The sequence below is a fragment of the Notechis scutatus genome, chromosome 1 (assembly GCF_049901735.1).
Source record: "Notechis scutatus isolate UNSWTSFEM ecotype Mainland chromosome 1, rNotScu1.2, whole genome shotgun sequence".
NCBI lineage: Eukaryota > Metazoa > Chordata > Lepidosauria > Squamata > Elapidae > Notechis > Notechis scutatus.
The window spans coordinates 117,726,603-118,014,960 of NC_142009.1; the positions used below are offsets into that span (position 1 = coordinate 117,726,603).

A 288,358-nucleotide genomic window follows, 5' to 3' on the forward strand; every position below is an offset into this window, starting at 1 on the left:
TGTCCTGGCGCAAATACTTAAAACATCTTGATGGCAGAGAATTATTGTTGGGTGTATTCTTGACAACAGGAAGATTTTAGTTATAGAGAAGTGGAGGGGGGAAAATCAATTGATCTCACTATCCCCAGCTGGGCTACTATGACATACATGGAAATTATATGAACTACACTTGTTGAAAAGTTGGCCAGGAAGAAAGACAAAAAACACTCTTGAAGATTAAGATCAAAGTGCACGCACAGATGGAGAGCTGTGATGAATTTTCCTTCTTCTCTTAAGCTAGAGGTTAAGGAATAGGGAGTATTCTATTTGATAATGGTTTCCCAATTTGGAGCCTCCAAATGCCTATATCATTAACTTTGGCTGGTACTCAGTTGAGAAAAACTCTATTAGCCCTATAAGAAAAGCAATAGTTTGTATACCACTTCACAGTGCTTTACAGCCCTCTCTAAGTTGTTTACAGAGTCAGCCTATTGCCCCCAACAATCTGGGTCCTCATTTTACCAACCTCGGAAGGATGGAAGGCTGAGTCAAACTTGAGCCTGGTGAGATTTGAACTGCCAAATTGCAGGCAGTCAGCAGTCAGCATAACATTCTAACCACTGTGCCAGCATGGCTCTTGGATAAAATAATATTCAAAACTAACACTGATAGAATCAAGATATCTATACCCAATATAACTAGGTTCATTATTCAGGAATATCAAGACACATATTTTCACTGTATATAGAAGGATTTGTATAAATCCCATGGTCATATAAACTTAACAATTAAACTTGCAGCACAGTTATTTGGGTTCATCAAAACAAAATTATTACACTTACATAGATTTAAAAAACAACAGTTCACTTTTATATGCTACAGAATTAGAATTCCACACATTTAGCATCATGGCGAACAACTAGAAGATGAAGTTCCATGTGGCATATTTCTAGATAATTAGGATGGCGATCCAAGAGACTGAAGTAACAATTTTGCTTTCCATGATGAATTAATTTTATGAGTGATGGTAGATAGAATGTGAATAATAGGCTGTAAAGAGAAAGACTGTTAATACTGAAACAAGATAATGTACTGAAATAATTTGGAATACTCCAAAGCATTCAAATAATATTTGAGAACCTGTTTCTGTCTTCATGTTTAACTGTTATGAAATTTGTTACAGTATGTTTATAGTGAAAAGTGAGCGATAATTCCAGAGCTAAGTGTTCTGTTAAGTATATTTATTATACACAGGCTAGCAGATCTCCTCCTGTTCAGCTCTTGTTTATATAAATAGATTAAAGATTTCTGTCATTCTGTTGGCATTTAGCATTTACTGACTCTAACAGCAAATGTGTTCACACATGTGTGAATGAGCCATTACAGAGAGGTCTCAAAAGCAGACTATTTATATTCAATATAAATGGTATACAAAATGGTATACAAAAAGCTCAAACAAAATGGTATACAAAAAGCTCAGCTCACATTGTTATCTTAATATCATCAGATGTTTAGTAATGAGGTGATGTTCATATATTGATCTAGTCTCCCCTGTGCACTGGTGTATAGGAGATAATGATTTGTTTTCAATAAAGTCCAACTATTTAAGCAGTAATACAAAATCTATGATTCATCACATTTTTTTTTCCTCTGGCATTGAAAATGCATTCTTGGTGCAGATTTGTTTGTCCTTCTAATTTTGGGAGTTATTTACCTTGTTGCAAGTCTGGCTATAATTTTTAATCTTATGATTTCAGCTGTGCACACTTGAATGAAAAGGCAATTAAGTCAGTGAGGAAAAATTCACAAATAACACTAAACTTGAGGTGCCAAACTCTGATTTGTAACTAATGCCATAAATAGATTAAACTCAAATTCATATCATTACGCTGCTCTGGGCTTCCTGGGAATTAACCAACCAATAAAAACAACGCCTATTTTAAGAAATATGCACTCTGTTTATGCTATTGTCTCAACATCTTCAACAGGCAAGAAAATTACAGGCAAGAAAACCCATTATTTCTTATTAAGTATATTCATAATTCATTATTATTAAATGTCCATAATACATGTGCAGAACAATTAGGTATAATGTAAAAAATTCTATCCCAAAGAGGTGAGTCTAATTTTATACATATCTCAAAAAAATTAATAATGAAGGAATAAATATATGCATGTTTTGATTGCTTCCTCTGTATAGTTCTGTTTTTAAATTTTAGGGTTTTTCTCCTACACTGGTTAAATTAACACAGAGCCAGGCCTTAAGCTGAACAGATCTTTGTCCAATTGCAAGGCCAAGCCTACCTTAATGGCAGCCCCATACCAGGACATCAGTTCCACAAACTAGAACTATTTTTATTGGGATTGGCTATAATAACAGGATCTTGCAAATCTGATACCATATATCCTCCCCCTTCTTATAGCAAATTAGAGAAATGTCTGCTGATCCACTTCTGAATATTATCTCCTTGCAATATGTAAGATCCATACATCAATAAGAACATTATTCTTTTCAATTAAGCAGACGTAACTAGTTTCTGAAGGAACGAAATTCAGATGCCTTAAATTTTGTGTATTTATTATGCTTTTCCAATCTGGCATTGTTGCCTCCCACAAATCATTTTCTGATTTGGAATTTTCCTATTTGTTTCAGAAATGTAAGTTAGTAGATGGGCTGGTAAATGGTGCAACATTCAGAAACAACATAAAATAATCTTTATTGTTTAGCTTCAAATTCTCAACTGAACATTGCTGTCACTACATTGAATAAGCTAATACATTTGTTGTTGATAAAACAATGACAGCATGCATGTAGCTCTTAATTCTTTTGCAAAATCTTTACCAGACAATCTTTTAGATGTTGAGCTTTTCTTTGTGGGCATATGCTGAGATCGAATTTATTTAGAATTTAAGTTATTTGAGGAAATTATTCTCTTGGCTTAACTAGCTGTATGTTACTTAGTAACTTAAGCAACCTTTTGTTAGTAACTGTAACTTTTCTTAGCTAAACTTTTTAGAGTGCAGTCACTTCAGGTTCTTCAGATTCACCATTTTGCAAGGATTGTTTGTCAATATCTGTTTCTTTGAGTTTTTAATGATCATGTGTGATGGTATCTAGTCAGCTTGTCTTCTGTCAGCCACTTACTGATTGCCTTCAATTTTTCCAAGCCTCCAGTGACTCCTGCCTTCTCATTAAATGTCCAAAATATTTCTGTTTTAGCTTTGTTATGAATGCTTCCAGTGAACAGTCATCTAGTTTTAAATGATTTGTTCTTCTGGTATTCCAAGTCAAGTAATTTTTCTCACACACAGCAGAAAGATCTAGGTTGCAGTTATGCCTTTGACATCTAGAAGAGATGCAAGGGTAAAGACAACACTCCTTAACTCTGATACGTCCTTCCACCATAATCTCCTTATTCTCTCTCTTCCAGTTGATGTCTGAAGAATCACTGGGAACTCAGTCTGTGGTCCAAGAAGCAGTGGGGGGAGGGGGAAATGGTTCACTTAATGCTAGTTCTCTGGTCCCACAAAGCTGATCTGTGGAATCAGAATATTGTCAGCTAAACCACTCTTTTCCCTTTGGTTGCTTTTGCCAGGGTTGGTAAGAGAATTGCCTGGCAAAGAAAAGAAGGAGCTGCTTTTGATATGTGCTGAGTGGTCTTCTGAATCTGGAAGACCATTGATTATGTGTAAAAAGAAAAAGAAATATCCCAGCTCACAGGCAGCTCAAGCAACAGAGCAGTGCTAGGCTGAAATGGGAAGGTGTTCTCCATATACATTTGGGGAACTCTCTGACTTCACTTTATTATCCACTCTACTTTGTAAAAGTACTTTGTCGGTTTGGGCATTCTTAAACACATGTCTGGACAACTTGCACGAAGCTTTTAGTTTAGTGTGAATAGAAAGCCCCAACTGAAGGCAACTCAGATGCCATGGCAATACTGGATGAAGCCAGAAAGAAATCTCATATGAAGAACTCCTTCCCATTTGGGCCAGTGCTGCTCTGCTCTTTGAACTGCCCCTCAATTGAGCCTTTCTAAATGTGTGTCTAGGTAGAACTGGTGTGTGTGTGAGAGAGAGAGGGGGGGGAGAGAGAGAGGGAGAGAGAACGAGAACGAGAGAGAGAACGAGAGAGAGAGAACGAGAACTTGGATATGGTGGAAGCACAAATCTCTATAAAAGCTACAGTGGGTGCCCTATATTTTCTACTGTCAACATTTAAGAGCATGGAATGTTCTTCCCAATATGGAGGGAATGCTATATATATATATGGGAAGTAAAACCCATATTGTCAATATGGTATAGTGGTTAAAAGCACTGGATTAGAAGCTGGGAAACTGTGGGTTCTAATCTTCCCTGATATGGGCCAATGATTCTCTCCCATCACAGGAAGAAGGTACTGGCATGTCATGTTCAGAAAATATTGCCAAGAAAATTATCTGGGCTTATTCCTGTAATCATCCAGAGTCAGGATTGACTTGAAGGACCATAGTAACAAGGCCAGTGATATGAATATGCTATTCTGAGGTAATTGAGCCTAGGCTTGCCCTTCATAAACCTCAAAACTTCCTTGACTTCCTTTATCAAAAATTTCCTTCATCCAAAATTTCTTGTCAACACACAGATTTTAGGGGTATATAACATAGCTCACTTAAAAATAAATTTATGAAAAGTTCTGTTTAAAAAGGATATCATTGATATCCTTCATCCTAGTCAGATTACAAAATAATTTCTAAAGTTCAGAGGGTCCATTGTATTTCTAGTTAAAAGACATATGGTCTTAAAATGGAGAAGATTTAGAACAATAATGAATAAGTGGGAACATTTAACTAACTCTAAAAGACAGTGTTAGGAATGTAAGTCACCTAACAGCTATTTGGGTTGGAAATATATAAACCAGGATAGACATTTTAATAGTGTATCTTTAAGAAAATGCAAAAAGTGTAATTGGGTGTGGTTTCTCAAACGGCCATAAGATGGAGCCAGAAACCTGGATTGTCTTAGTCTTAGTCTCAGAAGAAGTCTCAGTGAGTCTGTTTCCTTCTGTTGGAGAGTATTGCCGTTCCTCCATTTTTCCTTCTAATTGACTGATATTCCTGGATTTGATGTAAGTCTGATACTGAACTGTTTTTGACATTGGAATTTGTTATTGGATTATCCCTGGATTGAAAACTGACTGATTTACCTGTGAATGACTTTGGACTGCTTATTTTGAATTTTGCTATTGAAAGTAAAAACCTACGTTTACTGTACAGTGTATCTGTGTGCTGTGTGTGTATTATTCAACACTTCTCTCACTACGTCTCCCTGTATGCGCTCATTCTCCTTACAGGGAATTACCTCAACAGACAGCATAAGCTTTCCTTCATTTATTTTTCTTCCCTTCAGTTCCTCTTTTTATTGCTCTTTTTTTTTGTCAGTTCATATCCTTCCCTCCTTCTATTTATACCAAATTCTTGAATGATGTGCCATCTTTGTAACTGGATCAGATTTAAATCTCAACTTCGTCCATTTGTGAATTTTGACAAACGGGTGATTCACTCTGAAGATCTTCTTGGATGAGCTAACAGGTGGTCATTTAAGGTCACTCTTAATGTCGAGTTGACATTTATATGGCAGTTACAAGATTATTGTGCTTTTTTCTTTGATTGCCAAGTCTGTCAGGTACCAAGGAGAATGCTATTAAAAACAGTCTTTTCTTCCCACTCCCCAACAGCCTGTTATTGAAAAGATAGGGTGGTTTTGTGAAGGTTGTTTAAACCCTAAATACATGAGGGGTCCAGACTGTTTTGAAGTAATGGTAAAAATATGTAAAATCTCAAAGAAATGAAAGATAATTTGGCCATCAGCTCAATCTTGCTCTCCCTTCTCACACACATACCACTTAAAATGCATTTTACTTCTAGAAATAGAACAGTTTCCCCTTGTCAATTACGTTATATTAGTGGCTAGAGTTTTGGAAATTCTTCTCTGCATTTTCCAAAAATGAAAAAAATAAAATTATGTTTCGCATGACTCATCCATGTTATGGTCTTCAAAAATTGACATCATGACCAAAATAGGTTCCAAATTGCTGTGTAAATAACAAGATTTGAAAACACTGACTCCAAGGAATAGGATAGTATGTTAGGTCAATGTGAGACTGGTTCTAATATGATGGCACAGCACAATCACACTGTCAGCGGATGAAATTTCTGTGGTGCTATATACCAACTTGAAGACATCTGACTTTGATACAGGCCCAGATGTGAAAATATTGCACTTTCATACAATATGAAGTTTTCATCCATTCATGGGAAAACAACCACAAATCATAATAAGACAGAACTTTATAGCATCTAGAAAAATGGGCATTCCAAAATTATGGTACCAGAACTAATCCTCATACTTAGGACTGTTGCAGCTTAACAACTGAGCCAGTTTGATCTAATGGTTAAGGCACTAGGCTAGAAAACAGGAGAGTATGAGTTCTAGTCCCACCTTAGCCATGAAAGCCAGCTGGGTGACTTTGGGCCAATCTCTCCCCACCCCCTCTATATCTATCTGTCTCTCTATCTATCTTTCTATCTATCTATCTCTCTATCTCAGCACAATTCATCTCACAGGGTTGTTGTGGGGAAAATAGGAGCAGGAAAGTGTGTTGGATGTTTGTTGCCTTGAGTCATTCATAAAAATAATAAAGGTGGGATACAAACAAACAAACAAAACAGCTGGGCAAAAAGGTCATAAACTCAGTTGCAACTCACTTAACAGCCATCTTGCAGAGCAATAGAAATTCGGGCCCCAATTGTTGTTGTAAGCCAAGGACTATGTGTAGTGCTATAAACCATAAGGAAGAACATGCATTATTAGCTAGTACTTACACTCCACATATACTCCACATACAGTATGTCTTAAATCCACCAGGCCAGTGATGTTCACAGATTATTAGTCCATGATGCTGATTTAATGTCAGTATTTCCCCAACATTCTGAGGTGGGAAATATATTAAAACTATAGCAGATGCAAAAAATAGGCTTTATATGCCTGGGGCTGATGGTGGAGGTGCTATTATTCTAAGTGTGGTTATAAGGGAAAATCAATTTAGGGGATTCATATATGAAAGTTGCAGTTTTTTAGTTAATATCCCCAGGTTCATGTTTGCTGAACAAGTAGCTATGTGAACCAAGTAAACACTTTAAACTTCTTAATTCAGAAGACAGTGTGATTACCTAAGCAGGAGTTTGAGCATATATGAACCCAGAAGTGATAATTCGTGCCACCAATCAATTTATTTTTGACTACAGAATTATTGTTCTAAGTCACCTGTATAACATGAGAAATGACCACAATACCACAGATAACTATAATTGTGGAGCTGTTTTCCTCTCTGTGATTCTCTTTGATTTTCTGTTTCAAACTATCACATTTAGAAGCAAAGGATTGGAAACTGATTTTACATAAGCTCAATAAAATAACTTCCTCTAATTTGCATCAAATTGTGCAGGTAAGAGGAAAACTAGACTTCCAGCCATTTTTTGTTGTCAAACAGCCACACTTACGTAATGTGGTGCCACTTTAGGGCAGAGCTCCATTGCTCCATTCATGATAATGAGGAAAGGATTCCTCAGATCCCAAAAGCATTGTTAGCTTACCGCATCTTACTCCATAAAGAAAAATAGCATGCCAATAAAATATTGTTCAATGGCTACAAAAATATGTGTTTTAGAAGCTTCCAGAGTTTCTAAAAATACTTCAAGATTACATATTTTTGCAGCACATGATCCCTTTTTGATCTGCTTTGTTGTAAACATTCTGGGTTCTACATTTTGAAGAAAAAAAACAGAGTCACACTAGTGTAGCAAGACTAACTTCAGTCCATAAACTAAAATTATTTAACTGTATCACTGAACAGTCTTTTTATTCTAGTCATATTAAATTTGACCTTCACTGATATTAGCAAGAGTCTTAGCAATCAGCAACATCTTTAACTGCTTATCTTTTTTCATTCCTTCAACAATGGGGTAAAGGTTTCCTGCCAAGAACAATGCATTCTGCTAATTAAAAGCCCTTTTCTCTCAAATATTGTAGTATAACCTCATTCTGCTTGTTTGTGATCAACATTCCTTTGTCGAACCTACTGTTAAATATTATTAAAATGTTCCCTCAAACTAGGCCAATTTGCTCTGTGAGATGCCTTCCTCTAGTTTCTATCTAACTCAAGAAACTTTTATGTACATTCTAAAATACCGGGGAAACGATAACTTACATCCTTGCCTTGTTTCAATCTTAAGCAAGTGGGCTAAAGAATATAAGCGTTGAAAGGCAGCTGTTTATGTTGGATTTAGCTGAGGAAAAGGATACAGGGGTTTCAAACACCGGAACAAAAGTAGGCCGAGTGTGTGGAAACAAATATGAACAGATTAAGAGAAAGGATTACACAGCAGGGGCAGATGTGAAAAATGGAAAGCCCAAGGAAGGAAAGTTGGGGTGATTGAGTTTGAAATCTAAAAGGAAAAACAAAAATAACAATGGGAGATAGGATCCCACTACCTAAGCAATAGCTCTAATTCCATAAGTTAAAAAACGGTTACCCTGTGCCTTGTGCTAGAATCCTTTTAAGGCTTCATATTGCTTTGTCCCTTTGTGTGGTGCTTCTCTCAGGAAAAAATATCTTCTGGCTATAGAATATGAGATGAAAAAAATCAAAGTAGCACCAGAGGAATAAAAGAGAGCCAGGATCAAGTAAACATTCAACAGCTTTGGTAGGAAAAATTGGTGTGTGGCTGCCTTGAACATTATAGCTGGCAGATTTCAATCTAATGGGCTAAAACCTCTTTTGGTTTTTCACTATATTTTTTTTGTTCCCAACAGATAGAGCTGTGTGGTAATAAAAGATATGTGCCCAAATCTCACATAAGCTGCATTCACTACTAAACCTATGAGATGCCACCCTCCAATACATAGGAAATCCTTGAAGTGTCCTTGTAAGAAAACATTCACAGCAAGCTTCAGTGACCCTGAGGGGTGACCAGGACAAGACTCAGTCAGGGACCTGTGGCCCAGTGAACCAAATAGTTTCTATTCATTAGCCTTATCTCAGAGATAGTGTAGCTGACAGGCTGACCTAGCAAGAAGGGATAAGTAATGACAATAATAAAGGTCATACAGATGAGTTTATTTAAAATATTCTGATGTTGTAGCTTGATTTCCACCCTATCTGTCTTTTTCATTGTCTTGCCTTTGCAATATAGCAAGCCAAAGGTATATGAGCCCTGGTTCTATTTTTTTTTCTCACAGTTGCTCAGCAAAGTATCCAAGCTTTACTGGGTGTGGAGTATGAATTGTATTAACTGAATGCATGCAAATAAAATTATGTTGTATCTTCAGAGTGGTTTGTTTGTTTTAGATGAGGTTTTGACTACAACAGGTGGGAAAAGGTGGTCTCTCTCTCTCTCTCTCTCTCTCTGTCTCTCTCTCTCTGTGTCTCTCTGTCTCTGTCTCTGTCTCTGTCTCTGTCTCTCTCTCTCTCTCTCTCTGTGTGTGTGTGTGTGTGCGTGTGTATGTGTGTGCATGCACAGTGAGGGTTGGGAGAAATACTCAAATATTTCTGAGAGTATGGTCAACTCAGAAATATGCTTTCAGAAGAAGAACCGAGATAACCTTCCCTTTGTGCATTGCATTTGTTTCTTTCAGCAGGTGATAGATTACTAAAATTGTTTATACTTCTTGGGATGAAGGTGGGAAATCACACCTTTATAGATTTCTTTTTCTTTACTGTACTTTTTTTTCTTTTTTTCTTTCTTTTTCTATTTCCCCCTTTTCTTCCTTATTTTCTGCATCTCCTATTCTTTCTTTGCTTTCTTCTATTTTGTTATTGTATTGGTTTTTATTGTTGTAATTACAATCTTTAAAAAAATTACCATAAAAAAGAAAAGAAAAATGAAGAAGCCAGAAGCATCCCCCACCTCCCTACCCAATTTTCAGGTGGCCCCAATTTCTGTTAGTCTTTTATAGGGCATTGAAGAGCTGGCTGTTCCCCAAGCATTGGAGTCAATGGGAAGATGACCTCTGCTGGTGTTTTTTTCTACAAGTGGGGTTACTGTTTTTCTTGATCAGGGTTATAACCTGGAATTGAAAAACTTCCTAACAGTGAGAATAATTAACCAGAGGAACAGCTTGCCTTCAGAGGTTGTTGGTGCGTCATCACTGGAGGTTTTAAGAAGAGACATGACAGTCACTTGTCTGAAATAGTATAGGATTTCCTGCTTGAGCAGGGGAATGGACTAGAAGACCTCCAAGGTTCCTTCCAGCTCTATTCTGATTCATCTTTTTTCTGTCTGCTTTAATCTTTATTTATTTATTTATTTATTTGATTTGATTTGTCAATCACTTACAAGATAATAGGTATAAGTATAAACATGAGTAAGAATACAGGAAATGGGGACAAATAAATGGGGACAATAGGACAGGGATGGTAGGCACAATGGTGCACTTAAGCACGCCCCTTACAGACCTCTTAGGAATGGGATGAGGTCAATAGTGGATAGTTTGAAATTAAAGGAATGGGGGTTATAGGATGTAACAACAGAGTCAAATAATGCATTCCAGGCATTGACCACTCTGTTGATGAAGTCGTACTTTCTGCAATCAAGTTTGGAGCCATTTACATTGAGTTTGTATCTGTTGTGTGCTCTTGTATTGTTGTGGTTGAAGCTGAAGTAGTCATTGACTGGTAGGAAATTGTAGCAGATAATTTTGTGTGCTACACTTAAGTCTAACTGTAGGCGGCATAGTTCAAGGTTGTCCAAGCCTAAAATCTCAAGCCTGGTAATATGGGGTATTCTGTTGTGAGCAGAGGAGTGTAGTACTCTTCTCGTGAAATACTTCTGGACTCGCTCAATTGTATTGTCTGATATGCAGTGTGGATTCCAGACTGATGAGCTGTATTCGAGTATTGGTCTGGCAAAAGTTTTGTATGCTCCGGTTAGCAATTCGATATTTCCGGAGGAGAAGCTTTGTAAGATTAGATTTACAACTCTTAATGCCTTTTTGGCAATGCTGTTACAGTGAGCTCTGGCACTTAGGTCATTTGATATGAGAACTCTAAGGTCCTTGACAGAGTGAGGATCATCAATGAGGTCATATCTGCCTAGTTTGTATTTGGTGTACGGATTTTTTTTACCAATGTGTAGGACAGAGCATTTGTTGGTCGAGATTTGGAGTTCCAGATGTTTGACCATTCAGACACATAATCAAGGTCACTTTGAAGGATAGTAGCATTGTCAGTCGTGTGGAATAGTTTTATGTGATCCGCAAAGAGGACATGGTTGCTTATAAGGTGATCGCAAAGGTCATTTATAGAGTATAAAGAGTGTGGGTCCTAGAACGCTACCTTGGCCATTTCCTTTTAATGGCATCCTGGAAGCCAAGGATCTCTGGCGCAAAAAAATTTTTTTTTAACAAGTTCCTACTCACCTCCACCCCACCCTCCCTTCAGGCAAAAATGTCTCTTGTGGGTTATGACTATCAGTAGTTCATAAGCTTAAATGTGAGTAATTATAGTTGCATACACTATTCCTAATGGAAGAAAGTGAGCAGAGCTTCTTTAAAATTAGGTTAAGATAAATCAGATGTCAGCCTACTTTAAGGATTACCTTCTGCAACCAGAATCAAACTTTCCCCTTAAAATTGCTCATAATTCACAGCAGAAGTATGCCCTGAATTTTCATTGTACTTCCAGACAATTTGGGTGCACACCGTTTTATTTTATGGTTCTGATTTTTCACACTGGAAACTACAATAAATTTTGTTGTTCTCTGGACTTATAATTCAGGAAGGAAAAGTGGCTTATGAGCACGAAAACTGCATTTTATTTCATTTTATGGGTTTGGGGAATATCATGTACAAAGCACCAAAACATTAATTATTGATTAGTTTATGTTAGATTGCATGTGAAGAAAACAGCATCAGAACAGGCATTAAATATCTGGACCTGCTTTTGTTATTTTTCTCTTTTCTACAACTTGCTTCATCTAGCATGTGATCATTCCAGGATGCACCATGGTAGCGAAGAAAGCACACTGACGTTTGAGAAAAGGCCAAAAATGCTTTTTTTTTGTCACCTTTGTCAGCAATTAGAACAGCAAATTACTTGTCATTATTGCAATTCAAACTGGCAGCCTTTGTAGAACAATACTCTAGACGGTGATTACATGGAAAGTGTAATAGCTATTCTTCAGAAATGTACTGTTTTTTCCAAAAAAATAAGCTGGATAAATTTTTTAGGAAAAAATACTTCTTTTTTAAAGTTCCCTTGGGTTTAATATTCATATTATGGTATGATTCTATAGCGCTGTTATAAAAGCAAAGCAAAACAAAGCAAAATGAATATAAGTACCACAGTGACATGTAATTATGACATTGAAAGGTTAGGAGTTAAGTAGATGTTTATATAAAGGATTTAAATTCCAAGCTAGTCACAAAAGTATAGCCTGAACAGACTCCTAAGAAACTGTCCACACCCAGAAAAAGCTTAATTTGACTTTTTTTTCCCCCTCTGCCAGAGAAGACTTTACCATTGACTCTGTAAGATTTAAAGCTCTTTGTGGCGTGGATCACAAGAACTTTGATTGCTGCTGGTATTTTGGGCCAAGGTCTCACCAAAATAACTAGTATAAAGTAAATTATCTTAAGAAAAACAAGATGTAAAAAAAAAATCAGAACATTCATGGTGAGATGGATCAGTCTTCTTTCTCCAAGCTGCTCCCCAAATGTTTTGGGATGACTCCTTCCAGATTGCCCAGCTGCCATGGAGACTGAAAATTTGGGAAGAACTATAGTACTAATCATTTTTAGCCAGACTAGAAAGCTGATATACCGTAAGTAGTATCTGAGAAGGCACTGGAGACAAATCAATCAGGACATGAAACTTAATTTTATTTTTGTTGCTCTATAAAAATAAAAAAAAAGGAAGAAAAGCAAAAGCCACAGAAAGCCCTTTATTTTGTTAAGTACCTCCTAGGGGCTAAATTATGTAATGATACTATCCACAAAACTAGTATAAATTATAGAAATTACATGCTTTGATACTATTTTCCAAAGATAGATTTTTTTTTTTTCGTACTCTGCAGAACTGGAATGTTACTATTATGTGTTTTTCTCTTGTAACTGAGAAAGCCAGACAAGGTGTGTGCATCTAAAGCAATAGGATGGTCAATTCATCTGTATGATTGCTTTATTAGTATATTTTAATTATTAGAATTTAGATGAATTTAGTAGTTCGGACATTACTGTTTACATGGCCACTCAGAACTCAGAGGGCTACCTTAACTTGGACTTATAAGTTATTTAAGCTAAGAGCAAGATTAGGACTGAAATACAACTAGCCATCCACATACTTTACTGTGACACATGGATTTTAATGACCAGGTGTGACTGCTATTCTTGTGGCACATAGAGTGAGCAGATTCACAAATTCTGGAATTGAAGAGCAGTTAAGTGATGTGCTGACTTGGCTGCTAGCTGGAGCTGTTGTGGGAATATTTTATTGATTTGCTGATTTAATACATGTGTTTCCTGCCCATCTCACTGCAAGATGAGATGTAGAAAGGGCAACCCCATTGGCTCAGACTGTTACACAAATGCTGGGGGTGAGAACTTGAGGGTGGGGGAGGACACACACCTCTTCAACTGATGGTGAAGGTGATGCCAATCTGACCAAAACTGGAGACAGAGAAAGAGAGGAGAGGAGAGAGAAAAGACTTGCAAAACAAAGTGGCTAGAGAGAAAAGTTGGCGTGTGAAGTTCTATGAGCCTGCAGGGCAGTTGCTGGTTCCTGGTCAGGAAGGGATAAGAAAGAGCCACCAGTGGCTTCCCTGGAAAAAAGAAAGTGAAGATCTAGAGCAAGGGTCTTCAAACTTGGCAAGTTTAAGACTTGTGTCCACTCCCAGAATTCCTTAAACTCCCAGAATTCCTCCTCCAGTCATGTTAGTTCAGGAATTCTGGGAATTGAAGTCCACAAGTCTTAAACTTGCCAAGTTTGAAGACCCTTGATCTAGAGCAGGGGTGGGCAAACTACGGCCCGCGGGCCACATCCGGCCCGTTGGTCTTTTTAATCCGGCCCGCCGAAGATTGGTACAGAATTAAGGTTTGATGTGAATGATTGAATGATTGCATTCATTTGATTTTGACTTGTAATGACAGGCATTTCGACACCAGGTAGCGCATTAGGCGCAGTGACTTGATTTTGCGGAGATTTTGCAGTTTTTTATATGTATCGTATCTTGTGCTGACCCGGCCCGTCTGTCAAATTTTAAAAGTCAATGAGGCCCCCGAGCCAAAAAGTTTGCCCACCCCTGGCCTAGAGAGACAAGTTTTTTATCCAAGACCCAAAACAGGAAAGAGGTATTTTCTGGGTGCAGAGAGCATCTTTACAAAGTTCCAAGATGGGAAGTAGGGAATTATTGGTCATTGGCAAAGCCCTGGTCTCTGGGGAAAGATTAGGTAAAAGGCCCTGAGGGAGGTACTTCCTCCCACAGAGAACCTTTCAGCTGAACAGATTCAAGAGAAAATCAAGCTGGGCTGACCACCCTACAGTAAATCCAGGCAATTCCTTTCCTTTCACTCTCTCTAGACAAGGCAGAATCAGGGAGGAAGTCAGAGTGAAAAGGGAGGACAAAGGTAGTGGTGGGATTCAATTTTTTTTACTACTGGTTCTGTGGGTGTGGTTTGGTGGGCATGGCATGGCATGGCTTGGTGGCATGGCAGGGGAAGGATACTGTAAAATCCCCATCCCCTCCCCACTCCTGGGGGAAGGTTACTGCAAAATCCCATTCCCTCCCCAGTCCCACCCCACTAACCTGCTTTCCATCTCTGTTCTCCTGTGCAGGGCAACAAAAGAAGACCCAGCCAATCAGCTGGGACTCGGGAGGCAGAGAATAGATGGTGGTGGGGCCAGTCAGACGTAGTATTTGCCAGTTCTCCGAAGTACTCAAAATTTCCGCTACCAGTTCTCCAAAACTGGTCAGAACCTGCTGAATACCAGCTCTGGACAAAGGAGAGCTGGAAGGGATAGAGAGAATTGGGAGTAAACCTGACATCAGGTGAACATTAGAATTGTGATTTTATAAATCACTTTTCTGTAAATAGTTTTAAAAAACAATCTACTGTACAGGTTTTTGTCTCAGTTGCTACTCTTGCAAAACAAAATACATCTCCAGTTAAAAAGAAGCTCCATCACACTGTGACATTTACCATTGCATAAAACCATTTCCTCTTCTATATCCTTGCAATAGAATGGTTGTAAACTATCCTCTAGTGCATGTTTTTGTGGAGAGAGTGACAGTTTTATCTCCATTCGTCTGACTAATAAAGCTAAATTTTTAGTGAAAAGGACCTAAGTTTGGTCAAAGGAAACATGTTTATATTTTCCTTGGTTAATAAAGGAGAGAGTGTAATGGACTACAGTGAAGTGGCAGCTTCCCAGGAGGGAGGGAGGGAGAACATTCCAAGAAGAGTGGTGAAACAAAAGGCAACACAGCACAGAGCTGAACAGGAAACAGAGAAAGAGAGTTAAGATACTCCCAGGGTCCACCAATTCCAGATCACAAAGGCACCACTCCAATGAGAACACCAAACCAGGTGTTTGATCACAATTCCTAGTTGGGCCTTGGATGACCTGGGACAGGCCATGGAAGTTGTGGTTTCCATGATATCTCAAGCTATCTCCAATCCCACCTCTAGGGAAGGCAGGTTGAAGTCCCCCAGAACCATAATCCTGGGAAATCCCATTGCCAACCCTGTAGTCCAGGAGCTAAGGCAGTAGTAGGGAGACTGGTATAATAGCAGTAATCCCAAATGGTCCCTGGAAACCACTATAAGAAAAAGGATCTCACATCAGAGCAATTGTGGAGGTACACCTCTGATAGCAGTCAGACACTCTTGGATAACAATGACTATTGTGTAGTGGGCTTCAGTAGGCAAGAACCAGATCAGCATAGCTGTAACATCATTTATTGACTTAAAACTGGAACTGAGGAACTGTAGGCAAATTCCTGTAATTTATACTCTGGGCCCACAGGGCCTTAACCAATCATAATGCTTGAAAAACCCACCCAATTATAAATGTTCAAAGTTTCCCTTCAAAACAGTTGGAGTTAACAGTGAGGGTCATCTAAACAGGGGTTGTCAACCTTTTGGACCTCAGGGACCACCAAACTCATAATTTTAGATCCCGCAGACCAGAGACCCTGGGAAAATCCCAAAAGAAGTCTGCAGGAGAATTTCCCACCCAGTTTTCCTACCGATCAATCATTCTTTATTTGGGATTGCAGGATACCGTATCCAGCTCCGTTCTTGGGGGGGGGAGAGAGGGAGGGAGGGAGGGAGAGAGAGAGAGAGAGAGACTTTTGGCTTCATGCAAGGAAAGCAGCAGAACTCTTTCTTTCTCTCCCCAAACTCTGTCAGAAATGAATCTTTGTGAGACTTGTCATGATGGCACAGCCTCTTGGAGCAGGATGCTTTGCGGGGTTCCAAAGACTCATTTCTGGCGGAGTTTGGGGGAGAGAAAGAAAGACTTTTGCTGCTTTCCTTGCATGCAGCCAAAATCAGAAGAAGAAAGAAGCAGAAAGAAGCCCGGTGGCCAGGCCAGTCATGTGGGGCGTATGGGGCAACTTCCCCCCTCCACCCTTTCCCCCCTCTCCTCACTACCTCGTGCTGTTCGCAATGCAAGAGATGCAAGCCTTGTGTTCCCGCAGGCCATGTGGGTGGCACAGCCTTGTGTTCCCGCACAGCCTGAATTAATTGCTTTGGAGGGTACTTTGGGGTGACATTTCTCTGCAGACCACCAAAATTTTCTCGCAGACCATCAGTGGTCACCGGCCCACTGGTTGGCAACCACTGATCTAAAGTACAACTATACCCATTCAATACCACACCACGTCCCTTGCCCTGCAGTCTAGGCTGGTGCAACACCCGATACCCACCCGGGCTCATTTCTGAGAGGAGAACTTCTCTCTCTGGCTCCAGCCAAGCTGTTTTGGTACATGCCAAGTCCATCTTCTCTGCAGTGATCAAATCAGCAATAAGGAAGGTTTTATTGCAGACTGATCTGGCAAGTCAATGAACATGAAAAAAGTAACTGAAAGAACTATAAAGAATGGAGAATGACTGCAATAAATCTACAAACTCTGTGCATAAAAATATTAGAAGTTAATCTCAAAATAGAATGAATGGAAGGTGAACATAATGAAAGACAATGTAGAAATTGTTTGTAAAGAATTATTTGTAAATTATCAAATGACATAAAATGGTATCGGAAAAGGTGCTTGGTGGAATGATGAAGGGAAGGAGGTTATGGATGCACAAAAACATTCAAAAAGAACTCCAAACAAATGTGATGAGAGATTTTGCACAAAATGTTTGGAAAGCAAAGTAATCAAAGAGAACAAGTTACAGTTAAGATTAAAAGAGTTATTTTGATGGGAATAAAAAAGTATTTTGGAAAGAGGTGAAAAGAAACAAAGAGATTCTAGCAGGGTGGACAGAATCCAAAACAAAAACTAATGACATGATTTGGGATGAAACTAAAGTGAGAGAATGTTGAAAGTATTTCAGAGATATGTAAGGGAAAAATAATAATATATTCAAGAGTAAAATTAAAATGAACACCATAAATGTTGGTGTTCAAAAACCAGAAGGCTGAAAATGATGTTACTAATGCTATGACAATGTTGAAAAATGGAAGAAACAAGATATAGATGGTGTAAATTAAAATGATATAAAAAATATAGTTTACTCACAGCATTCAGCTTGATTAATTTAGGGGATAAGACTGCATCTCTGTCTGGTATGCTATCATTGTTCCCTTATTCAAGGGGTAAAACAGTAAGAAGAAGGGGGGGGGACCCCATAAGGAAATTTCCTTTTGTCAACTGTGCCTGGGAAAGCATATGGCAAAATTCTGATCAAAAGGAATCAGAGGTGATAACAGCAAGCAAAATTTGGGAAGTGCACTGCAACTTTATGTCGGCCAAGGAATGCATTAATTTAAGCCCTTGTTCATTCTGTTTAACAGATGTCTGGGCGTCGATTGACTCGTACAGATGTGCTTGTCTGGCTCAATAAAAAATGTTCCCAAATCTGGTCAGCACTAACAAGTCACTGTTCCCTTTGTCCAACATCTGCAAGATTAAAGGAGAATTGTGTGGGTGCTGGTCTAAGCAATATCCATGGAATTTAAGTATAGGTTAATATCTCTTGCCTCATCAGCATTGCTCTAGTTAAAATGCTATTTATCAAGCATGCCAGATATTCATCAGTATTTTATTATAATTTATTGCCACTCCTGAAAAACAGGAAGAGAAGATAGAACCAATGTAGAGAAAAGTAATTTGCAGTTGAGTTTTGGCCCTGAAGATCCTTTGGGTTCATATTGATGTATATGCTTTTAGTCATCTTAACCTTCTTTTACTGATTTTTGGATGTTGTTTATTGGCTGTGCTATTTAGTTGTTTTTAATTATGTGAGCCACCCAGAATCACATAGGTGAAGTGAGTAGCTATCCAAATTGAAAAAATAAAAGAATATAATATAGCTGTGCTTTTGTTTTTCCTCAATGGGGGCCAAACAACCCAGAAGAGAGACTTTTCAAAGCAGGCCAACATTAATAGAGAAAAAGAAAAGGTTCCTATTTTCACAGAATGGCTGGTTTTGTCCACCACCTCTTTCACTGTTATCCTTCAGGAAGATAACAAGACTTAAAAAAAAAAAAATAACAGCCTGAATTTAATTAATCTGTTATGTTTCTGATATTTTTATCTACTGTTTTTACAATATTTATTTATTTATGGTTAATTATTGTATTTGTTATTAATTGCTGTTTGATCGCTAATTTTGGACTTTACTGTAGGCTATAATCCACTGTACAGAATTATCCCCCAAAGGATTACTAATCCTTGTATTTATTATTTATTATTATTGACACCAACCTCACTAAAAAATTCAAATAAAGAAGGCTGTTCTACGAAACTATCATTTTCAAGCAAGAAATATTTTCAAAAGCGCTATATTGCTTTCCTGGTGCACACAGGATTCCACTTTCCTTTTTTTTTTTTTCAAAATAAAAAGTAACTCAAATAATATCTGTGTTTTCATGAGAACGATTTCATGGCACAGTGGTTAGAATGTAGTATTGCAAGCTAACGCTGCCTACTGCCAGGAGTTCGATCCTGACTGGCTCAAGATTGACTCAGCCTTCCATTTTTCCAAGGTCGGTAAAATGAGGACCCAGACTGTTGATCCTGCTGAACTCTGATTCTGTAAACTGTAAAGTGGCTTACAAACAATAAGAAATACAAACTGTAAACAAAACAGCAATAACCCAAGTTGAAATCTGGATAAAAGCTAAACATTAAAAGAGGCAAGGATTAAAAGCTTTTTTGTATGTCACAGAGTCAGCAGTGGGAGTTACTTCAGAAGGTCGGTAAAATGAGGACCCAGATTGTTGATCCTGCTGAACTCTGATTCTGTAAACTGCTTAGAGAGGGCTGTAAACCATTATGAAGTGTTATATAAGTCTAAGTGCTATTGCTATTTCAGCCACTTTTATTCACAATTGTGAGCTTTTTGTTCCTAGATCATATAATAGTGTTTGCTGCCCAGAAACATAACTAGTCAAGTCTTTTTTCCTTTTAGCAAATGTAGATTTAAAAAAAAAACATTCAGAAATATGGAGACTCTATGCCATTATTAGGTATTTAGATATTAGCCCTCGAATACCTATCCAACCTCGAATGGTATGCTAAAAAGTTTCCAATGGACAAATAGTAAGAAAGAAATCAAGCAAAGGAAGAAGGATATTGAAATTCTGTGCAATAGAGATGTCAATATCTAAAGTACCTTAGATTTTCCCAATGTACGGGAAACTTTGGTGCTAGGAAATCAAGTTACATTAGTACCTTGATTGTTACCAAGTTACAGGAATGGATGGAATTTCTACCGAAATATGGCAAGCAATAGAAGAAGAAGCTATCAAGGTTTTAACCAAACTATACCGCAAGGCTATGGCAATTATAAGCACCATGAATCCACCATTGGAATTGCTGAGGGACCAGCAATAGGGAAAGATCTAGTGGTGGTATTATACTGGTTCGGCCCGGTTCTGTCGAGCCGGTAGAGGTGATGAGCAGCAGAGACCGAACCAATTCTCTCTGCCACTCTGCTGTTGGGCCCACCTGCCCGCCCAATTTCCCATATTCACCTTTAGTGCCATGAGGTAGCTGCTGAAGCAACTGGGAGAGTGCAGGCTTGCAGGAGGTGAGTTGGAATGCCTCTGTACCTGCGCAAAGTACGTATTTGGCATGTGTTATGAACTAACATAAACGTATTTAATAAAGCTTGACAAGCTTGATAGAAAAGCAGGCTCGTAATCCTGCAATTTTGATTGGTCCGTGGATAGCGAGCTGGGATTGGTCCTTACGGAGCAACCTGATTGGCTATTAGCGGAACGCCTCATTGGGTACAATTTAAATGTTTTAACGTAAGTCATTGGTTAATGGGACAGCAGCCAGCCCTATAAAAGAGCTGCTGCTGCCCAGGGTTTTTGCTCTGTTCCTGATCATTAATAAAGAGTTGAAGTTCACCGTCACTGCCTCGCCTCCGTTCTTGCGCCCATGCCCAGAACTTAACAGCATGCATGCGCAGGCAAAGTGTGTGCACACGTGCAAAGCCACACCCACCAAACCAGTGGTAAAACCTTTTGAATCCCACCACTGGAAAGATCATCATGGAGAAAATCTATCTCGGTCAGACCTGAACTCCAATTGCCCGCAGGCCACGTGCAGCCCTTTAGCTGTTTTTATGTGGCCTGAAGTAATGGCTTCAGTAGGGACAACCGCCCTATAAGTTGAGTCCTCCACAAAAGTCCCAGCTTCCCTTGTAACCCCGTGGGAAAATTAATTGCTCACCCCTGATCTTGATGATGGTTAGGAATAAACAACAACTTGACGGCATGTAATCAATCAGTTTATATCCATCTGATCATAAAAGTGGCTTACGACAATAAGAAATACAAACTGTAAACAAAACAGCAATAACCCAAGTTGAAATTTGGATAAAAGCTAAATATTAAAAGAGGCAAGGATTAAAAGCTTTTCTGTATGTCACAGTCAGCAGTGGGAGTTATTTCAGAAGGGCCTCTCCTAGGAAACTGACCAATTTGGTTCATTGTGAGAAAAGCTGCCCCACAGAAACTGTGCCTCCAACCTGTTTATGGCTTTGTGAGTATAGGCAAACACCTTGAATCGTGTCCAATAGTGAACAAGCAGTCTGTTTGAATATTTCAGTACAGGAATCTTATGATCCATGGTACCATGCATCAGTCAGCGGCCCAACTGCTACAGTTTGTGCTAACTGCAATCTCCAGACATTTTCAAGGGTAATGTTTTCAAGTCAGGACATGCACTGATCGCTGCTGCTGCTACTTTCGAAAAAGGACATGAATGGGTTACATGAGACTGACTTTTTGTGGGTCAAGCTAGGGCTTTCTTTTCGTAAAAGTTTTATAATAGCCTTCTTAAGACGTACAGAACCTTGTCCTAGTCTTAAGGAGAAATTCATCTTGATTCTGAAGCCAGTTCCAGTTTGGCTGCTTTAATCAGCCAGCCAGAATAAGGGTCAAGAATTTGGTCAGTCCAAAAATGTGTTTGTAATATCAGACTGAGGTGAACATTCTTTTGTCCTGGTGATGTTTCTTCCTTTTGCTTCCAGCAGCTTGACAGAAAAGTTTCTTATTGTTGTATAAGCTACCGTGCAAATTCACCTCAAATCACCCAGAGAAGGACTCCATTACAAATGACATGTAAAGAATAGCAAGAGATCATACAATCATATGTATCAGATACAGTCTGATCACAGCCAGTTTAGTCTAGAGCAGGGTGTCAAACTGGATTTCTTCAAGGGCCAGATCAGCATTGTAGTTCTCTGTGGGCTGGCTGGGGGATGGGGGTGGGGAGACAGGATGGACGCCTCCTGCAGCACTCTGCCAGTCAAAAACAGGCTGCATGGAGGCACTATGCACCCCTCCGCAGCCTGTTTTTGGCCTCCCTGGCCTCCAGTAGCAAATCTGCCGGCTGAAAACGGACCACGTAGCAGCTCCACAAGGCCTCTGCATAGCCCATTTTCAGCCAGCAGAGTGCTGAAGAAAGCCTTGGATGCTGAATATGGGCCATGGGGGTGTGTGTGCATGCGGCCACTCCATGGCCCATTTTGGCCAGCAGAAGCACCATGGGCTGGTCTTTTGAAATTTTCAGGCCACCCCGCAGGCCAGATTTAAGCAACCTGGGGGCCGAATCCGGCCCATGGGCCTTGAGTTTGACACCCCTGGCCTAGAGGTTAAGGCACCAGGCTATAAAGCAGGAGACTGTGTGTTCTAGCCCTGCCTATCTATGAAAGCCAGCGGGGTGATTTTGGGCCAGTTACGCTCCTCTAATCCAGCCCACCTCATAGGGCTATTGTTGTGAGGAAAATGTGTTTGGATATGATTGCCACCCTGAGTTATTTGAAAAAATAATAAAGGTGGCATACAAATTCAATAAATCAATAAAATACAGAACTGGAATGGATGTGAGAGGTAGTTATCAGAATCCTTGTTTTGGACAGTGAGAGACAAAATGATAACTTCCCTCATTCCATCCTGCTCCAAAACTAGTGTTGGTGGAGCCCATTTTCTCCACCGTGCCTGAGACAATGAGGGTAGCTTGAGGAGACAAAATCTAATCTGTGTAAATGAGGACAAGTGTCTGCCTTGTCCTGGCAATTTCCAACAGAAATAGCTGCTTCATATATTTTAGGATAGGAGATGGCTGGCTCTGCTGAAACAGATTTCTGCCTAACATTTCCTTGAGAAACTGTCTCTGGCCCCAGCAAGGCGCCCATCTCTTTCTATAAAGTTGTACTATTTCTGATGTTTTATCTGAAAATCACATTCTGAGCATCCCATTCCCTGCAATGATGCTGAAGGTGATGAGGAAAACATGTGGCATTTTAATATGTTTGAAATGAGTCCAAAATGTGATTGTGAGTCAAAAATGTGACCATTAACACAAAGACATGGGGTGGTGATATAGAGAATTAGACACTTATTCCCATTAGAAAGCCATCATCCTTCATTTAAATAAGATGTCATTATGATAAACTGTATGCATATGTTGTTTAGCTCAATATGTCTGTTAATGGCTGATTTGGCTTCCAGGAATTATCTAGCATTTTTGGAGTGGACTTGGTCTATTGGTCAATTGTATTTGTGCAATGTGTGTGTGAAAATTCTCTCAAAACAATGGAAAGTTTTTGGGAACTTCCTTAGTTTTTTAGAAATCACCCTGACCAGTAAAAAATTTAAATGTTTTTGCAGGCACACTACTACTGTAGGTAGAAAATGAAAAGAAAATCCTCATCATGCTCATTGGAACAGTCAAAGCAGCGGATTTTCTTTATTTGATTTTATCTTTTCATATACTTTCAAAGAGCCATGGTGACCCAGTGGTTAGAATGCTCTACTGCAAGCTACTTCTGCTGACTGCCAGCTGCCAGTGATCAGTAAAATGAGGACTCAGATTGTTGGTGGCAATATGCTGACTCTGTAAACCACTTAGAACGGGCTGTAAAGCACTGTGAAGTGGTATATAAGTTTAAGTGCTATTACTATTGCTAATTTCAGTGGGAAAGAACAAATTCCCTATGATGTCACAAATGCTCTGTGGGTAAACAGATTTTATTAACAGATTTGAGTATACTTAAGAATCAATAGCGTGTACGTAAAACAGAAGTGTGCATTAGTGTATAACTGGCCCATCATGTAACTGAGTTGCTTGCACAGTAATACAATCTTGAATACAATATTAGCACTAGTAGTTTCTAAACATGCTGAATAATGAAATCTTTAGGTGACCGCAAACTGTCAGGGACAATCCCACAATCCTTTATACTGATCAATTTATTGGGCACAACTAGCAGAAAGGAAAAAATATGTCAGCCCCCTCATCTGGATACATTTCTAGTAGTGTTCTCCCCACCTGCTTCCTTTGTGACCATCCTTCTCCCATCTCTGAATCATAGTCTCTGCCATCCATCCAGGGCTCGTGTTAATAGTAGATAGTAGAATAGTAGATTTCTTTATTGGCCAAGTGTGATTGTACACCCAAGGAATTTGTCGTCGGTGCATAAGCTCTCAGTGTACATAAAAATATATTCATCAAGAATCATAATATATAACATTAAGTAATAGTCATAGGATACTAAATAAGCAATCAAAATCATAATAGGAAACTAAATAAAACAATATAAATCATAAAGATAGAAGGAACAAGGTTATTATAGTCATAAATAGAAGGAGAAATAAATAGAAGGTAATAGGAAGGATGAGAAGAATAATAGTAATATTAAACTTGACACGGTTGTGGGAATTAGTTGTTTAGCAGAGTGATGGCATGCAGGGAAAAACTGTCCTTGTGTCTAGTTGTTCTGGTGTGCAATGCTCCATAATGTCGTTTTGAGGGTAGATGTTGATTCTCTTCTTCATACAGCAAAACCAAGAGAGAGAAAAAGCATGATCATGAGATATACAGTATATTAACCCAGCATTATTCTCATTCTAACTTGGTACAAGTAAAACAGTTTTTCACCAGCCTCATCTTTATCTTTTGTTAATTGTACTTTGGAGGATCTTTAACCTTTAATTGGAAGAAACAGCATCATAGATAAATGTTAGGAATGTGCTCATTAGTATAAATGTTGGATGTGAATGTCTGTTGAATTCTAAGCAGGGTAATTAGACATTTCTGTTTGACTGCCTGCAGAGCTTTGTTGAAAGAAAAATACTAATTGTAGAACTGGGAGACCTATCAGTAATTCCTCATTAGAATGTCTGTGTTCGCAGATGATTTGGATTAACTAATGTGCCGTGCATACCCTTATGCAATAATTAATAATTATTTTCCATACAAAAATATGTAACCCTTGTGTCTATGGAGATTCTCAGTCATCCAGGTCATGGTTGTGTAACCTTTTTTCCCCCCAATTGTTGCCCTGACAGCCACCTCTATAAAGAGAACATAGTAGAAAATGTTTATTTCTATAAATATCAACAAAAGCAAACAGCCAACCTGGCTATCATTCTAGTTTGGACAGTTAAAAAAGTAAGGAATCAATGAACAATGAATAACCAAAAGAAAATCTATCTATCTATCTATCTATCTATCTATCTATCTATCTATCTATCATCTATTCATCTATCTATCATCTATTCATCTATTGATCCATCATGGCATACTTATGGACTGCATATTTTATTAGTTTTTGAGTAGGTTTTCCTCAATTATCACTGAGGTATTTCATCACCTTATATTTGAAAATAAAATCTAAACCAACAGAGGATCTTTAGGACAACTATGTCAACCACCTGAATTGCACAAATAAACCAGAGCACCAACATAATTCATAATTTTAAGGAAGGAAAAAAGCCAGTGTTATCCTTCAGGATTCATCAGCATTATTAAAGCAAACTAATTTAATAGATTCACCATTCTTGCAAGATCATCCCAAATGTGCAGGTACTTTCCATCCTAATTAGCAAAAAAAAATTATTTCCTTGTTTCTTTGTTGGTCCACATAATCATTTATCATGATCACTCACATTAATTCACCCCATCTAAATCACGTTAGGATTCCATGGCAAGCAAGAAATCCAAAGCTGTGCAAAGTCAAGCTGTCCTAATATGATTGATGTAATACAGCAAGCAATCAGTGTAAAAAGCTACCACTGTCTAACAGCTTCTATATAGTTTACCTGAGAATATAGTTGAGCAATAGGATGGTTTACAACCAGAGGTACACACTCAAATCTCAGGAGCTAGTGAAGAGCGCATTTCTATATAGGAGTGGGCACAGTTACTATTTATTTATTTATTTATTTATTTATTTATTTGATTTGCCAATTGTTTACAAGATAAGTATAAGTGTATACATAGTTGTGAATACATGAAATGGGTACATATAAGAAAAATAAAAAGAAGAATAAGAGAAACAATAGGACAGGGACGGTAGGCACGTTGGTGCGCTTTATGCACGCCCCTACAGACCTCTTAGGAAAGGGGTGAGGTCAATAGTAGACAGTCTAAGGTTAAAGTTTTTGGGGTTTGGGAAGAAACTACAGAGTCGGTAGAGTATTCCAGACATTGACCACTCTATTGCTGAAGTCATATTTCCTGCAATCAAGTTTGGTGCGGTTAACATTGAGTTTGTATCTATTGTGTGCTCTTGTGTTGTTATGGTTGAAGCTGAAGTATTCATTGACAGGTAGGACATTGCAATGTATGATTTTATATACCATGCTTAAATCAGGACCCCGTGACGGCGTAGTTCAAGGTTTTCTAGTTCTAGAATTTCAAGTCTGGTGGCATAAGGTATTCTATACAACTTGAGTAGAGGAGTGGAGAACTCTTCTTGTGAAATATTTCTGGACTTTCTCAATTGTGCTAATATCAGATACGTAATGTGGGTTCCAGACTGATGAACTTTGTATTCGAGTATTGGTCTAGCAAATGTTTTGTATGCTCTGGTTAGTAGTGTGATATTACCAGAGAAAAAGCTACGTAGAATTAGGTTAACAACTCTTAATGCCTTTTGGCTATGTAGTTGCAGTGGGCTCTAGCACTTAGATCATTAGAGGTGAGTATTCCAAGGTCCTTTACAGAGCTTGGGTCATCAACAAGATCTTGACTATTCAGCTTGTATTTTATTTTCTGATTTTTTTGCCAATATGTAAGACAGAGCATTTATTTGTTGAGATTTGAAGTTGCCATTTGTTTGACCATTCTGATACATAGTCAAGATCTTTTGTAGGGTAGCAGTATTGTCTGTGGTATTGAACAGCTTTACATCATCAGCGAAGAGAACGCAATTGCTCTTAATATGATCACAGAGGTCATTTATGTAGTTCTATATACAAGTCAAGCAATAGCTTTGAGGCTATTTGTAGTTGGATAATTACTATTTTTTCACACAATTTTTAACATATGTTCCTTATTTTAATATGCATATTAAAAACAAGCTACACAGCCATTAAGCATGCTGACACAAAGAAACACTACAGAGAAACAAGATACTCCTAATGAACAATACTTAAATGTATTACGAATCTGTCCAAAAACGTTATTGCTGCCCCAAAGACCATATAGTCTTTCCTGTGCTTGTCCCAAAACAGAACACAACTTGCAGCAAACAGAATAGTCTTTCTTATAGTCACTAAAGGTGTACAGTACTGTTTCTGAGAAGTGATGAATTCCTAAGCTGCATTTCCAATGCATTATTTTCTAAGGAATCCCTAGAGAATTAATTTTGTTATGATTTCAAGATTCTCTTTTAGGTTTTTCTTTGAACTTTTTCTTTTGTCGTATAAAGTTATTTTCAAGTTTCTCTTCAATGTTTTTTCTGTTTACGACTTTTCCATTTTTTCCTTTTGATTCTTTAAAAATGGTCTCACTTAAATTCTTTTTTCTCATAAAAATATGAGGATTGCAGTTTTTTATGTGCAGTGTGTTTCACTTATGTCATCTTTATTGTTTCATGGAATCTAAAAGGCTTTAGATGTCCTCCCAGGAGGATCTGGAGACTTATTAAATTCAATAATTTAAAAACTGAATTTTGTTTGAGTTGTGTTTGTTCTTTTGCAAGAAACTTTCTGCCAGAAATTCAAATTTTATCTAGAAAATGTTAAATAATATATTCATGGAACTATATAATCTGTTGTATCATAATTATGGCTACCAAATCTTCAAACTCAAACAAGAAGGAAACAAAATATTTTAATATTGTTATTAAACATGTTAATAATCACTTCTATTATGATTAAAAACAAGTCATGTAAGAGTGTGCTAAATGTATCATTACTAAATGATCCAATTTTATAAGAGATTAAACAAGATTTTGGGGGTATATATAGATAATTGGAGTACTCGTCTCTAATGATCTAAGTGCTAGAGCCCACTGTAACTACATAGCCAAAAAAGCGTTAAGAGTTGTTAACCTAATCTTACGTAGCTTTTTCTCTGGTAATATCACAGTACTAACTAGAGCATACAAAATTTTGCTAGACCAATACTCGAATACAGCTCATCAGTCTGGAATCCACATTATGTATCTGATATTAACACAGTTGAGAAAGTCCAGAAATATTTCACAAGAAGAGTTCTCCACTCCTCTACTCGTTGCAGAATACCTTATGCCACCAGACTTGAAATAATAGACCTCGAAAATCTAGAACTACACCGTCTCCGATCCGATCTAAGTATAGTATATAAAATCATACATTGCAATGTCCTACCTGTCAATGAATACTTCAGCTTCAACCATAACAACACAAGAGCAAACAATAGATATAAACTCAATGTTAATCGCACCAAACTTGATTGCAGGAAATACAACTTCAGCAACAAAGTGGTCAATGTCTGGAATATTCTACCTGACTCTGTGGTTTCTTCCCTAAACCCCAAAAACTTTAACCTTAGACTTTCTACTATTGACCTCACCCCTTTCCTAAGAGGTCTGTAGGGGGCGTGCATAAGCGCATCAATGTGCCTACTATGCCTGTCCTATTGTTTCTTTTATTTTTTTATATGTATCCATGTATTCATAACTATGTTTTTACTTATACCTATTATCTTGTAAGCAATTGACAACTCAAATAAAATAAAAATAAATAAATTCCTTGAATTACAATGACATTTAAGCCCAACATTTATGTTGTCAAGTGAAAAATTTGTTAAGTTAATTTTTCCCCATTTTTGACATTTCTTGCCTCAGTTATTAAATGAATTGCTGCAGGATAAGTTAGTAACCCAGTAGTTAAGTGAACCTGGCTTCCCCATTGACTTTGCTTGTCAGAAGGTCGCAGAAGGTTGTTATATCTTGGGATACAACAATGGTCATAAATATTGAGTCACCATGTGCGAATAGGTGACAGTATAAATTTCCATACATACATACATACATACATACCATGTTTCTCATATAATAAGGCCGGGTCTTTTTTTTTTTTTTTGAGCCCCCCAAAAATGGCTAGGCCGTCTTTTCGGGGGTGACTTAATTCCCCCCTCTTGCATCTTCGGGCGGGCAGGCGGCGACGGCTTAGATGTTGACCTCGGCGTTGGTGGGGCACTTTGTATCGGGGTCAACGCAGGCAGCACCATATCCGGGTGTGCAACAAAAGTACTTCCTAACGGCAAGCCCCCCCCACCATTCCCCCGCATTTTGCATGTTTTAATATAAGCCTTAATTTGGGGGGAGGGGCTTAATTTCATTTCATGCCTATAAAACATGCTGGGACTTCCTATTGGGGGAGGCCGTATTGTTGGAGAAACAGGGCACATACATACATACATACAAATAAATAAATATATAAATATGAACCAGTTGCCAAGCATCTGAATTTTGATCACATGATCAGGGGAATGCTGGAAAAGTACCTGTGAAAAACAGTCATAAGTCACTTTTTTCATTGCCATTGTAACTTTGAACAGTCACTAAATGAACTATTGTAAGTCAAGGACTACCTATATACTCTTCATAGTCTTATTTCACACATACTCAAATCCAAAAGCTCCCGGTTATATGGGATTCTTTAAAAGCATATTATCTGCATATGAAAAATAAAGATTTAAAACATTTGGAAGATACCTTTAAGGAGCTTTTGAGTACCTATGCAAAATAATATCCATCAGAATTACTGAAAACTCTTATGTCTCCAAAATTGGAAATTAATTCCCATTAAGCCCTTGATAAAGAATAGTTATGGAATGGTATAAAGTATTCTGGAGTTGAATATTTACAGTTATTATATATTGATGATATTTTCTATATTACAGCCACATAAATTGAATTAAACAAACCAAGATATAAATAATCAGGTTATTCAATGGGGCAAGTCTCATGTACTCAGAGGTAATATTCAGCAGGTTCTGACCAGTTCTGGAGAACCAGTAGCGGAAATTTTGAGTAGTTCAGAGAAATGACTGGCCCCACCCCCATCTATTCTCTGCCTCCTGGGTCCCAGCTAATTGGCTGGGTATTTATTTATTTATTTATTTATTTACTTACTTGCTTACTTTGTCAAATGTTTACAATATAATAGAAATAAGAATAAACATAAGTTTAAATACATGAAATAGGAACTAATAATTGGGGACAATAGGACAGGGACGGTAGGGATGATTGTGCGCTTTTGTTACCCTTCACAGGAGAATGAAGGTGGAAAGCTTAGGTTAGAAGGGTGGCGAGGGAATGAATGAATAGAATAGAATAGAATAGAATAGAATAGAATAGAATAGAATAGAATAGAATAGAATAGAATAGAATACTTTTATTGGCCAAGTGTGATTGGATACACAAGGAATTTGTCTTGGTGTAAATACTCTCAGTATACATAAAGAAAAGATACATTTGTTAAGAATCAAGAATCATAACATACAACACTTAATGATAGTCATAGGGTACAATCAACAATCAAATCATACTAGGAAACAGTCGAAATAAATCCTAAGGATACAAGCGACAAAGGAATGGAGATTTTACAGTATCCTTCCCCTGCCATGGCCACAAAACCACACCATGGCCACCAAGCCACGCCCACAGAACCGGTAGTAAAAAAAACTGAATCTCACCACTGCTAGATGCAGTTTTCAGCAAGTTCTGACCAGTTCTGGAGAACCGGTAGCAGAAATTAAACCAGCAAATACCACCTCTGACTGGAGATTTTACAGTATCTTTCCCCTGCCATGCTCACCAAGCCACGCCTACAGAACCAGTAATAAAAAAAATGGTATCCCACTACTGCTTTGAACATCCAGTTGATGGGAGCATACCTTAAATCTTAAACAGGATTCAGGGAGCCTGATATTAGCCTGACTTTCTGTAGTCAGTCAGTACATGGTAATGCCTGGAAGCCGGTTAAGATGAGGGCAGTGCTGTCAAGATCAGCATTGTCTTCCCATTTTCCAAAATTCCACAAAAAGATGCATTGCTGAAAATAAATTTGTCTCCCTCTTAGCTGAGACATACTTTTAACTACCTGCCACCCATTCTTTAGTTTTCGTGGTATGTGTCAGTAGCTAGTAGATGCATTGTAGAAATAGAGGTTATTATAAATCCTTCCACTACCATACTTAAGTATTTAAACCATTCAATCACCTTCCTGTTACTATCTGTGGTGTGTCTCCATTCTTTCAAGAGGCCTACAACAATTGCCAAGACATAAACACACAGTCTCACTTTTCCTTCCTGTTTAGAGCAAGGCAATCATTTGGAGCGAGGTCAGAGTTGTTTATTGTCTGACCTCCTTCAGGAACAAAAAAAAATGCCTCTAATGTAATATTTTCAAGTACTGCATTACGCAGCAAGGAGAGACTAAAAGTAAATTAAAATTAATTCTTTCAGATCCTTGTTCTTTGTGAGAGTCTCATCTACAGTGAAATAGCTTACACAGGTTATAGATGTAGGAAAATAATGAAGGGATTCATAAACTATCTAGACAGTTTACTAGATAGTTATGAGATTAAAAAAAATTAGAATTTCTTCACATTCACAATACTTCTAGGTAAAAGGTACCTGAAACTAAAAAAAACATTATTTTCCACTGTAAGCAATTAACAGAATTGTAAACCATTATCAACACTTCGGGGTCCCTGAATTTGCAATGCTCCTGCTACACAGCAGATAGGTCATAACTGAGTTGGCACTGTTGTTCAGTCTGGAAGCAACCTTACAGACCTTAATGCCAGTGTTTGTCAGCAGCCAATATTTTATCCAGAGAACATGAAATACTTTCATAACACAACAGGATGCAAAAGATGAGGTAAAGTACCATAATATTGGCATACCTCTTGCTAGGTACCCTTATATTTACATAATGTATAGATCAAATCTCTATTTATTGCCCTACAAAATTGCCCCACATAATTTTAAAAGATGAATCCACTTTGAAGTTTAAATAAAATCAAACATAACCAACAAATAGTATGGATGTGAAAGACGAAGCAAATGTGCAGGTGACATTACTCAAAGATAGCACCCCAAACAGATGAAAGGTAAAATGTCATTCAAGCCATGCTTGCTACTGCTACCATATCCAGCTCTGTAACCCACCAGAGCTCCCACTTCTGATACGAAGACCCCTGCTTGTACTACTACAATTTGGTGTTGAAATTCAGTGGTGTTCATCGCCAACCTGCCATTGAAGAGCATCCATCTTTTCATTAGTGTTCCTTAATCAAGAGCCGTGGTGTCACAGTGGTTAGAATGCAGTATTGCAGGCTATTTCTGCTGACTGCCAGCTGCCTGCAATTTGGCAGTTCGAATCTCACCAGGCTCAAGGTCAGGGGTGGGATTCAAATTTCTTAACAACCAGATCTGTGGGCTTGGCCTAATTTGTGGGTGTGGCTTACTGGCCATGTGACTGGCTGGGCATGGCTTGCTGGCTGGGAGCGGCTTGCTGGTCACGTGACTGGCTGAGCGTGGCTCGGTGGTCACATGACTGGGTGGGTCAAAATAGAAATTCACTTTAACAATGCTCTTGGTGCGGGGTTGGACTAGATGACTTCTGAGGTCCCTTCCAGCCCTGGATTGCTGTACTGTTTCAAAGCATCCTCTGAAGCTGCGACTAGTGCCAGAGTTTGTGGTCCTTTCTTCCTCTCCTTTTTCTTTCCCTCCCTCCCTCCCTCCATCTATCCATCCGTCCATCCATCCATCTCATTCACATTCCTTTCCCTTCCCTTTCTCCCTTCCCTCCCTTTCTTTCTTTCTCCCATCCCTCCCTCTTTCTTTTTCTTCCTTTTTAGAGAAAGAAAGAAAGAAAGAAAGAAAGAAAGAAAGAAAGAAAGAAAGAAAGAAAGAAAGAAAGAAAGAAAGAAAGAAAGAAAGAAAGAAAGAAAGAAAGAAAGAATCTCTATGGTATTCATGGTATATTTTCAGCTGGAACCTCTTTCTACTTAAACCAGGGGTCCCCAAACTTAGCAACTTTAAGACTTGTGGACTTCAATTCCCAGAATTCTCCAGTAAGCAATGCTATATATAAGTGCTATTGCTATTAAATGTACAGTATTTAAAGGGTTGCGGAGGCAAAGTTTATTTTTCTCCGTGACCTTGCCTTTAGACCAAGGGAAACATGTCTGTCTGCTTTCTCATCAGTGAAGAAAATTTTAAACTGAATCTTCTGGTAAGGGCACAACCCTTGCGAAAACCAGGGACTGATGATTGTCAAACACAATCACAGTATTCCATAGTACCTTCAATAAAGATCCAGGGTTTTGTCTTTTCTTTTCTCAAAAGCCATTAAATGAAATACTAGCTATCAGAGCACAGGTCACCTAACCTAAAGCAGCTAGCTGCTCCCAATCCTACAACAAAGGGACCAGGAAGGCATGCCTGGCATGCTAAGATAAAAAACAAACGTTTGGTTTGTGGTATCAAGGTTAACGTTTAACCGTGCAGCTCACCCTTGCACTTCACAACCCTCACAATTAACTTGCCGTTTGCAGATTGGAATCAAGGTCTTTCCATAGAACAGAAAGCAGGAAGCGGCCACTCCTCTGAAAGGGTGCTGCAAACAGGTTTAATCAGTGGTGGGATTCAATTTTTTTTTTACTACCGGTTCTGTGGGCATGGCTTGGTGGGCGTGGCATGGCATGGTGGGTGTGGCAGGGGAAGGATACTGTAAAATCTCCATTCCCTCCCTACCCCACTAACCTGCTTTCCAGCTCCATTCTCCTGTGCAGGGCACCCAAAGAAGACCCAGCCGATCAGCTGGGACTCGGGGCCAGTCAGAGGTGGTATTTGCCAGTTCTCCGAACTATTCAAAATTTCCATTACTGGTTGTCCAGAACTGGTCAGAACCTACTGAATACCACCTCTGGTTTTTAATAAATGAAGCCTTGAAAAGCCCTTTTTTTCAAGAGATGCTCTGCTCTCAAGTTTCCTTTGCAGACAGAGAATGCCCTGTTCAGTTTTAGTCCCGATTATAGGAAGAAAATAAATAAATAAAATAAAATAGGGTCTGACACATACATCTCCAAAAAAAGAGAGAGAGCGCTCTAGCACATAGCTAAAATATTAGATCATGTCACCACACAGCCACCTTCTGTTTTATTTGCTGCACTTTAAATATGCATGACTCTGTTCAAATATTCAGCTTCATTGAAAAGAGAGGAGGAAAGAGACAGTTTCTTTTAAGACAAAACAAACATTTGTTTTAAGTTCCCTAATCATTGTTATTTCTCTGTTCTTAAAAAAAAAAAAAAAGTAGGGTAACTATGAAATTAAATGCTGCAGCAATACGTTGCAGTTTAGACACATCCTGCTTCCCTCTCTTACAACACTTCTCTCCATTCTAGCTTCATTCATCGTTTTCTCCTCCCTACCTGCCTCCCTTCAATCAGTGTCCTTTGGCTACCAAATTCACTTTTTAGGCTGTTCTAGGGAAGGTGTATACGTAGCTTTTAAATTAAAAGGACAAAGCAAGGTCTTTTTACACAAATATCGAGCAGCACTGACAATGTTACCTGGTTTGGGTAATGAAACATCTGTAAGAAAACAACCAAGCTCAGAGAACACCAAGGGGCTCCCTTATTTCCTTGGTGCCTATAAATATTCTCTTGTACACACAGGGGTGGGCTTCTGGGGGTTTGCAGGGGTTTGGGAGAACTCCTAATTAAGATTCTGCACGGTCTGGAGAATCCCACTCCTGGCTGGCCCCACCCACCCTACCCCGACCCTCCCAGGAGTCCCCACACGGCCCGTTTTGGATGCAGGTAAGTGCAGGGCATGTGCAGGGGGTTGAGGGCGGAAAACGGGCCTCCCAGAAGTTTGGGAAGGTTGAAAATGGGCCTATTTCTGGCTTCCAGAGAGCCTCCGGAGCCCGGGGAAGCCATTTTTGCCCTCCCAAAGGCTTGAGGAGAGCCTCCTGAGCCTGGGAAGGCCAAAAAGCCCGCCCCTACTGTGATGCAGGAGGCCATGCTCCAACTAGGCCATGCCCACCATGGCCACATCCACCCAGCAACTAGGCAGAGAACCCCTTGCTAAAAATTTTGAAGCCCACCCCTGGGTACATAGATATTAATCCATTTAGACACCATACCCAATAGGATTTGGAATTTTAATAAGAAACAACCAATGGAAACATAGGCCATTCCAATGTGTTTCTAGAAGCAAATTGTTTTTGATTTGTTTTAAATTTGCTTTTAATTTTTCCGTTATTGCTTCATTCTCATGCTTCTAGCTACATTTCTGTTGCTTGCTTCCAATGTGGGAACACATGCAATTAGATCTTATATACCAATGGCTTTCTTGTTACTCTCATTTACTCTCTTTAGTGAAAAAAATGTGTTTCTCCTTTTTGAATTCTCTCCTTCATTTTTCTCGCTAATGATCACAATAAGTTGCCTGGCTGAGTTTAGTCCTACAACTATGACAATAGCCCTACATTTATTTTTAAAAAATGCTCTTCCTCTTTTAAAAAACAAAGAAACAAAAAAGCCCTTTTATTAGTTATTCATTTTCTCATTTTTCTTAACATTCCTGGACTGTTTTTAATTTTAAATGCAGCTGAACAGCAATATTTAAACACTATTTGGAACTTTGGAATCTTGATCGCTCCATTAGAGAAATAAATAATGTATTTCTCTTAATAGCTGTGAATTTGGAAGGCTTCAGTCAGCTGTCTCCCTTGAATTCCATTTGCCATTTTCTTTCAAAGAGTTCATAAATGGTATATCTCATTAATTGCCTTATTGTCACCTTTCTTAACGCTACCTTTGTTATAGTTACATGTAACAACTTCAATTGCAATATTTTAATCTATTTTAAAATGCAATGTATCATCTTATGCCATATTTTTACCATTTCCCCTATGCTTTCCCATATTTACCTTTGACTCAATTCAAAACAGAATACATTACTTGTTTCTTGTTTGATTCTGGCTCGGTAGTCAATCTGCATACAGGCTCACTGGAGCAAATTAAATTGCAAAGAGAAAACAGCTATCTTGTTGCCCCCCAGAAGAATTTTACCAACATCACTTCTTAATTTCACATGCTCCAACTTTATTTTTAGAAAAATCACTCTAAGCACTCACTCTCAACCCTAGGAAGGAAGCTGGGGCAAACCATTTATGAAATCTTGCCAAGAAAATGGCAAGGACGTGTCCAGACAGTATCCAAGAATTGTCACGATTAAAGGATGGGGGGATGTAGCATTATACTGGAAAGTAATTTTAAATTCATGTTAGATTAGTAGCCTGAGGGAATTAAACAGAATTCTTTTATATTACATATTTTATGTAGTAAATTCTACTGACTTTGGATTGCAGCATTATTTTATTGTAGCTTCCTTTTTATTTTTCTGCTTCCAGATATACAGGTAATATTATAAAAATTAACAATATTATTAGATTATAAGCATTGTGACTTAGTTTCTCCTGTTGGTCATATCCAGTGTCTGGATTAAGTGCCACTTTATTAACTATAACCAAACTGACAACCTATAAGATTTTTGCATGATTTGTGGAGGGAAAAAAGAATGAAAATAATTGCAAGCTATACACTGAAAATGTACCAAATGGACCAACTTTTGACATAAACCCATCACATTCTTGAGGAACATCAAAGCTGTAGACATAAAAGGCAAAGCAATAGATTGTAGGCAGTGGTGGGATTCACACTTTTTTACTACCAGTTCTGTGGGCGTGGCTTGGTGGCCGTGGCAGGTCAAATTCTATATAATTTTAGAGGTTATTTCCAAAATCCCTGATTTAAAATTATGCCTTCTTTTTCTGAATGAAACATTGTTTTCTGCAGGTCATGGAACCAATCAGATTTCTATCTGATCATTGGAAACTTCAAAATGACTCACCAACTTATATTTTCCTCCTTGGTTGCAAAATGATTACAGGATGTAGGGCTGAATTACTGTTCAGTCTACCTTCAAATGCATCCTTAATTTGATTAAACCAGACAGACATCAAAACAACAACAATAACCAGTATGTCTGGTACCTTCTTTCCACTATGCCAAGCTTGCATTCCCATTATTATAAAAAGAAAGAAATCTGAAACTTAGATTATTACCATTTGACCACCTGCAATCTTAATATACCATTACGGAACTATCTTTGAAGATTATCCTAATTTTTGGTTATCTACTGTTTTATCTTGGAAATTGAAGTGCTTGCCTTTAAGTGGGCCTAAAAATAATTTAATGAAATGTGCTTAATAGTGTTTTTGAAAAGTTATTTGCCAATATTTGTATAACCATTGCTCAAATCTTGTAAAATCTGCTGCATTTGATTAGAGGCAACATTCAATGACTGCTATTCATTTAGATTTGTGCTGTAACTTTTTATGCCATAATTCCCTTTTAGAGTCTTCTGAAACCTATCAATCTCTTTTTTAGGAAAACCTGTGTTTAAATGAATAAAATACAATACATATACTTAATTATAAAGGAATCCAGATATGCTCAAAAAGTTATCACGACATTAAAAAAGGTTGTAATCCAAATGGATGCCTCTTTATGTAGCCATTAAATCAATAATAAGACAGTAAGCTTTTTAAGGCTAATTTTAGATAGATTTATTAACTTGGCAAACATTTTTGGTCTACAGGCCATAAATTACTTTGGACATTATTGACAGAAAAGCTACACTTCTATTAGAGGTTAATGAAAATAAAGATGTAATTTTTCCCCTAGTTCACAGACCCCATAAATCTAACTACAAGACTCATGGATCCATGGAACACAGGTCAAGAACCCGTGATTTAAGTGCTGTTCCAAGACTTTCTTCAAAACATAATATATGCACGCTTGAAATATGATCTGCAATCTGAAGTAGATTTGTGCTTGCTGTGTAACCTGCTCCCTTAAAATTCTAAAATGCAGAATTCCTTTTGAGTAAACAAGAATACCTCTAAAGAGGTATTCTACCAGTAGGATCTGTAAGAGAAAAATATGAACCAAAGTTTCATTCTTTGTTGTGTATATACTGTATGACTATAAATACAAAGTGGATTAAACAAATATGGTGGGGTCCTCCTGGACTCATGACTCCTGCTTGAAGAGCAGATGGCAGATATGGTTAGGAGGGCCTTTCACCTTTTGTGTTGGATATCAGTTGTACCTGTTCCTGAATCAGAAGACTGCTCAGCCACTCATTTTTGGTCACTTCCCAATTGGACTACTATAAAACACTCCATATGCATCTGCTCTTGAAGACTATCCAGAAGCTTCAGCTGGTGTACAATGCAGAGGCGCAGTTTGTGTGCCCCTAGAATGGCACATATTACACCTTCACTTTGTAAGATGCTTTGATTACCAGTTTGTTCTGGATGCAATTCGAAGTGCTGGTTAGGTTAAGATTAGGGTTAATGTCCTTTATAGCAGGAGGCCAAGTTATTTGAGGGGGTTATTTCCCAATTGTATCTGCTTGTACCATCAAATCTGGCAGAAGTATGGTGCGGATCCCATTTGTGAAAAAGTTACGTCTGCTGTGGCATTCATACTGAGATGAGATGGATCCCATCTCCGCCAACCTTGGGGAAATCCCTTAAAACTTGGTTGTGTCAAGAAGCCTGGGCATCACAAGGAAATAGTAATTTGATTAGATTTGACCAGTAATTCCATAGCTGATCACCTGATTCTCTTAAGTCTTTTTTTATAATCTTCACTTTTTGTAGTTTTTAATGTTTTTAAGAATTTTATAGTTTGTATGCCACCCAAAATCACATTGCAAGTTGGGCGGCCATATACATGTAACTTGTTTTTTTACAATTATATTCTCCCAATAAAAACCCCATAATATGAGGGTAAATATCATATATGACAAAACAATTGCTTCCAAAATTCTTATTTTAGCCACTTGGCTTTCTAATGCAATTTGCAGCCTTCTTAAATTGAATTGTATCCTATCTGTTACTCCTTTTATTTTCTTCTTTAATATTAAAGAAGAAAGAAGGAAAGATGTGTGACTAGAAGATACAGAATGAATGATCATTGAATTATCTCAAAATTATAGTAAGCAGACATCACGGCATTCATAATTCATAATGGCTTGCTTGTATTTTTTCCTTGCTGACACAATTTTAAATGCCGTAATTTCCACCTACCTAAAAAGAGAGAAGGCAAAATAAGTGTAGTAAGTCAACAGAAAGCAAAGTTTAATGCCATGACTGAAGGTAGTGCTATGCTTGGCTATTGGGATTTTAAAAATCACCTGCCACCTTTACATCAAGAGGCAGCTCAGAAATTCTGGAACTCGGAGCCACAGCTCTTCTTTTTGTACTGCTTGCTGACAATATCAGGCAACTGATAGATGGCCCCAGGAGTTTCATGTAGTTAAATAAATTTGGGGGGGGGAGGAGAAGACTGAACTCTTGACACTTGAGGGTTTGAGCTCTTCTCCTGAAGCAAAACTAAATGGAAGGGTCTTCCATAAAGGACAGTGCCTCCAACTAGCAACATTTTTAGACACTCCAAAGTGATACTAAATGTCATCAAGAGATCTCATAGGATGAGAAGTGGTAGCTACCTCCCTCCAAGTCCCATCATAGGTCATCCAGAAGAGTAATCAATGTGGTCTACGCCCTGTTATGAAGTTCAGTTGCATCTGTTTTATTCATCAACCTGTTCAGCTGCCTTCTTAATAATCTTTCTAAGAAATGAGGTTGGGGAGTAGACAAGGCTATATCCAGAGATGGCTTAAGGAGGGTGTACAATGCTGAGTTCTTCAAAACAGGTGTCATTACCATCTCCAAGTGTCTTTCTGGCCACCCTTTTTATTCAAGAAAGGAAAAGGTCCATTTAGAATTTTATTTATTTTTTTATTTTTATTTATTTTGATTTGCCAATTGTTTACAAGATAATAAGTATAAGTGTATACATAGTTGTGAATACATGAAATGGGTACATATAAGAAAAATAATTCTGGAGAACTCTTGTCAATTTCCTTAGTATCACAGATTTGAGAGTCCCAGATAACCTCATAACATGATACTTTTGTCTTTTTATGAAACTATTTATTGTGTATTCAGTTCAAAACTCCTCAAAGTATTAGCAAACTGTTCCCTGACCCAAAGACAATTTTATCAATTGCCCTGGCTGCCAGCAGGCTTCCAGAGACAACTTATTTTCTATAAAACCTTAACTAGTTTCCTTCTAAGACATCTGAAAAATCGTGTCTTCCAACTTACATTATTCTGCAATTTAAAATATGCTTTGTAGACTCCTTGTTCAGTATTTCACTACCCATATTGCTGAACACAAAGCATAGGACGTTCTTTCCAAAGCAACTCTACCTATGGACATTTCTTTTTACAAACTTGAGGTGAATTCTTTTTGTTTAATAAAGGCTTTTTTGTGTCAAGTTTGTTTGGTCTTTTAAGTATCACTAATTACTGGCATTCAGTTCCGAACAAATGATCTATTAGGCTTAAACTGAGCATACAAAAACTATGCTCAAAATTATTTTAAATATAGTATATTATAGAAAAACTCAACCTAAAAGTATTAACATTTAGTCATAGAATTCCTAGCACAGCTGAAAAAACAAATCTTCCTCAAATTGATTTTGTATGAGTGGATACCATTACTGGGTCATTTAATTTGAAAACCTTAGAATGGTTATATGCATGAATAAATATCATTTTGACATTGGCTGACTGAAAAGTTTTCTATTCAAGACACTTCTCTTGCCATAAATCACAGGCATTAATCAAGAGATAAACTGTAGCACAAATATAATTCATTGCCCTAATGCAGCAAATAAAAACTTCAAATTATTTTTGAAAACTCATTAAAGCTTTCAAGTTATATCACAAATGACTATAGTTGTTAGAAGCTATAACTATACTAATAAAATCATATGATCATTGGTATGTATTAGGAAATCACCAAATCCGGACATTTTTCCAATAGCATAGGAAAGGGCATAGGTTGGCCATAAAACATTAAAAACAAAAAAACACATTATTTTTCTCTTAAATCATTTGCTGACCACTGGATTCCATATTAGGGGGAAACATTTTCATAACTATTTTAGCAATTGTGATTTGTGCCTATGTAAAAATTCCACTTTGCAATCCCTCCACATCCTCGTTCATCTTCTTTGCTAGACAAAAGACAGTATCTTTTTAAAAAAACAGAGAATGTTCGTTATCTTGGAGGTGAAACATTCTGCAAAACAGAAGCTATCTGGGAATTGATGCCATACCACAGGATAGAAAATGAAATACTGTAATGGAAAAACTACCACAAATAATATTAAATACTATCTAGCAGAACTGTAAAACTTTTGATTTATGGCAAACAGAAGGTTAGATGTTCTGTATGAGTTGTCAACATACTTTGTGGCAAATATTATTTTAAAAGTCATATTTGAGAAACTTCCATATTATCGGTCTCAGAGCAGCGTTAATGTTAGGGGGGCTGCACTTTGATAGTATAACCAAAGTTTCTGTTAAAAAAAACACAGAGAAATGTGGCATTTCTTTAATATGAAGGTAATGAAGGCCAAACCCAAACCAAATGGATCCTTTGCTCTTTTCTTCCTCTTAACTACCTCCCTAACTGTCACATATTCAAGAAGAACCAGGTTAGTCCAATCTTTTGGATTGTAAAAATACTTTCACTATTTTTAAAATCTCTTTATGTGCCCTAACATAGAGAAAACATGTTTCTATAAACAAGAAAATGATGGAGTAGATTTTCAATTTTAAAAAGTGCAATGACATAAAATTTTCATTTACAACCACTTTTTAAAAGTTGGATAAATAGCAGACCAGAATAAAACTATCATGTAAATATGTCAATTCTATAGCAATTAAAATAATATTGAGTTGTATTTAGTCACTCAGAAACTATGAAAGGCTTTTTTTCTTTTCTTGATTTAAAGTGAATAAATTACTGATGATTGAAGTTTGAGACTGAGTTCAAAATTTCATCCATAAATCTATTTCTGCCCCTATTTTAAAAGTGTATATGGTGATCACTGCTCCATATTCTCTTGACTTATGAGTTGCAGGTTAATAACTTTTAAGATATTGGTTGTACTCCAAACCAAAGTTTTCACCTCATGAACAAATAAAATCATGGGAAGGAATTTGGGCTTTTAAATTCTGATCTATAATTAAATAATCAATCATATTATACACAAGACAACCTAAAGAAACAATATATCCACAGTACCTTGAATACATATGGAAGTTTTCATTAACAGTTCCCACTTATACCATATAGACACAACTAAAGTGGACCTAAGCTGAATTCATATTTTCGCAAATAGCTTTGCTCCTATATAGTAAATTATTAAAAAGAAAGAATATTCTTAAAAATTGAATTCTTACCCGACTATATGTAGACATAATACGGTCAATTCCAAATTCAGAGTAAAATGTGTATATTTGAACATATTGTTTAATGTTGGTCCACTGCCAGAATCAGTTATTTCAGTGAATTGGTTTTTATACTTTCCAAGTAACAAATCTGTAGCACTTATATCAAATGAAAACACATAAACTATATTGATTGTTAGTTTTTAACACAGAATGTTAAAATTATTATTTGTTCTTCGGTTTAGTTATGTTAAAAGGCTGGCAACTTTTATTTTAGAGAAATGCAATTTTAAACTATGTTTTGCTAGTAGTTCCATATCTCCTGGCAAGCAATGTATCATTTTTACATCCACAAATAACTTTTTTGCACAATAAACTCACAAGGCATGTATCCTGCACAGCAAAGGCATTTATCCATAAATACAGGTCAAATAGATGTACAGTGCCATCTAGACAATATTTAGAGAGCAGCAGTCCTTCTGTGAATAAGTTGCAATAATCAAAGTAGTGCATCCAATTCTTATTATAAATGCATTAAAACATAGTAATGTATGTTCTTTGAACAGAAAGAGTATAGTAACATTCAGTGTTTTAGACAGTAGAGAGATCCATGCCAATATATATATATTTTTCTAGAGTTATTTAGTGTACAAGTAATTTATGTATTGTACTGTATCATGTGGTAATTAGAATCATTAATTTTCCAAGGTAACTTTTTGCATGACAAATCCTAATGAATGAATTTCAGACTCATCTGAAGAGACATTTACATAATTTAAAAACAAAAGTACTATTTCTTAAAAATATTCAGACCTGCTCCTAAAAGAGAAATTGGGTTTTTAAAAAATACTTTTTAATTGCCCACATTTAAAATATCTCACAAACTGTCCAATAGTAATTTCAAGAATGCAATGAAACACTTTCAATTTAAGGAACAATATAATGTTATGTGAAGATTTGATTCAGAGATTTCATCTCAAGAAAATTTAGTGGATACTCCAAACTGTTCACTTTCCCAACACTGAACATTCCAAGCTTTTCTAAAATTTGATCCAAATTGGGGCTCAACTGCATATTTCACTGCCTACTTCAATATATATATAGCATTGCTATTAAGATATAATACTACTGGGATATTGGGATATAATACTACTGAATATATTTCAGTTTATGTATAGCAATACAGGTGTAGTAAGGAGGTGACATTTTTTGTAATAGTGTTGAAACATTATGGAACAATCCTCATCTGGACATTAGAGAAGTTCTCACACTGGAATGCTTTGTCAAAAAATTTTTTTTTAAATCACTCAACTTTCTATTTTGCTAGCTACTCTAATGATCCTTTATTTTAAACTTGCTGGCCTTATCTTTGTTACTGTTAGTATTACCCTAATATACGCCACTTGAGTATCATTTACTTGAGTAAATGAAAAACAGTTGCACATTATTTCTTTTGATTTTAGGAAAAAAATAGTAATAATGTAATTTTATTTCAAAATGTGATGGAATGAAATGTGTTATCTCAATTTTCTAGTCAAGATCTAGCCAAGAACTTTTTCACCTAGTAATAACCAGATCAAAACGGAAATTCTGCTAATGCTTTTGCTTTCAACCCAATGAACCCAGCTCTTTTTAATTCCGTAAGGATACACTGCATACATTGCAAGTTTCAAATCTCCCAAAACAATCACAATTCCCATTTTACAAATTTGAAAAACCTAATATGCTTTCACATATGTTCTATTCTGTATATTCTCACAAATACACATCAACACTGCCATATTAACATCTGAATTGGCTAGAATCCATTAATTTTGCATTCACATTTTTGGTGTCAGACTGAGCTGTTCTGAATAGATTTAAATTTTTATCTAGCAATAAAATAGTACTCTGAACTGCTGTAAGCATATTCAGGTCTTGTCATAATTTTCAGGCAATTTAGAAAAGTAGAGGATAATGAAATGTCTAGAAAAACACAAAAAATCCCCTCAGGTTTTCTATGAAAGAAAAGTACTGAAATAAGGAAAGATAAAAGAAATTACATATTATGATTTATATGTGACAGATCTAATTCTAATTGCAGGGAATTATTTTATAAGTGATGTCATGACGATGCCTGCTTGTTCGGTCTTCTCTCCCGCAAAGTATTTTAAAAAGGATTACAATAGCCATCAGACTGGGCTTGTGTTATCTTTCTCATGTCTTCCTAGGGTAGTTTCCTTCTTTTCCATTTAACCTTTTCCTGTCAATTTTCCTAAAATCCTTTTCCTTGTTTATTTAGCTTTTGTTTCAGCCTATATTTCTTGTTAAATGTAGTTCTACCTCAGAAATGTCATTTTTCATTCTCCCTTATTTGTCCCATGCTATTTTAGTTATAGTTACATAGATAACATTTCAATTTATGTTCAATTTTCTGTTCCAGACTGGTATAGTAATTTATGCTGTTCTAGGGGTTGAATATTCACTTTCAGCATCTGTCAACATTGGCCCCAATTCCTAAGAATGCTGCAAGTCCTAGTTTCATTAACCTTTGGAACAGGATTTCTCAATCTTGCTAACTTTAACACTCATGGACTTCAACTCCCAGAATTCTCCAGCCAGCTTGTTGCCAAAATAAAGAAACCCTGGTCTAGAATGTTCTTTAAATAATACACATAGGAATTATTGAATACTTATTACATAATGCAAACTTTTAATTTACAAAAATTACCTAACCATTATAGACTTCTTTTTGAAATTGGGTACATTACTTACATAAGGAAGTGTTTGCATTTACAGGTTTCTAGGGGCAGAGTGATAATCACTGATGTCATTTAGTTTTCAGTACAAACAATGGAAAAAAGAACCAGAAAATGGATGTGTCTCCCCTATGAGTGATCTATGTGTCTGAAATGCCAAATGCTTTCTTTGCTAACAAGGGTCATTATTATGCATGCAGATTTCATTCCATTCTGTTAAAAAGCTTAATAATTTATCACCATTTTAAAATTCTGCAATGATAAACAGGGGAGGAAGTCTTAGACTGCCAGTTACAAACCAAATCAAATGACGTAGCCTCTGAAGCGAGTTGACCTGACTTCTTACCAAATTGCTGATAAAGCCAGCCAGAATAAATCTAACCAATCAGTTTAATTTTCACACAAAATATTAGAGCCTCCAATTGTCTGCCACTGACAGAGAATTTGGATAAATGCTTCAAATATTTCCATGTATATCTATTACATTAATAATTTCTGTCTGTTCTTATTAATAAACATAGTCCCCTGATATTTAAATTTTCCATCAAAACATCTTGGAGAATGCCACATTTCTTATAAAAGGGCCCAAATCAAGTATGTCTGGTTTTTTTATGACAAATTATTGGAATGATCACATCCAGCCTCTCAAAGAAGCAAAATGTTTACATGAAAGAATTTGTCTTACTCTCCTTATTAATGCACCTATGATGCATTTGTCAATCTACACTAGAGGATCCTTCAAAGCTTCCAAGTGATTTCTGGAGACAGCCTGTATGAATACAATAACCAATGATGATATGTACAATCTACTGTATTTAGGATCAATACATACATAACAAGTCTACTGTAAAAACTGTCACATACATTTGTCAATTAAGGCAAAAAAGCAGACCACAGGTCTCTTGATTACAATTTATTAAGTTCAACCTGTGCCTTGATTTTCATGATAAAACAAGTTAGTCTCATGTGCAAAATTGGGAAAGAATCAAAATAAATATTTTACATGGCCATATTACACTCCATATCTGACAGAATTTTGGCTTGATCCAGAAAAGAATCTTGAATGGTTATTCCCGATAAAGATAAACAAAATAAGCCCAAGTTTAATGGCAACCATTCTGTAGATAGCAGTTTAATCTTCTTTCTTCTTTCACCTTTAAGGAACAGAAATTGAATATGTTTTAGGTTTAAATATCATTTTAAGTGAACACTTTGAACTGCTTAGTTTGCTTTCCCAAGCATCCTTATTTAATAAGTGCTATTAAATACAATAACATGCAAAAGTTTAAACATCCCTAATCATACTGTAAGTTCAATAAATCCTTCAGTGAACGGAACCTGACACAATGTCTATGTGGTTGAAAGTTAAGCACAACTTCCTGCAACTTTGAATACCTGTTTATAAACCTCAATATCAGTGCACAAGTGTTTACCCATAAGCTGGGTAATTAAATGTCTGTGAGGAAAACAGCCAAAATGTGAGGTGACATTTTAACCCTGAGCCATGAGTATTCTCTTCTACTGGCTCTTTACTTTATAAGGATGTTTACACTAAGTGAAGATGCCTTGTTTTCTGACATATAATATGGGGAGCAAATAAGAACATTATGTCCTCAAGCTTACAGTTACAAAGGTTCTGGTTTTTATGGTTTCATCTTCCTGTAAAATGACCAAGCAGACAACTATAAGCTACATAGCAATTTTTTTAAAAGCCTCATGTGATCAAAGAAACAAATGAACTATGTTTTGCTAAAGTAAACTGTGACATTCTGTGCCCCACTCCCCAAGATCAAGATCTTTGCGCTCCAAAGAAAACAAGGTACATAAAGCAAGCTAGCGATATTTACCCCAGGAGCAGGTTAAGTATTACTCATATCAAAAATAAATCTTGCTACTACTATTTTTGTAGCTTTTCACACCTTGTCCAAGCTTTAAAAATGACGAAGTAAATAAAGACATTTCAATTCCAGAGTTTTTCTGGATCCCCATAGTAAGTGGCATTTGTTCTGAAGAAACCCTGGAGTAGAGAGTTACATCAATCCAAATTTAAGTTTAATTATAAGGAGGGAAAGTAGCCATGCCTACTTTGGTAGATAATCTGCCTTAGCAAATATTTTATCTTTTTTTACAATATTAGAATTCTTAAGTTTCTACTACTGTTCTTTGGATGGGCCTGCTAAACATTACTATGCACTATTTCCTTAAAGGTGAATTTCTTTTTTTTAATGTCTTTTTGTTGAAGAAATGAAAAGTATATTGAGAAAAATTCAGAATGCAATTTGTTAATATATATCAAATTATCTTGACTTATATCACAAAGGCAGGAATAAAGTTCTAAAGTATTTAAAAAACTTTTTTCTAGCAGGGACCTTAATGACAATTACACAAAGCAAGTTCAAGCAAATGCCTTTATGTTGACACACAATTGCTTTTCTCATAACTGGCACATCGGTGTGCATATGCATATGAAAACATATATATTCTACAACAAACTTTAACTCATTCTAATAATTCTAATAATATTCAAACAACCCGTACAAAGTCTAAGGCATTCAAATGGGGAATTCCCTGTGTTACTATTTATCACAAAAGTTTGTGCATATTTTGAAAACATTATAAATTCATAGTTGTACTATAGCTTTCAATAGGATCACGGAAGGAAGTCACAAGGTAGACCCAAAATATTTGTTCTGCAAGAACAATTCTGAAAGAAACGGGAAGACTGAACCCTCTCCATGACATTTACAGATATTAAACCACACATTTCAATGAATAATAATTCTACTTTTCTCCAGCGTCTCATTGAACAGTTCAATTATTTTTCACTCTTTGTGCTACTATTTAACATGTTGGCTGCAGCAATGGAGAATGCAGCCTTTCCCTGCAATATGTAGTCATGACAGTTGAGAAAACAATCTACAATATAGCTGGAAATAGCTGAAGATATGTGATGTCTGAGTTCTCTTTTTATTTCATCGCAATGCTTCATGCAATTGTTTATTACTCTGGTGCTTCATAGCATTTGCTTGACCTTGGTTTGCGGGGGGGAGGGGGGTTCTTTATTGAGTTCAAATAACCCTTCAGTCTAAAGTGTCTGTAGTGTATGATTCTGGTGACCCTTTCTTCATATTAGGAAAATTGGAAGTATAGGAGCAGTAATGGTTAAGAACATAAGACAAATAATTAAGTTAAATTGAAGAGACTGAATAGAAAGGGAGGGAGAGAGAGACAGAGAGAGAAAGAATAGGCTTGGTCTTTTGGGAAGTTCTAAATTATCCAACCACTTGTCCCAAAGGTGCTTTTTTCAAGAGGCAACTGAACTTTCTGGTTTTTCTTTGAAGACATTTCGCTTCTCATCCAAGAAGCTTCTTCAGCTCTGACTGGATGGTGGGGGGTAGAAGGATTTATACTCCTTGCAGACAGCTGGCCATTTGCATTCTTTTAGTGAGTTGTTAAGCTCACCTGGAGGTTTATCTCACTAAAAGAATGCAAATGACCAGCTGTCTGGAGGGAGTATAAATCCTTCTACCCCCCACTATCCAGTCAGAGCTGAAGAAGCTTCTTGGATGAAAAAGAAAAACCAGAAAGTCCGGTTGCCTCTTGAAAAAGAACCTTTGGGACAACCATGACCTGGATGACTGAGAATCTCCATTGACATTTACCCCAACCACTCTGTTCACAAAGCTGGGCCCAAGTGGACTTACCTTCTTCCTTAGAAAATAAGCTAGTGATGAACTTGTCAACTCAGAAACTAAGGACACCCAGGTCATGCAGAGGAATATCAGAAAAAAACAGAAGTAAGCCACACCATCCTTAATTTTAATATGAAGTATACTGCCCTACTACAAAAGAAAGCAAAAGGGGTGACATGAGAAAAATCAGAAGAAAGCAAGGCTAAGGAATGGTTATTTTCAGGGAAAGGTACTTGAGAGGAACCGAAACTTTGCTGAACCCATTAAATCAGGGCTTGGATATTTAAGACCAACTCACATGGGAGATTCTCCACTGAAACTATTTCTATGACAGCTTTATCTTGAAAATGCTGCATGAATGATTGTTCCCCAGAATAAACCCAACAGTTATGACTAAGTCTACTGTGAAATGTGACTACTGTACTCAAGAGTGTTTTTTGGGAGCTGTGCCGGTGCTACTGCCTGACCTCTTGCAACCAATATGAAGGATTAGATCCTGATTTATGGTTTTATGAGCAAGAATAACTGTTGAGTGGTTTTCCTGATTTATGACTGCTGCTTGCCTTCCATTTAAGTTATGAAAGACAGTCTAGGAATAAAGATAGTTTTTCTTTCTAGAAAGGTTCTTATATACCAGCCTCCACACCTTATTTTCAACGAGATATGTACTTATATATTTTTATTAAAGAGAGGTAGACAACCTGTGGTACTTCGGATGTGGCTGTATTGACAGATTCCAAGAGAGTCTGCCATATGTTCAATCATGAGAGATGCTAAGACCTCTATCAGAGATATCTGGAAAGCTGAAATTCACTTACAGTAGAACCTTGGGTCAACACCGTAATCTGTTCCAGGACTTCGGTTGCAACCCAATTTGGTCATGGACAGAACAAACAAGACTGACTGTGCATGTGCAGACAAAAAAATGGTGTGGAAGTGGAAATCACTGCGGCTCTGTTTGATTGCCACCCAAGGATTTGTTCACGACCAGAGTTGAACATTTTGTGGATTTTTTGGTCGGCACCCAGTTTGGTCGTGGACAGAAGCATTCGTGATCCGAGGTTCCACTGTACTTTTCTTATAAATAAGGCACTTCCAGCTATACTTCTTCCTATATTTGGTGTTAAACAACATAGCATCTACTAACTGTGTACACTACATTTCTAATGTGAGTTTAATAACACATACAACTCAGATCAGATTTAAGTTTGTAACCTGAGATCTCACTGCATTTTCCCCTATTGAAATTAAGAGTGAAAATGAAAAGTAAAATAACACCCAATACCTGATCCTTCTGCATCCAAACCACCGCCTGAAATGATGCTCTGGATCGGTGCTATTTCCACTCTTAAAATTCCCCTCCATAAACACTCCAATGCACCTCCCCCTTAATCATCATCATCTTTTTGGTGACATGTTTACAGATTTTCCGGACCTTTGGAGTAACAAGTTGCAGCCATCAATCTCGGGGAAATTGCTCAAACTTGTCCTAAGTTTTTATTGCAAACCTATGAATTGTGCTTACAATTTACTCTCTAAATTAACAATCAAAAATTTACCATTTTTCCTATACGTAGTTCAGCCACATCAGTGAAATTTATTCCATAGAAAACATTGTGATATTTCTAGATTAGCCTGTTATTCTAATGTTTTAGGCTCAAGTTGCTTTGTGAAGTTTTTTTCTCACCTGAACATCAATAATTAATCATTTTCCGAACTGCATCATAGCACTTCCATTTGTCTGGGATATAGAATGGTTCAAAGATGTGAGGAAATGGGGTGTCATAACCACATACTCTTGTAATAGGAGCTTCTAGATTTAAGAAACATTCCTCCTGTTAAAATAAAACAGTAAGAAAATGAGTGAAGTCTATAAGATCATTCTTCACATTTTAATACTTGCTAAAATATACCACATTGACATTCCTGAAATTCAAGATATAACCCCTAGGAGAAAATTAAATCTTCATGGAAAATCCATTGAAGTTATCTAAAAACAGAACATGCATATGCAAAGCAATATATATATATTCTGGCACAGCAATAGGCTGCCCAAATTTAAAACTGAAACAACTGTGGGGGCCTGACTCACAGACGGACACAATCAGAAGCCTGATGATGGCAGATGAGATTCTGCCGAAACGTTGCTACAACTTTAAAAGCACAACTACAATGACATGGGAAAATACCCGAACAAAGCTGAACGCCATACATGTAAGTACCCGCGAAAACTTAAGAAAACACACACACACACACACACACACACAGATGGGATTACTAGATATTAAAAACAAACAGAATGACAATGGCTATGTGTTTTCTAAGGTCATATGAAAAAGATTCTGCTAAAGACAAAATGCTGACCAGCAGCTAATATTTTTTTCCCTAGAAAGACAATTTCACATTCTTCATTTGATCTATATCCGTGATGGCAAACCTATGGCACGCGTACCAGAGATGGCATGCAGACCCTTCTCTGTGGACATGCGAGCTGTCTCCCCAGGTCAGCTGTGCTATGCATGGGAGCTTCCTGCCTACCAGCGGGTGTCTGCTGTGCATGCAAGGGGGGGGCGGGGCACATGTGCTGGAGACGTATGTGTATGTGCATGGCACATGCACACGGCACGCAAGCACATGCATGGGGGGTAGGGTGCATGCACGGGAATGTACGTGTGTGCGTTTTGGGCACTCGGTGCTGAAAAGGTTAGCCAACATTGATCTATACCATATTGATCTAAATATAAATTTTATTTAGAAAACTCAGATAACCTGTTGTGAAACAAATTTTAGGACTAGTTTACATTGCTTATGCGACATAGATACAATAAATCAATATCTGTGAAATCTGTACAGATTACAGAACAGAACTTCAGGTAATGGAAGCAAGGGAGTAAAAATGCAGATGTACAAGTAATTTTCAATTATAGGTTGCTCAATTGCATCTGAATGCATGCACTAAAAATTAAAACTGATTATTCTACTAATTTGCTAATTCAAAATGAGTTTGAACAGAAGATGTTAAACCTTGTTCTAATTATGAATATGTCTCATTTTCCTACTAGCTGAGTTAAATAACTGCCTTGATTAAAATTCACATGTGGAATGTCCAGGATCTTATCTCAAATTGCCTTATGCATTTCTGTCTCTGACAGCTAAATTAGTTTGTAGAGGTCATCATTAAGATGGGAACTGTCCTAATGTCCCTGGATAAATAAAGGGATATAAATTAAATATGTTCATAAAATTCTTTGTTTTCTGTTGTTTTTACCTTCAATAAACAGAAAACAAACAAATGCTTAAAATCTAAATTTTATTGTTTAAATCTAACTCTCTTTTGAGCATCATAAATGTACTATCAAATTCAACAATCCATTTTTTTCCTGGTTCATGTAAGAAATACTCAAATTTAATTTCAATATTTTTGTAATGTTGTATGTCATTTTATTAGTTTAGATCAATATGAATTTCTGCAGAATCTTAATATAACTGAACTGTAGAATTGTATTCATTTTATGTTTCGGTACCTTATAATTTATAATAATGTGCTTATTATCAAACAATTGTAAGTATATAGAATAAGCACAGAAACAGCATATTATACTCCCAGAAAACACCAATATTTTTATTATAGTATCTGTTTTCTCTCTGTGAATGTATTAGAAGTGAGCAAATTGCTCCAGGGCTGAAATGTTCCAGTCCCAAACATTTGTTTTGATCTTGGACACCTGTTCTAAGATAAAATTCCTAGAGAAGTTCTGGAAGACTACCAGAAGCTCCTTCAACTTTGAAATGAAGCATTCCTTATGAGAGTTTTCAAGTCTAGTATAATTCCAACAAAATCCTATGCTATTGGATAGGCTATTTCTGCTTATCTGCTTTTCTCATATAACATCATTGTAACCGTTGCAGGACAAATTAGCCAGCTGAAAACTGGCTATATATTTTACAAACTAAACACAGACTTACAGTGAAATGTCAATAGAAGAGCACAGTTTACAGGCATACTGCAACAGGCTTGTCGGTTTAAACTGCAGACAGTGGCATAAATATTTCACTTTTTTTTCCAAATGCATTTTCAACCCGAGTACGCTTAAAAGAAAGGTTGTTTTTTAATATATAAAATACACACACGGCATTCTAACATGCACATTTTTAAAATGAAACGTGATACTAGCCTCTTTTTAATAATACACCATTCAGTGCTAGCCACCCAAGGGGCCTTCCAGGAATGAAATGCAGAAACTTGGGCTTGTAGATAGCTCCTTTGTGTGACAATACCGAACAGGAAAAGTTTGGTTGCATGTGGATGAGCAGCCAAACTTTACATATTTAGGATTCATATGTTTCAGCTTTCCAATAAAAGCATGGAGCTTTCAAATTATTTTCTTTTTTTCAAGTTCATCATCTGAGTTGTCCTTGGACTATCTGTATGCAAGCTGTTTCTTGTATTCTATTTGGACTGCACTGACACTGTATTTTAGCTTTCCTGATCTAATAAATTATAACTCTCCCCACTTGAATTAAGGTGAACAATTAAAATAAAATGAAAACTTTAAAATACTTTTCAAGTACATATTTATTGCTTTCAGTAATATTTTTTAAATTTCTCATTGTGGAATGAGGATGCATTCAGTTTTTTGTTTTGCTTAATTTTTTTCTTTAGCATAACCTACATTTATTTTTCTAGAAGAGATATTTTTAAATATGTGCAATTTTATATATTCATTAATTATCTGAATTCATTTGTAAAACTATTGCAATTTAAGAGAAAAATACAGATTATATAAGATTAAATATGTATCAATAAAGGAGAATTAAATATGCATTTGTGTTTAGAGAGCATATGGAGACAAATCCCTAATCTTTACTCTCTCCATAGGTGAATATTCCATTTCATGTTGATAGATACAAATACATAATTATAGAATAGCAATTTCAACTGATAATATATATTGAATCTTTGGTAAAACAGTGAGGTTTCTGCTTAAATGTATGCATTTTAAAATGTAGAATAACATTTTGCTGTGCTAGTTTCCAGAAGCAGAAAAGAAATGCTTAAAGAAAAAGTGATAATCCCTTTAGGAATTATTTATATCTACAACGTTTGTTACAAAACACTTGATTTAATACAATTAATTCTTAGCACATGTTATTTAAATTCAAAGATGATTTAAATTTTAAGAAATATTTGATATTGTCTTACTGTTAACAATTCAAAACTGGGATGATAGTTAACTGCACATGGAAAAAAAAATCCTTCTTATATTCCAAACGTAGTGTAAATCTATCCTTAACGGTGAGATTATTTTTAAAGGAACGCAATGGGGGAATAAGAAAGGAAAAAGAAAAACATCTGTGCTTATACAGCTAGTACTGAATTACAAAGTACCCTTCCAGGACTAAGGATTCCCTTTTTATTAACATGTGGTGAAAAGTAAAATCCTACACTAAAATGTGTTTCCTACTACGGATTCAGACAAACCAAATAGGGTATCAGGAATACTGTAAATACAACATGATTTCTGAAATACACTGGGCTTGATACATTTAATCCCACAATCAAATATGCTGGAAATACCCCTTTTAGGGCTTAAAAACATGTCAACCTCCAGCTAAAATTGTAGCAGATAAAACAAAAATATGTGTTCTTAATCAATTTCATGAAGACAAAATATCGGATTGTTGCAGATATTTTAGAAGCTAAGTTAGTGGCAGTTGGCACTGGATAAGAACAAGTTAAGTACAAAAATAGCACATGGTTTGTTCAGCTAGCAATGATTAATAATACTGGTTGTTCTATTTGCATCTATAGCAAATCATCAAGCACTGTTCTAGATGGTTTAGATTATGGTAATCCGTGAAACAGCCCTGATATTAATGCAATGATCTTCAAAAGGATCTATAAATTCTAAAGCCTTACCTTACTGTTAATTAAAGGCCTGGGACATTACACATACTAAAAGTATAAAATAAAGGAGAAAAAACACTGAACATTTTCTTTAGAACATATTGAAGTATTAGCCTACATATGAATTTAAACCATATTTATTTAGACTTAATTTATATTGTCATTAATTAGTTTTCTCCACTTAGTTGCTTCTCCACTTCACTTCTTTGATATTACTATAATATACAGCAACCAGTAATATCAGTAAGCTACATTGGCAAAAATGATCTTTAATAAGAAAACTTACCCTTTTCAAATGCGCTTTCTTAAAATGTATACAACTGATCAATTTTAAGAACTTGATTTCAAACTGTTTACAAATACCAATTATGAAAAACATTTGAAAATTGTAAGTACAAATTTGAACCAATATGAAAAAAACTTGTTATTTACCATAAAACTAATGCAAGCATACAGCACAGCCAAGGGCAATTTAAGATGATTTAATATTAACTAAACAGAAACTCATAACAAAGGAAAAATCTAGATTGTATTTAAAAATGTGTTTAAACAATACAACTTATTTTATTGCAAAAGCAAACTTAATAGCTATTAATGTTTTCAAAGTCAATATGTACACTCTCTTGAACTAAAATGAATCTTTAAGTGTTGAATTTAAATTATCTGGCAAAGCCATTAATTTTGAAGTGAGTGTGTGTGTGTGTGTGTGTGTGTGTGTGTAATTTTTAGAGCCTGGCTTAATAAAAATGTTTTGCACATATGTTCTAATGCATCACATAAACTACTATTTCGGTGGAGAAGGATTTCATTTCTGAAAAGCTTCTACAAAGTTCTCCGTGACAAAGGTAGAATTTTGCATCGATTGTTTGTTAGGTTGGGCCCATTTCAATACATTTAATATTCTTACTAAATCTGCAGTTAAGGTTTCTAAAAATGTATATAAGTCAGAGAAATTATTAAACAAAGGTACTACTTCCATAAAAATAGATATGCATATTATTACTGATAATTATTATTACCAGCGCATTTGCTTTACTAAGCATTAAGGCTATTGATGCAAAATTGTTATATTTCTAGTAATATAGAACCTACACTAATAGCTTCAAATTACTGTTTCAGTTATTTGTAACACTGCAGGAACTTAAATAATTCAGCAAGTTGGTGAAAATAAGATATAACACTTTAAACTTACAGATTTCCACAAAGTTTAGTATACTATTCTATAACAACTGAGCAGCTACATCAAAATACATGAGCTCCTGTGGTGTATCATAATCATTCTCCTTTAGCAAAATGTAGTATTAATTTAGTTTTCAATAAGTACAGGTAAAATAAAATGTTAACTTTTAGATTTATTTTTGCTTAATTAATATAACTTACATTTTAATAAAGTTAAAAGAGCAGTTAAAACAGCAGACCCAAAAATACAAAATAGTATATTTAATATACTAATATACTTAGTATATATCAGTTTTAAAAATCAAATCCAATAAAATACATATTTTCAAAAAAATAATCTTGGCAGCTGTTGCGATTTGTATCCTTACTTTGGGGAAGGTGCAATATCATTTTTAATAGGTGCTTCCTTACTTTGGGGAAAGTGAAATATCACTTTTGAATGAAAAATATTGATCATATGTTTTAATGCGTGAAATAATTCAATTCCCAGGATGTTCTTAAAATATTGTATGTTTCACAAATTATTTTCTGTCAACATCCTGATTATAGACTTACGCAGTTCAAGGATTGTTGGGTTTTTGCAAATTTTATGCAAAACTTTTCTAGCTATGGACAGTTAATGTCAGCTTGCCAGGGATCACAGGTATATAGTATCAATTCAAAATAGAACAGAATTAGTAGAGGGTACAAGAAATGCCCAAAACACTGTTTAAATGTCTATAAAATTATTCAGAAAATTATGAAAGTGTATTAACTAAACTAACATTGTTCTGTTTTTATATTTTACTTTCTAGGAAATGTTATGGTAAAACTTAATTCTTAATCAAATTAACATGTTGTTCACTAAATGACCTAAGTAAATTAGTATTCTTCAGACAAACACCCACCTGATGAAATGTAGAACATGGAAAACTTGCCATTTTTTCTAGATTGATGTATCTCAAAACTATTTTAACTATATATCTAAATATGAAATGAGTGACACAATGATTTCTAGTAATACAGAACTTTCACCAAGCTCCAAATTACTATTTCAGCTATTGGTTAACACTGCAGGAATTTAAATATTTCAGCAAGTTGATGAAAATATGATATAACAATTTAAACTTACACATTTCCACAAAGTTTAGAATACTATTCTATAACAATTGAGCAGCTATATAAAATTACTTTCTAAAAAACAGTATAGACTAGTTCCTGTGAACATTTTAGAGTTAACAAAAGCTTCGCTAGAGTCCATATGATTTGGTTCTTCACACTACAAACCTATATATTTCAAACCACTTGAAGATCTTAAAATCAACTACATCTCTAAGAGATTAATTGGATTACATCTCTAAGAGATTAATTGAAGTAAAAGATCATTATTCATATTTTACTCATTCCTTTTCTTGGCCTAAAAACAATGTATCTTTTCCATGAACTAAAAGTTACTGAACCTTTCCATACTCAGATATGCTTTTGAGTTCTTTGAAAGCTCTCTTTAAAGAAAAAAAAGTAATATTTTTTCTTTTAAAAATCAACTACTTTTATATAATGATTATGTACAGTATTTAAATATTTGTCATTTGTCAAATATTACCATTATTATGAATATTAACAATATTTCCAAGCTTTTATTCAGGCTAAAATAAATTTAGTAGTTTCCTTCCTTTACTCACCTCCTCCAACTCTAAGCAAAATATATATGTTTGTATATATGTTTGCATATTTGTTCCCAACAGCAAACTTTTCCCAGGGATAAAACTGCCCTGAAATTCCCTACAAATAAAAGTTTTGTTACCAAACAGTACAGCTAGCTGTTTACATGTAATAAAATGATAGGGTTAGCTTTCCAAACTAATAATGTTTGGAAAACATATAATAATGTTATAATGTTAAAATATAATAATATAATAATGTTAAAATTAGAGGTAATGTGATGATGATAGAAAATAGTAAATAAGGTCACACCTACAACTAGTCTGAAATCAACAAAAATGACTTTAAAACAATTGAAATTCAAGCTGACACATCAGGACAGGGGTCACCTTGAAGTTAAATTATCAATACGTTCATGCATTTATTCAAAGTGTAATTATTATTACAATGAATTGTATCTTTCAACAATTATCCTCCATTGGAGACAGTTAAGTTCTCTCCAGTTCCCTTTTAGTATATTGCTGTGAAAGGAATACTAAAAGATAATTAAAGAGATGGCTAGAGATATTAGAGAGAGTGGAAATTTCCTGCAAGTTTGAATACATTCATATATATCATTTTATTTGGGAGATTTGGAATAAACACTTTATCTGAAATCAGTTGGCCTGCCCCCTCTGGCATGCAGTTACCTCTAAATGTTGAGGAGAAAATTGCTGAAAAATTGAAAGACTATACAAGTTTAAAAGATTGTAGATCAGTGGTCTGCATAAAATAAGGAAAATCCATAAGGAAAAAATAGGTTAAAATTGTGCTCATTGTATGTTTGTTTTATTTAATTAGTTATCCCATTTCAAGACTGCCCAACTCCTTAGGTGGTTTACAAATAATGTTACTTTTCAAGCTAATTTAAAGAAGTCTTGAAAGCAGTTTCTGTATTATCAAAACTTAAAACATATAAGCTAAGAAAAGTATAGCACAACACAAATACCATCAGCTAGCAAACCATGCTTTCACATTTTGATACATTAAGCATGTATACATTTTTCAACTGAATATTCCTAGTTTCCTTTTGCGAGAACCGAAAGCATGACTGAAAAATATGGTTGAACTAATCATGAGAGTTTTACCTCAGGGACAAAAAATCTATAACTGAAAATTAGAAGAAATTGTGGTTTAAATCTATTTATTATTTCTAAAACATTACAGCACTGCATATGTTAGCCTTATATTTTGTACTAAATCAATTTCTTCTGCTAAAAATAGGTAAAAAGCATTTTCTTTGTAAAAGAATACATGATAATCTCTCAAATACAAATATCCCCATTCAATGCAGAAAATATAGCCATTTCATAGTCATTTGATCACATAGTACTCTAATCTTCCTTGAAATTTTCCTATCAGACATATAGGACATATTAATTTCATGTTTCCTTCCTAAATACCAAGTAAGTATTTAACCACATCCACCGACGGAATGAGTAGATGACTATGTAATCACATCAAGTATTCAGAAGGTAGTCCTCAGTGGAACTATAACTACATGGAGGGAAGCATGCAGTGGGGTGCCTCTAGGTTTGATCTCTTCAACATCTTCATAAATGATCTACATGAGACAGAAGGGGAACACACCAAATTTGCAAATAACACCAAGCTGAGGGGAATAGCCAATACTTTAGAAAACAGGCTCAAGATTGAGAAGAATCTCAAAAGATTTACAAATTGGGTCCTATCCAACAAGATATACTTCAACGGTGAGAAAAGTAAGGTTCTGAACTTAGAAGAAAAACAAATGCACAGGTATAGAATAGGTGGCACCTGGCTCAACAGTAGTAACTGTGAGAGGGCTCTAGGTGTCCTGTTAGACTACCACTTAAGTATGAGCCAGTAATGTGCTACAGCTGCCAATGCAGCCCTGGACTGTATCAATAGAGAGATAGTGTCAAGACAACAAGAAGGGATAGCACCGCTTTACACCACGCTGGTGAGACCACACAACCTATTTTGTAAAACAATCAGAGTTGCCAAGCGGTAGATCTACCAACAATTCTCTTCCCAATTAATCTATACTAATCAAGGAGACAACCAACCTAGAACTAAGGAGAAATTTCCTGACAGAATAATTAATCAGTGGAATGACTTGTCTCCAGGAGTTGTGGATGGTCTAATACTGGAGGTTTTTAAGGCAAGATTGGACAATCATTTATCTGAAATGGTACAGGGTTTCCTGCTTGAGCATGAGGTTGGACTAGAAGACCTCCAAGGTCCCTTTCAACTCTGTTATTCTGTTTTTTTGTTAGGAATTGCTTACCCAAACAAGGCAAACAGCTAAAAGTCCAACACAATAAGAGAAAAGTCAGAGTGCTTTTCCTACACTATCATTACAATATAGGCTCAAAGCTGAGCTCATACCCATCCTTGTTCAGATTAACTTCTAGTCTTTCTCTGCTTGTCTGACTAGTTTTACAAGAACTTAAATGACAATTTGGGAAAAAGAGTCTCATCACTGTCCACAAGTTTAGCCCATAAGCCTAGATTCTTGTAATAATAAAGGTAACTTATTATTACTGAGCACCTTAATGCTGGCTGCTTATGTATAATAAAAACATGAAGACTTGGGAACTACCATGTTTCTCATAAAATAAGGCCGGGTCTTATATTTTTTTGAGCCCCAAAAAAACAGCTAGGCCGTCTTTTCGGGGATGACTTAATTTCCCCCCCCTTGCATCCTCATTTAGAGCGCCCCGCGGGCAGCCTCGCCACCAGCCGCTCCTAACGGGTGATCATGGCGAAGCGCAGAGAGCTCCCTACGCCCACCAAACACCTTTGCTGCAGACCCAAGACCTTTGGCAGCCGCCGCTGTTGCTTTCCCTTCTGCCCATTCTGCCGCCACGTTTGGAGCTGCCGCTTCCGTGTTTGGAGTGCCACTGCCATTTGAAGTGCCGCTGCCATTTGGAGCACCGCCGCCACGTTTGGAGCTGCCGCTTCCGTGTTTTGAGTGCCGCTGCCATTTGGAGTGCCGCCGCCATTTGGAGCACCGCCGCCACATTTGGAGCTGCTGCTTCCGTGTTTGGAGTGCCGCTGCCATTTGGAGTGCCACCGTCATGTTTGGAGCTGCCACTTCCGCGTTTGGAGCTGCCGCCGTGTTTGGAGTGGCGGCGGCACTCCAAATGGCGGCAGTGCTCCAAACAGCGGCAGTGCTCCAAATGCAGAAGCGGCAGCTCCAAACGCGGCAGTAGCTCCAAATGCGGAAGTGGCAGCTCCAAACAGCAGCAGTGCTCCAAACAGTGGCAGCGCTCTAAACGTGGAAGCGGCAGCTCCAAACGTGGCGGCAGCTCCAAATGCAGAAGCAGCAGCTCCAAACGGCAGCGGTGCTCCAAACAGCAGTGGTGCTCCAAACATGGAAGTGGCAGCTCCAAACGCGGCGGCAGCATGGGCAGAAGGGAAATCAACAGCGGCGGGCGCTGAAGGTCTTGGGTCTGCCGCAAAGGTGCTTGGCAGGAGTAGGGAGCTCTCCGCGCTTTGCCATGATCGCCCATTAGGAGCAGCTGGTGGCGAGGAATTGCTGCCTGCTCCTAACGGCAAGTCCCCCCGCCCTTCCCCCCATTTTGCATGTTTAAAATAGGCCTAAATTTGGGGGGAGGGGCTTAATTTCATTTTATGCCTAGAAAACATGCTGGGTCTTCCTATTGGGGGAGGTCGTATTGTTGGAGAAACACGGTAGTGCATCTCAAATTTCATCCTTCAAACTCTGTGTCATTCAAAGTGTATAATTAACAATCAATATGTCAGCCCTATTCAACTGCTTCAGGTTTTAATTTTCTCCACATAAAAGGGAGAACTCCGCATAAAAGGAAATCAAGAACTGTGGCTGACATCTAGCATCTGCATATAAATGCTGTGTGAACGCATGGGTATTTAACATCTAATATTTCTTGCTCTACTGCATAAACATACAGGATGTATGCAAGTATGCATCATATCTAGACCCAAGAGTTAACTTTTTTATAGCATTGTAATTTCAGCCTTTGTTATAGCTTGCAGAAGCATAAGTATGAACCATCTCTAGTCAATATGGAAAGAACTGTGACAATGCAAAAGAAAATGCCTCAGCCAATTAAAAAATGTTAAGTCACGTGCAATTTTACAAATATAATGAGATCCCACTGCTTAAATTCATGCACAGTGCACTCAAAACTAAAACATGACATCAAAGTATCAAATAAAATTGTTTCTCTTTTTCATATTACTTAAGAAAAAACAATTGGAAGACACATAAAACATAATTCTCCTCCTGTTTCAAACAACTACAACCCTGAACAAAATCTTCTTTCATTAATTATATTGACAGAAAAGATAAAACAGAAAAGACTATAAGTTGACCTCAATGCTATATCATTTAACCTAGGAATAGTTAGTCATTTTGAAATTCTATCCCAGGCCAGTAGCTCTTTTGAATTCTACTGTATAGTGCAGTGTGGGTGAGGTTTTGGGGGTTTCAGTTCAATGTGTGGAGTGTGAAGGATGTGTGTTTGTGTTTATTTTCATGGTCATGATGTGCACTGAAGATGGTGTTTGATTTCGTTGTAGGAGGTGCAATGACAATTAAGTAAACTAAACCAAACTAAATAAAGATAAAATGGACAGTGTCTCTGGTCAGATAAAATACACATTGATTATATGGTGATATTCAACACAAGCATGTATATAAAATACAAACCAATAATATCCATATGGTAAACTGCAAGAATTGTAATTTAGTTTCATCCTTCAAAATAAGGATGCCTTACTTCTTCCTCACAAACTGGATAACATAATGATATAAAAATGTATAATTTACTTTAACTGGACTTGATATAAGTTTTATTAATTCCATATGCAAAAAAAGAAAAAGAAAAGAAAAAGAAAAAACAATTTCAATCTCGGAGGCTTTCTGGCTTTCTTACTATGCATTTCATCCAGGAAAATGGTTTTTATAACTGTTTTTCTTTTATATTCATGACACAACATGTCTAACACTGAAACCTTACTTTCACAGTCAACTAAATATATGTTAGAAATTAATAAGATCAGTTCTTCTGCATGCCTAAAGCAACATTCCTCTGTGGATACACTTCATAAATCACACATCAAACATATCTTACTTTTATATACTATATGAAAAATGACAGATTTATCTATAGGAGTGGGAGAAACTATAAGATGAAATAAATAAAATTTGAAACAGGAAACACCATTTCCTAAACTCTTATGATTTAAGACTTTGTAAATCTTTAATTTTTAAAAAAAGATACTTCATAATACATAGGCATACATTCAAGGGACCTCTTTATCCAGACTTCCACAGAAAATTTAGGAACTGCTCTCAGCTATCTTTAGAGATTTGAACATGAATAGCCACTCCACTTTGCATTTTTCTCAGCAAAGCACTTATCTTTTCAGGATTATTATAGACACTCTGTTCTGCTTTTTTTTTTTTAATCGAAGGATCTTGTCTGAAGGATTCCCAAAACTCTACTCTGAACCTGACACTAAGCAAGAAACAAAATGAGTGGATATTTGTCATGGTATTCTACAGTGGTGGGTTTCAAAGGTTTACCACCGGTTCAGTGGGTGTGGCTTGGTGGGCACACTTTGTGAGCACGCAGACTTTTCTACTCACCTCCTGCAATCCCTGTAGCTTCAACAGCTGATGCGCGGCAATCTGTTGTGCCGTGCAAAGCAGCTGAGCTTCAAAAGCAGGGGAGAAAAAGGTCAGTATGGGGGCCCAGGCAGGAGGGTGGGTCCAACAGCAGCTTGTCAGAGAACCAGTTCTGTTTCAGCTGATCTTTGGTGCTACCGGTATGCCAGAACAGAGCCGAACCGGTAGAATAGCACCACTGGTATTCTACCTCTTGACCATTTGACAGAAGTGGGGGAAAAAATCAATATTGCTAACTGCAGAGCTGGTATTGTTCCTGGCCCTTATTGGGCCAAGTCAGGGAGTAAGGAATCATATGATTCCCAGAAACTCCTGGACCACATGATTCCTAACCTCACTGCGGCCTGGGTAAGGAAATCTGCAGGACTTCTGCCACTGCATTTGGTAGAGTCCCCCCAACCCACATACACACAGAAAGACATTTTTTTACAAAACAGCATTTCTACCACTACCACAGAATGCTATAAAAAACAGATGTAGTAAATTTAGGATTGTAACCTAAAGCTTATAAACACTATGAAGCCAAATGCACAGTAAATTCCCAAAGACATTTTTTTCATAATTATCAGAGCAGAACAGTGGGTTTTTTTCCCCTACAGGATGAGATGATCTTGAAAAACAATCATGACCGATATAATCAATCAGTAAAAAAAAAGTAGCAAAAATAACACTGAGAAAGTTTTTCTCCAACTTTTCTATTTGCCAACATTGTTGGATGCAGAATGACACTGAAAGATTATTCCCTATCTTCCAAATACATGTTGTGCAGCAACCACTTACAAATATCTATTTATTTATTTAGATAATTTATATGCATTTATATGCATTTCACAGTAGGTGGTAGGCCAAGATATAAAAAAATTAAAAACAATAGCTCATGACACCCGAGGTAAATGATATTTTCTAGTCCTAAAATCCCAGACAAGACAGAACTTGCCTAACTTCACCCAGGCCTTCAGAGTTTTATGAAAGGCTAATAGAGTCAGGGCCGGATTAACCATTGGTCTTCTCTATTTTTACTATTAAGGTCTATGATGTTTGAGTGTAACTTTATACAAATAATATATAATTTATACTGTGATACAAGTTAGTTTACAATTAAATACAGACTTTCAGTGTATGTTACACTGAACAAAAGACAATGTATTATTTGGCTTTCTCAATTATTCAGTATACAGCAGCACTGAAAAAAGTGACTTATGACCATTTTTCACACTTATGACCTTTGCAGCATCCCCATGTGATCAAAATTCAGATGCTTGGCAACGGGTTCGTATTTATGACCTTAGCTGCATTCCAGGGTCATGTGATCACGTTTTTTAAGACCTTCTGACAATCAAAGTCAATGGGGAAGCCAGATTTACTTAACAACCAGACTGCTAAGTTATCAACTGCAGTGATTCACTTAGCAACTGTCGCAAGAGAAGTCGTAAAATGGGGCAAAAGTCACTTAACAAATGTCTGACTTAACAACAGAAATTTTGGACTCAATTGTGCTTCTAAGTCAAGGAGTACCACACTATAAAAAAGATGTTGAGACTCTAGAAAGGTACAGAGAAGAGCAACCAGGATGATTAGGGAACTGGAAGCTAAAACATATGAAGAATGGTTACAGGAACTGGGCGTGGCTAATCTAGTGAAGAGAACGACCAGGGGAGACATGATAACAGTCCTCCAATATTTGAGGGGCTGCCACAGAGAGGAAGGGGTCAAGTATTTTCTAAAGCGCCTGTAGGCCAGACAAGGAATAATGGATGGAAACTGAACAAGGAGAGATTTAACCTGGAAATAAGGAGAAACTTTCTGACAGTGAGAACAATCAACCAATGGAGCAGCTTGCCCTCGGAAGTTGTGGGAGCACCATCACCTTCAAGAAGAGATTGGACTGATTAGAGATGTGTCAGAAATGGTGTAGGGTCTCCTGCTTGGGCAAGGGGTTGGACTAGATGACCTACAAGACCCCTTCCAATTCTGATCATCTGTTATGTGTTATCTGAGTACCTGTATTTTGCTAGCATGTGAAATCAAAGTACTATGCACAAGTACTATCCTGTTAAGATTCCTTTCTTTGGCTTTAGTACATAAACTGATCATTTTCAAGCCACTGTTTGCCAGTTTTGCTGGTTAGAACCTTTTTTTTTGGGGGGTTCATCCTGCTTCCCTTTACTCTACAGATATTCCATCAATTCCTGTAGCTTTCCAACTTGCCAATAACCATTATGATCTACTTTTAAGTTCTAGTACTAAGAATGCTTGTAAGGAAATATTTTGGATAATAAGTATCTTGGATGTTGCCATTTCCACCATGCAGCATTTCACTTTACTCCTTCCATCTTTTGTCTTTGAACCAGTTACAATGTGTTCAATCAATAACCATATTAGAAGAGTGTCCTCAAAGTCTCTTTGATAATATTTGTTCACTGACTGCGTTAAACCCAATATTACTATTTTCCTCTTGACTATGGGAGAAGCACTATCTACTGTTTATCTCCCAAACAATAAACAGCATGAAAGTATCTAATTCCAGTAAAGTTCAATGTGCTGAAACTGAAGATAGTAATATGTAGTTGATTTATTTCATCTTCAACTCGGCTGAGCTTTCCCGTGCTCATGCTTCTTACACTCTATGTTCCTGTGTGATTCTCTTTGCAGAATGGATTTTCTTTCCCAGAATGGCAAGATTGGCAGCTATATGCCAAAGATCTTTAATCTAGTCATGTCTTAAATGCCACTGATACTCTGGGAGGATCCTCAATCCTCAGTAGCATGTGGTGGATCTTCCCAAAGCACTAATGGCATTTATGACAAGGATCCCATCATCTGACACAACATCACTGATCACTTTATCTTGTCTACCCATGTGGGTTTTGTTGCTTTCTCCCACGCCCTATAAAATGATGCCTTAACCTTGTCATTCAAATGTTCATCTGCTTGCAGTTTAGTTATATATCACCGCTTCCTGATATAGGTACCTGCTTACTTTTAGCTGGGTAGCTGAGATTACCTTGATGTCTTGGTTGAATTGGTGGTGAGTATTTACTCTTGATATACACTCCTGGCTTTTTTCATCCTTTCTTCCAGGAGTACCCCCATTTCATCAAAATGAAGCAGCGCTGTAGGTCTTGGGGAGGAAATATGATTTTTACCTCCCCATAAATATGTATCTTTAAACGTATTCTTTTCACTTGTGAAAATCCATTCAATAACCAACTTGAGTTTCTTCTGAAAAGAGCTCAACAAATTTAGTACTTCAGGAATTACCTGCACCGTGGAGCTGATTTCAGATGCAAAACCTCCAGTAACAGGGGCTTCGTGAGTGATGAGTAATCGTCCAGTCTTTGCCACTGACTAAAAAAAAAAAAAGAGGAAAAAGAAAGATTTTTAAGATTTATTTATAAGGACACTTTCTGTAACTAAAAAGTGGCATAATGCAGGTAATCTTTGAGTTATGACAGTTCACTTAGCGACTGTTCAAAGTTATGACATAACCACCCCAAGTATTTACAATACAACCCCGAAGTTACGAATGTTGCTGCAGCACAAGAGTCGTTCACACTTATGAACGACCGCAGAGGCATTGCAACATTTGCCCTGCACACACCAGATCCACTGGCACTGGGCCTTTGAAGATTCATTTACGTTGTGGTGATCTAGCGAGCCCTCAGTTCCTTTGCCTACTTTGGTGCATTCACTGAGAACAGAGGCCTAAAGTAGTTCGAGATCACGCAAAATCAGTAGCGCAAGATCTTACGCTACTCTTTTCTCTCCACAAGATCTTTTGCCTCCACAAGATCTGTGGCCAAAGCCTTTGCAAACGGAGAGGCCTTACCTCCATTTGCAAAGCCTTCTGCCATGGATCTGGTACAAGCCTTGGTATGCAGAAAACAGAGGCCTAAAGTACTCTGGTGCAAGATCACGTGAGATCACGGCCCCCAGAAGCTTCCAGTCTCAGCACGAAAACTGTATGAAAGCCAATGGGAGGCTTCAAGCAACGCAATTTCGCTGCCCCAAAGTTTCATTGGCTTGCAAACGCTTTTCATGCCGAGACTGCAAGCAGGCAAAGAAATTACGGCAGAGAGGCTGGAGAAGAGACAGCTTGCTAGATCTTCAGAAGATAAATGACCCAGTGTGGCAGGATGGGGGGGAACAATTTTGGGGATCCCAGGGGAGGGAGCATGAGGTACCTGACTGGGTCGGGGGAAGCCTTGGGTGGACTAAAGCAGGTGGCCTGTTCCTTCGCCAGGCCCCCTCCCATGACCTTCCCCACCGAGATAGCTCATGTGCACTCAACGACCCGCGCATTCGATTAGCAAATGTGTGGGCAAAAGCAGAGAGAAATCACATTTGTTTCATGTGATTCACTTCAATGAATCCTTGGGTTATGAATGTAATTTGCAGGCTCCATTACTTTCATTACTCGAGGATTACCTATATTTGCCTCTTAAAGGCACACTTAAGTTATTCTGAAGTCCTGGCAATCCAAATTGATGACAGTAACTATAGAAAGTATCTGGGTTGGGAACAAATTGTTTAGCAAGCCATGATATCAGTTATACACACTATATTAATACAATGAGATAAATAACAATTTAATAACTATTCGACTTTTCAAAAGCAATGTGTGCAACGTTTTTTGAGTTCTATGTTATACTGTTTATATTTTGAAAATACTAATACATTAAACAAGTTTTTAATGCCAAATAAAAGATAAGAATATTATCATTAGAATATTAATATACACCAAATACTTTTAGATTATGAAAACTCATGCTTACATTACTGTATATATGTATATGTATATGTATATGTATATGTGTGTGTGTGTGTGTGTGTGTGTGTGTGTGTGTGTAGTCTAGGTGTGTTCGGGTCTTTTCCCATGTAAGATTATGGGAAAAGATAATCTTACATGGGAAAGACCCGAACACACCGAGACCTACATACCTGTACCTGTGAAAATCTACGAAAAACAAATATGTGTGTGTGTGTGTGTGTGTGTGTGTGTGTTTTCTTAAGTTTTCGTGGGTATTTATATGTATGGTATTCAGTTTTGTTCGGGTATTTTCCCACGTCATTATAGTTGTGCTTTTAAAGTTGTAGCGACGTTTCAGCAGAATCTCATCTGCCATCATCAGGCTTGTGTATTGGGTTCGTCTGTGTGTCAGGCCCTACATAAGAGGTACTACAGACAAAATCAGTAAGATACTACACAGGCATCACATCAAGACTGCCTTCAAAACAGACAGAAAAATAGCAGCCATCTTAAGAAACCCCAAAGATAAAATTGACCTGGAAAACCAAGGCGTATATGAACTCCCCTGCACATCATGCCCTGCCACATACATCGGACAGACCAATAGCAGAATAAGTACCCGCCTGGATAAACACCAAAATGCAGTAAAAAAGCTGGAACATACTTCCTCACTAGTCCAACACATGAAAGCCACATGAAGTCATAGCACCAAAACCCTAGCCACTATAGAGAACCCCAGCTACAGAATTATCAGAGAAGCCATAGAGATTGAAAAAAGACCTGAAAGCATGAATAGAAGAGATGACTCAACCAGACTGTCAATTATCTGGAAGCCTGCACTCACAAACAAAAAAATCTCCACACCACAAATCAAGCAAACACCTGGGCACAAACAGAGCCCCCCGATACCTCCAGCCCAAAGACACCCCAACCAGCCGCCCAGATGAAACCTAGCTTCCTAATAAACGATAGCCAGCCATTCACCCGAAGCCAAGCCGCACTAAAAGCCCCCAATACACGAAACACAATGTTGCCAGCCAATCAAGACAAAAAAAAACGCTATAAAACAGACAGAAGATATTAGAAACACCAATCAAGCAGAACACAGCAAACTCCAAGACCAATAAACACAGACCAAGACTCCCAACCAATCAGGATGAAGAAAAAACCATTCTATCACAGCACGAGGCTAGCACCAAATTTAAAACAGAAACGGCTGTGAAAGCCTGACACACAGACAAACCCAATACACAAGCCTGATTATGGCAGATGAGATTCTGTCAAAACATCGCTACAACTTTAAAAGCACAACTATAATGACATGGGAAAATACCCGAACAAAGCTGAATACCACACACACACACACACACACACACACACACAAACTATTATATAAAGGACTTGATCAACACAATTTGCCCAATGCTAATAGTATTTATTTTCACATAATCAAATATTATTTTATTATTATTTTTAAAGTGCTCTAAAGCTCTTAAAACTAAAGCCAAAAGGCTCTATATTATTTACTTATTTTTAAAAAAGCGTTTTTCCATAGCAACTTACAACAATCTAAACCCACATAAAACATTGAAACAGTATGAATATACAGTATAAGACAATAAAACAATAAAAATAACAGCCAAAATGAATATTTCTAGACAACAGTGTGTTCAAAATCAACACAATGATTTAAATGCTCACCGGGGGGGGGGGAGCTTTTATCAGTAAAAGGCATTTCAGGGGCAGGCAAAAGAGACAGGAAAAGCCCATTCTCTGATAGCTGCTGTCCTCATCTCAGTATAGGTAGACACCCAGAGAAGGTGAAGATTATGTTAGATTGCCAATAAGAACACACTGTCAAATATTATAGTAGTCCTAAGCAGTGAAGGGCTTTATAGATTAATACAACCACCCTAACAAAAGCCAGAAATGAAATGGAAGCCAATGAAGAATGTTCAAGACTAGAGTAATATATTCACCATACGCAGTTCTAGTTAAATAATTCATAAGCAGAATCTAAAGTTGGCCATGAACACAAGTCTCAATGGGTTTTTTTTTAACAAAAAAAGAAACAAAAACATTCAAACATGTGTTTTATCTGGCTTTTTATAATGGAACAAATAGGCCCACATACAGCTCTTCCCAGGTGTGATGTCCTTATCAGATGTTCAACAACATATAGATGATTCTACTGCTTAAGATTAAGCGAAGCAAATTAATTCCAAATTGCATTAAGCAATTTTGTGTGTGCAAGAACTAAAGTGACACATTATATCTTTCATTGTAGAAGAGTTCAAATATTCTAAAATAGTTATAGTTACAACCTTTTCTTCAAATTCATTGGAACATATTAAATTCCTCCCTAACCCATATGTATGGCTTGAAATAGCATATCTGGAAGACCAAGCATCTCATTTCAACTAACTACAAAATAATAAAGTGTATATTGCAAGGATAAAGACTCCCTCAAGTCAAATTCAACTCCTGTTGAGTGCATATACAACACATTAATCTTATTCTCAAGTTGGAGCACTGACAAGTTCAAAGCTCTGACTGGCAATAAACTGGCTGGACCAGAAGATAAAAGAATTAGTCTCCTGTTTTATGTTTTATTTGGTAACCTCACCAGCCAAGCAACTGGTAATTTTCCTCCTGATGGATAGAAGTTAGAAGCTATATAGAGCTACCTTCTGGAAAGTTGGGAAATTTAAATTTATTATTTCACAAAGCAAGATTCAGAATGTGGCAACTACAGATTTTGCTTTTGACTAATTTTGCCTTACTCAATATGTCTTGATAGACTTAACAGATTTAAACATACAATTGTTACAATGTGGTAACTAACCAACTTATGGACAGTTTATGAATGATAAAACATTCCTGTCCTCTAGAGGAAAAATACCTTTCCAAGTCATGAAAAACAGCATGTAAATTGTGTGTATGTGGGAAGGGAGCATTTAACCTAGACTTCATAAGATTCAGAAGTTCATGGTTTTTTTCCCTCATCACAGACTGGCATTTATAGAATTAGTTTTAAATATTCACACATTCCCTCAATGTTTATAAAAAAAACCAAGTCTAAATCTATAACTTGTTCAATAGAGAGAAACAGTACAATTTATTCAATAAAAATGTAAAAATTGTCCCAAAACCAGATATTAAAGTAATTGCCTACAGCAATCTGAACCTAATCCTTATGCTGCAATTCTTAACACATTTACTTGAGATTAACCTCCAGTGAACTCTAGAGTTTACTTCTGAAAAGCACAGATTACACCAGTTTGTCAGAACTTGCAAAGCACGCCCCAAATGAGTTAAATTATATGTATGATTTAAATATAGCCAGGAATTAATGGGCAACCAGAACAGAGGTGCAAGTTAATTTCATTAATACTATTTCTTAATATCAAACCATCCACTCATCCAACAGAATTAGGAATCCCAGCACCCATATTACCTCAGTGATTACAATTCTAAGTAATAATATACACAGAAAAATTTATAAGGAAAAATTTGCACTCATAGTTCATGAATTGGAATGTAATCCAATCCTTTGAAGTTCTATAGATTGTTAGCCCAAAGAAATATGAAAGACAAATACAAGAATGCAGCCATTCTCTCTTCCTGCAACTTCATTTTAACACTATCTAGGTTAAAAGTAGAAGAAATTGTTAGCTGTCAATTCTGCAATAATGTCATGGCTATTCTCTAAGTGATGCCTCATATTCTTGAGCAATCATTAAGGAAGCTAATTATTAATATGGATACATTCTTTCTTCATATCCTACTTACTACTGAATAGAGCTAATTATTTGAATGCCATTTTGTAAAGAAAAAAAAATCCAGTGCTTTATAAATTAACTTGGAAGGAGCAAGGGATTTGCTTTTAAATAACTTCCTTTCCTAAGGTTTAAAAATTAAGGAGCAGATTTTTTTTAAAAAAGGTGGTGAGCTACTTAAATATTGTCTCATGGCACCGACAGCTTTAAAGGCTTTGAACTTGCACATGGAAGCAAATCAGGAATTAGTGCAGCACAGAGCAGCGATATAACATGAGCCATTCTAGGGCCCCCAAAAAATGCTTGTGCTGCCACACTCTGCATTAGCTGAAGCTTCTGAATGCATTTCAATGGTAACCACACGTACAGCACATTGCGGTAGTCCAGACAAGAGAGGATTATGGTTTGAGTGACTGAACGCAGGGAGCCCTGATTCAGGAAATATTTATATGTATAAAATTGTTAGTCATATTTGTTTATACTTTACAACAGAATGATTTTCAGTATTGTTCCTTTGATAACCTAAAGTTTATTATGAGCAGTTTACTAGAAAAGAGGTTTACAATTCTTACTAGTATTATTCCAATTTTACAAGGTCTATTCTCTCATACTCTCTTCTTAAATCTTGAAACATTCCTATTCTGTTTTTGTTTTCCCTGTAAGGCTTTGTGGGCTTCACTTTATCCTCTTCTTTCTCCACCATGTTACCATTCTTCATTTAAATGCTTCTGCTAAAAGTCAAAAAAGGATAGGAACTACTATTCCCTTTATATTTTAGGTGCAATCATTGTCCTCACAATTTCCATTCTCCTTTACACTATTCTTAATTATAGCAATTCCTACATCTCCCTTTTCAAATTCCTTTCTGTAAATGTAAAATTTTACTGCAGTTAAACACTTTTCTCTTTAATTGCTGATTCCTTCTTTTTCTATAGTCTTTATTGATACTGGATAGTTACTTTTTCTTCCTCCAGATAACTTCAGTTTTCTTAAAAGTGTCTCTCACGTTCTAGTGTCTTCCATACACTTAATTTTCCTTTTGATTATCCAACTTAATCCTCTCCTCCTATTTTTTGTTGGCAACCTCTGTGAGAATCAAGCTCTCACTTAAGGATTTTTTTATTGTTTTAGTATTTTAACCCAAGCATTGCAAATCTAACTTAAATACTACACATACATTTTGTCTAGCAACATAATGAACTATAAACCAATATACTAGTTCATCTGATTTATGTACTTCGTTTTCTTGGAGAATCCATTTTTTCACAATGGACTCCAAGACATGTTATTCAAGTATATACAAGCCTAGAAAGATATGGGTAATAACTTAATTCCTTGGCATGACAGACAACTTATCTAAAAAAAAAGAAAAAAGAATTGCATCATCTAGAAGAGTGGCCCCCAACCTTTTGGGCACAAGGGACTGGTTCCCTGGAGAGAGGTTTTTCTGCAGATGGGAGGGGGCATTGTTTCTCATGCTGCCTGTATCCTGCAGATGGGGCTTCACTTGTTTATGCAGCCTGGTGTTGGTCCACAGACTGGGGATTGGGAACCCCTAACCTAGGACAATGATATGTGGCAGCAAATATTCAGGCAACAGATAGGAAGAAGCAAAGAAGTCGGTTTTGTGACTATTTTGCCATCTAGTCCAGATTTTTCCAGCCCAGAAAAATGGTAGCCCTATGAGGGAGGCGGTTATGATGATGAGGGTAGTGATGAATTTGCGATCTGTGGTTGCAAAGCAGTTGCAAAGCAACTATATTGGGCAATATATATTTATTATGAATATTTTCATAATCACTGAAACTTTGAGTCTGATCAACGCCTTGCCTGAACAGTGTTTCAAAATCTCAAATGTCAACAAGGTATCCAAGATTGATGTTCACAAATCCCTCAAAATACAGGCTGATGGAAAAAATATATTTCGTGATAGTTCAGAGGCTAAAACCCACTTTATTATGATACACACACACACACCACTCCAGCCCATTTCAGGTTTCTTTAGGCACATGGAGGTTTATATTGACATTTGCTCCCTCTTTAGGAAGCTATTGCTAGATCCAACTGTTCTAGACAATTTTTATCCAGTCTCTAATCTTCCCTTTTTAAGATACGATTGTTGAGAAGGTGGTTATGCATCCTTGCTCTTGACTTCTCAGAGGCTTTCGATATTGTCAACCACCTTTGGGATCAACTCCGAGAGTTGGGGTGGGGGCAGTACAGAATTGTGCTGGTTTTTTTTCCTTCCTTCAGTGTCAGTTCCAATGAGTATTGAGTATTGAGGAGAGGTCCTGCTTTGGTCCTGCTTTGCAGGATGTCACAAAGTTTGGTACTTTCTCCTCTCATTTAATATTTACATGGGTGAGGTTATCTGAAAGCAAAGGATGAGTTATTCTCAGTATGCCAATGATACCCAGCTTTGTATCTCCACCCTGGGCAAATCAATTGATGCTACGGAGGTCCTGTCCTCTGGAGGTAGTGATCAGTTAGATCAGGGGTAGGGAAACTTGGCTCTTCTATCACTTATGGACTTCAACTCCCAGAATTCCTGAGTGAGCCATAAAAGGTTCCCCATCCCTGGCCTACTGGTTTTTCAGTTGTGGGGGAAATCAATTTTTGACTTGAATGGGACTGTTTTAATATACAAATGGGACTGTTTAATATACAAATGTAGGACATATGTCCTACATTTTCCCATTCAAGTCAAAAATTGATTTCCCCCACATCTGAAAAACCAGTAGGCCAGGGATGGGGAACCTTTTATGGCTCACTCAGGTATTCTGGGAGTTGAAGTCCATAAGTGATAGAAGAGCCAAGTTTCCTTACCCCTGAGTTAGATGAAGAACGGGGTTCAGTTCAAACCAAGCAAGACTAAATGGCTTTAAGTACTGGATCCTCCTGGATTTTGGGACCTTCCATCTCTTTTTCAGGATGGGATACTAGTCCAACAAGACCCGTGTAAGATCTGGGGGTCTTCCTGGACTCACTGCTCCTGTTTGAAGAATAGTAGCAACTGTGGTCAGGACAACCCTTGTATGTGTCCATTCACTACTGTATTCCTAGACCAAGAGGCTCTGCTGACTGTCATTCATGTCTCATATGGATTACTGCAATGCATTCTACAAGGGTCTGGCCTTGAAGACTATTCAGAAGCTACAATTGGTTCAAAATGCAGCCATGTGACAGTTATATGTGCTCCATGATCTGCACACATTATACTTTTTTGCTCCAGGAGCTGCATTGGCTGCCAGTTTGTTTCTGAGTTTAATTCAGTAAATGTAGTGATCTTTAAAGTCCCACATGGCATGGGACCAGGTTACTTGAGGGACTGCCTCAATCCAATTACACTTACCCATCCCATCAAGTCTGGCAGGAAAGGCATATTTGGGTACCATCAGTCAAAGAGTGTTGTCTGGTGGACTCGGGAAGCGCGCTGATTCTGCTGTGCCACCTGCTTTGTGGAACATGATTCCCTGGAGATGAGATTGGCCTTGAGCCTGCCGTTTTATTGTAAGGCTCTGAAGACAAGGTTTTACCAACAGGAGTGTAATGGAGTCGGTACAGTGGTTGTATTGATTGTTTTAAAGAATAGGTTTATCTTAGCTGTTTTATAGATTTTATTATGTTTTAATATGCTTTTATATTTTTTCCTCATTTTTAAATTGTATTGTTCTTTTTGTTGCTTTCATTTTTGTTTCAATTTTTTGTAAGTTGTTCAGAAACCTATATATGAGGTAGGTGGCTATATAAATTTAGGTAATATATAAACTGATGCACACCTAAACGGTTTAAGAACAGTTCCTTTGCTTTGAGAATAAAAAGGGTATTGATATATGAAATTATATAAATGAAAAAGAATAGAAATTATAGTATATAATCCTATATTTCTCTGCATAATTAATGTACATCTCATTTTTTCAGTCTCAGTACTAGAGGTTTCCAAAGGAAAGAAAAACAAAAATTTGATTTTGTATTGCTAGAAGAGAGGATGCAATTAGCAACTAATCTTGCTTTCCCCACTGATTTTTGGGATAATTAATCAAAAAAGTGTTGAGAGTGTACAACAAACACATAGAAGATTACCAAATTACTTTCAGCTACACAAATTCTTCTCCCTTTCTATAGTTTTACATATGCCTAGATTAAGGGGAAAAACTCAAGTCTTTCCACAAAAAAAAAATTATGCATAATATTTGGTAGGAAAAATGTCACAATAATTATCTCACCTTCTCATATATAAGTTTGTTACAATACTTATCTTATTTATACTGCATGTATGTTTAGTAAATACTACACTTTAAGATCATTAATGTTTTCTCAAAAATTGCAAGTAGCTCTGTAAAATAAAACAAGTAACAAAAACAAAAATACTATGGTTACATTTACAATTCAAAAATATTATACCAGAATAAATTTGCAAAAATATTACATTTGTATTGATTTTGTGGAAAGTTATCCCTGCCCTGAACTATAACAGTTAAAATAATATCTCTTCATTCTGCAATGCATTTTCCAATTCCCACAAATCAACATAGACTCAGCAAAGCTTAAATTGTGTTTAGCTTATTTATGTCCATGAATTCTCTTACAAAAAAGTATAACTCGTGCCAGTGGAATCACAAGCTGAAATGGAGAACCGGGAACAAGAAAAAGTTGGTTTCACCACCATCATTTACAAAGAAAAAAAGTCTCAAATGTAAATGTTATCCCAATTCAATTTTTTTTAAAAAAAGCAAAGAACCTCTTCCTACCCTTAATCATACATTTTTAAAGGGTTTTAAGAAGCTTCCATCATCTAGTGTTTTTGGAATACAGCAAACTTTGGCATGTGATTAAATTGTGGCAGGCACCTGCCAATTTTTGTTCACCATAATTCAACATTTGACCGACTGTTACATGTATCTCTATCAAATTTAAAAAAATGACTTGTGTAGAAAAATCTGGAAGAAAATGACAACTTGAGCTGGATGCAGACATGCTTTTATAGAACTAAATTATAGAATTACTGTGTTTTCCCTTTTCATTCTTCAGAGAAACCTAGAATTAAGAATATAATTATAACTACAAAACAGGCTAAGAATTTCAACTAATATGCTCTGAGTAATCTTGAGCTATGGGTTCGGAAGCCTTTTGATGACAGAGATGCTCCACTTTTTGACTCCAGACAATGTGACACTTCTTCCATGAAGAAGTGGTTTATAACTTGAGGAATCCTCTGGGCTCAGAGGACCAACCTGAAAAGCAGGTGGCAATTGTGGCTTGGGAAAATCATCTTCTTCTGCTCCAGTTAGAGCCTTTCCTATATGAGGAGCTCTGCTTATAGCCACAAACAATTTAATCAGCTCTTGCTAGGATTACTGCTACTAAGCTCTTAAAAGAACCTTACCTAGTCTCAAATGCAATGCCCTCATCAAGTGATGGGAGCTTCTACATCATCTTAGGGAACATAGGGACAAGCCCCCTCATCCACTTTCTTCCTTTTGGTGGAATACAGTTTCCCCTAATATCATGCTTGTTCCCATTCTAAGCCAAAATATGAAATCCAGACTTTTGATTAGTGCATTCTGTGAGCTCAGCCAGTCTTGTTTGTGAATCATGGCTACAGATTAGCATTATATACATCATATATCCTTGGGTACAACAGCACCTGAGATCCAGATTGTTGTCACTAAACACTGTAGTTGTAAAGCAAGGTATCACATGGCTTAGCAAGGGCAATCCAGGCAGTCCCAGTTGTCATTCTAACTCCAGCAGGCATGATATTCTGCTCTGAAAAAAATCGGGGCCGGCCAAAAGAGACCCCCGCCGCGCGCCCGGGAGCGCCCGCTGCTTTCCTCGCCAGGGCCGGGCGGTGGCGTGTTGCACGGAGGCTGGTCTGTGGCTGGCCCAGCTCCTTTCCTGCCGCTCAGCGGCCTCCCTCGCACCGCCCGGGCTCCGCTCAGGTATCCGGCTGGGGCTGTCAGGAGTTGCTACCGCCGGCACAGCTCCACGTGGCTCCAGTCCCGCGTTACCTCGGGAAGGGAAAGGCAAAACCAGGAGCCGCTGCTGCCGTTGCAAAGCGCCGCCGGGCTCTTCCTTGCCTTTCCCTTCCTGAGGCAACGCGGGACTGGAGCTGCGCGGGAGCCGCGCCAGCAACTCCTGACTCAGGGCCTCCGAGGGGAGGGGAAGGAGGAGAAGAAGGGGGGGAAAGTTAATCGGAAGAATATCATGCCTGCTCCAGGACACATTAAGTGGGAAAGAAAGGGAATCCCAGGCAAGGAGTCCCCCTTCCCCCTTTGCAACAGGGATGCGGGGGAGGCCTTGGGAGGCCCAGCACAGGCTATGTGCAAATTGGGGGTGGGGGTGATGCAGTTTAGCACAGGTTCAGGAAGCCTGGGGTAAGAAAATGTGGGCTGCATGTGTTCATGTGTGGAAATGCAGGGGGAGCCCAGAAAATAGGGCACCGGATGCTTATGTGCAAGTGCAGGGAGGCCAAGGGTGACGGTGCTGGTGGATGCATGTATTTGTGCAAGTGGAGGAAGGCCCAAGGAAGGAGGATGCTGGTGGATGTATGTGCATGAAAAGAGAGCACTTGCAGGAAGCCAGCAGGGAAGGTCGGCAACAGCAATCATGTGACTGTCAATGCTGCAACTGGTCATAAGTGTGGGCTGGTTGCCAAGTATATGAATTTTGGTCATGTCACTGCGGGGGTACTGCAATAGCCAGAACTTTGAGAATCAGTTGTAAGTGTCTTTGTTCCAGGGGTGAGATTCTACCAGTTCACACCTATTTGCTAGAACTGTTGTTAACATTGTAAGCAGTTCGGAGAACCGGTTGTTAGAAGAAATTACTGGCCTAATCCTGTAAGGAAGGCAGGAAGGAAACATTCTGGTGTTGCTTACAGAAACTGTCTCTCCGTTGACCCTTATTACATTCTTGGCAGGACTAGACTTCCTGTCTCAGGAACATCTCTGGAGTTTTTCCCCCTCATTTGCTGGTACTTTGCTTGTGTGGAGTGTCCATTCAAAGTTACAATGGCACTGAAAAAAGTGACTTATGACCATTTTTCACACTTATGACTGTTGCAGCATCCCCACAGTCATGAGAGGCCAGGCGAGGAGATGCGTTCCTCGATGTGAGTGATACTGAGTTGGCCACACCCAGCCAATAACATGACCACCAAGCCATGTCCACCCGGTCACATGGCCACTAAGCCATGCCCACCAACTAAGCCATGCCCACAGAACCAGTTGTTAAAAAATTTGAATCCCACCCCTGCTTTGTTCAGTGTCATCATAACTTCAAACGATCGCTGAACAAATGGTTGTAATTCAAGGACTACCTCTTAAGTTTGGAGTTGGATTTCATATTTATTCAAACACAATTAAGGAAATCATGGCTAGCACTACAACTGGATCCAGCCCCTTATTTATCTCTATTGAAAAAGAAAACACATTTCTAAATCAACAGCACTGACTTATTTCATCGGACGAGGACATTTCTTATTACAAAGAATTTCAAACAAGTTTTCTTAGATAGTAAAATAAGTGGAAGCAATCTGTTAGGGTACAGAATACAAGAATAAATAAAGTTTAAATTTACTGAAATAAAATGTAATATAACTTTGCTCAAATTAATACTCAGTACAGATGGATAGCTATCAGTTTGAGTGCACTCATGATCTACTGGTGGCCTATTCATCCTTATCTTGAGATTTGATAATATATTACTAACATCAAATTATTGCAAAAACAGTTCAAATTATGAAACAGAGATTAAATTCTCAAATTATTTTGAAAAAAAAAATAGAGCCAGCTTTTAGAAAATAATACTCAGTAAAACATATCTAAAACTCAGATTTAATTGATGTAACAGAGACCTCTAGTGGTAGGAACATGATTATACTATTTGTAATGTTAGAAGAAAAAAACTGTAACAAATATCTGGAGATTCTCAGTCATCCAGGTCATGTTTCTCCCAAAGGTGTTTTTTTTCAAGAGGCAACTGGACTTTCTGGTTTTTCTTTGAAGATGTTTCACTTCTCGTCCAAGATGCTTCCCCACATTCCCAAAGGCCCAGTCTACATTCTTTCATATTTGGGACTGAAATAAACCCAACATCCCTATAGATAACTGTTCACAAGCCAGAAACAGCACTTGCAACTCTTGGAGGGGGGTAATTAAAGGCTCAAAATCCCTCTTCAAAAGCCACATTTAATATTTTTCCTAAAAAATTGGTTTCCCTGGACCATAGATTTCCATATACAAACAACAGAGATTTGTTCAACACGTTTTGTATCAATCTTATATATTACTATTGTATAATAATCAGATCATTATAAATGAGTTTGATTAAATGGATATGTGGACGTGATATGTACACTTACCTTGCACACAGTCTCTGCATCCCAAGGCAAAATCGTCTTCAAATCTATTATTTCACAGGAGACACCTAATTTTTCTTGTGCCATAACTGCTACTTCTTTTATAACATGAACCTAAGTATTAAGAGAAAGCAGGAAATAAACTTTAGATATCATGAATTTCAACAAGACCTTAGCCTCACTAATGTTCTGGTTCTAATCCTATCTATTTGGGTCTTATTTAATTTTCATCACTTTCGTTAGAAGAATATTCTAGAATATTTACATACACGCATAATGGAGGACCGAACGAAACATAAATATCTGTTGAAGTGATTGCTTCAAATAGCAACACTATCCAGATGAACACTCCAATAAAGTGATAATGGTAAAGTAAGTTTTAGGAAGTAATAGTAGGAACTAGTAAGAAATATTAGGGGGGTGTTCTTCCTCAAATCCTAACAAAACTTACTCACCTGAGTACCCCAAGCCACCAAAGTTACATCACTTCCATCCTGAAGCACTTCTGCTTGAGACAAAGGGATGGAGTAAGGCTCCACAGGGACTTGTTCCACTGAGTAAAAGGAAAGCAATGAAGTTTATAGTAGAGCAAAGATACGGAACTACAACTTCTAGCAGCTGCAATCAGCATGTGCGAAGTTGAAAGAATGCTCACAAAACCTGAAGGGACAGCATGTTCCCCATCCCTGTTGCAAGATGGCTAAATTCAGAGCCATAGCTATAATAGAACTCACTAGGAAAGTTCCATTCTGAAGAATCAGAAATCCAGAGGCAATGTATGAAGATAAAAGTTAATTCACTTGTGTCATTGTGCAATTTATTACCAGTTTGAAACTATGAGTGCAAAAAATAAAAAATAAATCCCAGGGATATAATTTAGGAATTTCCCTTGAATCAGAAAACTACTTCTAGTAGAACAGCATAAAATTTATTGAAAAACTTAACCACACTTAAAAGTTGGATGAAATCCAAGTTTTTTGGGGAAAGGAAGCAACAACTAAACCCACTACAAATTTAGCAGGCAAATAAATGCCTTTATAAACCAAAAAAAAACACCTGTTTGTGTTCACAATTATTCAAATATAGTGCAGTAATAACCAAACAAAAATATAGAAATAATCCAACAAGATCCCATTTTTGCAAGCATAATTGGCCATCTCTATGACTGTATTATAATTCAGCCTGAATAACAGGGTGTCGCAATAACAAGAAATTAAGTATATGCATCAGACTTCCGGTAGGAAGTTTCTTCGGCGACAGACAGAAATCCGTGATCGTGCACGGTTTCTGTCTGCGCTCGCCACTGGAGCGCCCCGAGCTGGCTGATTTTGGGGCTAAGCCACCCCGTAGAGGTGGTAAAGAGGGGGGAGACCGCCGGCAGGGTCGAGGAGAGTTGCATCTCTTCTCCCCAGCTGGCCATTACTCCCTTTCCCGAAGGCAGTTGCAGCGGTGGTCAGAAATGGCCACCACAAAAAAGAACTCGACCAGAAAAGAATGTACAGGAGGAAGATAAGAAGTGAAAGTTTTGGCTGACTGGGTTAAATTGTAAAAGCAACAACTAAGGTACCCTGGAATTTAAACTTTCAAAAAATAACATCGCTCCCAAAGAAGAGTCGGAAGCAGCGAAGGAAAGTGAAAAGGGAAAGGTTTGGCTTTTTTTTCTTCTCTCTCCTTCCCTATACTGACAACTGAGAGACTTAAATAAGAAATCGGAAAAATCTGCTTTGACATTAATAGGCAATTAAGCTGAAAATAAAACCAGATGCCAAAGGGATAATAAAGATTTCTGGACATTAAAAAATTTCTTTTTCATAAGCAGGAAGGGAGAGAAAAAGAATAAGGGCAGGATCTGGAAGAGGGAGGAGACTGCCTGGAATTAAAAAGAATCTACAGTAAAACTTCAACAAGACTTCTAAAAGATACATTTTAACTGAAACTTTGTAACTAAATAGTAACCCCAGGAAGAGAAAGTGAAAAAAAAGAGCAAAAAGAAACAGCTTGTGTGTATTTGGATTATTTGGTGATCTTTGGATTCTTGGTTATTATATTTGAATGACTAAAATCAATTGGGTGGTTGTTTAAAAATTTATACAATGGCACCACTTCTGGATGAATTGAAAATGGAACTTTAAAAGTACAAAGAAGAGGCACAAGAAGGGAAGAGTTCTTTTGGCTTCATTTTTCAATTCTTAGAAATGGAGATTTGGAACTATGAGAAACAACAAGAAACGACTGCAAAACAAGAAGACTGGGACAAAGAAGAAGCCATCTTTAATGAACAAGTAATTTTATGTGGGGAAGAAAAAGGAAAGGGGGGAAAGAGAATGGAGAATTTAAGACTTAAAAGAACAACCAAAGAAAAGAAAAATAATTCAAAAAATAAGTATAATACTGGAAAGCAACAGAAAAGGGGAATACAGAAGAGAGAAATAGAGGTAGAGAGACAAAGGGGTAAAAAGGGGAGGGAGAAGAAGAGAGGAAGAAGGAAAGGAAAAGAAGTTACAAAGGTCCGGAGCAAGATATAAAGAAACAGGACCTATTTAGAGATAATGGGTGAAAATTTAACTGAAAGGGGGATTCTGTAAAGGTACATAAGATTGTATTGTTATATTAGTAATAGAAATAACTTTAGAAAATTGGAAACAATGTATGATTAAAATGAGGGATAAAATAGTTAGTGTAATTTAGTGGAATGTTTGTTAATAAAATAAGTGAAATAAAATAAATGAGAAAATTGAATTAGGAAGGAATGGGAATATTTTAATTAGTTAATGTTTTATAAAATATAAGTGAAGAGGGGAGGGGAATTAACTATGGAAAGCTTATAATTGTTCCCATAGAAGTATGATATTTAATTGAAAAGTAATGTTAAAGATGTTAAGACTTTAATGAATATTAATATTAATGATAGAATTGAATTGGAATGGAAAGTTGTTTTAATTGTATACATTTATAATTTTTTCTTTTTTTAAGAATACAGTGTGTATTTTAAGAATATACCAAGCAGAATCCAAATAGAAGTTATGTATTATATTGAATGTTATAACTTTAGGGAAAAGATATAAAGGCGTCATACTCCAATCAGTAACTACAGGAGAAATTTTGTTTAATGAGAAAAGATAATAGATAATTGAAACAGGACAGACAAAAAATATAAATACAATGATTTGAATTGAGATGAGATAATTAAAATAAAACTGAGAAAATTAAAAGAGGGGAGAAGCTATGCAGAAAATGTAAAATAGTAATAAGATATGGAATAGAATATAAAAATGAGCATGAACCTGAATTTGTGTCTGTATGAAGAAATGTAACCTGGGATTACGCTACTTTCAAAAAAGATGTTTTACTTGTATTTTTTTTTCTTTTTGTGAAAACTCAAATAAAATTTACAAAAAAAAAGAAAGAAAGAAATTAAGTATATGCATGATGTATACTAATATTACAATTTATGAATGGGGGTACAGATCTAACAGCAATGGCAGAAAGCCAGCAGCAATGAAAGAACTGTCTAACATAATGTCCTATGAGCCATGGTGGCGCAGTGCTTAGAGTGCAGTACTACAAGCTATTTCTGCTGACTGCCAGCTGACTGCAATTTGGCAGTTCAAATCTCACCACACTCAAGGTTGACTCATCCTTCCGAGGTCAGTAAAATGAGGACCCAGATTCTTGGGGGTAATATGCCGACTCTGTAAACCACTTAGAGAGGGCTATAAAGCACTGCAAAACAGTATATAAGTCTAAGTGCTTTTGCTATTTCTGATTATTTATCTGCTGAATGTTTATGTGCATGCAAGAGATAGATACGTTTTCAGAAAGACAAGGCACCCACTAACTTTCCCTCTTCTCAAGGCTACTGCTTCCAATTGATAATTTTTTAAAAGCCAATGCCAACTGTCAACTGAATTTTTTTGTTTCCCCTCCTCTCAACTTCATTCTGCTATAGAAGAGGTATTCCTCCAACCAGTTGTTTCTTGGGGCTCACCTACTAAACTTTCTCAGTCAAAATATTTTATGGCAATCTCCTAATCTTTGGAGGTGTCTTTCAAGGATGCAAACTTTCGATCAAATTTTCACTGAACCATCATACTCCATTTACTATTCAGGAACAAAAACTAGTTTAGCTTAGGGTGAGAGTACAAAAATTCAGAAATTGAGGAAAATGACATCAAGATTTTATATTTTATCTAGTACAGTCTACAAAGATTGTGCTTATTCTTTGTATGTCATAAGAAGTTTACAAATTGAAGTCCCTGTAGTCACAATCTGCATCCTTCTTTCAAGTCAATCTTGGGCTTGAAGGGACATGTCCAGTCAGACTTCAAGAAGTGAATTTCCTAAATCCCTTGATAGAATTCCCTGATGAGATTATGCCTTCTTGCATAATTGCATTTTATGGAAGTGCATAAGAGTTGGCACTCCATTCCCTATAATTGTACAATTCATCCACAATTCATCCCTACCTTGATCATACTGAGTTCATATAGTATAAGGCCACTATGAAGCATACTGATATATATCCCAATATTCTAACACTTGTGCTATCACAGTAAATCCGTAGACAACTTATTTCTTTGCTGTAAGCATTAAGAATGTAATTGTCACTCAGTCTCTTGATACAGTAAAGCTATAGGAGACGATCTAATAATCTTTGAAAAAGAGTCTATTCATATATTGAAGAAAATGTCCTGTTTAAAAAATATTAAATTGGCAATATATTATAAAAAGACAACCATTGCGAGATTCTAGTTCTGGAAAGTTTTTAGTAAATGTACTAGCTTGCTAGCTGGTTTTAGAACATTTAGGAAAAGTCAATTTTTTCTAACCTTCACATAATTATCTTAAATGTTTTCAATTATTTTACGCTTGCTATTTACTTAAATTTGTTTGCTTTGTATATTTTGTGTATCTTCCATTTAGAATAACATTCTCATCATTTGGAAACATTATAAAGGTTTCATTTATAATTGTCATTTTCATTCAGGTCTTTAAATATTTTGTGAAAATTTAATTATAAATATATTTTATATTTCATTTATATGTTAATAAATGTTATTATCAGACACGTACATCTTTATCCTGATAAGTTAAGATATTCATTCACAGATACTTAGATAAGGACAGCTGCTAATTCAAACGTATTGCAGTATATGAGTTTTAATTCTATTAAGCCTTAATTGTAGTAGGAAAACATGTGTAGATCTTGTGACAGGACATTTTGAACACTGATTGAAAAACTGGTTGTTTTTAATCTTACTTGCCATGTCACTATAACAACCACTGATGCAAATCACTTATTTCTATACTATTTATGTCATATAAGGTGGAATTAAATGAAGCTGAAAAGGTCATAAGAACAAATTCTCCACAAGAAATTTAAACCTGATAATGTCAAGATGACTCATTTTTTCCTCTGAATACCACTGTTTGCTTTTGAATCATTGAACAATTCATTTGAAAACCCTCTGTTATTTAATTTCTGAAAAAGAATTGTCATATTTGAGCAGAACAGTTTCTTAATACCCCAAATTTGTGTTATAAGTACTAAAATCATAAGAATGTCCTTATAATGTAAGTCCCCTGTCTTGCATAAATCAGTACTGTTCAACAATAAAATCACACAGCTATTTAAAGAGGTCACAAATATATGCTTCTTGCAATACATTTTATACCTCACAAGCTAGGGAAAGAATTTTGGTTGAATGCAGATTCAACCAAATGTCAATTCAATTAAGTTGAATGCAAATTCAACTTAACTCAATGAAACTAACTGCAAATTATCAGCCATGACTACATGACCTATTATAATTTTGGGGGGATTCAGTTTTATTTTCTCCTTTCATTTGACAGAAGTTAGGGATTCTGCATTCCACATGCATTCCATACCGCATTCCAAACATGAACCTTTCCATGCACAGAAATAGCTATTTTTGGGTAGTCAATAACCAACCAAAACTGCATTGAACAAAACTATTTTAATTTTGATAGAAAAGGTATGGGAAGAAGACAAGGAGAAAACAGCAAAGTCATCAGAAGTTGAGGGGAGACACAGGAAAAAGGGAAGTTGCTTAGAAGGTTGGGGAGCTGGTGGGATATGTTGCACTGGACACTGAAGGGGACAGATCATATCAGAATTGAGATTCCACACTTGTTTGTAGCTCACAATACAACAATGACTTTATAATACTAGAAAATGCACTGCACTGTTTGTCCAACACTAAATACAGTGAGAAGAAATCTTCAATCAGCGAGATGCTCAATTATTAGAGATGGTTAGTAATTCTGCACTGAGCAAACGATTGAACTAGATGATATCCTGTATAAGGTCTGTTCAACTCATGCATCCTATGTTTCTACCATCATGTGAGTAAATAAGATGTAGGTTATTTTTTTTGTCTTGAATATAATGAGAAGAATTTACCTGCTGCTCTGTACATTATTTTAGGTTCAAAGAATATGCAAGGGTTTTTATCTTCTATACATGACAATAACAGTCCCTTCGCTTCAATAGGTCCTCTTGGAACAACAATCTTCAAGAAAATGAATACACAAAGAAGTTAGAGATTATCTTGACTAGGAAAAATATCAAGAGCAAAAAAATAAACATTGTTCCAAGGGATAATTTCCTATTTCAAATTATCCCAATAAGACTCAGTGAAAAGATGCCAAATGAATGGAAAAGGCAAATAATTTTATCTGGTTAAATAAATGACCAGGCATTAAAGAGTTGTTAAACTGAATTAGAAAAAGGGAGATTGGTGGCACCAAGTTACATTATCAGGGTAATTACAGTATTCAATCTGGATCATAGACTCAAATAGCACTATATAGATGGATTGCATCTATGGAAGAAGTAGTATATGCATATCTATCTATCTATCTATCTATCTATCTATCTATCTATCTATCTATCTATCTATCTAGTACGTATATCAATCAGCTCCTATTAAAATATGATTCAGAGATCAAACATGTCAATGTCTGTATGATTAAATGGATGCAGAATTTAAGCAGGCTAACTGACATGCAAAAATGGGAATATCAATGAAAATGAAAATCAACTTTTGAATAATATACTTAGAGAAAACAGGTACAAAATGTTCTATTGTTCCAATGATGATTACTAAACTAGATAATGAATATTGAAATCAAATATGGAAATGTATAAAATCAAGATGGAATCATAAATCGTATCTGGCGTCAAAAAACTCAATTGCACTGCAAAATAAACTAGTATAGGATGCAACAAGTCGTAAAGGTTGCTTTTCCTTTTCCATTGGTCATTTTTTCATTATTCGCAAACATTATATACTTACAAATTACACTGAGATGATTTTATATATGAAAACTGGTATCAGAAAACTGGTATCAGATTTCTTACTGGAAATCACATCTATTCTTTCATTAGAGGGCAGCTGAAACTATGGGAACACCAATATGAAAAATAACTTCATATATGAACAAAAAAATACCCAAGTCTGATCGTAATTTTAATTTAACAGGGAAATCATTTATTAATTATTCTGCACATAGATTGCCGCCACATCCAATACTTGAGTTTCCTTAAAATAAGGTTTTTCATCTCTTTAACCAGGGTTATTTACTACATAGCTATTATTTAACATAACATTAAAAATAGCTTTGAAGGTATTAAGCTGACACAATATTATATTTGTTGTAATCCAAGTTGATACCCAAGCATAAAACAGAGATTGTTTTTTTCTTCCAAGGGGATTATTTTATAAATTCATACATTTAATTTTACTTTGTGATGTATTGTTCTGCAAATTTTCCTGTGTAATATTTGTATCCTATAATTTCCTTGCATCTTTTTAAATATAAAAACATTTTATATGTAACCTTTTATATTTAAGAAGAATTATTAGAACACTCTAAAGATTATCTAATAAATGATTAATTGATACCTTCAGTCCTGGACAGTGAGCAAAGAAGGATTCTGGGGACTGAGAGTGATACAATGCACCATGACCCACACATCCCCAAGGTGCTCTTATTGTAAGGCTTCCACAGTTAAAGAGATCTCCAGAACGGTATCGATACTTTGCTGCCTCATTAACAATCTGAAGGAATATACAAAGATATATTTAAAATTACACATGGTTATCAAGACATATTTATGCAGTTAAAAGCACATGGTTATCAAGACATATTTATGCAGTTAAAAGCACATTCATATTCTACTAGAGCTGTGGTGACGCAGTGGTTAGAATGCAGTACTTCAGGCTACTTCTGCTGACTTCGGCAGTTCGAGTCTCACCGGCTCCAGGTTCACTCAGTCTTCCATCTTTCTGAGATCAATAAAATGAGGACCCAGATGTTGGGGGAAATATGCTGACACTGTAAACTGCTTAGAGAAGGCTGTAAAGCACTGTGAAGTGGTATATAAGTTTAAGTGCTACTGCTATTATAGATTATGCAGCAACAAGAGGCAATTATGCCTCGAATTTGAAATTATGGATACTATCAACAGAAGTGTAAAGAAACTAAAATGAGGTAAAAGCATTATGTGCACAGCTTGGAGTTGTACAAAATAAAGGAAGGGAATCAAAATAATGATAATAATATGCAAATTAGAGCCCTACATGGAAAAAAATGTCAGATGTACAAACTAGATGTAGAAAAGGAACACAAGCCATGGTTTCTGGTGCAATCTGGATAATTGAGAAAGCCAAAGAATATTAAAAAAGAAGTCATTGCTTCATCGATCACAGAAAGTCCTTTAATTATGTTGATAACATCAAGCTATGGAATGTAGTTAGAAAAAATGGAAATCCCAGAGCATCTCCTTGCCCACTCTTCTGATAGCCAAAAAAATACAAAGGATTTGTAAGAAATATGATAGTGAAAAAAATAGTACTAAAATTAAATATAAAGAAGACCAAACTAACAACAACTGGTAGAACAAAATCAGGATTGACAGAGAAGATACTGAAGTGGAAGATAGCTTTTGTCTTTTAGACTCAACCATCCCAGAAAAGGAACAAGCAGTCAAGAAAAACACTGCTGGCAATTATTCTATACCGCAGTCATGAAGGTCTTGGAAAAAGATACACAGATACCATGATGTGCTTATATCTGCAAAGACCAGAATTGTGCAAGCCATAGTATTTTTTATGACACACTATGGAATGGAAAGTTGGACTTTGAAAAAAGCAGGATAGGAAGAATGTTGAAGTTTTTTAAGGGGAATGCTGAAAATATTGAAAAATCTTGAAAATATTGTATTTATTGTATTGTATCATCCAGAGTCACTTGGGTTGAATTGGACGACTATAGAAACTGAATAAATAAATAAAAACCATAAGAACAACAGATCATGAACTAGCATGAAACATGTTATTATGAAAAACATAAGATGAAAACAAATAAAAAAGATGAAAACAAATAAATCCTAGACCATATCAATCCACTCAAGGGAAGGGACAAATAACCAAGCTCACATACAGGTAGTCCTCGACTTGCAACAGTTCAATTAGCGACCTTTGGAAGTTACAATGGCACTGAAAAAAGTGGCTTTATGACCATTTTTAACTCTTATGACCATGGTGGTCACGTGATTTACATTCAGATGCTTGACAACTGACTCACATTTATGACGGTTGCAATGTCCCGCAGTCATGTGGTCCCCTTTTGCGACCTTCTGACAAAGTCAATGGGAAAACTCAATTCACTTAACAACCAGGTTACTATTTTAAGAACTGCAGTGATTCACTTAACAACCGTAGTGAGAAAAGTCATAAAAGGGGGCAAAACTCACTTAACAAATTTTTCACTTAACAACATAAATTTTGGGGTCAATTGTGGTTGGAAGTTGAGGACTACCTGTATTTTAGATACATTACACAAAGGCCTAATTCTCTGAAGAAGTCTGTAAGGCTGGGCAATGTAGAAGGAAAAAAGAGGATGACTAGCAGCCAGGTGGATTTCCTCGTTTATAGTGGCAATGAATGCATTGTTGGAAGATATGAAAGATCAGGTCAGGAACAGATCCTCATGAAGAATATCTGTAGATAGTCCTTGACATTTGACCAGTTGCTTAATGATGATTCAAACTTACAACAGCCTCAGAAAGGGTGCTTTGCAGCTTTTAAAGCAATTCCAGCTATCACAGAATACCATACCAACATCATCCCTGCAGTCGCATGATTGTAATCTGGGCGCGTGGCAACTTGTTAGCACTGACAACCAGTTGCCAAATGCTCAGTGATGAGGTGATTGCCATTTGCAATCTTCCCTGCTGGCTTCCCCAGAAAGTTTTCTAGTTTGGCAACCCCCTCTCCCATTTGCAGCCACCTCATGCAGTCCACATGTTCAATGAATCAGCCTAAACATTTGGGGGTGTTAGGTAATGTACATGTTTTTCAGTGAGTTCAGGAATTCACGTATACCTTCTACTGGTATAACTCCATTTAATCAAACAAATATTGTTTCCCACATCAAGCGATTGTTCTAGTTACTAAAGTATTTAGAGACACTTTCTCTTTATTTGAGCCAACCACAAATATAAAATTGATTTTTAAGTCTTGGAAGTTACCTGGGATTCTCAAATGTGATAATGCAGCTCATTTTATCAAGCAACAGACAATTCCAATCAGAGATGTAGCAGTGCCCAACTATGAGTCTATTGGACCCCTTCCCATTACAAGAAGAAAAATATAGCACTCGTGCTTCTGACATTACTTGTTCTAAAAGCATTACTTCATAAAAGAATTTTATTTTCCTCAAGAGGAACAAATGCAGGATTTTCAACTGTCCATAGCAGAAGTGCCAATTCTCTTTTTGCACGTTAATTGAAACAGCAAGCTCTTATCAACATATTCTCACAACTATTTTTGTTCCTTTTGTAACATACAAAATGGCAAAGATTCTTCAACAATTCTAAATCATATTCATGAAGATCCTTTCAACTGTCACACCTAATCTCTCTCTCCAGTCACATTATCATTGTTTTTTAAAAAGATTAATGTAACATCCGTAAATTTCCTTCTAATTTTCGATGTCTTAAAATATGCTCTAACCTGATCAAAGGCGGGGTAAATATAGTCAGCAAACTGGATTTCGGCGATAGCTGTAGCACCAGTGACTGCAATTCCAATGCCAAATCCCACAATTCCTTGTTCACATAAAGGAGTATTGAACACTCTGTCTTTACCTATAAGAGATTTTTATTAATAACTTTTAAATGAATGTATACAAACTAGGAAAAATATTTTAATACATGATATCTGAATGGAATGAAAAGAGCTTACGCCGTTTGTGTTTTTTTAAATTATCCTTTAACTAAAAGTAGAACTAAAAATAGTGTTGGAAAGGGCCATTTTGGCCAGTATCTCCAATCCTCTTTTCTATAGAGGAATCAGAATTAAAACACTTGAGACCGATTGGAAGTCCATTACTTCTCTGGCTAATTGGCACCACCACTGACCTGCTCTTGCAGTCTCAAAGCTTTTTCTAGCTGAAATCTGTCTTCCTGTTACTTAAAACCTTTAATCCATGTTATACACACTGGATTCCATGTACTTCAGACATTTTAAGAGTGGGGTTATATTTCCCTTCAATGTCTTCCCATGGCTAACTATTCATAGCTTTTCTTCTAATCTATGCAATAATAATATCAAGAGTAGATTGCTCTAATTTATTTCATGTAAAACTATGCTAGTGCAGCTAGATTCCTCATAGAACTCCATACCATGCACGTATGAGCAATGTATCATTAACGAGATCTTAAACTTGACACCATACTATTTTCCATATAAGTTATTGTTATATTCTTCTGAGAACACTTCACATACTTCAGTGCCAACACCAATTATATGTAATGATCTCCCCACCTAGGTCAGGTGCACTCCCAATCTAGGCTTGTGATTGTTTTCATCAATAATTAGAACATTTATCAATTATTTGTTCAATCAGATTTAGATACCATTCAAAGTGGCTCTGGATGGCAAAATAGAATCCATTTGCAAGGACATTTTCCCTAATTCATGACGGCCATTCCAGTAATTGCTCTAAAGTTATATAAAATTACAATGATGTCCATTTTTTATTATTGCTAATTATGTTTATTTATTGTACAATAGTGAGACCTTTATCAAAATGAAAAGCAGTTTTATGAAAATAATAATGTAACATGAGACATGATGAATTAACAAATTGTGAACTTACCAAATTTATCTCTCAAGCCAACAGTACATCTGAAAACACCACCAAAGGATACATCTTCACCAAATATTACTGTGTATATTAGAAATCAAAGAAATAGTTGTTCAGAAAGGAAACTGGATTATTAAAATTGAAAGTCACCTTCATCTAACTTTTTTCTATTTACTGTGTGTGCTTTTCTTTATATAACATTAATTTGATGAGTGATAAGAACCAAGACCTTGCATAAACAATACTGGAGATGAAAGGGACTAGCCAATTTACACAAACCATGAAAGAAATGTCTTTCCATTAAAGCTGTACCTTTTCAACTTACTTTGTTTCCTAATTTTTAGCAACAAAAGCTATCTTCATTTTTTTCCAGCAAATAAAATTATATTAATTTAGCAGCATACAACACTGACATAAGCTTCAAACTTCAAACAGAAACTTTATTTAGGAGCAAATTCAAAGCCTGCATAGAATTGTTTTCCCACCCAAAAATGACACGAGGGAGAAAATATGCGGATTAAGCATCTTCAGAGTAACATAATTAGGTTTGCCTTGTGTAGTAGTGAGTATTCTCAATTGAAGAGGCCCTAAGTAAGTTTCTCTTAAATAGCAAAGCATAAAAACTTACCTGCAGTTGGATCTCTAGATAAGGCATTATCCAAGGCACTTGTTATAGACTGGAAAAGGTTCATTTTTTGTGTCTGGCCTGTGAAAAGATTATTTGGTTAAACAAGGCCAACCACTGAACTGATTGCTAAAATAGCACCATATAAATTGCTAAATAGCTTTATATAAAACACCAAGATCTATTTGGAAAGCTTTAAGACTTGTCAGAATCCAATACTTTCATCTTTTTTTCAATATAGGTATCACTAATGTATGTACTCAATGATTATGTTTGTTGAACAATGAGTAACAATTTGTGGGAATAGGAGGGGAAATCCACAAAAATCCTCCCCTTGGTTGGTTAGCCAGTAAATAAAAATTGTCCCAGATTAAAAGTTTTTTTTAAAGCATCCTTTCCATTTGTTAAAAGATTTTACTGGTTCACCTGTTGCCCACGCTTACAAAATTCTATTATAATTATGATTTAATTCTTTAATTTTTCTGAGATCATAGAATTCTCAAGTCTATGGCTTGGTTAGCACAACTTTTTGTGGTTTACACTTGAATAAGGAGATGAAGGGGAATTTCATCAGAACTAAACAGCCCTCTGCAACACACAGTCTTAGCTGGAAGGATCAGTAATAGATTAAAGTCCTAGACCAGGAATTATGACATTTTAAATGTGACCTCAGTTAGTATATATCATACTAATTGGTCTGGCACAAGATATTTACTTTCACTCCTACTTAAAGGGGGCTTTTCAATATCACCCCTGCTCTTTCTATATTCAAAAGGACAATGAAGGGCAGATCTTTTGTCAAATGAAACATCGACATGCCATGATGAGGACAGCAAATGAACAGACAAGACAGAATGGCATAAGAGTGTAGCTGTCTGTGTTTACAAAGGCAAACACTGCAATACTCTGCAGAAGGGGCCAGACCTCAGGCTAGGAATGAGAAAGTGCATCCACAGGTAGTCCTCAACTTACAATAGTTCATTTAGTGTCAGTTTGAAGTTATAACATCACTTTAAAAAGTGATTAACGACCGTTTTTCACACTTACGACGGTTGTAGCATCCCCATGATTTACATTCGGATGCTTGATAACGGAGTCACATTTATGATGGCTGCAATGTCCCGGAGTCACGTGATCCCCTTTTGTGACCTTCTGACAAGGAAAAGTCAATGTGGAAGCCAGATTCACTTAACAACCAGGTTATTAATTTAACAGCTTTAGTGATTCATTTAACAACTGTAGCAAGAAAAGTCATCAAGTGGGGCAAAACTCACTTAAGAAATGTCTCACTTAACAACTAAACTAGTGGTGGTTGAGCACTACTACTGGCTGCACTCAACAGTTTCTTCTTCTATAAAATTCTTCACGGAAGTCCTTCATCTCTCTTTCTCTCTCCCTCTAACTTTAAATAAGGGAAAGGGACAACCTGCATCATAACTTTCAATAAGGGAAAGGGACAACCTGCATAATAACCAGGCACTTGGTAAGTTGCCATTGGCTTTGGTGTGTTGTCATCCCACACAATTTCCCACACAATCATAGCTTGTGTGTACTATACCAAATCAGTGGCTGCAACTGCACAGGTGATGGACACTTCGTTTTAGGCTGCAAGTGGAGGAGGAGGAAGTGCTTTCTGACTCGCCTGCAGGACTTTTTTACAGGCACCAAACAACACAGCGGGGTCGCCGTTTTCATAAAAGACCCCGGCTTAGCCTATTGCACCCCAAAGGCTTTCGAAAAAGCCAGTCTCCCATTTGCAGGTATGCCAGTTTCCCCATCCCACCATCTCAGCCAGATGGATGGGGGGGGGGGAGTCAGAGCAAAGGGAGTTGGAGGAAACGGACTCCCTCCGACTCCGGCAAAGGAGTGCAAAGGGGTCGGAAGGCAGAGGAGCGGCGTCCGCTCCCAACGACGGTAGCACGGACCCGGGGCCGAAGACGATTAAAATGCTCACCATATTGGGTGGGCTCCGGGTCCGGCTGGAAAGCGAAATGGGCCGCGCGCCTGCGGGGTGGAGACCCCGTAGCCAGACAGAGCCGAAGAGCGGAGACCGCCGCTCTCCGGAACCCAAGACCGGCGAGCGCCATTTCGACCACCGCGTGGGGGGGTCGGGGGGGCGGGTCCTGTCCCAGGGACTAGCGCGAGCACGTTGCGGAGGAGGCGGGGACCTACGCCTGCTCCTTTCATTGGTAGCGGCGCCAATGGTAAACAAACCAATCGGAGCCCTGCCAGCTGGGGCGGTGCGTTTTTTTCTTTTTTCTTTTTTAAGGAGCGGAGCCTTCCTTTTCGGACGAGCGACGCTTTATTTTACGCGTGCGCAGAGGGCGAGCGTTGATACGCCGATGGGCTAAAACCCAGTTGGTTGAGAGAGGAGTGTGAATGCTTGGGCGGAGCTTCTTGTAGGGGAAAGAATATGTTGTAGATATACACTTCTGGTTCGAGTTTGGTAGGTAGTGGTTGCGGTAGTATAAGGTCGTAAAGACGGCATGCTTTCCTTTGCCGGGGGACTATGGAAAAAGCAAGCGTCATACTCCGATGTTGTGGGGTTCGCAGCACCTTGGTAGGAATGACGTGGCCCTTCCAATCGCCCTATCCGAAAGGGAAGGCAAATTGAGCATCCTGCCCACACGCTTTTTATTTTTCTTGGTGACTTAAATCTACCTCATATTAACTGGACCCTTAATGAATGTACAACTGAACCCACGCATGCAACCTTCTACAATGCAGTAACAAATCTGGGACTAGAATAACTAGTAACCAACAACACTAGAGTTAACAACTGCCTCGATCTCATCTTCTGCAACAGTTTGAATTCAATTTATGGAATACAAATTAAAGAACCCTTTTCCAACAGTGACCATAACATGATTGACTTTTGTCTCAACATATGTCCATACAAAAATCATCACGACGGAATCCCCAATTATAACTTCAAAAAAGGCGACTATGATCTTATAAACAACGATCTCTCATTCCTTGATTGGCAATTTCTATTCTCTGGATGCAATACTGTAGAAGATCATGACAACATATTTTTACTTGAAGTCAAAAGAGTCATCAAACTATATGTACCAATAACAACTCCCAAAACCAGAAAAAACAAAGTACCCAAAACTATAAGGAAGCTTCAATCCAAAAAGAAATCACTTTGGCGGAAAAACAAATCTGGTCACGTTGCCAACTTTAAAAGCCGATACAAAAATTTGAATGCAAAACTGAATAAAAACTGAATGCACCAATTATCAGATTAAACAAGAAGAAAACCTTCTATGCATCAATTCCACCCGCGCTTTTTACAATTTTGTAAACAACAAACTAAAAGACACAAGGTCCATCCCACCCCTGATAGGACCTAATGGTAAAGACTGCAACGACGACACCATTAAAGCCAACATCTTTAACACATTCTTTGGCTTAGTATTTGTAAACAGCAATGGATCATGCCCAGTATTTCCTAGCCGAAGCACAGAAAACTACAATGATCTAATACATATCAATTTTACAGAAGACATTGTTGAAAAAGCACTGCTCAATCTAAAACCATCTCTATCTATTGGACCGGATGGAATATGTGCCTACTTCTTAAAAAAGCTACCCACTGCCATAGCCGAACCTCTAAGCATAATCTTTGAAAAATCTTTCAGGACCAGCTCCTTGCCAAAACTATGGTCACAAGCCACGGTCATCCCCATCTTCAAAAAGAGAGACCCCAGCCTAGTTGAAAATTACAGACCAATCTCTTTATGCTGCGTCACCTGTAAAGTCATGGAATCAATTATTAACCAATCCATCATCATCCACTTAGAAACAAACAACCTACTCTCTAATAAACAATTTGGTTTTAGGAAAAAACTATCCTGTAATCTGCAACTCTTACACGACAAAAACATATGGACTACACAACTCAATCAGGTCAAAGCAATAGACACAATCTACATAGACTTCTGTAATGCCTTTGATTCAGTGATACACGACAAACTACTCCTAAAACTAAAATCTTACGATATCTCTGGACACCTGCATAACTGGATAGAAGCATTCCTGTCAAACAGACAGCAAATGGTCAAAATTGGGAGTGTCCTATCAAATTCTGTACCCGTCAATAGTGGTGTCCCCCAAGGCAGTGTTCTAGGACCAACTCTTTTCATACTCTACATAAATGACCTCTGTGACCATATCAAGAGCAACTGCGTTCTCTTTGCTGATGATGTAAAGCTATTCAACACCACAGACAATACTGCTACCCTTCAAAAAGACCTCGACTATGTATCAGAATGGTCAAACAAATGGCAACTTCAAATCTCAACAAATAAATGCTCTGTCTTACATATGGGCAAAAAAAAAACCCAGAAAATAAAATACAGGCTGAATAGTCAAGACCTTGATGATGATCCAAACTCTGTCAAGGATCTTGGAGTACTCATCTCTAATGATCTAAGTGCTAGAGCCCACTGTAACTACATAGCCAAAAAGGCATTAAGAGTTGTTAACCTAATCTTACGTAGCTTTTTCTCTGTAATATTACACTAATAACTAGAGCATACAAAACATTTGCCAGATCAATACTCGAATACAGCTCATCAGTCTGGAACCCACATTACGTATCTGATATTAACACAGTTGAGAAAGTCCAGAAATATTTCAGAAGAAGAGTTCTCCACTCCTCTACTCGTTGCAGAATACCTTATGCCACCAGACTCAAAATTCTAGACCTAGAAAACCTAGAACTACGCTGCCTTCGGTCCGATCTAAGTATAGTATATAAAATCATACATTGCAATGTCCTACCTGTCAATGAATACTTCAGCTTCAACCAGAACAACACTAGAGCACACAATAGATACAAACTCAAGGTTAATCGCACCAAACTTGATTGCAGGAAATACGACTTCAGCAACAGAGTGGTCAATGTCTGGAATACTCTACCTGACTCTGTGGCTTTTTCCCCCAAACCCCAAAAACTTTAACCTTAGACTGTCTACTATTGACCTCACCCCTTTCCTAAGAGGTCTGTAGGGAGCGTGCGTAAGTGCCTACCGTCCCTGTCCTATTGTTTCTTTTATTTTTCTTATATGTATCCATGTATTCATAACTATGTTTTTACTAATATCTATTATCTTGTAAGCAATTGACAAATAAAAATAAATAAATAAAATAAATAAATAAATGATCTTCACAAATTGTCTTGGTCTTAAAAGCACAGACACACACACACAAAAGGGTTGATTTAATTGTACCGTGCATGGAAAATATTCTTTAGAATACAAAGAAAAGAGCGAATCTTCCCAGAGCGGAGCATGTGCTTTTCATGCAAAAGGTGTCAAACTCTGGAGAAAAGGAGAAAACCCTGATGGCCAGTCATGGCTTGGTCATTTCTGTGAGCTGCGTTTGGGTTACTGCAATGTGTAGATTCACATTGCCACGTGTGTGTTTGTTGTGTAATATAATCCAGGCAATGTGTTGGTGCAGATCTTGGATGGTGATCCAGTTTACTTTGCTATATACTTTAATTATATGCTTATGCTGTACTTATAAGTATATGCTAACCTAATCCCATGACTAGGTTACCCATGGTTTACAACTGGGTTCACACTGAATATCAAGCCATAAACTAGTGACACACAGCAACTTCTACAACAAACTGCAATGATGCCAGAAATATATGTGCAATGTTGTCATCAGGTAAATGCCACCTTTACATACGGTACTTGTGTTCTGACATCTTACATAAATCATTGCATTTATATAAAAATGTATTTTCTCATCCCCCCTTGTCCATGGGATTGAACGATGTGTTAAATTAAAGCAGGGCATGGTTAATCTGCATAGCATGTAATTGTTGGAGAAGTAAATAGAGTAATTATTAATTGCTACAGAGGCTGATAAGAGACGTATAATACCTAGACCAAAGTAACGTTGTAATTTTGGAAGATGGGATCGGGATTGCATTATTGGTTTAAATAACCTAGATTAATTGTCAAATTTCTACACTGCTCATCTCATTTATGGGTGACTGGTTTATAAATAAAAACAATTAAAAACAAAAGTTAAAAATTAAGGGGGTAAAAATGTTAAAGAGGAAGGAATGCACTCCAGTGACCCATCCACTTCCCTCAGGGTTGCCTATCATTCCTAGAGTCCCATGCCAATTGGCAGTGCCAGATCTTTACCCTCTTCTGGAACTCCACTCTTGTCCCAGCTTTAAAGGAAATAATCAACACCGTGACTGGCACTTAATGCAGTTCATGCAGCAGAGAAGTTATATGCACAACCCCAGGAGCGCTCAAAAGTGCTTACGCCACCGCATTCTATACCAGTTGCAGCTCCCAGATACTCTTCAAGGATTGCTCCATGAAGAGCATATTCCACTTATCCATACAGAAGATGACAAGGACAAGAGTGGCTGAAAGAAGGGCTCCAGAGAAGGGTGTAACAGGCACACAACATGAAATTGAACAAAGGTCCTCTTAGCAATAATTGCCATCTTCTCCAGCAGGAGTTGTGAGTCCATGAAGAGTCCAGATTACACATCAGGTTCATCTGGGCAGCACAACCCCATTCAGGAACAAAGATGGTAAGCCCCCAGATACAGGAGATCCATTATTCTTCCATTGCACAGATTATTTCTTGTGGTAAAATCACAGCCCAGACCACTTTTGTTATCCTGTGTTATTCGATACTAAAGAAATATCTCAACCATTCTCTTCTCCATGCTATTTACCTCTATATGAAACCTCTAGAAGAGATCATAGACCAGCTTGCAGTGAGATATCGTCAGCACACTTGATTCACTTTTCAATACATCCCCATATTGATATTAATATATTATACCTAACCCACAGAAATAAAGGTAGAAGTTTAACAAAGGTAGAAGTCAAGATGTTGAAGAAGAAAAGTATGTATTGGGTGATTATGTAAAAGACAGCTGAAAAATGATTTGTAAGTTAAAATTGCAACGTATTCATCTTTTATTTCCTATACATTTCATATCAAAATAATGTAATAAAAATACAAACAAAATACTGGCAAGGAAAAGCCAGTATTTGGTCAATTTCTACAAAAGATTGAGGGGATAAAGATTGATAAAGATTGATAAAGATAAAACTTGGCTTACAACTAGAGCATTAAAAAGAAAAAAAGAAACTGAAGGCTTGATTTTGACTGCCCCAGAGCAAGCTATTCAAACTAAGGCAATCAAGGCAGAATTAAAAAAACAATCAAATGATTCAAAATGCAGGTTGTGCAAAGAAGTAGAAGAAACAGTAAGTCATATGCTGAGCTCATGCAAGAATCAAGTGAAAATATTGTTGGCTTTCTGAAAAGACTTGACTCATAATACCAGATATAACTGTGGTTGAAAAAAATAAAGTGTATGTTGAGGTAATTCCCCGTTAGGAGAATGAGCGCATACAGGGAGACATATCTGAGAGTGGTGTTTGAATAATACACATACAGCACACAGATACACTGTAAAGTAAATGTAGTTTTTTACTTCCAGAAACGTTAAGCAAAGTCCAAATAAGCAATCCAAAATCATTCACAGGTTAAATCAGTCAGTTTTCAATCCAGGGATAATCGAAATATCAAATTCCAGTGTCAAAAACAGTTCAGTATCAGACTTACATCAAATCCAGTAATATCAATCAATTAGGAAAAATGGAGGAACAGCAATACTTTTCAACAGAAGGAAACAGAGATACTCACTCAGACACACTCTCTTCTGAGACTAAGACTAAAACAACCCAGGTTTCTGGCTCCATCTTATGGCTGTTTGAGAAACCACACCCAATTGCATGCTCTTGCATTTCCTTAAAGATATAGTACTAAAATGTTTATCCTGGTTTATATATTTCTAACCCAAATACCTGTTAGGTGACTTATATTCCTAACAGTGTAGATAACTCATATGGCAATACCAGTAGATAGATGAATAAAAGACAAAGAATTGGGGAAGATTACAAACTATCAAAATCTGAAATTCAAAATCAAAAGAAAATATAAAAACTAGCTATTGGTTTCTTGGACAGCACTTAGAAAATCTGCGCATTGACAGAATTTCCATTTGTGAATTATAAAAGGCTAAAACTGTTTGGATTTGCACATATACTGCACCAATACATTACAACATTGTAGGTTCTTGGGAAGAATTTGTTACGTACGAAGGCCAACACCAGCTAAATTGACTTCACATTTTTGTGAACAGATAATAAACTGAGCCAGGTAAACCTCCAGAGTCACAAGGAGCCCTGCACATTACCACAGTAGCATCATGTGACAAGACTTCTCACTCAGTCAGTGCCCAGGGGCACCAAATAATCTTTGTTGCTGCAGCTTTGCAGTGGTAACCAAACTGCCCCAGATCTTACACCCTCCAAAGGGCACAAAAGAGCACCTTCCTCTAAAAAAGATTTATTTCCCTCTACCCTCCAAAACAGACTAATTTCCTTCCTCTTCTTCCAAAAAAACGGCTTAATATCTATTGAACTGGATCACACATGGTTGTTGTTAACTTCATTTTTAAAAGTCAGTTTTAAATTAATTACGTTCAAAACATATGATGAGAAGAATGGGGAAGAAATAAAAGAGGGGGCTATCCAAATGCATGTTGTATACTATTTTTCTGTTTAATGTTTTAATTTCATTACAATATCACATGCTAGAAAAAATAATGATTAAAAATATTGATTGCAATTATCAGTTATCAGTGATAAAATGAATTTGTATTATAATCTGTGAGCACATGTGGGTAGAGTCAATATGAGGTAGTGGTTAAGGCACCTGGTCAGAAACCAGGAGACTGCCAGTGCCAGTCCCACCTAAGGCACAAAGCCAGCTGGATGACCTCTCTCAACCTTACAATGGAGAAAAGGCAAGCCACTTCTGAAAAATGCTGCCATTAAAACAGCAGAGGACAGCAGCTAGAAGCAAAAAAAATTGCTGCCTACTTTTAAGTATGCATGTTGCATACTGAATTATGCTTTCTGGTTTCTCTACATTAACTAAGAAATATGTAAACATGTAATGTAGTGCTATTACATGAATTTGCAATGTACTTGTATAGTCATATTGTGGTACACAAGATTTGTTCTTAGTTTTGGAAAAGCTGCTCAAAATGATTTTTTTTTTCTGTGTTCAGCATGTCAGAAAATACACAGAGCATTGCTCGCACCTGTTTTCACAACAATGTTTCTTGGCTTTTAAGATCTATGTGTTTGGTATCTCTGCTCCTCGGACTTATGATGAGCTATTGCCATGGATGTTGTAGATATTGAGAAGATACATCCTTAGATTAATTGGCTCAGATTGCCTCCCTCAGTTTCTGGAAAGAACATGGATGAGACAGATGTTTATATAATGTTTAAACTATTGTTCTTTCTTTCTTGATTATGGGACCCATTGATCATGGACTCAGTTTCTGTGGTGTTTAGATTACTCCAGGTTTGAAGCATTCAGCGTGAGCTTAAATGGACTCCGGAGGATGGTAGAGGACAGGAAGGCCTGGAGGAACATTATCCATGTGATTGTGATGGATTGGACACGACTTCACAACTAACAACAACAGCAGGTTTGAAGCTGAAAGCAGGCCAGTGCCAGTGGGGTAAAACCAAAGGGATTACCCCTGTAAGGGGCACTGCACGAATGACTGCTGTATGGCATCATATAACATCATATTTCTGCTGTGTGCACCAAATAATGCTGATGGTAACCTGGATGGAACAAACAGGTCTAATTAAGTATCAAAAAAGAGAAGTATTGGCTTCAGGGAATAATTCCTAATGAAATAGGTATCTTGTGCTTTTCCCCTCTTCTGAAGAATAGAATTGTGAGGATCTAAAAAATGTGTCTAGCAACTTCCTGGTATCGTTAAATGTCAAGGTGGTAAACAAAAATAAAGCTAAACATAAATAAAGTGTCTTTTTTCACAATGATTCTTTACAAATGTTGTTTTACAAAAAATGATATTTTACCATGAATCTTTACAAAGTTATCTTGTCTACAACTCTGAGATATCCTGATGTTCCTCTGGTCTCACATCCAAGTACTAAATGTAAATTATCTTAGTATCAAGTAATGCACAAAAAATCTATCCATGACTCATAGACATAACTTTTTTTTTACACAGGCAGGTACAAATGACTCAAATTATCACATTTTGGATATGAGAAGATCAAATTCCATTGAACAATCCATAATGTTGAGAAAAGTGAAAGGAAAGAGAGGATGACAACCATCAGAATGGGAGATGAATTTAATGCACTGTTTGGAAGATTTGAAGGACCAAGCTGAGGACAATTTATCCTTCACAATATCTTTGTGATCACTAAAATTCAACACTGACCTGATAGCAAATATTTAAACTAATAAAGCTCAAATGCAGGTTTTCCTTTAACACTTCCCTTTTTTCTTCCTCAACTCTAAATTTCTTTATACACAGTACCTGAAATCTTAAAAGGATAACTATTCTCAGGTAAGGTTGATTGCCAAAGGATCTAAGATGCAATCAGCAATTATGTGGATCAGTAATTGACAGTTGTATAAATGGGGCAATGCTGTGCTAAGGTAGATTAGAGAGTCTGAAGTAATATCTAGAGTAAAAGTTGCTTGGGAACAGAACACCATGTTTGAATTGCATGCAGATCACGTTTAAGGATTCTTGAAATTTCTTCATTATACCTTTTATAACCTTTGATCTCCAGTGACTTTCAGTGGCCTTTAATCCTGCCTCTGTCATTTGTCAGTGCCTTGCTAAGTCCTAGGTGGAGCAAGTCAAATGTAGGCTGCATTGTGAAAACACAGATTCTCAATGAAAACATCAGAGGGAGTGTGTTAATACTTAAGTGATCAGTTGAAACATTATGCATCTGAAGAAGCAAGCGGCAGCTCATGAAAAAAAAATGCAGTTTGTTAGTCAGAAAAGGCTCTAGACCGAAGGAAGAGCTGCAGCTTAGACAATTTTGACTTGTTAGGATTCAAAATAAAAAATTGTCCTAAGGAGGACAGGTGGCAAAAAGCTCTCAGAAGGTATCCTCCCTAGATTTTGGGGTAGTAAAAGTGAAAGAAGGAAGGGGTCCTTTCAGACTTGCAAGATTCTGTTAATATAACTTTGCAATAAAGATAGATCTAATACTAGTTGTGCTTATCTGGACTACCATGTAATGCTTCCTGACTCATACATATAATTACAAATACAATCTATAATTTTACAGTTTATAAACTCAGTGTGATATTTTCTCTTCAACATTGCTTGACTCTTAAAATCCCTTACCCCTTTGAATAAGAATCTGGCCTGAAAGGGAATTAGCTTCACAAGTCAATGTGGATTTTTGATATACTGTATATATACTGTGTTTCTCACAAAATAAGGCCGGGCCTTATTTCTTTTTGACCCCCTGAAAAATGGCTAGGCCGTCTTTTCGGGGTGACTTAATTTCCTCCCCACCTAGAGTGGCCCATGCACACGTACATCTCCACCAGGCTGTTTCTATTGGCTGACGAAAGCTCCCCAAAGGCAGAGTCCCCAGCCGCTTCGGGGCAAGGCATGGTTGCCCATGTCCCCTCACCATTAGGCAGTGTCTTTTGGGCAATGGAAGCTCCACAAGGGTAGTCACCAGCCACTTTGATCGGCCAGTAGAATCGGCCTCGAGGTGAGTGTCCATGCACACTCCCCTCGTTGCGAGGCCACTTCTACCGGCCGATCAAGTGGCTGGTGACTGCCCTTGGGGAGCTTCCATTGCTCAAAAGACACTGGGGACACGGGCAGCCATGCCTCGCCCCAAAGCGGCTGGGGACTCTGCCTTCGGGGAGCTTTCGTCGGCCGATAGAAATGGCCTTGTGGAGCAGGGATTGTGTGTGGGTGCTCGCCCTGAGGCCACTTCTACCGGCCGATCGAAGTGGCTGGTGACTCTGCCTTTGGGGAGCTTTTATCTGCTGATGTTCTATCGGTAGTAGATCGGGGTATTCTAGCCTAGGCTACCTGCAGGGCACTCCTAAAGGTAAGTTTTCTCCCCACCCACCCCCATCCTTCCCCCCCATTTCTCTTCACCTCGTGTAGTTCTAACGAACGATGTGAGAAATGGCGGGGAAACGCATTGTTTAAATAGGCCTAAATTTTGGGGGTGGAGCTTAATTTCACCTCATGCCTAGAAATCATGCTGGGCCTTCCTATTGGTGGAGGCCATATTGTTGGAGAAACATGGTATATCTAGGTGGATTACCTAAAAAATAAATTCCACTTTATCTAAGGCATCCTCAAGAAGTCAGTTTAATATGGCAGCCTTTTTATGAGAGCTGTCCAGGTCATATAAAAAGGCTGACAAATTCCTTTGGATCTCTTTCAATATCATTTCAGGCTACTTTGAAATTTAGTAATGGTTGCAGAGCCGCTTTAACACAAATTGCTGATTTGGTTTTGAAAATTGATTCAGTTTGATTATTTCAACTCACTTAGAAAATCAATATGAATTGCCAAATTGGATCAACTTAGTCTGGATTTCTAAAAAGCCTGTTTCTACACATGACTAGTAAAAAGGTTCAAAAGTATCTCTTTCATCCAACATTTTGGTTTGACTTTGTTTTCAGAATATCAAATCCATTTGTGGAATTTATCAAACTACTTTCACATTACATTTCTAAATTGAAGGATTGTAAATTCTTAAATATGTAAGCATCCTCAGCTTCAAAGTGATGCAGAATAAATACATAAGCTTTAATATGACAGTTTACATAAATGACAACCATTAAAATATTGACCTACTTGCAATGATGAAAGCTACTTGTCCTGTTCTAGACTGAGTAATCTCATAGTAGCAAGATACAACTGGTTTAATGATGGGATTGTAATTCAAACAACTGAGAAGGCAAACAGAATGATCAACTATGCCATCATATATGAGCTCCAGAAAAAAAACCAGGTGTTTTTCAAGGTAACATCAAGTAGTCAGGAGGGCTAATACCAGTTACAGCCAAGAGTCCCAAAGGGGCTTTTCCAAAAGGCAAAGTGGACTTCTTTGGTTTTTTTTTTAAATGTTTCATTTCTTACCCTCAGTGTAATTACTTGCTTCGCTCATTGCAGTAATACCTTACTAAGGCCTTAGATTAGCTTTGCAAATTCGGTATATCAAGGTTTAATCAATGTATCATGGTTAAATAAATCATCACTTATTCACTGCCAGTAGAGCCCTATTTGCATTTACACCAATGAATGAATAGCTACAGAAGGTTACAAGGGGTTCTAACCACATAGCAAAACTATCATTCCTATTACATCAACAGAGAAAAAAAATTGATGTTATTGCTCTGAATATCGATGGAATTCCATCTATATTAGTATATATTCATTTTCAAAAACGAAATGGCTATAGACTGCCTTTTACATAAATTGGTCAAGATGATGATGTCTCCTTTCATAGGAAAAAAAAAGAAGGGGCAAGAAAAATCACAATTGTAACACTGAAATTAAGACGAACTGAAGCATGGGAAGAAGAAAAAAAAGGGTAGAATCACAGGTAGTCCTCAACTTACAGCCAGTTGTTTACCAATTGTTCAAAGTTACAATAGACTCACCAAAGGTATTTATGACCCAGTTCTCAGGTTACAATGGCTCCCCTTCTCCTTGTGGTCTCTTGATCATATTTTTGGTGCTTGGCAACTAGCCCACCATTTGCAGTGTACTACAGTCACATTACCAATTTACGTTTTTGCCAAAACCAGCATTTATTTCCAGTTTGAATTGCAGTAACGATCAAGTACAAAATAAAAGTCTAGTTACAGCACAAGATTAACTTGTTAATCTAAACAGGACTACCTCTGAACAGACAATTCTGATTCAGAATTTCTTTTCAACATCAAAGCTAGATGAACTCACTTTGCACAAAAATGTTCACCATTTTATCCCCAAGCTTTGTTGATTAATGTATTGAAGGAGGGGAAAGATATGTCACTGCTACAATTAGACAATTAGGAGTCAAAAATACCGGCAGATCTCAGATCTAAGAAAATAACCCAGGATATAACGGTGATATTAATCTGCCTTCTGCCCATGCCTGTTGTAAATGGCAGTAGCTTATAATTGAATCAAAACTCAAACTGTAAAATTAGCTTGGCTATAGTTTTGAAAATTCATACTTCTCGTTCGATATGTTTGTTCCCATGTATCACATGAAAGGACACAATTGACCTATTTGTGGCTCAAACATAGCTTGGGATCCGCTTTGTGCCAAGCAGAGTTCATAAACTGGTTTCACAGTCAACTTGCTACACTTTCACATAGTGTCAGTATTCAATCTGAAATCAATATCACATACTCTCTCTTGGTTTGGGCCTTAATTTTTAATTTTAAAAAAAGTGACCCAGAAACAAATCAGTGCTCATGGACCTAATTCTACAAGGATATTTAATAGTCATTCATTCACCTCTGCACATTCAGAGCAAATGTTGAGCTGCCATTGCCTAAATCTTAAAGCAGCTAGGACAAATATAATTATTTTCATTCAGGTGTGTACGAAAATGTTATTCCTCTTTTGCTGGTGAAATGTTTTCCATCAGCTGAAATGGGAGATCACAGTTCTTTTCCTTTCTCCCCTTATAAACCCATTATGCCGCAACATTCCCCTACAAAAATGATTATAAGAAAGAAGGGCAACTACTACTTTTGCCTCCAAAAGCTCCAGTAACTAGACAGACAGGTTTTGTGGTTTTCTTTGATTTTCCCTTGCATGTTCATACCATTATGTCTTGTTAAAGATAATTCTCAACTTAATGACTGCAACTGAGCCCAAATGTTCTGTTAAGCAAGACATTTCTTAAGTGAGTTTTGCCCCATTTCACAACCTTTCTTGCCACAGTTAAGTGAATCAGTGCAGTCGCTAAATTAGTAACATAGTTGCTAAATGAATCTGGTTTCTCCATTGACTTTGCTTCTCAGGTGGTCACAAAAGCTGATCACTTGTCCCCAGGACACTGCAACCGTCATAAATGCATGCCAGTTGCCAGATGTCCAAATTTTGATCAGATGACCATACGGATGCTGCAAGAGTCATGAGTGTGAAAAATGGTCATAAGTCACTTTGTTCAATCCCGCTGTAACATTGAACAGCCACTAAATGAAAGGATTAAGTCAAGGATTACCTGTCGAAGGTAGCACAAAACAGTCTTTTTTTGGTTTTGCAGTTGGCTGCAGCAATCCTGAAAGTAGCTTCATTCAATACAGCATTGTAAAGAAAGGCTTAGTACAGGGGTCCCCAAACTTAGCAACTTTAAGACTTGTGGACTTCAACTCCCAGAATTCTCCAGCCAGCTGTGTTAGATAGACTGATTAAGAAACATGTTTATTGGGCCACATTTTTCACTTTCACTAGTAAGGGTATCAATTTTAGCAATAGGTATGCTTACAGTAATAGAATTATAAATAGTTTATGGAGAAACTAAACCTATACCTACATGTATTTTTAAAAAAAAAACATCCTTAAGATGAAATTGAGGAGAAAAATGCCACCAATCAGACCTGAATAAATAGAAAACAGACTCAAACAGGAAATTTCAACCTAATGCTTGATAGAATTAAGTGGCATGGTGGCTAGATTGGAAATTGTTTTCAGCATGTTGTCTGAAGCATGTTGATCCAATAATCTGCCTTGTCCATTTGGTAAAATAGTAACACAAGGAACAATAACTTTACAGATAACAGGTGAAACTCAAAAAATTAGAATACCGTGTAAAAGTTCATTTATTTCAGTAATGCAGGTGAAACTAATATATGAGATAGACTCATTACATGCAAAGCAAGGTAGTTCAAGCCATGATTTGTCATAATCGTGATGATTATGGCTTACAGCTCATGAAAATCCCAAATCCACAATCTCAGAAAATTAGAATATTACATGCAATCAATAAAACAAGGATTGTACATAAAACAATATCGGACCTCTGAAAAGTATAAGCATGCATATGTCCTCAGTACTTGGTTTGGGCCCCTTTTGCAGCAATTACTGTCTCAATGCGGCGTGGCATGGAAGCTATCAGCCTGTGGCACTGCTGAGGTATTATGGAAGACCAGGATGCTTCGATAGCGGCCTTCAGCTCTTCTGCATTGTTTGGTCTCATGTCTCTCATCTTTCTCTTGGCAATGCCCCATAGATTCTCTATGGGGTTCAGGTCAGGCGAGTTTGCTGGCCAATCAAGCACAGTAATCCCACGGTCATTGAACCAGGTTTTGGTGCTTTGGGCAGTGTGGGCAGGTGCCAAGTCCTGCTGGAAAATGAAGTCAGCATTCTCATACACCTCGTCTGCAGAAGGAAGCATGAAGTGCTACAAAATCTCCTGGTAGACGGCTGTGTTGACCCTGGACTTAATGAAGCAGTGGACCAACACCAGCAGATGACATGGCTCCCAAAATCAACACAGACTGTGGAAACTTCACACTGGACTTCAAGACTCTTGCAGTGTGTGCCTCTCCATTCTTCCTCCAGACTCTGGGTCCTTGGTTTCCAAATGAGATGCAAAAGTTGCTCTCATCAGAAAAGAGGACTTTGGACCACTGAGCAACAGACCAGTTCCTTTTTTCTTTAGCCCAGGTAAGACGCTTCTGACGTTGTTTGTTGTTCAGGAGCAGCTTGACAAGAGGAATACGACATTTGAAGCCCATGTCCAGGATCCGTCTGTGTGTGGTGGCTCTTGATGCACTGACTCCAGCCTCAGTCCACTCCTTGTGAAAGTCCCCAACACTTTTGAATGGCCTTTTCCTGACAATCCTCTCCAGGCTGCGGTCATCCCTGCTGCTTGTGCACCTTTTTCTTCCACACTTTTCCCTTCCACATAACTTTCTATTAATGTGCTTTGATACAGCACTTTGGGAACATCCAACTTCTTTGGCAATTACCTTTTGAGGCTTTCCTTCCTTATGGAGGGTGTCAATGATGGTTTTCTGCACAACTGTCAGGTCAGCAGTCTTTCCCATGATTGTGATTCCTACTGAACCTGACTGAGAGACCATTTAAAGGCTCAGGAACCCTTTGCAGGTGTTATGGCTTAATTAGCTGATTAGAGTGGGACACTTTGAACCTAGAATATTGAACCTTTTCACAATATTCTAATTTTCTGAGATTGTGGATTTGGGGTTTTCATGAGCTGTAAGCCATAATCAGCACAATTATGACAAATCACAGCTTGAACTATCTTGCTTTGCATGTAATGAGTCTATCTCATATATTAGGTTCACCTTTTAAGTTGCATTACTGAAATAAATGAACATTTGCACGATATTCTAATTTTTCAAGTTTCACCTGTAAGTTGACTTCATTTACTGAATGAAGGAAAGGGGACACTGTCGATGTTGATGTTGATGATAGTGATGCAAACTTTTAAAAGAATGAACCACTACAGGTGGGAGATTTACATTAAGATATGGTTTTGTGTGCATCACTGGACTTGATGTTCTCTTCCAGTCTCTTCTTTGGGCAGACTATGTACAAAAACTCCCTTTTCTCTCTGCTGTCTTTTCCCTAAAGGAGATGCACCTGTGGTAGTATAGATTTGTTTCCTTTTGTTGCAAAGCTGGTGGTTGCTTCCTTCTTGGTTGTTTAGGAAGATCCATTAGGCACCATTAGGGAGGCTTCTAACTTATCCCATCTCTCCCCAGAAAAGAGTGACAGGAGTACAATTTGTCTAAAGTATGTACATATAGTTGTATAGGTTTAGGAGGAAATTTTTAAAAATACTAGGGCAATTATATTAAGCCAAAATCAAACAAACGCTATTAGGGTAGCATATTGTATAGTGTATAATTTAAATAGAAACCTGCTTATCTTTCTAAAATGGACCTTGGTGTTAAAAGAAACTTGTTTCTCTTTAAACAAATCTAAGATTTCTAACAGCCTAGGGAGTTTTGGACCAAGATTCAAATAAAGTTGATGCACACCCCTAATATATATGCATCCATATGTATTTCCTTTGTGGTTTGTTTCATTGTGTATTCAAATGAAGCAAAATTAGACTTCACAGATGAAGAAACTGATAAGAATATTCAGACATTTTCAAGAGAATGTTAACAGCACAATCCTATGCTTTCTTTTTTCCTGTTGTCATGTCCAATTCTCGGAAACAGCCTGGATAGGTCCCTGCAGTGTCCTTGGCAAGGTCTTTCAGAAGTGCTTTGCCACCGACTTCTTCCTATGGCTGAGAAAGTGGCTGCCCCAAGGTCATCCAGCTGGCTTTGTGCCTAAGGGAGGATTAAAAGTCACAGCCTGTTTCCACCTTGATACCTTAACCACTATACCAAACCGACTCTTATCTACTCTGAACTACCGGTAATACAATTAGCTAGGCTCACACATTGCACTAAGCCTTGTCTGGTTTTGGCTGATCTCAAAAGGTTAAACAGGATAGACCTACTTAGCGTATGGGTGGGAAATCAAAGGAATAGCAGGGTTGGAGCTTAGCTTGGAAATCTGGAGAATCGTCTTGGAAGAAAGCAATAACAACCAGTGCCCATTTTGTAGCCAAAACAGAGCATCTGGTCATGTGGTCCTGAGGATACACGCCTGACCAAAAGAGACTGTACATTTTATGACTTAGACTTAGAATAACTTTGTTGTCACTTAGAAGGTACACTAATTGGCATACATTAAAATGAAATTTCGTTGCATACAGCTCTCAAAGGGTCACCACCTCCATTATACACTACATAAACTTGACAGAATAAATACAAAATGATATGAATTTATAATATGAACCCATCACTATGATATTAAAACCGTGGTTCATTCCTACCATTCAGCTTTGATTTATCCAGCACACTATGGATATAAGTAAAATATGGTGTTACCTAATATGTGGACCTAGAATATAATTTATTTCAAGAAAGCCAAGTGTTTGGGTCATTGACTCAAATGTCATACACTTTTAAATAGGGCACCTCTTCTAGCACAAGCGCCACCCTGATTTTAGTAATCCATCCAATTGGAATCATGATTGTATCATGATTGCAGCATTCTTACTGTTCTCTCAGCCAGCAGGAGGTATTGAGGTGAAGAGTCAGATTGTAGCTCATGTGTAATCCCTTCCAAGAAATCCCTGACAAATACACTACTTCCATCACCTCTTAGCATTTGGGATTCAAATTTAATTGTCATTAATAAAGAATATTTGTAGCTCAGGGTTGAAATGAGGGGTCCTTGGTGCTCTCTGAGCTTGGTGGTTTTCTTGCAGAAAGCAGTGATGATGTTACCTAGTTTGGGTAATGAAATGTCTGCAAAAAAACAACCAAGCTCAGAGAGCAACAAGGACCCCCATCCTAGCTGGCTATTTATGTGTGCCTATGTGACTGCAGTGGCTCAGTGGCTAAGACGCTGAGCTTGTCACTCAGAAAGGTCAGCAGTTCGAATCCCTAGCACTGCGTAACGGAGTGAGTTCCCATTACTTGTCCCAGCTTCTGCCAACATTCGAAAGCATGTAAAAATGCAAGTAGAAAAATAGGGACCACTTGGGTGGGAAAGTAACAGCATTCCGTGCGCCTTCGGCATTTAGTCATGCTGACCACATGACCATGGAGACATCTTCAGTGATGGCTCTTCAGCTTTGTAATAGATATGGAAATGGAAAGCCCTAGAGACAGAAACAACTAGCATGTATGTGCAAGGGGAACTTTTACCTTTTACTTTTATGTGACTGAACATTAGAGAACATCTCTTTTGTGTTTGGTCCTTCAGTGAACCATTTCTCATTATGTGACTTGTGATTAAATATCAGACAAATACAATATGTAGACCAATGTCTGTCAACTTTGGCAACTTTAAAGATATGTGGACCTCAGGTTGCAAGGTTGAGAAACAGAGACGTAAACTATTCACTGGCTTATTTTGAATTGGGAGCTTAAGTATTCCCTGTGAGATCTCGTAAGTCTTCTGTATACTTCAACTATAATTTGTACACAAAAAAGGTAAGTTTTTTTTTTCTTGGAGAATATGAGAAAGAAAAGTGATGCTGTTTTTCTATGTTTAATATTTGCATCACTTTGTTTACCATAAAAGTACACACCTTGTACAAACTGAAAAACTGCACATCTAGGCTAACCGTGTTCTCTTATCTCATTCAATAAATAATGTGAAACTATTATGAATATAGTAGAGATAGTCTCAACTTACATAATTGAGCCTGGCAATTATGGTCCTAAGTCATGATAATTATAAAGTGAGTTGCCATGAGTGATGACCCGGAACAAGATACAAAGGCCACACAGCCAGTTGAGAGTTCAAACTCCCCTTTAATGCTCCAACTTTCCCCCAAACGCTCCTATGTTCATGGCAAGTCCCAGAGAAAAGCGCTCACACACACACATATATACACACACAAGTCTCTGGCTGTGAGAAGTCCAACAAAGCAAAGGAACAGGGAAATGAATCCACAAAGCAAGGAACAAGGCATAGTCCACAAAGCAAGGAAGAAGCAATGAGTCCACGAAGCAAGGAACAAGGCACTGAGTCCATGAAGTAGGGAAGAAGGCAAGCAGTCCTGCAAAAGCCAGATGTCTGCAACAGCACACAAAACTCCACTAATTCAGCGTTTGTTCCCTACAAACACCCCTCCCCACAGGGTCTCCTTAAATCTCAGTCCCAGGTGTGCCTTGTAAAGAGGCGCAGGGCGCTCTCCTTCCAAGTCATTGGTACGGCCTGTGCTGTTCCCGCCTTCTCTCCACTCTCCATGCTCAGGGAACAGGAGGCAGTCCTTGTTCATCGTCTGAACTTGATCACTCATTTCCACGGCTTGCCCTCTCTGTCATCCTGCCCCCATTCCTCCCTGGTAGCAAGCTGTCCCATTCCCGAGGGACCCTGGGCTGCCTTGTCCTGCTCTTCCCCGCATTCCTCCGAAGCTAACAAAGCTGCCTCCTCGATCTCTGTCGGCTACAGCTCTGGCTCTGGCTCTGACTCCTCCTCCTCCACAGATTCAGGTTGACAGGGGCCATGATACCATTCAACTGGACCCGGTTTTATGATCTGATTTGTGGCAGCTGTTAAGCGAATCCATTGTTCACTTTAAGCCGGTTCCTGCCAGAAACCAGAAGTAAATGCAGGTTTCCAGCAAAACTGTTGTAAATCATGGTCATGTCACCATGGGCCACTACAGACACAATTGCAGGCCTGTTGCAGAGTGCCCCAAATGCAGTCAAAAGCTGAGCACCCTAATTGGGGCCCTGATGTTGGAAATTCAAAACCACTTTGTAAGTAGTTGGGGTGAATTTTTTTTTGAATGGTCGCCAAGTAACCAATTGTAAGTCAAGACTCACTTGTACTACTATGTCTGAGTGTTCATTATAAGTTGGAGCATTTTTAAATTAAGAGTTAAATGTGCTAAAAATATTTACAGGCAAAAATGCTGTAATACTCAACCTATGCACATTGGAAGCATGTCCCACTGAATTCAGTGATAGGGAAATCACACTAATCTAAATGCACATTGTACATATTTTACTACGATGTGAATTATTACATTTATTTTATGAGGCTACCTCTTTCCATAAAAATCTAAGACCGTATCCAGTTTTGTCCATCGGTTGATCTTTATAAATGACATCTTAACATGCATATGTAGATTAACCTACAGTATACCTGAAAAGATCTGACAAATATCTGGCTAATTGTTTGAATTGAAGGGCAACAAATTCGGAATGTGGGAATGTAACTATTATGAATTCAGGAAAAAAAACCTGTCTAAAGCAAGCATGAGTTGATGCTCTATGTTGAAATACCAACATTTCCAGAAATAAACTGGGGAGGATATGTTGCCTAAAAACTCTAAAGAATTGCTGTTATTCATACCTCATGATAAAATATTTAATCATAGTTTACTGAATAAATTACAGTCAAATAATTTACACATGAGAGCACACCACCAGTGAATTAAATGTCAATTTTTGTCTCTTTATCTAACTTCAGAAGTAACCAGTCCTTCTTAGTACTTAGATGAGAAATCATTAAAAAAAATCCATGGTTGTAGACTGGACTGGGAACATGGGGGACGGACAGGGGACCTCACATAATTATAGAAAAAAGATAATGGCAAACTGTTCTATAATATTTCCAAGACGTCCATGAATAGGAGGCTTTTTTTTTTTTCAAATGAAGGCAACGGATCAAATCTGCTTAAAAAAAGAGAAACTGTAGAAGAAGAGGCTAGACTAGTTTTGTCAATCTACCATCTCTTATTTGCGCAAGTGCTTATCCAGTTCCCAAACCATCCCTTTGTGACTCCTCCTGTGATGCCTCAGAATTGGAGGATTCTGCCTGTCTTCTTCTACACCCATTCCTTGGAAAGGGAGTGGCATCCCCAAGGATTTCTGAGACCATAAAATATTTTAGAGGAATCAGCTGTGATTAAGTAGTGTTATATTTCAGAGTGATAAGGTAATCCATATTACTTCTGGGGACCTAAGAAATTAAATCAGAACCTCATGAGGATTAGGATGTCTGTGTTTTAGGTACTTTCCCACTGTGATTGTTAGGGAAGAATTAATTGAGTCCAGGGAATGTGTCTGCACAAGAAATTATTCTTAAGTTTTTTTATTTTTGTTTTGTTTTGTTGTTTTATTTTTTTGTCTTTTTTAGGACATGGAAATAGGAACTGACCTGAAAATTATTAAACTGCAATGCAAATTTCACATCACAAAAGGGTTTGCCTAAGTGATAATATAGTTACAGTAAAACAAAAACAAAAAGAAAACCTTCAAGCTTAACAGTAAAGAGGAACAAATTTGTACAACCAGAATTACTAGATTACAATTTCAATTTCAGGATCACTAACTTGTTAAGCTTTTCAAATAAAGTTATTTGATTTTTATAGGATGTTCTGTTTACGTAGAAACTGCAAGAAGATTACACAGGATGAGTATCTTTTTATTTACAAAGTTGAACATCAGTATCAGTAGTCTGTATCATCTGTACATCCAAATCTTTCCATGAGAATATGTACAGGATAAAATAATGGATAGAAGCAGCATAATTTGAAGAACTGCTTTTATAGTATCTACCACCAGCAAAATATGAAAACACGACAGCTGAATCTGATAGAAAAGAATTGACTTGATTCATAAAGATAGTTGTCCAGAACTAGAGTTCCTCGGTTCATGTTAAAACAAGTAAAAATATTTCCCTCAAGATTCAGAATTGCAGCTAAGCTTTATTCAACCAATCCACAAGTATTTGCTATCCAAATATAACAGCAGACCAGCATGTTATATAGCAGGGATGATCCATATTTATATGCAAATACTAGATGAACAAATGATGAAAAGCATTTGTAAGTGGCAAGACAAATATACCCAGAAGGGGCCAGCCTTTGCTAAGAATATCTTATTTTCATTAATATCTTTTGTAAATCAGGTCTTTTATTACTTTGTTTTCCAGGTTGTCCAACTGTCAGATTTCGAAAAAGCAGACACATCTAAACCTTCACCTTTGTTGCACTGCTCATATAACGTCTGAAATTTAAAAAGACAAGACAAATTATTAAATCTTTCCTCTTTACTTTCAAATCCCCCCCTTTTTCCCCTATGGAACATTGAGCTTAATCCTTTTTTGTCATCATCTCTAACTAAAACAAATCCTTCATAAATATTTACTCCTCTTCCCATCCAAAGTTTTATTTTTGCTTCCATTTTTCTTCAGTTCTCTCAGACACTTAGGAGATGATTTTCTGCTATTTTTTTCTAAAACTTCTGCACTAGTGGTGTGTAAATGCCAGTTCAGTATATACACGAGTATATACACAGTTCAGTATATACACTGAAAGCATATAAAGGGAGTTCCACTGTTATACACATATTGCTAATAACACAATTTGTAACACAATTTGGTGCAGGCCTTAGTTTTCTCTTGTTTTCCACTTAGCATACTTTTTTATTCTTCTGGAGGAGAAAAAGAAATAACCATCAAAGAAACCTGGTTGATGTTACAAATGCAGTAAAACATAGAAAAATAATTTTATAATAATATATAAATATATAATATAATAATATATAATATTATTATTATAATAATAAAAATCAGCAGTATCTGCTGATTTACAGTTGAATCTCATTAGTTTACATAGTCTTGGAAAGACACAAGTAACTTGAATAAAATAAATTACAGCTTCTGTTCACACATTTTCCTTATTCTTCCCAACACATATTGCAAATAATCTTCTGGAATTTATTTTGGCCATGCCAAAATATGGCAGGTTTAATAATTAATAATTTAGAGTATCTTCATACTTTCTTATAAGACTTCTCTACTATTTTAGTAAAAACATAAATTTTAATTAAAAAAATATTTAATTTTTTATTAAGACAAAGGATTAATGTATTTTTTTGCAATTATTTTCAAAAGAAATTGGAAATCATGTCCATAAATATGAGTCATTAGAAAGCCGCACATTATATATTGCTTATTTTGACCAAACTAAGTAGAAACACATTGTCTAATGAAATGTTATTTTATTTCTGTATCTAAACTCAAATAGGCATGATGAAATTTTTCTTTTTAAAAAAAAATCAGGGAAACCCATGAGAAATCAACTGGCTACTTCCACATTTATAAACTTGTTCATTTAAAAGAGCTTACTTGATATTTCAAAACACACTTAATGAATGAGGTGGAATTCAAGACATTCAGGAATATATGGAATTCAAGACATTCAGGAATTTAACTCTACTCATAATATTGATCCCCTCAAAATTAGAACATAAATTGTAAATACTCCTCCCCCAAGTGACAATTTCTTGGAATAAAATTAAAAGTTTCTCCAATTGTCCACAGCTCATTTTATCTTTTCTTGCTGTGTTGCACTGGTGGGAAAGGAGGACTCTTTTAGGGTCTTCTGTACAAATTCAGGCATTGGCCAGGGCCCAAAGAGTCCCTGGTCGGGGCATGAAAAAAGCCCTGGCAGCACCAGTGTGAAAGGTGGCGCAAAGGCTCCCCCAGTACAGTAGTGGCACACAGTGTGGCAGTGGAAAGGGCTGGGAGGTGGGAGCAACTGGACAATAGGTGATCATAAATACAGGTAGGCCCAAGTAAACCTGAATTTTGTTCATGTGACCATGAAAGTAATGAAACTGCCAGAAATGTGAGGACTGATGATAAGTCTTTGTTTAGCATTGTTGTAATTTTGAACAGTTGCTGAATAAACAGATACTAAGCAAGGACTACTTGCGTAGAAGAGCGTCCCATTTCACCTAACTCAAACTATTGATTATTGTCTACTTTATAAGAGCCTCAATTTCATCAACAACATAATTCCTTATTATTTACTTACTAACTCTTGAAACTATTTATTACACATTCACCATTCAGTGAGCCTATTTCTCTCTCTCCTGAAGAAACTCTGAGTGACAAATTCATTTCATTTTAATTATACTACCAGTGATGTTACTTATTTACTTACTCTAGCAGCTTTAGAAATAGAGTTAGGAGAATTCAAGCCAATCAGTTGACCAAGAATACGCTTCATTTCTTCTGATGTTCCTTTTGCATTTTGATGTCCTAGGAGAATTTAAAATTAAATTTTGTTTGAGATGTATGCCCTATGATTTGATTTTAAGCTGTTTGAAAATTTTGGTACATAGCATTTGGTAAACTGACTTAAGGTATACATACATACATACATACATACATACATACATACATACATCTGCAAATATTTTTAAATCACTTTTAAATTTTAGTAAAATAAACACAATAATAATATCTATTAAAAAAGTTGAATTACCTATTTGTGAATTGGACTGTATATGTACATAAGGATGAATCAAAAGTTCAGAGATAGATATTCTTTGCTTAGGATTCCTAATTAAACAATTCTGGGGGGAAAAGACATAAAGATAGGAAATAATTGAAAATGGAACCAATCATGCTAAAGGATATATACATAAATTCAAGAAATATGAAATCAAGAAACCTATTGTGCCTCCCATATTCTGGGATATTTAAACATAATTAAAATAATGACTTGGAAAATTATCTCTAAAGCAGAACTCAGAGCATGAAATCATTATAAAAAAGAGATACAAAATATTACCTTTAAGACATCCAGAAGATCCTTTTCTGCAATGTCAGGAAACATTATCTCATAATTAGGGTCAATTATGGCATGAATTTTTGTTATATTGTTTGTTATGTTCTGAAATGGAGTTTTTCCATAAGTCATGCAATATAAAATACAGCCCAATGACCACACATCACTTTTTGGGCTAATCTAAAAAGTAGAAAGAAAAATGGGATCACTCAATCACACCATTATTTTGACATTCTTAACATAACCGTATCTGATCTAACTGATTATGCAGTAAGGGGGAACCATTTATTTTATACGATCATACATTGTGATTCTGCATACCACCAAAGTGATGTATATTAACATCTGTACATGTCATTAATTCACAGTCAAATCAATGAAAGTGAAAGATAATTAACCAAAAATAAACCCTGTTTTCAAGGTAAACAATCTAAGTGGCATTAACAGATCAAGTTTTTAGGAATATGATAAAGGAATGCTAAAAATTTGCATCCATGAAATCACAAATTAAATACCAAAGTGGCCGCATTTAAATCTATGTAATTGTATGATCAAACCTCCTTAACAGATTTAGCTGAATTTCAGGGATGACAAAGAATAGGTGAGAGGAGGCAGAGAAAACTGGGCCAGGAAAGCAGAACATCACACTTTAGGAAGTGGTTCTAAATAACTGCAGCAGCAACAGCACAGCATGATGTGAAATCACATGGAGGTGGCAGTAGTTCTACATCATGCAACTTGCCTAGGTATCAGTAGAAATGTACAGTAAAGATAAGGCCAGGGTGAAGAAATCAGGCACTATCACCCCAATTTTATTTTTGTACTTGAAAACAATATTGTTTGAAGTTGCTGCGAGCTAAATTTTGGCATCAAGGAGCAAATAGTTCGAAACAAACATTGGAGGGGGAGGAGTCCCTGTCAATCTTCCTGACATCAAGAAGCAAAGGCAGTTCACTATAGAAGGCCAGGCATGAAAGAACATAAATATGGGGACAAAAGAACGCAATGGCTAATGCCACCCATTGCGCTAACCCAAGGTCAGCGGGTGACAAGTTATATACTCTCAGATGCAGATTACATAAGGTCATCATTTGCATAATATTTCAACACAGATGTAATCACTTTGAGGTCTTCAACTTGCTGTCGATGCCTATGGGAATAATGCCCCTTCCTCTCTAAGCAAGTTATCTTCTACTGTGTTTCTCCAACAATACTGCCCACCCCAAAACGAAGGCCCAGCACTGTTTTGTGCCCATGCAGTTAAATTAAGGCCTGCCCCCAAAATTTGGGCCTATTTAAGCACATGCCACCTCCCCTCCCCCTTCGCTTTCTCTCACACACACAAGAAAAGCGAGCAAGAAGGGGAGAAGGGGGGAGGCACTTTTGAACACATCCAGAATTTTTCACGTTGTCATGATCATCCCCTGCCGTGTGTGTGTGTGTGTGTGTGTGTGTGTGTGTGTGTGTGTGTGTGTAGGGGGGTGTTTCTGGCAGAGATTAGGGAAAAAGGGGGGTGGGTTGGAAGAGATTTTCCCCATGAGAATGGGGAATGCAATGCTTGTAGGGTGTGATTTATACAGGCTGCCTCTCCTGTTATCTCTTCAGCCTTGGGGAAACTTGTGGGAAAAGGTTAGGTTCGCTAAGATTCCATGGTGGATTTTTGACTTTTCCCAATTCGCTTGCTGAGGAGGGGGGTGTGTGTCCATTCTCCTCTAGCCTCTGCCTTTTCTCTTTGGCTCACAGCTTCCAGAGTTTTCCCAGTCTCCAAATACACACACGTTGGGGGGGGGGGGGGCTTCCATCCAATGCAGTGTCTCTGTATTAATTATTGTAATTCTCATGGGGAAAATCTCTTCCAATCCACCCCCTTTTTCCTAATCTGTACCAGAAACACACACCCCCTACACACACACACACACATCCATGGCAGGGGGCTGATCATGACAACATGAAAAGTTCTGGACATGTTCAAAAGTGCCTTCTCCCTTTCTTTTTCTTACTCGCTTTGGATGAGCGACAACTGTGGCAGGGAAAGCAGGGATCGAAAGAAGCGGCGTGGTGGACGGGCTTTCCAGAGTGGACGATGGCAGGCTACAGGTAGGCAAGCAAGGATGCGTGTGAGGTGCTCCTTACGGCCGCTAAAGAAGCGGCCCATTGGAGAGGCACGGGTGCGTGCCTAGCCTTATTTTCTGAGAAACACGGTATTAATATTAAATTTCTGCCTGCTTGCAAGATGCTTCTTATTTTAGTAAGCTGCCTTCCACTTGCCTAATATCCACCTAATGTAGCAAAGCATGGAGATGGTCATGCTTCTTTTTTAAGGAATCCATTCAAAAGTTAATGCAACTCTTAAAGCCACAGCAAACCTTTTTTTTCTTAGCTCCTGTGGAAGCCTGAAATAGTTGGGCTGCTTTTAGTACTTTTATAGGACAGAAGAAAAGTGCTGCAGGTGTGCAAGGTCCAACTCACTTCTAAATCATTCTTTAAAGCAGTGGTTGCCAACCAGTGGGCCGGGGACCACTGGTGGTCTGCCAGAAAATTTTGGTGGTCCGCAGAGAAATGTCACCCCCCCCCCCCAAAGCAATTAATCCAGGCTGCGCAGGAACACAAGGCTGCGCTCCCCACATGGCCTGCAGGAACACAAGGCTTGCATCGCTTGCGTTGCAAACAACACGAAGTTGTGAGGGGAGGGGGATAGGGAGGAACTTGCCCCATTCACCCCACGCTCCTCACCTGGCCGCTGGGCTGCTTCTTTCCGCTTCTTTCTTCTTCTCCTTTTGGCTGCACACAAGGAAAGCGGCAAAAGTCTTTCTTTCTGTCACCCAAACTCCACCAGAAATGAGTCTTTGGGACCCTGCAAGACTCATTTCTGGCGGAGTTTGGGGGAGAAAAAGAAAGACTTCTGCTGTTTTCCTTGCATGAAGCCAAAAGTCTCTCTCTCTCTCTTGCCTGGAGACAGTATCCTGTGATCCCAAATAACGAATGATCAATTGATAGGAAAACAGGGTGGGGAATTTTCCTGCAGACTTTTGTTGGGATTTTCCCAGGGTCTCTGGTCCACGGGATTTAAAATTATCAGTTTGGTGGTCCCTGAGGTTGGCAACCCCTGCTTTAAAGAATGCACAACCCTCACAATTTTGTGCTGCATAAATAAATCCCATGGGTTTCAATCAGCAACTGGCCACATTTAAGATGAACTTTTTCTTCCATTTTGTTTCAGAAGGAAAGTTGATAGGAAAAAGGAGTTTGCCTCAGCTTTCTTCTCCAGCTGCTTTATAATTTATTTCTATCTCCTTGTTCAAATAAAGTTTGCTCCAATTTAGAAAACAATAACATTTTATCGTTTGAACTATAGGAAGAATATATTACCTTTGATCTTGACTTGCCATTTTCTGCACAGGAAGACATATCTTTGATCGCCTCTGGTGGCATGTAATTCATGGTGCCAACCTTTTAACATAAAAAATAGGATTATGTAAATTTAAATAATAGTTGCATTTAAGACTTCTATAACTGATTTAAAATTTAAATTATGTTAGAGATTTAACATAACAAAACTTTTTGGGTTTTGAGAATACTCCAAATCCATGCTACAAATCAAACCTTTCCCCCCTCAAATAGCATGAGAATTTAGCAATTTAATCCCAAAGATCTTACAGGCTTTTGAATGTCTTACTGAACATTTCAATAGAAGTCCGACACCTCATAAGAATTTGGCCATTTTAAGTCTAATATATGTTTGGGGATGCTACGTAACTATACCCTGCTCTAATATATTTTACATCAAGTCAGGAATCCCTGATAATGTATACTAATATTAACCATGCTAAAGGATAATTAGGTTCTTTGGTTAAGAATTCGAATAAAATTAAAATCCTAATATACTTTAGAATCAGTAATAACTACACTAATTTAGCTACTGTCATAACAAGAGAAACTTGTTTTACTGAAAAACCAATGTAGTCATACAACCCATTCACGGTTGCTTAACCTTAGTTTAAAAGTAGAACAGTTCTACAAATAACAGCACAATGTGTTAGCTTTTTAACCATATTGCAGTGATGGGGCAGCAGATACTCCACTTTTAAACCTAAAGGTGGCCATTTAAATATTAAACTCGTTGGATTCTAGCTTCTCATCAGCTTTAATCAGAATAGCCATCCACAGAATAATGAGAGCTAAAGCCACATCTAGAGACCAGACTATTGTTTTATCAATATTTTTAAAACCTCTTAGACAGATGTTTAATACACTTCATAGTCCTATACATTTACGTATATAGGATTCTCCTGAAAGTTTTCAGCAACAAAGTGAAATAATTGGAACTGTAATAGCTAGGACAATTCACTTTTCTCTCTCATTAGAGGTCATTATGAATCTTTCAACCATAATCATTGGAAAAATAAGATTTGACTCTGTCCAAGCATACCAAGGAAGAAAGTAAATGAAACACATAAATGCAATGTGCATGTTGCTGAATGTTTCCTGATTACAACATGTTCTTATGATACTCCATTATCAAACAACAGGCAATTATTTAAGATAATTGCTTCTTTTATGTTTAGTCATTCACAATTGTCTCACCTGGGAATCTTTAACAATGCTAGTCACATCTGGCTGCATCTGGTTTGCAATGCCAAAATCTATTAGTTTCAGCATTCCATCTACTAATAGAAAGTTTGCTGGTTTCAGATCACTATGAACAATACCTGTAAATTAAAATTTGTTCAATTAATTCAAAGTGTGTCAAGAATGATTATTTACCCACATATTAAAACACAAGGTAGAAAAAAAAATCAAAATCCTATGTAAAGTATCTAGGTAATCAGGAGTGGAGGGTTTTTGTGTCCTTGATATCACTGGATCTTTTCAGCTATATGATATTGTAGAACAACTGATTTAGAAAACTGTCTGGAGACACATGTGCAATTTTGAATTATATTTTTCCCCCGAGTTTGCCCACTGCATAAATGACCACATTCCAACATGCCATCTTCTCTATTGATTGCCTCTGAAAACATCTGGAATCCTCAAGTAGTACAGAATATTTCTATTACAATGTGTAATTCCTGCCTTTTATTTTTAGAATTTTAAATAGTCTGTAATTGGAATCTAGCTACTTGAAAGACTGTCTCTGTCTATTTCAACCTGTCCATCACTTAAGATTCATTGCTATGAACTACTTCTCCATGCCGATGTCTTTAGAGGCCGCTGATAGCAATTCATAAGAAAGCAATTTTGATGGCCTCATCCTGAAGTGGAATTTGCTGCCTCAAGAGCCTATAATCAGCTTCCTTCCTCCTTTGGTTTCTGTGAAAATCGGATTGATTTTAAAAGGGAACTAAAAGCCTTTGGAGTGGCTGGTTGGTGTAAAGTCTGTAAAGTTTTTTTCCACCCAAATCTTATTTAGCTGACAATTCTAATTAAAACAGCTCTTTACATTATTATGGATATATAAATATTTTGCCCGATCCAAGGCATTATTTTAAATGTACTGTTATTGTGATGGTTGTTTTAGTGTTAATATTTGCTGAGTAGGTTGCTGTTAACTTCTAAAATAATTTTATGGGATTGATTTGTAACTATTGAGGGAAATGCTGTTTGGTCTGGTTTTGTACTACCCTTTGGTAAATAATAATAATTAATACAATTAATTATATTAATTATGAAGTTTATAAAAACAATAATAATGTATTTAGCAATAGCACTAATATACCGCTTCACAGTGCTTTACAGCCCTCTCAAAGTGGTTTATTACAGAGTCAGCCTATTGCCTCCAACAATCTGGCTTCACATTTTGCCCACCTCAGAAGGATGGAAGGCTGAGTCAACCTTAAGCCTGGTGGGATTCGGTCAACCTTAAGCCTGGTGGGATTCGATCTGCCAAATTGCAGTAGTAGCAGCTTGCAGTACTGCACTCTAACCACTGCGCCACCGAGGCTAATTTGCTTATTTAATGACCATTAGTTTTGTTTTTTCCCTTTTTACTTGCTGTACATATGTTTAAATTATTTTAAATAGAATGTGTACGCTAATTTGTAAGGTACACTGCTTTTTTATGGGAAAATGTGTATGAAAGCTTCTTAAATACAGGTAGTCCTTGACTTACAACAGTTTGTTTAGTGAACGTTTGAAGTTACAATAGCACTGAAAAAAGTTACTTAGGATCATTTCAGCATCCCCAGGGTCACACGCTTTACATTCAGATGCTTGACAACTGGTTCGTATTTATGACGGTGACCATGTCCCAGAGTCATGTGATCCCTTTTGCGACCTTCTGACAAGCAACGTCAATGGGGAATCCAGATTCACTTAACAATCGTGTTACTAACGTAACAACTGCAGTGATGCACTTCACAACTGTGGCAAGAAAAGTTGTAAAATGGGGCAAAACTCCATAAATTGCTCACTTAGCAACATAAATTCTGGGCTCAATTGTAGCCGTAAGTCAAAGGCTACCTGTATCTTAATACCTAGTTCAATTGTAGAATAGAACAATAGCATTTTAAGCACTAAGCAGCTGAGGAGGTTGCTGACTGAGAAATATTTCACACCTGACCTACACCTGCTTTTGGTATTGTTTAAATTATTGTGTCAACAGCAATATGTAGCCTGACCGTTCACACATAGCCAGAGGAAAACAACTTTATAGCAAATCTGGCTATTCTCAAAGCAAGATTCCAAGTTTCCCATCCAAAATAAGGCCACCTACCTTATTCTTTAGCTCAATTTGGAAAAGAAGCACATAAATTAAATTAAATTTCGCTACAGGCCTTTTTTTGATAGCAGCAGTCACTGAATTCTTTTGTAAGGGCTTCCGAGGCTTTCTAGAGTAAAATTACTTATTAGAAATGTGTGTAAGTATATAAGTAATTTGTATCAGGGCTGTTAGAAAAACATGTGCTATCCTCAATGTGTATGTGTATAAATATATCTAACTGAAATGTAGCATTATTTAATATTTAATAATATATTTTTACAATTTTTATTTTTTTTTCTCACAACTACCTCTGTGAAACCCTTTTTTGTAATCAGAGAAGAGTATGAATTGCTTTTCAGGCAAAATTTCATTCCCATATGGTGACAAACTATTCTTTCTCCCTTCATCTTCTCAGGTAGGATACTGTAGTTTGTTGAAGTGCCTCAAACCCTCCAAGAAACATCTTTATTCTTAATCATCACTTTTCTTTGTTTGCATAGATGAATATTAATGACTAACAATAAATTACAGTACTTTCTTTTATATCTGTCTTTATCTTAAACCCTGGATGGGCAATCTTTTTCATGATAGTACCCAACAATGCCTTTGTAACTAAGGCAAAGTTACAAATATCATACATGTGAGTGAAAGTGGGCTTAACAGGAATTTTTCTTTTTAGAAACTTTTTGAATGTGCGCTTTACTCCTGCCATATCATGCATCTATTGTCTTGCTGTTTTATTTTCTCTGGCTATTCAGTTGTACTATTCTAACTGTATTCCTTACACTTGTTCCTGAAACTATTCTAAAGAACAGAGTCCAGACATACAAACAGTAATTACCATGTTGGTGAATTGTATGCACAGCTTCCAGCATGTTTTTCCAGTAACTTTTCCGTTCCCATGGATTAATTGTCTTTTTCTTTTTAAGCCAGCTATTAAGATCAATATTTCCACATTCCATCACCAGATAGACATTCTTCTCACTGATTTCACTAAAATAACACAGTTGCAAAAATAAAAGTTAATCTAAGCGTGCATGGGGAGGCAGAAAGAGGGATTAAACTGATTTTACAAAAGCGTTTACTTACTAGTCATAAAGTCGGATGATCTTATCGCTATGCTGCTGAAGATTGTTTAAGTGAGCAATCTCATTTTTATAGCTTTCTATGATCTGTTGATCTGCTTCTTCTAGATTAACATGTTTGATGGCAAAAAGCTGTTTCTTTTCATCAAGTACTTGAAATACCTTTAAAATCCAATTAAAAAATAAAGATTATTTTTAATATATTGCTATATTTATTCAATATCATTTTATTTTGGACAGATACATAACTTTACTGTGATCATTAACCAGCACAAGGCTATGAATTTCAACATACTGTATAACCAAAAATACTCTATATTTAAAAAACCAACAAACAGAATCCTCAATCATGTATGAAATAATAAATACAACAGGCTTGGCTGAGGTTCATTTTCCATTTAATACATTATATTAAAGCCAATGAACCAGTGTTTTATTTTTCACTGCTTCGCCACTATCTACAATCTTGTTTTGAGTTCTTTTTTTAAGAGCCTTTAAACAGTATATGATTATTCCTGCATTACTTTCAAAGTCTCAAAACTAACTTATTTATGGCATTAAATATATGCATTCTTATCACTAGGAGGGAGAGTCAAGTATTTATCACTGACTCAAGATTATCCACATATTTGCCTATTTCTACCGACTGGAACAACGTTAAGGAGAATTAATACCAGTATGTATAACCATTTAGCATTGTTATTGTTGGTTTAAATGCATTTGCTGAAAAAGTATGTCAATTTTTTAATTAAAGTATGAATGTACTTTTCAACCAGTTTTTTTTTATCAATTTATCTATTTAGAGATCTGAACTTTTTGAGCTCTAAGAAAAAAGTAAAATTCTAGATTAACTTTGGCTGATGGTAACAGTTTTTGGATTAAAATACTTTTCAATGACTCACACCTAATAAACTCATAATTGGATGTGTTTCATATGATGTGTTCCAAATAAGCTAGCTTTGAAGGCTGGCCAGAAGTTCCATCTGGTATAGAACCCAGCTAGTAAGCTATTAAGGGTGTGTGTGTAGATAAATAGCATTATGTATGAGTTTGATGATAGAATTTGTATATAGAAATCTCAGCCATTGAAATTTCATAGAGTAATTAGCCTTGCGTACACAGGACTGAAGTTTCAGGACTACATCCAGTGTTATGGTTGTTATGGTATGGTCATATTTGGGGCTTTTGTTGATATATACTACCTGTGCATACTCTTAACTGGAGTAGAGGAGTCCAAACCATGCTTTCTAAAATAGATCTGGCATTTTTTCAAGGAAGTTATGAGCTGCTAGAATTGTCTACTCTGTGGTTAGAAGTATATAATCAAATATAAAAATATATTTTCATGGCTATACACAAGAAGCAAGTATCCTTACAACAGAATATTTTAGTACCAAGAATAGTTACTATTTGTTTTCAAATAACAGATAAAATAAGCCCGCAGTTCCAAGCTGTGAACTGTGGCACCTTAAGGTGCTACAGTGAACTCCTCAAAGTGCTATGGGATATTTTAAATTTTTGAGATCCATTTGCAATGTCACATTTTTGCAACACCAAGGGTGTGGTGAACTGAGGTGATGTAATCTATTGATATTTTATTCTTCATATACCATCTTAGTCAGTTTATTAAAAAAAAACACAGGCATATACTGTTGCATTGTACATGCTAATTTTTTGAATGAATGAATAAATTGGCTTCTGCTGACCAAAAAAATGAAGTATTGGATAGTGAAGTCTTATGCTGATCTGCTCAAAAGCAGGCACTATTGTGCTCAAAGAGACTGCAAGCTTAAATTATTCAATTCTCTGAACCAATTTATAAGTACTATATATTAAAATTAACTAACCATGAGATATTGTATTTGTCGCTAAGATTTACTTTCCTCTTTTCCAAACTGAACCATTAAAATATGGAAATGAGGGGAAAAATACTGATTATCAAATACTGATGATCTGGAAAGAGTGTACATTTGGATTGATCCCAATTCACCCAATTAATGGATTTTACACTTTAGCATTCATACGTTTTTTTCTATATTAATCTGAGGTTTTAACTGAATTGTATGATGAATGGTATAATGAATAATTTGAGGATTGAAAAATCATATAATGAAGAAGGGAAGCGTTGTATGTTTATGCTCTTAGCACAGTAAAGGTTTAAAGTAAATATATGTCATTTATTTCACAACAAACAATTTCTCACAAATAACAGTTTTCATCAAATCAAACAAATTTATATTACAATATTATCTTACCTTACTAGATCCTCCACTGCCTATTTTTTTTAACACAGAGTACAATTTTCCTTTAACAAGTATGCATTCATTTGATGACACAGAAGCTGAAACCTGAATTAAAAAGTTTGTATGTGAAAAGAAATGTACATTAGAAAGAATCAAAATCTCTGGCTTCATTGCATTTACCATATTTTATTTTTACCATATATATTTTATTGGTTTTATTGTGATTTGATTGCTGGGAACCACCCAGTCATTGAGTTGGGTAGCATACAGTATGTTTAATGAATTGTTTGTTGTTGTTATTGTTAAAACAAAGGATAGATGTACAATAAGCAACATGATTTTATGAAGATGTAAATGATAAAATCAAGGAAGGCTCGCTTAGACCTTTTTGTGTCTCTCTTTGTGATTTAAAATTTGGCAGCAAAACAAACATCAGAAGTGTTATTTTCCAGCTTTTTAGAAAAGAACAAAATAAAGACAATGTTAGCTTTCAGACTGACTGTAGAACATGCAGGTAATCCTCGACTTATGATTGGTCACTTAGCAACCATTCAAACTTATACTGACCCCCCAAAAAATCCTTATGACATGGTTTCAAAGTTCCAACATCCTACCCCAGAGTCACCGTGACTGCATTTTGGACACTTGGCAACCAGCCCATTTATGACTGTTTGCAGCTCCTTGTGGTCACCTGACCTCAATTTTATGACGGTTTTGCTGGAAACTAGTGTTTACTTCCAGTTTCCTACAAAAACTGTCCCATAGTGCAGTGGTCCCCAACCTTTTTGTACCAGGGACCAGTTTCAAGCACAAACACTTTTTCAAGGACCGGGGGATCAAGTTTAGTGGTTTGCTTGCAGACGTTTCATTACCTGACTAGGTAACATCTGATGTTGTTACCTAGTCAGGTAATAAACGCCTGCCAGCAAACCACCAAGTTCAGGAGCGCCTCGGCCCTGCCTCCTCAGCCCCATCCCTCAGGTGTCTCCCTCCCTCCTCAGGTGTCTGCCTCGTTCCTCTCTCAGTCGCTCTCTGCTGCTCCACCAGCCCAGGAAGAAACTGCTTCAAAGAAGCCGGGTGGGGTGGCTTTTCCTGCGCCGCAGCTCCTCCGGGCGCCTGTTTGCCCCCCACCCGCCCGCCCACGTGCGGTTCAACCCAGTCTCCGTTTCTGCCTGCCTGCCTTCGTTTCGAGCAGCTTGGCTGATAAACAGAGGCGAATAGTTATTATTCTCAACGAAGCTGCTCCCAAACAACCAGACAGGCAGGCAGAGCGGAGCACTGAATTTAAGCGCACGCGGGCGGGCGGAGTGGGGTAAGCGGGCGCTCGGAGGAGCTGCGGCGACAGGAAAGCCACCCCCTTTTTGAAGCAGTTTCTTCCTGGGCTGGTGGAGCAGCGAGAGAGCGACTGAGAGAGAACGAGGCGGGAGGAAACCGAAGCTGCTGAGCCAGAGAGCAGGACAGGCTTTGGTTGCTTCCTCCCTCCCCTTCTTTCATTTGTGTCCTTGATCCCCGATCCCAGCAGCATTCACCGAAGGCGAAGAAAGCCGCCATTTTTTTTATTTTTTTATTTGCGGCCCGGTACAGAGTGCTCCACGGACCGGGACCGGTCCGTGGCCCGGTGGTTGAGGACCCCTGCCATAGTGAACAACAGGTCACTTAACCATGACATTCATTTAATGACAGCTGCACTTGTTTAACAACTGCTTCAACAATGGCTGTAAAAATCCGGTTTGGTCACATGGCTTTCTGCTGTACAACCATCACCATTTATGATCATAATTGCAGGGCTCAATTACAGTTGTAACTTGAGAACTACTTGCACATAAATGTATTGATACATGTTTAAAAATCAGTCCTTTGACCACATTAAAAAAAAACCAAGCTTCTTGAGAGGCCAAGATTTAAAATCAGTCTCAAAACAGCACTAGCATTACATTCTGATGAAGTCAAAAGAGCAATTGACCTTAAAGCGATTTAGTTTCCAATGATTTATGTACAATTAAGAGAACAATTTAAAGTAGACAAAAGGACCCTTGGAACTGAACATGTCAGCATTTGAAACTGAATTACCTGCAAATTGTGAACATGTAATTGCTAAATGTTTTTACTAAAATTGGAAAATGAACAATTTAAAAAGTGTATGATAATATTGGTTATAATATACAGATGGATTAATGAGAAAATATGTGATTGTAAAAATTATTTTTTATAAAATAATGAATCACTGGTATGACACCAGAAAAATTATTTAGGATATAGAAAGATGCTTCAAACTTTTAGAAAGGTGAAAAACATGAAGGGTTGTTTTATCATGCCTGTGGACTTCTAAAAATCTAGAAAAAATGGTTTCAAATACATACAATGATACAAAGAATAATATTCAATTAAAACCACAACTTTTTTGTTGGGACTAATGAATACCAAACTAGAAAGGGCCTATGAAAGATAATTTTTGCATATGGTATCTGCAGCAAGATTATTATATGTGCAAAGATTGAAAGACTCTGAAATACCCACAATGGAGAATGGTTGAAGACGATAAAATTTGCAGATGGCAAAACTTACTTGCTTGATTAGGGAAAAGACAACTACATTTGTCAGTGACAAATCAGAAAAAAGTAAGAATTTGTGATTTATGTGTTTGACAATTAGAAAGGATAGAATATGGAAAGAAGGAAACCACAGTGTAATTTACACATAGGATAAAATACAATTGCATTTTATTGCATTCATAACTGCAATAAAGAAGATTGGAAGCTGCTTTTTATATTTATTTTCCTTCTTGCTTATTCACTAACTTACTTTCTTATTCTTTTGTTTGTTAATTATTCATTTTTCTTTTTTCTACAAATTTGTATTGTTTTACTCAATACAAATTAAATTTAAAAGAGTTAATGTTACTATGAAATCACTAGCAAAATTCTTAACCCCTTCTTGCTCAAATGAATGAAAAAATATTCAGAAATCAACACTTCTTTTGCACTATCTTATACAATTTAGAAATAGTTGATACCTGTAATCCACTCTGTAGATGGAATGGAGTTGTTGGAGTACAATGTTGCAAATATGAAAAATGGTTATATGGTGTAGTTGCCTTATCCATAGGAAGAAAATTATTTCTTACAACTGGAGTACTGAAACAGGAAGAAAAAATATAATTATAATCCATGCACAAAATACTGTATTCCTAACAATCATATTTGCAAATAATGAACAACCTGAGGTGTCTGATCTGAGCACCAAGACTTGAAGGTATAAAGTTTGTTTTATTGGACTACTGTGGAGTATATGCCATTTCAATATTTTAAGAAGTATGTTAGGCCAACATGACATAAATTTCCAGAATTACTTTTTCACTTTCAACTTCACATGAATCCCTCAGAACATATTTCAACTCTTCATTCGCATGTCTGTTTTCTTATGATGGCTTAAACTGTCCAAAAGCAAATTCAAATAATCTATAAACAAATCTGAATGTTAAAAAAAAAACAGCCTCAAATGAAATTACCAGGCCATATAATCATGAACCATGTTGTTCCGAGGTGTTCCACCAACAAAAGCTTGACTCTTTCTCTCTGAAGCAGTCTCTGGTGAAATGGTACGTGAAACTTGCTCTGACGGTGAACATCTTTTAGGAACTGGAAAGGCAGCATGTTCAAAACTTGAGTTTTTTCCCTGCAAAATGAGGAAGACTTTTATATGATTGGTTCTTAAGAAGAACATAGTATATATTCCATTGATTCATAGTTGACAATATAAATTGAACTGGAAAGCAGAAATGGATAATATTACTTACTACAATGAGTACAACTATCTTAACACTTTTGGGGGAAAACAAGTCATTGGAGAAATCATGGGGATGGAAAGGGCCTTGGAGGTCTTCTAGTCCAGTGGTTCCCAACCTTTTGTACCAGGAACCAGTTTCAAGCACAAACACTTTTCAAGGACCGGGGAGAATCAAGTTTGGTGGTTTGCTTGCAGACGTTTCATTACCTGACTAGGTAACATCTGATGTTGTTACCTAGTCGGGTAATAAACCGTCTGCCAGCAAACTCACTGGTTCAGGGAGCGCCTCGGCCCTGCCTCCCTCAGCCCCATCCCTCCCTCCCTCCCTCAGGTGTCTGCCTCGTTCCTCCTCAGTCGCTCTCTCGCTGCTCCACCAGCCCAGGAAGAAACTGCTTCAAAGCCGGGGGTGGTGGCTTTTCCTGTCGCCGCAGCTCCTCCGAAGCGCCCGTTCACCCCCACCTCCACCCCGCCCGCCCGCGGTTCAATCCACAGTGCTCCGTTCTGCCTGCCTGCCTGCCTGCCTGCCTTCTTCGTTTCGAGCAGCTTCAGCTGATAAAAACAGGTGAATAGTTATTATTCTCAGCCGAAGCTGCTCCCAAACAACCAAACAGGCAGGCAGAACGGGCACTGAATTGAACCGCGGTCGGTCGGGTGGGGTAAACTGGGTGCTTCGAGGCGCTGCGGCGAAAAGCCCCCCGGCTTCTTTGAAGCAGTTTCTTCCTGGGCTGGTGGAGCAGCGAGAGAGCGACTGGAGAGGAACGGGCGGGAGGAAACCGCCGCTGAGCCAGAGAGCAGGACAGGCTTCGGTTGCTTCCTCCCTCCTTCTTTCATTTGTGTCCTTGATCCCCGATCCCAGCAGCATTCACCGAAGGCGAAGAAAGCCGCCATTTTTTAAAAAAATTTCTTTGCGCCCGGTACAGAGTGCTCCACGGACTGGTACCGGTCCGCGGCCCGGTGGTTTAGGACCCCTGTTCTAGTCCAACCCTCCTAAGGCAGGAGTCCTTACTTCATCCCAGACAGATGGTTGTCCACTCTTTTCTTGAAAACCCCCAGTGATGGAAGCAAAAGTAAATTGAAATCACAGCTTTATTTTGCTTTTCTAGATGATTAAATGCATTTTTATGACTTCAACAAACAAGGTTCAAATAAACATGGGCTTGTGTAATATGCCATCCAAACCAATCCACTTGATTTTTTTTTCCCCCAGAATGCAAAAAGGTTACACTTTCCGTTTTGCAAATCTAATCAGAATGTGGCATAATTTTCATTCTGGCTATATTTTTTCTGCTGACATTTCTGTGAATGCTTGGCTGTAATAACCAATCAATCTATCTAGTAAGCTTGTATCAGTTTGAAAAGCACATGTTCTTCATTCTGAGTAGAAACTCAACCAATCTTCAGGCTTATTAGCAGTCATCATAATCAAGAGTAACAGCTCCAGAATTATCCATTGTATAGCTTTACTTAAAACTATTTAATTGTGTTTCTAGTAAACATGTTTTTATAAGGAACAAGGACTTCCCTAGTGGGAAAGGTATATAAAAGGGCAAAAGAAAAAAATGTTTTTTTCCTACAAAGGATGCTGCTGTAGACTAAAAGCTATGGTTTAACATCTATTTCTAACAAACATATTGTTTATTAAAGTAGAGGCTAAATTTAGTTTTTAGCCTACAGCAACTTCGTTTGTAGGAAAAATCTTTCTTTTTCTTCCCAATGTTTTTTCTGCAAGTCAAAGGTCCACTTATTTGGGCCAATCAGGTGTTGATGCATTGGTTATGACAGGAATTGACTGATCAGTTTGTCCTTTGAGCCTAATACGGGCTGAGAGAGAATGAATGAATCAAAGTCACCTAGCCAGTTTTCAAGCCTAAGGCGAGACTTGAAGAGAGGCCTCTGTTTTCTAACACATATGGAATGTTGACACATGATGAACACCTTCACAAAATGTGTTGCTGCTATGGTTACCATGATCAATCACAAAACAGCCATTTATCAGAAGGTGGGGTGTAATTTTTCTCCCAGATGCTCTCTGTCATCTTAGTGCCTACTTGAGTATGCCTATGTATAAATGTGACACTAACAGCTGGTATTTTCCAGATTCCTCTTTACTTTTCTTGATACTTTTTAATAACAGTAATAATTTATCAAATGTGTATGCTGGTTGACTCACAATGATTCTGGGTGGCTCAAAATAATTTTAAAAAAAAATTAACATAAAGTCAGGATAAAAATCAAGTGGAACAAGGAGTCTAAATGAGGTATCAGGGATCATACTAAAATAATCCCAGGCACTAGACTGCCTACTCTCACTTTAGAGTAATGAGGTTTTTTCCTGGACGGCAAAAAAGATGGGGTCAAATTAAAAAGACACAAAACTTCATTAGATTACAAATTGCAGCAAATGCACAATCTCAAAAGCCGGGTAGCTCAGGATCAATTTTTACACTGACTAAATTAATAATTTGTATTAGCAGATTTACCTCTGAGTTTCTTTTATACTGTGTTTCAAAGTGGGGCCATTTATTTTTAGATGCAAGACAATTTAATTTGAACTGCTCCTGCTCCTTTTGGTAACTTGCAAGAGAAAGAAGGGGCTGCTGTTGTCCTTCCAGACAGGAGGATTCTATTATTCTTGGTTCCTCCTGCAGTATTTCAGTCTCTGAAACAAATAATCTAGTTATTAAAATGAATCTAGTTATTAAATGATATTCCAGTTGGATATCTAAATAAAAACGGCCAGTCAAGAAAAGGACAAATCATGTAGAAAATAAAATGTTTTTAAAAGTAATCTATTTGTCAATTTCCATTGTTTCCTATGGCTGAAACACCTAAAAAGATTTGAAAAGCAAAATGGAATGCATGAATTCCTTCGAATTTTGCTTCAGCAGAACATAGCCAGTTCAGAATATTTAAACAGAACAATCCAGGTACAGGTCATCCTCAATGTACAACTTAGTTAATGACCATTTGAAGTTACGGTAGCTCAGAAAGAGTGCTTTACAGTCTCTTTACACTTCCAGCTGTCATAAAATATTGCACCACCACCCCGATGGTCACCTAATCGTGATCAGGGTGCTTGGCAACCTGTTTACACCTACAACCGGTTGCTAAGTGCCCCACAATCATGGGATCATGATTTGCAATCTTCTCTGTTGGCTTCCCCAGAAAATCAATGGAGAAGTTGGCAGGGAAGGTTGCAAGCTACTGCCACCTTGCCGAATGATTCTCCCCTTTCCCCTCCTCTCCGTGCACAGAGGGGCAGAAATCCTTCATCAGGCTGCAGAAGTGAAGCTAGGTTTTTTACAATCCCTGCTTCATTTCTCCAGCCCAGCAGAGGAATTCCCTTCTGTGGACGGAAAGGAGAGGATCTTGAAGATCTCAGTTTCATTTCTGCAGCCTGTTGCAAGGGTTCCCTTCCGTGCACAGAGGGGAACTGCCTGCCCTCCTTACCAATTATGGCTGTCAGTCAAGGGCTACCTGTAGTTTCTGGCGAAATCAGTAAGAATCTATGTTACTATATTTTGATTTGACTCAACCAGTAGTTTCCTCTTTTTCCTCTTTCTATAATTCATAAAGAAGATCGTGCTGTCTATTTCTATGTTCTATTTGAGTATAGAAATCTATGCATGCCAACTTAATTGCCCACAGAAAACATATTTTAAACAAGCAAAGGATATTGCTTCCTTTTCAGAATTAAATTTTCAATACAAAATCAAGTTTGACACCCAATATTCAAGGTATAAATCATAAGCCTTTGCAGTTCCTTGTATTCAAAGGGAAAGAGTTACTTTGGAGCATATGGAGACAGTTAAGAAGCACCTTTCGAACTCCTTAAAGCAGATGCATCTTTACTCAGGCTATGCTCCACAGATGCATTCAAATCCCACCTTGTTCCTTTTGAACCCAGAGACTGAACAGTGCTAATAAATTATAAAAATTACTAAGTTATCATAATTCCACATCCATTAAAACAAACCTCTTTTTTTAACATAAACGGGATCATTTTTCTCCTTTAACGTAAGAGTTGAATTCATAGCAACTTCTGAATTCTCTTCGTCGGAGTGTATAAGATTTCTAATTGGCAAAGGCTAAATAAAGGAGGAAGAAAAATAAGGCTCCAGTTAATGGCTACATGACCACTCACTCCTTTCCCCATTTCCACTTGGTCCAAAATCCACAGATGAAAATGTGCAGCATATCAAGGGGGTCTGAACAGGGGTGGGATTCCACTGGTGTAACAACCAGTTCGGTCAAATGCACGCTCTCTCTGCGCACACACTCCACGTTTAGAAAAGCTCTAATACTTACCTTCAAGAGCAGTCCCTGTGAATAAAACGGCAAACTGCTCTGCCGTGCAAATCAGCTGTGCTCTAAATAAAGGGAGTAAAACACAGGAAAGAGCAGGGGCGGGCGGGCCCACATGCTCGTCGCAGCGAACCGGTTCGCTGCCAGCTGATCGTTGGAGCAAGGGGTTCACCCGAAACTGTCTAAACCAATAGAATCCCACCCCTGAGTCTGAACCATGTTAAGCAGGTGTACCCTTCAAAGAAAATATATGGCACAGAAAACAGTTTCCCAATCTCCCCCTCTGTGCAAGTTACTACTGGCCTACCGATTTTAAAGGCTTTACTGAACAATGCAGAATGAGACACAGAGGTTACCGGCAAAATCTCTCCTGAAAAACTTTACAGCATGAGAATCCAGTGTCATCTAAATCTAATGAGTAGAAATTTCAAGCCTGTCATAAATATTCCGTTTACCGTCACAATGTATCACTTGAGGGTTCGATTCAGATGTTCTTATTTTATCAACTGCCGTGTTGTTAAGGCTGAATGTCTAACATTTGCTTTTGGATTGCATTCAGGGGGAAAGAGGGAGGGAAGAAGGTACAGTTCACCCACATTTGTCCACATCAACTGCTTTACTTTAATTTTATTTTGCAAGGTATCACTGAATTGTTTCAGTGACCATGTGTTAAAAACAGGGAAAAACAACTTAAATTCAAAGCTACAAATACAGGTAGTGCTCAACTTACAACCCTTTATTTAGAGATTGTTGAAAGTTATATCAGCTTTGAAAAAAAAAAAAAAAGACTTATGACCGTTTTTTTCACCATGATAACCATTGCAGAATCCCCATGGTCACATGATCAAAACTCGGGTTGCTTGAATGCTGCATGTATTTACCACAGTTGCACTGTTCTGAGGTCATGTGATCCCAGCTAGCTTCCCAAAAAGCAAACTCAATGAGGAAAGCCAGATTCGCTTAATGACCAAATGATTCACTTTAACAATTGCATGGCCGGTTTAACAACTGCAGTGACTGGCTTAACAATCATGGCAAAAAAAAAGTTGTAAAATGGGGCACAACTCACTTAACAACTGTCTTGCTTAGCAATTGAAATTTTGGGCTCTCATGTGGGTTATAAGTCGAGGATTACCTGCAACTCATCAGGCTAGGAAGATTCAGTACCCTATTTCCTAATAGTGAGCAATTTTTGACTTATATACTGTTTCAGTGCTTTACAGCCTTCTCTAAGTGGTTTACAGAATCAGCGTATTGCCCACAACAATCTGGGTTCTCATTTTACCAACCTCGGAAGGATGGAAGGCCGAGTCATCTTACAACAGGACCTGTTTATATAACAGGATTATCTTCTTCATTTGAATATCATCCCAAAATCTGCTTAGGAAAGTTCCTCCCACTCTATAGAGTCAGTATAGCTCTGTTACCAAATCCCCCCTTTTTTTTTTTTCCTATGAGAGCCAGTTTAGTGCAGTTGTTAAGGCATCAGGCTAGAAATCAGGAGAAGGTAAGTTCTAGTCTTGCTTTAGGCACAAAGCCAGCTGGGTGACCCTGGGGCAGTCACTTTCTCTCACCCCTAGTAAGGAGGCAATGGCAAACCTTGCCAAGAAAATTGCAGAGACTTGTCCAGGCAGACTCCAAGAATCAAACGCGACAGAATGGAGAAAAATAAATGGTCTATATATACTGTACACAGAATGGAGATCTCCAGCTGTGGGCTGACTGGCCTGCCCTCAGCCAAGGGTGGAACAAGCCATTGCAGGAAGCACGACAAGCACTCTAGCAAACAGGAGGCTCCCTTCGCACCTGCCCAAGCCCATCCCTAAGCACTTGTGGCCCCCGTGCCCTGCCCCGAATGGCCCTGCCGCTAGCCCCACACATGTATGCATGCGCCCCACTCCTGTGCATGCACGCGTGACCCCGTGCGTGCACCCCGCCCCCTGCACGTGTGTGTGTGACCCCCACATGTGCATCCCACCCCCACGCACCCCATGCCCCACGCACATGCGCGGCAGAGACCCGAAGAACAGCTGGTCAGCAGGAGGCATGTGCACATATGCACGATAGAGCTGAACTGGGGCGATGGCTCGCCTGCCCAGAGAGGGCTCTTTCTGGCACGCGCGCCATAGGTTTGCCATCATGGAGCTAGAACATCTGCAAGGGAGACTTTCCTTCAATTACCATTCTATTTTCTTTGGTAAAGAGAAGAGGCGATTGATATTATCAAGGCCCATATTTGCTAGACATTTTATTTGGAGCATTGCCAAGCACAGCTCTGCTATTTTCTCTGCTGTATCAAATGTCCCAATTGGTGCTACACAGAAAAAAAAATTCTCTGTGTGGGAGATAGCAGCAGGAAACCCTTTCCCCGTGTTCCTGGATGGAGAAAGGACATCAAGAAGCAGATTTTCCCTCCGGGATTAGAACTCTGATATTCCCCCCCCCCCCCCAGTCTCTTATTTGTGTCAGTAACTTCTAGATGCAGTTCCCCACAATTTACAAAATCAAACTCCATTTCTCTTATTCCTCCTCCTACAATTTATAAACGACAACAACAGACATGAAACAGAGTATTCTATTACCTTCAAGTCTCTGGGCAGATAAGGACCACTTTGGTTAGGTTTTGATTCAGGTTGGATCAGATTGGTTCCAGATGTTTGCCTAGTTTTCCACAATATTAAAATTTAGTTACAAGATTCCAGACATAGAAGCAACAACACTCAAAAATTAGCAAGAAGAACAATCTAATATAACTATTTAAGAAACAAGATATTTAAACTGTCTCAATTTGGCACCTTTTCTTGTTAAATAAACTCAAACACTTTAAAATAAATAGACTTCAATAGAAATTTTCCAAACCCTGTGGCCTTGGGTTTGTCTTCACAGTCCTTTCTGCCCTTTCACAATGCAAATTCGAAATTGTCTTTTAGAAGCAAATGAGTTTGAAACATTACTGTATAATAGGAATGACCAGCTTGTGTCCCAGAATTGTACTTACATCTAAGCACATTTTTAAAAGCTATTCAGAGGTCTGGAAAGTTACCTGCTCCTTCCCTGTCTACTACAAGTGGGAAAGAAACAGGAAAAACAGACCTAATTGTTTTGTTATTTTATCTTACTCACCACAAGCATTTAACCCGATACATTATCCCAAAGAAAACTAAATTGCTCCTTACATGCACATCTATCATACAATTCCCTTTCAGGATAAGTAATGTTATACAAGCCACAAAAAAGGAGTAAGGAATAATAAGCCAAAAAATTAGAAAGCATGAGAGGAAAAGAAATTAAAAATAAATCTATTACATTCTTCCTCTTCCACAAACACATATGTAACTAACTTTGCAGATATCTAAACATCTATTATTTATTTATTTTTTTATTCCGCCTTGTTTCATCTACAACTCAAGGTGGTGAACATACCACAATACTCCTTCTTCCTCATTTTCCCCATAAGATGAATTGGGCTAAGAGAAAGTGACTGGCTGTTTTTTCTTTCATTCCTTTATTAATTCATTCTCTTTACCCTTCAGTTCAAGGCCAAATCTTCCATGTGGCCTGGTCATCACCAGAGAGGTCCACAGATATTTGGCTTCTGCTGCCCATCATTTATTCGGTCAATCCGGACTTTTCAAGTAACAGTTAGTAAAAGAAGGGTGTAGATTAAATTACTGGCCTTCGTTTTCTCATTTTCGGGCTAGCATGCCACAAATGCAACCTAGCTTGTTCATGCTATTCTGTACAACGTAGGAATTCTAGTCTGGAGACTACCTTCCAAGCCAACATACTGAAGGCTGTCGTTTCAACTTCAAGGTATACACAGGATACTCTTTCCTGTCAAAATCCCAAAAGCCTTCTCTATAGCCAGTTTAATTGTTCCATACCTCTTTGCAACAGTAGGAATTTCCACCTTCAGTGATTCATTTGCATTACTCTCACTTTCATTTGTTAATTGAAGAGGAACTCTCCCAAACATACATTTCTAAATAATAAAATACAATGGAACTAATCAGATGGAAACAAATAAATAAATAAATATAACAGAAGCATATGTTGTATTTGCGGAATATTTATAGAAACAAAAAGCTTTCTACCTGATTAGACTTATTTAATTGTGTTAATGGTTTGAGTCCACCAAAAACTAATTCAGTTTCTCTTGAGGGATCATTTTTCTCTCTAAAATGAAAATATGAGACATGCAGTTGTATCAAGGTAACTGAAGCAAGAACAAAAATAATATTGTGTAATATTTTAATCCACTTACCCTGGGAAAAAATTGGACATACTGGTAGTGATCTCATTAAAATCAGTATTTTTTTTCTTATTCTGCAAATTTCCAGTTATATTGTGGAAGTTTGGTCCTGTAAATATGCAATTTATTGATACAAAATTAAAATATTTTAGCCAATCTCTGCTAAATACTGTACATTTAAACATTACAATAGAATTCACAATATTTCAGTATACATGTTTAATATTTTATCATAGCACTGTGAAGAACTTTAAGAAGTTTACTCATCTTTTTCTAGCAAGTAAGGCATGTTGGATAACATTTTAGGATTTGAATTAATGTCATAACTAATCATACACTTAGATCACTCTAAATCAATCGACATTATCCTCATTCTTCTAAAATTCATATTGCCCATTAGAGCTATGCAGTGATGAGATTCAAAGGGCAAAATGCTGACATCTAGCCAAATAAAAATATCCAGTGCTTGGGAGCAGGCTTTCAATGCTTCCATACTTCTTTCTTACTCTTTCCCCTTTTTAAAATAATTTTAAAAATGATGCAGAAGAGTACAGAAAATAAGGAAAAATAAACATATTTATCTATTCATTTATTAAATATATGCCCAACCCAACTCCCAGTAACTCTGGACATTTTATAAAATGGTAAAAGGAATTTAAAGTTGAAGAGTCTGGATGGTCTTCAAGGGCAGCCCTACAGCCCTTGAGATGTCTAAGACATGAATAACTGATAGAAGGCTAACTGATAGAAGAAAGCACAATTGACATACTACATGAAGCTGCAAAGGTCTTCTTGGCTACAGTTGCTACCTACTCATCAAGCAGGAGCTGAGTGTCCAGTGAGATCCCCAAATGGTACCTCAAACTTAAATGGTACCTCCAGGCATTGGAATATAACTCGACAGCCTCACTTGGCCAGCCCCAAAGTTGAAAGATACAATTGGTATTCATATAGATATCTGGGATCTCATACTCAGTGGTGGACTCCTCAGGAGAGAAAAAAATACCAGGAACAATTTACTGAAGTGACTTGCAACTTTCTCTGCCAACATTCCGATTGACTTTGTGGGAAGCCAGCAGGGAAAGTCACAATTAGCGATGTGATGTGGCTGGCTGTGATATACTAATTACGAGCCAGGCACCAGAACATCCGGTTTGTGATCATGTGACCATAGGGATGCTGCAATAGCCAAAACTTTGATTGGTTCTATGTCTATTTTTTCCACTGCTGTCCTAACTTCACTGAACGTACAGACATAAACCAAGGACCACTTGTATAGATTTCTCTTAAGTAAAATTCCCCCTATCTATAATTGTTAGGTTTCTGAATATTAAACATCCGGTTTAATTAGAGTTAACCAAGTCACAAGCATTATAGGCCTTAAAATGAAAGCTGGAATTATGATTGATATATTTGAATGAATAAATTAAAATTGTGAGCCATTTTTTTCAAAAATAAAACAATTATTTTCTAAATAGCTATAGTATATATTAAGTGTTTAATTTCCCAGTGAAGTGAACTTCAAACTTTAAGCTTATATGAAAAGTCTAAAGTCTACAGGATTAGCTTAGAACAGAGTGAGGTAACTTACCCAAGTTATAGTCCTTTTAATTAAAATGCAAAAGATCAACAGTTTATGGCTCACCTGACAAATTTTCTTTTTCTTCCACAGAAAGTAGTTGTGTTTTTTGTAAGTTTAAGTTTCGTAGAGCAATTTCTAACATTTCTGCTGGAACTGCTCTTGATTCTATACCTTTTTCAAGCAGCTGCTTTGCTTTCTTGATATTTCCTAGTAAAAGATAACAGTCCTTTAATTTTTACAAGAAAAATCACATATTTTTGAAAATAAATAAGAAAAACATGTCCTGAGTTGAGTTCCTATTGTGCAATTATGTGAACATCCCAATGCAATTTTCTTGGCATCAGCACCAAATCATCTTCCAAGGTGTCCTTTGATGTCCCAATCTAACCTAAAGCAACCGAATTTCCTAGAAATCTTCCTGTCTAGCTCCCAAGTACGAAGTATTTAACAAAGAACTACTATTTGTTTCAATTATTTTCAAAAGGATTATTTCTCAAAGTGTTCTGCCGAATTATTTTTCTTTGGCAGCACATCTAGCTTTTCTTTTTGTTTCTTATGAAACATTAATTTCAAAAGTAAAGTATCATAGATACATTTGTATACAGAATTAATATAATAGCTTTTATCAAAAGAAATAATCCATAATTAGGCAAATAAATTAAATTTACTTGAGAGTTTTCAATGTCACAGAGATATTTAAAATGAATCAATGGTCAAATAGAGAAAATGGTCCATTTTCTCTATTTAAAATTTGACATTATCAAGCTAAGGAAAAGCAATATAAGATGTAAACATCAATCTGATTTGATATTTATTATAGATTGAGATAAGTAAACATGGTCCTTGCTTAATGTTCATTTGTTCAGCTATCTTTCTAAGCAACAATAGTGTTAATGAAGGGACTTATGATTGGTCCTTTAAGTTCCAGTCATTGTAGCACCCCTGGGACCAAAATTCTGGACTAGACTAGCTGCATTTACAATCCCCTTTTGGCTGCCCATCTACTTGCTGCCTTTGGTTAATCCCCCAGTCTGGCCTTGCCTGCCGCCACCATGCCACCTCACTGCTTTCCACCATTGTACAGATTCGGGGCGCTCTTTTTGTGCCAGTGCAGCTAGGGCCTTCCTCTTGCGCACCTGCTGGGATTTCTCTTGCACTTTGGCTAGGGATTTCTTTCACGAATGGAGGATAAGGTCAGCATCCAAGAGAAAATCTCCCCTGCACAGGCACAAAAGAATGAAGCATAGAAGAAGTCGAACAGGACAGGGGTAGCATGCAATATGGTGGGCGCTGTAGGCAGGGTTGAGCAGCAGGGGGAATCAGCAGAAAGGGATAAGTGGATGAGAGAAGATAAAGTGGAGGCAGCCCCTTACCTTCTTCCAAGAATATATTGGATCCAGGTGGGTCCTCACCTAACTACCACGTGACAGTCACTCAACAACAGCAACTGGGATTGCCAGAAGTGCTGTCGCTAAACAGAGTGGTCAACATGACGTTTTGCATAATGACCGCATCACTTAGCCACAGAATTGCTGGTCCCTCCCATCTAAGATAATTAAGTGAAGATTACCTGTATTTCCTTTATTTAAGATCTAAAATGTAAATGTTAATTTTTTCTAAAAATTTAATGTAGCTGTCTTGAAAGTTTAATATTAAATTATTTAAATATGAGCACCAGTTTGGCAGGTGGTTAAGGGCTGAGACAGAAATTTGAAGGCTTGAGTTCTAGTCCTCCCTTATGCATGAAAGTCAGTGGAGTCATTTTGGGCCAGTTATTCTCTTAGTCCAACTTTCCTAATTAGGTTGCTCTGGTGGAGAAAATAGGAAATGGGAAGATTATGTATACCATTTTGTATTATCTAAAATAAAGATGGGATATACATCCTGTAATGAAATAAATTCAATTTAAAGAAGATTAAATACATTATTTAATATTTTATATATTTTATAGAAATATTTAAAATATTTAAATATTTTAGATTTATTTAATAAATAATCACTTTCATCTTAGTTTATTTCCCTATTTCAATTTACATTTGCCCAAGCACTGCACAGCAAAAATATCCTTATATTGCAATTAAATTTTTTTCCTTCTGATCAATTGAATTCTCATTGCATTGGAGAAGTAGTGAAGTGAAAAAATATAGAGTGAGGACAGGACAATATGATGCTCAAGTTATAGTAAAGGAATGGTCTATTTTAATTTTGTCTGCTTTGGTATAAAATTTGTTGGAAACTACCTTTAAAAAGAAAAGAACCATTTAATAGTTCTATTATCAATGTGTTCTCCTATCTAACCAAATAACTCTGTCTTTAGAAGAAAAAACATTGAGTGTAACTGCACAGTTGAATCGCTCTACATGGCTATGATAGTTAAATAGCAGCAAATCTACATTTAACTTTAAACCTGTTCCTACAAACCTTGTGAGAGTTCAAATTGTGCAAAAGCTACATGAACAAAAGCAATTTTCTTGCAGTTCAGCCTAGCAAGATGGAATTGATCACGTGCATCTTCTGGTTCTTCAATACTGCAAATTAAAAAAACAAAACCAATACAACACTGATTAATTCAGAGAGAGAAAAATATTACATATGGTTTTAAAAAATAAATAAAACCCTTACAGAGTAGTAAAAGCTATAACATTTACACAAAACTACAGTATATTCTCCCTACTGTAAAGGTATATTCTTCAGGTCAAACTCAACTTTGGGGGTCTTATCAGACACATCCATCTGGGTTTCTTGGAAACAGTACAGAACCATTTCACTATTACTTTTTATCTGGAATTTTTTCACTTTTCATTCTTTCCTATATCCCTAGCACAGTGGTCTCTAACAGAAGTATTATATCCAGTTCTGCTTAGTCAAAGCCAGCAAAGCTATTTAAAATAGCAACTGAGGCTCAACTAGAATATATTCCATAACAATTACACATGATCAACTAAATCCAAGCATGAGCTACCATGGATTTCTAGTAGTGTTCAGGAAGCTGCCACAAAATGGATACTCTATCCTAATGAGGAAAACAAAAGGAACTGAAAATGTGGAATGAACTGAGAAACAGGTAGCAAAAACAACAAAATGAGTAATGAGAATTGCTAATGTCAGGTCTTTAAAATTTGACATTAGGTATTGTCAAGACTACCTCTTCTAATCACAATCAACTTACTGAATGCCTGCTTCCTGCTACCTACTAAGTCTTCTCTACTTCCATGAAGGGAAGGAAGGGAAGGCCAGGAAGTAGGTTTTTTTCCTTTTCAAAAGAGCCCTGTTGAATAGTCTTCCTCCATGAAATCACACTTTGAGCAATTAAATGAGAAAGGAGTGAAGGATATGGAATTTTGTAACTCATGCCTCCCCAGAGGAAGCAAAACATAGAGACTTTCTGAGAGCCTCAATAAATGTAACATTGGGGAATCACCCTATCAGCTTTGCTTACTTGAATTTTCAAAAGCTTTTGAATTGGTGATTACGGGATAGAAGATCTTCTAAGAATTTATATATACAGTACATAACACAAAAATACAAATAAACTGTCAAAAATATTAATGAGAGTGATTAAATGGAGTCACTTAAGAACATATTTTTGTTTTTAAACTGCTTTTAATGATCGTGAATTAAAGGTAAACAGTGAATTGGCCAAGTATGCAAATGATACCATCTCTTTGGGATGGTGAAAAGTAATGTGATTCTGAAGAGCTCCAGAAGGATCATTTTGAACAGGGTGAATGATCAGTCAAAAAGCAAATGCAGTCAAGGTATGCAAAGATTAAATAATAGAAATTAGGGCAGTATAATTATATAAATGTAAAGTATAACTTTACACATGCAAAGGTTGAATGACAAATGCCTCCAATGTTACAAATTGTCCACAGATGGCAGTACTGGTGTGGCATGTTCTTCAGCATTGGTCTATCACTTCATCTGATGGGAAGCAAGAGACTTGTATTGCTATTGTTTGGAAGTAGAAGCCTGCAGTAAGTACCCATTCCTGTGCTTTAAGTAATAGATTGAATTTTTGTGAGTATTCTAGGTTGTTGGCCCCAAACAATGTGAAGATGGTGAACCAAGAAGAGTGGTGTAATCACATACAAAGTGAAGGGTGGTGACAGCAACTGACAAGTTTCATATCAGGAAGGTTGATAAACTGATTAAAGACCATCAGTGATTTGCTCATAGGGAAATTGCTTGGCTTTTTGTAAGAATGTATATAATACATTGATGTGTTTCTTTATTAGATAGTTTGTGGAAGATGGATTTTACAGCACAGAAGTATATTAATTATCGATTTTATTGTTCGCCCCCCCAGAGTCAATTTGAGTTAAGATGGGAAGTCATATAAATTTGACAAATAAAGATAAATAAAAAACAGTTATAAAATCAATTACTGTGATGATAGCCATGTATGTGGATGGCTTTAAAAGAAAACCGGATCAATTCATGAAAGACAAGCCTATCAAGGTCTATTAGTTTGATGGCTTAATATCATTTCCAGTCTGAGGGAAAAATTCTTTTAAACACCAGTTGTAAATGAACAATGGAAATATAAGATTGTCTCCACTTCCTCGAGACTACCTCAGAGGCTGGATGTATAAAATAAAATGCTGAGTTAAGGTGGGCCTGATCTAGGATGGACTAGTTTATGTTCTAGATGGGGTCTGTGCAAAGAGTCAAAGCCTCTAATCCAGAAATGCAAGGGCAAAAGCAAAAGCAGCAAAAAGGAAGCAATTAAAATTAAAATTAGAACAATCAGGAATATTTTGCTTTTGTAGAAGATGTGTTTTTTATGACTTCAACAAAACATAATTAAAATAAGCATGGTTTTGTATAAAAGACTATCAAAGGGAACCCATTTGATTTTTTTTTCCAGATTGCAAATACTTACGCATTCAATTCTGCAAATCTAACCAGAATATGAGCATAATTTTCATTCTGGCTATATTTTTCTGCTGACAGTGCTGCAACTGCTTGGCTGTAACGACCAATCAATCTATTTAGTAAGCTTGTGTCAGTCTGAAAAGCTTTCTCCATTTTGAGTAAGAAACTCAACCAGTCTTCAGGATTATTAGCAGTCAACATAATCTGATTAACAGTTCCAGAATTATCTAAAACACACAAACAAAAAGTATCTTTATACTTTATACTTTTTGTGTTTAAGAAAAACAAATCCATCTTCAGAATTAATATAGGAAATTATTCCTCACAAAATAGTAATCAAGTCTACAAACAGAAGTCTGTGTGTGTGTGATTAGATATAACAATCCCCATTATACATCCAGGTTATTATTTTAATTTATAATGCAACAATTGTGAAGAGGGACTGGTGGCTTGTATGCATTACATAAGAGCATCAGATATGACAATTGAATATTTCCTTATAATGCTTTTTGAATGGAATTATTTATTAAATATAAAGATGCATTACACCTAGAAATGTAGGAGTTTGGTAATCAAATGACAAATATTTAGATGAAAGAAACGCAAAACATCAAATGACCACTGGAAGTTTTCTGTTCGTGTGTGTGTGTGTGTGTGTGTGTGTGTGTGTGTGTGTTCATGTATGCACAATAATACAGAGAGAATGAGTAGGCAACATATTTCAAAATAGGCCATTGCAGATGACCTCATTATCTGACAAATAAATGTTCCTTATATTTGGCTATTAAAAAATAAGTATTACTTAAATCTTTAAGATTCAAGGAATAAAGTTAAACCAAGTATCAATACAAAAAATATAGCTACCTTAGAAAAGTGTTGGAGGGAAAATAGAAAGTAATAGTTATAGAAGAAAAACTACATTTATTTTTATCTGTCAGAAGAAATGTAATACATGTCGACTGAACATAATTTATTAAAAAAAATTAAACAGACATTTTTTGGGGAGTGGGGAAGGAATTCTTCTATTCAGTTTATCATTAATTTAGCTAAAATATTACATACCTGTTGTATCAATTGATACTTTAGTAAAGTTAAGTTCATCTGTAATATTATCTTCATTTTTATTCTTGTTTTTTAGGTCTCTAACTCTATTCATAATAGATGCGACAAACACACCTTTTTCATTCAAATCGTCTTCCTGCATCTCTAGAAAAAGGAAAGTCATATTAAATATAGAGCTTTCTAAAAATCTGACTGTTTAACTTTAGTGTTAAAAAGAAACCGGGATAACTTTATAACCAATATTTTACAGAAATAATTAATTGCAAAAATATTGTAATGCTATACATTTCAGTAAAATAGAATAATTTAGATCTATCAAATTCTGCTTTACTTAGCACATATACTAAGAATTCAGTTAAATCATATTAATTTGTACATTAAAAAAATAAGTAACTTAGTAGGAAAAATTTGCATTTGTCTAGCTTAGTTTTTAATGCAATATTTTCTGTGTTCCCAGAAAGCCAGCCAAGCAACTTTCCTGAGAATGTGGCATAATCACGTATAGCATATACATTCAGGTTTTCTGGCAAGGGAGCACATTAACAATCTAGTCATGCCATACTGAGATGGGAAACGTTACAAAAGCAACCAGTTGAAGCAATATAAAGCCACTTCACAAAATTGCCACATTTGCCTCTCCCCAGTCCATCCTCATTCGGCATCTAAATTAAAAGTATACAATCTAGGATGTGACATAAAAATTATGTCATTTTTTAAAAAAATCTATTGCTAAATGTATCAGTGATGTTTTGCTAGGAAAAGCATTCAAATCTTCCTTTATTTCTACTTCTTTTCTGTGAACCAGATTAATGGAAAGAAATAATTCTGCTCTGAAAAATAAAATTGTTTCTAGTGTCCCTTTTCCTTTTTATAGAGGTGTAGCTAACAACTGCATACATTTGCTCTCAAGAAAGGGAGAGGGGCTCTGTTTAATAGACACATCAAACTTTTCATTCTCTTAAATGAAGTCCATTTATCTCAGAGCACATGTTTTTCACCGATCCTGCTGGAAGTGAAGGTATGTAAGTGGGAGAATGCTGAACCATTACAGAAAAGTTATCTGACTCATGGGACAGTAAAAAGTCTAGGCAAAAAAACCTGAAAACAGCTCCACCTTGTACTGTAAACGGAAATAGGAAGGGCTTTGACAAGCTTTCAAGAGTCTGTTGCAATAATCTAAACCTCATTAAAGTGTATTAAAGATTCCTAATACTACCTGTTTCTTGACCGTGTCTACTTTGAAGAGCTGACAAAGGCGGTCACTTGTTTTTGAGTCATTGTTGCTTAACCATCTTTCTAGGTTGTTTGGCGATTTGCTTTCACTTGGGAAACCTGATTTTCTCCAACTTCTTAAGAGTCTGAAATCAGATAGTGGACATTATCTGTAAATTGGGAATGAGACTCTTCTGTTTAATGTTATTGAGATTTGTTTTCCTTCATTAATTTGCTAAAGTTAATTAGTGTAGCTCTTTCTTGTTCAACCTCTTTTCTGACTTTTTTCATTCACTCAAACAATTCTCTTCACTGCTAGTAGTTTCCCTACCTCTTCTTGGGGGGAAAATAAAGCATACACCTTAATAGTCGTCTGTACATTTCAATATTTTCCTGAGGTACTTTTTCTAAAAATCTTGACTGTTTTTCCTTCTTGAAAATATTGAATAATGAAGATCAGTTTGTGTTAGATTTATCAGAATATACAATTTACACAATGATTCCCCCTGCATAAAAATTAATTCATATGCAGAACCAGCCACAGTTGCATTCTTAACACACACAAATATTCAATTCTCTGATAACAGAGGATTCGTGTCTTTGCTTCCACACAGTGCAGTCATTAGAATTAAGAACTATAGTAACTGAAATACCAGTTGATCAAAATGGAACAGAAAAAAACAGAAAAACCATTGATTTTTTTATCAAAAACAGAAAAAAATCAAAACAAAAAAAATCATTGCATGAAGAATTTTAAAAGAAATGTTGACACTAATGTTTTGTTATGAATTGCTTTGATCTGAAACTTATCTAGTTTTGGATAAAATGGATTTTTATCTTGTGGATCCTTTTATGCATCCATAAGATTCCTTAATAGGCCCTTTCATAATGAGGACAGTTCATAAGCAACTGGGGCAGAAAATATAAGTGAATGAGGAAAATGGTACCAGGCTGCCAAAACATTTATTAATAAAGCAGTAACATTGAATTATAAGAAAATAATAACAATACTTTATTGTCATTGTGTAAATACACACAATATACACATACGAAATTCACATAACACCCAAAGACCAGACCCAACACGCACACACACAATCCTCAAACACACCCCACCCGCCAAGGTTCCCCACCTCCTTAAAACCCACAAGCATCCACATAACAGACCATACTGTCCAACAGCTCACTGATGGTAGTCCTTAAGTTCATTATTAAGTGCAATTATAGCTCTGGGATAAAAACTGTTCGCAAAATGTGTGGTCCGAGTTTTAATTGTTCTGTATCTTCTGCCAGAAGGCAACAGTTCACAAAAATTGTGAGCAGGGTGGGAAGAGTCTCTGAGAACGTTGGGTAATTTCCTCAAACAGTGAGATGTGAAGATGTCGTCCAGGGCTGGTAGCTGGAACCCAATAATATTCTGTGCAGTTTTAATGATTCTCTGTAGAGCTTTTTTGTCCACTACAGAGCTGCTCCCATACCATGCAAGAATGCCAAATGTCAGGACACTCTCAATGGTGCTGCAATAGTAGGACAGAAGTAGATGCCGAGATAGATTTATCTTCCTGAGCATTCTCAGGAAGTACAGCCTCTTCTGTGCCTTCTACACAAGCATCTTAGCATTCATAGTCCATGAGAGGTCCTCTGAGATATATGTGACCAGAAATTTAAAAGTATCAACCCTCTTCACATCCTCGCCACTTATGTACAATGGTAAATGTACATCTCTCTTCCTCCTGAAGTCAATTATAAGTTCTTCAGTTTTTTTGTGTTGTGAGATTATTTTCTTTACACCACAGTGTCAGCCTTGTACTTCCTTTCTATAAGCAGACTCATTGTTCTTATTAAAGAGCCCCACTACTGTTGTGTCATCCGCAAATTTGATAATTGCATTGGTGTTATACAGTGGGGTGCAATCGTGTGTACAAAGAATAAAAGAAGGGTTTAGCACACAACCCTGGGGGGCTCCTGTGCTTAGTATCAGAGTAGATGAATGGTGAGATTCCATCCTTACTGACTTGTGCCCTATTTGTCAGAAAATCCTTTATCCACAAACAAATCCTCTGATTTATACCCAAATTGGACATTTTAAGAAACAACCTGTTGGGTAGAATGGTGTTAAACGCAGAACTATAATCCACAAATAACAGCCTTGCATATGTTCCCTGTTGTTCTAAATGATTCAATACATTATGGACATTATAGACGTAGCATCATCAGTTGATCTGTAACTCCTAAATGCACATTGGCATAGGTCCAAAGTAGATGGAAGACCAGCCTTAATGTAGTTCAACACCAGTCTTTCAAAACATTTCATGACAACAGATGTTAAAGCTACTGGTCTATAAAATCACTGAGAGATACCACTACTGTCTGCTTGGGTTATTGGCACTATAATGGATGTCTTCAGGCAGGTAGGGATAGAACACTGTGGCAGGGATAGATTGAAAATATCCATGAACACTCCAGCTAACTCTGCAGAGCAGTCCCTAACAAGTTGTTCCACGATTCCATCTGGCCCAGCTGCCTTCTGGTGTTAACATTCTGGAAAGCGCATTGCAGTAGAAGTAGTTGTCTATTGATGGTAGATGTTAGTGGTGTACTATCAGTGGTAGATGCTGGAATGATAGTCGTTCCTGTTTCCACCTCAAAGCGACTGAAGAATTGATTTAGCTGGTCAGCCAAAGAATCACTACTGCTAGACAAACTATTTTTGTTGCTCTGCCCTGTAATTTGTCGCAGACCTTGCCATATCTGACGAGAATCTGAGCTCTCAAAATGATGTTCAATCCTGTCTGTATGTAGCTTTAGCATCCCTGATGCCCTTTTTAAATTTAGCTCTTGCCTCGCTATACTGTAGCGTATCACCAGAATGAAAAGCAGCATTTTTAGCTCTTAATAAAAGACACTTTTCTATTTATCCAGGGCTTGTTGTTAGAAAACACCCATACTTGTCTATTGGTGGTGATAGCATCAGTGCAGCTTTTGATATAAAACAGTACCGTTGATGTATAAGTATCAATATTGTCCTCCTCAAACAGTGCCCATTCATTGTTCCTAAAGCAATCTTGAAGTTGCTAAGATGCACTTACTGGCCATGCTTTCTCTAATTGATGGTCTAATTCTGTTGACAAGAGATCTGTATGATGTAATCAAAAACAGAGATATATGATCAAACTGTCCCAGATGGGGTTAAGGCATAGTCCTGTATCCATGCATGAGGTTACTATATACCTGATCCAAGGTGTTTTTCCCTCTAGTGGGACAGTCTACCTATTGATATAATTTAGGGAGGACAGTCTTTAAATTGGCTTGATTGAAATCACATGCAGCCACCAGCACTCCATCTGGGTAGGCCTGTTGCTGTTTTTTAATAGCAGTTAACAGGTGACTCATAGATGTAGTCGTATTAGCATCAGGAGGTATATATATTGCAGTTTTTACAATATTTAACTCACAAGATAAAAGGGGTGGCATTTCACTGCCACATACTCCAAATCAGGAGAACAGTGAGTGTCCATTATTTTAACGTTTGTGTTCCAGTTGTTATTTGTGTAAACACAAAGCCTCCTTCCTCTGCTCTTCCCAGAGTCAATGGTTCTATCAGCCCGATGTACTGAGCGTCCTTGTAATTCGATAGCCTCCCCTGGAATGGTGGGGTAGATGCTTGACAATCACCTTTGGTTTTGTAGATTCAAAATTTATCAACCTTTTATCATCAGCTTGGTGGCTTTTCGCCAGGGAAATCCATATTTAAAGGAAAAGATGGGGTATATTTTTAGATGGTATCTTTCAACTACTCAACAATACTTGATTATCTATAGTTCTGCAATTTAGCCAATACATTCTTTTGTTTAATATAATTTTAAAGCAACTTGAAGCTTAGCATATTGGCTAAAAAAACACTACTCTCAGTTACTCATACTGGGCAATGACAATAAGCATAACATAATCTTATAAACAACTCCACCACTAAGTTGAAATGAAAATAATTTGGAAAGCAAATGTCAACAGTAATCTCACATTCATTTTCTAATATATGCACGTGAAGGCACAAAATCTTTCAGTGTATTTTAAATAATCCTTTAAAATTAAGCAACATTGCTACTTTAGAATCTTGCTCTCAACAAGGCAGTCCCACACTCTCACACAAGAATTAAGAAACAGACCTAATGCCCCAAATCTCACTTGTGTAGAGGCAAGAAGAAGCATAATTTGCATTTACATCACCACAATGTTAGGCAACTTTTCCCACTGGCAATAAAAGATTTTGCTCAGTTTGTTCCTCTGATTAAACTGATTTATTTATTTTCACAAACAAATCACTCCCTTGCCTTAACTGATCCTAGCATCTTGAACAAATATGGACTTGCAAGAGTTTGGAAACAAGCAAATGCTTTTTGGGTCTAAATTGGCACACTTCCTGTTGACACACTGTAGTGTTCTTTCTAAGGAGGCAGACACATTTAGAATGCTGCAACAAATACATAAATGAGGTTGGTTTATGTACCTGATCTGGGGCGATGGCTCGCATGCTGGTAGAAATGTCTCTGCGTGCTACTTCCAGATAACTGTATTCCTGGAGGTGGTTTTGTTGGATCTGCATAATCTGTTTGGCTATGGCTATTAAAAGTCATCCATTTAAATCGCCATCTAAATCAGAGATACCAAAGTCAAGGCCCAGGGGGGGCCAGATCTGGCCTGCAGGATTCTTAGATCCAGTCCATGGGGGAGCCCTAGAAATAGTGAAGGACCAGCCCGCAGTGCCTCTTCCAGCAAAAATGTAGCCCTCCCAAGCTCCCTTTTTGCTGGCAGAGGGTTGCAGGAGGCCATTCCAGCCAAAACCGGAGCTCGGGAACCTGTTTTCTCTGCCAGAACACTCAGGCCACAGGTGCCCGCAACATGTGTGATGGCAAGCTGGGCAACCCTACCGTCGCAATCAAACACAACCCTAATCTGGTCCTCAATGAAATCAAGTTTTATACCCCTGATCTTGTAAGACTATTCCAAATTGGTTTCCTAAACCCAAGCTCAGTGCAAAGTAGATCTCTAGGAGTCATTGGCCTGTTTATCTTATTCCACCCTTGAACTGTCTGTTTCTGACTCCTGAGACCAAGAGGTGAACTGTTAGAAACAAAATGGAGCCACAAGAGCAGTGTGGATTTAAGGGTTCCATATATTTTTCTTGTGTCATTAAGGTGAGCACCAATCTTCTTGGCATGACAACTTCTTCACCATAAAATAGGTGAGCAATATTCACGGACAGAGTATACTAATGATTGTGCTACTATATGCAATGTTTCCTAATCAAGTTGTTCCTGGTTTTCAATTTTTGTCCAATTACTTCAAGGTGTTTTCCAAATGTAAGGAATCTGTCAAGAATTCTTCCAAGCTATTGTGGATGAGTTGTGTTTTATCCTCTTTCTACAAAAAAATATGTTTAACTCTTTCTTTGTTGGAAGGTGCATACTTCAGTTTTATTTGGGTTAGAGCATAGCCTCAACTTCTAATAATATTGGCTTAGTGTTCTCAGATCCTTGGTAAGAATGCATTCCGCTTCCTCAAAATCCTTGGTTTGGATAGCTATTGCATATTATCAGCATAGCAAAATTCTTCAGAATTGGTTTCTGATAAATCACGATACATAGTGGAGCTAGATCAGAGGCAAGCCATTCTTAATGGAAAAGGATTTACTAGTGAAGCCTCCAACAATGACCTTGAAATATCATTTTTTTTCCAATTGCAATTGATCAAGCAAGAGAGTTCTGTTAGATGAGGACCTCACATTTCTTCTGCCTTGCCACAATCAGCTTCACTTCAACTCACCCAACTGGCTGGGTTTCTAGAATTGCTTCCAACATGAGCTGCAGAGTGTACGCTGTGTCCCTGGGAAGCCTGCAACCTTCAGTTTCCTCCAGTTATGCCATCATCCTAAACAATACCTCCCAAACAGCCTCCAGCTTTGCCCAAAGAGCCACTGCCAGCTCTCCTGCCGTAACCCACAAAGGGTGGTTCACCAACCTGTTGTCTTCTCCCAGGCCTGGTCTGGCAAACTGTCTTTGGCAGACATGGCCTGCTGCCATCTCAAACTCAGGAATCCTAGGACTGGATCCAGGACCACCAGCAGCAAGAAGACAGTGAAGGTCAGCTGGGGACAGCTGGAATATGTGCAGGATACCCAAAAGTGCACAAATGTGAGTGGGTGGAGAATATGGAATTGGTTGAAGTTAAAGTGCCCCTGCAGTTTGGGGCACTGTTAGAATGCAGCAAAAGATTACTGGATGAGTGGTTGATGTGAAAGAGCTAAGCAAGTAGTAAGGAGTGCTTTGTGATGGCCATGATTTTGACAGGAGAGGAAAAAACATGGCCTGCTGTTAATACTGCAAAAGAGACTGCTCCTGCCTAAATTATCGTGGCTTTAAAAAGTCTTAAATAAAACTCAGTTGCTGGACTTCCCTATGGAAAGTCTGTACACATTAGGGTTTGATAATGCTAGAAAGCAACAAATCTGGGATACAGATTCCAAATTAGCCTAAGTAAGGTAAAGTATCATACACTTTCAACCACATATTTATCATCCATTCCAGTTTTAAAGTTTCATAAGCCCTTCTCTTTACCCAGGTTAGATACTACATTCTTAGCATGGATGTTTTAAAGGTACTCCTAGATATCTTTCATTATTTCCATGTAGTGATAGTTCAACAGAAACTCTAGGCCATATGCTTTAAAAAATATATATATATTCAGTTTTTCACATTAAAAACAAAAATCTCTTTTTAGTGGACAACATATTTCCGGGTCATCATCTTTACATACAAATATGACAGCAATTATACATTCATATATGCATACTTAATTCTATTATTACCTTTTCCATTCCAAATTTTCAGTAAGAAGAGAAACAAACACATTAATTCTAGCCTTTCATTAATCTCAATCGAAACATCTTGTTTCATTTCAATTATTTCAAATATCATCCTTTAATATTTATTTATTTATAAATATTTATTTATTTATAAATTTATTTATAAATATTTATTTATAAAAATAAACAATGTGTTTGCCTAATAATAATAATGATAATAAAAAAGATACCAATGTCTCTCCTTGCTTTTAATAGTCTACATTAACTTATTTAGTTGGTTCTTTAGTCTGTCATATTCCCTTTCCATTAAACATTCTTTTTATAAATTCTAGATTAATACAAATTTTAACACTAAAGAAAAAAAAAGCAAGTATAGGTTCTCCCCCTTTTACTGCTTTGAGTGCGACACCTCAATGATTAAAATATACCTTTATTCCCTCATCTTGATTCCCAATAAACGATTATTTTAAGAAGTTACAATAATAATCATTACATCTTTTTATTTGGATTCCGCAGCATATTTTCCCCCCTTAATTTTTAATAAGTTATCAGTATCTATATTACCCTATTTTCTAAATATTTTTATTTGCTGAAATATACCCTTTGTCACCCTGCAGAATCCCCTTTTTAATTCATCAACCATTATCTCTGAAAAAACAATTTCTTTTCAACATTTTACTATTTCCGTATTTATTTCATGCACCTGTTTCTTACTGCTTCTCCTCCCCTTCTTTTCCCCATCTTTTCTCATTCCAGTTTATATCCCTCTCTTTCTTAATATCTTCCTTTCCCCTTTTCTGCTGGGTCTTTCTGCCTTTCCTGACTTCACAGGTATTCCCTTTGATTGCCTTTTTAAATCTCAACTTTTTAACCTTCCTTCTTTCCCTTCTTTGTAGCGTTCTTTGTGTTGTCTATTTAAAATGCCTTCTCCTTGAATCGACTCCTCCTCCTCTGAAGCTCTTTCTTCTTGTTCTTCAATCGCCATTTCCATTTTTCTAACACAGAGCAAAGTGATTCGCCTCTTTCCTGTAGTAATTCTCTCATATTTTTAAGTTCCATTTTTAATTCCTAAAGAGATATCATTACTCTCTTATATTTTATGATCGTTAAAGTCCGCAAAAAAAAAACCACTTTTACTTTCCTTCTTTCTTCTTTCAATTTTCTAAAGTTCTCAATTATTCCAGCCCAGTGTCTATACCAAAAACATCAATCAATCCCACAGTGAATCTTTCCTTGCTTTTTTCTTTATTCTGGTTCTGCTTTCACTTTCTAAGATTCTTACTGTGTTTCAATATTTCTTTAACATTATATCCACACAAGTTCATTCAGAAACAGGATGTTTTCCTTTTTGTTTGAGCTCAAGTTTTTGTCAAATGTGGCACTCTCCATTATACAAGTCTTCACCTTTTCCCCCTATTTTTTTTATTTAGGGTTTTTCGAACCTCAATATTCCGGCACAGTCGTCTCCAATTTGTAAACTTTATTATTATTTTTTGACAATCTTAAGTCCAGCTTTATTTTATGCCTGTTTATTGCCAAATTATTTAAGTCCAATTTAGTGAAATATTTAGTTCCGGCTTCTTCCTTTCCTGGTTCGAAGCCCCGCTTAGCTGTCAAAAATGTTTTCTTTTTTTTTTTTCCTGTCCCTTTATAATTTCGCCGCTCACTTTTCTTAAAAATTCCATGTTACCTTAAGCCCGGGGTACTTTTGTTTAATTGTATTGCCCAGTTGTCCATAACATGTTCAGATGTTATCCATCTCTTTCTTCCCTCCTGTACAAATCTTAATCCAGTCCTCCTCTTCGGGGTGGCCATTTTAAACCACCGCTGCAGTTGTCTTCAGGGGGAAAAAGACCAAGACCAGGGGGGGGGGAGAGATGAGGCTCCCCTCAACTTGGCTTGCAGCTTCCCCTTACTCCGCCACCCCTCCAAGGCAGCTTCAGCCCCTAATCGTAATGATCGGGGCTCTCCAACGAAAGAGCACGGGCCATAGCCGCAGAGAGATGCGATCTAAGGTCTATCAGCAAGGAGGCTCCGCCTTCCGGAGTCAGGCCATATGCTCTTATATGTTCCCTATATAAGAATTCTAGTCAGACTCATATATCCTGTCTTGAAGAAATTTCCAGGTTGGGAGTGCAATTTCTATTTAATGTACTTACTCTCAGACAAGACTCAAAATAATCTCTCAAATTGCACAGTTCTGTGCTACCATTTGTATGATATGCCACACCACTACTTAAGATTGAAACTTTTTATAATACTATTTTATTTGGATTTATTTTAGTAGATCAAGTTCTTAATTTTTGTTAGATTTCATATACTTATTTTCTTTTATATACTTGCATACATATAGAAGGGTGTAATACTTCTTTTATTCAATATTTGTTTGCATCTGGCCTCAGGGCTATAATAAATCTGAAATTTTGATTTGATTGACTGCTCCTATCCAAATTCCAATAGCTGAGGCAGATAATAGTCATGAATAAAATGACTTTTCCTTCAGAAAAGGAAATTAAAGGACTTTTCCTCCTTTAATTGCACATTTTTTCTGATATAAATATAATTATTTGTTAAATTTATATGTTGCCCATCTCATTATACAAAGTGAGCCTGTTCTGATTGGCAACATTTGGAATATTTATGCAATCCTGAGTGGCAGAATGAAAAAAAATAAATAAGGCAACCTAAGTTGATACCTTTTGTTTTCTCCAGCAAGTGGTTTGGACAAGGCAACAATTACCTTCCCAGGTCAAGCTGGAAGCGCTTCCTTCCTTTCCAAGGGTTCAGCTGCAAGCACCAGTGATGTGTCAGCTCCTGGCTGGATCACTGTTGGGTATTTGCTCCCAACTGTGCCCAGAGGGATGGTAGCAAGTTTTTCTGCACTGCTGCTGGGGGAAGCAAGAATCAACCCTTGATTAAAAGTGGATCAGGGTTTGAGTAAAAGTAATACCCTGAGAGGCTGTGCAGCCCTTTGGAGGAGCAGATTTGAATTTGGCTGCTTTCCAGCTTGCTTCCAGTTGAAGGATCCTGTTTTGGAAAATAAAGAGGGCTCTGCCATTGTTTTGTTAACAGATTTAAAACTTGGTTGCCAAGAGTGCAAGGTTATTCTTTTTTTTTTTAATCTAGCCCCAATGAAATCCTTGGGTTTTGTTCAGGGTGGTAGTAGTAGCAGTCATATAGTTTTGTTGGTAAAAGGGGATGAGAGTTGCAGCACCCCAGAGTCGAGAAGTACCAAGCCAGCTATGGGAAAGAGGAAAACATCTGCACGTTTCAAAGCCACACAACGTACAGAAAGCCATGGAATATTTTAGGAGCACTTCCCCACCCAAACAGCCCAAAAAACAACACTGAGTGCCTCAGAGAGCAGCACTTCATACGCCTCGCTCTGGTTTCCCTGACCCCTTGGAAATACATTATTGGCCTTGCCTGAGTCAGCCAAGCCACCCCCCCCGCTTTTTTTTTTTTCCTTTTACGGCGAGGATCTGGACATCAGGCTCTTGCTCCGATCATCGGGACCCAAACGGCTGGGCTTTCCGTCAACACCAAAACCCGGGAGAAGAGGAAGAGGGAAGGAAACGAATATACCGAGGAAGGCAGCGACTCAAAGAGGGGAACGGGTGTGGGGGTGGGGGAAGCAGCAAAACGGGCCGCGAAAACGTCCCCCCGACTGGGAAAGGCCTGCAAGCCAGGAGGACATCAAGAGCACCGCGCTCGCCTTCAGAGGAAGGCCTCTCCCCTAAGGGAGCAAAACTTCACCGAGGCCCGAAGGGAAGAGCGCCATTACGGAGCAACTCACCGCGTTCTTGTCATTAACTCACTTCGTGGAGAGATGAGGGTGGGGGGGGGAGGAGGTGCCGCCTTCCCACCGTTTGAATCTCGTCACCAAGGAGCAGCTCGCAGGCGATTGGCTAGCTCCACGGCGGAAGCTTGCGTCAGATTGGATCGCCGGTGGATTAGCAAAGTGGCCCAGGCCGCTTCGGATTGGATCGTCGTTTGATTGGCAAGCGGCTTCTTGACGGGGAGGGGAAAGGGGGAAATTGACGGCCGGTTCCGATTGCTTGAAAAGACACGTTTTAAGGCGGGCGAATCGGTCGCCAGCGAAGCCTCGGGCGCGCGGAGGGGTGTGGGGGTGTGTGGATAAGGTCACGGCTCAAACAATGCTCGGCGCAAACTGCTGTCGCCTCAAGGCTCTTCAGTCATGGTGTTGAGAAAGAGAATCACAGAGTTGGAAGAGACCTCGTAGGCCATCTCGTCCAACCCCGTTTCCCCCCGCTCCGCCCAACCAGGAAACCCTAGCCTAGCCGGGGTCTCCAACCTTGGCAACTTTAAGACTTGTGGACTTCAAGGTTGCTGGCTGAGGAACTCTGGGAGTTTATTTTATTTGGTTTGTCAATTGCTTACAAGATAATACGCATAAGTAAAAACATACTTATGAATACATGGATACAAATAAGAAAAATAAAAGAAACAATAGGACAGGGACACATTGGTGTGCTTATGCACGCCCCCTACAGACCTCTTAGGAAAGGGGTGAGGTCAATAGTAGAAAGTCTAAAGTTTTTGGGGTTTGGGGAAGAAACCACAGAGTCGGGTAGAGTATTCCAGACATTGACCACTCTGTTGCTGAAGTCGTATTTCCTGCAATCAAGTTTGGTGCGATTAACCTTGAGTTTGTATCTATTGTGTGCTCTTGTATTGTTATGGTTGAAGCTGAAGTATTCATTGACAGGTAGGACATTGCAATGTATGATTTTATATACCATGCTTAAATCAGACCGAAGACGGCGTAATTCAAGGTTTTCTAGTTCTAGAATTTCAAGTCTGGTGGCATAAGGTATTCTACAACGAGTAGAGGAGTGGAGAACTCTTCTTGTGAAATATTTCTGGACTTTCTCAATTGTGCTAATATCAGATATGTAATGTGGGTTCCAGACTGATGAACTGTATTCGAGTATTGGTCTAGCAAATGTTTTGTATGCTCTGGTTATTAGTGTAATATTACCAGAGAAAAAACTACATAGGATTAGGTTAACAACTCTTAATGACTTTTTGGCTATGTAGTTACAGTGGGCTCTAGCACTTAGATCATTAGAGATGAGTACTCCAAGGTCCTTGACAGAATTTGGATCCTCAACAAGGTCTTGACTATTCAGCCTGTATTTTATTTTCTGGGTTTTTGCCAATATGTAAGACAGAGCATTTATTTGTTGAGATTTGAAGTTGCCATTTGTTTGATCATTCTGATACATAGTCGAGGTCTTTTTGAAGGGTAGCAGTATTGTCTGTGGTGTTGAATAGCTTTACATAGTCAGCAAAGAGAACACAGTTGCTCTTAATATGATCACAGAGGTCATTTATGTAGAGTATGAAAAGAGTTGGTCCTAGAACACTGCCTTGGGGGGACACCACTGTTGACAGGTACAGAATTTGATAGGACGCTCCCAATTTTGACCATTTGTTGTCTGTTTGACAGGAATGCTTCTATCCAGTTATGCAGGTGTCCAGAGATACCATAAGATTTTAGTTTGAGGAGTAGTTTTGTCGTGTACCACTGAATCAAAGGCTTTACAGAAGTCTATGTAGATTGCGGCTATTGTTTTGCCCTGATCAAGTTGTGTAGTCCATATGTTTTTGCAGTGTAAGAGTTGCAGATTACAGGATCGTTTTTTCTGAAACCAAATTGTTTATTGGAGAGTAGGTTGTTTGTCTCTAAGTGGAGGATAATGGATTGGTTAATAATTGATTCCATGACTTTACAGGTGACGCAGCATAAAGAGATTGGTCTGTAATTTTCAACTAGGCTGGGGTCTCCCTTTTTGAAGATGGGGATGACCGTGGCTTGTGACCATAGTTTTGGCAAGGAGCTGGTCCTGAAAGATTTTTCGAAGATTATGCGTAGAAGTTAGGAGTTGAAGTCCACAAGTCTTAAAGTTGCCAAGATTGGAGACCCCTGGCCCTAGACCATTTCTGACAGATGACAGTCCAGTCTCTTCTTGAAAGCCTCCAGTGATGAAGCTCCCACAACTTCTGAAGGCAAGCTGCTCCTTATTTCTAGGTTGAATCTATTCTTGATAAGCTTCCATCCATTATTCCTTGTCTGGCCTTCAGGTCTTTTGGAAAACAGCTTGACCCCCTCCTCTCTGTAGCTGCCCCTTAAATATTGGAATACTGCTATCATGTCCTGGTCCTTCTCTTCATATGCCCAGTTCCTGCAACCATTCTTCATATATTTTAGTGTACAGTCCCCTAATCATCTTGGTTGTTCTTCTATGCACTCTTTCTAGGGTCTCAACATCTTTTTATAGTGCAGTGACCAAAACTGGATGCAGTACTCTAGGTGACGTCTTACTAAGGCTTTTGATTGTCTTTGGAGATTCTCAGTCACCCAGGTCATGGTTGTCCCAAAGGTGCTTTTTTCAAGAGGCAACTGGACTTTCTGGGGGTTTTCTTTGAAGATGTTTTGCTTCTCATCCAAGAAAATTCTTCACCAAGAAGGTGATGAGAGTGAAACGAATGAGAAGCGAAACGTCTTCAAAAAAAAACCCCAGAAAGTCCAGCTGCCTCTTGAAAAAAGCACCTTTGGGACAAGGCTTTTGATTGTTGACGGTTGATTGTTCTCTGTCAGAAAATTTCTCCTTAGTCCTAGGCTGAATCTGTTCTTGATCATTTAGAGCTGCGCGCATTGTAATGTTGCTCTAATGAAAGAATTGAAGGTTTTCGCGCACCCCTTTCTCCCATTTCCCCATATATACCGATAAGCACAAGAGATTTTGGAACATACAAAGAGAATAGAGAATGTGGAATTATGACAAGGGAATGCACTGAACGGTAAAAGATGGTCGTGATTAAAATCTGTAATTCAGAGAAATTCTTCTGCGTGCTTAAGAGAATTCAAATGTTCAGCAGGCTTGGCTCTCTTTTCCTAAAGCGTACCCCAAACCCAAGGTTTTGTATTTATATATCCAATTTAGAGACTGCCCATCTCATTCATACAGCAATGGGAGGAGGGCTGTGTATAATTAAAAACATAATCGTGTCGAGGTTTTTCAGAGCTTTGAAAGACTAAAGTCATTTTTGCAGTGCAAGCTGACAGAAGTTCTATCCAGGAGTTGCACCTAGCCGAGTCTTGAGCATTTTTATTGTTTGCCAATAACAATAACAGAGTTGGAAAGGACCTTGGAAATCTTCTAATCCAACCCCCTGGCTCATGCAGGAAGCCTTTATACCATTTCAGACAGATGGTTGTCCAATCTCTTCTTAAACACTTCCAGCATTGGACGATTCACAACTTCTGGAGGTAAGTTGTTCCACTGATTAATTGTTCTAACTCTCAGGGAATCTCTCATTAGCTCTAGATTGCTTCTCTCCTTGATACAACATGAACTGAGGACTGTTATACCGACTAAATATTTGCAAGTCCAGCACTCGCATCATGAGCCAATTGGAGTTCAATTCCTTTCCAACCTTCCAACCCGTCTGAACAATAAAGAACATCTGGCCAGTGCCCTATTTCCTTAGTTATGATAGCTTCTGTCTCCTGGAGCCTCATGACTGCTCAGACATGTTTGTGTGAATGATACAAAAGTGAATTGCTGTAGCCTCCTGGGATTTTTTTTTTTTTACATTGTAGTGTAGCTTTGGCTCTAATAGTTCCATCCCAATGCTGCTACACTTTTGAATACAGACAGACAGTTGAAATATCTCCTGCATTTCTGATGAAAAAAAATATGTTTGCATACCAGAGGTGGTATTTAGCCGTTTCTGACCAGGTCTGGAGAATCGGTAGCGGAAATTTTGAGTAGTTCAGAGAACCGGCAAATGCCACCTCTGACTGGAGATTTTACAGTATCCTTCCCCTGCCACGCCCACCAAGCCACGCCCACAGAACCAGTATTAAAAAAAATTTGAATCCCACCACTGTTGCATACCATTATCCATGTTTTTCATTTTAAATCTCTTTCCCTCCCTCCCTCTCTCCAACAACAAATGTGACAACAAAAAATCAGGGCAAGGAGTTTCTATCAGCAGAAGTTGCAGTCATAGTTGCATGTTGATATGGAGGTTACGGAGATAATAGAAAATGCATTCTAAATAATGCATATAGAAAAGAAGATAGAAACACAGAAATCTAAATGGCTCTGCAAAAAGTTATATGTGTTTTGTCTCAAAAGGCAGAAGACAAAATGATTCTTAATGATTGGAAAACATTGACCATTAGAGGAGATTTAGAAGGGATTGTTGCTGTTGCCACAATTTTCACTCAAACCGAACAGGAAATAAAATAGTAATTTCCCCAAATAAACAACATTGTGAAAATCATCCCGGATCATTCAGAACTAATTCCTGAAGCAGTTCAAAACATTGTGTAAGTCCTATAAGAGATAAATGGGGAAACTGTTGGATCTAGTAGTCAAGATGCTAGCCTGGAAGCCAGGAGATTGTGAGTTCTAGTTCTGCCTTAACCTTAAAAGCTGGCTGAGTGACCTCAGGGCAGTCATTCTCTGTCAGCCCAACTGACTTCACAGGTTTGTTGTGCTGGGGAAGAGTAGGAAAAGGAAGTACAGATAGTCTTTGATTTATGACCACAATTGGGACCAGAATTTATGTTGCTAAGCAAGGCAATTATTAGGTGAGTAATGTCCAATTTTATGACCTTTTTGCTATAGTTGTTAAGTGAATTACACTGTCATTGAGCAAATCTGGCTTCCCCCATTGACTATTCTTGCTCAGAAGTCAGCTGGGAAAGTCACAAATGGTGATCATGTGGCCCCAGGATGCTGCAATTGTTGTAAGTACATGCCGGTAGCCAAGCACCTGAACTTTGATCATGTGACTGTCGAGATGCGAGGACCCAGTCTTACGTCCCTTTTTTCAGTACCATTGTAGCTTCGTAAGTCACTAAATGAATGATTCTTAAGTCGAGGACTACTTGTATTATGTATGTGTGCTGCCTTGAAATAAAAATAATAAAGGCGGGATATACATAAAATAATAAGCAAACTACACAATCTGTCCCGAAAATTAAATTCAAGGTGATCTCATATGCTGGCTAAAGCAACCCTGGGTCTGATCCCAGAAAAGGAATGATCGACAGAAGATGCAAGGATATTTAAAATCAATAAAAAAAATATTAATTAAATTTGGATATTTAATGGTAGAAAGATCCTCCCCCCCACCCCCATCAGCTACAATGAGCAAAAATAGCAACAAGAAAGGTTTGGCATGGCACACACAGCTCACAAAGGGATAGATCCTTTCTTGGGTAGATCTTCTTTACCCCACTCTTTGGAATGCTCATCCCAAGAAAAGAGGAGTCAAACAGTGAGGAAACCACAAGAAAGATTACATATTAGCACAGATTGTTCACCTTATTAAGCCCTTAATTTGAAAACAGAAGCCGTGCTGGAGGTGAAAGCAGTAAGCAATTAGCCTATTAAGGTCAGAGCAAGGAGGCTGCTAGTGTGCAGCCTGGCATTTAGTAAGCAAAGTTGTGCACTTCTCAGGAAAGCACATTGGAAGAGTTGCCTTACTCAAGCAGCCTTTCTTCTTGCCATTAATTAAAAGTGAGTCAATCACAGGACAGTGTTGATAAGAGTAACAGCCTGATCACACTGTTTAAACTTCATTTTAATTGGATGGAAAACCTGATACCACTGAAGCTCTGGATTACCTCATACCCAGTGGGGCCAATAATCGGAGATAGTGGAATGATAGTCCAACATTATTAGTGTTAGTATACTAGTATTAGGACAATAGTATTTACTTCTCAATAGACAGGCAAATGATATGTGATCCACATCAGTGTTTAAGTATCACAGTTCTGACTTTATAAGGAAAAGACAAGCCATGAGAGGACGAGGAAACCCCATCTAAACAAATATGTGTTTTAATTTTGACAGGATCTTTTTATGCAATGAACATAATATTTATGGATATTTACTATTATGGATATTTAAGGCGCAATTTTATGCATATTTAATGTAGGATCACTAAACTTCAAAGCCTTAGATTAGAATAACTTTATTGTCACTTTAAATGTACACTAATCAACATACATTAAATTGAAATTTTGTTGCATACAGCTCTCAAAGGGTCACTACCTCCAATATGCACTACATAAACACGACTAAGTAAATAAATATAAAAGTATGCATATACTCACATACTTTATATGACACAGAGAAACAACATAGCCTAGTTCAGATGCATACATGTATATGGCAAGAAAAGCGAATCTTACAAGTTTACCAGATGGATGGCATAGGGAACAAAACTGTTACAAATCTGATAGTCCTGCTAGAAATACTTTGAAACCTCCTCCTTATGTTTTGATATTGCTTTTTAAAGTCCTGAGTAATCTAGAGAAATTTTTTTCTTAAGGGACATCTCCTCCCATATATATACCAGCTCAAAAACTGTTTATCATCCCCGGTGGCTTTATTTTATGTGACCCATCAAGTAAAATTATCTTTGTGGCTACTAGAAAGGGCATCTTCTTTACTATGGGGCTGCATTTGTGAAATGCCAACCCTAGAGTGCCCACACCATCATTCATCTTCTCCCAGGTATTTACATAGTTAATCTTTTATTTTAAATTGTTTACATTAATTTTGATGGTAGCTTTTCCATGGATTTGTTCTTATATCTGTTATGGTCTATTTACTAATAATTGGGAGAGGGGATTTCCCTTTTAATGTTTTCAACAGGTTTATAATCTATCAATAAAGTCCATATATTGGGTGGATTAAGCAAGACAGGAAGAAAATCAACTCATTTGAGCTGTGGTGCTGAAGAAGCCTCCTGCAAAAGTGACCAACAAGCAAGTACTGGAGTGCATAACACCAGACATGACACTGGAAGGCAAAATTAAGAAACTGTGTCTCACTTACTTTGGCCATGTCATAATGGGGGAATTCACGAGAGAAAGCAGTTATGTTTGGAAGAGCTGGAAGCAAAAGGAAACAGAACAGGGTGGGTGGACACCATCAAAGATGACACTACCCAGAACATATAAAACCTCAAAGAAGTGCAACATTGGAAGATGTGGAAAGACTTGGCACATAGAATCACCAAGCGTTGGACACATCTCAATGGATAACATCATCATTAACAGGCAGGACTTGGAAAGTGGTGTCACAATTGCAGCTTGCCTACATATCGTTAAGAATACCTTCATATACCTACATATAGTTAAGAATCAAAAATAGGAATATACAATATTTTATTATAATATGATCTACTTGGGACTGCCCTTGGAGAGTATTTGGACATTTCAACTGGTACAAAATATAGATCAGTTTTGAGTACCCCTCATTGGTGCACATTATACCTCTGTTCTGCAGGCTCCAGTTTGGTTGCCAGTTTGCTTCCAGATTAAATTCAAGGTGCTACTAATGATCTATAAAGTCCTACATGGCATAGGACAGGATTATTTGAGAGACTATCCCCAGTTATACCTACCCATCCCATCAGGACTGACAGGAGATGCATGTAAGGGATCTACTAACTTGCTAGTCAGTATCGTTTGGAAGACAAGTCTTTTCTGCCATGGCTTTCAGATTGTGGAACACCATTCCCCACCCTCACCTCCCCTGGAGATTATATCAGCCCTGATCCTGCTGCCTTTTTGTAAGACATATTACTGGGACCAAAAAAACCCATTAAGGGGGAGTAGGACAGAGCAGTCACCTTCTATGTGTCTTTGACCTGCAAAAATGGTATTTCGAACAAGATTCTAGAAGTCTGAAAGAGCAGTACACCTATTTTTAGAAATAGCCTTGTTCCATGCCTGACACTTACACAACTTGAAAAATGGCTGAGCACCTTCCAGGCTCATATCCACAATTGTCCTGACCTACCACATGTTCAGAATATTTTGTGGGGGGAAAGGGAAAGCCAGAGGAATCAAATCACTTACAGAACTTGAAAAACGACTGAGCACCCCATTGCAGGCACACATCCACAATTGTCCTGACCCACTTCATGTTCAGAACATCTTGTGGGCACATGCATTGTTACATTTGGGGTTTTAGATGCTGCTAATCTTTGTATGTACAAAATGGAGAAAATAAAGATTCCACCAGAGGAAAACAATAGATGTTTTTAAAAGAACGTCTTCTGGTCATTATTACAAATAGACAAAAATCTGATATAATTGCAACGAACATGGTCATACTAAAGAATCTATGGTAGAATTTTTGTTTTTATTTTGCTTTCTATAAGTACTCTGACCTGTTAACCATAAATTTGAATTTACTATGATATTTCATTAATATACAAATGTATGCTTAAAAAGTTTCTTGCCTATTTCCAGAACTCTAATTCAAAAACATAAATTCTTTTGTCTAGTATAATTCTTTATAACAATTGTAGGAAAGGGCATTTCATGAAGTGCTTAAGGCATCAGGCTAAAAACCAGGAGACAGTGAATTCTATTCTTGCCTTAGGCACACAGCCACCTTGAGTGACCTTGGGCCAGTCACTTTCTCTCAGCCCTAGGAAGGAGGCAATGACAAACCACTTCTGAAAAACCTTGCCAAGAAAACTGCAGATACTTGTCCAGGCAGTATCTGAGAATCAGATACGAATAAGTGGAATATTTTTAAAAATGTATACTACTGTATATATATTGCACAATCAACATCCAGTCTCCCTACTTTCCACTATGTTGTCACAAGCCACTGAAGAAGATTAGTCTGAATATTAATGTAGAAGTCATGATGCAAAATTATTCTCTGAACAGATACACACCTTCAACTAGGTGATACACCCACTGAGATGGATGTTGTAACGATAGCATACACCTGCAGAGTATGGACCAGCTAAGTGACATACTTTAAATCTGATCATACTTGAGACTATAATTTCAACATAAAACTTCCGGTTTGGCATATCCTTGCCTCAAAGTCAATACAATATACATATTATAAAAATTCACCACACCTAATATACACTAGATAGTATGTTCACACAATTTTAACATATTACTCAAAAAATTAATGAAATTTGTAAGATGCAAGTCCACAACACTCTAAAGCAATGTATGTCCATGTATGTTGTTAGTACAGATAATCCTTAATTTACAACTGGTCATTTAACAGCTGGTTGGAGTTACAACAGTCTCAAAAGATGTGATTTAGGGCTAGGAAGCACTTCCAGCCATTGTAAAATATCACATTTCAACCACCCCCCCATCACATGACCTCATTTCAGACACTAGGCAACCAGTTCGCATTCATGACTGGTTGCAGCGTCCTGTAGCACATAACCGAGATTTGTGACTTTTTTGCTGATATCCAACAAAAAAAAAAAAACCTGCCCATTTGAGAGAGTGCATTCTGATTTACCACAGTGTGATTTGGATCTACCACTACCATATAATGACTGCCATAAAAACAATCGTAAAATCAGGTCTGGTCACATGGATGCTTCAACGTATAACCATCACAGCTTATGACCAAAATTCTAGGTGCAATTGTAATACTTTTATCAATCTACATCTATGGCTGTGGCTGTGAAGAAAACAAGAAACCCTGAGATGATTTTTTGATCATTCATCATCTTCATCTGTATCATTTGCTTTTCCCAAAGCAAAGCTCCCACAGCTCTGGAAGAAAAGATAAGCTGGTTGGCAGTATTGCTAATCGTTCCACAGTGTTATTATTTTTTGTTCATTCAAGGAACTTATTAAGTATTTAAGATGCACCACTCATTCTGTTTTCTGCTGGGGTTGTTTATTTTAACATAAAACCTGGTTGGATTTGGTCAATAAAGACTTTCTGATCTAGTAGTCAGAAAGAAATGGCCATCCAGCTCTTCCCATAAGCAGGAGAAACCCTGCTCTTGCATATTATCCAATTCTTACTATTCAAGGACTGACTGCTCTTGATCTGAGAGATAATAAAGGTGGTTTTTTTTAGAATTCAGAAGACAAATGTTAATTGTAAAGTTCCAAGCTCCCATCCCCAATCTTTTTAGAGTGAGTTTTATGTATGTGCTCATTGAAGAATGAACTTTTTCCCCCTTCTCTCCTGTATTTCCCACATTTCAACAATATGCATTCTAAATGAATGACTAATTTATGTATTATTTTTAAAGTTTTATCTCACCATTATTATTTTATAAGTAACTCAAGGTGACAAACATACATAATACTCTTTCCTCCTATTTTCCCCACAACAACAGTCCTGTGAAGTGAGTTGGGCTGAGAGAAAGTGACTGGCCCAAAGCCACCGAGCTGGCTTTCATGTCTAAGGCAGGACTAGAATTCACCGTCTTCTGGTTTCTAGGCCAGCACTTTACTTGTTGCAACAGACTGCTAATAGTAATAATAAGTTATAACCTAATATTGCTGTTTGAATAAAACTCAGGCTTTTGAAAGATCTGATACTCCAATTTCCTTTTTCCTATGTATGTTTTTATCTGTTCTGTCATTTTTATTTTTATTTTGTTCAAAGTAAAATAGTCTGTGCTTAGCTGTATAACTGGTTTTAACCTGAGAGGTTGAACTTGTTTGTGAATGTTCTAGAATTTAAATGGTTCCACCCATCACCAATACCGTGATCTAGTCCTCAGATTTCTCCTGTTCCTTCTATTGGTAGATACATCACCAGACTATGAACTGAATATAATCTTGCAGTGATATATATTGCTTGATCTATTTGGATGTTTCCGTATCATTTTGACAGATAATAGCAGAATCTCTCATAGGCAATACCATTTTTATTCATGAAGCCAAAATATTAGTATTTAGTAGTAGTATTCTTTCTTAGTATTATTATTCTTTCTTTTATTATTTTAATGTGTACTAGTTTTAATGTTTATAAGCTGCCCAGAATCGTCTCTGATGAGATGGATGGCACATAAATTTAATAAATTAATTAAGCCAATCAGCACAGTATTGTTGACCCTGCATCTTTTACATCACCTTTGTAAAGATAAAGAATAAAAATATATTTTATACCATCTGCGGTGTGAAGAATGTTTTAGAATCAAATCTAAGAAACCTGATTGGTTGTTTGGGTATGTAGAAAGTTAGCACCCACCCCTCTCCTAGAAGAATGAAATATTCTAGGAAATATTAAAAAGGCAGAATATTATATTTCCCTGAATGAGAAAAGGAGAAATATGCTTTAAAGACAAAGCAGCTTCCTGCAGCTCCCTGCCCCCACCTTCAGCTCCAGGGTGATGGGATTAAGATATGGCCCTCAGGAAATGATAGGATTACCCATCTCACCACATGGTCTGGGAAGATTGCATTAGCCGGCACTCAGGTGAAGCGATGTGGTCCAGACAAAGTCTACAAAGTTAGCTAAGACCCTTAGCCCTGGGAGTCTGACAGCCAATGGGTTATATTTCTTACACAGGAACAGGAAACACTAAGGTGGGGCCCAACAGAGGGTGTAAAACCAAGGGATTCTCAGCATCTCTCCCCTTTTCGCCCAGGAGCTCAAGACATGTGGTCCTGTTCACCATTAAACCTTCTTTCCAAGCAACTGTTTCCAAGCTGTTGAGGGTGAACGGAAATGTCCAAACGCCATCTTATTTGGTCTAGAGGACATCAATGACAATGATGACATCACAACTGTCCAAAACATCATCAGTGATTATCAAGCATCAACCATCTCCCCTGATGAAATACTTGACATTTCCCGCATTGGCCGAGAGCTCAAAAACAGAGATGGCTCTGTGGCCCCACGCTTCTGCAGGGTCATTTGCAAAAATGAATCAAGCAAACGTAAATTCATTTATACTATAAATTCACCAACCATAAGAACCTCCGTTCTCGCCCTGATCTAACCATACAGCAATATGCCCACTCCTGTGTACTCCGCACTAAAAAATGTCTAGACAATGGAGAGAAGGACCTGTACATTGACTACCATGCTGACTGTATCAAAAGTAAGTCACACAACCCGCAACTCAGCTTTAACCCTCAACCACAACCCTACCTCAACCAATCCACCATCACCCAAGACTAGGCACGAATGCCCCTAACTACCTCAATTCCAACTACTGCTGGCCTTAAATGCAAGCTACTCAATGCAAGAAGCCTTGTGAATAAAATACCTGAATTTCTCCTCTTACTAAATATGGCTAAATTTGACATCATATTTGTCTGTGAAACATGGCTCAAATGCATCTCTCCCTGACTCCATTACCATGGTAAGAGACTATCATGTTTACCGATCAGATCATGAAATTCGTAGAGGTGGTGTTGCTATCTCCTATAAAAAGTCCTTACATCTAAAAAACATCCCAGTTACCCAGGACCTTGCTCTTCCTGAGACCATCATCTGTGAACTATCCTTAAATATCACATTTTGATTCTTACTATGTTACAGAGCACCTGATTGTGACATTGAACATGTAAACAAGCTAAATTCACTACTAACAGGGGCAACATCCTGCCCACACACTTTTATCTTTCTTAGTGATTTCAATCTACCTCGTATTAACTGGACCCTAAACGAATGTACATGTGAACCCATACATGCAACCTTCTACAATGCTGTTACAAATCTGGGACTGGAACAACTAGTAACCAACAACACTAGACTAAACAACTGCCTCGATCTCATCTTCTGCAATAGTTTGAATTCAATTTATGGAATACAAATTAGAGAACCCTTTTCCAACAGTGACCACAACATGATTGACTTTTGTCTCAACATACATCCACGCAAAAATCATCACAACGACAAAATCCCCAATAATAATTTCAAAAAAGGCAGCTATGATCTTATAATCAACGATCTCTCTTCCCTTGATTGGCAATTTCTATTCACTGGATGCAATCCTGTTGAAGACCATTACAACATATTTTTACTTGAAGTCAAAAGAGTCATCAAACTATATGTACCAACAACAACTCCCAAAACAAAAAAACAAAAAAACAGATTACCCAAAACAATAAGGAAACTTCAATCCAAAAAGAGATCACTCTGGAGGAAAAACAAATCTGGTCACATTGCCAACTTCAAAAGCCGATACAAAAATTTATGCCACCAGATAAAGACTGAATGCACCAATTATCACATTAAACAATGTGCTTTTTACAATTTTGTAAACAACAAACTAAAAGACACAAGGTCCATCCCACCCCTGATAGGACCTGATGGTAAAGACTGCAACGACGACACCACTAAAGCCAACATCTTTAACACATTCTTCAGCTCAGTATTTGTAAACAGCAATGGATCATGCCCAGTATTTCCTAGCCGTACCACAGATAACAACAATGATCTAATACATATCAATTTTACAGAAGACAATGTTGAAAAAGCACTACGCAATCTAAAACCATCTCTATCTATTGGACTGGACAGAATATGTGCCTACTTCTTAAAAAAGCTACCCGCTGCCATACCAGAACCTCTAAGTGTGCTGTATTAGCATACTCCAAACCCTCAAAACCGATTGGTCCTGACGGACAACGACCTGATTGGTCGACACCCCGGCCGTGATTGGAGCGCTAAGAAGCTACCGCGATTGGCTGTGCCGATCGCGGGAGATTCAAAGCTGCCATTGGCCGGCGAGCCGCGAGCCAGCCCTATATGAAGGGCTGCCGCGGCTTGTATTCTTCAGACTGTTCTTATTGCAAATAAAGAGCTGAAATCACAGAATGGTCTCGCGTCTCACTCGACCCGATCCACCTCAGATCTAACACTGGCGACGAGGGTGGGATCGTGAGACAAAGAGACCACCCAGCACGTGGCGGAGCGGCACACAGCGGCAAGCAGCATGGCCGGCGTCAACTCGCCACCCGCGCCCTTCAATCCCGCTACCGAGGACTGGGAATCCTATACCGATAGGTTCCAGATGTTCCTCGAGTGTAGCAATCTTAAAGATGCCAACGGTCACAAGAAGCGGGCCGTCTTCCTCGCACACTGCGGACCGACCGTATTTAAGATGGCCAAAGCCTTGGCCAAGCCCGAGGACGTTAACACCATGGAATGGAGCGAACTCGAGCCCCTACTGAGAAGCCACTACACCCCCGTCGTGCCCATCCTCATCCGTCGGCACGAATTCTACAGGTGGAACCAGCGCGATGGCGAAGGGCTTGGCGACTTCATAGCGGCCCTACAAGATTTGGGTGGCCTATGTGAGTTCGCCGACCTGGATGAGGTCCTACGAGACCGCGTCGTCCTGGGGCTCCGAGACCCTATCCTCCAGAGCCGCATCATGGCAAAGGGCGACATCTCCCTCGCCGACGCCCTCACCGACATATCCGCGGCAGAAGCAGCCAAGAAATCGGCGGCTCGGATGCGACAATCGAGCATCACGCCCCGAGCAGCGACCAGCGAGACGGCACCAAACACCGAAAAGCGACCCGAGAGCGACCCCCGGGACGCAACCACACACCACGGTGACATAGACTCCTTCTCGGGAACCGAGGACGAGGAAGAGGAGATCCACCGGTTGCAAGCGGCCCGAGGGCGATGGGAAAACCAAGGTCGCAAGTCGAGGTTCCAGTGCGCCGGCTGCGGAGGCGATCACCCCCGATCGGACTGCCGGTTCTTAGATGCCGTTTGCCGGCAGTGCGATAAACGAGGACACATCGCCAAAGTGTGCAGAAATAGAAGACGCTACAGCCCGCGGCGTCGAGATGGCAGCCCGCACAGACAAGAGAACACCCCCAACAGCCACAGAGACCGACAGTCGGAGAGCCGTTGGAGCCAAGAAGGTCGGAACAGGCGGCTCAACGAAGCAAGGCAAAGGGAGGAAACGCACCAGACCGTCATCGTCGGCCATTCCTCAACAAGAGACGCCAGGAAAGTATACGTCACAGTGGGAATAGAAGACCAGCCATGCGACATGGAGGTGGACTCCGGGTCCTCCCTCTCCATGGTCTCATGGCACACCATCAAGCACCTGGTCCCCTCAATCCGCCAAAAGGAATTAGAAGATCAAGCACTAACCCTCAAAGACTACCAGGGAAACCGCATCCCTGTAGTTGGCAGAGGCCATTTTAAAGTCACATTCAAGAACCACACCGAAGTACTACCCCTGACCATCGTCGACCGGGATCGGCCGAACCTATTGGGACTACAGTGGTTCGCGCCGCTAGGCATTGAAGTAACCGGAATCCACCACACCGCAGAGTCGGACTGGGAAGCGGCGCTCGTGGAGGACTTCTGGGAAGTTTTCGATGACAGCCTAGGCAAGTACCGGGGGTCCCCTATATCTTTCAATATTGACCCGACCATCGCACCGATCCGCCTTAAGCCCAGACGGGTGCCATTTGCCCTCAAGCCCAAAATCGATGAGCAGCTAGATAAGCTCATCGCACAAGGGGTACTGGAACCAATCGACCATGCCAGGTGGGAGACCCCAATAGTCACCCCCATCAAGCCAGATGGGTCCGTGAGGATTTGTGGGGACTATAAGGCCACCCTCAACCACGCGCTCCAACAAAGCGCATACCCCATCCCAGTTGTGCAACACCTTCTGCACTCACTGGGGGGAGGCCGGGTCTTCGCAAAGCTCGACCTGGCACAAGCCTATCAGCAACTGCCGGTCGACGCCGCAACCGCCGAAGCCCAGACCATCGTAACGCACCGGGGGGCTTTTCGTTGCAACCGGCTCCAGTTCGGAGTCAGCGTGGCACCCGGGGTCTTCCAAAGCCTCATGGAAAGACTCCTCCAGGGCATAGAGGGGGTGGTGCCCTACTTTGACAACATCTTGGTGGCCGCGAAAAACGAAAAGCAACTAGAAACCCGGTTGAGGGAGGTACTGAAGAAATTCAGAGACTCGGGACTCAAAGTCAAAAAAGGGAAGTGCCAGCTAAGGGCGGAAAGGGTCGAGTTCCTAGGGTACCTCCTAGACAAACATGGCATCCACCCCACAGAAAAGAAACTGAGAGCCATAAGGGAAGCGCCACGACCCAAAAGCAAAACGGAACTGCAGGCTTTCTTGGGACTGTTAAACTTTTACAATGTCTTCCTACCCCAAAAGGCGACCGTGGCGGAACCGTTGCATAGGCTGTTAGATAAAACACCCACCTGGACTGGGGGAGCACGGGAGGAGAGCGCTTTCAACAACACAAAGAAACTGCTAACATCTGACGCGGTACTAATCCAGTACAGCGAGACTCTGCCATTAACGGTAACGTGCGACGCATCGCCTTTTGGAATCGGGCGCCATCCTCAGCCACCAGCTACCAGACGGGAGGGAAGCACCCATCGCCTTCTCATCAAGGACACTTTCAAAACCGGAGCGGAACTACAGCCAGCTCGACAAGGAGGCTCTAGCAGTCGTCGCCGGCGTCAAGAAATTCCACGAATACCTTTACGGTAGGACTTTTACAATCATTACGGACCACAAGCCGTTGCTAGGGATCCTGGCAGGAAATAAGGCCACACCGAACATTCTATCACCAAGAATGACAAGGTGGTCTGAGTTCCTGTCAGCATACAACTACCAGCTGATTCACCGACCCGGGAAGGACATCACCCACGCAGACGCCCTGAGCCGTTCACCCTTGCCCGACCTCGAAGATGACCCGGCTCCCACGACGGAGGTATTCCAAATAGAGACAATGCCCAACCCACTAGTGACCGCGCCAGACATTGCCAGAGAAACAAATAAAGACAAGTGGCTGGCGCGAGTCCTAAGCTGGGTTGGAAAAGGATGGCCGGAAGGGGACAAGGACGAATTATTCAGACCCTTCAGAAACAGACAAACCAAACTTTTTACCGAAAGGGGCTGTATACTTTGGGGGGACAGAGTGGTAATCCCAGAGGCATTACAAGAAAGGGTATTGGGAATGCTGCATGAGGGGCACCCAGGGATGGTCAAGATGAAAAGCCTGGCCAGAAGCTATGTATGGTGGCCAGGCATGGACAAACAGATTGAAACCTGGGTAGCCAAATGCAATCAATGCCAAGAGTCCAGACCCAGTCCTCCCGCCGCCCCAATACATGAATGGGAAACACCAAGAGGACCGTGGTCTCGGATTCACATAGACTTCGCGGGGCCAACCAAAGGGCATATGTATCTCATCACAGTGGATGCTTACTCCAACTGGTTGGAGGTAAGCACCATGAAATCAACCACGACAGAGGCAGTAATAAGAAAACTGGGCAAACTCTTTGCCACACACGGCCTGCCGGACGTAATAGTGTCGGACAACGGGCCCCAGTTCACCGCACTAGCGTTTGAACAATTTCTGGCAGGCCTGGGCATACGCCATGCACTAACCGCGCCGGCAAACCCGGCGGCGAACGGACGAGCGGAACGCATGGTACAATACACAAAAAAGGCCATTCAGAAAATAGAAACAACCAATATACAGGACAAAATCAATAAACTGCTCTTCATCCAACACATCACGCCGAGCGCCACCACAAACAGAAGCCCGGCAGAACTAATGATGGGCAGGAAACTACGATCAACGCTAGATAGAATGCACCCCACATACACCCCCGACAAACCCCCGGGCTCCTCCAGCAAACACAGACAATTTAACATAGGGGATGCCGTATACGCAAAAAACCTGTCGGGGGAACCACTATGGATACCAGCAACGATCACCCAAATAACCGGGCCCATATCATACCGGCTAGAAACAACCGACGGGAAACACTGGAAATGGCACATTAACCAGCTAAGGTCCAGAATAGCTAACAACCATACAACCGACCAAGAAACTAGAAGGGGGGGGGAAACGGAAAGCGTTAAAGAAAAAGGGAATCCCCTAGCGCAAGCCGAACAAACCCCACCCGGAACAAAAAACCCACAAATAAACCAGTCCTACTCACCAGCAAACGAGGGTCCCACCGAACAAGCAACCCCAGGAACGTCACCAGGAAGGAGCAGCCGGGCCAGCACAACCAGCCCGGAAAGCTCCCGCAGGAACAGCCAAGACGGCAGCTCAACCAGCCCGGGTAGACCGGGAGGGAGCTACCAAGAAAGGCCCAGCCCGACCTTCCAGGCGGTTCCATCCCTGGGAACCAGAGCAACAGAGAAGGCCTCCGAACCGGTCGACAACCAAACAAGAACTGATCTGCGCAAGTCAACTAGACAGGTACGAAGACCCGCCTACCTGCGCGACTACGTCACGACGCACCGACAGACGAAACCAAGAGGGGAGGGGTGTGCTGTATTAGCATACTCCAAACCCTCGAAACTGATTGGTCCCGACGGACAACGACCTGATTGGTCGACACCCCGGCCGTGATTGGAGCGCTAAGAAGCTACCGCGATTGGCTGTGCCGATCGCGGGAGATTCAAAGCGCTGCCATTGGCCGTCGAGCTGCGAGCCAGCCCTATATGAAGGGCTGCCACGGCTTGTATTCTTCAGACTGTTCTTATTGCAAATAAAGAGCTGAAATCACAGAATGGTCTCGCGTCTCACTCGACCCGATCCACCTCAGATCTAACACTAAGCATAATCTTTGAAAAATCTTTCAGGACCAGCTCCTTGCCAAAACTATGGTCACAAGCCACGGTCATCCCCATCCTCAAAAATGGAGACCCAAGCCTAGTTAAAAATTACAGACCAATCTCTTTATGCTGTGTCACCTGTAAAGTCATGGAATCAATTATTAACCAATCCATTATCCTCCACTTAGAGACAAACAACCTACTCTCCAATAAACAATTTGGTTTCAGAAAAAACTATCCTGTAATCTGCAACTCTTACACTGCAAAAACATATGGACCACACAACTTGATCAGGGCAAAACAATAGCCGCAATCTACATAGACTTCTGTAAAACCTTTGATTCAGTGGTACACGACAAATTACTCCTAAAACTAAAATCTTATGGTATCTCTGGACACCTGCATAACTGGATAGAAGCATTCCTGTCAAACAGACAACAAATGGTCAAAATTGGGAGCGTCCTATCAAATTCTGTACCTGTCAACAGTGGTGTCCCCCAAGGCAGTGTTCTAGGACCAACTCTCTTCATACTCTACATAAATGACCTCTGTGATCATATTAAGAGCAACTGTGTTCTCTTTGCGATGATGCAAAGCTGTTCAACACCACAGACAATACTGCTACCCTTCAAAAAGACCTCGATTATGTATCAGAATGGTCAAACAAATGGCAACTTCAAATCTCAACAAATAAATGCTCTGTCTTACATATTGGCAAAAAAATCAGAAAATAAAATACAAGCTGAATGGTCAAGACCTTGTTGATGATCCAAGCTCTGTAAAGGACCTTGGAATACTCATCTGTAATGATCTAAATGCTAGAGCCCACTGTAACTACATAGCCAAAAAGGCATTAAGAGTTGTTAACCTAATCCTACATAGCTTATTCTCTGGTAATATCACACTACTAACTAGAGCATACAAAACATTTGCTAGACCAATACTCGAATACAGCTCATCAGTCTGGAACCCACATTACGTATCTGATATTAACACAGTTGAGAAAGTCCAGAAATATTTCACAAGAAGAGTTCTCCACTCCTCTACTTGTTGTAGAATACCTTATGCCACCAGACTTGAAATTCTAGACCTAGAAAACCTTGAATTACTCCATCTTTGGTTTGATCTAAGTATAGTGTATAAAATCATACATTGCAATGACTTACCTGTCAATGAATACTTCAGCTTCAACCATAACAATACAAGAGCAAACAAGAGATACAAACTCAAGGTTAACCAAACTTGATTGCAGAAAATACGACTTCAGCAACGGAGTGGTCAATGTCTGGAATACTCTATCTGACTCTGTGGTTTCTTCCCCAAACCCCAAAAACTTTAACCTTAGACTGTCTACTATTGACCTCACCCTTTTCCTAAGAGGTCTGTAGGGGGCGTGCATAAGTGCACCAACGTTTCTACCGTCCCTGTCCTATTGTTTCTTTTATTTTTCTTATATGTACCCATTTCATGTATTCATAATTATGTATATACTTATACCTATTATCTTGTAAGCAATTGACAAACCAAAATAAATAAAATAAAACTTCCATGAATCCAGTGTCTTTTTCCCCACTTGGAACTGAACCCAGAAAGATATTGCTTCCAATAGGTAGATGCACAACTGTGTGTTTCATTATTGAATGAGGATTCTTTCTCCTTCTCCTTTCCTGGCTCTAACAGAAACTTTACAATAATACTATGCAGAGGTAACACAAGATAATCCAATTCATCATTCTGTTGTTGGGGCATAAAAACTGAACATTATCCGCCTTAGCGAGGAGAAGACTATCACAGGCAGGAAAGCAATGGCAGTGACTTCTTTCTTTCTTGACATTAACTGTGGCAGAGTTTAATATGATATGGCCATCATTCAGCACCTTTTTTGTAGCCTTGTAATAAGTTTCCCAATGACCTGAAGGAGCAGATAACAAGGCAGTGTTTGTGCTGTGACTGAAATACAAGTTGTTCAACTTCTGCTGTTAAGATCTCCTCCCTTTGGGGAACAATTGTTGTAATTAACTGAGAAATATTCAAGCTTGCGGTCAGCAGCATGCGGCCCTCATTGGTTCAGAGTGGTAGTAAAGTATGGTCATAGCTTGATCTAGTGGTACGTGGTCTGCCTTCTTTGGTCAAAAGCATTGTTGAAACCAGCATAATTGGTAGGCAGCAGTCAATTCCTCATTAACTAGTAAAATGAAACAGGCATGAGACAAGTGAAGGACCACCAGCTTTGAGAACTATGAGTTCTACACCATGATAATTCTAATACCATGAAATTTGGTATAATTAAGGTTAAGAAAAATTAGTTAAGAAAAAGCAGTTTCTCTTTATGCCGTCTCAGCTTTTCTTTCTACATGATTCTTTTCTGTGAATCCCAGATTTCTTGCCTAATTTTCTATTTTCTTTGCCATGCCACCTTAAAAGAAAGCCAGTTTGGCATGGTGGTGAGGGTGCTGGGCCTAGAAACCAAGAGACTCTGAATTCTAGGTCTGCCTTAGGCATGAAAAATGGAGAGTTATTTAGTGCTAGATACTTCTCAATCAGAGGTGGTATTCAGCAGGTTCTGGCCAGTTCTGGAGACCCGGTAGAGGAAATTTTGAGTAGTTCGGAGAACTGGCAAATACCACCTCTGACTGGCCCTGCCCCCATCTATTCGCTGCCTCATGAGTCCTAACTGATTGGCTGGGTCTTCTTTTGTTGCCCTGCACAGGAGAACAGAGCTGGAAAGCAGAGCTGGAAAGTAGGGAGGAAATGGAAATTTTGCAGTAACCTTCCCCCAGGAATGGGGAGGGAATGGAGATTTTACAATATCCTTCCCTGGGAGTGGGGTGGGAATGGAGATTTTTACAGTATCCTTCACCAAGCCATGCCTACCAAGCCACACCACGCCCACCAAGCCACACCCACAGAAACAGTAGTAAAAATTTTTGAATCCCACCACTGTTCTCAGTCCAACCCACCTCACAGGGCTGTTGTCATGAAGAAAAGAGATGGCAAGAGTATTACCTGTGTTTGTTCCTTACCATATATATTCAAAAAAGGACAAAGTGCCTTGGAAGAGAAACAAGTTATACCAGAAAAGTCTGAGGCTAATCTGAAAGTAGATTTTAAAATGACTGGTTACAAGAATGAGACGGAATGAGATTTTTAAAAAAGGAAGGGAAAGAAACCAAGAATGACAACTATTACTCAACAAATTAAGCTTTTACTGAGGCAATTGTCTGTGATAAGAATGAGAGAGATGGAAATAAAGATGATCTGTGGAAAACAAAAAAAATTTGAACTAGCAAATAAGCCAGAAAAATGGCATGTAAAAAGAAAAGAAAGTTATATTAAAATTACAAGAAGGTAATACTGTAATAAAAGATAAATCAAATATGCAAAAAGTGCTTCATTCTATCATATTATTTTATACAAAGCTCAAAAACTTACTACAGAAAAAGTGGATAAATATTTTTATAAACAGAATTTACCAAAGATTACAGAGAATCGGATACCAATTTAGTACAGACTAAATTTAGACTTATTTAGTCAAAAAGACTAAAACAGAAAAGGCACCTGGTCCAATGGGCTGTCGGCTTTTTACTATTTATGTTTTGAGGTAAAAGCTTTTAGCAATTTTATAACAAACAATGAATATCATTCCAAAAACTGGAAAAATTCCTGACAGCTAGAAAGATGCTAATATCTCATTACATTTAAAGACTTGACTTTAATAAGAAACTATTGATCAATACCTATATGAAATACTGACAATTTATTAATGATTATGATTTTCACAGAATGATTGAAAATAATATTACAGATCTTTATTCATGAAGATCAATACACAAAATTGACATAAACAACAATTATTAGATATTAGAAACTTGTTGAATATGTTGGAGTATTTGGAACAACAATGAGTTGCATTGAAATTCTTATACAAAGAAGGTATTAGATAATTTGAATGGGATTTTTTTGTTAAGAATTTTGGAATATTTGAGCCTTCACGATAATGTTATTAAATGGGTAATATCCATTGATACTTCAGTGAAAACACAAATAATTTATAACAAAGAACTACCAAATCCTTGTGAGATTGAAAAAAAACAAAAACAAGACAAGGATGTCTACCAACTCCACTCTTGTTCATTTTAGTTCTAGAACTACATAATAGAGACATAAGACAAGATCAGAGAATCATGGGAGTAAAGATTTCAAATAAACTTATAAGTTAAGGGCATTTGAGGGTGATTTGGTGTTAGTATTGGAAGATCTACTAGAGGGAGTAAAAACATCAATGAGAAAATTAAAAGACTTTGGTATGTTCACAGGTTTTAAGATTAACAGTCAGAAAATGAAGGTGTTAAAAATATGAAATCTATAAAAACCAATTAGAACTGATAGGAAAAAAACTGGTATTAAGACTGAGAAAAAATTAAAATACTTTGATATTACTAAGGTAAATATCAATTGTATGTCATTTCAAAATACCTACCGGTATGTTAAGACATGGAATGAAATCAAGAAGGTATGCATGCTAAGTTGGGAGAAATTAACATTGTCGCTGTTAGGGTGTGTTTCTGTGATTAAAAAATGAATGTTTCCTAGAATGGTGGTTTTATTTCAGACAAGCTATTTTGACAACTGATGCTTCATTCAAACAATGGCAAAATATGTGTCTATTTTTTAATGGCAAAGTAAAGAACAATGAGTTAAATATAAAGTACTAAAAGATGCAAAGGTAAGAGGTGAACTCTGTTTATCTGATTGTATCTTGTAATATGGTCTGGGTAAAAGAATGGATTTGCACAAAAAAAACATTTTTGAAGTTAGAAGGTCACTTTGATTTGGATGGCATAGATATATAGGGTACAATAAAGTTAAAATTAATGTGGATTTTGAACAATCATTTTATTAGATGTGCCATTGAGCCTCGGTAGTGCAGGGTTAGAGTGCTGTACTGCAGGCTACTTCTGCTGACTACCGGCTGCCTGCAGTTTGGCAGTTCAAATCCCATCAGGCTCAAGGTTGACTCAGCCTTCCACCCTTCCAAGGTTGGTAAAATGAAGACCCAGATTGTTGGGCGCAATATACTGATTCTGTAAACCGCTTAGAGGGGGCTGTAAAAGCACTGTGAAGTGGTATATAAGTCTAAGTGCTATTGCTATTGCTATGTTGAGAATGTGGAATAAACCAAGGTTGTGACCAAAAGTACATTTGTGAACCTCAGCACAAGAAGCATTCCATAGAAGTAACTAGAGAACTTCACATTTTTCTCTGTTACATTTTACTGTTATTTTCAGCCCATCTGTTTAACCTGTTAAAATCTTTTTTTTTCTTAAAGGAATATTAGCTATCTCATTCAGTTTTGTGGCATCTACTCAACTTGAATTACTACTCAACTTGAAGAGCGTTAAGAAACTATTGCAAAACAATCTTATTCAGAGACATATTGATTGTAGTCAAAGTGTTTAATTCAGCAAGTTTTTTTTTTTATAAACAAGTTTTATTGATTTTCAAAACATACAAGTCATCATTATCCATTACATGTTTAAACCTTTTTCCATTATAAATTTAACAAGTCAGATAAACTATAATTCTATTTTAAACCATTTCCATATAAACATACAAAAACCTCTTATCCAATTTCCCTTTATTTCTCTTCACTCTTATTCAATTTTATTATTATTATTTCATCTACTTCTTTCTGACTTAGTTACCATTATTCTCATTCTATATTTCTGCAAGGTTTTATTAATTTCCCCCCAAAAAAACAACATAATCACACAACACACAAAACATAAAAAAGATCTTTTTGGAAAGTAACTTGGACCCAGGTATCTCTCTTTTCATGGACTTCAATTATATTCAGGCTCATCTTACATATCATTACTTATTTTATTTACCATTCTAAGTCTTCTATATTAACTTCTCCACATATTTCACTCTTCTTGATTCTATCTTAATTAATCATCTTAATTTGAGTCATTATATTTATATCTTTTGTCCATTCTCTATTATACCTTTGTCTCATTCCTTTTAAAAAGAAAGAAATTTCTCCTGAAATCACTAATCAGAGTATGATGCCTTTCTATCTCCCCACTAAATTAATCAAATTAATCTTTAAACTACCCAATCCGATTTTGCTTGGTACATTCTAACTGAATAATACGTCTAAAACAATTAAATACATAGTTAAGCAATAGATTTAAATATTAAAAACAAAATACTATAATGAAAGTTTTATAATAACATCAATACCATAGTCTTAATAAACTCTTTAATTAAAGTTTAATATTCTAAATCTCCCTCATATTATATTTTCAAACCAATCATTATTAACATTCCAACATTTTAATCTCTTATCAACTCTCAAGCCATTTAAATTTTCTATTTCTGATACAATACTACAATATCATCTTATGTACCTTGCAAAATCTCTTTGAAGAAATTATACTTATCCTTTATCCCTAAAAAAATTTCTTTTTTCTCATTTAATTTCAAAACTTTGTAGCTTTTCTCCACCTTTTCCCTTTCTTTCTTCCCCCAACAAACCTTTCTAGCCCCCTTCTTCTAGCCTCTGCCTCACTGGCTTCCCTTCTCTGTCGTATTCCTCTTCCCTTTTTGTTTACCATCCTTATATTGATTTTGCACCTTGTTTTTCCCTTTCTTAAATGTTTTTTTAAATCTTAAGTCCTTTATTTCTCTTCTTTTTCCTCTTCCTTCCCTCTTGGTGAGTTCTGAGATTTATTAAAGATGGCTTCCTCTCTTTGTTCTTCTTCTGCTGTCTTCATCTGTTGCAATGTTTGTTGATAATTAATAAGCGCCATTTCTAAAAAAAAGGAAGGCTTCTTTCAAACCATCTTTACCATTTTGTTTTGCTTGCTCATAATCTTTTCTCAGTTCCTCGATAGAAGAAGCCATTATAAATCTTTTCTTTTCTTTTCTTTTCTCTTACAACAGCCAGAACATTCCAAAAGAAAAATAAGACAATCCCAAAGTTCTCAATCAGTCCAAAACAGAGTTCCCACTCTCTCCTCCTGGGGTAGTATCAATTAAAGAAAAAGAAAGTCCAAATCTGTTTCTTAAAATCTTATTGCAATATATTTTAGTCTTTCAATCCTTAAGGCATCTCCTCCAACAAAGTCTTAGCATACAAATATTTTTTTTTAGTCCTCTCTTTTCCCACTCACCGCTTAGAGCCAGTTTTCACCTAAAAAAATAGGTTTCTTAATGTTCACTTTTATTCCGTAAAAAAGAGGGTAAGCTATCCTTTCAGCACCATTAAACTGCCGCTTTTTCCTCTTCTCGAAGGTATCATTCAAAAAGTCATACTTTTCAGGAATTTTGTTAAATATGTCTTAGAGTCCTAGGAACCAAGAAAAGCTTTCTCCTCTCAAGCACTTTCTCCACTTCCTCCTGCGCATTCTTACCCGGCTGCCAGCTTCTTTGTGGCGGCCATTACGGACCGCCGCTGCACCGTCCTGGGAAAAGGGGGTTCTGCCGGCCGGGGGGGGTCTGCAACACCCCCAAACCCTTCTCCGGATCCCCCCTACCTTCAGCTGCCCCTGCAGGGCAGCCTAGCTCCGTACCCGTCTGGGTGGAGCCCCAAAACACTAGCGCGGCAGGGATCGCGCAGCTTCGCAAATCCCTGCCGCTCGGCCGACAAACCGGAAGTCCAATTCAGCAAGTTTTACTCTATTTCAAAAACCCTTTGAACATCGTGTTACAACCTTTTGTTTACAGAGTAATAGCAATCTGCTATTACAAAGAGCAATAAATTCCTCTCATTCAGTCAACTACAGCTGCTAGTAAAACAATTAACCCTTTCCTTGCAGACTCTTAATACTACCTCATTATTTTAATCAAACACTGATTAATTCATTACCTCAAAACTTACAACTTTTCTACCTCATCACCTATATCAACGATTAGATAATCAATTTCTATAAAATATTTTATTAATGGTTTAATTGATTTATTGTTTTAATTGATTAGTGTGATTAGAGTGTTTAGTGCAAATAGTGTGATTACTGACTAGTTTAAAAGATCAAGATTCATGTAATTTAATTGAATAGTAAAATCAATGATTTAGTGAATTTAAATGAACAGTGTGATTAATGATTAGTGTAATTAATTGATTAGTGATTAGAGTAATTAATTGATTAGGCTGATTGTTGCTCAGGAATATTATCTGACTAGAGAGATTACTGCAATTGATTGATTGGTGTGATATTGGCTATATAGATTACCCAAAATTGTTCCTTTAATTAATTCAATCAACGTACTATCTTAACAAACCTACCATGCCAAAAAGAAAATCCAATGCCAAACCACAACCTAAAGAGAAGATAATCCCCACCAATGAACCACAAGACTCCTCCACATGCCTTAAATGCTACAAAAATCTAAAGGATAATGAAAACTCCATCAAATGTTCTCTGTGTAAAAATACGCTCATCATGACTGCTTGGGATTAACCAAGCAATTTATTCAATACCTGGAATCATCCAATGAGTTTCCATATCTCTGCAAATCATGCAAACCCAAACTGGATCTGTTGGAAAGAGTTGATACCATTGAAACCATTGAAACATCCCTTAACACCATAGTAGCATCCCTGGACGCCGTAAAAGAAAGAATATCCAACCTTGAAAAAAAAGACACAACGCAAAAACCTGAACATCCAATAGCTACAAACCACATCTCTACCCAACAACCACAACCCAATCCAAAACCCAATCCACAAAAAACACAACCCAGACAAATATTGATATCCCAATCCTCATCAGAGAAGCTGTTGAGCGTGAACGGAAACGTCCAAACGCCATCTTATTTGGTCTAGAGGACATCAATGACAATGATGACATCACAACTGTCTGAAACATCATCAGTGATTATCAAGCATCAACCATCTCCGCTGATGAAATACTTGACATTTCCGCATTGGCCAAGAGCTCAAAAACAGAGACGGCTCTGTGGCCCCACGCTTGTGCAGGGTCATTTGCAAAAATGAATCAAGCAAACGTAAATTCATTTACACTATAAATTCACTCGCCAAAACCAACACCAACCATAAGAACCTCCGTTGTCGCCCTGACCTAACTATACAGCAACGTGCCCGCTCCCGTGTACTCCGCACTGAACTCAAAAAACGTCTAGACAATGGAGAGAAGGACCTGTACATTGACTACCATGCTGACTGTATCAAAAGTAAGCCACACAACCCGCAACTCAGCTTTAACCCTCAACCACAACCCTACCTCAACCGATCCACCATCACCCAAGACTAGGCATGCACGCCCTAACTACCTCAATTCCAACTACTGCTGGCCTTAAATGCAAACTATTCAATGCAAGAAGCCTCGTGAATAAAATACCTGAATTTTTCCTCCTACTAAATATGGCTAAATTCGACATTATATTTGTCTGTGAAACATGGCTCAATGCATCTCTCCCTGACTCCATTACCACAGTAAGAGACTATCATGTTTACCGATCAGATCGTGAAATTCGTAGAGGAGGTGGTGTTGCTATCTTCTATAAAAAGTCCTTACATCTAAAAAATATCCAAGTTACCCAGGAGCTTGCTCTTCCTGAGACCATCATCTGTGAACTATCCTTAAATATCACAATTCGATTCTTACTATGTTACAGAGCACCTGATTATGACATCGAACATGTAAACAAGCTAAATACATTACTAACATGGGCTTCATCCTGCCCATACCCTTTTATCTTTCTTGGTGATTTCAATCTACCTCATATTGACTGGACCCTAAATGATTGTACAACTGAAATCATACACACAACCTTCTACAATGCTATTACAAATCTGGGACTGGAACAACTAGTAACCAACAACACTAGACTAAACAACTGCCTCGATCTCATCTTCTGCAATAGTTTGAATTTAATTTACGGAATACAAACTAATGAACCCTTTTCCAGCAGTGACCACAATATGATTGACTTTTGTCTCAACATACGCCCACACAAAAATCACCACAATGATGTAATCCCCAATTGTAACTTCAAAAAAGGCAACTATGATCTTATAGACAACGATCTCTCATCCCTTGATTGGCAATCTCTATTCACTGGATGCAATACTGTTGAAGACCATTACAACATATTTTTACTTGAAGTCAAAAGAGTCATCAAACTATATGTACCAACAACAACTCCCAAAACAAAACAAAAAAGCAGATTACCCATAACAATAAGGAAACTTCAATCCAAAAAGAGATCACTCTGGCGGAAAAACAAATCTGGTCACGTTGCCAATTTCAAAAGCCAATACAAAAATTTATGCCACCAGATAAAGACCGAATGCACCAATTATCACATTAAACAAGAGGAAAACCTTCTAAGCACCAATTCCACCCGTGCTTTTTACAATTTTGTAAACAACAAACTAAAAGACTCAAGGTCCATCCCACCCTTGATAGGACCTGATGGTAAAGACTGCAACGACGACACCATTAAAGCCAACATCTTTAACACATTCTTCGGCTCAGTATTTGTAATCAGCAATGGATCATGCTCAGTATTTCCTAGCCGTACCACAGATAACAACAATGATCTAATACATATCGATTTTACAGAAGACAATGTTGAAAAGGCACTACGCAATCTAAAACCATCTCTATCTATTGGACCGGATGGAATATGTGCCTACTTCTTAAAAAAGCTATCCACTGCCATAGCCAAACCTCTAAGCATAATCTTTGAAAAATCTTTCAGGACCAGCTCCTTGCCTAACCTATGGTCACAAGCCACAGTCATCCCCATCTTCAAAAAGGGAGACCCAAGCCTAGTTGAAAATTACAGACCAATCTCCTTATGCTGCGTCACCTATAAAGTCATGGAATCAATTATTAACCAATCCATCATCCTCCACTTAGAGACAAACAACCTACTCTCCAATAAACAATTTGGTTTCAGAAAAAAACTATCCTGTAATCTGCAACTCTTACACTGCAAAAACATATGGACGACACAACTCGACCAGGGCAAAGCAATAGACACAATCTACATAGACTTCTGTAAAGCCTTTGATTCAGTGGTACACGACAAACTACTCCTAAAAATAAAATCCTATGGTATCTCTGGACAACTGAATAACTGGATAGAAGCATTCCTGGCAAACAGACAACAAATGGTCAAAATTGGGAGCGTCCTATCAAATTCTGTACCTGTCAATAGTGGTGTCCCCCAAGGCAGTGTTCTAGGACCAACTCTCTTCATACTCTACATAAATGACCTCTGTGATCATATTAAGAGCAATTGCGTTCTTTTCGCTGATGATGTAAAGCTGTTCAATACCACAGACAATACTGCTACCCTACAAAAAGATCTTGACTATGTATCAGAATGGTCAAACAAATGGCAACTTCAAATCTCAACAAATAAATGCTCTGTCTTACATATTGGCAAAAAAAAATCAGAAAATAAAATACAAGCTGAATAGTCAAGATCTTTTTGATGACCCAAGCTCTGTAAAGGACCTTGGAATACTCACCTCTAATGATCTAAGTGCTAGAGCCCACTGCAACTACATAGCCAAAAAGGCATTAAGAGTTGTTAACCTAATCCTACGTAGCTTTTTCTCTGGTAATATCACACTACTAACCAGAGCATACAAAACATTTGCTAGACCAATACTCGAATACAGTTCATCAGTCTGGAACCCACATTACGTATCTGATATTAGCACAATTGAGAAAGTCCAGAAATATTTCACAAGAAGAGTTCTCCACTCCTCTACTCGTTGTAGAATACCTTATGCCACCAGACTTGAAATTCTAGAACTAGAAAACCTTGAATTACGCCGTCTTCGGTCTGATTTAAGCATGGTATATAAAATCATACATTGCAATGTCCTACCTGTCAATGAATACTTCAGCTTCAACCATAACAACACAAGAGCACACAATAGATACAAACTCAAAGTTAACCGCACCAAACGTGATTGCAGGAAATACGACTTCAGCAATAGAGTGGTCAATGTCTGGAATACTCTACCCGACTCTGTAGTTTCTTCCCCAAACCCCAAAAACTTTAACCTTAGACTGTCTACTATTGACCTCACCCCTTTCCTAAGAGGGGGCGTGCATAAGCGCACCAACGTGCCTACCGTCCCTGTCCTATTGTTTCTCTTATTCTTCTTTTATTTTTCTTATATGTACCCATTTCATGTATTCACAACTATATTCACTTATACTTATTATCTTGTAAACAATTGGCAAATCAAATAAATAAATAAATAAATAAAAAATCTGCAAATTTGATAGATGTTCCTTCCGCTCTACATTTGATTTTTGGGTCTCACTTCAAATCCCACTTCATTTTTTTTACTTTATATAATCACAGGAAATAGGGATGAGTTCATATCTCAGTGATCTGATTATTTTGTTTCCTTTAAATTGTACTTTTACAAAAAAATCCATAATTTGAGCAATAGTTATTACCAGTTTTTGTTCAATTTTAAGTTATACTCCTGCCTATTTGTTCTGCTATTCATTTTTGTGTTTTTCCATAAATAGTGTTCAACATAAATTTCAGTGAAAGTTGTAGCAGTGGAATGGAATGGAAAGGAATTCTTTATTGGCCAAGTGTGATTGGATACACAAGGAATTCGTCTCTGATGCATAAGTTCATAGTGTGCATAAAAACAGCAAGTAATAGGTCATAAATCATAGTTACAATCATTAATCATAAGTTTCAAACAACGACTGATAAATCATAAGAAACCAATAGGACAAGGAAGTAGGAAAAATGAAAAGATGTGAAAAGATAAGAAATGAGACAGTGCTGTGGGAATTGTGTTCAGTAGAATGATCGCATGGAGGAAGAATTTTATTGTCTGGTTGTTTTGACATACAATGCTCTATAGCTGCATCCTGAGGTTTAGATGAAACCTAAACCAAAAATATAGGATCCGACCCTAAAAACATTCTAGAAAACTTCACTGTCTACTTTTTTTTCTAGAACAGGGGTCCCCAACCCTGGTCTGTGGACCAGCATTGGATCGCAGTATGACAAAAACCAGGCCACACAAACAAGTGAAGCTTCATCCGTGGGTTGCAGGCAAAATGTGAAATTACACCCGTCCAGTCTGTGGAAAAAGCCTCTCTCCATGGAACCAATCTCTGGTGCCCAAAGGCATTGTAGGCTGTTGTTGTAGAAGGTAGGCAGTAATAGAGGAAAACATATCTCCAGGGGAAAGTTATTCCAGAGGGCCAGTTCCCAAAAACAGCCCTTCCATCCCCGCCTCACACAATGGTAACAAGTAGCTGTTTCTCCTGGTATGAATGGTGTGGCCTTAATAGGGAGATCTTGTTCTGCAGTTAAGTGATCCTAACATGGGATTATAATGAAAGGCACATCGTGTTTCATAATACATCCACTAATAAAAAGGGCTTTCTAAGCTTTCCCAGGCATAAGGAACAAACTATTTATGAAAATATCCTTTGACCCCAGCATTAAAAGTCCGCATAAACTAAGTGTTGCAAACCAAGCAAGCAGGACATTTTCCTTGATTTGCATTAAATGTATCTGATTAGAGACCACAACTTTTTCACCGAAGAAAGGCAACAACTGCAGGTGGTATTTTACCTGACTGGTTTTGCTTTCCTAGAAAGTTATTTACAGTTGTGATTAACCCTGTACATGGTTTTCTTGCATCATCCCTCCATTCACTCTCTTGTATATTTTTCCTTTCAGATGAAACAAACTGTTCTTCTTCAGAACATCAGCTCATTTTATCAAAATTATTAGTATAATACAGATAGGGCGCTATCTTTGCTGCAGGATTTTGCACATGACTTGGTGCACAGTATTTATTTATTTATCTATTTATTTGTAGTTCACATTTTTTTAATTGCCCATCTCTCTCTTTTATCTACCTGGGCAGGAGATGGAAAAGTTTCCTTACTTCCTTCTTTCCTTCCTTCCTCCATGTTGTGATGGTAGTAATGAGTGTGAGAATATTCAAAAATATATTCTACAGAAAGAAATTAGAAATTGATCGTGCTTCAGGCATATTATGTGGAACCTTCACTATTACATGTTGTGACATTGCATGTAAGAGCTTTAAAGGTTTTGTAAGATAATTGGTGGATAATGTGGGCATTGATCCTGCTACCAATTTCTAATTCTATGTTATTCACATTTCATAATATGATTTCAATTCGACCTGAGATGACAGATGACACATTTCAGTGCCTGAGAGATGGACTGCCCCAGTTGTGTAAGGCCTCTGTCCTACTTAGACATTGTTCCATTTCATTTCTTCTCCACATATGGTGCCCATAACTGGATCCAATGCTCAAGCAGGGCTCTCATCAGTGTAGAATAAATTGGAACTATTATTTCCCAAGACTGGGAAGCTATACATCTATTAATTGGAACCTGAAACTGAACTTGCACAAAACATAATCACCGAACCAGTAGTAACACCGGTTGAATCCTGGGGTGGAATTCTACCAGTTTGCACCTATTCGCTAGAACCAGTTGTTAACATTCTAAGCAGTTCAGAGAACCAGCTGTTAAAAGAAATTACTGGCCTAATCCTGTAAGGAAGGCAGGAAGGAAACATTCTGGTGTTGCTTACAGAAACTGCCTCTCCGTTAACCCTTATTACATTCTTGGCAGGACTAGACTTCCTGTCTCTGGAACTTCTCTGGAGTTTTTTTTCCCTCCTTTGCTGGCACTTTGCTTCTGTGGAGTGATGATTCAAAGTTACAATGGCATTCAAAAAAGTGACTTATGACCATTTTTCACACTTATGACTGTTGCAGCATCCCCACAGTCATGAGAGGCCAGGCGAGAAGATGCGTGCCTCGATGTGAGTGATATTGAGTTGACCACACCCAGCCAATACCATGACCACCAAGCCATGCCCACCTAAGCCACACCCACAGAACCAGTTGTTAAAAAATTTGAATCCCACCCCAGTTGAATCCCACCTCTGCTCTAAACATATTTTTTTTTTTTTATATTGTGGTGACCAAAATTGGATGCATTATTCCAAGTGTGGTCTTACCAAGGCATTATAAAGCAGTAGTATCACTTCTCGTGATCTTGATTCTATCCTCCTGTTAATACAGTCTAGGATTGTGTTGACTTTTTTGATTGCTGCAGCACATTGCTGGGTCATAGTTCAGTGATCGTTTACTAGGACTCCCAGATCCCTCTTGCAGTTACTGCTGTTGAGCTATATTTCACCAAATCTGTACCTGTACATTTGGTTTCTCTTGCCCAAATATAAAACCTTACTTTTTCTACAATGAATTTCATTTTGTTAGATAGGACCCAGTGCTTTTTTTCTGGAATTCAGCATTTAGTAGGGGAATTCCCCCTCACTTATGTTGCTTTTCCTTTCTCCTTCATTTAGCTATTTTCAATGAATCTACACAAAGCCCATTTTGCACTTCAGGATATTTTTTTTATTTGCTTCATCGTTAACAATATCATGAATTTTAGTCTAGAATTCTTCAGGTTCTCTATTGAGCCAGTCTTTTAAAAACTTTTCTTCACCTGATCTGTATAATCGCATCAAATATGGTTGTGTCCTTATCTTGGTGATCTGATTATTATTATTATTATTATTTTAGTTTAAATTGTAATTTTATAAGGAATTATTTATTTGAGATCTAGTTATCACCTGGTCTTGTTTTTGCTGACTGAATAGAGGTAACTGCATTTTAGTCTGAGATTTTAGTCTGAGACACTGAGATGGTCATAAGTATAAGATGGATTCTGAATAGTCATAAGTTGAACACTACCTGTAATTTAAGTTGTGAAATAATATTTTCAATAGTATCTCCCGGTCTTGTTTTTGCTGATGGAATAGAGGTAACTCCATTTTAGTCTGCATAGTAGTTAGTTTGATTTAATGCTAATCATTTGGAAATGTCCATGTGTAGAGTATTTGATCAAAAACAAGATAATGTTAGTTTGATGAAGTCTTTGTAAGAAATAATAACATGGGGTGATGACCATTAGAGTTATCACATTGATCTGGAAGTACTTTGCAAACATGTTTTTTATGATGTGCTCTATAATTTTCTTTGGTATCAGTGTCAAAAATAGCTGCAGTATAGTTACCTGGCTATTTCTTTTCTCCTTTTTCAATACCAAGATATCCCAAAGAAGTGCTCTTTGGGATTTTTACAGACAACAGGAAAAAAAATCCAGCTGGATTATAATTCACTTGGATTCACTTTAGAGTACAATTTATCTTGCCCCGGTGATTTAAATTCATTCAAGAAATGTTTCCTTGCCATTTTATTATCAATTTAAAATTTTACTCACACCCATTCATTCTGTTCTTCATTCCTGTGTTCTACTGTAAGAAGTGCTTAAGATGTTGCAAAGTTATATTATTAATTTTATTTGATTCACATGCGAATAACTCTATTCTGCTTAACATTGGCATATATTTGATTATTATTTATTAATCAAATTTGTGCATCAATACAATCATAAGATTTGGGGAATAACAAGATATAAAGATGCAATGTTTGTTTATCACATTTTTATCCCCCTCTTTATTTCTTTATAAGTAACTCAAGGAAGCAAACAATGATTGTACTCTTTCCTTCTTCTCTTTTTCCCAAAACAGCAACCTGTGATGTGGGTTGAACTGAGTAGTGGGATTCAAAAAAATTTACTATCGGTTCTGTGGTTGTGGCTTGGTGGGCGTGGCAGGGGAAGGATATTATAAAATCTCCAGTCAGAGGTGGTATTTGCCGTTTCTCCGAAATACTCAAAATTTCCACTACCGATTCTTCAGAACTGGTCAGAACCTGCTGAATACCACCTCTGGTTGGACTGAGAGAGTGGTCCAAAGTCATCCACTGGCTTTCATGTTTAGGTGGAACTAGATCTCACAGTCTCCTGATTTCTAGGCCAGCACTTAACCGCTCTCTTTCAATGTAGTATTTATGGCTGAAGAAAGATGAAATCTAAACAAAATATATGCACCAGGTGCCAAAAGCCCTCCAGAAAAGCTTAATCGTCTACTTTTTCTAGAAGGTAGATGGTGCTAGGTGCAAACCTGTGGTGGGATTCAAATTTTTTTACTACCGGTTCTGTGGGCTTGGTTTGGTAAGCGTGGCTTGGTGGGCATGGCAGGGGAAGGTTACTGCAAAATCCCCATTCCCTCCCCACCCCCCTAACCTGCTTTACAGCTATGTTCTCCTGTGCAGGGCAACCAAAGATCAAATAGATCGACAGATGATGCTGTTAACATGGCACATTGTTAACACATTAACGATCCATCTGTTAAAATTACAGATGACACAACAGTGATTGGTCTCATTCGAGACAACAATGAATCTGCATACACACAGGGGGTTATACAACTTGTCTCATGGTGCAACCGGAACAATCTGGAACCGAACACACTCAAAACCGTAGAAATGGTGGTAGACTTTAGAAAAAACCCTCCCATTCTACCACCTCTTACAATACTAGACAACACAGTATCAACAGTAGAGACCTTCAAATCTCTAGGTTCTACTATATCACATGACCTAAAATGGACACCTAACATCAAAAACATCATCAAAAAAGCACAACAAAGAATGTTCTTTCTGCGCCAACTCAGAAAGCTCAAACTGCCCAAGGTGCTGCTGATACAGTTCTACAGATGAATGATTGAGTCCGTCATCTGCAACTGTATAACTGTCTGGTTTGTTTCTGCAACCCAACAGGACAGACACAGACTTCAGAGGATAATTAGGACTGCAGAAAAAACAATTACTACCCACCTGCCTTCAATTGAGGACCTGTATACTGCACGAGCCAAAAAGAGGGCTGTGAAAATATTTACAGAACCCTCACATCCTGGACATAAACTGTTTCAACTCCTTCCCTCAAAATGACGCTATAGAGCACTGCATACCAGAACAACTAGACACAAGAACAGTTTTTCCCCAAAAGTCATCACTCTGCTAAACAAATAATTCCCTCAACACTGTTCAGCTATTTACAAAGTATGCACTACTATTACTGTTAATCTTCTCATCACTCCTTATCACCCATCACCTCCCACTTGTGATTGTAGGACTGTAACTTTGTTGCTTGTATCCTTACGATTTATATTGACTGTTTCCTAGTATGATTTGATTGTTGATTATACCCTATGACTATCATTAAGTGTTGTACGTTATGATTCTTGATTCTTAATGAATGTACCTTTTCTTTATGTATACTGAGAGTATTTACACCAAGACAAATTCCTTGTGTGTCCAATCACACTTGGCCTATAAAGCTATTCTATTCTATTCTATTCTATTCTATTCTATTCTATTCTATTCTATTCTATTCTATTCTGTTCTGTTCTATTTTATTCTATTCTTTGTTATTTTTCCTTGTTATTTATATATTATCTTTTACATATGAAATAAAATTGATAGTTACTAGGTTTTACAAGTAGTCCTTGAGTTATGATCAGCAATTGGGACCATAACTTCAGTTACTAAGCAATGTGATCATTAAGTGAACTGCACCCAATTTTATAACAATTTTTGCTATAATCATTAAGAATCAGTGGGGGAAGCCACCTGGAAAGGTCCCAAATAGTGGTCACATGACTTCAGGAGGCTGCAACTATCATAATTTTTGTTTTTACTGTACGTATGTACAATATGTATGTATGTATGTATGTACTGAGTTTTTGAGCTACCCAGAGTCACTGAGAATGAGTGGGCGGCCATATAAATTCTCTTAAATAAATGAATAAATAAATACATGCCAGTTGCAAGTGCTCAATTTTTAATCATGTGACCCCAGAGACACTGAGATGGTCATAAGTATGAGGAGCAATTGTTAGTCACTTTTTTCAGTGCCGTTGCAACTTTGAACAGTCATTAAATATTTTAAACAAATAGTATTAACAATAGTACTTAAACTTATATACCATCCCATTGGGCTTTACAGCACTCTCTGGGTTTTTTACAATGTCCACATATCTCCCTCAACAATCTGGGTCCTCATTTTACCGACCTTGGAAGGGTGGAAGGCTGAGTCAACTATGAACCCATCAGGATGAAACTCCAGCCTGTTGGCAGAGTTAGCCTGCAAGATTGTCTTCTAACCACTGTCCTATCAAGCCTCCTTGCAGATGGATTCTGAATAGTCATAAGTTGAACACTACCTGTAATTTAAGTTGTGAAATAATATTTTCAATAGTATCTCCATATGTTTTGGAATAATTCCAAACAAAGGTTTTAACAAACAGTGCAATATGTTCTCAACTTCAAAAGAATTTCTTAAATGTTTCCATGGCCTGCAGTATATGAGAAATAAAAGGTAATATTTTAGTATATGAGAAATATAAGTAGCTAATGCCTCCTGCCTTATGCAATGTATTTAAAGAACATTTTGCTGTTTCTTAGAAACATCCTGTATCCCCATTGCAAAGAAATACAAAATAAAAACTGTTTCTAACACAAATGAACGCAAATATACGTGTCTCAGAATAATGTTTCAAGATCCAATCTGAATATGTGCTTTGGGCTATTCTATGTTTTGTATTTATGCGAACTGTTTCTAACAATTCTAGTTCTGAGACGAATTCCCTTGTAATGGAAATCCATGCTAACAAAACCAATATTAAATTTCTACTACTAATTTCTTCTAAGGCAGTAGAAGCTCCAACTTCTGATACCACGTGAGGAATGGCATAGATGAAGTATTGTAATGAGAGAAATGTGGGAGGGAGATTAGCAAGGGAACAGAGGGAACAGAGCTGCAACCATTGCAGTAACGTCAGTGTTTGTGTGTATGTGTTTATCTATCTCATAAATCTGCTCATTGAACTCCATTAAAAGGATAACACATCTTTACTGCCTAATGGTACCCTATAAAGTTCCGGAAGAAGCTTGGGATTTTCCTAAGGCTCTGATGGGTTTCAATGAGGCCTTGGTTACAGACTACAATTGGCATGTAACCAAGTCCTTGCATTGGATTTTTCCTATGAGGACTCTCATTATTAATGAATCCCAAAGACATTCTAAAGTGCTTTTTCAAAAGGCAACTGGACTATGTTTTTCTTTGAAGACATTTTGCTTCTCATCCAAGAAGCTTCTTCAGTTCTGACTGGAAGGTAGAGGATGGAAGGATTTATATTCCTTGGTCGCTGCCACTCTTTCTGTCTTTCTTAGAGCTGTTCAGTTTTAATGTAGATGGACTATTTGACCCCCTCATTCTAACAGTGGTCTTCTCTGTCCAGAATGTGGACTTTGCTGCCTTCAAAAGAATGCCCTTTGTCTTTCAAATGCAGATGGATGCTGAATCTTGTCCTGATGGGTTTGTTCATGTATGTTACACCATGCATTTTTGAAGTGGTTGTTTTGTTTCTCCAATGTACAGAACTATATATATATATCTCACTGCATTGCACTATGTAAAAACAAAGTCCAGCTGCCTTTTGAAAAAGCATATTGGGACAACCATGACCTGGATGACTAAGAATCTCCATAGACAAATTCCAAAGTACTCTGAGTAATTTGGGAAAACAAAATGTCCAGAGACACCTAAAGCACTGTTGGTGGAAGATGAAAAGTGAACCTAACGAAGCAGGAATGAGCCTACATTAAAAATTACAAAATGGCAATGAGAATAGTAAAACATAGTTATTTCTCCAGTGCTATTATATCCACAGATTGTTGCTCAGTGGCCCTCTTTAAATAGATTTATCCCTTGCCTGGGTGAGGCCATCTCATACCAGGCTATTGTGAGGAATATTGGTGGATCTGGTAGATAAATTTGAAAGACTTTCAAAAACTTTTCCTTTAAGGAAGAAGGAATGAATAGTTGGCTGTAGTGGTACAGTTCTCCCCATTACTAAAAAAAAAAAGTGTGTGTGTGTGAAATTTTGGGGGAAAATCCCTGGAAGTCATGCATCTGAACCCGTACTTATATGTCTAGCTGCTATTGCAGGTGTGCGCACTGCACAGTAGTAGTAATAATAGTGTTATTTATTAATTAAAAGTCCAGCATTACAATAAAACCTATTTTTAAAAATCAATTACAATGTTACCAAAAAAAAAAAACCAAATAGTGGTAAAATACCTACCATATATTATACCATTTTATAATATATACCTGTCCCTATACAAGCAAAAACAAAAAGAATAAAAAATATTCCCCAAAAAGGATGGGGGGAAAATCTTATACTAAAATAAAAAAAAACCACCATCATAATAATATAGCAAACCACCTAGGTATCTAGCATATGTGTTTATAAAGGAAAAGAAATCAAACTACTAAAATTACATTTTATTTGTTTATCACATTTAGAAACCATCCATCTCCCTCTTAGAAGGACCCAGAGTTTCTACACAACTTTTTTCCATTTTTACAAGTTGTGGCTGAGTTTTTAAATAATAAATTGAACCTGTATCATAAAGATCATAGATCATGTCCAGCTTTGATTCTCTGTTGATTCAAAGGTCGAGAATAGACAATTAAACCATAAATATTCTTCCACAAATACATCATTAATTCCTTGCCACTATCTAAACATGATGAAACCAACATTTTTCACAACTTTAAAGATTCCAAATTTATGGTACATACTGTCATTTTTTAAAAAGTAATATCTTTAGCCCTTAACTGCCTTTGAAAAATCTGGTTTATCCCACTCAATCATAATAGTAATCATAGCAGTAGTAGTTCTCTTATGCACTAATAACAAGTGCAACACAAATATAGATTAAAATAACAATTGAAATAATAATAATTTAATTATAATATCATAATATTATATGACATAAAAGATATAATATCTTTTTCATTTTGTAGTTGTAATATAATGTTATATGCTGTTCTAATGTTTGATTGGAAGCTTCATAGAGTTGGTTAGAAGGTGGGCATGTATATAAATGCTTCAAATAAATAAAATAATATATATAATAACCAATTTCTAAACTAGCAGTAATGACAATTTATATACAACATACCATAATTTAAATCAATTTTATTGAGTAAGGAGCTGAATTTGTGCTTTTTTAAATCTTAACATGAGCATATATGCTCGAAAGATATGCTTGACCTTGGCCCGGTGATTAGATCAAGTGCATTGAGTTGCCAGCAAATGTTTCAAAGCCTTGGGTGTGCCAAGGCTTTGAAACATTTGTAACACCATCAAAGCCAAGAGTACATCTTCATGACCCAATCAACCTCATTGGTTGATTATTGCATTGAGTGTTGGAGGAAGAAATTTTCTGTTTTTCCTAACAGAGGCAGGAGCCAAGGTATAAGAGGCAAAACAATCATCGTTCAGAAAAGGATATCAGTCAAGCTATTTGATAGCTTGGTTTTGTTTTACTGTTTTCATTTATTGGTTTTATTGTTGTTGTCGGCCACCCAGAGTTGCTTAAGATGGGCAGCCATCTAACACTAATAAACCAACAAACATGTTTTGAGCCAGTACTGTAGCATAGGTAGTATGTATGTCAAAATAAAAGGTAAAAATCTGGATACTTGATTTGACACTGAGTGAGTTTCTGTGAAATTTGTAGCTGTTCCAGGTTCTTGTAGCTGATCTGGATTTGAACAGGGCATTTTGCTTCTTCCGAAAGGTATGAAATGTTGAATGTTGAAAGTCATCCCTCACTTTTGAGAGTTCCTTCTTAAGCAATATCCTAACTTTCACCAGGCAGTGATCACCTCGAACAAAGAGTACAAGACATCTTTTATTCTAGATCTTTATTTAAGTCACCGATTGTCCAAGGGAGAATTTTCCTCAAGGCTAGATTTGAAGCCATTGTTTGGACAACAAGCAGATGACTTGAATCCAGATGGTAAAATAGGAGATGGGAGGTTTAAATATTCTTGTACTTTGCATTCACTTGCAGGGGAGCTCTTTTTTTGTAAATTATATAAAAATCCTTGTGCAAGTTGCAGAGTAGAGCATCAAGCACTTTGTTATACAATACCTTCTCCTCTGACTCCACCACATATCTTTGTCTTTTTAGGAGGTCACAAGGATAGATCTATCTGAATGCCATCAGAAAATACATGTCAGCCCAAATAATCCAAAACAGGCAAATCTAGAGCAGTGGTCGCCAACCAGTGGGCTGGGGACCACTGGTGGTCCGTGAGAAAATTTTGGTGGGCTGCAGAGAAATGTCACCCCCAAAGCACCCCCAAGCAATTAGTGTGGAGTATGAAGGATGTGTGTTTGTGTTTATTTTCATGACGTGCACTAAAGATGGTGCTTGATTTCATTGTACGAGGTGCAATGACAATAAAGAAAACTAACCAACTAATCCAGGTTGCATGGGAACACAAGACTGCACCACCCTCATGGCCAGCAAGAACACAAGGCTTGCATCGCTTGCATTGTGAACAACACAAGGTAGTGAGGGGATGGGGGAAAGAGTGGGGGGGGAAACTTGCCCCACTTGCCTCACGTGTCTCGCCTGGCCTGCTTCTTTCTTCTTCTTCTTTTGGCTGCACGGAAGGAAAGCAGCAAAAGTCTTTCTTTCTCTCCCCCAAACTCCACCAGAAATGAGTCTTTGGGACCCTGCAAGGCATCCTGCTCCAAGAGGCTGCACCCACATGACAAGTCTCACAAAGACTTATTTCTGGTGAAGTTCCTTGCATGAAGCCAAAAGTCTCCCCCCCCCCCCACCCCGAGAACAGAGCTGGAAATGATATTCTGCAATCCCAAATAAAGAACAAATGATCGGTAGGAAAACAGGGTGGGGAATTTTCCTGCAGGCTTTTTTTGGAATTTTCCCAGGATCTCTGGTCCTCGGGATTTAAAATTATGAGTTTGATGGTCCCTGAGTTCCAAAAGGTTGGTGACCCCTGATCTAGAGTACATTTCTCCAGTTTAGCAGTAATGTGGTGACAAATCCTGTCAATATCCAATCTGGGTTGGTCAGTGGGATGAGACGTTTAGTCTTCTGAGCTTTTGGACTCATGCTGGAGCCAGCATGAGTCCAAAAACTCAGAAGATAAAAGCCCTGGTTCTGGTGACAGACCCAGATTGGCTCCCTCAATATTATCCTGGGACACACATGTTTGCCTTCAATCCTTTGTAATGCTTTGTATTTTACCCATGTTTATTCCCTGCCATAATATTGCATCCAATTGTGATAGGCATGATATAAAAAAGATGTTGAGACTCTAGTAAGAGTGCAGAGAAGATCAACAAAGAAGATTAAGGGACTAAAGGCTAAAACATGTAAGGACAGTTGAAGAAATTGGATATGTCTAGTTCAGGGGTGTCAAACTCGATTTCATTGAGGGCTGCATCAGGGTTGTAGTTGACCTCAGGGGGCCAGGGTGGGCATGGCCAGGGTAGGCATGGCCAGTTCAGCATCACTCATGTTGGGGGCGCCTGTGGCAGCCCAAGCACTCTGCCAGCAAAAACAGGTTCCCAAGCTCCATTTTCAGCTGCGACAGCCTCCTGCAACCCTCTGCCAGTGAAAATGGAGCTCGGGAAGGCCAGCCATCTCGAGCTCCATTTTCGCTGCCAGAGGTACCGAAGGCCAGTCCTTTGCTGTCTCCAGGGCAGCCCTGTGGGCCAGATCTAAGCACCCCGTGGGTCGGATCCAGACCCCAGGCCTTGAGTTTGACACCCCCTTTTAATGAAAAGAAGAACTAGGAGTGACATGATAGCAGTGTTCCAATATCTAAGGGGCTGACATAAAGAAGAGGGGTTCAACTTATTATCCAAAGCACCAGAAGGCAGGACAAAAAGCAATGGAAGGAAACTATTAAAGCAAAAAGCAATCTAAAACTAAGGAGAAATTTCCTGATAGTGACAACAATTAATTAGTGGAACGGCTTGCCTTCAAAAGTTGTAGGTGCTCCAACACTGCAGGTTTTTAAGAAGAGATTGGACAATCATTTGTCTGAAACTAAAAGACTCAAGGTCCATCCCACCCGTGAAAGGACCTAATAGTAAAGACTGCAACAACAACACTATTAAAGCCAACCTCTTTAACACATTCTTTGGCTCAGTATTCGTAAACAGCAATGGATCATGCCCAGTATTTCATAGTCGAACCACAGACAACTACAATGATCTAATACATATCGATTTTACAGAAGACAATGTTGAAAAAGCACTACGCAATCTAAAACCATCTCTATCTATTGGACCGGATGGAATATGTGCCTACTTCTTAAAAAAGCTATCCACTGCCATAGCCAAACCTCTAAGCATAATCTTTGAAAAATCTTTCAGGATCAGCTCCTTGCCTAACCTATGGTCACAAGCCACAGTCATCCCCATCTTCAAAAAGGGAGACCCCAGCCTAGTTGAAAATTACAGACCAATCCCTTTATGCTGCATCACCTGTAAAGTCATGGAATCAATTATTAACCAATCCATTATCCTCCACTTAGAGACAAACAGCCTACTCTCTAATAAACAATTTGGTTTCAGAAAAAAACTATCCTGCAATCTGCAACTCTTACACTGCAAAAACATATCGACTGCACAACCCGATCAGGGCAAAGCAATAGACACAATCTACATAGACTTCTGTAAAGCCTTTGATTCAGTAGTACACAACAAACTACTCCTAAAACTAAAATCTTATGGTATTTCTGGACACCTGCATAACTGGATAGAAGCATTCCTGTCAAACAGACAACAAATGGTCAAAATTGGGAGTGTCCTATCAAATTCTGTACCTGTCAACAGTGGTGTCCCCAAGTGTTCTAGGACCAACTCTATTCATACTCTACATAAATGATCTCTGTGATCTTATTAAGAGCAACTGCGTTTTCTTCGCTGATGATGTAAAGCTATTCAACACCACAGACAATACTGCTACCGTTCAAAAAGATCTTGACTATGTATCAGAATGGTCAAGCAAATGGAAACTTCAAATCTCAACAAATAAATGCTCTGTCTTATATATTGTCAAAAAAAATCAGAAAATAAAATATAGGCTGAATAGTCAAGACCTTGATCCAAACCTGATCTAAACTCTGTCAAGGATCTTGGAGTACTCATCTCTAATTATCTAAGTGCTAGAGCCCACTGTAACTACATAGCCAAAAAGGCGTTAAGAGTTGTTAACCTAATCCTACATAGCTTATTCTCTGGTAATATTACACTAATAACTAGAGCATACAAAACATTTGCTAGACCAATACTCAAATACAGCTCATCAGTCTGGAACCCACATTACATATCTGATATTAACACAGTTGAGAAAGTCCAGAAATATTTCACAAGAAGAGTTCTCCACTCCTCTACTCATTGCAGAATACCTTATGCAACCAGACTTGAAATTCTAGACCAAGAAAGCCTAGAACTACGCCGCCTTCAGTCCGATCTAAATATAGCATATAAAATCATACATTGCAATGTCCTACCTGTCAATGAATACTTCAGCTTCAACCATAACAATACAAGAGCAAACAATAGATACAAACTCAAGGTTAATTGCATCAAACTTGATTGCAGGAAATACGACTTCAGCAACAGAGTGGTCAATGTCTGGAATACTCTACCTGACTCTGTGGTTTCTTCCCCAAACCCCAAAAACTTTAACCTTTGACTTTCTACTATTGACCTCACCCCTTTCCTAAGAGGTCTGTAGGGGGTGTGCATAAGCACACCAATGTGCCTACCGTCCCTGTCCTTTTGTTTCTTTTATTTTTCTTATATGTATCCATGTATTCATAACTATGTTTTTATACCTATTATCTTGTAAGCAATTGACAAACCAAATAAAATAAAAAATAAAATAAGAAATAGTATAGGATTTCCTGCCTGATCAGGTAGTTGGACTAGAACAGGGCTCTCCAACCTTAGCAACTTTAAGACTTGTGACCTTCGACTCCCAGAATTCTGGGAGTTGAAGTCCACAAGTCTTAAAGTTGCCAAGGTTGGAGACCCCTGGACTAGAAGACCCCCCCAAGGTCCCTTCTGACTTGGTTATTCTGTTATCTGATTCCTGCAATGCCCTGACCATGCTTTCACAAGGATTAGAACATCCCAAAGCTAAAACGTATTTGTTTATATTGGGTGGGGTACGTATATGGAATCGGACTATTCTAAGGATTTAGACTGAGGATGGGAAAGATCATCCTATTGTACACAAATGTTCCATATCAAGGACAGGCAAAACAGATTGTAATCCTCTAATGACTAAAAATAAATGCTTGCTCAATCCTGAATTAGATACTCAATTATTCCATGGCAATAAAAAAGTTTTTTTATCTACCATGTACACACCACTATCCAGTTCCTCCTTGCCAATCTCCTGGTGAAATCATTATCATTACAATAAGCCTACAAAAGATTTGTCATGTCTATTTTATTTTTTAACAAAACAAATTCTGAAAATAATGGTGGTTGAGTGGGAGTGTTTGACATACAGGGACTGAAAAGTGGAGCCCCTCTGAAAACACTGCCCTGACCTCTAGGTCTGCTTATTCAAAGGGTATCTTAGGCCAGGGGTCTCCAACCTTGGCAACTTTAAGACTTTATTTATTTATTTAATTCTGGGAGTTGAAGTCCACAAGTCTTAAAGTTGCCAAGGTTGAAGACCCCTGTCTTAGGCCACAGGAAGAGATTTGCTTCTACCTTGAAGGAAGAAAAAGTCTCTAAATAAATGCTTTGCAGGGAAATCCCAGCCCTTGTTGCCAACATACTGGAGACAAGAGAAATGTGTGTGATTCTTTGATTTTGGCTGTGTTTCTGACTGTAGTTCACCCTGGCAATAGCATTTTGATCACTGTTCAAAACTATAAAAAGGAGCTGAATCCTATGCAAGAAGCTGTAGCAAAACACCCTGAATAAAAGCATCTCATCAAATCCTGTACTTTGAAAGACTGGGAAGGAAAGAGCCTTATGCAGATTAATTAACTTTGACAAACATAATGTCAGAGTTCCAGGTAATAGACTCAAGATGGCTTTGGCGAGGTCAGCTTCAGCATTGAGACATGGCATAAATAAATGAGGACTTCTGTTACACAATTCTTACCACATTGTGCTCTAAGTAGCTTGATTTGTAAATAGAGCTGCTCCATTTCCAATCATGAAACCATAGCTGAACCACACAATTATGTTTGTACTTGCCTACTGAAGTTGTCTACGTAAATTTCCATCTCAGCAATATGATGTGTTACTCTCATATCACTATGAATCATTATTTAAACTTGGAGGCAACTCTGCATATGCTTGAAAGGAACAAACTCATTTGAAGCCCCATGAAATTGTCTTCAGTGCTGATATGTATAGAATCTCATTGATAACTCACTTAGATTACAACCATTGAAAATCTCTGTATGGGATTTATGTTCTTATTTCTGATGTTAACAGGGATAAAAAAGTAACACCCAGACTGAAATGGCAATGCTTTATGGCTTTATTATAGATTATAGATTGGATCTGGGAAGAAGAGATCATTTGTTGTAATTAAGAGGAAGGGTAAAGTTACTACATTATTAGTTAGTTTACTTTATTGCTTAGCCTTTGGGCCATATCAAAGTGCAGAATTCCAGACCCAAATTATTACTAAAATCTGATAAAACAGTTTAAAATGAAATTGGAATAAAATACAGTATTTTAATATATAGGTAAATAAAACATGATAAAATTATATTTAGGTATTACTCCTACAATCTACCCCAATCAGTCCCACATATGCCAATCTCAACCGAACCATTTTGCTCAAGTACTGTGCTGTGTTAAATGTTATTTTCAGATTCTGGTCGCACACAAGATAAGTTGTTTTGATATGGGGATTCCAATGGGTCATTCGTTTGGTATATAGACCGAGGTACTTGTCTCTCATCCTCTTATACAGGCAACAATCAAATAGGATGTCAGCCAGGTCTTCTACCTCTGCCACTTCACAAATGTAGAGATGTCCATTATAGGGTATAGAGTGGAATCCACCCATATCTGACCATTGTGTCAAGCTGTTCAAAGCTCGTTCACATAACTATCTCCCTAAGACAGGGATGTCAAATTTGATTTCATTGAGGGCCTCATCAAGGTTGTGTTTGACCTCGGGGGGTCAGGGGACATGGCGAGGGGACGTGTCAGGGACATTTGTGTCAGGGGCACCTATGGTGGCCTGAGCGCACTGCCAGTAAAAATGGGCTCCTGAGTTCTGTTTTTGGCTGTGATAGCCTCCTGCAATTCTCTGCCAGTGAAAACAGAGCTAGGGAGAGTCGCCCGTGGCCTCCTGAGCTCCATTTTCACTGGCAGAGGTACCATGGGCCAGTCCTTCGTTGTTTCCAGGGTGGCCCCATGGGCCAGAACTAAGCACCCCATAGGCCGGATCTGGGCCCAGGGCCTTGAGTTTGACACCCCTATCCTAAGATGTTTTGAAAAATACATTTGTATTTGCTCGACCATTTTAAGTTATCCACCTCACTAAGGATAGCTATATAAGTTTGTGCTTCTATATTAATAATTCTTTGGGCAGCTCTTTTTTTAAATTGTTCCCCTGTAAGGCCTCAGCTTCTTATAAAATTTGTCAGTTTGGTGATCCAGGAGATTTGTGATTGTGATTTTATCTGCTCTAGTAAACATAACTTGGGGAGTCTATCAGTCTCCATTTCACTGATTTTGTAGTTATATGCTCAAATTTTGGATAGTGCATGAATTATACAGGTAAAACTCAAAAAATTAGAATATCGTGCAAAAGTTCATTTATTTCAGTAATGCAACTTAAAAGGTGAACCTAATATATGAGATAGACTCATTACATGCAAAGCAAGATAGTTCAAGCTGTGATTTGTCATAATTGAGATGATTATGGCTTACAGCTCATGAAAACCCCAAATCCACAATCTCAGAAAATTAGAATATTGTGAAAAGGTTCAATATTCTAGGCTCAAAGTGTCCCACTCTAATCAGCTAATTAAGCCATAACACCTGCAAAGGGTTCCTGAGCCTTTAAATGATCTCTCAGTCTGGTTCAGTAGGAAGCACAATCATGGGAAAGACTGCTGGCCTGACAGTTGTGCAGAAAGCCATCATTGACACCCTCCATAAGGAGGGAAAGCCTCAAAAGGTAATTGCAAAAGAAGTTGGATGTTCCCAAAGTGCCGTATCAAAGCACATTAATAGAAAGTTATGTGGAAGGGAAAAGTGGAAGAAAAAGGTGCACAAGCAGCAGGGATGACCGCAGCCTGGAGAAGATTGTCAGGAAAAGGCCATTCAAAAGTGTTGGGGACTTTCACAAGGAGTGGACTGAGGCTGGAGTCAGTGCATCAAGAGCCACCACACACAGACGGATCCTGGACATGGGCTTCAAATGTCGTATTCCTCTTGTCAAGCCGCTCCTGAACAACAAACAACGTCAGAAGCGTCTTACCTGGGCTAAAGAAAAAAAGAACTGGTTTGTTGCTCAGTGGTCCAAAGTCCTCTTTTCTGATGAGAGCAACTTTTGCATCTCATTTGGAAACCAAGGACCCAGAGTCTGGAGGAAGAATGGAGAGGCACACGCTGCAAGATGCTTGAAGTCCAGTGTGAAGTTTCCACAGTCTGTGTTGATTTCGGGAGCCATGTCATCTGCTGGTGTTGGTCCACTGTACTTCATTAAGTCCAGGGTCAACGCAGCCGCCTTCCAGGAGATTTTGGAGCATTTCATGCTTCCTTCCGCAGATGAGCTTTATGGGGATGCTGACTTCATTTTCCAGCAGGACTTGCCACCTGCCCACACTGCCAAAAGCACCAAAACCTGGTTCAATGACCGTGGGATTACTGTGCTTGATTGGCCAGCAAACTCGCCTGACCTGAACCCCCATAGAGAATCTAGGGGGCATTGCCAAGAGAAAGATGAGAGACATGAGACCGAACAATGCAGAAAAGCTGAAGGCCGCTATTGAAGCATCCTGGTCTTCCATAACACCTCAGTAGTGCCACAGGCTGATAGCTTCCATGCCACACTGTATTGAGGCAGTAATTGCTGTAAAAGGGGCCCAAACCAAGTACTGAGTACATATCCATGCTTATACTTTTCAGAGGTCCGATATTGTTCTATGTGCAATCCTTGTTTTGTTGATTGCATGTAATAATCTAATTTTCTGAGATTGTGGATTTGGGGTTTTCATGAGCTGTAAGCCATAATCATCTCAATTATGACAAATCACGGCTTGAACTATCTTGCTTTGCATGTTGCATCTCAAGTGCTGTGACTGTGTTTGTTCTAGTACTGTAATCAAGTACAGACCCTAAACATCTGTTCCATACAAGAGCATAGGGGTAACCTTAGCTTTATGTACTAATGGGGCTTATGTATTAATGGATTAGGGACCCTGGATAACTATGATTCTTTAATTTAAGCAGTAAATTCAAATAAGCTTTTTCTCTAAGTGTGGTCCATTGATGATGGCAAGCCCAAGATCCAGTCTTGGAAAATACTAGATTATTTGTACTTCTTCTGATGAAGTTTGGGTCTTGACTTCTTTATATATTTCTTTCCTTTTTCTTTACCTTTTTCTTACTTTTTAACTTTTCTTCTTGTCTCAAAGGTGCTTTTTTCAAAAGGCAATTGGACTTTCTTTTTTTTTTCTCTTGAAGACATTTAGCTTCTCAGCCAAGAAGCTTCTGGCTGGATGGTGGTGGGGATAGAATAGAATAGAATAGAATAGAATAGAATAGAATAGAATAGAATAGAATAGAATACTTTATTGGCCAACTGTGATTGGACACACAAGGAATTTGTCTTGGTGTAAATACTCTCAAGTATAGATACATTCATCAAGAATCATAAGGTACAACACTTAATGATAGTCATAGGGTACAATAAGCAATCAAATCATACTAGGAAACAGTCAATATAAATCATAAGGACAGAAGCAACAAAGTTACAGTCCTACAATTACAAGTGGGAGGGGATCGATGATAAGAAGTGATGAGAAGATTAACAGTAATAGTGCATACTTTGTAAATAGTTGAACAGTGTTGAGGGAATTATTTGTTTAACAGAGTGATGACTTTCGGGAAAAAACTGTTCTTGTGTCTGGTTGTTCTGGTGTGCAGTGCTCTATAGCGTCGTTTTGAAGGAAAGAATTGAAACAGTTTATGTCCGGGATGTGAGGGGTCCGTAAATATTTTCACAGCCCTCTTTTTGGGTCGTGTAGTATACAGGTCCTCAATTGAAGGCAGGTGGGTAGTAGTTGTTTTTTCTGCAGTCCTAATTATCCTCTGAAGTCTGTGTCTGTCCTGTTGGGTTGCGGAACTAAACCAGACAGTTATACAGTTGCAGATGATAGACTCAATAATTCCTCTGTAGAACTGTATCAGCAGCTCCTTGGGCAGTTTGAGCTTTCTGAGTTGGAGCAGAAAGAACATTCTTTGTTGTTTTTTGATGGATGGAAGGATTAGTTCTGACAAGATGGCAAGCATGTAAAAATGCAAGTAGAAAAATAGAGACCACTTTGGTGGGAAGGTAACAGCGTTCCATGCACCTTTGGCATTTAGTCATACTGGCCACATGACCATGGAGACGTCTTCAGACAGCGCTGGCTCTTCGTCTTTGTAACAGAGATGAGCACCACCCCCTAAATGACTAGCATGCATGTGCGAGGGGAACCTTTACCTTTACCTTTTACATGAGGGCAGGTACAATATTGCAGCTATTACTGAAACTTGGTGGGGTAGAACTATGACTGGAACATACTGCTAGAAGGATATAAATTGTACAAAAGAAACAAACCAAAAAGGGGGGAGAGTTGCAATGTATGTAAATAATTATTATATCTCTACAGAAATAATCCGTACCAAGAATGAAGACCATTTTGAAAATATTTGGATGAATATGGAGGTGGGTGATGACATTGCTATAGGTGCTTACTACAGGCCACCCAACTAAGCTGAGGAAATAGACAAAAATTTTGCCAATCAGTTAACCGAGGCATGCAGAAAACACACTACTGTAATAATGGATGACTTTAACCACCAACATCAACTGGGAAAGCAAACTCTGCAGGGAGTGGGAGATCAAAGGGGTTCCTGACATGCCCCACTAGTGGATGGGCAGACAGGCAACAATGTGTTGGCGGGACCAGGGAGGGAGGGAGGGAGGGAAGGGGGCTTCATAAAGACAGTTTGGCTCACAACTCAGTCAGCTCCAACAAAAGAGGAGAGGAGGACCAAGGCTGGAGAGGCTTCTGACATTGCAGGGGGCAGTTGGGAGGATGCAGCAAGCAAACGGCAAGGCTCGTGTGGCTTCTGTGATTGCATGGGGTGTGGGGGGAGGGTGCAGGCAAACGGCAAGGCCAGTGCAGCTCCTGGCATTGCAGGGAGGCTGGGAGGCATGGGCAGGTGAACGGACATAGCGTGTGGCTTGGGGGCAGCCAAACTGTCTGTTAGGCATCAGGCCGGAGTGGCAACAGTGGGGCTCCCCCAAGCTGCACACCACCTCCATTCACCTGCCATGCTCCCCATGCTCCCTGCAATCGCAGAAGCCATCCCAGGCTTGCTTTTCGCCTGCACATCCTCCATGCCCCCCTGCAGTTGCAGACTTTGGAGCAGCTGCAGTACTTTTTAAAAAATTCTTGCATCACACACTGCCTCACACCCCCTGTGATCACCTATTGCCAATCATACGCTGCCGCCACAGCAGCATTGCTTCTGCCTGCCACCTGATTGGCTGGGGGCTATTTGTCCCATGGAGCCAAAGGCCCAGGTCAAACAATGTCTGGACAAATGGGCAGGGCTGGAGGGCCAGGGGTCCATTGGCTGTGGAGAATGGCCAGGGAGGGCCAGTGGAGGGGGAAAGCTGGCTATAAATGGTGGATGGCTGTGGGCAAAGGAGGTTGGCCAATGGTCCATGCCTAAACATCCCATTCTGACTGAACTAGTGAATCAGGGAAATGCTGTGGATAAAGTATACTTGGGATTTCAGTAAGGCATTTGACAGGGTAGACTACAGCTTATGTCTTGATAAGATAGAACAATATTGAATAGATAGAACCACCACCAGATGGATTCACTGTTGGCTCAACAACCGTACTCCGCATGTAGTTCCCAACAGAGCTACATCTATGTGAAGGGAAGCATGCAGTGGGGTAACCTCAAGGTTCTGTCTTGGGCCTCGTGATCTTCATAATTATCTAGATGAACAGAAATTCATCAGATTTACAGACAACAGCAAAACAGGGAGAATTGCGAACACTTGGCAACAATTGGAAGATAAACTCGAAATTCAGTGAGATCTTGACAGACTTGAGCATTGGGCCCTATCCAGCAAGATGCAGTTCAGAGATGAGAAAAGTGAGGACCTACAGTTAGGCAGGGAAAATCAAGGTCCTGCACAGGTATAGAGTAGGAGATATCTAGCTCAACAATAGTAACAGTGAGAGGGATTTAGGTGTCCTGGTGGAAAGCAGGTTAGTGGGATGGGGAGGGAATGGGATTTTGCAGTAACCTTCCCCAAGAGTGGGGTGGGAATGCAGATTTAGCAGTATCCTTCCCCTGCCATGCCCACCAAGCCACACCCACAAGCCACACCATGCCCCACAAGCTATGCCCACAGAACCGATAGTAAAAAATTTTTGAATCCCATCACTGCATTTAATATAGCTAGTAGATCTTTCATACCATGCTTCCAACATTGGGGTAAATTACCCAAAATTGAATAAAAGTGTTTTTCTTTGGGTAATGACATAGAAACCCATTATGCAACAGGGACATTTAAATAAATATTTTCTAATAAGCAGGTTTGAGTAATGAAGGAAAAAAAATTAGGAAGCATTGGTTTACACATTCTTACTAAAGTACCCCACCTCACTGTGTGCGTTTTCTGGTGTGCTGTGGTTTTATTGTTTTTTGCAAACTCCTTGTTTTTTAGACTAGACCTGTGTCTTTAACACTCTTTTTTTTTTTAGAAAATTTTATTGATTTTTGAAAACAAACATAAACAAACAAAACATAAAACATAAAGACATAAAACATCTTTTTTGAAAGCAGCATAATCCCAGGTTACATCTCTTCGTACAGACACAAATTCCAGTTCATGCTCATTTTTATATTCCATTCCATATCTTATTACCATTCTACATTTTCAGTATAGCTTCTCCCCTCTTTTAACTTTCTTAATTTTATTTTATTTATTTCATCTCAGTTCAAATACTTATATTCTTTGTCTGTCCTGTTTCAATTGTCTGCTATCTTTTCTCATTAAACAAAATTTCTCCTGTAATCACTGATTGGAGTATGACGCCTTTATATCTTTCCCCTAAAATTATAACACTTAATATGATACATAACTTCCATTCGGATTCCGCTTGGCACTTTCTAAAATTACATACTGTATTTTTTAAAAAATGTAAATGTATAATATAATTAGAACAACAATCCATACCAATTCAATTCTATCATTAATATTAATATTCATTTAAATCTTAACATTTTACACATTACTTTTCAGATAAATATCATACTTCTATGGGAACACTTATAAACTTTCCATAGTTAATTCCCCCCCCACTTCACTTATATTTTATAAAACATTGAATAATTAAAATGTTCCCGTTCCTTCCTAATTCAATTCTCTCATTTATTTTGTTTCAATTATTTTGTTCACAAAAGTTTCACTAAATTACATTGACTATTTTATCCCTCTTTTTAATCATATGTTGTTTTCAATTTTCTAACATTATTTCTATTACAAATATCACAATACCATCTTATGTGCCTTCATAGAATCCCTTTTTCAGTTAGATTTTCACCCATTATCTCTGAATAAATCCTGTTTCTTTACATCTTGCTCCAAACCTTTGTAACTTCTCTTCCTTTCCTTCTTCCCTTTCTTCTTCTCTCTCCCCTTTTTACCCCCTGTCTCTCCACCTCCATTTCCCTCTCTCTTCTGTATTCCCCTTTTTTGTTGCTTTCCAACATCATATCCACTTTTCAAATTATTTTTCCCTTTTTTTGGTTGTTTTTTTAAGTCTTAAATTCTCCATTCTCTTTCCCCCCTTTCCCCTTTCTTCCCCAAATGGAGTTACTTGTTCATTAAAGATGGCTTCTTCTTTGTCCCAATCTTCTTGTTGCGCAGTCTTTTCTTGTTGTTTCTCGTAATTATGAATCGCCATTTCTAAGAATTGAAAAATGGAGCCAAAGGAGCCCTTCCCTTCTTGTGTCTCTTCTTTATATTTTTTTAAATTCCATTTTCAGTTCATCCAGAGATAGTGCCATTTTAAAAAATTTTAAACAACCACCAAATTGTTTTTAGTCATTCAAATATAATATCCAAAAATCCCAAAGTCACCAAGCAGTCCAAGTACACACAAGCTGTTTCTTTTTACACTTTCTTCTTTTTTCACTTTCTCTTCCTGGGGTTACTATTTAGTTACAAAATTTCAGTTAAAATGTATCTTTTAGAAGTCTTATTGAGATTTTACATTAAATTCTTTTGAAATCCAGGCAGTCTCCTCCTTCCAGATCCTGCCCTTATTCTTTTCCTCTCCCTTCCTACTTATAGACAAAAAGGATTTTTTAATGTCCAGAAATCTTTATTGTCCCTTTGGCATTTAATTATATTTTCAGCTTAATTATTGGTGCCAAAGCGGATTTTTCCGATATCTTATTCAGCTCTCTTCGTTGTCAATGTGAGGAAGGAGAGAGAAGAAAAAAAAATCTTTCCCTTTTCACTTTCTTCCGCTGCTTCCGACTCTTCTTTGGGAGCGATGTTATTTTTTATAAAATTTAAATTCCAGGTTACCTTAGTTGTTGCTTTTTATCCCGGTCAGCCAAAACTTTCACTTCTTATCTTCCTCCTGCACTTTCTTTGCTGGTTGAGTGCTTCTTTGAGGTGGCCATTTCTGACCACCACTCCTACTGCCTTTGGGAAAGGGAGTTTGACCAGCTGAGGAGGAGAGATGCGGCTCTCCTCGACCCTGCTGGCGATCTCCCCCCTCTTCACCACCTCTACGGGGTGGCTTAGCCCCGAAACCAGCTGGCTCGGGGCGCTCCAGCGGCGAGCCCAGGCAGAAACCGCGCATGATCGCGGATTCCTGCCTGTCACCGAAGCCCTGCAAACCGGAAGTCTCCTGTATCTTTAACACTCTTGAGAAAATTATTTTGCTAGAATTATTTGAAGTGCTGCCAATAATTTGCCTGTGTTTGTAACATTGATCTGGTCTTGAGATACATATATTCATGTCCATCTTAATTAAGGTATAGTGAATGTTACAACAGGGGATGGATCATTGCTTGCTCCCAAAGTATTACTTACAGTATGTCAAGCTTTATGCAATAGAATGGTATGTTAGGGTAACTAATTGGCAACGCTGAGGAGTAGCTGTGGGAAGAGCTTGTGGGATTGGTGGCCTTTTATGACAGCAACATAGGCAAGGATTATAAAACTCAGAACATTCAGGATAGGAGGAGGTGATTGCGATGGTAGTGGTGACTATGGTAAAGTTGAAACAAGTGTAAATGGGTATCTGGAGAAACGATGTTGCCCAAACTGGGCTATTATACAAGATAGTTCCATTTAGTCCATCTATCCTAGTCATAAACTCTACATTCAACTTCATTATGCAGTTATGGAATGGTCAAGAAAATATATTTCCCTAGCATTGTTAATTGATAATTTTACATTAAAGCTTAATTTCAGTGTAAAAATGTATCAGTCCTTATTCTATCTCAGGTACTGTAAAGATATATCAGTGTCCATGAAGCTCAGTCATAAAGGAAAAGGTATTTAGATGGAGCTCCCTCCCCACAGGCTGTAGACACACATAGAATAGTTTGGATAAGTATTTTTTTATTATTATCAACAACAAGCAAAGGAAGCTTTTACTCAGGCTACCATTCAGTCTTAGACAGTGGTGGGATTCAAAAAATTTTTTACCACCGGTTCTGTGGGCATGGCTTGGTGGGCATGGCAGGGGAAAGTTACTGCAAAATTCCCTCCCCACCCCACTAACCTGCTTTCCAGCTCCGTTCTCCTGTGCAGGGCAACCAAAGAAGACCCAGCCAATCTGCTGGGACTCGGGAGGAGGTAGAGAATAGATGGGGGAGAGGCCAGACAGAGGTGGTACTCCAAAGTACTCAAAATTTCCACTGCCGGTTCTCTGAACTATTCAAAATTTCCGCTACCGGTTCTCCAGAACTGGTCAGAACCTGCTGAATACCACCTCTGGTCTTAGATCAGGGACTCCTCATAACCTTTTCTGTACCTTTCTTTTTTTTTATTAGCACTATTTATATCACTGAAGTGAGGAGTGTTTCTTCTTCTTTCAATGCAATTTGGAATAATTCTTCTTTAGTAAAGGGTTGGTATATGGTAGCCCATATACATTTAGTTTAATTGACGTTAACAGAGCAAAAAATGTACTTTGAATAGTGTATTTGGTTTAGGTTGCTGAAATTTGAATGATTTGAAATCTTCAGGTATAGCATTAATATTACCTATATATCACTAGACTAGAATAAATGTGGAAAGGTCATATGTATCCATGAGAAGATATTCTAGAAACCAGAATTATTTCCATAAGAATATAGAAATCTAATGTAGTTACTATTAAACCTTTTAATTTAAAGGAACATTGGATAAACTAAACCAATATCTGATTAGACCATTTAATGTGCCCCGCTTCTTTGCAATCAGAATCCCAGTTTAGAAAAAGGTGAAGAAAAACACATATCAAGCTAGATGTAGCACTATTCTGGTGATTAAAAACCCAGTGTTCATTTGTACAATGTTGCTGTATGTGTGTGCAGAAAATGCATATACAAACACACACGTGATCATATCATGAACCTGATTTGGATTTTGATTATATTGATTGAAGTATTACTATACTGGTATGATTGAATGGTTTTTCATCTTAAAGGCTTACATGGACATACCATGTAATTGATAAGTATCATCCAAATAATCCAAATTACACTGCGTATTTAATGGAATTTATTGCTTTAAGATGTGAAAAGAATTAATGTCTTAGAATGCAGTTCTAACTACATGATATTGATTCCTTAAGAGTCAAGAATTAAGTCGACGTATTGGTCCCCCTACCAGATTTTTGCAGAGGGACCAGATTCTGAGAAGCCCAAGTCAAGAAGAAAGCTGCTGCAGGCGGCTCAAAGGAAAACAAAATAAAATTGATTTCAGGTTCAAAACTTTAAGTCAAAACTTTTGGCTGTTTATGATTCTTTGCAAAAGAATCATAAACAGCCATTTTCAACTTCCTTTTGCTCAACTTTTATTCTGAAGTCCAGGTGTACTTCTTTCCACCAATAAGCACTGGCCAGAGGCAAAAATGCAGATAACAGATAACAGATAATCAGAGTTGGAAGGGACCTTGTAGGTCATCTAGTCCAACCCCCCTACACTATTTCTGACAAATGGCAGTCCAATCTCTTCTTGAAAGTCTCAAGTGATGGCGCTCCCACAACTTCCAAGGGCAAAGCTGTTCCATTGGTTGATTGTTCTCACTGGCAGAAAGTTTCTCCTTATTTCCAGGTTAAATCTCTCCTTGTTCAGTTTACATCCATTATTCCTTGTCTGGCCTATAGGAGCTTTAGAAAATAGCTTGACCCCTTCCTCTCTGTGGCAGCCCCTCAAATACTGGAAGGCCGCTATCATGTCTCCCCTGGTCCTTCTCTTCACTAGACGAGCCAAGCCCAGTTCCTGTAACCGTTCTTCATATGTTTTAGCCTCCAGTCCCCTAATCATCCTGGTTGCTCTTCTCTGTACTTTTTCTAGAGTCTCAACATTTTTTTTTATAATGTGGTGAACAAAACTGGATGCAGTACTTTAGGTGTGGTCTTACTAAGGCTTCATAGAGTGGTATTAGTACCTCCCTTGATCTTGATTGTATCCTTCTGTTAATACATCTTAGGATTGCATTAGCTTTTTTGGCTGCTGCTGCACACTGCTGGCTCATGTTTAGCTGGTTGTCCACTAAGACTCCAAGATTCCTCTCACAGTTACTGCTATTGAGCCTGGTTTCACCCAGTCTATATGTGTACTTTTGGTTTTTCTTGCCTAAGTGTAGGACTTTACTTTTCTCTACATTGAATTTCATTTTATTAGATATGGCCCAGTGTTCTAATCTGTCAAGATCCATCTGGATGTTGAGCCTATCTTCTTAGGAGTTAGCTATTCCTGCCAGCTTATTATCATCTGCAAATTTGGTAAGTTCCCCATCTATTCCCTCATCTAAGTCATTAATGAAGAGATTAACTATTCCTGGAAAACTGCTCCATTGCTTCTTTTATAGGCCAGCAAATTTCAAAACAGGGCAAGAATTCCAGCACGTTTCACTAGTCCAGAGGTCTCCAAACTTGGCAACTTGAAGACTTGTGGACTGGGAAGTCCACAAGTCTTCAAGTTGCCAAGTTTGGGAACCCCTGCATTATACCAATTTTGATAAATAAACGTGGGGTATCTATTCCCTTTCTATCTCAAATTCAGGTGTTGTTATTAATGTTTAAAGTCCTAAACAGCTCGGGGTACCTAAATGAGCCCCTTAAGACACTGAGGCAAGGATTTTGATGGGTGCCTATATTTTTCGATTTGTTTTACATGACTGAAATCCCAAAGGCCTTTGGGCTGTACGCCACAGCAAAAAAATCCAAACAAGCATCAACAACGAAGAAAAACAAGGATCAAATACAAGGTTGGAATCAAAAGCATCTTGAAATAAAATATATTTAATCCATTTATAGAGAACTGGGAGAAAGCGAAGGCTGCGTATACTTTGTGGGGAGAGCATTCCATAAAGTGTGTGGGGCACCCCAGAATGGGACCGGCCTTTCAGCAGGCCTTTTCTCAGTGACAGGACTAGGTGACATTGAATTCTGGTGTATCATTGCCCTGTATATCATATTTGGAAGCTGTGCCATTTAAAGGCTTTAAAAGATTTAAGTTTAGGTGGAACCAAAGCGAGTGGGTGGAAGGATGAAACATCCTTTCTAAGATGTTCTAGGGCTCTTGCCAAGACAATATTTGTCCATAGATGTGATGTATTGCTTTATTGTATCTTTTGTGGCCTGTTGCCTTTCATACGATCAGAGACGGAGGAAGAAGAATTGATACAGAGGGGATCCAGCATTCCCCAAAGGTTCTCCCCCTCCCCCTACCATACGCGTGTCTGTGTGTGTGTGTGGGGGGGGGGGTGCTGGCCTCCGATTCCCGGTTGGCAGGCCGCCTGGGCCTCGGCACCCCAAGATACCGCAAGGTACCGCAAGGTACCTTTGAGGACCTTTGAGGACCCGGGGCTCCATTTTCAACCCTAAGTGAAGGCGGCCGGGACTGACCCGGTCCCTCCGTCCGGCCATCCCTTGGCGTGAATGGACTCTCCTGAGATGCGCAGGGCGGGCGCCTGCGCCGGGTGATGCCATCCGGAAAGAGGGGGCGGGAAAAAGAGAGGTGTCACGTGCGTAAGCGCTTACGGTCCATCCCAAAGGTGCTGCAGCCTCGCTTCGGCGCCGGTTCTTCTGCCTTTTGCCATCTCCTTGCCCCGGGCACGGGTGTCGTCTCCGGAGAGGCGGAGCTTGAAGATAGACACCCAGAGACAGAGATTTAAATTTCATTTCCACTTGGAAAGAGGGGAGCAGCAGCAGCCCCGGCCGAGAGCCAGAGACTCGCTTGTTCTGAGCTGACCTAAGCTAAGCCTGCCGGTTTCTTCTTCCTTTGCTGCTGCTGCTGCCGCCGCCGCCTGCTGCTGCTCCGACTGCTGCAAAGTCCCCCGCCCGCTTTCCTGCCTGCCTGCCTGCCAGCTGGCCAACCATGGGTCACTCCGGAGAGCCGGGCCTCATAGCCAACGTGGTGAACGACACCTTGGAGTTCTACCGCTGGTCCTGGACCATCCGAGGTAAAAACGAGCGCCAAGCCTTTTCTTTCTTTCTTTCTTTCTTTCTTTCTTTCTTTCTTTCTTTCTTTCTTTCTTTCTTTCTTTCTTTCTTTCTTTCTTTCTTTCTTTCTTTCTTTCTTTCTTTCTTTCTTTCTTTGTTAAGTCTCTCCTCAGCCTCCTCCCGATGCGCTGGCACTTGGCCTGCTTTCCCGTTAGCGCTCCTGGCTGTGCAGCATCTGCCTTGTCTCTTCTCCACCTCCGGCGACCGATTCCTCCGGCCCGGCTTGCTGCCGCCGTCTCTGTCTTCCTCATCACTTTCCCAGCCAGGTTCACAAGGGGGGACTTCCACCCCCACCCACGCCCCATCTCCCCAAATGCCTCCTTGGCTCGTCACTGTCACACAACGGTCAAAATGGCTCCGTCTCTCTCTCTCTCTCTCTCTTATCTTGTCTAAAGCCAGTGGCTGCCTGACAGAAGGCGGCAAACTCAAACGGAATCTTTTTACTAGACATTGGGGGCTTTTTCCTCATCCCCACATTTTGGGGTGGGTGGGTAGGGGAGCCTTAAGTCATAAGTAAAGAAGAAACAGCTGTACCATTTCAGTCTGTGGCCAGGGATGCTGTTCCGTTTCCTTTTTTAAAATTTCTGTATTAGCCTTCTAATGAGAGTAGATAGTGGAAGCTTACCAAGCATTTAGAATGACTTCTAAATCCTTTCTCTGAAAACTGGTACCAAATCAAAGCCAGGTTAGCCCAGGACTGGCAGTGGTTTCTGCAGACCTATTCTAAAACACTGACCTCTTTAACTGTGAGCATGCCAAGGAAAAAGAACTGCTGCCTACAAGCTGCTCTATATTAAAAAAAAATATGTTTGGAAAGTGCTTACTCTGAAGTATGCTTACCATAACTCCACCAGCCATAAATCTCATGTCTATGGAGATGCCACTACCTATGCTGATTGGGAATGACTGAAAAAGGATAGTCAGTACATCTGAAAACTAGTGGCCAATGCAAATTGAGGAAAATGAGACTAAAAGGATGATCCAGTGGCATCCTTTGGACTGTAAAAGGAATGTACCGTTAATAAATCTTTAGGGATTTTCTTCTTTCTTTCTTTCTCCCTCCTCTCCCCCTTCTTTTTTGTCTTTCTGTCTGTTTGCCTTTTTTATGGAAGTCAGATCATTCCTGATACTATATTCCAAGTTTCTTGGTGTAGTTCGTTAAGTCTAATCCCAAACTGACAGTTTATTTATAAAAGGGAATGAAAAGTATAAAAAGTAGCTAATAGGTTTATCTCAAATGTGTCTAATGATACAGAAGGGTATCATTTAGCGTTGGCATGGCAGGTGCAAGAAGACAGTAGAGCAAGATGATCACATTGCTTGTTTATTCTGAAGAATAACTTTTTGTTCAGTGGGCTTTAACCCCAGATAAATTACCTGAAGTTGCAGCCTTAGATTGCTTCTTGTCTTATGCATCAGCAAATAGCTTTGTTCTGCATGCATGATAAATGAAATAATACATGGATAACCGGATGTTTGACTTTTTCATGCTTATGACTGCAGATGGTATACATACATATTCTTCAGGAGCCAGGATTGCATTTTATATTCAAGTGGCCAATACTGGTTTTAAATGCTAGGATGATTCTGCAACATACTGTTGGGTTTCGCTATAGGGAAGAATAAAATTCATACTGTGTGGGTTATAAATTTTGAAAATTCATAAGTAAATGCTGGCACTTATTAGACAATGCCATTCTCACTTCAGAAATTTTGTTTTGTGTACCATCTGCCTAATTATTCTCTATTATCTTTTGTTTTTAGCCATACTTCAGATAATATTCATCCAACATCAACACTAATCCAAAACTTTAAACACTGAATGGAATAGTGATGTGTTTACATAAATCTTTCTTGTACTTTTTACACATTCTTATTACAAAGCACAGTTATGTTAGTTATTAACAAATACATTGTTAATAGTATGGAATTATCAACTTTTTAAATAACTGCTTTAACTCGTGATTGTTACTTTGTACTCCATACTAGATTGCCAGAATTTAACTGAATTATAACAATTTTAAACTCAATTTTAAACTTTCTAGCAGTGGACTTCTGTAGAAAACACTTTATTACTTCCTTCTCTTTAGAAAGCCTATCTGTCATCTGGATAATGTAGAAAAAGTTGCCTAACATCTCATGCTGAGCAGACTAATTTGTACTACATTAAGTAGTAAGGCAACATCTGAGACTGGTATATGTATATCTGGCATGATCTGATGTTCCCAAATAACATTATTTTTAGTTACAATAGTTAAAACAATTTTTTCAGTGTATTGGTTATCTTGAAGCTCTTGAAATGAGGTGGAGAAATTCAGATAGAGAAAAGCATAGAAATTCCATTGTATTCCTAGGCAGAGGAGTGGGCTGGATCTAGCAAAAACTTATTGCAGAAATAAACTTTTTTTTCATCTATGGAAGATTTTTGATCCAAGAAAACATTTTCACTGCTTCACAGTGGGCAAGAAATCATACTCATTCAGCTACTCCTTCCCTTTGCAATCCTCTGAAAGCCTGCTCCAGAGAATTGGAGAGCTTCCAGAAAATAAAGGAAATGGTGGTATGGTTGCAGAAAGTAAGATATTTAAGAAAAATCTTTCCTTCCATTCTGAAGGTGGAAGCATGCAGAGCAGGTCTAAAACTGAATACTGATAGAAAAAAAACTCTAGATTCATTATGAAGGAATTATATTAGTAATATGATTAGGTTCAGACCATTAGGGTATGTGTGTTTCTATAGTCATTAAGAGATGTGTGTGCATATGTAATATTCAAAACTACATTTATACTATTCAGAAGAGTTAGAAAACTATAATGGGAAGAGTTGTATGACTTCTGTTTATATCATTGACTCTTGAAATTAATGATATTAATTTGAAAAAACAAACAAACATGTTTCTGTGAATGACAGTAATAAAGTGATTGCTTCCTATGATTCTAAATAACAATGTTGGCTTTTATTAACTTTGCCGAGTCTCGTAATACTCTTTTAGACATTGTCATCAAATTTATTATTTACATAATTGTTAACAATCATTCCATTAATTATTCCTATTACCATTCCTATTACCAATTTTTAACAAGGGGCTTAGCAGAGAGGATAAGCCAAATAGATTTCTTAACTCTTCCCAGTGAGTTGATACCTAAAATATTTTTTTAATTTAGGATTTCATATTCTTAACTGCTATCCTTTGTTATCAATTTTACTTTGTTTAAATTTTCTTTTGGAAAAAGAGTAGATCAAATGCTTCTATTTCTTCTCTCCTCTAATCTAACCATGGATTTGCTCCTATAGTTATTTTTATTTATTGTGAGAAAGTTTAGAAAATTAAACTGAATTTGAATGAAGCTTCTGTTGGACAGATGGTAGTTTTGGTCCTTCAGACAGCTCTTTGGATTCCAACCTTCTACAATTGAAAAAAGAAACACAATTCATGTAATCTTCTGAAAACAAAATACCCAAAGTATTACTGGCCACAATAATGTGGCCTTTTGGAACCTGGCTATAGGATTCTCTAATAATACCAATGGTTGCTGCTGAATGAAAATGCTGTAGTACAGCAATAGGTGTACTGAATCAGTACACCTAATTGCTGTACCACAGCATTTTCAATCAACAACATCTTGAAATGATATCATGCTTTTCTGGCCTTGCCCAGCAACCCTATCATAAAGGCCTGGCCATGTTTGGTTGTTGCTCAACTCATGAAATATTTCATCACATTGCAAACATCCCTGCACAGCCACATTGCACAACAAATGAAGAAATTTTATTCTCACTAAGACACCTACACAGTTTCTCTACATTGTTTTCATCATTCTTATAGTTCGAAAATCAGATTCTCAAATTATTCCTTCCCAACTCTAATCAGATGCTGGAGGGCCAATTCATGCAATTGTGCTCTCACTAAGTTGTGGGGGTGAGATGATGGTGTAATAATTGGAAGTTAGTTACAAAGAATGTGTCATGGTTCTGTTTCCCCGCAATTTCAGCCTATCTTCCATGATTAGATTTTGGTCTAGGCTTAAAGTGGCATCTCAAGTAATTACTGTACTTCTTAACTTTTGTATGATGAATAGAAGGGATGAAAGTGAATCCAATACAAGAATTTTTTTCTTTTGACTCTAGTGTATAAGATCTGAATTTTACTTTTTGTCCAAATCTATAGATAGCTTATTTTTTATTTTTCAAATTTTATTTATTTATTTCCCAGTGTTTCTGTAAATGAAAAACTTGCAGGGTGCATATAATCAAAAAATATCAGACGGAAAATATTCAATAGTTTACAGATTATGTTAATAATGTAATCCTGTTGATTTGTAACATTATTGAAATGATACAACAGATTGGGTTTATTCCATGTATTTCAAAATCGCCTCCAAAACAGACTTTTGAAAAACATAGGTCATCTATGTTTAAAACTGGTACAACCTAATATATAAAAACATTTAAGAGTTTTTTATAAGATCCCTTTCAGTACTGTTAAGACAGATAACCAAAATTCTGAGCAATATCAAAAGTCATTTCGAAATTAGCTTCAAGAATGAATAAGTAAGGTATAGGCAACAATACAAGTCAAAATGATTTTTCCAAAAAAAAATTACAATAAAAAATGAAGCTGTGTCCTGCAAGAAAAATGACATTCATGGTGAATGTCATCCATTAATTGCTTCATTATTAATATCAAAGTAACCTGTTTTCTATTTTAAAAATCATAAAGATTCTAAATGTAGGTACTAATCACAATTAGAGAGAATGTGGTCAGCCCATCAGAGTAGAAACCAGGAGACTGTGAGTTCTAATCCTGCCTTAGGCATGAAAGCTGGCTGGGTGACCTTGAACTTGTCTCTCTCTCTCTCTCTCTCTTTCCTCTCAGCACTTCACAGGGTTGTTATTGTGGGCAAAATAGGAGGAGAAAGAAATATTAGACATGTGTACCACCTTGTGTTGTTTATAAAAATAATAAAGGCAGGATGTAAATAAAATAAATAAACAGCAAATAAAATGTCAGTGAGGACCATTAGACTGATGTTATACAGGACATAAATATTCAAACTATTCTCCATGAGATAATTCCACACTAAGGATATTTTGCCCCAAAATATTCCAGAACCCTTCTCTTATTAACCTCTAGGCATGGATTAAAGTTACAGAGTTCTAATTTAAGAGTTAATGTGGTACTCCAGCTGCAGAACCTTTACCATTCATTTCAATCAAAGCACTCAAAACACACAAGCATTTGTTTGTACACATCACTTTCCCTTTCTCTGCATTAAAATGAAAAGAATGCCACATATGAAAAAAATGTATATATTATACTTGACATGATGACAGTGAGACTTCTAGACAGTTTTTACTGCTATGGAGAAATAAGGCGTGGGGATCAAAGCTTGGGGACCATAAACAATACCTGAAGCATTTGTGTACACACATTTTGTGTGCAGCTGCTTTACTCATTGGGTTCAATCATTTGCATTTTGCAAAGAATCTTATAATTGTTCTGGGAACGGATGCCCATTTTTCCCCCCAGACGAAAACAAGAATAGCATTAATGGCACTGTCTAAGTGCTAGATTAACTAGTATTGATGTGCAGACTTACCCTCCATCTCTTTTTTTCAGTACTCTTCAGAGTTAATAGTGAGTTATCTATATTTTTTAATCGAAGAGGTTAAACCATACTTTGTGGTGACAGATACGCCTTTGTTCTTGATTTTGTTTTGAAGGAGTCATTATGAATGAAACTTTTTCTTCAGGGAAATGCATGTTTGAGGCTAATTTGTGCAAAATATTATCGTGGCCCTTTTGTAAAATATAATATTTTATTCATTTATTTAATGTACTTATAACATTACTCCATGAAAACATTTTAAAATGTGCATATGTTAATTATTTATTTTTGCTAATTTTTCAGGATTGTCTCATTTTAAATATTTAATTTAAAATTGTTCACTGCAACAACAATATACTCTTAAGTTAATTTAAATTCACTTCTAAGTTTCCAGTGACAGGAAAAACAAAGTAAAATACAGTAATGTTTCTCTGAAAATGTCTGTGGAGATTCTCAGTCATCCAGGTCATGGTTGTCCCAAAGGTCCTTTGTTAAGAGGTGACCAGTCGCCTCTTGAAAAAGAGTTTCTCTAAAAAGCTTGATGCTTTTGTGTCTCAGAGGTACTTTTTCAAAAGGCGACTGGGAATCTCCATAAACTTTGATACTTTTGTGCCCACCAACATCAAGCATGCAAAATAACTTATCATACTACTGATTTCTGACCATGGTTTTATATATGCACATTATACCTATAACCACATGTACTTGGCCATGAGTCATATGATAATGATGCTTCTGAGACAATTCTAAGATTGTCTTTTCTGTTCTGTGCTGAAATAATTTGTTCTTATTGTCTTTGAGTTAGGGTAGAAGTTTGGACCTTCATTTAATTTGCAATTCTGCTCAACAGCTCAGACCATTCAGCGATAACATGCAATAGCAACACTTTACATAAGGAGCCTAGTCTGGTCTAGAGAAACTATTTCCAATGAGAGAAAGAAAGCACAATCAGGGTCTCTTTATTGCCACTGACAGCAGTTGAGAGAACTTGAAAATCTTGGGAATAGATTCCATCATTATAAATATTGAACAAAATGCATGCCTTGGGAAACTGGGAGTTAGTATCATGCCACCATGAATTATTTCTTAGAAAAATGGTACACAGCTGGTTTCTTAGCTTTTGTGAATATGCTAAAAATTGCACTAAGTGGGGCTAGTGCAAATGCTAAACTTAATTTGATTGGCATGCAATTAATTGAATATTATTGAATTGAATTGAATTGCAATCAATAAATGCAGTTAATATAATTGGCCCACAGTATTTAATGATTTTTGCTTTGTCCCAGTAAAAATTACTTTTCAATAGTGTACCCTGAAAGGGCTCTGTGAGGATCTATGCAAACATTGGCAACCTTTACATCCCTGTTATGAAATGGTCCTATACATGTTTTCTCAGGAGTAGTTCCCGTTATATTTACTGGGACTTCTTCTGAACTAATGTGGAACATAATTTGCTAATTGTTATCTAGGTACTCAAATGTTTTTCAGTTTCTCCAGAAGTCTTTTTATTAGTGTACCAGATTAGTCCGTTGAAATGTAGAGAATTCAAATGAAATGTTATGATTTTAAAATATTGCTTGATTCCTATGATAACAAAAGAGTGCCCCCTTTCTTAAAAAGTTGGAAAGGAGAAGAGTAAGTTCAAGGCTTACATTGACTCTACAATGTCAATCCATTTTCAAATTCCGAAGCAAGGACCAAAGATAGAAAATAAAAACTAAACAATATAAATACACAAATAATAAAAGATAAAAAAATTTAAAGCTTACATTGTTGTGTTCACATCATTCTTCTAACATCAACTTTATTTTAACACAATGAACTGGTTTGGTCATGCAAGACTTGTGCAGACATGACAGAATCCAGTAGCAATCACAATCGCACTTAGACTTATATATCCCTCCATAGTGCTTTATAACACTCACTTACAATGTCAGCATATTGCTCCCAACAATCTGGGTCCTCATTTTACTGACCTTGGAAGGCGTCAACTTTGAGCCAGTCAGGATCAAACTCCATGCTGTGGGCAGAATTAGCTTGCAATTCTTGCAGAACCCAGTCCTCATCTCAGAGTGTTGAAGAGTTTCATGTGGTCCATGACTGTGGGTTGCCCACCCATTTAAAAATTATGGCTGCAGGGGTACAATATAAAGTCTCCATATTCCAGAGGTGGTATTCAGCAGGTTCTGACCAGTTCTAGAGAACCGGTAGCGGAAATTTTGAGTAATTCAGAGAACTGGCAAATACCACCTCTGACTGGAGATTTTACAGTATCCTTCCCTTGCCACGCTCACCAAGCCACGCCCACAGAACTGGTGGTAAAAAAAGTTGAATCCCACCACTGCCATATTCCCTTTGCCACCTAACTATAATTAGCTTGTAACATACATTCATAAAACATAAAGCCAGAATTTGTTTAATATTAATAAGGAAGCTTGGGACAAGACGGTGAGGCAAAAATTAGTATTTGATAACTCAACTTTGTTTTCTTGCTACTCCAACAACTTGGCTTCCAATTTTCGATTCATTAGATAGATAACGTGAAATACCATCTGATAAATGAACAAATCACACCTAACATCTTCCTCATTCTTTCAATGAAGATAACATCTATATTCAGCAATATGACACAAACTGCTGGACTAGATAAAAGAAATGATTGACATATGAATGAATTATTTATACTGACTAAGCAATATATAATACCTATATGTGGTACACTTTAATTATAGTATAAGGTTCCTGAAGTATTATTAAAACCAGTCATAGACATGGGTTTTTATAGCAAAATATGTTAGTTAGAAGCAAACCATACCTCTTGATTTTTTTTAATCTAAAAGTTAATTGTATTAAAGCTGCTCCAAATTTTTGTAGAATTTCTTTTTTAAACCAGACTCTTCTGACATGCAAGCTTGCTCTGCATAGGTTTTTCTTCACTATGCCATGTTTATTTGTGGGTGATGGGATTTAAACATCAAATGTTTAAGAACAAGCTGCAGCAAACCTCAGGCTCCTGAACATACTTCATTATCAATCATATGCACAAAAAAGAATGTGAATATATGTGTTTGATGACTAGAAGCAAGCTAATTTCATTATAACAATCGGTTTATTTTTACTATTATTACCATATTGAATGGTCACCACAGTTTTGCATTGAGATAATTCACGAAGTGTAGGTTATCAAAAATGGAACCAAAGCTTCCAATTTTTTCTTTGAGGCCAAGCTGGAACTGAGAATGTGTTCATATACACATAGGGCTAGATCTATTCACCATTGCCTTGTGTTACATTGGAATGAAATTTCCAGCAAGAAGATTGAGTTCACATGCTCACTACTTTCTTATTTTTGGTTTAGCATATTATGTAAACTAAGCTGGTCTGGGGAGAATATATACATGTATGCATACTTACAGGATAATTCTGTATTCATCCAATAAAATGGTATTAATAATTAATAAATAAATAATTATTAATAATTCAGAATTTATTTTCAGCAAATATGCATTGGAACAAAGATGCAAAGCTATAGGAATATAGCTTTCCTATAAAAGCTATACATGCCTATTTTAATGGTTCAGCATGTTTGATGCTGGAATTTCTCAGCAGTAAAAACTGGGATACATCTATAGAGGGTTCCACATAAAACAACCTATCTGGATTTCATTCAGGATTCCAAGCAAATCATGGAGGCAGATACAGTACTGATCAGTTAGATAGATATCATTAACATCAGGACCTAGGCAGGTCCCTTTTGATTCTTTTAGACCTCTTCATGGTGTTTGATACCATCAATCATGGAATCCTCTGGCCTCTTTTAAGGATTGGGAGAGGGACATTTGTTTTCATTTGCTATTTAAATAGGAAGCCCAGTGGCCAGGAGGCACCTTCGTCCAACTTTGACTGCTGCTCCAGGTATAGTCGTACTTGGATTAGAATGTCCCAGAGACAGGTAAGTAGATAGGCCTCACAGTAAAGTGATCCCACTGCTATATGAGCAGACAATTCTGGCCTGTGGTGCTGGGAGAAGTCTCATGTCCTTGGTTACTCCACTATGATGTCCTTTAGGGCTCAGAGCTGTCTTCTATGCCATTTAACATCTACATGAAACCAATAGTAGAGAATGATCTGTCAGGGTAAAGTGTCATCAATATACTAATGGCATCCACCAGTAGATTTCCCTCTGGGCCGAGCTAGAAATGCTAGGGAAGTCCTGAACCAGTTCCTGGAAGCTGTGAGGAACTGGATATAGCAAAACAGCTTAAATTAACTCTTTCAATTATGAACTGGCTGTTCGTCAACAGATGAACAACGGAACAATAGAGGAACCTACTATTCATCAATAAATAAAGTGGCACTCCAACAGCTCTGATTATCCTAACAACACTAGTTACTCTGGATCGATATAGAAAATATGGACTTTCTCTTGTAGGTGTATATCTGTTCCTATGCATATTTGCTGAAATAGTAAGTATGGTATGAGATGTTGTGTCTGGAACATTCAAATCCAAGTAGGATCTTAAAGGGAATAACAATCAAAGTTGGGCAAAGGTCCCCCTAGTCATAGCTTGAGCTTCCTATTTAAATAGCACATGAAAGCTTATTCAATCTTAATCACTTTTCATCTGGATTATTGCAACATGCTCTGTGTGGGGCTGCCATCGGAGATAATTTAGAAGCTGTAGCTGGTATAAAACACAAGGCTATAATCAGTCCCACCAGTGCAGAAATCCTATTTTAAAACCATTGCCTGGGGTACTAGTAGAATTCCAGGCCTAATTAAAAATACTAGTTATTCATCTTAATGCCACAAACAATATCAAATTAACTGGGCAGTATCTTGCCATAAAAGAACCTGCCTCAGTATCTTCAATATAACTTGCTGAGAGACCTCCTATTACTGAGGTATATAGAGTGTAGACTTGGTAGCTCCTTTTTTCTGAGGTACCATAGGGTGTAGACACAGTAGCAGACCTCCTCTGCAGTAGCTGCTTATAAAATAAAATAAGTAATAAAATATTGATTAGAGAACAGCTGTGTCAAGATAAAATTACATCACAGGTATTTATTGGCATGAGTGCTAAACTTACTGGTTTCTTTAGAAACAAAATGGAGGGGCAACCACATAAATGTTTATCATTAAGATTTTTTTTTCTGCAATGAGCTATTTAGGTTATAATAATCATGTAATATTTATTGTGAAGATTTATTACTGCTACTGCAGTAATAGGCCCAATTGTTCAGAAGTGTAAAAATATGTTCTTATAAATTCATGTAAAATTATTTAGGGTACTAGTTGAAATTTGTAAAACGTTGTGTTAAAGTTAACAGCAAATATTCATTTCTGCCTGTGAAATGAATGCAATACTATCACAAATCATCTGGATATAATTTTTTTATTACAAATTTCCAGTGGAATTACAAAATTCATGGAAAGAATTGGAAAATATGTAAGAAGAATTTGTGTAGTAATGTTATAAAATGTTTTAAAATATTCCATCTCAGGAAACTTCTGCATTGACCCATAATATCTGCTCAGAGGAACTCAACAATTAAAAAAAAGCAATTCCTACGAAAAACAAACTCTACATATAGAGATGTATTTGCAGTAAATCTTTCCCTCTTAGTGATTCAACTGCAGACATGAGAAGAGGTCATGCTGATTGAATAAAAAGGTGTGCTAGATTGGCCTTTGTGCTAAAATTAGCAGCCATAGCTATTAATACTTGGTAAAGCTTCACATGTGAATTAGCAAGTAGAAGTTTATGGTTAGGAATTTATTTACTTCAATTTAAAATTGAACCAACAAACACTAATTTAACATTTGCCAAATGCATTTTTTAAAATATTCACTTTTGAGTGATATGGAAGTAAGAGTTTTAAAAAATATGCCTGGTGCAATTTCCAGCTCTAATACAGGCAACATTTGAATCCAGCATTTATTTTATTAACTTGTTTATTTAACTTATAGACTATCTCAATTGTTGAAATAATTCTCAGTTTTAGCTAGGAAAACTATGCTTAAATTTCTCCAAACTAGTAAAAATTTAAATGCTCAGCTTAAGGTTTTTATTTCTTTTGTTTGGCTCATTGTACTGCTTCCAAACACTACCACCACCAAACCAAACACTACCAGCCAAACCAAATTGTTTAGTATTCTGCCCTTTTTTTAAATGGATGAAAGGGAAAAGGGTGGAAAAATACAGGACGATTACAATTGAGAAGACCTCCATCAGTTTTATTAGTTTTATTTTTTCATTTATCTCAAAGAGGTCAGCTGGATTTTGGAATAACTTAACAAATTGATTATAAACAAAGAGTGAATTATAAAATATAGATTCAATGTTAGAGACAACTAAATTTATTATTACTGCATTATACAATCTTAGGGGGCACTCATATTTCTGGTGTTATATACTGTAAATACAAAAAACTGTTCTGCCCAATGTAATAAGTTGAAATTGCTTAAGAAAGAGTGAAATCCGCTGACTAGAATAGGAGCTTTCCATGGGACAATATTTAATCTCATCCTGTTTGTGTGATCTGAAACACTGCTTATCATGGTAAGCGATCTGAACACAGTGGATTGCTTCAAACAAAAGAATAATTTCAATATACCTGAAGAAGATATTTATCATAAAGAAAGTAATACTTAGAAAATTAAAAGTAATTCAGGGAATACATTTTCTGTATGTTTCATTTTATTTTATAAAAAGATAACAAAAATGCAAAAGATAAACAATTACAGTAACTATGAGGTACAGTATGTTCAGTGGAATGCTTCACCTGGAATTTACTGTTGAGAAATAGTTATGGAAAACCATTGGGAAGTAAATTAAGACAAACCAGGTAAAGAATGTTACATGATTCATGTCCAAACTTCTAGCCCTACTTAGATATTTGAACTACAATCAGGCCAGGTAAAAGCTTGGAAGTGATAAGGGTTTGGCTAGCATGTGGAAGCTGTGGTATAAAGACCAAATATGATGAAGCCTTTTAGACTAACCACCACCAAGTCAGAAATGAGGTATAGTCATTTTGAGAAAGTCAGTCTTTCCATCCCATAGTCTTCCGAATCCAGTTTAAAAGATCCCAAGCAGTTTTATCTACTCAAACTAAGGAGTGCTACAACAAAAGTGTGTTTATAATTTGCAAATTTATACAATTTGACAGAAACACCAATCAATTCTAGCCAACTGTTGAGCAGGCACAGTCCATCAGAGTTTGCTTGTCAATCATTAATTCACCTTCTAAGTTAATGAGGTGCTAATCCTTAAACACTCATTCCTTCCCTGTTTTCATATTTGCTTGGTTTTGTAAATTTGTAAATTTTTGTTTGGTTTTGTAAATTTTCTTTATCATGTGGGTGATCATATTATGTTCTGCTCAATAACTCTTGGGGATAAAAACATATACAAACAATATATACATGAGCTTTTTAAAAAAGCTCTTTCATCCACCACTTAGTGGACCCTACAGCAAATAAATAATTAGTCTTTTCCAATAGTTTTCCCTGTGCTCCCTATGACAGCAGACCTCTGCTGTCTTCAAAATTCCTAATGATGACCTTCCAGTAACTCTGCATTTTGGTTCTTTTCCCCAAATATGGCACATATTGTTATGATGGGGTGCCAGGAGAGAAATTGAGTCAAGTACCTTTCCAATGAGAGCAGAGATAATCCTTTGAAGCACATGGAGGAAGACCACTCTTTTAGAAATGCTACTGGTTGACTTGAAATAGCATTTCAACATCCATGGAGATGATACCATTTTTGTGGGGACAAAATTACTTTCTACTTATCTTTCCCCAATATTATTTTGACTAGTTTGAGATTCTGCTTGGTTTATAAAGAGACGAGTTACCATAGGGGTCCATGGCTCTTTTTGCTTCTGTTCTTCTGTAAGTTTTTGTAAACATGTTTTATATTCAGAAATTTATTCAGCAAGTGAACCTAATGATCCTCATTTTCTCATGATTACTCTTGCCCACAAAATCAGTTTTAATTATATATATTATCAATATTTTATTTATTGTATTTAGTGTTATTATTTAGTGTTAAAATAATTTTAGCATATACAATTAAGCATGCTAGATTTTTTTAAAAAAATCTAGTTTAAAGACATTCTAAAATATTAATATTTAAAAATTTATTTCCAACATAATATTTCATAAATGTTTTAAGCATAATATTTGTTGATTGGTGCTTTATCCTTAGGCAATCATACAAAATATTCCTTGGCACATATTCAGTATCACATCTTTTAAAAGAAGATAGTCTTTTCACAATGTTGATATATCATATCAAAAGAGAAAATGCTTTTGAAAAATGGCTTTTCATACAAGCTGCAACTATTTGACACTCACTCACATGAGATACAATAGAAACACTCTTTAGACGTAATTCATAACTCATCATCCAAGCAGCAGTGAGAGGCATCTTTCTTTTACATATCATGCTGATACATCAATTAAGAAACAAGCATCCCCCTGTCCTCTTTGTGACTGCAGAAGCTACTGGACTTGTGTTTGCATGTGCACTGGTTTCTACTGGGAGCCAAACTCTGGTGGCAATTTAGAATAGAAGCTATACATTCATACATACATACCTGCATTTGAATTATAAGAAGTAGATGCCATCTATTTTCCATCTGTTGGAAAATAGTGTAAACTGTTATCAGCTATTTCACAGTTTTACCCCTCAAATTAAACCAAATGGATTGGGGTTCCCTCCTGCGTTGTTGCTTTGTTACATCTTACAGGCCTATTTACTTATTGCATTGAGGGGATTCAAGATTCTAGTCCATCCTGAGTTCTACACGTAGTCTTTGACTTATCGCCACTTCAGTGTCATGTGATTGTGTGTTATGGTAGTTTTGCCAAAAACTGGCACTTACTTCCGTTGGTTTCCTTAATGACCACTACATTTGCTTAACAATGTTTACAAAAAAACACAAAATCAGGTCAGTCACATGACTAACCCATTTTACAACCATAATGACATATGAGACAGTAATGGTCAGGCTCTACTACAATCCTATGTCAAGGATAACATATATGACAGGTTATGTGATACCCTGCTGATTTTTGTCCCTAAAAATAGGAAAAATTAGCACAGGAATATAGTAAGGAAAATTATGGGAAAAATATAACTGCAGGAAACCAGAACAATGACAAAAATTTGATATATACCTGGGGAAAAGTTCTATCAGAAGATGTAACAAAAGAGTCCATGCTAATTGTATTTTAATACCTCTTATATTTAAAAGTATTTATAGTTAAGATTTATAGTTTTTTAAAAAAAAAATATGAACAGAGCAACTCTGCTATGTTACATTAAAATAGGTATGCTAAATATAAGAAAGTTTTCCTTGAAACTAAATGACAAAGATACTAAAATAGACAGTAATGTAGCTGCTTCTTTGAACCCATTGAAATCTGTTTGAAAGAAATAACAGCAAACACAGAGAAATGCAGTGTTGACATGTTGGGTTGAGTAACTCTGTGTCTGTCAGCTAATGCTGAAGAAAACTCCTGATTGGTTTAGTAGTTCCAGCATAGTCCCTAGAAATTGTAATGACTATTGCATTTCAACAATGAAGAGGAGACCTGCTTGGAAAGACTAAGATAAATTGATGTACTTAGAGGAGTTCTTTACTTCCAGCAAATAAGGCTCATTATTCATTCATTTATCATATTTATATAGGCCCCCATCTCACAAAATGTGACTTTATTCCTATATTCATGTCCTTGGAATAAGTACTGAGCTTGGCATTTATTCTTTGGTAAATATTTATATAATTAAGCTTTACGTTCCAAAGTGAATAGGATATTGAACTCTCATTTTTTTCTCTAACAAGTTCAATTCAACTTTATAAGCTGCTTTGTTTGCCCAATAGAAAAGTAGAGTGCAAATATATCCGCTGCATTATAAGAGTTCTCTAGGTCAAAATCATGTTTTGACTAGTCTGTTTACTGAGTGATGATCGTCTGATCATCACCCAGTAAACAGACTAGTCAAAACATGATTTATCATCATCAAAACATGATTTATCATCATCTGTGACAGCAAAGAAAGTCACAAAATGAATGCAATTAAATACCAGTACTTGATTTTTTTTATCAATTATTGTGAACACAGAATAATCGATTACAATGTACATTTTCTTTCCCTTTGTAGTTGAGACATTGATAACTTAAATCATGTTCCCATTTTGCCTTTAGTATATTGTGTCCCCACCTTACATAGCTTTGGATGGATCTGTGTAGCTTTTAGGTGCTCAAAATCTGTCAAATCCCTGTGGACAGAATATTCCTTCCTTATGTAATGCTGGGCCGGCAGCAGCAGTTGATAATTGCTTAACATAATTCCTTGGACTTGACCTCTTCTGTTCAAGGGAAGAAAAACAGCCTGTGCAAATTATATCCATCAATTTCCTTTTTACTTCAGCCAAGCTGTCGTTTTTTTTTTTTGTTGTTGTTTTTCACCTCTGCTGCCACCCCAAAAGAAGGAATATTTAATATTGTGTTAGGGAAGAAAGGAAGCAAGCAGTTTCTTCTGTAGTTTCTGAAAATTATCAAGTGACAAGCTTATATTTAGACAGATCGATCCTATGGAGATCGGAAGGGGGAGAAAGTTGTGATGAAAAAACTGCCAGACTTATTTCAGATAAAATGAAAGGAGGCAAATAATTCTTTTTATGTTTCATTGCCAGTTGTTGTTGTTACTACTGTCTTTGTTTCCTATTATTTTAATAGGTCCAAAATTTTACATACAGTACCAAATATAGAGCAGATATATATTTCCAACATGCCCCATTTCTCCCATTATCTTTGGAGCCTGGGAATAGTTATGGCAGAGACAACTGTTGCTGTAACAAAGGAGCCTGCAGACTTTAGCTAATTCTGGAACTGAGTACATCACACCAAATGCTTCACGGGACTACAGATTGGCCTCCCCCAGCAATTTTCCCAATGAATCTATCCCACTGAATGTGTATGTCAATTATAAAGAAATTTCGTTTATTTAATTCATACATATTTATATTCCTTCGTGTATATTTACATACCTCTTCCTCAGCAGCTCCTTTTAGATATCATCAGGTATATCAGGATAGATATGTAGTCAGCTGAACAAAATTAGCTTTAGAAAGGTCCCTTTTGCAGCTGAAAGAAAGAAGCATATATCTTACATTTTCCAAAGAATCAACCAAAGCTGTATGTAACAGTTGTACATTTCTATGCAGACTTCAGCTCAGTTTATAGAAGTAGCTTTAATCAAACCTAATATGCGTAATCCTAAATTGTCACTTGAAAAATCAATATTCAAGTAAGGATTTTTTTCTGTTAAAAGGCTTATCTAAAAAAAAGTCCCAGCTGCATAGGGGAATCAAAAAAAGTTGCAACTTTCTCCCATTCCTTTTTAATCTATCAATGGGTGACATCATCTGAGAAATTGAGGGTGGGAAAGGAAGGGAAAAGACAGAAATAATATTAGAAAACAGAGGAGGCACTATCTATGGAATGACAACTCAGCCCAAGGGAAGAAATGTTTCAAAAAAATCAGAGACTCCACCTTAATTAATGCACTATAAATTAGGCTGGGAAATTCTATTACAGTTTCCAGGATTATGCATTGACTCCAAATTAACAATCCTTGTTTTCATGGTTCCTTGATCTTGCCCAGCTGCATGGAATTTGACAGCAATTTCTGTTTGAGAGGTGACTACAGCATTTCCTTCCAGCAACATTTGTTGAGTGAAATCTATCCTTTCTTCTTTCTCAAATATAATAATTTTGATTTCTTGTATCCCAACTACATTGTGTGAACTGTTATCAGTCTTACCAAATTTCCACCCTCTCCCAGAACCCACTTAGAATAATCAAAGCATGTGAAGATTATTAGCAAGGTAACCCTACTATTACAGGCACCCAGGTTACAGCATTATTGAGTCCCAATCTTCACGGTTTGTGTTAATGGTGTGCTATTGATGTCTCTCCCTTTCTATTAGGATTATATATATATATTAATGACTTAACTTTTTCTTCCTGGATACTCCCTGAATTTGTATCCCTCCTGCTACAGTTAATTTCAAATATGCGTCAAAGCCCTCTTTAAGCAAGTCTAATGGAATATTCAAGAATAACTATTCTTCCAAGCATTTTCCTGCTCTGCCAATTGATAATTATGATCCATTCATTCATGTCTGAAGATTCTGTGAGTCAGGTCTCTCTACATCTTCTGATCTTGCACTACTTCTTTGAGTTGCTTTATGCTCAGACTGGTGTCAGCTTTGATGGGGCTCCACCAATCAACATGTAGTAATCTTCAGATAAAATTCTTCGGTATTATGTGCATGTATGTTTTATGAACTGATCTCTGTCCTTTGAACTTCTTGTGCTCTGTACTGACCGGTGGGACTTTTAAAAAGACAGTTGACAGTTCACTGATGCAAATGGTAACTCATGTTCAGGCTATGAATACCATGTCACTTGGTTTCACATAGTTGGAAGAAAAAAATATAGCTTAGCTCAAATGATATGTATTCTTAATGTGGTCTGTATATGTGATAGAAAAATAGAAGTTCTTTCCTCTTGCATCAGTTCAACAGAATATGACAGTTCTAATGTCAAAAGCAGAGTTAATACTCTAAAATGATCTGTATGTATAAATATTAATGCGTATAAGCCCAGCTCACATGGTTGCTCCTTGGATTAAATGTATGCATCAAAGCTTTTGTTCAAACATTGAAAAAAAGGACTGCCAATACAAGTCATAAAGCCACTTAAATATTTGTGGTACTCATTTTTAACATTTATAATGTAATCCAAAGCATATAACTCTTAGTTTGCAATTTTGTTTATATGACTTAGCATGGAATGGCAATATCAGTTTTCCAAAGCAATATTGTTTAGTTGCTAAAAACAAAAACCCATAGAGAGGCAGCCTGAATTTGCAGGAGTATCAAACTTATTTGGAAAAAAATAAATCCCCAGGGAGGAAGCACCTGGCCTACAGAATTATTGTCCCATCAAAAAAGGGGAGGAAACAGAAAACTAGGGGAAAGAGGGAAAATGCCACTGATTGGCTAAAATGATAACACTCTAGGCTCCCCATGTATGTGAATTTGATTTAAAACAGGATGCAAAAGCGTATTCTCAGACATATTTTTTCTGTTTTCCTTTCAGATAAACGTGTTGACAACTGGCCTATGATGCAATCTCCTTTTCCAACCTTGATAATAAGCACACTTTACCTCCTCGCTGTTTGGCTTGGGCCTAAATGGATGAAGACAAGGGAACCTTTCCAGTTTCGCTTTTTGTTGATTTTTTACAACTTTGGAATGGTCCTACTTAACTTCTATATTTTCAAAGAGGTATTTCTGCTTTCATGCTGAACATGGATAAGGACACACATTAGATAGGCCTGTAATGCGCAGACAGATATATAAATATAGCTACATGTATATATCCAGTCTTATACTTGTCTTCTCAGAAGGCAGTTCAGAGTACAATATGTCTAATTGCAAGGGAGTTCTATTTACGACTGTAGCCAGGTTTGCTATAGGTAGTCCTCGACTTACGACCTGTTGCTTAGTCACCATTCGAACTTCCAGTGGACATATCTAGGGGATACAGGCGGATTTCAAGTTCCGATGTACCCACCCCACACAATCATGTTACTGCACTTCAGGCAAATGGCTGTTAAGCCACATTTACAGTCACTTACAGCATCCCTCAGTCACATGACTGCATTTGTCAATGGTTTTGCTGAAAACCAGCATTTACTTCCATTTTTGGCAAAACCATGCCCATAGCAAACCTTTGGTTCTCGCTTAATGATTTCTGCAAAAAAATAAAATAAAATCACATCAGTCACATGCCTGACCCACTTTACAACAATTACGGTTGCGATGGGCATTACAGTCATAACTCAAGGAAACCTGTTCTTGTGACTCATTATTTCAGGTGAAATACAAATATTTGGCCAGCCTGATTTGCATTTAAAAGGTGGATGTTTCCGCATTTAGTTATCGATTTCATTGAAATTGTTGAGTGGAATGCAGGAGTGAGTGGAATTCATTGAAATTGTTGAGTGGAATGCAGACTCAAAGTTTGTGAACTGACTTCTTACTGCAGAGGACAAGAAACAATATTAAATCCCTTCAATAACGCCCATTCGAAACTCAGGGACACGCATGAATTATTTAGCACCACAATTATGTTAAGTCATGACATGATTTGCTTGGTTTCAGCTTAGCATAGCTACATGAAATTTATGTAAACAATGATTTATGGTTTAGAATTATGTGAGAATTTATTTCCTAAGATTAATTTCAACAAAGCCTGGTTGAAAGTAACACAATATAGAGTGTAGTATCAGATGTGCAACAATATTCCAGCAGTATTTGGTATATTCTTATACCAAAGCACAGTATAAGCAGACAGGGCTTGCAACTGCATCTTGCAGAGTATGCAAAAGCATAACAAATTTGCCTTCACTAGTCACCAGACATCCTGAGCCATCTACCAGAAGAGCAAGTAGCTATGGCTGTCTCAGCACTCCATCTTCTACCAGCTGAGCAGGCAAATCTAGGGCTGCTCTTAGTCTTCAGCATTAAAAAAAATCTTGCCCGACTCTTGAAAGAAACATTAGATAATTAAATGTTTAGATAATTAGATGTTTATCTTGGTGTTTTTTAAAGGATGTGATAAACAATCATTTTGGAATGTTAGCATCAATTTAAGTGAAAATTTTTTTTGTCTGTCTTCTTTTCTTCCCCCCCCCCCCCACTAAGATTCCTGAAACATTTTTATTTGTTCAAAACATTTTATGTGGTGGCGATAAAAGGGACCATATGAACTGCATTTAGGACCAGACCCATGAGATGCCCCCCCACATGTGAATTGCTTAAAGAGCCCTTATGACAACATTTATAGCATGCTGAATTGACCCTGAGTAGCAACAGGGAGAAGAATCAGTCATGAACCTGTAGTTCAGTAAACCAAATCTTTTCTATTCTCTGGCCATATTTCAGAGGTCCTATAGCTAACATACTAATCTAGTAGGAGGGGGTGAATAATGAGAAGGTCACTCAGATGGGTTTATCAAAAACATTCCATTGCCATGTTGTTGTTTACAGTGTGTTTGCCTTTGTCTTGTCTTTGAAATGTAGTAGAACAGAGGTATATAAACTATGCTTCTGCTTTGCTGGGAGCTGATCCCTGCTTAATCAGTTCAAAGTGATTTGGTTGCTTTAGGGACAGAGGTTTCGGCCATAACAATGTATAGAGCCAATTACTGGGTAGGCAATAGGGAGAACCTCAGTATTCTGTAACATTGCACAAAATGCCTCATATCCTAGTTATGCTGTCATTATCATATTATGTTGTTTAATACAAAAACAACAAAAGCAAACAAACATAATGCACTAAGTAGCTATCACAAAGATGGCTGGGAATACCAATAAGAGGAGTAATGGCGATCAAAGTGTAGCTGTTCATGGTCTATAATGTCATTTGGTAAGATATCCAGGCAGCTGCACTACTGATAGTTTATACCAAACTTAGCATGAACCCACCCATACATAAAGACAATAGTTCGATATTATGCCTGCATAATGAGACAGGTATGATCCCTCACTAATACATCCAGTGTCCAGTTTTATTGTAGTAATTACTACACTCCTTCTGAATTATTGATGTGAAGGCGAGGCTGCACTTCATCACAGAGCATTAAGAAGCTTGCTTTTGCTCAGGGCCTGTTACAGCAGTAATCCTCTTTCTGCTGAATAATCTGGACATGAGGGGAAGGGCTTTGACAAAGAAATAAGTTGCTTGGAGCACCCTTTCCCAACCGGGTGGCTTCTAGAATTCAGGAACTTCCTAGAAGTTAAGACGGGGATTAGCGGTATTTTTCCCGCTAAAGGACACGCTTGTTTTTTTTAACGGTATGCTGAAAGCCATTTCCAAAAACTCTGAAGGACCAGGAGAAGGAATATGCTTAGGACAAAAACTTAAGTTTGATTTGGTTTGAATATAGACAGACAGATAGATCTAATTTCGTGTGTGTGTGTGTAAATGCAAGTAATTTTGGTTTAAGGCATAATAACAGGTGTTAGTGTTGAAAGTCTTAAATGGCTTAGAAATTGAACTGCAACAGAGCAAGGATTGCATTTGGCCAGTAGTCTCTTTTGTTCCTGACAGCTGTCTTTTTCCAACCTAATAAAGGAGAATATTTGTAGCTCAGAGTTGAAATGAGGGGCCCTTGTGAGCCTCTGAGCTTGCTTGTTTTCTTGCAGACGTTTCATTACCCAAACTAGGTAACATTATCAGTGCTGTCAGTGCTAACTAGTTTGGGTAATGAATCGTCTGCAGGAAAACAACTAAGCTCAGAGAGCACCAAGGGCCCCGTTTTTCCAATGTGTTGAATGTTTCCACTTACGATATTTGTAGGCTTTTATTTGAGGTATTTTTGTTTTCTTTTGTGGTAATAGTTGTGAGATGCCTTAAGTCTTCAGTGAAATAGAAAAAACCCAAGAACTAAGTTAAATGAATAAATAACATAAGTTATAATAAATAACATAAGTTTCATATTCTCTCACGCCAAAAGCTTTGTGATAGTGATCCGTGGTACTTCCATAGGGATTGGATACCCCAGATCAAAGTTTGCAGCCTAGGATTTACACATTGAGCTTAAGTGACCCTTTGAGAGGAAAAAGAGAGCAGAAATTTAAACTGAAGCTTTATTAAAGTATGCTGGTTAGTTTAGAAAGGTTATTTTTAAGTGACAATTTTTTTCACTATTAATTTGTGAATTCCTACTTTCAGCTACTTTTGTCATCAAGAGCTCGAGGATACAGCTATATCTGCCAGTCTGTGGATTACTCAGATAATGAATATGAAGTTAGGGTGAGTAACAAGAACAATTATTCCTATATCACTTAAATTATTTTTATAGGTTAATATTACTTATGTCTCTTCCTGTCCTCTAGTGAAAAACTATTTCAGCACATAGATATTGTAAGACCTTTTATAAGAGCTATACTACCTGTTACTTTCAAAAAGATTTTAAAAGTATGTTTAAACTTATCACTTTATTTTTAAGAAACATGCAGGACCTTATAAGAATTGGGATTCTTCCCTTGTTTCCAGCCATATCTCCTCCAATCTCTCCTCTTCCCCTCAATTTTAAATTTTAAATTATACTCCCTAACTTTTTGTATATACTTCAAATTGGTTTAAATACTAAATGAGAGATACCATGAAACAGGTAAAATGTCCTGTTTCTGGAAGTATGTGTTTTTATTGTTTCGGAACAAATAATATCCCCTGTACTAAAGAACTGCAAGTTAATGTGTGCAGTTTAAAAGTTATATCATCTAAATATCCTCAACTGGGAAAATGGGAAATGTCTCTAGTCTAATTTATTTTGCAACTAAGTCACATCTTGTTATTGAAGGCAATTTGCCTTAGACAATTCAAGTTGTCCTTAACTTACATTAATTTAAATTATTAATTTAGCAACCATTCAAAATCACAATGGCACTAAAAAAAATGATTTACAACCAGTCCTCACATTCACGACTGTTGCAGCATCCCCATGGTCACATGACCAAAATTTGGGCACTTGACAACCAGCATGTATTTACAATAGTTGCAGTGTTCCAGGATGATGTAATCACCATTTGTGCCAGCTGGTTTTCAACAAGCAAAGTCAATGGGGGAAGCCAGATTTGCTTAACAATGTTATTTGCTTAACAACTGTGGTAAAAAAAAGAGGTCACAACTCCTCAACTTACGACCAAAATTGAGCTCAAAATTTATGTTGCTAAGTCAGACATTTGTTAAGTGAAATTTGCCCCATTTTACGACCTTTCTTGCCACAGTTGTTAAGTGAATCACTGCAGTTGATAAATTAGTAACCTGGTGGTTAAGTGAACCTGGTTTACCCATTGACTTTGCTTGTCAGAAGACCTCAAAAGGAGATCACATGACCCTGGGAGACAGTGACCATCATAAATATGAACCCAGTTGCCAATCATTTGCATTTTGATCACATTACCATGGGGATGCTGCAACAGTCATAAGTGTGAAAAATGGTCCTAAGTCACTTTTTCAGTGTTGTTATAACTTTGAACAATCATTGAATGAACTGTTGTAAGTCGAGGACTTACCTGTACTGAACCTCGACTCACTTAATGGCTGCCTTGCTTAGCAATGGAAATTCTGACTGAAAGTCAATGACTATTTATACTGTATTCTTATAGCTTTCCAGAGCCCTTTGTTCCAATTAATGGAGACAGGCAATAATTCACACTGGTTTGTTTTTTAGAATTTCATGATCTGAATTTCATGTCTCTGATCTGAAGACATCTGAGATTATTCTTGAGAGCAATAAGATGCAGATTCAGATTTAAATGCTAATCACGTTTCACATCTTATACTAAGATACTGATAGCTTCAGCCAGTTTTCATGATACCGTTGCAATTTCTCTGTAGGCTTATATGAAAATGTGCTGAACCAAGTTTAGTTAATGTGCTAAGCTACAGGCTGCAGTGTGAATCAGGCCTTCTAAACACTGACTTTTACAAAATGATCAGAGCAGTGGATATCAATATCAGGCAACCTCACATTTTCAAAGGAAGAGAATGCGTTTTTATTGGACACATGAAAAATGATTGCTTCCAGCTTATTATGTGTGCAACAAAGTTGTAAGGATTCTAGAAGTTTATTTGGCTAAAATATTTTCAATATTGCCTTCTTTAAAGGATTTTTTAAAATAATAATAATAATAATTTATTTCCTTCTAGAAATTAATGACAATCACCACTATTATCACTTCCTTACCAGTTGATAATATAATATGGAGGAACTGTTTGAATTTGCCTTCAAGATATTTTCATGAGCCTTAGTTCTAGATGTTAGTTAGATAATGATAAAAAACATGATCCAGTTTCACTCTTATAATCATATATATGTCCAAAGGCTTCTTCAGTTTAAATTTATTGTGCCCATCAGCCCAATCAAGTAACTGTGAAAAGTCTGTTCATTGAGAATTGAAACAAATAGTGGCTATGCTGTATACAACGGAAATTACACATAAACTAAAATTTTAGAAACATATAAAGTGAGTATTAGTTTGGTGGCATTTGTTCTTATTGGATTTCTTAAATATTTTTGAGGGAAATAATAGTAAAGCTTGATGATAAGAAATATTCTGTGATCAAGAATTCTCTCTCCTCAGTGTTATTTTTAAATGTTGTGTTTTATAGCCATCTGTCTTTTCAGAAACTAGGTAAAGAGATCTGTGAAGCAAAATTCTACAAAAAAGGTGTTTTTTTAAAAATCTGCAAATTCCAGCATCATTCTAGACTTTAGTTAAATCAGCTACAGTAATAGCAGTAATAGCAGAGATGGATTTATGGATTAATCCAGCAGTTATAGATTTATAACATCATCCAACCACCATATCACTTCTGCAGTAGCTTAAGAACACTATAAATTGGCTGTGCAAACAAGCTAGGCTTTAAAAGAAGCCTTTAAAAATATTTCAGTTAAAAATACCCCACACTAATAATCAATGCAATCTCTCTGTCTGTATGTATGTGTCTATGTGCATACATATACATATTTAGATGTGTGTATATATATGTGTGTGTGTGTACAAACACATACACACACTTCTGAGCATGAGCCACCAAGCAACTAATTCAGCTATAGAAGTAATAAACACACAAACAAATTTTTTTTTTTAATTTTTAGCATAAAGAGAATAAAATAAAAGAAACGAAAGACAGAAAGAGCCAATTGCTGTAAATGTAATTGGTTTAAATGTAAAAAAAAATCCTTAGCAGACAAGGTATAGAAATTATAGGCCTCTTAATCATAATAAACAAAATATTTTTATATCATTTGGGGGTCCTAGCAAACTGTAGATATATGCTTGTTGACAATAGTCTCATGTTTCTGCTCTTATAGGTTTTTAGAGTGTTTTACGTATGTTGAGATGTTTACAGTCTTTGCAAGTAGTTTATACAATATTTAATTGAAGACAACAACTGGATAGAATAAGCACTTTCAATTTTCTTCTAGTGTGGTTGTTTATTCAGTAACCTGTGGTCTGAGGCCACAAATTTACTCATTAGAGTTACAATGAATTGGTGCAAGATAGGGCAATTAGAAGTTCTAAATTAGAGGGGAGACCTGAGGTTGGATCTCTTGGGTCCATTATGAAACAATTGATGTACTGGGTTACTGATTGTATAATGTCATGGATTTATCCCAGTCAGAAATTGTGCATTCCAGAGTATACTTACTGTAATGTCATGCATGAAAGACTAGGTCCACATGTGAAGTTTCAATTAAACTGATTTATTGCTAAAGCCTATGCACATAGGCTTTAGCAATAAATAACTAACAATCAAGTAACAATCAACATCTAGAGTTAGATAAGGGTCAACAGCACACTTGTGGCTACCTAACAATTCTAGGCTGATTCCCCTTACTTACTCAGGCATTCCTAGGTTCTGCCATTCCATCCCCTATATACAGTATATATGGCACTATATTAAAAAAGTGTGTCCCCCCCATCTTACTTCAAACTGAAGAAATGAAAGAAAACATGCGTTTAACAACAAATAAAGGGAGAATAAATGTGCCACAGAACCAAGCAGACCTGCTTGGGGACTCCGCATAAAAAAAAACCTAGGAGCACACCATAGTAGATAGAAGCTCCATCTGCTCACCAATGGCCTGGCCCATATGGGGGTTTATTGACTGTCATGAATGATGGTTTTCTTCCTGCCACCTCTTTAACCACATCTCTTTATACTCTTTGAGTCATTTGGCTGCTGTGCTCCCCACAGGCCACTTGTATTCAATTTAGTGAACTTTCCCCAAGGAGTCGACTGGGGATTGCAAACTCTCTATATTCACACCTGGCAAATGTAAATTGCTTTGTTCTCATTGGTGATACTGATTATTTTTCTAGCTTTGAGCTTTCTGACAAATCTAGCAGACAGCTTTGTCACCCAAAAGATGGAGGAGAGAACTAGAGAGTCAACTATACTGGACTTAATCATTATTAACAGAGATGAAATGACAGAGGGATTGAAGTTGTGGGAACTTTGGCAGAGAGTGATGGTATCATATTGGAATTTAACATAATGCAGGCATACATACTAAAACAAAGTGAAACTAAATGTTAGTCATCCAGAATTGTCCATGGTAATCAATCACTCCATGACAAGTATAATCTCCAACTGATTTATTAGGAACAGCTCTGGTACTTCAATTGAATTTCCAAACTGAAAATCATTTTCAGCATTTCACAAAATCCACCTTCTCTCCTCCCACTTCTTACCCTTCATTAATCACGAGAACCAATTAACTGCAGCTGGAATTTTTTAATGCAACTTACGAAATAACCTTGAACTTTCCAATTCCTCCACCTCCCTTTGCATTCCTTATAACAATCTTGGCAGATGAATCTCAGAGCTGATACTAATATCTTATATTTTAAGACAGCTGATTTCAACAAGCTTAGAGAGAGCTTGGGGAAGATATCTGGATAGATATCATAAAGGAGAAAACAATTCAAGAAGCTTGGGGAACTTGAGATAACCCAGCACAATTCCACTGAAAAAGAAAAAAATAAGAGAATCCAGGCAAAACCAGTATAGTTGCATGAAGAACTCTCTGATAAACTGAAAAACAAAAAGAGTATAAAAACTGGAAAGAGGGACACATAACTAAAGCGGCGTATAGCCCAAAGATGAATTCAGAAAAGCTAAGGCTCAGAATGAAATGAATGAATGAATGAAAGAAACAAACTAAGCTATTACCGTAGTAGAAGCCAACACGGGTTTATGAAAAACAAATTATGCTAGACAAACCTTATTGCATTTTTTGACAAAGTTTCTAAATTATTAGATCAGCAAAATGCTGTGCACATAGTATACAAGCATACTTGGACTTTGGCAAGGCATTTGACAAAGTAGACTACAGCCTACTTCTAGGTAAGATACTGTGGGATAGACAGCATCACCACAAGATGGATTTGTATGGCTAACCAAATGCATTCCACCATAGTTCTCAATGGAACTGTATAGACATGGAGGGAAGTGTGCAGCGGGGTACTCCAGGGTTCTTTCTTAGGCCCAGTACTCTTCAACATCATCATAAACAATTTAGATGAGGAGATAGAAGGGGAACTCATCAAATTTGGAGATGACACCAAGCTGGAATAGCTAATACTTTAGAAGACAGACTCAAGATCCAGGAAGATCTTGAGAGACTAGGCTCTATCCAACAAAATGCAATTTAGTGGTGAGAAAAGCAAGGTTTTATACTTATTCAGGAACCTATCTGGCTCAACTGCACTACCTGTGAAGGGATTTAGGAAATCTAGTGGACCACCACTTAAGTATGAGCCCACAGCATGCTACAGCTGCCAAAAAAGCTGTGCAGTTTTAGGCTGCATCAACAGAGAGCTGGTATCAAGATCATGTGAAGTGCTGGTATTCCTTGATACTGCATTGATAAGACCACACTTGGAATACTGCATCCAGTTTTGGTCACCAAAATACAAAAAAGATGTTGAGATTCTAGAAAGAGTGCAAAGAAGAGCAACAAAAATAATTATAGGACTGGAGACTTAAAACAAATGATGAACAATTGCAGGAACAGGGTATGTCTAGTCTTAACAAAGAGAAGGAATAGAGATGATATTGTAGCACTCTTTCAATACTTGAGGCACAATCACAGACAAGAGAGGATTGACCTATTTTCTAAAGCACCTGAAGGCAGGACAAGAATTAACAAATGGAAACAAACTAGAATTACGGAGAAATTTCCTGACAATGAAAACAATTAATCAGTGGAACAGCTTGCCTCCAGAAGTTATGGGTGCTCTATCACTTGATGTTTTTAGGAGATTGGATAGCCATTTGTCTGGAATGGTATAGAGTCTTCTGCTTGAGCAGAGGTTGGACTAGAAGACCTCCAAGGTCCCTTCCAACTCCGATATTCTATATTCCCATGAGATGCTGTTTGTTTTCGACAATTAATTCCAAAATTTATTGTAAAAATTTCCATATGCCAATTTTATCTGAACCTTTAGCCTATAACTTTCTAGGATCAAAAATCTTACTTGGCTTTTTGCTGTTGATTTCAGATTTTTTAAATTCCTGTGCTTATGATTAAATTTTTATTTTGCTCAGGATTAAAGGCAGTCTCACCCGGTGTTTTCAAATTTGTCTTTTTGAAGGGCTTTAAAACGGCTTAGCAATAGTTAATGAACAATTTCTGGAAGTGATTGGAAAGTGAGGTATGTGAGCTTAGTGTCCTTCAAAGGTCTCTATCATGGTTGCAACAAGATGACTAGTTCCATCATCTTCCTGCACTCATACTCACGGAAAACTGCTGTCCTACATCTCCTCATGTGGAGCAGCCATCCTGAATACCTGTGGATGATCTCCTCTCTTTATCTGGAGAACTTTCAAGAACTTTCTCTACTCACTAGTTTTTGGGTCTTTACCATGGTTGATAATTCTGCTGTCACAGAACTGTCTTCAGATCACCATATTTCCTTTGGAACTTTGATTTATAGAGAGATTTTTCAAAGAATTTGGTATCAATTACCATCTTAGAGAAGTGATGCAAATGATGTATGATGATACTTCGAACTTTGTGGCTTTGCAAAATCTCACATTGTTGCAGCTTTTATCTTATATATGGACAGAGATGTGGGGAGGTGCAGGGAACAATTGTATGCAATGTTGCCTCATATTAACCCATCTGATGAGTTTTATCACCTATGCAAATTCTTTATGGCAACAATTTACCTGGCTGTTTGTATGTCTTACTCTTTTGTTAGAATTTGTTTAGACAGGTTTACTCTGAAGAAAAAAAGGAAGATATATCATTATTCAAGATTTAATCTTATATCAAGATATAATCTTATATCAAGATTATAAGACAATTTCTTTATATAAATAATAGTGATAGCACATATCACAGAGTTCTTTGAATTTCTATGTCCTCAAGCTCACTTTATTAAGGAAGTCTGATCTGGGCTGCATCTATACCATTACTGGATGGCAGCAAAGAGCTAAAGTTATTTGTTCCTGTTTGCTGCCACCTAATCATTATCCAGATATTTACAGACCAAACTTGGTAGCCCTTGGTAGTGTTAATTATTCTTGACGCAGATTGTGTTCTTTAGAAGATGCTAGTACTTTCCACAGTAAATTGGTTGATAATAATGTAAATTTTATTTTTACATTTGTGGGTTGCCAAATTTATTTTCAACAGCATACCTTTCATAGCTTCAAAATGAAGGCACCAATCTAAAAATATATTCCATGTTGAATAGCAATAGCACTTACGTTTATATACCACTCCATAGTGCTTTACAACAGGGATCCCCAACCTTGACAACTTTAAGACTTGCGGACTTCAACTCCCAGAGTTCCTCAGCCAACTTCGCTGGCTGAGGAACTCTGGGAGTTGAAGTCCGCAAGTCTTAAAGTTGCCAAGGTTGGAGACCCCTGCTTTACAGCACTCTCTAAACAGTTTACAGAATCAGCATATTGTCCCCAACAATGTTACTGATCTCAGTTGGATGTAAGGCTGAGTCAACCTTGAGCCAGTCTGGATCTAAATCCTGGCAGTGGGTAGAGTTAGCCTGCAGTACTGCATTCTATCTACTGCACCATCACGGCTCTCATGGAATATATGAATACTGAATATACTCTATATTGAAAATTAAAAATATACTACATACTGAAAGTGGAGGTTATGCAACAGTTGAACTGAATATAAATTCATGCTCTGTATTCTATTCCCTTTAGCAGTGTGGCTAGTCGATGCACATAAAGTATATTTCTTCTTTCAGGGTTTCCAGATTCCTTCCTCCATAAAGATTAAATTGGGTGTCTCTTTATGATCAGTAGAGACATTGTTTTCTAAATTTGTTGATGTTTTGTTTTATTGTCTTTATTCAATTTTAGATTTATTGTGCATATTTTTTATTTTGTCTTTTTATCAGTTTTTTTTAAAAAATACATGTGTAGTAGAATTATTTAAAATATAAGATATCTTGTATATATATGAGGACCCAAATATTTTTTTAAATTAAATCAGATAGGTTTCAGATGAGTCTGAAGGCATCTGACAGCCTCTGTGTCAGTGTTTTTCAGTCTTGAAGGTATATGGACTTCAACTTCCAGAATTTCCTGGCCAGTATGGGAAACACATCTTAAAATTACTGAGGTTGAAAAATACTTTTCAAATCATCCAATATTCCTGAATGTTACACATAGTTTCTCACAATGCTCTTATTCTTATAGTAATGTATGAGGAGATTAAATTGAGGGAAGAGGTAGCTGGACCAAAGATAATGAGTGGCCAGTATAACTAAGTGGGATCTAAATTGAGGTTCCCCTAGTCCAGGGCTGTTAAACTCATGGCCAGCAGGCCAGATGCGTCATGTGCTGGGCCCGCCCCTACCCTGTTTAGCAAGGGGGGGGGAATCCCGATATGTCACGTGACACCGCCGTGACGACATGAGTTTGACACCCCTGCCCTAGCCCTGGTAAAACTCTATTTAGAAGGAAGCAATTCTCCTTACATGGAGAATTGGCTCTAATAGTGAATAATGTGAATAAATATAGCATTAACAATAGTTTTGAAAATCAGTATCACAGACATTTAGAACAAGTGTCAACCATTCAGTATCTGATTTAAAATAAATTCGTGAAACCATGTAGGACAGTTGAGGCCATAGGAAGTACTTGGATTTTCTACTTTATAATGATGTAACCTGTATGTTTCTGCTTTCCTTTCATGTTGTATCTCTGTGCTTTGTGTATATATGTGCCTTAAGACAGAATAGCATGCTGTGCATGCTTTGCTTTGGGTCACATAACTAGGTGGGAGGGGCTTAGAAGAGAGCAATTGTGGTTTTCTCCACAATGAATTTCTTGGGTTTGTTGGTGTTGTTGTTTAAATCAATGTTTATTATACTTCTCTCTCCAAGCCATAGTTGGCTGTGTTTCTTGGAGAGTTTCCTTGCTGATGAACAGACATAAAGATACAATCTTAAGCTTCCTTATATAATTTATTTCTAACATTTTTGGGGGGGTTGGAAAGAATAATGTTAGCAAAATCAAAGTTTTTCATGCAATTATTGCATAGGTGCATTCCGTACAGCGATATCAGGAACCATTCGAAGTATAAATATAAACATTGAAGAAACAGAACAATACAGGGACAAATTTGAGGTGGGGAGAAAAGTTAGCAAACTAATAGATGTTTGAAAGAGAGGCTGATCAAACCACAATCTGCAGAGGCAGAGAAAGAGAAAGAGAAAAATTCCCCTAGATATATTAATCTGGGGAAGGTAAATGGCAGTTTCCTTCCTTCCTCCCTCCCTCCCTCCCTCCCTCCCTTCCTTCCTTCCTTCCTTCCTTCCGCCATGCCATACCATGCCTACCAATTCTGCATAACATACAAACAGAAATAGTGATACTCCTCGTCAGACAGTACCACTATTGCCACCTTGTATTTTGTGATTGTTTTAACAGGCCTAAAGTTAATGTCCCCCAAATGTCCCATCAAACTACCCTGCTAAAAAATTTACCGGGGATTGTTACATAATGTGTGGCGGTAATTGCAGATGCCTCCAAACGGAACTCCTTTGGGGATGGGACTCTAAGCCAGCCTTCTTTCCCTGATCCCAACAAATAAATTGTCAGTATAAAACTCAAAGGGATTTGCAGGGAGCTAATATACTGTAGTTTCAAAAATACTGTTCCGTGGTTTGCTGGTGTATTCTTAATGACAAACTAACAATGGAAATTATGCCCTTCCAAAAAAAAAAAAATCAACAACAAGCCAGTCAACCACATAATTAATTGCAGTGAGCAAATGCACCTAAAATACCTATTTTTTGTGTGGGCTGTATCGTGCCTCCAGTTTCAGATGCACTCTGCCCTTTAATACCAGTTGATGAAAAATACAAATGGGAAGAGTCTGTTCTGCTGTGGTGCTTGGCTGTTTCCCTCAGGCATTGAATTGGCAATTGTGGGAACAGAGTGCTGAAATGGAAGATTTTGATCTACACCAACAAGCATGTTTTACAGTAAGATTTAATGATGGCTCTCTTTACATTTGAAAAAAAAAGGAATGTATTAATATTGCAGGATCCAATCTCCATCTGATCAGAAGTTTTGTCTGTTGTATGTGGCTTTTTAGATGTTGATTGGGGTGTTGATGGCTGGCTATCATTGGCTGTTATTTGCTTGTGCTGCCAAGCCCTCACCTCCTTAGCTGGTGGTCAACCATAGCCAGCCATCAACACCCCAATCAACATCTAAAAAGCCATATAACAACAGGCGCCATATGAATACCACACAGAGAACAGCCCAAAGCACACACTCTGTAGTTCCCTGCATGAATCTGAAAGGGACATGTATATTTGCCTTCATTCGTGTATTAATATTGTTAGTTATGAAATAACTGTTTTAGAAAGCAGGGAGAGATTACTTCTGCTCTTTCAAATAGTAGCAGAACATCAACTTTCTAGATTGCTGTGTAATGACTGGAAAACGTTGTTTATTCACATGCTTTTCATGCTATCTTTCCAGGCTGCCTAGTTCAAGCCAGCTTACAGACGTATAAAAATATTATTGCACTACAATAATCAAACCGACCTAGTACAGGGATATATGAACATGTAAATAGTACAACAATAAAACAAAATTAGTATTTTTAAAAAATCAACTTGAAACCAGTGCTCACTATTATGAAATCATTCAGAAGTTGAGAATGGTAAAATTATTATGTAGATGATTAGTTTTAAACTCTGCAGAATGTTGAGCAGCATCATCTCAATTAAAAACTACAGTATTTAAAACTGAAAAAACATCTTAAAGGAATTATAAGACATGGCAAAGCAACAAAAAGGGTCTCTGATACTAATCTTAATTTTTAAAAATGTTTAAAAATCTAGTAATCCTTTAGATCAGGGCTGGGCAATTTGTTTTCCCAAGGGGCCACATGAGAAATTGGGACTGTTGTCTCGCTCTCTCTCTCCTCCCCTCCCAATATTGCAGGATCCTCCATCTTGATCAGAAGTTTTGTCTGTTGTATGTGGCTTTTTAGATGTTGATTGGGGTGTTGATGGCTGGCTATCATTGGCTGTTATTTGCTTGTGCTGCCAAGCCCTCACCTCCTTAGCTGGTGGTCAACCATAGCCAGCCATCAACACCCCAATCAACATCTAAAAAGCCATATAACAACAGGCGCCATATGAATACCACACAGAGAACAGCCCAAAGCACACACTCTGTAGTTCCCTGCATGAATCTGAAAGGGACATGTATATTTGCCTTCATTCGTGTATTAATATTGTTAGCTATGAAATAACTGTTTTAGAAAGCAGGGAGAGATTACTTCTGCTCTTTCAAATAGTAGCAGAACATCAACTTTCTAGATTGCTGTGTAATGACTGGAAAACGTTATTTGTTTATTCACATGCTTTTCATGCTATCTTTCCAGGCTGCCTAGTTCAAGCCAGCTTACAGACGTATAAAACTATTATTGCACTACAATAATCAAACCGACCTAGTACAGGGATATATGAACATGTAAATAGTACAACAATAAAACAAAATTAGTATTTTTAAAAAATCAACTTGAAATCAGTGCTCACTATTATGAAATCATTCAGAAGTTGAGAATGGTAAAATTATTATGTAGATGATTAGTTTTAAACTCTGCAGAATGTTGAGCAGCATCATCTCAATTAAAAACTACAGTATTTAAAACTGAAAAAACATCTTTAAAGGAATTATAAGACATGTGAATGATAGGCAAAGCAACAAAAAGGGTCTCTGATACTAATCTTAATTTTTAAAAAATGTTTATACAAATCTAGTAATCCTTTAGATCAGGGCTGGGCAATTTGTTTTCCCAAGGGGCCACATGACAAATTGGGACTGTTGTCTCGCTCTCTCTCTCTCCTCCCCCTCCCATAGCCACCAGCCGATTGAAGAAGTGCACAGCGATTGCACAGAGTAGCGCCTGACTCTGATGCTTTTCCTGCCCCCCTGTGTTACACTTATTTACATTTGATTTCTGATTTCCAATTGACCTCATGTGAGCCAGACAGGGATAGTCAAAGGCCAGATATGTCCCAGGGACCGTAAAATGCCCAGGTCTGCTTTAGATTAGGCCAGAAATGCATTAATCCTACTGCAATTAATACAATGTAACACAATATGTTATTCTGAACATTATACTGGTACAACACAACCTGTTCTAAATGCATGTAGGTAGTCCTTGATTTGTGACCATTTGTTTACTGGCTATTCAAAGATTTAGCAGTGCTGAAAAAGGTGACTTGAAACCAGTCTTTGTGCTTACGACCATCGTAGCACCTCTACAGTCATGTGATCAAATCATCATGACTGACTTAATGATCATCTCACTGAACAATGGAAATTTCAGGCCTAACTGTGGTCATAAACCTGTAGTCCTGACAAGTACCCAAGAAGCCATTTGTGTAAAGTCATGAATTGCTTTTCAAAGCAGCTCGACTATAATAGGGTATTATGACTAGGCAAGGTATTAATGCACATCTGACTGAAGGCAAAATCATGCAGTGTGCTTCTAAGGAGTGGGGAGCAGCAGAAACCAATTGTTTATAATGTTTTCCTGAAATAAAATAATCAGAATTAAATAGAATTGTCTTCTGAGACATGGAATATTTAGGAAAGATGCATCCATTTATCAGTATTCTTTTGATAATCCCATGATTAGGATTAACTCTGTCTTCATTGTGCTATTAAATGATATTTGAAAAGTATTACGAACACAGCCTGAGATAGGAGAGTAATTATAACAGTGTCCATAGTACATCTTGATGATAGCAAAACGACAACATGGGTGGCAGTAGCATTGTACAGATTTTTGCCATTACTTACGTGCATGCCAATATCTGATGCAAGCATACAAGTTATGACATTTGAATGATGCTATCACACACATTTTACCGTTTCGTCCCTTCTTGTGTCCCTTGCAGATTCCCAAGCTTGATTGATTCTTCTAGTCACGTGTTGCAAATGACTTGAGTTGAAAGTGCTCTAGACCAGTTAAGGTGTTGTTCCATAGGGATGATGTGAACTATAACTTTTATGTTTTTAAGAAATGGAGAGCCATCAATTGTCCACTGTAGAAAGATTCACATTTCAGAGATACTGCTTAAATAACACTTTATATTCTCTTACTCCTACTCTATATTTTTCAGAAATATTTATAGATCCTGAAAGTTTTAAATACGTGCATAGTGTGTTAGAATTTTCTTTTTTTAAAAAAAGTTTCACATAGTGATACTGTGTTACATATAAACATCACTCCTACTCACTTTATTTGTAAACTGAGAGCACTGACTTATACTCTGACAGAAACTGAAAAGTAGTAAATATTTAAGTGGTTAATCTTGGTTATAACCACAATGATTAGAACACTGAGATATATTTAATTTCATTAGAGAAAAGAGAGTATCTGTTTACTGCTGCCTGTAACCTTGTATGTATGTATGTAAAAATGTATGGTTTTAATGTTTAAATAGGACAGACTATAGAAAGAATAGATTCATAGTGTAACTTTTTTCTACAATTATACTTATAACTGGTATAAAGAAGATCAGAAACCACTTCTTTATATCTTTTTTCTTTTCTGTTGTTCTTCTACCTTTTTCCTTTGTTTTTTGAACTTTGGCTCTTTTATTTCCTCCTTTTTCATTTTTACTCTTTTTTCGTTTATATTAATTTTTTTCTTGATTTTGAAACTTTCAATAACATTATTTATTTTTATTTATTTACTATGTAATTTATATGCTGCTCATCTTGTTGTTTAGAGTGATGCTTGGTGACTTACAAATAATAAAAATAGCAATATAAAAACAAATTATACACACGCATTATCTCTCCCTCCCTCCCTCTCTCTCTTTCACACACACACAGATTATCTTTTGAGAGGGAGTGAGAGAATATTTGTGAATGTGAAAATGAAAATAAGAAATATACTCGGAACTAAAACAATTGGATAAAATTTTAACAGGCCCAGATGAAAAACAAATCACAAAAAATTATAAATATTTGTTAGAGGTAGAATTAGAAGAAGTTGTTAAGGGATGTATGATAGCTTGGGCTCAAAACATAGGACATAATATAAATTTGACAGAGTGGGAAGGTATTTGGAACCTAAATTATAAACTAACAAAAGCGGCATCATGCAAAGAAAATATTTATAAGATGTTTTATAGATGGTATTTACCCCCCGCGAGATTGGCGAAGATGTATCCCAACATGAATCCGGCATGTTGGAAATGTAGAAAGAAAGAGGGTACCTTCTACCACATGTGGGTCCTGTTCAGAAACTCAGAAATATTGGCTTAAAATTAAACAACGGCTGCAAGAAATTCTTAAGGAACAAGTAGAATTGGAACCAGAATTATTTCTGTTAGGAATATTTAAAAAGAAATGTGGAAAAAATATAAAATATATTGTATTACACATCTTAACGGCTGCTAATAGCTTATGCTCAATGTTGAAAGCACAACTGTATACCCTCGGATGAACTGATTATTCAAAAAATAATGGCATGTACTGAAATGGACAAATTGACCTTAATGTTACAAGAGAAAGAGGAGTCTGAATACTATAGAATTTGGGAAAAATTGTATAATTGGATTAAGACAGATAGATAATGAAAGAATTAAAGATAAGCAACTTATAGATTAAATGTATATATTCGCACAAAATTGTATATAATTGTAAATATGCACAAAAATAGAAATGTATGAGATGGGTGTCACAAAACTGTTAATGTCATGATATTTATTTTTTGTTTTAATTTTAAAATTCACAAAAGACTAATAAAGTTTATTTTTTAAAAAAAGAAAATGAAAATAAGGGTATTCATCATATTTCTGCATTGTATTAGATGGCTAGGCCTGATGAAGTTGTGTTCATATCTGATTTTATCTTACTTTCCAAAAGCTGCTTGTTCCATAATAAGACTTCAAATGGCTAAAATCAGGAGAATGTGGGAGATTTTTTAAAATTGTTTTTTAAAGACTTTTTTGGGAGAATAAAGTACAAACTGGCTTCACATCTCTTGTCTTAACATGACAAAATAATGTTTAACTCTTCATTTAAATACTTACTGAGACAAACAGTCAAGGAAAAGAAATAAATACTGTGTAAATTGTACAGGAACTTCTTAACCCAGAACAAATTGAGTAATTAAAGCTTCCGTAGTGATGCACATACTATGCTCTGTGGTGCATTGGTTTAATCTTGTCTTTATATTCTTCTTTCTTTTCACAGATAGCAGGAGCTTTATGGTGGTACTACATATCAAAAGGGATTGAGTATCTGGACACAATATTCTTCATCCTAAGAAAGAAATTTAATCAAATCAGTTTTCTTCATGTCTATCACCATTTCACTATGTTTACTTTATGGTGGATTGGCATCAAATGGGTTGCAGGGGGACAAGGTGAGTAAACTTGTCTACTAAGTGGAAAGTGAATATTGAAAAAAATGAATATTCATATAGAGTATTAGCATGTAAATATTTTATATACTACAGTTATAAAAATGAGTATGTCTTAATTTTGTGGTGCTAATAGTTTAAAGGTATATTCTTTCTTGTCTGGGAAATGAGGGGGAGTTAAAATATATTACTATAGTCTTGGGAAACGCTTTTCACACTGGCATAAGTGCATGATTCAGATTTTTAATCCATATTCTTCCCCTTGTGTTTAAGTCTATGAACTGCATGAAGCAACAGATAGATCTAACTTGCCGAACTAAAATTCTGCAACCACAGGCAGATAATTTTTTTGATTGTGCCTTGCTTAATTTAGCATGGTGATGAAAGGATCTAGTCAACAAAGTCAAAATAAGTTCAGTCAGACTTCCATTTATGCTTAGAACACTTGTATTTATTTTATTTTTGTGCACTGTGAAAACTAGTTTTAACTGCTTCATTTTACTCTGTGGATAAAAACTGTACATAAAGAGTTTTTCATGCTGTAATACTTACCACACATTCTTTTCATTTTTTCTTTATGGTTCTTTAAGTCATACAATTCTCTTTCTTTAAATCAGAATCTTGGCCTTAGTTTGCATTTTCTGTCTTTCATTATGCATGTTTCCCTGTGTATACATTTCCATAGATTGCCCTATAAATAAGATATTTTATTCTCTTATTAAATAATAAATTCATAAATTCTATTGTTTGGTATAACCGTTCATATGATTCTGCAGTCCCTATATACTTTATAGTTGTAAACTATAACAGTTTGAAAGGGGATGCACATTTACCCCAAATCAATAGTCCTTTCCAGTACAAGTCTAGAAAAATGAGCCATCACAAATATCAGTTTTCTGACATGATCAAGTTTTACATTTGTGTGTTCAGTCCAGCACAAGAAAACTGGGGGGCACTATCTCTTTGCTAAGTCATTAGTACAATTAGTTCTCAACTTACAACCATTCATTTAGTGACCGTTCAAAATTTCAACAGCACTGGAAAAAATGACTTATGACTGTTTTTCACACTTACAACTGGTGCAGCAACCCCGCAGTCACGTAATCCAAATTTGGATGCTTGGCAACTGTTTCATATTTATGATGGTTGTAACGTCCCATCTTTTGTGACTGTCTAATATGCAAAGTCAATGGGGAAGCCAGGTTCATGTAACAACTGTGTTACAAATTTAAGGATTGCAGGGATTCACTTGTGACAGAACTCACTTAACAAATGTTTTGCTTAGCAACATAAATTTTGGGCTCAATTATGGTCATAAGTCAAGGATTACCTGTACAACTAGGAGTACGGTTGAGTTATTCATTGCTTATCCTCTATTGGACTAGAAATAGACATGTAATCACCAAACATCTCTACTCTTAGTTGTGCTGTGTTGTTGCAAAATAAGTTTTTCAGGCACACATATCACATGGAACAAGTGATGTGAGAATATGATTCCATTTTCTGATATTTGTAGCAATTTATGGTTGCAATGAAATTGTACCAATCCAGAGGTGGTATTCAGCAGGTTCTAACCAGTTCTGGAGAACCGGTAGTGGAAATTTTGAGTAGTTCAGAGAACCGGCAAATACCACCTCTGACTGGCCCTGCCCCCATCTATTCTCCGCCTCCCAAATCCCAGGTGATTGGCTGGGTCTTCTTTTGTTCCCCTGCATAGGACAATGGAGCTGGAAAGCAGGTTAGTGGGATGGGGAGGGAATGGGATTTTGCAGTAACCTTCCCCCAGGAGTAGGGAGGGAATGGAGATTTTACCGTATTCTTCCCCTGCCACGCCCACCAAGCCACGCCCACAGAACCGGTAGTAAAAATGTTTGAATCCCACCACTTACCAATCTATTCAAGCTATATAGTGCCTTCCTCTAGAGTCCCGAAGATGGGTTTTTACATGAGTAACAGTGGAATATCTTGCTATTTTTCTTCTTGTCCTCTGATCTACTCCTGATAAATTATAACTTTTCAAAATTACAAGAAGAAAGGATGAGGGAAACTGATATTGAGGCATTGTGCTTTCTTCTCCTGGATGACAAAAATTAAATATCATTGAATATTGAATACCCTAATGATTTCCATAATGTGCTTCTTTTGTTTCTTCTATCCAACAGCATTTTTTGGAGCTCATATAAATGCTTTAATTCATGTTATCATGTACATGTACTATGGACTAGCTGCCTGTGGCCCAAAGTTCCACAAATACCTTTGGTGGAAACGATACTTGACCATAATGCAATTAGTAAGTAATCAGTTATTTTTTAAATTGGGTCTTTTCCGTGTGAAAACTTTGAAAATAATAAGCGCATAGACGCTACCTTTAGAGAGAGACTTTTTCAACATGAGCAAATTCACATAGATAAAGGAAGAAACCCCTACCGCACACTATTGCCATCAGCACATAGAGAACTGCAAGAATGGCAACAAGATACTCACCTAGAACTCTTCTAGCTCTTCTCTCTTTTCCCATACAATCACTCCTCATTTAGTGACTGCACTCCATTCCAATGAAAATGTCATTAAGCAAAATGGTCACTACGTGAGCATGTAGTGATAGAAAAAGATGTTTCGAAGATCACTAGTTGATGCTGTTTCATTCTAATAAAACTCTGCCTTACAAGTCCTGTGACTGACCCATGGCTTCTCCACCTTTCAGGGAGGTAATATTGCTTAAACAAGTTATCTCTTCCTGAGCTGCTTTTCTCCGCAGGGCAGAACCTCCCTTAAAAAATGCTAATCACAAGTTAACAAGTTCAGGTCTGTGACCTTAATTTGTTGAGTAGAACACTCCAGGCAACTGTGCTACTGCCTGAAACTGATCAGACTTTTATCAGTTTCACACCAAAGGCTTTGGTTGTCATAAATGTGCACATTGGTTAGAATTTCTTTTTCTACCATTGCATTTGTGAATGATCGCTAACCAAGATAATCACTAAACAAGGAGTATAGTTTTTAAGAATAATGGGAGAAAACTTATACATAATAATTATTTAAATCTGCTAGACATAAACATACAGTTCATATAACACACACAACTCTGGTATGCTCTCAATTCTCAGTAAAAAAAATAATCCTGGTGATATTTTTTTCTCCAATAAATATGAATGCATTTGCAAATATGTATATCTGTATACATTTTGGCCCCCAGACAGCACCCTAAAAGCGGGCAAGTCCTTGAAAAGAAATTATTTATTTATTTAGGTAAGAAAACTTGCTCTCAGTGACTCTGGGCAGCTTACAAGAATAAAGTCCAATATAAAACAACAATAAAAAAACAATAGCCCCACTCCACACTCTGGGCAACAATAATCAAGCTTAGGGTTCCAAGTCAGCTTGCTAGCCTTTTCCTCCTCTCATTTCTAATTCATATTCAGGGGATTCGTGTCTGTAATGAAGACCTGCTCTATCTAGAGTGGTGACCTCTATCAGTCTGGTTTTTCAGAGTTACTCTGATGGAGAGCCTCTGTAGATAGAGGAGACTTTGCAGATGCTTTCTTCCCCTGAAGAACTTCAAGAGGAAGGCAGGAGTCACATGCTCATCCCCTTTGAAGCAGTGGTGGTAATCATTTCCCTGTTTCAACAGCATCTTCCTTCACTGCATTCTCAGCAACATAATGTAAGATGATTAGAGAGCTCATCATGGTTTTAAGTAAATAAAGAAATGCATGAATGGTATTCAGACACATTTGGGGGTGGGGGGGAACTCACATAAACTCTAACAGAAACGTATTATTCAGGATTAATGGACCTTCTGTTATTCTACCTTTCAGCTTCAGTTCCATGTGACTATTGGCCACACCGCCCTGTCTATTTATATTGATTGCCCCTTTCCTAAATGGATGCATTGGGGCGTCATTTTCTATGCTGCCTCTTTTATTGTTCTGTTTGGTAACTTCTACTATCGGACATACAAGATGCCCAAGCAACCCAAGGAGCTCAAGCAAAAAGAAAAGAATGGCAAGATCACCAACGGCGTAATAGCAAATGGTAAAAGCAAACCAGAAAACGGTGCAGTTATGGAAAATGGAAAAGTGCAGAAGAAAGCCAAAGGAGAGTAACTTGATTCAAGCCTTAAACATTGCGAGCAGTGAGGATTCTTCAATCTGATAATAAAAGAAAAGTCCTGTCTTTACCAATTGACCTTTAGGTTGTTGAAGAGATAGAAAACATTATTTATGAAGATTGTTTTAACAACAAAAATCCTATTGTAATTATGTAATTATTGAGATTCGTTAACTTTATGTAAACTTTTAGACTGCGGGTGTTGGTAATGTAAGAAAAAATTACTGAAATATTCTTTACTGTCAACCCAGTGGTTAAAATTGCAATTAACTATGGATACAATTGACTTATTGAAACAGACATCTTTTTGAAAAAGAGAGCTTATAAATTCTACCATTTCTAATCAATGTTTTAAGCAAAAAAGAAAAAAAAACCTTAATGAAAATATGGAGAGTGAAGTTTGCTCTCTTTTTTAATAATTTGTAGTTTCTTCATTTAAATTATACAATATTGCTGTATTAGGTTGTTCTAATTTTCTCCTTATGTCTGTTACATTGTTGTTCATTGTGTGAAAATACACCTACCTCTTTATTTGGTAAAAAAATAACAACTACTATTAAATATTCATTTCTGAAATAAGGAGCGCGTAATATATCATTCAGAAAAAACATTTGTCTCCCGTTAACAAAGTGTATTTTCTTATTAACAAGCATAAAACCACATTTGAACATCTTTAACGATTCTTGTATCCAATTGCACGAAATGCATGGTGTTGATGCTTTTTCAATGGTCAGATATACATAGTGGGTGGATCAAGGATAGAATTCAATTTTTACTTTGCTAATGGCCTACTTATTTAGCATGGGACAAATTCAATATAAAGAGGAGAGAGATTCATAATTATAAAGAACTTTGCATTTGAAAGCTTGAAAATCCACAGTTTACTGGAATTTAATTGTGGCAGCAAGTACTTCAATGCCATGACCAGATGCACTGTACCTATATTGTTGTGAATTGTTTATTCACACAATAATCTTGCTCTTTGGTACTGTAAAACCTCCAGACTCCTTTGTTTAAAACAGGATCTGTGCATGTATTGATGCATCCCTGCAAGACCAATAACAGTTTGGTAAGATTCTATTCTTTCCATATCAGATTCTCTAAGTCTTATTTCCATTGGATGCTATTCTCATTCCTTCTGCTGCACCATTGTGGCTTCTCTCTATAAAGTTTGATAGAGTACGTCAAGCTCTTCTCTACTAGGAACTGCATACATTATATTGCACTACAATGAAGAAAGTACAATAATGACTCTTCATTTGCACGGCCGGGGCAATTTGGAGAGAAGTCATGATTTGCTCCAGCTTGGAGTGGCTTTGAGGGAGAGTTGCATCACCCAGAAGGTCTTTAGATTTCTCCGTTCTAAATACAAGAGCCAACCCTTCTGTATTTTTTCAGAAACAGTTCTTTCTAGCAGCATATTTATATCATGGAAATAAAGTTATTTGGTTGAGATAGAAACTCACAGAATATTCTGTTTTATTTTATTGTCTTGTATTGTCTACAATAAACAGCAGGAAAATAAAAGCACCTTTCTTAATATTCATAATGTCTCTGACTTGAACATTTTCAAATTTAAATAAAATTTAAATGTTTAGGTAAATAGCTTGGCTTTGAAGGTAGTAACAGATTGACCTGTAGACCAAGGGTCTTCAAACTTGGCAAGTTTAAGGCTTGTGGACTTCAACTCCCAGAATTCCTGAGCTAACATAACTGGAGGAGGAATTCTGGGAGTTGAAGTCCACAAGCCTTAAAGCTGTCAAGTTTGAAGACCCCTGCTGTAGACTTGTATCCATAGTAATCCAATTTAGCAATGAAATACTGATGAGTTTCAATTGTCTCATACATACTCTGCAATAAGTCCTTATAAATTCAGTTTTACTTCTATGATCTGTACTGAGGTGGGCCCACACACTAATAACTTGAATTTTTGTTGATTTCAGTGAGGGGGCATTAAAAAAAATTATTGATTCTTTAGTTCCTTCACTAAAGTTCCTTAGTTCTTCCACTGAAATCAGTAGGACATCTTTGTGCATAATTTTAGCTAGAGAGAGTTAGGTGTCAGGAGATAAAGTAAAATTTGTTTAGATGTATTTTGTTCTTTTATATTATAATTTCATTGTGGTGTGGTGTAATGTTCTGTCATAATTCAGATTGAATAATTATTTTTATCCAAAGGCAGAGTATTCAAAAGTATAGTTAAGCATGATTATAGTAAGTCTTGCTACATATTTTCTGCTAGATTTCATCTGACATAATTTCTTACATATCTAAATCTCGATGTATTATATGTATTCTAGATTCATATGCATGACAGCACAACTCTGAGCTGTAATTCTAATTTTTGCTATTGAAATTCTGGATCATTTAGTTCTTATACATAAGGCCCATGTTGATGAATTACACCTGCAGTAAGTTCTTTCTTACACCTCTACCCTTCTTCTCTACCCTTCTTTCTTGTCTGCTTGAGTTTGTGAAACACTATTCTGCAGTGACTAAGATTTAGGATTATTCCATTTTCAATTTTTTTGCATTTTTGTACATGTGTACATAATTTGTATATTGCCCATTGAGGTAGTCCTCAACTTATGACAGATTGCTTAGCAATCATTCAAAGTTACAATAGATCCCCTTTCCAAAATATATTTATGACTCAGTTCCAAAGTTTTGACAGTCACACACATACCTATGATCACATGACTGCATATTGGCCACTCCATAACTAGCCTGCATTTATGGCATTAATTTCTAGTTTTTGGCAAAGCCAACCCATAGTGAACAATGGGTTGGCTTTACAACTGTGTTGTTCACTTTATGATCACAACCTACAACTGTAATGGTGGACAGGTTCTACTATGAATCATGAGTCAAAGTCTACCACTATTGATGTACAACATCTAGAAAACCATTCATTGACCATTTACCTGTAAATGTATCCTTGAATTTGCCTAAAAAGACAACATCTGCATTTGTTGATTTGATCTTATTACTTTCTTTCTCATGGAAATTAAGTTCTATTAAATATCAATAAATGAGGAGCAAATGACCATTTGAGGCCAATAGAGACTTTTCAAAGGACATGTTCTAGATAACTCTCCATAAATGGATGTCATGGAAAGCTTTGTTGCCTGTTGAACAAAACAGCTTGGTGGCAAACCTCCTCCTGCCACCCCCAAATGCCATCTTAATACTTGCAATTTACTGACTTGTCCCACATAAATAATGAATTATCGCTCCCAACCAAATTGCAATGTATCAAAACTGATTCAGGCAATCCTGTGCATGTCCAACATATATCACCTAACTATTGAGATGGGAATGTTGTGAATTTGACAAAAGTAAAAGATTAAAAGATGTTCAGGACACAACTCATGCGTTTCTGTACTGCATTTTCTTCCCCAGTTATTGGCAAAGAAAATGTGAACAGGTAAGGTGGTCATAGGTTGAGAATTAGTAATAATAATAAAGCTCTAGAAAAAGGAGCAAGTAGACAGGATATTATAGGTAGTTTAGGAGATTACGTGACTATGTGCCCTAAATATCTGTTCTCAAAAGTTGTGGAGAAATGATGGGAGCCTAGAAATACAGACGCTCCAATATTGAAGAATCACATCCTCAGGGTAGGTCATGTGGTATCTTTGGATATTTCCCTAAGTGTCCATCTAGCTTTATTTTTTTTATTAAAAAGAGCTTATCAATGTAAAAAAGTTACACAATGGGTATCTGGCACATTTTAAATCAAATTTATAAAGTGGGTAGTTAGGAAACTACCATCTTTTTTTGATTTGTCAATCGCTTACAAGATAATAGGTATAAGTATATACATAGTTATGAATGCATGAAATGGGTACATATAAGAAAAATAAAAGAAACAATAGGACAGGGACGGTAGGCACATTGGTGCTCTTATGCACGCCCCCTACAGACCTCTTAGGAAAGGGGTGAGGTCAATAGTAGACAGTCTAAGGTTAAAGTTTTTGGGGTTTGGGGAAGAAACCATAGAGACAGGTAGAGTATTCCAGACATTGACCACTCTGTTGCTGAAGTCGTATTTCCTGCAATCAAGTTTGGTGCGGTTAACCTTGAGTTTGTATCTATTGTATGCTCTTGTGTTGTTATGGTGGCATTATTTTTATTTCCAGTGAAATCTTGAGCCTCACATCCTTCCCATATTGTTAAATAACACCACAAATAGGGGACTGTAGTCCAGTGCTTGTTTTTAAACACCTACCCAGAAAAGACACCATGGGAAACTGCATTGAAAGGGAGTAACCTGATAGGGTAGACATGACAGAAATCATACACCAAAATACATCATGTTTACAGACAACAAAACCTGACTTCAGATTAATGGAGCTGAGAGTGGTATACTTAACCTTGGTGTATCTGCATGTATTATATCTGCAATGTCATCAGCTAAAATAAGTATATTTATGGTCATTTGGTTTTCAGCTAATATTTCTTCTTTATTTTTTACTAAAAGGTAAACTAATTACAGCTCAGTAACTATATATTGTTAAATTGTTAGATTGAGTACATAGCTCCTTGAAAAATTGGAGGCAAAGGCAGAGGTGAGATTCATTTTCTTTGCTAGTTTAAACTCTCGTGCATTTTTCATGCAGGCCTTATGGCAAATAGGGGGGGAAATCAATTTGTTTTTTCCCCCCATATACTTACAAACAGCCACCATGTAAGAAAGCAACACCAATACTGTACGTAATGGTTTCCCTCTTTGTGCATATGGTAATCTCACTGCATCTCTCTCATCTTACTATGTACAAAAACAAAATTCCATGATTTTATTTCTCAACTGTTTGTCCAAAAATCCCAGAAGAAAACCTCCACTTTCAATTGGATATACATAGTCCTGGACTTACAACAATTCATTTAGTGACAGTTTGAAGCACTGAAAAAAGTGACCTATGGCCATTTTCCACACTTACAATTGTTGCAGCATCCCCATGGTTACATTATCTAATTTCAGACACTTGGCAGCTGACTCATATTTATTGCAGTGACCTGGCATCATGTGATCACCTTTTGCAACTTTCTGACCAGCAAAAAGTCAACGGGAAAGCCAGATTCACTTAAAACTGTGTTACTAATTTAACAACTGCTGTGATTCATTTAACAACTGTGGCAAGAAAGGTTGCAAAATGGGCAACATTCCCTTAACAAATGTGTCACTTAGCAACAAAAAATTTGGGCTCAATTATGATCATAGGTCAAGAAGTACCTATATTAATCTTTAAAATCTTTTGAATGAGAATCTTTGAATCCAGAATTTTCTAGCTTTTTTACACTCCACTAAACACGATAAAATTTCCCCTTTTTGTTATTCACATTTCTATCAGAAATTTGAAGTGCCTTAATACATTCTAAAAAAATTCTCTGGTGACCATATACCAATGGCACATATTTTTAGAAGACTTCTCTTTAAAATTATAACGTGAATTTCAATCCTTTAAGACACATATTTCCCATTGTTCAATCTCTATGTTATATTAGCCCACTTTATCATACATTCATTTGTTCTTCTTCTGTTTCGAATTTCAATAAAGGTTTACATATTTTGGTAATTATATCATTTGTATATGCATTATATGTATAAATTTGTATTATATTTCAAATTCAGTCTTACAATGTTCAAAATCATAAATTTTTGTCTACTTTAAAACTTTCTAATAACTGCAAATAAGGCAACATTGACAACTATATAGCTCTGACACTAGTTCCTCTCTTGATTTTATTTTACATTCTCCTTGATAAAATTCTATATTTTCACAATAAGTTAGCCATTGGTATTTGTCTATTATTTTTCATCTATAAAATGCTTCTCATACTGAAACTCACAAAGGTGTTTTCTGGGTCGGTATCTATTCCATATTCTCAGTATGGCAGGTCTAATACTGTATAATGATATTTAAATCCACATTAACCTTGACTTTATTGTACCACAAATATCCAAGCCACCCAAATCTCAGGTCATGGTCCTTCTAAATTCAAAAACTTTCTACTTTTCTGCAACACCCACTCTTCCATCCAAACAAAACAGCAAGCAGCAAAATACAATTTTAAGTCAGGTGAATCCAGCCCTCTTCTTTCTTTGCACTTGTAACCCCTTATATGCAATATTTAACTCATTTTTTTCCATTGCCATACAAATTTAGATATATAAAATTGAAATAGCTGTGTTGAAAGTTTTATTATAACTGAGATTCAGCTCTCATGTAAAATCCTAACTCTACCCCGCATGGTAGAATCTCATGGCAAACCAGAATTAGTCGTTGTGGTTACATAGAAGAAAAAAAAGAATTTTTCTAGTAGATAGGCAATTAAATGGGTTGAAACAAAATGGTTTGTTTAATTGCAATATAAGGCAAAGCACTTAATTCCAAATTTTCACTATTTTTTTGAACATTATTGAGGTTTTCTATCACTTAGAATGTGGAAATCATAAAAGCACTGCTTGGCTATGTAAAAACTTGTTGCAAATATGTTAGGAAACCCATAACCCAAACCACAAAATGGTTGGAAGTTTTCTTTGATCTTTTAAGTGCAGTGTGCTATTTGGGGTGCACACCAAAATGTTCACCTCATCTCAAAATGTCAGAAATTGTGCAGTTATGTTGGGAAGCAATATCCTTCTGGGTTCAGTTCCAAGTGGGGAAAAAGACATTGGAAACATGGAGGCTGTTTGGAAAGATGGTTTAATGGTGGACAAGACCAAATGCCTTGGAGCTCTTGGGCGAAGAAAAAGGGGAAGGGATGCTGAGAGTCCCTGGGTTTTATGTCCTCTCTGGGCTTTGAACTTCCTGGGGCACAGGAAGAGTGTCCTGATTGGTTGCTGTAAGAGGTCATAGCTAGTTTTGTAGGTTGTCTGTGTGCTAAGTTTGGTTGAAACTTGGTGGGTGGTGCAATGAAGGGCAATGAAATGGCTCTGCCTGAGGGAGGTAGATCTTTGTTATGTAGAATAGACTGACCTGGGCCTTAATGGCCCATTAACAAGGTGGGGGGAGCTGAGTTTTTGCCTCTGTGAGTTTCTACTTCTCTTTTAGGAGGAATATTCTGCCTTTTTAGTATTTCCTAAAATATTTCATTTTTCTAGGAGAGGGGTGGGTTTTTACTTTCAACAGTTACTTGTCAGTAACCATGAACTGAGAGCTCTGTGGCTGCAAAGTGATAGCCCAGAAGATAAAAGTGTGCTTGGGGTTTGGGATTGCTCTCTCATCCTTTAAACAATGGAAAATTACTCCAATGTTCTTCTTATATAAAGAACAGCAGTGTATAGTTGTTAAGATGTTAGATTAGGAAGGGTGGGACCAAGGTTATCGTCCTGCCTTAGGTATGGAAGGTGGCTGAGTGATTTTGTGTTTTGTGGTAAGCCCGCTAATAATAATAATTTTTTAAAAAGCCTTGTCTCATCATGCATTGATAGCTTACCTTTGAGAACAAGGAAGTACATTATAACGACAAGCAAACCCTTCTACTAAATGAGACAAAACACCCATAAAGGAGAATATTTGTAGCTCAGGGGTCCTTGGTATTCTCTGAGCTTGCTTGTTTTCTTGCAGATGTTTCATTACCCTAACTAGGTAACATCATCAGTGCTAGTCTACTAGTCTACTAGCACTGATGATTTTACCTAGTTAGTATAATGAAACATCTGCAGCAAAACAAAACAAAAAATGAGATACAAAAACTTAAGGACATCAATAATATCCTTCCGGTATAATTCTGCACATATTCTTATATTTCAGCAGAACTTTCATTTAAGATTCTCTATACACAGACAGGCTGGAAGTCATTTCAAAACAGATTGTAATGCCCGTAATGATTTGAAATGCTGATGTTAAGTATTTACATGTCTTTGCTTTGTTGAAGTTTTTTTTCTTGTATATGGACAAGGACCTTTACTTACTACAGGAATAAACATAGGCCCTCTGGCTATATGTATTTGAATGCCATCGCATGTAATTGTACAAACGTTAAGTGACAGGATGGAACAAAGTTGTCAATAGACAACTTCTAATACCTGTGTCTCATGAATTTATTTAATCCTAGTGAGCAACTAAATTTCAATTTAATATATTAAACATAATTAAGCAATATTCTGCATCATCCCAGAAGGACCGATTAATAAGTGGAAGTAGCCATAATCAAAAGAATGTATGGACTACAAGAAGATGATATGTCCTGGTAAAAGCTAGTAAGTTAAGATGCTAAAGGTACCCATTACTAAAACTTGTATTTATTTACAGATACTGCTAAATGACCTAACAGAAATAAATATTATCTTTGCTATTTGTTTATTTATTTGTTTATTTATTTATTTGTTTGTTTATTTATGACAATATATTAGGCATAGGTTTGCTGATTGACACTTACACCTGAAGACAAGGCCTGCGTTATCATAACCACCGGACACCAAGAAAGTCTTGCCCCTCATTGTCACGCATTACTGAGAGTGAGTTCTGTTGGTTGCAGTGGTAACAACAGTCAATCTATCAGGCTCTTCATTCTTCAATATTCAAAATGCTTTTCAGAACAGCCCTTTCTCGAGGAGCAGATTGCACGGTGAGGTATGATATGTCACAGCATGTTCAGAATGTAATGGTTCTCTATAACAAAGGAGAATTTTTTTTTTTCCAGGTTGGCTATAATATTCAGTTTACATTTTGTAAATGTGTCTATTTACAAGAGAAAAGTTATATATTTCTCCTATGTTAACATTCTACTGACTTATACAATTAAGTACAGAGGCTTTAAACTGAGGACTAACTAAGGGTATTATTATTTGATACATGAGCTCTGATTAAAATAAGGTTTCAACCTTGAGCTACAAACATTCTCCTTTATCAGTTACTCTGATTTATTTGTAGAACAATAGATAAGACAGCAATCATGGGCCTAGTTGTGCTTAAGACCTATGTTGGAAGAAAAACATTGGATTGGCAATCCTGTCTTTGTATTGCAAAAATATATCCAGGACAATACTTATAAAGGGATTATCAAATTAAAAAGACACTCAATGTTCCCCTGAGGGTTAGTTAATTGAACCTGACTATGTAGTCTATTTTTTTGTGTATTATTTTTTGAATGAAGAAAAATGCTTCATTTCCCAATTGATATTTTAGTCAATATAATTGTGCAGTTCCACTATTCTGTCCACAAAAATCAACAACATAACTGCAACAAAGATCCAGAAATTAATGGTAATTTAAGCTAATCAATATAGTCAGATTACGACTACATTTTGTCTTGAAAGCAGAGTTATAAGAATCCTGATGACCTCATGATCTGTTTATTTAGATTTTAAAAAGTGCATTAACTATTCAAGGTGTTCTGTCTGGTGTAGAACTAATACATAGCTGGATCCTCAAAGTTGGGGGATTGTAGCAATGGAAAGCAGATTCCCAATCTAGATAACAAGGCCAGAAAAAAATATACATGTGGGAAAACAAGCAGCAGTATTAATGAGAGACCGGGGGGGGGGGGTGGGTTGTTTTTTTTGTTTGTGGGGGGGGGTGGGGGGGGTTGTGTTTGGGGGGGGGTTGGGGGTGTTGTGGGGGGGGGTGGGGGGGTGTTTTTGGGGGGGGGGGGGGGGGGGGGGGGGGGTTTTTTTGTTGGGGGGGGGGGGGGGGGGGGGGGGGGGGGGGGGGGGGGGGGGTTGGTTGTTTTTGGGGTGTGCTGGGGGGGGGGGTGTGGGGTTGTGTGGTGGGGGGGGGGGGGGGGGGGGCCCGTTGTTTTTTTGGGGGGGGGCTTTTTTGTGTGTTTGGGGTTTTGGGTTGCTTTTTTTTCTTGTTTTGTTGTTTTTTTTTTTTTTTTTTTTTGTTTTTTGTTCTTGTCGGTTGTTTTTTTCCCCGGCGGGGGCCGCCGGCGGGGGGGGGGGGGGGGGGGGGGGGGGGGGGGGGGGGGGGGGGGCGGGGGGAGTTACTAAAGCAACAATCTTTAGGTGCAGATTTACGTATATTACTTTTCTCTATAATGAGAGAAAGGCCTGCGGGGGGGGGGGGGGGGGGGGGGGGGGGGGGGGGGGGGGGGGGGGGGCGGGGGGGGGGGGGGGGGGGGGGGGGGGGGGGGGGGGGGGGGGGGGGGGGGGGGGGGGGGGGGGGGGGGGGGGGGGGGGGGGGGGGGGGGGGGGGGGGGGGGGGGGGGGGGGGGGGGGGGGGGGGGGGGGGGGGGGGGGGGGGGGGGGGGGGGGGGGGGGGGGGGGGGGGGGGGGGGGGGGGGGGGGGGGGGGGGGGGGGGGGGGGGGGGGGGGGGGGGGGGGTTGGGGGGGGGGGGGGGGGGGGGGGGGGGGGGGGGGGGGGGGGGGGGGGGGGGGGGGGGGGGTAATCCTGTCATTTCTACAATATCTGTAAATGCAGGCTTTTGTAGCTTTAAAACTATGCATCATTCATTGTGTAGAACTAAAGATTTTATAGACTGCCCAATTAAATGCTCCAATTTCAAAGCATCTGACCCAAAGCTTAACTGAAACCAATTCAGAAAATTAGAAACTAAAATCTCTTGCATGTTTATGATGTTTATGATTCATCTAAACAAACTAAATATGTCTTAGCTATCACAGTACTTAATTACAATCTATACCATTTAAAATGATGACTTTGTCCTGCTTCCTTGACTGCAAAGAGTGATGTACTGAACCAGGAATATCATATAAGTTTTGAAGAAATATATAATTATTAGAAAGATTCATTGCTAAAAATCTAGTAGTACGTGCTTCCTTTCTTTTTAATTAGGGCACAATATCTGATGTTGGTAACCATACAGACATAAAACTCCGACCTGGATTTTTGCAGGTCAGATGCAGTACCCATAATCTTTAATCATTTCACTGATTGACAATAACTATTATGAAAATATTACCCATAGATTATCATGGCATATTTATTTAACTTTCTGTAAAACTATATTATGGCAGCCACTGATGCATGCCTGTGTCATCTCACGGGAGTAAATGGGATTTATGTAGGATTACAGCAAATACAAGAATCTAAGAGCCACAATACACATACTTTTCTTTACATACTTTGCTTGGAAACAACTGAATAATTAATTTGATGAAATCCTGCTGGTGTATAAATAATGACCTATAGCTGTTGTCAAATCAATCTGTATAGAACTTGTAAAAAATACTTTATTATTGAAGAGTTAGGAGGAAAGATAGGATATGATCAGAATAGCTTTACTTGTTTTGTGTATAACTAGAATTATCCAATGGATCATGGTTTGGATTTGGCTTGAATCAAATAAGACAAGAGCCGTACTTGGATTTTCTTATTGTTTTATGGTTATCTGCAGCTTATTTTCAAATATTGGGGATAAAGGCTAATAACATATATGTCATTTTATGTCCCTGCCTAAATTTAATCTGTAAAAGAGATTTTATTTTTGAAAAAAAGAACATATATTTGGGTCTTTTGATTACAGTATATAATTGCCACAAATAAAATAAATAAACAATAATATTCTAGTTTTTCCTCCTTTTCCCACTTGACATCAACATATGCATTACAAAAAAAGGATAATGTAATAGGCTCCTGTTGTTCTATTCTTAAATGTAATCATACCACCATTTTGTCTTCCTGTTAAACAATTTCTTGGAAGTAAGTTCCTGCTTTAGTGAAGTTATTCCCTAGCAAGTAAATTTAAGTTACAACTTAATATAACAACAAATGACATAAACTTATTTCTATGTTTTTAAAGGGGAGATATTATCAGAGGAGAATGAAAGTACAAGCTGTTATTTTATACAAATGCATTGTGAGTACAGACAAGTCTGGGAAGAGAATGCCAAATGTCTTGGCTTCTGCTACAAACAATTCCTTGGGTATGTTGTTAAGTGTACAGAGACTTAAGAATTTTGGCTGAATCTAGAATGACGTCTGACCACAAGATCTACATTTTTTCCCCAGTACATATATGCTGAAGAGCATATGCCATAACATCAATCTTACACAAAATTAGAGATTTTCCTAGAGTCTCACACACTATTGACGACTATTCAATGTCTTCCTCCAATGTCAGGCTTACGTTATAAGTCCTTATGGTGGCCCCATAGGTGGCACAGAATATGCTATCAACAGCTCCTTTAGCAATCCCATTCATCTGTAGCTCTGCTGACACATCAAGTGTCCATTTTCATCCTTCTTGGGAATCTTTAGGAAATATACTACTTCCTCACTTAGTCTAAGATATGAGGTATGGTTTATACTTGGCTTCGTACAAAGAGGGTTATATAAGAAGTAAATCTTTCTTATGCAGAACAGCTCAGTCTTTGACAAGCGTGTCAATTTTATGACACGTCTGAGAGTTAATCTCAGTGATCCAGTCAAGCATCAACTATAACATCCGCCACCTCTAGCCAAGTAAGAGCTTAGTGGGCAGGTTCAGTAATTGGCTTTTCTTTGCTAGTTCAGAATGTAGTCTGGAATGAAAGAAACTCTGTTGGCCATTTTAAAAAGGGTCTTTCAGATACAATCCAAGAGTAACACTTTGCCAGGACTCTCCAGAAATGTTATCTGTATGAATCTAGGTACTGGAGTCAAATATAGATGGGAAGGAAAATTGCCACTATTATTTCAGCTCCCTTTTCTTTTTCATTATGGAAATTGAAACCCTGTAGCTGGAAGTTAGCATAGCTTTGCTATCTGGCTGATAAAACTTGCACCAACATTATGCTGTGGAGAACCAGACCACTTCACGTATGAGTGCAATTGTACTGTACACTACCGTTGTTAAGTTAGTAACCTGGTTGTTAAGTGAATCTGGCTTCCCCATGGATTTTGCTTGTCAGAAGTCACAAAAAGTGATGGCTTGACCCCGGGATACTGCAACCATCATAAATACAAGTCAATTGCCAAGCATCTGAATTTGGATCACATGACCGTGGTAATGCTGCAATGGTGGTAAGTGTGAAAAATGGTCATAAGTCATTGTTTTCAGTGCCGTTGTTATTTTGAATGGCCACTAAATGAACTGTTGTAAGTTGAGGCCTACCTGTATAAGTGTGAGATCAGCAAAGAAGAGAAGCAGAGTATACGTCAGGGCTGTCAAACTCCCGACCCATGGGCCAGATGCGTCACATTCTGGCCACGCCCACACCTAGTTTAACGAAGGGAGGGAAGTCGTGATATGTCACATGACGACGCCATGACGATTTGAGTTGAAGACCCCTGGTATACATCATCTTTAAGATGTTTTGGAATACTTGTCAGAGTATCCTTCCGTTCCTTTCTGTCTACAACTGAACCTGCCACGGGGGGGTGGGGGGGGAACCATCTGTTCTTGATATTCTCCCCAATAAAATATTACATCCCGGGACAAAATGATAGGAAGTCATCTCTTATCTAAATCTAAAGCAGTCATCTACATAAATAGGAAGATAAAGCTATAGTTTCTCTATCCATGATACAGTATGTTGCTAACAGAAAGCTTCATATCGTTATTACCTGATGTCTGTCATTGCTGAAATGTTTAAGAGGTACTAATTACCCAAGATAATGGACAGCCATTAGTAAGTAATTCAATGTATGTTACAGCATCTCAATTTTGAAATTGCAGCATGTGTTTCCAAATGTTGCAATAATCAATTCTATTGTTTGCTAGAATCTGATAAGTAAATAAGAAATTTGATAATTCGACTAAGAACTTTCAAAGTCTACGGTGACAATAATCTTACTTAATAATAATACTTAATAATGATAGTATTATTAAGATAAGCATCTAAAGGTATTTAAATGGTGGTATTATCAAACCACATCCAGGATGCAGGAAATATCATTATAGGAGAAAACTTCATCAAAGATTCAGAAAACACAATGATATTTTCTGCATCCTGAATGAGGTTTGATAACACCACCATTACATTCCTTGATGTGCTAGAAATCATATTATACATTGATGTTCCTATTACGGTCTTGTTAAAAGTGTTATTCTGAATTGCAGCAAATAATCATTATAATAATTGCAATAAAGATTAATCACTAGCCTTTATTGATGAGGTTCACTAATCACATTTTGATTTGGTTAAGCTTTCATCACTTCAATATATTCCTAATCCTGAAATCCTGGATGATTCACACAAACCTCCTAACTTCACCTTGAATAGAAAGATAGATAGATAGAAAGAATAGAATAGAATAGAATAGAATAGAATAGAATAGAATAGAATAGAATAGAATAGAATAGAATAGAATAGAATAGAATAGAATAGAATAGAATAGAATTCTTTATTGGCCAAGTATGATTGGACACACAAGGAATTTGTCTTGGTGTAAATATTCTCAGTGTACATAAAAGAAAAGATACATTCATGAAGAGTCAAGAAGCATAACTTAATGATAGTCATATCATTAATTAATTAATTAATTAATTGAATGCAGGAACAGATAGATTTTGCTGACACCTGGGCTGTAATGGTGGAAAAGACTTGAAACTGCATCATGTTATAGGTAATTGAACCCGAAATTTATGTTGCTAAGTGACATGGTTGTTAACTGAGTTTTGCCTTATTTTAGGACCTTTCTTGCCACAGCTGTTCAGTGAATCGCTACAGATGTTCAGTTAGTAACACAGTTGTTAAGTGAATCTGGCTTCCCTATTGACTTTGTTTGTCAGAGAGTCGCAAAAGGTGATCACATCATCCCAGGACATTGCAACGGTCATATATATGAACCAGTTGCCAAATTGTAATCATGTGACCATGGGGGATGCTGCAAGAGTTGTAAGTGTGAAAAAAGGGTCATAAGTCACCTTTTTCAGGGATGTTGTAAGTTTGAAAGCTCACTAAATGGACTGTTGTAAATTGAGTATTTACAGGGGGATGATATATAGCCCCACAGGTGGTATTCAGCAGGTTCTGACCTGTTCTGGAGAACTGGTAGCAGAAATTTTGATAATTTGGAGAACCGGCAAATGCCACCTCTGACTGGAGATTTTACAGTATCCTTCCCCTGTCATGCCCACCAAGCCACGCCCACAGAACAGATAATAAAAAAATTGAATTCCACCACTGTACAGCAGCTAAAAATTTTCAAGCTCTTTTTTATCATTTCCTATTCCATCTGTGCTGGTCCAGAGGTGGTATTCAGCAGGTTCTTTTTTAAAAAAATTTTATTGGTTTTTAAGACAAACATAGACAAAAAAACCATAAAAACATCAAGCCATCATCCATATATGTTGTAATGTCGAGGCAGTCAGGTTGTTTGATCATGAACAACTGAATTATGATGATCTTTATTGGAGTATAGTCTTATATTTATATACATTTTTAGTTATCCTCCATCATTGGTTAACTTTGGTTACTGCTTAACTTTCGTTACTGTTTAATACAGTAATCCATACAATTAATTATCTATAATTAAAGTCTAACATATGTTTACTTCCCCTCTCTAATCCTCCTTTATCCATAGATTAGTGACTTTGTTTGCCTGAGTTGTATTTGCTTGGAAACATTCTTTATCTGAGGTTTGCCATGCGAGATTGGAACATTCCTGCAATTACAACTCTACATATCCTTGTTTTTTATTTTAAATGGAGGATTCAAAGATTTATGAATGTATCGCAATTGAAGAGGATTAAGAGAGGGGGAAGCAGGACGAAACAATGCGAATAAATTTGGAATACATTGAATAAAACAACAGGTTACAATTAGTACAATAATAATAATTCTTACATAAAAGAAAAACTGTCTGAGCCAAGACCAATCAGGGAGCCAATTGGTTAGCCACTCAAAAGGTGAGTAATGAGCATGGATATTATTTTGAATGTATGATTGTAAATTGCCAAGCTCATCCTCAATAGTTTTATTCAAAGAATGAAAATGCATAGCACATCCACGGCGTCCAACTTTTAGCCTGACGGGCTAAAAGATAGTCTATGACAAAACGCTGCTGTAAGACATCTTGATTTAAGTCTTCTATTTCATGCTGCAAATCACGAATAATAGCAGCAGTAGCATTGATGGATTTTTCAAGTCTGCAGGTGAGACCAAGAATAGATCGTCTGTTTTCTTTAGCAATTATGCCAGGATAAGAGCCTAGAGTAAGGATTCCTGTAACGGCCCCTGCCAATGCACGGCCAAATGTAGAACCAGAAGACAATTGTGTGTAAATAATGACTTCATCATTACATGTAGGCCCCAGAGAGGAACACCGCTGTCGAGTTGATGGGAGCGTACCTATTTGAACAGGTAGAGTAAAATAACCTATAGTTGCACATTGATAATTCTGAGGATGAACATTAGTGGCATATTTATCAAAAAAGAACCACATATTAGGATTCTTAAGCTGCCAACCAGCACATATCGATCCTGTATTAGATTGATCAGAGGCATTAAAAATAGGAAAATTGTCAGGATACATATCAGGAGCTATATTAAGTCAGAATTCAATTGCATAAGGGGTGTAGAAAATAGCCAGGAGTGTGAAATAGATTGTAGTTGTGAGACAATAAATGTAGAAGACATGATCAAGTTAGGGGTAAAAGAAATTTGACCAAATGCCATTGGGGGCTCATAGTATAAAGTAATATTTGTGCCATGGGTCATAAACATGTATTGGGCATGACGAACCCACAAATTAGGGTTAAGACAAACCACAGAAGTGTCATTTTGAGCAGAAACACCATTAATCTTAAACAAGAAAATACAAAGTAAAATGGTAACAGAGTTAGCAGTAATAATAGCAAAAACAGCAGCAACAAGATTTTCAGGAGTCTGAGGTAATGAGGCCTGTTGCAGTTGTTGTTGAGCTTGATATGTAGTAGATTTAACCTGGCCCCAAGTGATGGGTTGTGGGCGCTTTGACCTTGGAAGATGGACTTCCGTGTTTAGATGAAGATTGAAATCCGGAATCGGGTTGTGAAGGCCCTGATACCATGCCATGATACGGATGAACACAGCGCGCTGGGATCCACACTGCTTGTCAAGTAGAAGGATCTTCCACGGTGGCATAACCACGATCCCAGGTGATCAGCGGTGTAGGGCCTTTCCAGGTTGGATCTGGAGCTTGGTGATACTTTACCAAAGGCCTTGCTAAAGATTCAGTAGTTCGAAAATGCAAATTAACAGGTGAGTCTGCAAGAGAATCTAAAAAGGTTAAATAATTCCAAGTATATATTGCTACAGCAATGAGATTTTGAATCTTTCGCAGTTGGTAAGCGCCAGACTTAGTTTGTAATTGTTTCTGAAGCAATGCCTTAAAAGTACGATGAGCTCGCTCAACTATAGCTTGACCCTGAGAGTTATAAGGAATTCCGTGCACTAAAGTAATATTCCATTTCTGACAAAAGGTTTGAAGTTCCTTACTAATATAAGCGAGGCCATTGTCAGTTTTCAACTGAGAAGGCCAACTCATTACAGCAAAAGAGGATAGGCAATGAGAAATAACATCCTTTAAGGATTCATCTGCCTTCCAATTTCCTTCAGTCAAGGCATTAGTAAAGGGAGTATGACTTCGAATGTGTTCTACATACAAAGAATACAAGCGAGTTTCCAAACTATTCTTTAAAGATAAAAACAAGGATAACAAATTCTTATCCAAAGAGAGAGCACAATAAGAAAAGGGAAGAGATTGCATAGCTAAATACACATACTGAGTATCAACAAGCAAGTTAATTGGTTGGTCATTGAACAATTGTAAAGCCAAAATCACAGCAGCCAGCTCAGCACGTTGAGCTGAAGTCTGCATGGCAGTAAATTTAGAATACCATTGGTGTTTTTTTTAAAACAAGTTTTATTTTCAAGACAAACAATACACATAAAACAAAACATAAAAGCATAAAAAATCTCTTATCTGAAAGTTGCTTAGTCCCAGGTTAAAACTCTTGGTACAGACACAAATTCAAATTCATATTCATTTTACATACCATTTCATATCTTATTAACATTTTCAGTTTTCTATATGTCTTCTCCTCTCCTTTAAATTTTCTCAATTTTATTTTATTTTATTTATCTCCTCTCAATTCATATCATAATATTTATTATTCTTTGTCTGTTCTATTCCAGCCAGCCCTTTATTTTCCTTCTTTAGAAAAAAGAAAAAACTTCTCCTATACACTATATGGAGTATGATGCCTTTATCTCTTTCCCTTACATTTATAATACTTAATATAAAACACATGACATATATTGGGATTCTGTCTGGTATATTCTAAAATTATACTATATTATCAAAAATAATACAAATCTATTCATTAGTATTAATATTCATTCATATCTTAAACATTTAACTCATTACTTTTCAATTAAATCACATACTTTTATGGGAGCCCTATTTTCCATAGTTATATATTATATCCCTCATCATATATTATAGCTCATTATTTCATTAAAAAATACCTCCTTCTTCTACTTCAATTCTCATTTCACAAGAAATTTCGCTAGTATACCATATTCTAATCATTAATATCATTTATATCTTAAACATTTTATCCATTTCAATTAAATATCATGCCTTTGTGGGAACACTTATGCTTTTCAAAGATTATTACCCCCCCACACACATCACAATCTTGAATCATGTTTCGTTACAGTACTCCCTTTTCTTAACCAAAAATTTCACTAATTTATGTTAAATATTTTATCACATTTTAGGTTACATATTGTTTCTAATTTTCTATGTTTACTTCTAAATACAAGTATAAAAATGCAGTCTTATGTACCTTTCTAGAATCCCTTTAACCATAAAGTTTATCCATTATCTCTAAAAAAAAAATTGCTTCTTAACATCTTGCTCCCCACCATTAGGACTTCTCATCCCTTCCTTTCTTTCTTGTTTCTTCTTCTCCTTGTCCTCTTTAACCCCTTGTCTCTCCACCTCCCTTTTATTCTGCTTTCCCCCTTTCTGTTGTTTCTTAACATAATGTCCCCTTTTCACCTTATTCTTCTCTTTTTGGGCTATTTTTCCAGATCTTAAAGACCTTTTCCCTTTTTCTCTTGCTTTTTCTCTTCTCCAGTCAAAGTCATTTGTTCATCAAAGATGGCTTCTCCTTCTTCTTTGTCCCCATCATCCTCATTCTGCTTCACATAAGTATAAACCGCCATTTCTAAGTATTGAAAAATAGTGTCAAGACCATCTTCCCCTCCTTGTTTTTCTCTTTCAAATTTTTGATATATAAGTTCCAATTCATCCATAGATGATGCCATTGTGTAGAGAAAAAGTTTTTCCAAACAACCACCCAGATGATTTAATCAGAAGTAATTTCCAAAGGTTCCAAAGTCACCAAACAATCCAAACAGACTATTTCTTTTAGATACCTTCTTCTTCTTCACTTTCTCTTTCTGGGGTTAAAGTAATCACAAATCCTTTTCAAATATATTTTTTGGAAGTTTTTAAACTCTTTATAATTCTAGGCAATCTTCTCCTTATTTTCAAATTTTGCTCTAATTCTTTTTTTCACTCTCCCTTCCCACTCACAGCCAAAAAGTTTTTTTTTCCGCTGTCACTTTAGGAGAGTAGAACAAAGAAAAAACTTTCCCCTTCAGAATATTCGCAGCTTAAAACTCTCACAGGGAACAATATATACTTAGCAGCCTTCAAGATTCCAGGTCATTTTCTCCCGTCTTGTCCCGGTTAGAATCAACTTTCACTTTTCTTTCAGCTTCCTCCCTCCTGCACCTGCTTGTCCGGCTGCAGCTTTCTTCGTGGCGGCCATTTATTTATTTATTTATTTTATTTATTTATTTGATTTGCCAATTGTTTACAAGATAATAAGTATAAATGTATACATAGTTGTGAATACATGAAATGGTTACATATAAGAAAAATAAAAGAATAAGAGAAACAATAGGACAGGGACGGTAGGCACGTTGGTGCGCTTATGCACGCCCCCTACAGACCTCTTAGGAAAGGGGTGAGGTCAATAGTAGACAGTCTAAGGTTAAAGTTTTTGGGGTTTGGGGAAGAAACTACAGAGTCGGGTAGAGTATTCCAGACATTGACCACTCTATTGCTGAAGTCGTATTTCCTGCAATCAAGTTTGGTGCGGTTTACTTTGAGTTTGTATCTATTGTGTGCTCTTGTGTTGTTATAGTTGAAGCTGAAGTATTCATTGACAGGTAGGACATTGCAATGTATGATTTTGTATACCATGCTTAAGTCAGACCGAAGGCGGCGTAATTCAAGGTTTTCTAGTTCTAGAATTTCAAGTCTGGTGGCATAAGGTATTCTACAGCAAGTAGAGGAGTGGAGAACTCTTCTTGTGAAATATTTCTGGACTTTCTCAATTGTGCTAATATCAGATACGTAGTGTGGGTTCCAGACTGATGAACTGTATTCGAGTATTGGTCTAGCAAATGTTTTGTATGCTCTGGTTAGTAGTGTGATATTACCAGAGAAAAAGCTACGTAGGATTAGGTTAACAACTCTTAATGCCTTTTTGGCTATGTAGTTGCAGTGTGCTCTAGCACTTAGATCATTAGAGGTGAGTATTCCAAGGTCCTTTACAGAGCTTGGGTCATCAACAAGATCTTGACTATTCAGCTTGTATTTTATTTTCTGATTTTTTTGCCAATATGTAAGACAGAGCATTTATTTGTTGAGATTTGAAGTTGCCATTTGTTTGACCATTCGGATACATAGTCAAGATCTTTTTGTAGGGTAGCAGTATTGTCTGTGGTATTGAACAGCTTTACATCATCAGCGAAAAGAATGCAATTGCTCTTAATATGATCACAGAGGTCGTTTATGTAGAGTATGAAGAGAGTTGGTCCTAGAACACTGCCTTGGGGAACACCACTATTGACAGGTACTGGATTTGATAAGACGCTCCCGATTTTGACCATTTGTTGTCTGTTTGACAGGAATGCTTCTATCCAGTTATTCAGTTGTCCAGAGATACCATAGGATTTTATTTTTAGGAGTAGTTTGTCGTGTACCACTGAATCAAAGGCTTTACAGAAGTCTATGTAGATTGCGTCTATTGCTTTGCCCTGGTCGAGTTGTGTCGTCCATATGTTTTTGCAGTGTAAGAGTTGCAGATTACAGGATAGTTTTTCCTGAAACCAAATTGTTTATTGGAGAGTAGGTTATTTGTCTCTAAGTGAAGGATGATGGATTGGTTAATAATTGATTCCATGACTTTACAGGTGACGCAGCATAAGGAGATTGGCCTGTAGTTTTCAACTAGGCTTGGGTCTCCCTTTTTGAAGATGGGGATGACTGTGGCTTGTGACCATAGGTTAGGCAAGGAGCTGGTTCTGAAAGATTTTTCAAAGATTATGCTTAGAGGTTTGGCTATGGCAGTGGATAGCTTTCTTAAGAAGTAGGCACATATTCCATCCGGTCCAATAGATAGAGATGGTTTTAGGTTGCGTATTGCTTTTTCAACATTGTCTTCTGTGAAATCGATATGTATTAGATCATTGTTGTTATCTGTGGTACGGCTAGGAAATATTGGGCATGATCCATTGCTGTTTACAAATACTGAGCCGAAGAATGTGTTAAAGATGTTGGCTTTAATGGTGTCATCGTTGCAGTCTTTACCATCAGGTCCTATCAAGGGAGGGATGGACCTTGAGTCTTTTAGTTTGTTGTTTACAAAATTGTAAAAAGCGCGGGTGGAATTGGTGCTTAGAAGGTTTTCCTCTTGTTTAATGTGATAATTGGTGCATTCGGTCTTTATCTGGTGGCATAGATTTTTGTATCGGTTTTTGAAATTGGCAACGTGACCAGATTTGTTTTTCCGCCAGAGTGATCTCTTTTTGGATTGAAGTTTCCTTATTGATATGGGTAATCTGCTTTTTGTTTTGTTTTGGGAGTTGTTGTTGGTACATATAGTTTGATGACTCTTTTGACTTCAAGTAAAAATATGTTATAATGGTCTTCAACGGTATTGCATCCAGTGAATAGAGATTGCCAATCAAGGGATGAGAGATCGTTGTCTATAAGATCATAGTTGCCTTTTTGAAGTTACAATAGGGGATTACATCATTGTGGTGATTTTTGTGTGGATGTATGTTGAGACAAAAGTCGATCATATTGTGGTCACTACTGGAAAAGGGTTCTTTAGATTGTATTCCGTAGATTAGGTTCAAACTGTTGCAGAAGATGAGATCGAGGCAGTTGTTTAGTCTAGTGTTGTTGGTTACTAGTTGTTCCAGTCCCAGATTTGTAATAGCATTGTAGAAGGTTGTGTGTATGATTTCAGTTGTACAATCATTTAGGGTCCAGTTAATATGAGGTAGATTGAAATCACCAAGAAGGATAAAAGGGTATGGGCAGGATGCAGCCCATGTTAGTAATGTATTTAGCTTGTTTACATGTTCGATGTCATAATCAGGTGCTCTCTAACATAGTAAGAATCGAATTGTGATATTTGAGGATAGTTCACAGATGATGGTTTCAGGAAGGGCAAACTCCTGGGTAACTTGGATATTTTTAGATGTAAGGATTTTTATAGAATATAGCAACTCCACCTCCTCGACGATTTTCACGATCTGATCTGTAAACATGATAGTCTCTTACTGTGGTAATGGAGTCGGGGAGAGATGCATTGAGCCATGTTTCACAGACAAATATAATGTCGAAGTTAGCCATATTTAGGAGGAAGAGAAATTCAGGTATTTTATTCACGAGGCTTCTTGCATTGAGTAGTTTGCATTTAAGGCCGGCAGTAGTTGGAATTGAGGTAGTTGGGGCGTGCGTGCCTAGTCTTGGGTGATGGTGGATGGGTTGAGGTAGGGTTGTGGTTGAGGGTAAAAGCTGAGTATTGGGTTGAGTGGTTTACTTTTGATACAGTCAGCATGGTAGTCAATGTACAGGTCCTTCTCTCCATTGTCTAGACGGTTTTTGAGTTCGATGCGGAGTGCACGGGAGCGGGCACGTTGCTGTATGGTTAGGTCAGGCGGCAACGGAGGTTCTTATGGATGGTGTTGGTTTTGGCGAGTGAGTTTATAGTATAAATGAATTTACGTTTGCTTGATTCATTTTTGCAAATGACCCTGCACAAGCGTGGGGCCACAGAGCCATCTCTATTTTTGAGCTCTCGGTCAATGCGGGAAATGTCAAGTATTTCATCAGCGGAGATGGTTGATGCTTGATAATTTCTGATGATGTTTCGGACAGTTGTGATGTCATCATTGACATTGATGTCTTCTAGACCAAATAAGATGGCGTTTGGCGTTTCCGTTCACGCTCAACGGCTTCTCTGATGAGAATTGGGATATCAATATTTGTCTGGGTTGTGTTTATTTGTGGATTGGGTTGTGGATTGGATTGTGGTTGATTGGTAGAGATGTGGTTAGTAGCTATTGGATGTTCAGGTTTTTGCGTTGTGTCCTTTTTTTCAAGGTTGGATATTCTTTCTTTTACGGCGTCCAGGGATGCTACTATGATGTTGAGGGATGTTGTAATGGTTTCGATGGTAGGGGATGTTTCAATGGTTTCAATGGTATCAACTCTTTCAGACAGATCCAGTTTGGGTCTGCATGATTTGCAGATATGTGGAAACTCATTGGATGATTTTAGGTATTGAATCATCTGCTCAGGTAATCCCAAGCAGTCATGATGAGTGTATTTTTACACAGAGAACATTTGATGGAGTTTTCATTATCCTTTAGATTTTTGTAGCATTTAAGGCATGTGCAGGAGTCTTGTGGTTCATTGGTGGGGATCATCTTCTCTTTAGGTTGTGGTTTGACGTAGGATTTTCTTTTTGGCATGGTAGGATTGTTAAAATAGTACGTTGATTGAATTAATTAGAGGAACAATTTTGGGTAATCTATATAGCCAATATTATATCAAACAATCAATTGCAGTAATCTCTTAAGTCAGATAATATTCCTGAGCAACAATCAGCCTGAATAGTTAATTACTCTAATCATTAATCAATTAATTACACTAATCATTAACCACACTGTTCATTTAAATTCACTAGATCAATGATTTTGCTATTCAATTAAATTACATGAATTTTGATCTTTTAAACTAGTCAGTAATCACACTATTTGCACTAAACACTCTAATCACACTAATCAATTAAAAACAATAAATCAGTTAAACCATTAATAAAATATTTTATAGAAATTGATTATCTAATCGTTGATATAGCTGATGAGGTAGAAAAGTTGTAAGATTTGAGGTAATGAGGTAGTATTAAGAGTCTGCAAGGAACGGGTTAATTGTTTAACTGGCAGCTGAATGGGAGGAATTTATCGCTGTTTGAAAAGCAGATCGCTATTACTCTGTAAACAGGAAGTTGTAACACAATGATCCAAGGGTTTTTATCTGAGTGAAGGAAAGATTGAACAGCTCACAGGAAACTATTTGTTTTTGTTTTCCCTTGATGAATGAGATGGCCCTCGCCCGCTTGCCTTTGCGCCTCCGGGCTGTTTGTTAGCGCTCTTTCGCGGGTCGTGAGAACGCTCGCTTTGTGCCACGAACGAATCTTTGTATCTTTTGAAAGGCCAGCAATCCGCCAAACATTTACTCTAAACTAGTTCTATTCGAGTCTGAGTCCGAGGCGCCAAGCAGAGATCGCGCCTGCAGTCCTCACTTTCTCTTGGGGAGATGATTCTGCCGGCCCTTCCCGATCGTTTCCGGCACTTTCACTTTCCCCTCTGGGGCTGTTTCCTATCCGCGCCGCGACGGGCTCAGCGCCGAAGAAATCGCCTCCTTCCCGGGAGAAGCAGCAAAGAACTCGGAGGTCCAAGAAATGCAAAATCCTCGCTGGGAACCCCTCGCTTTTCCTCCCCACGGGTCAGATCGGCTTTTCAGGTGGCCCCGCAAATGGAAGCTCTGTCCTCTGCCTTTAGCAACCGGAAAATGGGACTTCTCCAAGAAAGCCTCGGCGAAGAAAGTTTTTCGGAGCGTCTCGGGGCTGCAGAGGCTCTCAAGCGCGCTCGCCAGGCCACCCGCTAGATCCCAGCCGATCGCTCGATCGCCTTACCCAACAAAAGGAAGCCCGCTCAAGATGGGATTCCCGGACCGCTCGCTCAGG

The 288,358-nt window shown here is 37.6% G+C and overlaps 3 protein-coding genes across 7 annotated transcripts; 1 reads left to right on the top strand and 2 right to left on the bottom strand.

Annotated features, from left to right (window-relative positions):
• Positions 1–23,417: 23,417 nt before the first annotated feature.
• On the bottom strand, positions 23,418–95,041 carry BCKDHB (branched chain keto acid dehydrogenase E1 subunit beta). 4 transcript variants are annotated; one of them, XR_015745444.1, is made up of 12 exons: positions 94,883–95,041; positions 92,932–93,009; positions 92,316–92,384; positions 91,169–91,302; positions 88,055–88,210; positions 86,551–86,659; positions 80,582–80,679; positions 80,130–80,240; positions 66,497–66,583; positions 50,497–50,644; positions 48,822–48,868; positions 23,939–24,529 (listed from the first exon to the last, which is right to left on the bottom strand). XR_015745444.1 is itself a non-coding variant. In XM_087944265.1 (11 exons), the coding sequence occupies exons 1-10, from the start codon at positions 95,013–95,015 to the stop codon at positions 50,504–50,506; spliced, it is 1,116 nt and encodes a 371-aa protein (XP_087800391.1). In that variant the 5' UTR covers positions 95,016–95,041; the 3' UTR covers positions 23,418–24,529; positions 50,497–50,503. The 4 variants fall into 4 exon arrangements, 3 of the variants coding, with proteins under 3 accessions (XP_087800391.1, XP_087800385.1, XP_087800399.1); XM_087944265.1 differs by lacking the exon at positions 48,822–48,868 and having other exon boundaries at positions 23,418–24,529; XM_087944259.1 differs by lacking the exons at positions 23,939–24,529; positions 48,822–48,868 and adding an exon at positions 42,771–46,271.
• A 20,480-nt stretch (positions 95,042–115,521) lies between these two features.
• On the bottom strand, positions 115,522–160,856 carry TTK (TTK protein kinase). Of its 2 annotated transcripts, XM_087944283.1 has the most exons (23): positions 160,732–160,824; positions 150,078–150,219; positions 148,862–149,005; positions 147,807–148,026; positions 145,343–145,449; positions 142,985–143,128; positions 141,352–141,448; positions 141,182–141,263; positions 140,972–141,069; positions 139,670–139,748; positions 136,759–136,870; positions 135,263–135,441; positions 132,505–132,671; positions 132,010–132,130; positions 129,009–129,101; positions 126,758–126,915; positions 126,510–126,661; positions 123,553–123,677; positions 122,338–122,418; positions 118,972–119,148; positions 118,663–118,753; positions 118,339–118,436; positions 115,522–116,395 (listed from the first exon to the last, which is right to left on the bottom strand). In XM_087944283.1, exons 3-23 carry the CDS (start codon positions 149,001–149,003, stop codon positions 116,306–116,308), a joined length of 2,613 nt encoding a protein of 870 aa, XP_087800409.1. In that variant the 5' UTR covers positions 149,004–149,005; positions 150,078–150,219; positions 160,732–160,824; the 3' UTR covers positions 115,522–116,305. The 2 variants fall into 2 exon arrangements, with proteins under 2 accessions (XP_087800409.1, XP_087800404.1); XM_087944278.1 differs by lacking the exon at positions 150,078–150,219 and having other exon boundaries at positions 160,732–160,856.
• Positions 160,857–220,639: 59,783 nt separating this feature from the next.
• ELOVL4 (ELOVL fatty acid elongase 4) lies at positions 220,640–264,962 on the top strand. Its single transcript, XM_026665174.2, has 6 exons — positions 220,640–221,087; positions 239,923–240,110; positions 243,565–243,645; positions 259,135–259,306; positions 261,466–261,593; positions 263,122–264,962. Exons 1-6 carry the CDS (start codon positions 221,003–221,005, stop codon positions 263,407–263,409), a joined length of 942 nt encoding a protein of 313 aa, XP_026520959.1. The 5' UTR covers positions 220,640–221,002; the 3' UTR covers positions 263,410–264,962.
• Positions 264,963–288,358: the final 23,396 nt, after the last annotated feature.

Coding starts and splice junctions, on each gene's coding strand:
- BCKDHB (XM_087944265.1), bottom strand. CDS start 95,015: ATGGCGCTCGCCGGTCTTGGGTTCCGGAGAGCGGCGGTCTCCGCTCTT. Junction 91,303..92,315: donor TGGCTTGAGAGATAAATTTG/GTAAGTTCACAA, acceptor AATCTCTTATAG/GTAAAGACAGAGTGTTCAAT. Junction 50,645..66,496: donor AAATCAGCTCCACGGTGCAG/GTAATTCCTGAA, acceptor TTATTTTAACAG/GAGGAATGTTTCTTAAATCT.
- TTK (XM_087944278.1), bottom strand. CDS start 149,003: ATGCAGGAAGACGATTTGAATGAAAAAGGTGTGTTTGTCGCATCTATT. Junction 132,672..135,262: donor AGTATAAAAGAAACTCAGAG/GTAAATCTGCTA, acceptor CTCATTTTGCAG/GGAAAAAACTCAAGTTTTGA. Junction 132,131..132,504: donor GTTCATGATTATATGGCCTG/GTAATTTCATTT, acceptor TTCCTGTTTCAG/TACTCCAGTTGTAAGAAATA.
- ELOVL4 (XM_026665174.2), top strand. CDS start 221,003: ATGGGTCACTCCGGAGAGCCGGGCCTCATAGCCAACGTGGTGAACGAC. Junction 221,088..239,922: donor CTGGTCCTGGACCATCCGAG/GTAAAAACGAGC, acceptor TTTTCCTTTCAG/ATAAACGTGTTGACAACTGG. Junction 261,594..263,121: donor ACTTGACCATAATGCAATTA/GTAAGTAATCAG, acceptor TCTACCTTTCAG/CTTCAGTTCCATGTGACTAT.